The sequence below is a fragment of the Sarcophilus harrisii genome, chromosome 1, assembly GCF_902635505.1.
Source record: "Sarcophilus harrisii chromosome 1, mSarHar1.11, whole genome shotgun sequence".
Lineage (NCBI taxonomy): Eukaryota > Metazoa > Chordata > Mammalia > Dasyuromorphia > Dasyuridae > Sarcophilus > Sarcophilus harrisii.
The window spans coordinates 226,023,242-226,311,599 of NC_045426.1; the positions used below are offsets into that span (position 1 = coordinate 226,023,242).

The 288,358-nt window shown below is 34.1% G+C and overlaps 2 protein-coding genes and 1 long non-coding RNA gene across 19 annotated transcripts; 2 read left to right on the forward strand and 1 right to left on the reverse strand.

Moving 5' to 3' along the window:
- Nucleotides 1-44,098: 44,098 nt before the first annotated feature.
- On the forward strand, nucleotides 44,099-184,401 carry CDC14B (cell division cycle 14B). Of its 15 annotated transcripts, XM_023497304.2 has the most exons (19): nucleotides 44,099-44,455; nucleotides 45,169-45,237; nucleotides 51,368-51,421; nucleotides 51,800-51,905; nucleotides 58,803-58,934; nucleotides 62,271-62,372; nucleotides 113,159-113,249; nucleotides 113,920-113,995; nucleotides 120,861-120,953; nucleotides 141,652-141,728; nucleotides 147,980-148,046; nucleotides 150,290-150,352; nucleotides 156,978-157,065; nucleotides 157,624-157,854; nucleotides 161,069-161,207; nucleotides 162,021-162,180; nucleotides 163,013-163,125; nucleotides 174,467-174,583; nucleotides 181,275-184,401. In XM_023497304.2, exons 1-19 carry the CDS (start codon nucleotides 44,264-44,266, stop codon nucleotides 181,312-181,314), a joined length of 2,010 nt encoding a protein of 669 aa, XP_023353072.1. In that variant the 5' UTR covers nucleotides 44,099-44,263; the 3' UTR covers nucleotides 181,315-184,401. The 15 variants fall into 15 exon arrangements, with proteins under 15 accessions (XP_023353072.1, XP_031793547.1, XP_003761361.1 ...); XM_031937689.1 differs by lacking the exons at nucleotides 44,099-44,455; nucleotides 45,169-45,237; nucleotides 51,368-51,421; ... (3 more) ...; nucleotides 174,467-174,583; nucleotides 181,275-184,401 and adding exons at nucleotides 88,894-88,979; nucleotides 105,758-105,880; nucleotides 111,375-111,479; nucleotides 164,863-167,285; XM_031937691.1 differs by lacking the exons at nucleotides 44,099-44,455; nucleotides 45,169-45,237; nucleotides 51,368-51,421; ... (3 more) ...; nucleotides 174,467-174,583; nucleotides 181,275-184,401 and adding exons at nucleotides 96,794-97,276; nucleotides 105,758-105,880; nucleotides 111,375-111,479; nucleotides 164,863-167,285.
- Nucleotides 184,402-191,925: 7,524 nt separating this feature from the next.
- HABP4 (hyaluronan binding protein 4) lies at nucleotides 191,926-227,151 on the reverse strand. 2 transcript variants are annotated; one of them, XM_031937694.1, is made up of 7 exons: nucleotides 226,559-227,151; nucleotides 220,324-220,486; nucleotides 213,979-214,143; nucleotides 206,139-206,222; nucleotides 199,892-200,066; nucleotides 196,180-196,362; nucleotides 191,926-192,287 (listed from the first exon to the last, which is right to left on the reverse strand). In XM_031937694.1, exons 1-7 carry the CDS (start codon nucleotides 227,001-227,003, stop codon nucleotides 192,231-192,233), a joined length of 1,272 nt encoding a protein of 423 aa, XP_031793554.1. In that variant the 5' UTR covers nucleotides 227,004-227,151; the 3' UTR covers nucleotides 191,926-192,230. The 2 variants fall into 2 exon arrangements, with proteins under 2 accessions (XP_031793554.1, XP_031793553.1); XM_031937693.1 differs by having other exon boundaries at nucleotides 206,139-206,225.
- Nucleotides 226,038-254,387, forward strand: LOC116419168. Of its 2 annotated transcripts, none has more exons than XR_004229425.1 (4): nucleotides 226,038-226,332; nucleotides 252,362-252,532; nucleotides 253,944-254,012; nucleotides 254,144-254,386. It is a non-coding gene; the product is annotated as an uncharacterized LOC116419168 (long non-coding RNA). The 2 variants fall into 2 exon arrangements; XR_004229426.1 differs by lacking the exon at nucleotides 226,038-226,332 and adding an exon at nucleotides 240,500-240,630 and having other exon boundaries at nucleotides 254,144-254,387.
- Nucleotides 254,388-288,358: the final 33,971 nt, after the last annotated feature.

The following is a 288,358-nucleotide window of genomic DNA, read 5'->3' on the forward strand; positions in this document are numbered from 1 at the left end:
AAATTCAACAGGGATAAATGTAAAGTCTTACACTTGGGTACAAAAATTCGATTTCACAATTGTAAGATAGAAAAAGACATGGTTATACTATAATTTTCCTGAAAAGAGTCTGAGAGTTTTAGTGGACTGCAAGTTCAATATATGTCAATATTGTGGTGCCACAGCCTAAAAAACAAACAAACAACAACAACAAAAAAAGTGCAATCCTGGGCTACATTCAGAGAGTCATAGATTCCAGAAATAGAGAAGTTTTGAATGGAGAATACTTCTGTATTCTACCAAAACCTTGGCTGAATATTGCACTCAGTTCTGTGGGTCATTGTTTTAAAAAAGATAATGATAAGCTAAAGAGTATCCAGAAAAAAGCAATTAGGATAATGAAAGACTTTGAGTCAATATCATATAAGTATTAATTGAAAGAATTACGTACATTTAGCCTGAAAAAGAAAGGTTCAGAGAGGCTATGACTGCCATTCTCAAGTATTTGCAGGGCTGTCAAGAAGAGAATAGATTAGACTTGCTTTGTTTGGGCCCAGAGGGCAAAATCAGGTGGAATGGGTGTAATTTGAAAAGACAAATTTAGGCTTTATGACAAGAAAAACTTCCTAGCACTTAGAGCTGTCCAAAAAATATCTTGGGCTGCCTTAAGATGTCGAGTTTCCTTTTACTGGAGTTCATCAAGCAGAGGTCAGAATATCACGGCTCAGGTATGTTATAATAGGGTTCTCATTCATGTATATGTAACCTGCTCTTCTCTGAGAGTGCTCAGTTATAATATGGAGACATCCTTAAAGATCCTTTTGAGCCTCCTGGACTTGATTCCATGAAAGTGCCTCCCAACTCTCAATTTCTGTGATTCTAAATCATAGATATAGAGTTTGAAAGACCTTAAAAATCATAAAATCATAGATTTTAAATTAGAACGGGTCTTAGAGATCATCTAGTTCAATCCCCTCATTTTATATATAAGAAAATTGAGGCTTACCTCAGTTAGCTAATTTACCCAAATCAGCTATACATTTACCCAAATCCATATAGAAAGCATAATAGTACAGCAAAGATTCAAATCCAGGTCTTCTGGCTCCCAAATCTAATCCCATTTCCACCAAACTATATAGATTTAATCTTTCCCTCATCTAAGTTATTTCCATTATTGTTCTATAAGAAACAATCAGCAGGCAAGAAACTGGAAACTGAATGGATACCCATCAGTTGGAGAATGACTGAATAAGTTATGATATATGAATGTTATAGAATATTAGTGTTCTATAAGAAACAATCAGTAGAATGATTTCAGAGAGGCTTGGAGAGACTTTCATGAACTGATGCAACAGCAAGATAATACAATGATCAGTTTGGATGGACTTGGCTCTTTTCAACAATAAGATGATTCAGGACAGTTCCAATGGTCTTGTGATAAAGAAAGCCATCTGCACCCAGAGAGAAGAATATGGAAAGTGAATGTGGATCACAACATAATATTTTCACTCTTTTTGTTGTTGTTTGCTTGCATTTTGTTTTCTTTCTCATTGCCATCTAGGGAAAAGGGTGGAAGGAAGAAAGGGAGAAAAAAATGTGGGAACACAAGGTTTTATAAGAGTGAATGTTGAAAACTATCTAAGTATATGTTTTGAAAATAAAAAGCTTTAAAAAATAAAAAATAAAATAAATGATTTCCTTAAAATAACCCTAAAGTAGAAGGAAATGGAGGCTCTAAAAGCCAACAATTTCTGTGGCCAACAATAAAAATAGTAGCAAAGAAAGAGCTGAAGAATGCTCATAGCTATAGTAACCAAGGGTCATCAAGTTTTTGTAGTCTTCAATTCTGATCCTTATCATGCCTTTGGCCATAGACCCTTTTGAGAATATGGTGATGTATTATGACACCAAACACCTTATCTATTGATAACATTTCCTCAGCTCCTTTAAGTCTGTTATAGCCATTGTGCTATTCTTTCTTTGAAACAGTTCTGCTCAAAGCAGAATTAGAGTTTAGGATCATTGTAACTTCATGTAATTTCACATATCTAATTAGAACTGGCCTTTGGCAGAGTCAGAATAAAAAGAGGACTATCTGTTATAATTTCAATGGCAAGTCTTTTAAGCTAGATCTTTACCTACCCCATTTCCAGACTCCTTCCCATCCAACTGACTAAAACTTAAAATTCAGTCTAGATAATGGGTAAGCCATTACTTATTCTCTATGATTTTGTATGAATAAAAGATCCAAGAAGAAAGAAAATTTTGGCCAGGAATAGGAAGATAAAAGGAAATTATGGCTGATTAGGAGTGAGATAAAGGTTCTTAGGAGCAAAGGTCAGAGGAGAGAACCAGGCCAAAATTTACAATTTTGCCAAAAGCTGAACATATGTATTCTTCTTTTGGACTTTTCTTCTGCTTCCTCACTTATTACTATCTTTTGTGTTAATGTTTATGTCTTGCTTTCTGTTGCCTCCCTAATTTTTTTTTGTTTAACCCATTTCTTGGTAGGTTTTCCTTACTGGAGATAAACTGACTTAAACCTCATTGGGTTTAAAACACCCACAGCATGAAGCTCTTCACAAACAGACCCAGCTTGCCCCATCAACAACCACAAACCATACAGCAAATTACCTACCCAAAATGGTGAGCACATTAAATCATTTGAACTTCATCTGTATGATCATCCTGCTAAACACCCTCCCTCTGCTGCTGACTACTGAGGCTTTGAAAGCCACACTTGCAAATGCTGCTTAAGAAAACACTGGCTCACTGAGCATTTAGGAAATGAAATGTGTTAATTCAGATCCATTTCAAATTAGATCCTGGCACATAACTGTCTGAAGTGAGCACACCTAGATGTAGTTTACATTTGTCTCCCCGCTAAGCTTTTTCATCAAAAGTAATTTGGTGTTAAGCATATTGAAATGCCTTGCATTAGTAGTGGATGGGATTGATTTATTCATGTGCCTATGCAACATATGTTGCTTATACAGTGGTTTATAGCAATTCCAATTTTAAATTAGTGTTTCATTTTTGTTGTTGCTGCTGCTGCTCTGGCTGGCTGCCAATTTTCATTTTTGCCTGGTGCAAGCAGGAGAATTCACCATTTCTAGGGTTGCTGGTTTGCAGGTTATATGTTTCTTTTTAATGGTTAAGATTTCAAGCAACACCACTCCAGAATGGGCAGAAAAAACTAAAAATAAACTTTGGGTGATGCTGACCTATATCATGATCTATTAAAACTTTTTGTTGATATTATTCATGAATGCACAACCATCTTTGAAATAGAACTACAGGCTCATAGAAAAATCTAATTTAAAAATAAATTATTCCATCTGAACTGTTTAGGATTATACTGAATTGGTTTCATGTCCATTTTTCACGTAGACATGCCCCTTTGGAAGTGAGTGGAATCCACCAGACTGCCTAAAGAAAGGTGAACTGGCCTCAATCAAATCTTCAATGCTAAATAACAATGTGGCTGGCTAGTCGGTGACTACTGTATTTCCAGCCTAGATGAGATAGGGACATCCACTTTCATAAAGAGGAAAGAAAGAAGAAAGAGAGAGAAGGAAGATGAATGTGATGAAAGAGAGAATGGGAGGAGAGCAGGAGAGACAGAGCGACCCACACAAAGAGACAGGCAGAGAGACAGAAAAAGAAAGAGAGAGGAAAAGGAAGAGGAAAGGAGAGGGAGAGGGGGGAGAAAAGGAGGGAAGGAAGGAAGTAGGGAGAGAAGGAAGGAGGAAGAGCAAAAAAGAGAGAAAGAGAAGGGGAAGAAAGGAAAGGGAGAGAGAGAAGAAGGGAGGAGGAAAAGGAAGAGAAAGGGGGAAAGAGAAGAGAGAGAGGAGAGAGGAAGAAAGAAGAGAGGGAGGGAAGGGAAGGAAGGAAGGGAAAGGGAAAAAGAGCGAGGGAAGAAAAGAGAGAGGGAGAAAGAGAGAGAGGGAGGAAGAGAAAAGGGTCTTGAAGGATGTTTATATACTTGGCAGAAAGGGGAGAACACATTCTAGATAGAGGGTATAACCATCAGAAGCACAAGGATGTAGACAGGAATAAGCAAAAAATGTACAGAAGTACAGAAGAGCCTAACTTTAGTGAAGAAGCTGTACTAAAGAAGAGAAAGAAATGAATACATACCAAAGTATTGAAGAAAAGTTGAAAAGAACAAAGGAATCTGTATAAGATAAATTCATAAATATATCTGTATGATTACAGATCTTAGATTTTGCCCAGTTAAACCTCATTACAGTACAGTACAGTATCTGAACTCCCAGGTTATCTTCTCCCAGAGACTACTAACTCAGGTTCAAAGTTCTTTATCCACCTGAATCCACAGGGATGGAGAAAGAACCCTCTATCACTTCTATCACTACTCAGCTGTCACCGAGGAACAGATAAATCCAAGAGACCTAGGAGTACTCTCCAGAACATCAACTTTGTTTCCATCCTAATCCCCAAGGTCATCAATCAGAGGAGCATCCCATGTGATGATACAACCTATTAACTGCCTCTGCAGGTGCTACAGCCCCACCTTCTACTAAAGACCCAGAGAAGAAAGTTCTCACCCCCAAAATCCTTGGTCCCATAAAATGTATCAACATTAGAAAAAGATATTTTTTCAGTGAAAGTGACATTAAAGTAGATATTTCACCATCTATATTTATGCTGAATTGTAAGAAACACTGAACCCTTCTGACTTGCATCTGAAACCTCCTGCAATTTTTTTTTCCTCCTTTTAGAATATGAGGTCTGTGGAAGCAGGGACTGTCTTACTTTTCAGTTTGTATTTCCAATGCATTGTCTTGCATATAGCAAGGGTTTAATAAAAAGTCACTGAAACCATATAGCATATTTACCTTGAATAGTCAAAGGACACAATTAAAGCAAAGACTTAGAAAAAAAGTACTAAAGAAAAAATCCCCCATAAACCCTCATAAACTATCCTACACACACTATCATTTGGGAAAGTGGACACATAGGAGGAATATGTATAATCAAGGCCACTCATCTTATTTGGCAAGACACAACTCTACTAAGCTTTTAGGCATAGCTCCACTAAGCATAAGATGGGGAATTGCTCTCTATCTCCAACTTCTACATCAACTTACATCTTGGTTATCTCTTATTTGAGAAGAGTGGACTCTTCTATGTTCTTTTAGATAAAACTAGAAGCTTTTTGACAGCTCTTATAGAAAAGCATATGTCCTTTATTTAGATCAGAAAAAAACACCTTCTCTAGGAAGGATAAACAAAACACTTTAAACTGCCATCATTTCCCCCTCCCCCCTTAATGAATCTTTCAGAGTATCAGACCTAGGATTAAAGCTCTTTTGCCATTGTTATTTAGTCAATTCAGTCAAAATTAATTCTTTGTGACTCTACTTGGAGTTTTCTTAGCAAATATACTGGAGTGATTTGACATTTCCTTCTCCAGTTCATTTTACATGATGAAGATACTGATGTATACAAAGTTAAGTGACTTGCCTAGGATTACACCTCTATTAAGTGACTAAAGCCAAATTTGAACTCAGGTCTTCTTGATTCCAAGGCTGAATTTCTATTCACTCTAGCACCTTACTGTTCATGATGCTCTTTAGGACAAAGAATAGGGCCCTCCTAGTTAGATAAAGCTCTCAAAGATTTTTCTTCCTAGCAATTGGGCTCAGGATCTCCATGGGTAACATGCTCATGATTAGTTTTCCATCTTTCTCATGATTTTAATTTTCGAAGGCCAGACTATTTGAAATATAAATGATGTTTGCCCAATAACTACAAAATGGTCCAATCAGATAGTCAATATCTCTGATAGACACTGTGCTAAGTACTGAGAATAAATAGGGAGATGGGAGGATCCTAGTCTTCAGGAAGTTCACATTTTCTGGTGGAGACAACATAAGGAATCTCTAGTTTTTAAACCACGAACATTTTACATTATTCCAAGTTAGAGAATATCTAGGAAAAGGCATAGAGACATAGCTAAGTTCAGGAGAAAGATTACTCCACAGACCTAACAACATACCTGCCCTTCCATATGCAGATATAGTCAGTCAAAACTTAAAGGAAATTTGTTCTCATGACTTTGAATTCATTCATTTCACATGAAAAAACTGCAGCCCAGGGAACTGCAGCAAATGACCTTATTTTAAATAGTAGGGAAGGAATAAGGTTTGATCTGATAGAATGTAAGAATTCTAGAATTGTTCTTAAGCAGGAGAATAACCTGATAAAAACAGTGTTTGAAAATTATTAGCTTGTAACTGTGCAGAATGAACTGAAGAAAACAAGATTTAATGCAGCTACTCCTTGCTTCCCTCTGATACATACTCACATAGTATATAATGCCTCACACTTTTTACAGCTACCTTCCCAAAAAAACTTCCCCCAATCCATAAATTGTCTTCAATGCTATTATTCTCAGTGTGCATACTACATTTCTAAACATCATTCATCTTCATAGATCTCTTTACCATCCACTCCTTTTTCACTCCTCATCACCTAAAGTAAAAAACAGCTATCTTATAAACAAGATCAGAAATCCCTGGTCTTTTCTATATGCACTGAAGCATATACAGCTATATTTTCAAAAAGGAAACTATGAAAATTCATCATTGGGCAAGGCTTAATGACATGTCTCATTCCCCACTTGAAAGAGCAAAAACACAAAGAAAGAAGGCAGCTAATTGTTTGAAGCAGTAAAATGAAAAAGATTAATAAAATATGCAAATACATAAATACATGCATGTATTGAAAACATGCATTTATTATATTGTACACATGTATATAGCTATATTATAGAGATATATTTATCTCTATAAATATCTGTATGCACATGCATGTTTGCCCATATACACATCTATATATATGGGTATGCACTTTGCATATTATATATCTTCCCAGACCTTTTCATAATACAGTCTTTTTACTATGATTCAAAAAGGTCTAGTAATTAAAGCTCTAGGATTATGAAAAGATAATTTTCCTGTTAACTAAATAGAACTGTATCAAGAATGCCTCTAATCTCCATATTAAGATACTTAAACATTTTAACAGACATTGATACAGGGGGGAAAAAATCTTATTTAGGAATTTCATAGAATTTCAAAATTGGAAAGAAACTTAGAGACAATTAGAGAAGTGATAGCATGCCGTGAGTCTTAGACTTGGAGTAGGATCTGAGTTCAAATTATTCCAGATTTACTAGCTCTGTGATCCTAGACAAGCCATTTGACTTCTCTCAGCCTCAGTTTCCTCATCTCTAAAATGGTATAATAATAGAAGCTAGCTCACTTGGTTGTTGTGAAAAATCAAATGAAATCATATTTGTAACGTATATATAGAGGTTGCTAGGTAGATCAGTATATAGAGCTCTGAACTTGGAGTCAGGGAGACTGAATTCATAACTAACCTCAGACACTAGCTGTGTGATCCCGGGAAAGTCACTTAAATCTCTGTTTGCCTTAATCTACTAGAGAAAGAAATGGCAAACTACTCCAATATCTTTGCCAAGAAAATCTCATGCACCATATTGTCATGCTATGGTCCACAGGATCACAGGGTCACAGACACAACTGTACTATAAAACACAGAGTATAAAGTGCTATTAAAATGTTAATTAGTCAGTCCTATCTTCTCATTTTATAGAGAAGCAAACAGATTCAGGGAAGGTTGCGATTTTTTTCCAAGGTCATATAGATAATTAATGATAAAGCTGATACCTAAGAGACAGATTTACTGACTCAAAAAACACTGATTTGCCACTACTCTTCATATACCATACTCATCCCTAAGCTTAACTATGTCAGTCTGTGTCTTTGATAAACTAATCGAATGATAGATCATCAAGTCTGCTGCAAGGACAAACATTGATGTTAGGGCTCTAAAGACCTGGATGTAAATCTTGACTCTGCTACTTACAAGTTGTAGGGTCATGGCTCACATTACTTTCCTGGGTTTCTAAGTGCTGAGAATACAAAAAGAGGCAAAAATTAGTTCTTGCCCTTATGAAGCTCCAATATAATAGGGGAGAAAATAAACATTTTCTTCATCAGTAAAATGAGTAGGGTTAGGTTAGCCAGAGCTTCTTAAACTTTTTCCACTCATGATCCCTTTTCTCCTAAGAAATTTTTACATAACACCAGGTATATAGATATAAAAAATATGTATACAAATCAAACATTTACTGATGATAATTCATAATTTCACTATCCCCACATTCAGTTATGGGATCCCAAATTGGGTCACGAACCACAGTTTATGAAGCTGGAGGCTGGACTATCTCTAAGGATCTTTGCAAATTTTAAAATATTAATTCCTTTGACTCTTTCCATCTAGCTTCTTAAAATGAATACGCATTTTAAACATAAAAATTTTAAAGAGAATATTTATAACAACTATTTAGTAACATATTCCCTTTCCCTCATCTGTCTTGTCCTCCTCAAAAAAACTCAATAACAATGAGCAAAAGTAAAGGTGTTTTAAATTGTCAACAACAGAGTCTGGTTCTCACAGCTGTCAACATGAGTAATCTTTGAGTCTGAGACAAAGTGGAGGTGAATGAAAGAAAAAGGAAGAAAAAGAAGGAATGGAAAAAGCATTTGACTAAGAAAGTGAAATTCTAGATGGAATGAGAACAAGTTCACCTAGACTGAGTGCACCCAGATAACATAATTAGAGCGAGAAGAGATATTCCACAATCTTGTCCTCTTACCTCACCACAGAAGATCATCAAATTTTGGACATGGAAATAATCTAATCTAACCCTTTCATTCCTCAAGGAGGAACTGAAACCTAAAAGATTTATCTGAGGGCACCCAGCATGTTAATAGCCTATCTAGTTATTATTCCATCTATTGTCATCAATTTCTCAAATTGGACCAAAAAGTAAATAGGGTTTAGCCTGATGCTTAGGGCCCTGGTATCAGCTTTTTACAGAAGCCTTATTCTAATCACCAAGGTGACCAGCTGCCTTGTTCTAACTTGCTGCAGTTTCTTAGCTAGCATTATCCAAGGGTATCACTAAGTAGGCTTCATTACAGGAATGGAGCCTGAGTGTGACAAAGGCACATAGGAGAGTGGCAAAACTCATTTTAGAAAGGAATATTTGTAGTCTGTCAACCCAGTCAAGACTAGGAGAGAAAAAATGCAACTAATCATTCACTAGCTGCCACTACTGGAGATGTTTGATTAGATCATATAATTTTCCAAACTGGGAATGATTACAGAATTAAAGAAATTGTTATACTTAGGGGACCATCTCTGGATTTCATTTTACTCCAAAAAAAATTATAAATGGATTTTCAGAATGATCTAGTTTTTTAAAAGCCAGACATCTAATATAGATAAACAGCACCATCTAGTGTATTTCTTTCTCTAACTTCATGTTCAATAGACCCCAGAGATCTTGATATTCATTTACACTGCCTTGGAATTTAAATCAACTGCTGAAACTCAGGTGGTGTTTTCATTTTAAGCCTTATCTCTAATTGAGAATTAACTCAATACTGAGCAAACATTTATTAAATACCTACAGTGTACAATGTACTTTGCTATTGCAATAGAGGAAATGAATAAAAACCATTTACTAAGCCTTTTTCTAAAGTGTAAATCTGACCTTGTCACACACTCATACCCCTCACTCAATAAATTCTAGTGGCTCCCTATCCTAAACAGGATCAAATATATAATCCTCTGTTTGGTGTTCAAAGCCTTTCAAAAACTAGTCCCCTTCCTACTTTCCAATCTTCTTACATCTTTTACCCCTCTCCCCTATTGCCCTTACCCACATAGCCTTCCAATACATGTACTCTAAATCCATGAGACAGGCCTCCTTGGATAAAATACTCCATCTCTCAGCTCCAGGCATTTTCACTGCTTGTCCCCTATCTCTAGAATCTAACCTACTGATTCCACTGGCTTCCTTTAAGTCCTAGGTAAAATCCCATCTTCTTAAGAAATCTTTTTTAATCCCTCTTATAAATACCTTTCCTCTGTTGATTATTTCCAATTTATCCTGTATATGACTTGTCCATACATATTTGTTTGTTTGTTTTCTCCCCATTATATTGGATCTCCTCAAGGGCAAGAACTATCTTTGTCTCTTCTTGTACTCTCAACACTTACAGCAATACCTGTCTCCTAGGAATGATCTATATAAATGCTTATTGACTGACTTGTTGACTAACTTAATATAGGTCTTAGCAAACATTGTGTTAAGTATTGGGGATGCAAATAGTCCCTACTTTCAAGTAAATTATATTCTTTTTTTGTTTTTTTGGTTTTTTTTTAGTTTCGAAACATATGCATGGATAATCTTTCAACATTGATCCTTGCAAAATCTTGTGTTCCAAATTCTTTCTTCCTTCCCCTGTACCTTCCCCTAGATGGCAAGTAAGCCAATATATGTTAAATCCAATATATGTATGCAATTTATATGTATTTATACAATTATTATGCTGCACAAGAAAAATCAGATGAAAAAGGAAAAAATGAAAAAGAAAACAAAATGCAAGCAAACAACAACAAAAAGAGTGAAAATACTATGTTGTGATCTACACTCAATTCCCACAGTCCTTTCTCTGGGTGTAGATGGCTCTCTCCATCACAAGATCATTGGAACTGGCCTTAATCATCTCAACTGTTGAAAAGAGCCATGTCCATCAGAATTGATCTTTGTATAATGTTGTTGCTGTGTATAATGATCTCCTGGTTCTGATCATTTCACTTAGCATCAATTCGTGTAAGTCTATCCAGGCCTCTCCGTATTCCTTCGGCTAATTGTTTGTTATAGAACAATAATATTCTATAACATTCATATACCATAACTTATTCAGCCATTGTCCAACTGATGAGCATCCACTCAGTTTCCAGTTTCTTGCCAATACAATGAGGGGGGCCACAAACATTTTTGCACATGTGGGTCCCTTGTTCTCTTTTATGATCTCTTTGGGATGTAAGCCTAGAATAAATACTGCTGGATCAAAAGGTATGCACATTTTGATAGCCCTTTGGGCATAGAGGAACTTGCATTCCTCTGTGACAATACAGACAAGGGAGTAGTGACCAGGGAGAATGTTTTGCCTTGAAAAACAATCAGGTTGAGTGAAACTATATAATTAGTAAAATCCTCATAGTAGTAGTAGCTGTATCATTTAATTAATTCCCAAAGTAAGAGACAGAAAGCATTTTTCTTGGACTGGGTGGTGGAGCATGGGGAGGGTGTATGGTGGCAGAATAGTTGCTAAAAATATGGCTTCATAAAAATATAATTCATGGCAGGGGTTAGTTAGATATAGTATAGATTTAATGGGCCATTTAGCCAAATAAATCTGTGCTCATGCACCCAGTAATCAAGATAGCATGGGATCCTGTATGGGAATTCCAAAACTAATTGGGTTAAGCCCCCCAGGGAATGGCTTCAGTAAATCTAGTTGTCTATAAAATGTTACACAGAGGATGTGGCAGGACTATGATCAGGATAAAGACAGAAAACTAAATAATTCTCTATTTTAAAGGGTTTATAATTTAGTGGGGGTGGAAGTGGGGAAGGCACTGAAGTGAGATATAAATTAAAAGGGAGAGTCCCTGTCTTCAAGGAGTTTAATTTAATAAACTAATCTAATACATCTAATAAAGAAAGCAGTACACAAAAGGAAGCTGAAAGAGGAAGGGTACCATCAGAAAATATGGGATGAAGTGGGAAGGGTACCATCAGAAAATATGGGATGGAGTGGGAAGATTGGCTAAGATGACAAGAAACGATAAAGAACAATATTGGAAGGGATGTAGGATTTTGGTAGAATCATAATAAAGCAGAGCAGCTGATGGTAAATGAAGAGTTGATTCCAACTTCTGAGTCCTCTATAAAGGAAGGCTTTCAGAGGAGTTTTTTGCTCTGCTCTCCAATCAGAAGTTCAGAGCAATTGAAACTATTGACGGGGTGTGGGTACCAAAACCAAAATACTCTTCCTGTTCATAAGTTTCTTGGTGATGAGCTTCTCAGAGAAGCATTATGTCAGTGGAGTTGATTAAACTCAAGCTGAGCAGAAGATGAGAGGTGATAGTAGTGAATAAAGTGTGTATTCTGCATCCCATTGCCAATCGTCCTGATTGATGTCTTGCCATTGGACTCTGATGTCTCTGGATGACAGCGTGAAACTGATCATTTTGCATACTTCTGCTTCACTTAAATCCAATTCACTTGCAAATCCGGACTTCTTGATCAAACTTCTAATATCGTTCTTCAAGAATGAAGGATGAACAACAGCAACACAGAAAATTGCTGTGGTTCCCTAGTTCTAGCTTTTTTTTTTTCTTTCCAAAATGTTATCTCTGTTCCATATAACTATTATTTTCCTGCCTAGTACCCACTACTTTTTCTATTTCTGGAACTTCCCATACTAGAAACTTCTACTTTTTTAGCCAATTGAATGAGACTGTCCCCAATTATAAATCTCTAGCTTATTTTTGGATCCCTAAGCTTCCTTGATACGCTTGATATTTCCATTTCTGGAACACTATTCTTTCTCACCTCTTACTCTTGCATTCCCTGTCTTCATTTAAGACTCAATTCAAATCCTCCCTTCATAGTATTACCCAGTCCCCCTCCCATGGTTAATGCCTTTTCTCTGAGATTTGATTTCATTTCCACTGTATTGGTTTGAATGGACACAGTTGTTTGCACGTTGTCACCCCTACTATAAGGAAGGGACAATGTTTTTTTGTCTTTCTTTGTATTCCTGGTGCTAACATAGTGGTTTGCACATAGTAAACAACTTATTTTTGACTGACTTACTGCATAGAGTGATGATAATAAGGATTTCATCTGCTAAAACCTGGGAAGAATAGCAAGCATAGTGTAATGACACAATAAATCCAAAAAGCAGCCTCACCCAGGACATCATGCCATGGCCATGAACACAATCAGTGCTTGGTTATGTCCTTCTCTGTGCCTCCCCATCCTTCTTTGATGGTACCAACTGCTTCCTTGGTTTGAAGATAGCTGCTGCCTCCATTTTGGGGGTTATCAATTGTTGTCCTAAGTTAAGGGTTTGAGGGCAAAATTCTTGCTACTTTTTCTTTCCACTCTGTATCTCAAATTAAACTGTCTAGTCCTCCTTTGTGTGTGTGTGTGTGTGTGTGTGTGTGTGTGTGTGTGAGAGAGAGAGAGAGAGAGAGAGAGAGAGAGAGATTGAGAGAGAATGTGTGTATATATCTATGTGTGTGTGTGCCCTCCCAAAAAAACACATTGTTTTGCACTGAATGGATGGTCTTGCTAAAACATAAAGCTTGCCCTCCAGTCGCCAAAAACACTAAATCTAATTGGTTTATATGATTTGAGTTTCCTTTATCCCCTTAATTTCAAAGGCAACTTGATGGCATGAAAGACTCTAGAATCATTCACACTATTCTTGATGTTGATTTAACACAGGTATGAAACAAATGAATCTGAGAATTCTCCCATTAACAATCTCACTTCATCATTATAACCAAACAATCCAATTCACAGTCTCACTTCTCCAGAAAACCTACAAATGGCCCAACTGACTTTTTTACATCCCTTCCATATCACAGCTTCCCCCAACACAGTTTCAGTATATCACAGGCCAGCATAAGAAATTAATTGGGAATTTGGGAAGAATTTTGTGGGAGCCACAGATGAAACACAAAAGTCAATAGATGACACAGGAAAAGTTTAGAAACTCTGAAATGCATGAAATATGTGTATAGTATTGTATAATATCAACCCAAATTTTACAATGTACTATAAACACTCCATAAAAGAAAAAAATCTAACTTTTTCACTGGTTCAGAGGGAGAAGCAAAAAATTTTTCATGGATTTTCCAAATCATAAAGGGAGTATTGCACCCTTAACATCTGCAATGTGGAAGGAATAGCTATAATCATTGATTACATCCAGCCAAAAACATACTCTTAATCAGAAAACATTTTGAACTGGAAGGGGACCTTAGAGATCATTAAATCTAATCCCTCATTTTAGAAATGAAGAACATGAACCTAGAGAAGTAAAAAATAATAACAGCTAATCATTTATGTAGTGCTTTATATATATGATCACATTTGATCTTCAGAATAACCCTATGAAATAGATCATATTATTACCCCATTTTATCGATAAGGAAACAAATTGAGAAGTGATTTACCCAGGATCTCATACCTAATAGGTATTAGAATCAGTATTTGAATTCAGATCTCATATGACTGCAACTTCACTGCTCTATCCATTGTACCACCAAGTTCTAAAGGAGAAAGTTTCCCAGGTTTTTAGGTAGAGTCCAGTGCCAATAGAATGTATTGTTTGTATATGGTAATGAGACTCTGCCATGTGAAGGGACTTTTTGAGTCACACAGTTAGCTAATGAGGGAAAAATATCCACCACTACAATCTATTCTTATTAATAAGAATATGGAAAAATCAAAATGGGAAGAATCAGATTTTCTCTATGATTTTATTTCTTATTGAAACTATTTTTAGTCATATGAAAAGGTGCTCCAAATCACTATTGATCAAAGAAATGCAAACTAAGACATCTCTGACATACCACTACATACCTCTCAGAATGGCTAAGATGACAGGAAACGATAATAACCAATATTGCAGGGGATATAGGAAAACTGGGACACGGATACATTTTTGGTGGAACTGTGAACGGATCCAGCCATTATGGAGAGCAATCTGGAACTATGCTCAAAAGGTTATCAAACTTTGCATACTCTTTGACCCAGTAGTGTTACTACTGGGCTTATATCCCAAAGAGATCTTAAAGGAGGGAAAGAGACCCACATGTGCAAGAATGTTTGTGGCAGCCCTCTTTGTAATGGCAAGAAACTGGAAACTGAGTGGATGCCCATCAATTGGAGAATAGTTGAATAAATTGTGGTATATGAATATTATGGAATATTATTGTTCTGTAAGAAATGACCAACAGGATGATTTCAGAGAGCTTTGGAGAGAATTACATGAACTGATGCTAAGTGAAATGAGCAGAACCAGGAGATCATTATACATGGCAACAATAAGACTATATGACGATCAGTTCTGATCGACATAGCTTTCCTCAACAATGAGATGATTTGAACCAGTTCCACCTGTTCAGTGATGAAGAGAGCCATCTACACCCAGAGAGAAAACTGGGAACTGAGTATGGACCACAACATAATATTCTCTTCCTTCTTGATGTGATTTTTCTTGTACAGTAAGATAACTGTATAAATATATATACATATATTGGCTTTAACATATTTAACATGTATTGGACTACTTGCCATCTAGAGGAGAGAGTGGGGGCAGGGGAAGGAGCGGATAATTTGGAACAGAAGGCCTTATAAGGGTCAATGTTGAAAAATTACCCATGCATATGTTTTGTAAATAAAAAGCTTCAATAAAACAAAATAAAAAATAAATAGAATTTTATTTCTTCCAGAGAATTGTGACTTCAGGAACTCCTATACACACACCCCTCCTAGAAGCCAGCTCAGTAATTAGGCAAACATCCTTCAATCAATATATGCTTTAGCTTTCTAATTAAACATTAAGTTTCTAAAGAACAGGAGCTTTCCTTTGGGGTACACTTTACACCATGAATTTATACATCTATTGAGTAGGTCAAGTTTGTACTGTGCAAACTTATGCATAGGTACATAAATCCTGAACCAACAAACTAGGCAGAATGCTAACTGAGTCTATGTGGTATAATTTGTGGATCATAGGGAAGGTTCTTCTCTTCCCAAAATATTTCCTCTGGCTTGTCTGAAGTTCATTTTAGAACTGTATCCTCTTAGCTTAAAAATTTTTCTGCCTATTAAAATGCAGTCGTAATACCACTGGAACAGGCTATGTGTTAAAGTCTAATCTGTTTCAGTGAGTGTTTTTAGCAGATTTCTTTCTCTGAGAAAAGGTTTTAATAAGGAAAAAAATAGGCAGCCTAAGGGCACTGAGTGTCTAAGAAGAGAAGCTTGGGAGAAAGGAAGGGCACAGAAAGGGAAGTCTGGGGCAGCACAACCATGATTAACAATTTTGGCATCTGGGGCAAGCATCACAAAACTGGACCAAATAGCACAAAAAAGTTCCCTCAAATCCTATTTGGACAACTATTTCCAGATCTTGGGATCTCCATGGGGAGAAGGCAAGAGACAAGGATAAGATTTAGGATACCTGTACATACGGAAAATAAAGAACATGGAGAAGATATCTCAAAAGGGATAATAATGATGAAAAGACTGATCAGAGAGGAGCTAACTAGAAATAAGGCTCCTAGAGGGATGAAAGTTTGCATCTAACAGGTTTCTACTTAATTATTATTCTTTTAATTATTGAGCATTTATTATTTTCCTTTCTCTTATCTAGTCAGTACAGTGGATAGAGGTCTGGGTCTAGAATACAGAAGATCTAAGTTCAGATTTAACTTCAAATACATCATTATCATTATCACATCTAACATTTATTTAGCACTTACTATATATCAAGTACTGTGATAAAAGCTTTATAAATATTTCATTTGATCCTAGGAGGTGGATTCAATTATTTTTCTATTTTTATAGATGAGGAAAACTGAATTGACCAGGGTCATAAAGCTAGTAAGAGGATGAGATTGGATTGAACTTGGTTTTCTTGACTAGGTCCAGTACTCAATCCATGTTTAGGTGCTGTGGACAAGAGACTTAACCTTTTCTTCAGAGAACTGTTGTGAAGATCAAATGAGATAATATTTATAAAGTGCTTAGCTCAGTATCTAGCACATAGTAAGCACCTAATAAATGCTTCCTTTTCATACCTCCATTAAAAAATAAAAGAAGAAAATCAAGCAAGTTTCTATTTTAAATAACTAGTCTTTCTTACTGGCTGTTAAAGTCAGTTGTTTTTACTCTGCTGGAATAGTCTTAGCATTGTCTAAATTTTGGTGTCCTGAAGCAACTCACCCTCCCCTGCATATACTACCACCATCACCCCTCTCCTCCATACCCCCATTTTAGTTTGGGAACTCATAGGCAATCTTTACCTCCTTTATAATTTTATCTAAAGTTAGAGTTGAAATAATACTTCCTAATTTTACTTTTCTTTCTAATAATAGCTCACATTTCTATAGTCCTTTGAAGTTTACAAAATACTTTCTTGACAACATCCTCATGAGCTAAGTACGTATTACAATTATACTGAAGCTTGGAGAAATAAAAATAACTTATTCAAAGTCACATAGCTAGTAAACATCAAAGCTAGAATTTTGTCCTCTTGCCAAAACTCATTCCATTATACCTTGCTTACTCCCTATAGTATTACATATAGAGTAGGTTATCAATAAATTCTTATTAACTAACGTATATATCACAGCAAAAAGGGCTAGAAAATTGGCCCTATTAGAGATGAAGCAATTCATACTGGAGCAAATTCCTAGAGGAACAACTAAGTTCAGCACACTATGAAACAGATGGTTTGTGAAAAAAGGAAAGTAACATATTATATCAACAGAAGAGAGGAAGAGAGGGAAAAGGAAGGAAGGAAGGGAAGGAAGGAAGAAGGAAGTGAAGGAAGGAAGGAAGGAAGGAAGGAAGGAAGGAAGGAAGGAAGGAAGGAAGGAAGACACTGTGCCACTATTGTGGATTAATAATCTAAACCATCAGTACCAGAATTTTCAGGATGGGGACTACAGAGGGGATCCCTTTGGAAAACAAAGAAACCCCAAAACTGAAGAAGAGAAGATTAAAGACTTTTTATTTTCTTTTACTCTGTTGGAATAGTCTTAGCATGGTCTAAATTTGGATGTGCTGAAGCAACTCACCCTCCCCTGCATATACTACCACCATCACTCTCTCTCTGTCTCTCTGTCTCTCTCTTTCTCTCTCTCTCTCTCTCTCTCTCTCTTTTGATTTTGGAATCATGTCTACTTATGATCCATCTGGGAAATTTCATTTTATATATATATATATATATATATGTGTGTGTGTGTGTGTGTGTGTGTACATGTATGTATATTATATATATATGTGTGTGTATGTATATTATATATACACATATGAATATGTATGACATTGAAACACTATAATTTGGACTTTGCTCCTCTCAAACAGGTTTCCAGTTCCCCTTAAAACAATAAGTATGACAAGAGGTCTAATATAGAATAAATCATATAGTATAGTTTAAGCCCTCTGATGAAAGGAACTACTCATTTTTGTTCTTCTCTTCTCCGGTGTCTACAACATAATAGGCATTTAATTAATATTTGTTAATTGAATTGAACCTTGCCCAAAAAATATAGAGCATGATCTTACAGGAGCCAAAAAAATCCTGAAAATGGTTTTCTCTTTTTCAGAAGACATCCAGTAACCTTTCCTTTCATAGGATCTACTTTCCACTGAAAACTCTACAGTCTACATAATCCACTGTACAATAAAGGATAGATGTGGGCTGCTCACTTAGACATTTTGTTCCTTGCTGTATCTATTTTCTGCTATACTCTAATATCTGAAAGGAAGAGGGTTACAACTTTGCCTCTGCCCATTTCTGGCTGTGACCAATGGCTTCCTTTAGGAACCTTTCCTTTAGAAAAATCTTCAGGATTTCACAGGTTAAAATGATTAATTCAGACTCAGCAGGGATTGAATTGTCAAGAAAAATTATGTTACCACTAGTCAGCAATTTCAGCATTGTGCTTTTGTGTCTTTCACACTTGTAAAGGTCATACATACACTAAAATAAATCTACTGGCCTCTTGTGAAGTTAGATAATTATCACTTATTTAGCCAATGATCATGCTACAAGGAAAAATCACATGCTCTAGGATTATTTGTCATCAGTTCAGCTCCCAAGAGCTTTAGCTCAACTTCAAGTTAACCTTGAAACTCACAGAGCTAAAAGGGACAATTGTAAGGAAGCCAGCAAAAACAAAATACTTATCTTGAAACATTAAAGAAAATCAACCATGTAAGTCACTGCTTTGCTTTATAAAATAATTGCATTTTAACTTATTGTTATTATTCAGTTGTTTTTCAGTCTTGTCCAAGTCTTTTTGACCCCATTTGGGGTTTTCTTGCCAAAAAAAATTGGACTGATTGTTCATTTCCTTCTGCATTTCTTTTACAAATGGGAAAACTGAGACAAACAGGGTTAAGTGCCTTGCCCAGGATCACACAGTTAATAAACATCTGAGGCCAGATTTCAGCTCAGGTTTTTCTGACTCCAGGCCCAGCTCTCTATTCACCGTGCCATCTTGAAGTCTTTAATGCCAAACGTTAGTCAGGATGCCATCCTTTCTTAATTCTCAAATTCCAAAAAAATAAAAATTTGTGGGCATGCCTATTTGAAAGTTTTCCTTGGTCACCATTTTGATTAAAGATGGCTTAACCACAAATTCATTGTAAGATCATAATCTTTAAAAGTCAAAGAACATTAGATATTCTAAATCTGTCTTAATATATTTTAGTATTATTTCAGTAACCCTGTGGTCTATCTCATATAACTTAGCAAATGAAGGTAGTTAGATACCAAAAGTTAGGTAGATAGATAGATAGATAGATAAAGATAGATAAGATAATCATTTTCTACATACTTATTGTATACCACACACTGTATTATGAGCTAGATAACAAGTCTTGCCCTCAAGGAACTTAACATTTTATTGGGGGAATACAATACAAAAGAGAGAGCTAAAAAGTAGGATGGGAGAGGTTGAGGAGGAAGAAAAAGGTAAATATGACAATGCTAGAGTTTAGTGTTGAAGTCCATAATTTCAGAAGCACAGCTGAAACAGGAATGAAGTTTTGCTACTTGGGCCCCACTGGAGGTACTAAGAACTCACTCACGGGAGAAGGGACCTGATATGCTGGGTAAATGTTCCAAGGTAAGGAGACCCTAAACACTGAAGGAGATTCAAGAGTGAGAGGTATGGTATTGATGTCTGAGAAGTCAAAAGCACAGATGAGAGGGGATTGAGGAGAAAAAAAAAAAGGAGAGAGACAGACAGACAGAGAGAATACCAACTTTTTGTGTTCTTTGATTCCTATGTTAGTTTTGCTTCCTCAGTGAAATTATAAACTCCCCAAGGACAGAGACTAAGCAAGTCTTTTTCCTAATTCCATACAGCAACTAGTGCAATGCTAATCATACAGCAGCCTCAATTCAGACAAGTTGTTTTGGGGTTTTTTTATTTGTTTTTTTTATGGAGATTTAAATCGGTACACTATTTATTCAAAGGTGCTAACCATTGGCTTGGGACCAATGTCTTTGATTAGAACAGTGAGAGCCAAGAATGGAGAAGAAGATTCTTTCAAACCAGTTAAAATAAAGCTAGACTTGTTAATCCATTGTGTAACAGAGAGAAAGCAAATCTGTTGATCTCTTACTTGGCTTATTTTACCTGCCAAAGAAGAACGATCTTTGGAATAAAAAAGAAAGAGAAAAAAATTGATAAAGAAAAATTGAAATCCAAGATAAACAGAAAATACTAAGAAAGCACATGTTGGCAATGATAAGGTTATCTCATAGTCCAGATGAACTAAATCCTAAAGTACTGAAAGAACTGGAAACTGGAAGCCATGTATCAGTATATTCTGGTAAATGTTTATTTAACAAGCTCTGATAAGGGGGTAGGGGAATGGGAGGGGGTGGGGAGTTAAATATACTTTTATACTTAATCTGCATTGTTAACATTTTCCCCAATTCTATCTTAATAAAACAATGAATCAAACTCCAGTTTGTAACGTTTCCCAATTTCCAAATGCTCACTCTGAAAAATTAATAATCATATTGAATCAATGCAAGTTGGCTCCACACTTTGGGCTGTGTCGCTCTCAGTAATATTTTTTGAAATTGTGAAGAAGTGAAATATATCACTAGAATATGGATAGTTGGGAGTGAAGAGAAAATAGAATGGAATCAGTGTCACTGTCTTTGATTCTGAAAAATTTCTAAACTATGTTTATCAATGCTTGATTAGTGAATTTCTAGGGGAAAAAATGATAATTACAAAAAGGCAACTAGGTAGCACCCTAAATAGAGCAGTGGGCCTAGAATCAGGAAGATCTAAGTTCAAATATTACCTCAGACACTTAATAACTGTGGAAAGTCATTTAATGCTATTTGCTGTTTTCTCAATCATAACATAAGCTAAATAAGGAAATGCCAAACCAATCCTATATCTTTGCCAAGAAAACCCCAAATGGGATCATGAAGAGTCAGATATGACTGAAAACAACTTAATAAAAATCAGTCAACATGGTTTCATCAGAGACAAGTTATATCAAATAAGTTGCATTGCTCTCACTCTCGCTGTATGTTTCTCTTTGTCTCTGTCTCTGTCTCTCTTTCTCTCTCTCTTTTTCTCTGTCTCTATCTGTCTGTCTGTCTGTCTCTCCAGTCAGGGAATGTTAGTAATTGTTACTAGAGAACAAATTCCAAAATCTGAAGTTATTTTGGAAAGAATTTTTTAGGTCATTTGGAAAAAATAAAGCCAAAAACTTAAAATTTTTTCAAAAAAAGATGTGACTCCCTCTTTAAATCTGGAAAAACCAAAACACAACTTTGGGTGTTTATATAGCAAGACTTAGGAAGAATCTAAGCTTTATCCATTCCCAACCAACATCCCTGTAAATCCCTGAAATCATCCTGACCTCTATCATAAGTTTTGAATTAGACAATTTTCTAGCCACATAAAACTAGATTCAAAAATATTAACAAATAATAAAATATTTTCCCATAGTAATGTCTGAGCTAGCGGAATGATTAGACCCAAAGAGATAATGGTTCGGTACCAAATTGAAAGAAGGTATCCAGTGGACTACCTTAGGCATATATACCTTTTCATGTGCTGCATTTAACATTTTTGTCATTGACTTAGTTATAAGGACCTAGATTACAAATCTGTTCAGCATGTTAATGAATTAAAACAGACATTGTAAATCTCAACTGATTATGACATTAGACTAAATTTTAAAAACTAAAATTTATTAACAGTAAATGAAATTTTATGCTTGAGTTCTAAAAATTTGCTTTATACGAACAAAATGGAAAAGGTACAGCTTGATAATAGTTTGTCAGGGGAAAAAAACCCAGAGATTTTAGGAAACTACAATTTCAGAATGTGTCAAAAAATATAATAACACTCTTGAGAGGCATTGTGTGCCAAGAACAGGGTGACAGTTCTGCTGTACTGTGCCTTGAACAGACCAGATGTGGACTACACGATTCAGTTCTGTCACATATTCAGAAAAGGCAGTAATTCATGTGAGATTTGTCAAAGAAAGAGAAATGAGAGCAGAAAGATAGATAGAGGGGTGAGAAGGAAGGAATGGAGAAGGAGAGGGAAAAGAAGAGGAAAGAAGAGGGAAGAGAAAGAGGAGAAAAGAGAGGAGAGAAAAGAAAGAAAAGAAAGGGGGTAGAGAAAAGAGAAAAATGGAATGGAGAATCATTTTCATATACAATTCTCTTTTTAATGTAGAGAATGATCAGCATGGTGAAGGACTTGAGTTCTCAAGTGAGAACTGATCAAGAGAACTCAGAATGCTTAGCAAGAAGAACAGAATTAAGAGAGAAATGACAGCCATTTCATATATTGGAACAGTTATCATGAGGGGAAAAAAATTAAAATTGTTCTGGTTTTCCTCATAGAATAGGCCTGTAAATAATGGGTGGAAACTGCAGATTTAGGCTCCACTTAAGGAAATCTACTTAATAAGCAAACAATTCAAAAGTTTGGGAGTTAATGGGTTTCCCTCTCAATAAAGATTTTCCAGCAAAGGCTGAATGACCATTTGGTATATGTGTGGTAGAAGAAATTTTCTTTCAGTCGTAGAACAGACCAGATGGCCTCCAAGATGTTCTCCAAATCTACAAGTTTGTTCATCCTACTCATTTTTTAAATGAAGAGACTAAGGCAAATAACAGAAATGTGACATCTGTTTTCTAACTCCAACTCCAAATCTTTCAGTATACTATAGCAAGCCTTTGACAACAAAAGAACTCAACTCCAAGCCAGACCAAAATCAAGTCCATTAATAAAACAAACCAAAAAAAGTGAATATTATATTTCAAGAAACCATAGGAAAAAAAACTTCTTAGATCCATTAGAACCAGGGAGTAAAATAAAAAAATAAAATAATATAAGATAAAAAGACTAAATGGATCACTATAGATAAATATCAAGTTAGAAATACCTGTAGCCAAAATCCAAACCTTCCAGGTCACAGGAAAAAAATACTACAAATATCCATTTTTTTAAAAATGGTGTTCAAATAAAATTCATGTTTACATAAGACTTTGCAACAACTATTAAGAGAAAATCTTGGAATATACTCTCCTAAAAGAGAAATAAAGAATGCTAATGATCAAACATACCTTACCCTGAAAAACTCAGTAAAATTATAAAGCAAAATGGATGTTCAATGGAATATAGAAATTTCAAGAATTTCTGATTTTGAAAAGGCAGATCTGGCTAGAATCTTTGAAATGCAAATACAGAGACAAGAAATGTATAAAGATAAAATATATTTGAGCATTTGAAAGGGACTAAATTATGACAAAGTATTTAAATTGTAATAGGAAGAGAAGACCTGCACCCCTTCAAAATTCCACTGTCTTCAAGAGTCCCGGGGCCTGGGAGTGTTTTTATTCCATTTTGTTGACTATAAGAAAGGAAAAATAAAGGAGGGGAAAAGAAATAAATTAGGAAAGAAAGGAGGGGAGGGTTTAGTTACTAATTCTCATAACTGGAGGGCTCCAAAAATATACGCAAATATGTGGAAGGAAATGGTAGAAACAAGAATCTTAGAAACGTCATTCTTATCTGAACCAGGCAAAGGAAATTTAAAAACACAACACACATACACATCCATTCAGAGAAACAGAGAGACAGAAACAGAGAAAAAGACAGAGAGAGGAAGCGGGGAAGAGGGAGGGAGGGAGGGAAGAAGGAAGGGGGGGGGGGGACGGGGAGAGAAAAAGAGGAGGGAAGAGAGAGAGGGAGAGGGAGAAGGGGAGAGAGGGAGAAGGGGACACGGAAAGAGAGAGTAAAGGGGAAGGAGAAGAAGACAGGGAAAGAGGGAGAGATTCGAGCTGCCCCAGGAGAGTCCTATTTAAAAGGGAAAAGAGTGCAGAAAGGAAAGTCACGAATAAACTAAGCTTCAATTGGGAGGAGGATCATAAAGAGAGATTTCGGGGCAGCTAGGTAGCACAGTGGATAGAGCACCAGCCCTGAAGTCAGGAAGACCTGAGTTCAAATTTAACCTCAGACATTTCACACTTTCTAGCTGTGTGTCCCTAGAGAGAGAGAGAGAGAGAGAGAGAGAGAGAGAGAGAGAGAGTATAATCAGCATAATTTTAATAAAAAGGAAAAAGGAAGGAAATAATCCAATAATTAACTGTTTTTGAGAAACAAATACATAAATGCTTAAAGGTGCATACATAATGAGGAAATATCAGTAATACATATATATACATATATACAAAATGGAATAATTATATATTTAAAATAAAAATTAAGGAAAAGGAAAAGGAATAGCAGAACTATGAGTTGGCAAAATATCTCCTTTCTGATCTATATGAGTCTAACAAAATAAGAAATAACAAATAAATTAAAGACAAATAGACTTTTAGAGGAAAATAGATAAGATAAATCACTAGAATTATTGAATTTGAATCAAAATTTTACTTTTGTCCACCATAAATAGCATCTATACAAAAACTGACCATATACTAGAACAGTACAATTCTACAAACTAATACAGAAAAGCAAATATATATTAAACACATTCTTTACTGACTACAGATCAAGAAAAGTTTAATACCTATAATAAAATATAACAACAATAATAACATAGTTATTGTGATATTAATAATGAATATATTAATAAAATCATCAATAAATAAATTTGACCAAGGGAGTCAGCTTAAATGGAACCTAAATAATTTAATTGCAAAGAATTTGTAGGATAAAAATCAGTTCAGAGATTTCATCAAATAAAATAACAAAAGTGAGAACATATACCAAAATCTTTGGGATGAAGCCAAAGCAATCCTTAGAGGAAATTTTTTCTCCAAACATTTTTCAAAAAACAAAAAGAGAAAGGGAAAAAGAATAAAGCAATGAATTGGAAATGCAACTAAAATAAAACTAGAAAAGTAATATCAAATTCCAATTGTAATGCCGGAGAAACTGAGGCAAGATAGAGATTAGAGATTTTTTAATATTTTATTTGGGTTTCTGAAAGGGAGAGATTTTCTGGAACCAAGGGATCCATTTTGATCCCAGGGCTGATGTCTTAATGCATTCAGCATCAGCATTGAATGTGACATTCTATGATTTATATATGGGTTCAGAGATCAGGGTAGACAAAGGCAAGGAGTAGAGTATGAACACCAAAAGCAGAAATTTCCAGGGAAGGACCATCCATCCGGTTCTGACAAACTGGGGGTAGGACCATAAATTCTGATAAACTGGGAGTAAAGGGGGTAGTCAAACTAGAGAGAGAAAGTCTTGAACTTAGAGATAGAGGATGCCAATCTGAGATAGGACATCTGGAGTTTTATCTTTTGGAATGCCAGTGTGGCCAGATCTCTATAGCCCAAATTATCTCAGTCCTAATGAACAAGAAAGGGGGTTTGCAACCAGGGGATTGAGATAGAACAATTAAGGGAAATTGTGGCACAACACAACTAAACACAAAAAATGGAAAATCATGACAAATAATTGAAAATAAAAGAAGCAGCCAAATTTAAAAAGACCAAAAATCATTAGATAAATAAGTTATATAAGAAGCTGATTAACCATTAATTAACAAGCGTAAAAACAAATTGCCAAAATGAAAAAAAAAAGAATTCACAATAAATGACCATAAATAAATAAATAAATAAATTTATTAGAAATTACTTTTCCCAATCATATACCAACAAAAATAATCAAGGTATGTATATTAGTGTTTTCAAAAATATTCAAATATGTAGAACAAGATAGAAAGAATTTAAAAATCCCAATCTCAGAGAAAGATTTTAAACAAGCCATAGATAAACTCACAAAGAAAAGACACTGACCAAATGAATTATAACAAATTTGCAAATAACTAATTCCACTATCATATAAACTCTTCGCAAAAATAAGGAAAGAAGGCATTTCTTTTATGAAACAAATATGGCCCTGATATCTAAATCAGGGAGAAATAAAGCAGAAGAAAAATAAAACTATAGTTCCAATATCTATAATGATCATAGACCACAAAAATATTGTGTAAAACTTTACAAAATAGCATACAGTAATATATTTAAAAGATTGTAAAGGGGCAGCTAGATGGCACAGTAGAGCACCAACCCTAGAGTTAGGAGAACCTGAGTTCAAATCCATTCTCAAACAATTGATACTTACTAGCTGTGTGACCCTGGGCAAGTCATTTAACCCAAACTGTCTCTCACACACATAAAACTATACACTATAAAATAATACTATTTATATTAGAAATACAGAGTTGATTTAGGCAGGGAGAGAAGGGTACTTTTACTACTCCTTACAATTCTTAGAACTACTAGATAGATTCTGAATGACCTGAGGCAATGAAAAGAGGAAAAAATGTGCCCTTAGTGGTGGCAGATCTTCCCACTGGCCATCCTTATATATTTTAAATATCTAACCTTTCTCCCAAGATTTTGTTGGAGACCAGAGGCACAAGGGTGATAACAACTGAGAAAAGGGGGAAAATAGGCTTATAGAGATAATTATAAAATTATAAAACATCTTTTAGAGAAAGAAAGAATCATTAAATAATTGGAGGAATATTTATTCCTCATGATTGGATAATATCAGTAAGATAAAATTGAAACTTCTTAAAATAATATATAGCTTTGGTGCTCTAGAGAAAGCTAGATGATATAATGGATAGAGTGACAGGCCTAGAGTCAGGAAGACTCATCTTCCTGAATTCCAATCCAGTCTCAGATACTCACTAGCCGTGTGATCCTGGGAAAATTATTTAATTCTATTTCCCTCAGTTTCCTCATTTGTAAAAATGAACTGCAGAAAGAAATTGCAAACTACTCCAGTATTTTGCCAAAAATTACTCTAAATGGGGTCTCCAAAAGTCAGATACAGCTGAAAAACAACTGAACAACTTAGTGTTCTACCAATCAAATTACTAAGGGAGATTTTATAAAGCTAGATAACATAATAACAAAATTCACTGGAGACAAAAAAATTTAGAATTTTCAGAGAAATAATGGAAAAAGTAGGGACTATAGAACAACAGTGTGCACAAGATTCATACTTTAGCATGACATAAAAATCATCAAAATTATTTGATACTGGTTTAAAAATGGGGGAGTAGATCAGCAAAACAAAGGAGATAACCAAGAAACTTCTTCCCAAAAAAATGAATTAAATAGTCCAATGTTGAATAAGAATAAGAATATAAACTATTTTTTCTCATTAGAATATGAAGTCCTTAAGAAAAAAGGATTGTGCTTTTTATTTTTTCTGTATTCTTAACATTTCCAACAGTGCCTGGCACATAGTAAAAACTTAATAAATACTTTTTGAGATTGTTTGAGGAAGAATTCCTATTTGACAAGAATTGCTAGAAAAACTAGATAGTAGTTTGGCAGAAACTAAGTTTAGAGCAGGAAAACAATATGGACAATAATGACAGTAATGTGAATAAAATGAAATGAAATACTACATAATTATAATCATCAAAGTTTTTTCAAGAGAAGAATTTTTTAAAATGCACCTTTCTCCCTTCATTGCAAAGGTAGTGATCTATAGGAGTGGAATATTACATATGATATCAGAAGATTACATAAGCTATAATATTTGGGAAGGAAGAAAGAGGGGATAATAGTTAACAAGCATTTACTAAGTGCCTACTATGAGCCAGGCACTATATTAAGTGCCGAAGATACAAAAAAAGACAAACAAAAAAAGTCCTTGCTCTCAAGAATCTCATAATCTTGTAGGTTAAATGGTTGAAGTCAAGTACAGAAAAGGATCTAAGAGAATCTCCCCACAGAATCTATATATAAAACTAGTCAGTCCTCTTGGGTATTTCAGTACTAGAAAGTTTATCTTTTATATATGTATATATATATATATATAATTCTATAGATAATATATAATTCTATAGATAATATATAAATCACACATAATATGTAGAATTCTACTCTATAATTCTACTGTATTCACACTCATTCTACAATATTCTATATTTATGGAATTCTACTCTATTTTATAATATATAGAATTCTATCTAAATATTATTTATAATATATAGATGATTTATTTTTTAAAGAAATGGAAGTCTAAAAGTTCAGCATAGTGTATTAGAAAGGATTCTGAATTCAGAGTCAGAAGGCCTGGCCTTGAATCTCAGATCTATCCCTTGCTATCTACATCTTTGTGCCATTTTGAGCCTCATATTCCTTGTCTTTGGAATAATAGAGCAGGGGAAGGGGGGGAAAGGGTGTCATATTCTATAGCTTCTCAAGTTTCTCCTACCATAATATTTATGAATCCACTGTCAGAAACCAGCCTTTGATGAGGAATATTTCTTTAATGGAAATCTCCATTGCTGTGCCAATTCCCTTCTCAGTCTGAAGCCTCATGGAATCATCTCTAAACTGCAGCTTTGCAATTAAACCACTGGATGTCAGAAAAACACAGCACTTGATAACCACACTTGCATGCTAAGATTCTTCTATCCGCCTTTACTATTTATCTAGTAGAATCCAGATTTTCCTTTTAAAATTCTAAAAGCTGACTTCTCAGCTCTGATTCTTAATTATCATAATACTTTGTCTTATATACCTATTAATACTCATTTCTCTTCCTCTTTTATCTTCTCTTATCTGCATTACCCCACCCTCATCCTCATCTCCCGCCATACAAAGGAGAAAAACAACACAGCTGTCTGGATCATTTTTGACAAAGGTTGATTACAAAAGAGGTTATCTTTCCCTTAATATAGACTATCCAGGTAAAGTTAGATGGTGCAGTAGATAGAGTAGGGGCCTTGGAGTCAGTAGGACCTGAGTTTAACTCTGACACTCACTAGCTGTATGATCCTGGGCAAATCACTTAAACTCCAATTGCCTTAAAAAACAAAAAAGATAGGCTATATGATAATTATTGATGGCAAGTAGAGATGGGAGAATATATTATGAATCATATTTAAAATCATAATCTTTAAAATGAATTATGTGATTTTCAAAGAATAATTTTCATTCCACACTCCCCAAAAAAACCCATAGAGAAACATTGTCTCCAACAGCAAGTGTATTAAAGAAATCAAAATTATATTTAATTGACAGTAGATTAGAGAATAATAATTATGTTGACTTTTTTTGCATTGATAATTTCATTGGCTTTAGATTACCTCAAATGAGTAACCTTTTGTACAAGGTTGAGAAGAATGATCCTAATGTGAAATAGACCTCGTGTACAATCTTTTAATTTCTTCCAATTTCTTTGTTTTTTTTTTTATTTGGAATGGGAATGAATAGAGGAACATGTGATAGAAGTATAAATATATTAGATGTTTGGGTTTTTTTCTTGTTTATTTCTTCTTTTTCTTTTCTTTTCTTACTTTTTTCCTGATCCATCCATCTGGTCAACTTTATTTCATTTATTCATCAAGAATTTGTTATTCAGTGCTAGTTCATTTTTAAAAAACATCTAACATTCTATCTTGTTACTTAAAGCATTTTCTCTGACTTTCCTCCATGCCTAAAACTCTCTCTTTCTTCATCTCTGCCTCCTTGACTTCCCTGATTTCCTTAAAATCTCAGATAAAATCTTATCTTTTCCAAGAAGTTTTTTCTGGTCTACCTTCATCTTTCCATCTAAGGTTATCTCTAATTTATCCTGTGTATATTTTGTTAGTTCATAGTAATTTGCACATTTTCTCCCCCATTAGACTGTATTTCTTGAGTACAGGAACTGCTTTTTCAATGTTCTTTATATTCCCCATCCTTTAGCACACTGGCACATAGAAGATATTTAATAAATGTTTGTTAATTTGGCCTTCCTTTGCTGATTAAAGCTCATCAAGTTGAACTTTATTACAATCTTGATGAAAGAAACTGTCAGCAGGACAAAACTTCTGAAAAAAGGCTCATCTATATAGTTATAAGAAGCCTAATGCAATTAAAAAAAAATAAGTTGATTATTACACTTAAAATTATCCATTTTATATGACACTCTGCTCTCTATTTCTTGTTTATTCATAAATTGTTCAGCTATTCATGAATCTGATAATATGTTCAATATATTTACTCTGTTCTATTAATTTACCTTTCTATTTCTCAGCCAGTACCAGATTGTGTTGATAATTACTGCGTTATAATATAAGAAGATATGATGCTGCTAAATCTCATTCTTTTATATGTTCTTTTTTGTAAATTCCTTTTGATAATCTTGACTTTTTGTTCAGCCAAATAAATTGCTTTGTTTTTAAAAAAAAATAATAAATTGAACCAAATAATAAATAGAAAATTTGCAGGCCATTAATATTTTTAACAACAGAACAGTTACATCAAGGAAAATGGTTGAAATGCTAGCTTCTTGCAAAATCAAAAAGCAGTAGGGACATAAAGGTTCTGAGATCATCTCATTATAAGGAGTTAAACCAGTCATCTCTCCAAGTAAGGGTCAATTACTTGTTTATGTATATTACAGAAAGCATTCTTAACAAATTATGTAGTAACACACAAACACACAAATTTAAAAGCTCTTTGATTTGGCAGAATTTCTTTCTAAATATATCAAATTATAATGGGTAAAATAAGTATCAAATTTTTAACATATGCAAAGGAAAGATAGAGAACTTCTTCTACACACTGGAATTTGAAAGTCACATTGATTCAATGGATGAAAATGATAACTAAAAATACCTTGGTCTCCTCCAGGCAAGATGCATTAAGCATAAAGATTTCAAGGAGAAGTCTGCAGCTGAAAATATTAAGACTCTTGCTGGCATGCTGATAGCAAAGCTAAATGGAAAGAAGACATTTCAAGCAGTCAACACCAATCTAATACATCTAATACAATCTCGGTGTACATTTCCAGAATCATAAAATGGACCTTAACAGATCTTGAAAGTGCCCTAACAAAAACAACCCCCCCCAAAAAAAAAAAACTTGCAATATTAACAAAAATATCATCCTAAGGAGACTTTAGAAAGATTAATGGCCACTTGCCAAAATGGTGGGGAAGGAAAAAAGGGTGACAAACCTTCTCAGAGGACAATAGGTCAAAAACTACAGAAATATTTTTTCTGTACTTTCCTATGTTCTTCTACTATAAGAGGAAGTGATATAAGTGCAAAACCTGTAACCTTTCATTTTTGGATTTTAGAAGGATATAAACAAAGTCTGTGGCCTTGAAAAATTCAGACTGTGTGTGTTTATATCTTCCACAAAATACACAGACCAGTTCCCAAAATATATAACAGTATATTTTAATAACAGAATGTCAACACTGAATTTGTTGAATGTAACTGATAGTAGCTTAAAGCTGGATGAAATCTATGAAATGACTAACTAGTAGAAGGATCAAGTACTTCAAAGATGACATCTGAGTGAATTCAGCCAACAATATACCTCTCCTCCCCCCTCTCCAAAAAAGCATGAAACAAATGTCTGTCAAGCAGATTTCTCCTCAAAAAATCATACATACTACTGAAATGAATGACCAAAAAAGTGCCAATAATTTTTATAAGGTGATAGACAACCTGGAATTTCAAAATCTTCCTTTTGAATTTTATTTATTTATTTATTTATTTTTTTGCTGAGGCAATTGAGGGTAAGTGACTTGCCCAGGGTCAGACAGCTAGAAGTGTTAAGTGCCTGAGATTGGATTTGAATTCAGGTCCTCCTGACTTCAGGGCTGGTGCCCTTTTGAATTTTATTAATGAATCTAACTAGTAGATTAATTATACCAGAAGGGGATCTTCTAAAAATATTTTCTTCTATAACTATCATGAAGGAATGCAATCTTCCACAGGGACAGAAAGTATAAAATATTCCAGGCCTTATCTATAGCAACATATAGCATAACAATTGTCACTGTAAGATTCACATGAGGAAAACTGGAGCTATCAAGAAATATTTGTAAGTACAAAGGTCAAACCTCATCATGGCAGAAGCAACTTGTCAGGTGTTTTTGAGTGGCCAAGTAGTTCTGATATAGCATTTCACTTGTACATTAACTGTCAGTTAGCATTACTAATCAGTAAAGTGTAAAGCAATTATTTAATATAGATACATATAATATAAAGAGTACAGTAGCCCAAGCTCAGCAAAAGATTAGTACACAAAGCAAAGGAAATAAAATAATTCAAAATAAAGCTATCCAAAAATAAAATAGCGTTCAAAATTGTCCAACTGAAAACTTCAATGAGAAAGAAGAAAATATAACAGCATAATGGGAAAAAAATAAATTGAAAAAAATTTCAAATTTTAAATGAAAAAACAGATTCCTATGATTTTTCCTCAGAAGTATGTGTTGGGCTAAATTTAAATTTATGCTCAAAGTGTAAAAGAGAAAAACTTCAATTAATACAAAATTGAAATTTTGAGAAAACAATGTGTGTGTGTGTGTCTATGTCTGTATCTGTGTGTGTAGTGCAGGTGTATTCACTATATGCAATGATTCTGTTCTAAAAATACCAGGAAGAAAAAAAAAATTAGATTTTAAATTACTAAAGCAATGAAAAGGCAAAAACCCAAAAATATTGATGAATTTCCTACTTTCTAACCACTAGGTGGAGATGTCTAGCAATGTTTGGAATTTTAAGGGAAAAAAAAATTAAGAGGTATTTGCTTTCTCTTCATTCACTAGTTACTATCATTTCCTGGACTGCTCTTTTGGCATAGGGAAAAACAAAAATTAAGGACAAGCATCTTTACGATTTAGTCTTCTCTGTTACTGAGGAACTCATAAAAGTTAATAATAAAAACAAAACTATAAGGTTCTTTCTCAGTTTGAGGGAAAAAGAAAGAAAGGACAGGAAGCAAGAGGATGAATGAATACCTTTTCCTGCCAGCCTCTTCAGACAAAAAAAGTTCATCCTTTTTGTTCAGAGAAAACTTTCACTGGATCTTCTATCACAAATCCCTATATTTTTAATTAAGTACATGATAAATCACAAAACATTTTTGATTGGGTCTTATGTCACACATAGGATGCTTTCAAAGACATGAATTTAATTGTTTTCAAAACACTTAAAGAACAATGAAACTGGAGTAAATGCTGCCAATGACAGAAAAAGGTAGAAGTAGAGAGAGCCAGTGAATGGCAGCATATCACTGTTTTCTCAGTCTCTCAGAGAGTATCAAGCCAGACTGATATCTTAGCAAAAGGTTGGAGAGAAGCAGAAGGAGCTTGGTTCTCCAGAAGCCATGATAATATCCTTTTCTAAAAGATGCAAAGGCACAGTGGCTAAAACACCTGCCCTGGAGTCAGACTTGAATTTAAATTAAATTCTCAGATACTACCCTAGCTGTGTGACCCTGGACAAATCACTTAATTCTAACTGCTTTACACATACACACACACACACACACACACACACACAGATGAAGTTTTCACTTGCTTGTCTGACTTATTCCTTGTCCATTATAGTATTCCTCCATCTGTTTTTCTCCAAAACAAGAGCCCCAGACTTTCTACATTCATGTATCAGTTCTGCTCCCATCCTGCCTTTGCAGTCCCTTTCAGACCAACAAATCATCAATTCCTATCATACATATTTCCTTGTCTTAGAGATAACAGTCCTCTCTGGGGATGGAAATATTTTAGTCCTTTACACAATCAGTTACAGTATTATTGTGTATAATCTGAAGTTATATAACAGCATAAAGCTAACATCAATGTCTAATGAAACAAGTTTGATAAGTGTATGAAACAAGTAATTTAAGGTGCTCCTTATAAAAGATGCAACAATCTATGCTTGAGACTTTGTTATTTTTTCAATTGTGTGCATGACCTCATGGACTGTACATAGTACACCTATACTTTACATTGGGTTTTCATGGCAAAGATTCTGAAGTGGTTTTCCAATTTCTTCTTCAGTGAATTAAATCAAATAGAGTTAAGTGACTTGCCCAGGTCATACAGCAGACCAGATTTGAACTCCCCTGACTTCAGGCCCACTGATTGAGCCTTCCAGCTTCCAGTACATAAGTCAGTACCAAGAAAGCATCACTTGACAGGCTAGTTCAGTGGCTACAAGGTTAAATGACATGCAGGGAATAACACATACACACCATAGTAATGTATGTACAACCACTAATGAAAGCAAATATTCATAACTAGAAGCAAAAATAAAATAACAATAACATCTGTAGGCATACAAAATAAAGTGTGGAGAAACATTAGCACACATGTAAATAAACAAATAGTAAAATTAATGTAAATTTAAAATAGACCATAATATAGGCATGAAAGTAGCCCAGTAAACATAAACAAAAAAATAATAAAACATGTATAATATATCAATGCTCATATACAGTTACCTGCAAGACACATATTACATGAGCAAATATTAACATTTTCAGGAGCAGCTAAATGGTATAGTGGATAGAGTACCAGCTTTGAAGTCAGGAGGACCTGAGTTCAAATCTGCCCTGGATACTTAACACTTACTAGCTGTGTCACCTTAGGCAAGTTATTTAACATCAAATGCCTCACCAAAAAAAAAAAAAAAAAAAAATTACTATCTATGTCTACCTTTCTTTAGGTTCCCCTAGAACATCATAAATTAGATTGGTCAAAATTTAATAAATCTGACTCTCATGTGACCCTGCACACCTGCCTTCCACTATGCCTGAATGAATTGGTCTGATCACAATTCTCATCAGAACTACATCCTTGCATCCCCAACCTGAATTCCGAGAGTATCCAGGATAGCTGGAAATTGCATTCTGAGAGGTGTGATCATACATTAGGAGGCTCTACAGCTATTGTATCTGGTTTCATTTCTCTCCTCTTATTTTGAACTTTTATTGTAGGGCACTAATAAACTACCTTCAATTTCTCCAATTCCAAATAGTTTTCTGAGATTGTGGGGAAATTCTTGCCCTTACCCAGTAATCATAGTTCTTGATTGTCTCTCTGATATCATGTACTAATTCCTAGCAAAATACTTACCACACAGATTTTAAACATCCCTAAGACCAAGACTGGCAAGAAATGCTATTGAGTGTGGGTAATGGGGTTAATTAACAGCTATCAACACATCATGATGTTTTCCCCAGTGTGTAAGTGGTAACCTGTATTACAGAGTTTTCTCAACAGGTTATTCTATGGTGTTAAAGACAAGATTAAGAATCCAATCAACATGAAATGTTTGCTAAGAATATTCTGAATGTTTATATAATTTCCTTTTCTGTTTGAATTAAATGCTTTTATTGATTCTATCCTGTGGTTTATCTGTTTTGTTTTTTTAAGCATGGTAATAGCCATCTAGACATGATTTAATTTTATCATTTAATATTATCACACACAAAGAAGTGATTCTATGCTGTGATTTATCTAGATTTTTTTTAGAACACAGTAATGTCTATTCCTGAGTTACTAATTTTACAAGTAAATAATAAAACTGGTATTTATATATCATTTTAAAGTTTAGAAATGTTTTATAAACTCTGTCTCATCTGAGCCTCTTGACAATTCTAAAAGATAGGGATAACATGCATTTTTATTCCTATTTTCAGATAAAGAAATTTGAGGATTAAAAAAAGTTAAGTGACTTGCTCAAAGTCACCACCTCATAAGTGTAAGAAACAAGAAACAAATCCACGTTTTACTGATACCAAGTCCAAAACTCTATCCACAAAGTCACAATGGCACTTTATCTATAACTGTCTCTCAGGCTGATTTTAGAGGGTCCCCAGTTTCACAGCTTGGCTTGAAATTCAAGATTTATTTCCAGTACACATCATTTAACTCCTGTCTTACCAAAGACTTGATACATAAAAGTCCATTAGAGACAGTGAATAGCTAGTAAACTCATTTATCCAAGAAAATGGCAAACTAAAATCATTATTAGTACAGATACTATGTTGCTATTATACAGATTAGAATATATAATAAAATATGCAAGAGTGAATGAGCTCTTTAGATAGAGTAAAATGAGATCTCATTTCAACGACAAAAAAAAAAGTTCCCAATTCATTGGACACTACCCTAGTTCAGATCTTTATCACCTCTAATTTGAGTTCTTCAAATGATTTTCATAAGTTCAAATCACTCCTCAATAAACTCCTTTTGCTTTTAGGATCAAACTCCTCTTTTTGGTTTTTAAAGCCTCTCATAATATGGCCTGAGCTACTTTCCCAAAATTATTGTACATTATTCTCCTTCATACAAGTTATGATCTACCCCAACTGGGTCTTTTCCTGTTCCTCACACAATATTCCCTCTCTCATTTACAAGACTTTCCATTAACAAATAAAAATAAATAAATAAATAAAGTACTCAAAGAAAAGTGAATCCCATCAATTTGAGGAATGACGAAACAACTTTTGGTAAATGAACATAATGGAGATATACCATTAAAATGACAAATATAAAAAATTCAGAGAAACTTGGGAATACTTATAAGAATTCAGGTAAAATGAATTTAGCAGAACCTAGAAGAAAATTTACAAAATGTGAACAATGCAAAGGAAAATAACATTGATTCTGATTAATGAAGTGGCCATTTATAACATCACAGCATTTATTGGTAAATTATGCCTACCTACTTATTACTACCTAAAGAGGTAGTAGAAAATAAGTGTAGGGTGAAATAACCATCTCTAGATATGACCAATATATTGACTTGTTTGGCTTGATTGTACTTAGTTGTTACATTGGGAGGATGGAAGTGACAATGATCTTTTAAAAAGAAAATGAACATCAATAAACATTTTACAAAGTTTTGACTCCTACTCTTCTACTGTGTATTAGGATGCTTGCCTATAATAATAACAATAACTAGCATTTATATAGTGTTTTAAAGTTCTCCAAGCACTTTACGTATGCTATTTCACTTGATTCTAACCTATTTGTGACAGAGATACCATTATTTTCCTCATTTTATAAGTTGAGAGAATAAATGCTTGCTCAGTGTCACACAGCTGCTAAGTAAATGTCTGGGGCTGAATTAGAACTCGGCTTTTCCTGACTACGTGCTAGCACTCTCTACATAACATTTACATAGTAATAGCTGTCCCACTGCAGACCCAACTGGACAGTTCCAGTTGGTCAATGCTACTTATACCTTCCTTCCTTTCTTCCTTCTTCCTTCCCTCCTTTCCCTCTATCCACATAAGGAGCCATATCCTTGAGGGCATTCTGCTCAAAGTTATATAAAATAAGGGAAAAAATCCACATGGGCAAAAAATGCTTGCTAGTTCTTGTTATGGTATTAAAGAACTGGAAAATGAGTAGAGGCCCACATCAGTTTGGGAATGGTTGAATAAGCTATGATATATGAAAATAATGGAATATTACTGTTCCAAAGGAGTATAAATTTTAATTGCTGAAACCTTGCCAGAAATCTGGGAGTTTACAGATTAGATTTTTTTTTTAAAGAACCATGCCTTAGAGTCAAATCATTCTGGCTGTCACTGATGGCCAACAATAGGTCCCAGTCCAAGCTTTACTTGATCATAGTTTGGATTTTGATGGCTCAGAATGAGTGTAAATGGCAAATGTTTCTATTCTGGAAAGAAACTCTGAGGGTCTTTCCCTCCTAAATATTTTTTTTGACTAAGTAAAAGAAGTCTTCTTTTTTTTTGCCTCATCTCTTACCTAGCCTTAATAACTGAATAGGACTTGTCTCAGACAAACCTAGGAAACACCTTAGCTTGAAAAGGCCAAGGAATTCCACTGAATCATGGCCATCTCCACTCTTCCTGATCTATATCTGAAAGGAGAGTGTGAGATTGGTGACTTTACACAGTCCTGTTTCACTTATATCAAATTCACTTGCAAGTCATAGCATCACCTTCCTGTGTCACTGATTCTTTTTGATTAAGAAGGACAAACAACAACAAAAGCACATGCCAAGTATTTAATAAATTATATTAATAAATTTAAATTTAAATAAATAAAATAAAGTTAACTTACTGGCATATATCTTTTTCCCTTCAGAGATTTATCTCTTACTTAGTAGAATAAAACAAGCATTTTCATAACATTTTATAATGAGAGGTAACTGCACATGAAACTGCAAATCTGTTATGTATAATTTTGCATATATATTTACTTACTTGTGAACATGCTGTAGACCCCCTAATAGAATATATGCTCCTAGAAGGATTGTCTTACTTTGTTTTTGCTTCCTCAGAAACTTGATCAGTACTGGAGCTTAACAAAATTGATAAAATCTATGTATTTTTCCAATTGACAAATACGTATTATATATAGTCTTAACAGTACAGACCAAAAAAAAAAAAAAAAAAAAAAAAAAAAATCAAGGCAAGCTCTTCTCTCATTCTTTTCTTGCTGCTGATCCTTGTGAGGAAGATGCCAAGATTTTTGTTGCATTTTCTCTCTGCTTCTGCTTTTTGTTTTGGTAAAGTGAAACTTGAGTATTTTCCTCCCTTTTCTCTCCTTCTGGGATTTGGGAAGATTTCAGAAGAAAAATGCCTTCTCCTCTCCTTTTCCATGAAGTACTCTCTTTTTCTTTTTTTTTTTTTTTTCTTTTCTTTCTTTTTTTTGGCAAAGAAGTTAGAAAACTCTATTATCTTTTCAAATGACCAAGTTGCTCTGAAATAGCCCCAGCAAAAATTTCCCCTGAAAATCCTAGGAAAGATTTTATTCCACAGGCCTACCTTCCCATAGGTATTTTCACTGAAAATGGCAACATCAGTATTTACAATATTCTGTGAGCATATATTTTTGTCCTCTTATTTAACTCTAACCCTTATCATCTTCCTTTTGTGTATGTCTTTTCTGCCTGATTGGAGTGTCTGTGTGATGTTCCATTAGAAATTAGGAAAGCTAAGTTCCAGAGGAAAAAGGGTTATTTGATTAAATCAACGGGTTATTTGATTAAATTTTAAAGAATAATAATTTGCACATTTATCTTCGAACTAATTTTTTTTCAATATGGTCAACATATATTTTAATTCTTTATACTTAATAAATTTGCATTTTTTCCAAAGAAATTATCTGAAAATGAGTTGTCAAATGCCATTATATCACCAAAGTTAAAAGATACCAAATTCACTTTGTTTCAAGACTCAGAATATATGTAAAAGAAAATGTCTAAGACTAGTGCCTTACTTACAAAAAATACAGATTCAAAAGCCTTTTCTCCTGTCTTTTGAACTTCACATAGACACATAATTGTCCTTCGAATATTCAGTCACATATCTGCAAACATTGTATTTGTGTATTGCATCATAAGGGTGTCTAGGACATGAAAGACAGATCTCCTCAACATTTCCTATATAGTGGGAAAGTGGGATGAAGATAAAAAAAAAAAAAAAAACACCAAAATTCACCTATTAAGATGTTAATCTCATATGTTGTGAGGGCTGTCCCCTATTTGTAACATGGGATGTTATTGTGTGGCTTGAAGAAAGGCCTAAAAAATATCTCTACCCTCTTCTCCCCCAACTGTTCTTTAAGGTAGACTTTAATTTCTTTCAGAAGGGCAATTTTCCTCTACATATGACTTACTTAAAGTATATGCTTAATAAGGGCATTATTTTTTCAGAGAGTAGATATACTTTTTAATATATTCTGAAATATTTTCCAGAATAGTTGGACCAATTCATATCTCTACCAATAGTGTACCAAACTAAATATGTCCAGCATTTATCAGTATGATCCCCAGTCCCAAAGTCCATGGGTATAGGACTCTCTGTTCTTTGAGGAAGATCAATACCCCATGCTTAAATGAGGAGCAGATAGGAGTTAGTGAAACTGGCAGAGAGAAGAGCTCCTTGGTCTTTTTTTGAGTATTGGGGGGTTTTTTAATTTTCTTCAGGCTCTTCTTTTGCTTCTTGTACTTCTGGCTTCCAGCTTGAAAAGAGAAAATGAAGAATGCCAACCAACACTTTAGCTTACCGAAGGGAAAGACTCTGGGAAGAACCCAACATGAAAGGAACTGACAGACTCTATCCATCATGTCTCTATCTCCAGCTTGCTATATTAGAGACTTCAATAAGCTTTTCCTTTGCTTTCTTTGTTTACCTGAGTTAACTTGCTCCCAGTGGGAAAACCTCTTCATTCTTTACTGTTCAGTATATATTTTCGAACGTATGCTTATTTTGACTTCTGATTTTCTACTGATTTGGATAAATGTGTGTGTGTTCTTATAGTGGTGTTTGGTGGAAAAGGAGTCATCTTGGATATAGCAAAGTTAGTTTAAAACTGAAAACTACATTCCCCTGCACTAATAATATTTAAGGGAGCAGATAGATGTAATTCCAGCCTGGTACCCTAATCTCTAAAGAAAACAGAGTGGCCAAACTTCTGTGGACTCTAACATACTGCTTCCCCTCAAGCAGAAATAAGGAGAGAGAATAGGCTAGAAATATCTATTCTGACTCTCTTAAAAGTCACACAATAATAGTCCCATGCTACATGTGGGGGACAGGTCTCAAAGCATTTGTTTTGCCTTTTGTAATCTTTATCAATATGATGATAAAAGGTGAAATTTCAGTTATTTTAACATACACTTTGCTTTATTATTAATGATTTGTTTGTAACTTCTATTTCCTCTTTTGAAAGCAATCTATTCATTTCCTCTGAACACTTAAGCCTGGGATTCTTGTTCTATATTTATATAAATTCCTTACATAGTTTAGATGTCATACCTTTTCTAAAAATTTGCTGTAAAGATTTTTCCCAGTTAACTGCTTTTTTCCTTTTAATTCCTGTCAAGATCATTTTTGTTCATGCAAAATCTTTTCAACTTTATAAAATCAAAATTGCCCATTTTAGCTCTTATTATCACTTCTTTCCCTTGTTTTACTTAGGAATTCTCTACTAGCTGCAGTTGTGAAAGATATTTCCTACAATTCTCCTCTAATTGTTTAAATGATGTGATCTTTAATATTTAAGTAATAACCATATGAAATTTATTGTGCTACACAACTTAAGATATTTGTCTAAACTTGAATTCAGCTCCATTAATAAGGAAAAAGGGTTACAAATAGAAATAAAGACCTATTACATACTATTATATGCCTATTATACATAAATACAAAATATTTATTAGAGATTTTTTATGGTAGCAAAGAACTGGAATTGAAGTAACTTAGCACCAGAGGAATATAAATAATGAAATATAGTTATTTAACATGAAATATTAATAATTTGGATAAATATAGGAAGATTTGTATGAATTTATATTAAGTGATCTAAGCAGGACTAGAAAAAAATAAACTCAACCACTCATTCAAATACCCATTGTACATGACCTAATCAAGATGCATGTTTCCTCCAGCAATGCATATCCCTGTCTATCCTGACTCTTTTATGAATTCCCATAAAGTTCATCAGAGGAAAAGTATCCAAGGTGCTAGGTACTCCATCACTTTTTCTTGATTTTGGAAGAATGCTAAAATATCACATAAGCTTACTGGTTTTGATTCTCTATTCCTTTCATCAATTAGCAAGCATTTTGCTTTTTGTCATTTTTTTTTCAGATTTTTCTTTATACTTCCTTGTGTACTATGTTTCATCCTATTCATATCCATCATGATCTTCTCCTTAATTGCCTTCTGAGTAAGACACATCTTTAATTCTTCAGAGCCTATAGTGCTCTGTGACAAATGAGCTATGACTGGTCACTGCATTGAATAGAATCTGTGGTTTTCCTTTACATTATTATGAACATTGTGCAAGTTGTTATAAAATTATATTTATATATATATTTTGGTATTAAATATTTATTTAATTTTTGGTATTAAAAAAGATGGGTCTTTGTTTCAGGGAGAAGTCCATAGTTATTAAAGGACTTTTGTTATTTTCTGAAAGGCTGAGAACAAATGACTTTAATTAATAATATATATGCTTACTTATGTGTTAAATTGGGTCTCCTCCCATTGGCAGGTACCATGCATACAAGCCTATGAGCTGCTTCTCTGAACGGTGATTGGGGATTATCTACTGTTTGTGTACTAATCACGCTTGCAAAAATGTATATCACCAAGGCTGTATGGCATAATAAACAGGAGCTCCTTTCACACTATGAGTCTCCTGCCTCATTCATCTTGCCTCTGAGATCAAAGGGCTCATATGCTTTGAGCTCTTAAAGACAGCTGCAACATTTATGTAGCATTTTTATGATACTATTATATATAGGAATGGAAGGATACTTCATGAAGATAATAGTCACAATTTTCCACAATAAACTAATTCCATGATTACAATTTACTGAAGAGAGTAGGTCCTGGTATGATCTGTATTTATAGACTGTTTCTAAAAAGCTTTCAATTTAACAATTTTACCAAATTACTCAACGTTAGCCTCTTTAGATAAGGTATGTGCAAAAAAAAAAAAAAAATCAAAATTTTCAAGATTACCTGGAGGACATAATAGATAGCCTCTGGGAAAAAATTAGTATAAACTAGAACAACATAAATTAAAAGATCATCACAAGGAATCTGAACTCAGGACAACTGAAAACACAGTGACTGACCCAGATAATTTGTAATTAAACATATCCTCACCTGTTAGCAAAATGTTGTATACATCAGGTGGGATCACAGAATCCTGTGTTTTTAATATTCTTTTTTTTTATTAGAAGGGTTCATTCTGTAGGGATGAGGAAGTGTTCTTTGATATGAAAATAAAAGACATAAATGATTTTTTGAAGGAGTATCAGAAAGTGGGGGAAAGGAAGGAAATTTTTATGATAGATCTATATAAGACTTGGCTAGGCCAATTCCCACATAACAAAGAGACAAAAATATTTTGAGTGGAAGGATACCACTAACCAACCTTCACACATTTCACAAAAGTGCAGAACGTGGTTATCTCAGGAGCAAGTGCCCTAATTTGTTTTGTGTAATAGTTCCACCTTATCTTCCAAACCTGAATCACTATGAGATACAAACAAAAAGTAAGTCATCAAAATGCTTTTCCAAATCTTTCTTCTTATTTCCACTGCAAAGAAATACTAGATGGGGGTGGAGGAAGACTATTAAGATAAATCTTTTGTGCTAGAAAAGTATCTATCCAAAATGTTTACCTCTGTTCAACTTACCAAGTAATATTATTTCTTATCCTTTTGGCTTTGCTTAATTTGGTATCAGATAAAGTTTTGTTAGGGTCAGCTAGGTGGCAAAGCGGATGGAATGCCAGGCTTGAAGTCAAGAAGACTTATCTTCTAGAGTTCAAATGTGACCTGACACTAGCTGCGTAAGCCTGGCTAAATCACTTAACCCTATTTGCCTCAGTTTCATCATCTGTAAAATGAGCTGGAGAAGGAAATGGCAAACCACTCCAGCATCTTTGGCAAGTAAACCCCACACAGGTTCTTGAAGAATCTGAAACGACTGAACAACAAAGTTTTTGTGGGTCTTTTTGGGGGGAGGCCATGGGCTGGACCAATGATTAATTGGGGTGGAAAATTCCCCACAGGTGCATGCTGGCAATTGGACTACAATGTATTTAGTCTTAGAGGGCTGCGTGAGGCACTGAGAGGTTGAGATTTGTCCGCTGAACACACAGCTAATATGTTTCCAAAACAAGACTTGAACTGAAGTATTGACTCCAAGGCCAAGCTTCTACCCACACTGCTTATCATTTTGAAAGGGGAAAATATGATAACTTTTGAGTCAAAAGACATGTGCTTTAAATAGCTCTGGGTTTTGAAGAGCCAATCTTTCTTTTTCTTCTGAGGAAATTTACATCCTACTGTCTTTAGAAATTCCATCCAGCCCTGTAGAAGAGCACAGCTAAGTGTGGGCTGTGGGGTCGCGGTGTGCCAGAAGCTTATAATACCCAACGCTTTTTTTATTTATTTATTTTCCCCATTTTTGGAAGGCCAAAGGCGGGTATGTGTCTGTGTCTGGGTCTGTGTACGCCTAGACGTGAAACGCAATTCTAGCCCGTCCAGGAAAAGAGGGCAGATGTGGCCAAGGCCAGCCCACCCTTCTCAGCCCTGAGAGCTCCACCTCCACAGGCTCCGTGGGAAGGAGGCACTGAGCCACCTCCCTGATTTTCCTACGTTGTCCGCCCAAGCTACCGAGGGGGGACGTTGTCCGCCCCACCTTTCGTGTCCCTCCGCAAGCTTAGCTTCCCACGGGACGAACGAGTGGCCAGCCAGGGCTTTGAGCCAGGCGCCCCAATGGCCAGTGCTGCGCTTGGAGCGGTCACACAGCAAATTTGCAGCCTGGGCCCGCTGCAGCAGCCGGAGACGGAGCGCGGCGTGCCCTTGGCCGAGGACGTGGCCGAGCTCCCGGTGCTGGATGCCTCTGGCAAAGGGATTCTGTTCGGGGAGCTCTTCCGGGAGCGCCGGGCCATCGTAGTGTTCGTGCGGGTGAGCCCTGGCTGCAGAGTTCCTCATCGGAAGGGGGAGATTTTGTTGCCTCTTGTTCCCTCCTTGGAACAGCCGCCTTTGCCGGCCTAGTCTTAAAGTTACTTCTAACCTACTGGAAGGAGGGGTTGTAGGTTCCTGGGGATTCGGGACAGGCGGAGACTTATTGCTTTTTTTTTTTTTTCCTGAATATTAAAAGGCCTTGCCTTTGCCAAGGGGTCTTAACTTTGATTATCTTTTTTGACATTTGGTAAAGTCTACTGACTTCCTCTCAGATTGGTGTTTTTAATGTTTAAAATACATTGATTACTGAAGAAACCAAATATATTGAAATAGTCATCAAAATATTCTGGAAAACACTAAGTTCCTGGTCCCATCCAACATAGAGAGAAGCCAAAAGAAAGAATACCCAGGTCTGTGGCCCTGCTCCTCTCCACAATATGAGAGGTTTGTTTCTTTTGCTTTTTGGAAGGGGAAATGCAAAATAGCTGTCAGATTCATCAGTCCTTGGTTTGAAAAATGCATTTCTTTCCTTTTCTCCTTGTTTCCAAACAAAACAACCAAAGGAGTTGGTATATTCTTTTCAGTAATAGTATGATTGGCTCCCCCATAACACTTTTTGCTAAATGTTTGAAAAGGTGGCCTTTCTGGATGCTGGGTTACTTCACATTGGTGTGAGTTCCTAATCTGCCTACCTTATTGCATTGATGTTTCAGCATTTCTTGTGTTACACCTGCAAAGAATATGTGGAAGACTTGGCCAAAATTCCCAAGAATTTTTTACAAGTAAGTTTCCTAAATAGGATTAATCAAGTGTTAACTGTGCAATAGATTAGTCCATCAATACACATTTATTAGGGGTGCCAAGCAGCAAACTATTAGAGTTACAAATTACATCCTCTGACTTCAAATACTTTTATATTGTCAGAGAAAGTATGTTTTGTGCAGGTAAGTAAATACAAGATGTGTGTTTGTTTGAAAACAAAAAAAAATAAATGTGTCACTAACAGCAGTTTAGGAATGATAGCATGAAAGCATAGGATGTCAAAGCTGAAAGGGACTTCATAGATCATAGAGTTCATATTACACCTGAACCAAGATGCCTTCTACAACATGCCCAAAATATGGTCAGCTAGCCTTTGCTTTAGTATTAAACCCATGGTCTCAAAAGGCAATCTATTTCTTCTGATTTTTAGAAAGTTTTCCCCTACATTAAGCCTTGATCTGTCTTTCTGCAAGATCTGCCTGTGACTATTAGTTTTTGTGCTCTGGAGCCACACAAGGTTAATCTTCCATATATGAGCTTTTCAAATGATGTTTACAAATAAATACAATTTATCTCTTAAGTTTTCACCAGGGCAGATATGCACAATTTATTTCAGTATCCTGCCATATAATATTTAACTTTTATACAGTACTTAAGATTTGCAAAGCACCATGCATATATTCTTTCATTTGATCCAACAAATTCTGTGAGATAGGCATTATTCCCAATTTTACAGATGAGGAAACTGAGGCTGAGAAAAGTTAAAGAGACTCCAGTGTTCACATAGCTACTATGTGTCTGAAAGGCAAAATTCAAATTTAGTTTTTCTTGATTCCAGATCCAACATTTTATCCACTATATCACTTTGTTCTCTGAACTAACATCAGTTATCCAAGCTTCTTTTTTACCACCATCTTACTTATTTTTGTCCTATCTTTGCAGGCTAAAGATAATTTCAGAGCCCTTTTTCACAGGCTGAGAAACTTGTCCTAGATTAAAGAAGACTGGGGTCCAAGATTTCCAATATTTTCTAGTCAGGACTTGAGGTACATGGTCTCAGTATAAATGTGACACTGGGTATAGACAATATTGCAGTTTGCACCATTCAAAATCCAAGGATGGTAATAAATCACAGGCCCAGTAAGCAAACAGCAGCTGAGTAAATAAATAACATAAGATTAAACCAGATGATATCTTCACAGTCCATGCAAATAGTAAGCAGTCAAATGTAGAAAAATTGGCAAAAACACAGTAATACCTACAGAAAATAAGAATTGAGAGATACTAGGCTATAAAATCTATCATTTTTATTGCTTCATTGCAATAGAATAACAATTCTTCTCCCAGGTTACACATATGTTTATTGTCAGCTTCCCTGTGTTTCTCATCCAAAAATGGCCACTTGTGGTGCTTCAGAGATATAAGTATAATTTTAATGTAACTTTTATTTTCTGAATTTAAATCTCAGTACTTTATGTTCAGGAAAAGTATATCTGATTATTCTTCATTGATTGGGATTTGTAAAAATAAAATAGAGAGTATCTGATTAAATAACTATCAATTGCTTCTATTCTTTCCTCATATTTTTTATGTTAAGAAAGCTCATCAAATATATAATGTAGGGAAATCTTATTTATTGAAAGAGCTGTCTAACTAAAATTTCTGTCTCTAAATACTTTTAAAATTTAACTATAGTTTTCTTTTTTTTTTTTTCTTTTTTTTTTTTTTTTGCTGAGGCAGTTGGGGTTAAGTGACTTGCCCAACTGGGAAATATTAAATGTCTGAGGCCAAATTTGAACTCAGGGCCTCCTGACTTCAGGTTGTATGCTCTAGCTACCTCACCAACTAGTTGCCCAATAGGTTTCTTTTGACACAGCAGATTTTTCCCAACACCCTCCTCTCCATGTACCCACATAAGTTATATGCACTTAAATAATGAAACTTTCTAATAGTTGGGCATTTTTAAAAACAACTACTGTAACTTGACACTTTGCATTTTTCCAATTAATTGACTATTAACAGAAAGGAAGGGTGTGTGTTTAACTGTGTGAATTTGGTAATTATTTAAAATCTGAATTCTTTTGCCACTTGGTGACTATTTATTTGAATGACCTTCAGCTATGGCCCTCTGATTTCATGAAATACTAATGGCATTCTGTCCAGACCCTCTATTATCACATACAAAATCTTAGGGACTAACTATAATGCTCATTTTTTAGTCCTTCTGAGATAGCTGGTGGTATAGTGAAAAGAGTGCTGGGTCTGGAATTAAGAAGACTTGAAGTTGCTTCCCACTTCAGATACTTCCTAGCTGGGTGACCCAGAAAAAGTCACTTAACCTGCAGTTCACCCAATTTTTATAATGAGGATAATAATAATACCTGATCCACAAATTTGTTGTGAGCATCAAATGATAATATTTGTAAAGTTCTTAGCACTGTGCCTGGCACATAGTAGATACTACCTATTTATTTCCTTCCCTTCCCCCTCCTTGCATGATGTTAACAGAATAGGACTCCCACAACCTATAAGAATAGGTTTGATTCTACTTTGCAACTTGTATTTGAATCTGGGAGAACAGATCATCATTTAGTTCTAGAAGTGACCCTAGTGACCATCAAGACCAATGCATTCATTTTACAGATAAGGAACTCAGGGCATGGGCAGGTTAAGTGACTTTCCTAGTGTCACACAACTAAGTGTCCAAAGTAGGAGTCAAATCTAGGTTTTCCTGACTTAAATCCAGGATGCTATATTTTTGTTACATTTACGTTTTTAAAGTTTTGATCTTTTAAATTTAAATTTTGATCTTTAATCTTAAAATATATTTTGAAAATATCAGGTTAAAAATAATATTTTCATGTTTAGAAGAATTGCACATGTTAAACCTATATTTGATTGCTTGCTATCTTGGGGAGGAGGGAGGAGAGAAGAAATGGAGAAAAATTTGGAACACAAGGTTTTTCAATGGTGAATGTTCAAAACTATCTTTATGTATATTTTGAAAAATAAAATAGTATGAAAAAAAATAATATTTCCCCATAGAGAATTATTTTATCTTTTTTTGAAAGATAAATTATCTTTGGGTATCTTATATTATCTTATATATTATAATTATATTATATATATTATATTATTTTTGGTATCTTACATTCCAGCTAGTCTTTAATTTTTCAGTTTGTACCTAATGCAATATGATGCTGTAGAAGGAATGTTGTATTTGGAGTCAGAGATGCAGAGTTTAAGTCCTCTGAGAATTACCTATCTGTGTGACTATGCGTAAGTCACTCAACCTCTTTACTTTTCAGTTTCTTCATCTGTAAAATGAGATCCAAGTAAATGACCTTGAAGGTCTCTTACAGTTCCAAATCCATTATGTGATCTGTGTCTTTTTAGCTGCTTCTGAAATGTTTACCAAAGCTCTGAAGTTTGTCAAAATACTTTTAAGGGCAAATTAAATTTAGAGTTCCCCTCTCTTAGTAATTTGTAAACCAACACTTTGCCCTCTAGCTTCAATACCAACAGGAATTTTCTTACAAGATTTCTTACAATGACCTGGACATGCCCTCTGTTTAGTCATGAGTTTTTTCTTTTTTTGGAAGCCAGTTATTAGATTATTAAATTAGGGCCATTCACTGAAGCAATTGAAATGAAGTCTCTTTGAATTTGAGAAATTTTATAATGAGGAGACTTGATTAGTTTCTTCTGCTAATTTTGGTTCTTTTATTTGGTGACAAATACCTCTCCAAAATGGTGATTATGAAGTGGCCCAAATGTCCTAATTAAAAAGAGAAAAAAAGAAGGTCACATACCAAATTTAAATGTCAAAGCTTTATTAACATATAATATTCACAAATGACTAGATGCATTAGTAGGATACATAAGGGCCTCCACACCTTCATCTGCCTTGAGGTAATGGTATGGCTATTCAGCAAGTTGTAATGGTATGGCCTCTCAGCTTTACTTTTTTTATGTAGTAAAAGTCCCATCTCTCATAAATTTAAGAGATACTTCTTTCTTTTCTAGCATTCCAGGATAGTGATTGATGGAACAAGGTACAGAGTTTCAAAATCTAAATTTTTCTCTCTCTGAGCACAGTAATTAGTTGTAAGGGATGAGAGTGGATGTATTCAAAGTTAACCTAGAAGGAGACTCCTGGAGAGTATTTGTAATGCTTGCTGTTATAGTACCATCTGGGCCAAGATGGGCACTTAACCTGTGAAGTAATTATTCATGGATAATAAACACTCATGGAATAGATTCCAATTACCAGGCAGGTGTCAGAAAAAATGACCTTAAGTTGTTCTCTGAAGTGAGGAATCAAAAGTCTCCTGTAGTGTTTTTTTTTCCCTAGGATTCAACATGTAAAATTCTAACTCAGATTCCATAGAAGAGGATAAATAAATGTCTCTTATACAAGTATCCTAATAAGCTGTTGAAGCCCGTACATGTTAACATTGCTATTTATAAATATGTGTATGCAAGTTTATTCTACAGCAATTGGTTTCAATTCATTTTAGTCCTCCATCTGAGGAAAGATAGCATCTGGCAGTTATGAAATTCTAGAAAGCAACAGTTTATCTTCATACACATAATAAGAATGGGCTACAGAACTAGAGACCAAAAATTATGGAAAACATTACAAAACTTAAAGAGTTTCATAGGGCTTGCCACAATTGTCTTACCAATCTGTGTCCTTAGAATAACTTTAATTTGTAGGGAGTTTTACAGGTTCTTCTAACTCTGATCTTTTTGCTTTTGCTTCAGTGTTTTTAATGTTCCTTTGAATTTTGACTTTTCATCTCTTTATTCTCTTTTTAATGATGTCCACTGTTTTATTCATTTTTTAGAATCTTTACTCCTAAACCATTTCCACTCTTTGAATTTTTCTTTAAAACTCTGATTTTATGGGGCAGATAGATGGCGCAGTGGATAGAGCATCAGCTGTGAAGTCAGGAAGACCTGAGTTCAAATTTGACCTCAGACACTAGATACTTAACACTTCCTATCTGTATGACCCTGGGCAAGTCACTTAACCCCAATTGCCTCAGCAAACAAACAGAAAATTCTGATTTTATCCTTTATTGCTTCTTTTAATGCTTTTATCAAGTTAAAAAAAAAAAAAGTGAGGATTGCCCATTATGTTTTCTGGAGTTTTGTTCTACCTCAATGGGGATTTCTTCTCTTCTTTTATGTCAGAGTATTTCTTCATTCAGGAATTTTTTTTTCTGAGACAATTGGGGTCATACAGCTGGAAAGTGTTAAGTGTTAAAAGTCTTCCTGACTTCAGGACTGATGCTTTCTTATCCACTGTACCACCTAGTTGCCCCCTGGAAAAATTTTTTTTACTTGTTTGCTCATCTTTCTTCTTTAGGATTTTCCTTGTAAGGGAAATACTTCATATTCCTTCTTTTTGTTTTGTTTACACTATTTCATTTTACTAACTATTCTGAGGTAATCAGAGAGAACTGGGCTTAGTCATGACTTCACATTTAGCCATATTGTCAGAACTCACAATTTAGAATTAGCATACCTTTTTTTGTTATTGCTTATGCATTTTTAACTCTTTTATCCTGATGATGCAGGATTCTGTAAATAAAATAGAATAAAATTTGAAGAGTGAGGAGACATTAAAACAAATAGTTCTTTTTTTTTTTTTATTGTACAATTAGCTTGTGAAGGAAATCAGAAATGCAGGTGGGCATAAATATAGGGATTGGGAATTCAATGTAATGGTTTTTAGTTCTTTCTCTGGGCGTAGCTGGTTCAGTTCATTACTGCTCCATTGGAAATGATTTGGTTGATCTTGTTGCTGAGGATGGCCAGGTGCATCAGAACTGGTCATCATATAGTATTGTTGTTGAAGTATATAATGATCTCCTGGTCCTGCTCATTTCACTCAGCATCAGTTCGTGTAAGTCTCTCCAGGCCTTTCTGAAATCATCCTGTTGGTCATTTCTTACAGAACAATAATATTCCATAATATTCATATACCACAATTTATTCAGCCATTCTCCAACTGATGGGCATCCATTCAGTTTCCAGTAAAACAAATAGTTCTTAATAAATAAGATTTTTTTTTAAGTATGCAGTAAGACAGCATTAACAAGCTAAAATTTTAGTCATATCTTTTTTTTTTCTCTTTCAAAGGATGCTAATGTCACACTAATAGTTATTGGACAATCATCTTTCCAACACATTGAGGTATGTAGTCAGTAAATAAGAAAAATTTTATTTCTTGATCCAAACTTATGATTTTGTTGATGTCGGGAGCTCCCAGTTTGGAAATTTCCCCCATTGGTGCTGAACTGCAACTATGCCTTGTCATGTCTCAAATGCTCACCTAGGGAAACAAGGGTAAGGACAGAGATAGGAAATTGAATCCAGGTCTTCCTAACTGTATTCATTGTGCCATATTTCCTCTCCACTTAGAAAAAAGTGAGATTAAACCAGCATATTTCAGATGTGTGCAATATGTAAATATTTTTCTTGCAAGTTGAATTTTTACAAATAAAATTAAATCAGTGTTATGTAATTTTTTTCTTTTGGAAGACTTGATTTTTTTTCTCTTTTTTTTCCTAGCCTTTCTGCAAGCTGACAGGGTATTCTCATGAAATCTATGTTGACACTGAGAGAAAAATTTATAGAAAACTTGGAATGAAGAAAGGTGAAGGAATTACTACATCAGGTAAATATACTTCCAAGTTTTCATTTTACTAGTAAAAAAAACATAAATATTTGTTTATGGGTCTATAAAGATATATGATAGGAAAAAAAAAGAAGGGTTAACTGAGTCAAGGGTTTTAAAAAAAATTATTGATATTTTCTTTTTATATCACCTTAATTTCCAAATTTCTTCTTCCCAACTCCTCTACAAAGAGAGCCATGTTTGTAAAGAAATAGAAAAGAAAAACTGACCAATTTATCAGCTGAGCTTGAAATATGTACAGTATTACATATCCATAATCCATTACCTTTAAGAAGCAGCTAAGAATCAACTTTTTCTCACCTCTTCTCCAGGGTCAAGTTTGGTCATTATAATTACTCAGTATTCAGTTTTGTTGTTTTTTTATTTGCTTTTTTGTAGTCACTGTGCAGATTTATTTTTCTTAAGTCTCTATTTTCTATATGAGTTCATATAAATCTCTTCACACTTCTCTGTATTATATATATATATATATATATATAAACACACACACACACACAGAGTAAGGGGTGTGTGTGTGTGTGTGTGTGTGTATGTTTCTGTTTTGTTTTAGCAGAGGCAGCTGGGGTTAAGTGACTTGCCCAGGGTCATACAGCTAGGAAGTGTTAAATGTCTGAGACCAGATTTGAATTCAGGTCCTCCTGACTTCAGGGCTGGTACTCTTATCTACTGTGCTACCTAGCTGCCCTTATTCTTTATATATTCATTGTTGCTTACATTGTAATGATATTACATTATATTCATATGAGAGCATTTATTTATCTATATCCCAGTCACTGAGCATCTACTTTATTTCTACTTCTTTGCTATAATAAAAAGTTCTGCTGTTAACATTTTGGTATTCAATATGACCATATTTTGTCTCTTTGATGTCTTTGGGATAAATATTTAAAGATGGAATTTTCCTGAGTTCAGATCTAGCCTCAAACACTTTCTAGCTCTATAACCATAGGCAAGTTTATTTAATTCTGTTTGCCTTAGTTTCTCAACTGTAAAATGAACTAGAGAAGGAAATAGCAAATAATTACAATATCTTTGCCAAGAAAACCCTAAATGAAATCACAAAGAGTTGGACGTGACTCAACAACATATGAGCCAAGTACACTGTACTCTGCACTTTATTTATTATTTCATTAGAATCTAACAATCCTGAGAGTTATGTGTTATTATTATTCTCATTTTACACATGAGGAAACTGAAGTTAAATGATTTGCCTAGATCATATAGCTAAAGATTTGAATTCAGGGCTTCCTGACCTCAGGCACTACTCTAACCACTTAGCTGTCCCAAATCTTCAATATAAACTATCCGTCTTTTGCCATTGCTAATTTGCATGTGCAAAGTGAAACCTCAAAGCTGTTTTGATTTTCATTCCTCTTACTATTAGTGAATTAGAGAAATCTTTTATGTTTCTAATAGGTTGCAATTTTTTTATTCGTTCAGTTTAATTCAACTTCTTTTCAACTAACAAAAATCTATTTTTCTCTTCTTTTCACCATCTCTCCATTAAAAAAACAAAAACAAAAACAAAATCCTTGTGACAAATATACAAAGTCAAGCAAAACAATTGCCTGGATTGGTCATGCCCCCCAAAACTTTGAGAAGCGGTTTTCCATATCATTTAACCACTTTTCCATAGGAAAATGGCTCTTGGTCTTCCTTTTTTGGTTAAATTCCTTGCATGTATATTATGGATATACCAGAAGCACATTGTAGAGAAACTTTAGAATCCCGAAAGCTTGAATTAACACCCTGCTTCAGTGTCTCTATGTGATGCTGGGTAAATCATTTCATGTCCTTAAGCCTCAGTTTCCTCATTTGTAAAATGGAGGAAGGAAGAATTTGGCTTCAAAGGTCCCTTCTATCCTAAATCAAGTATCTTATAATTCATATTAGAGGTACATGATTCAAGGATTTTTCCCATTTGACTACATCCTATCTTATCCTAATTGAATTGTGTTCATTCAAAACTTTCCTGATCTAAATTACCAAATTTAGATTTTTTTCCTTTGGTCAAATTCATATTTTTGTGTGTATGATTGCCTTTATTTAAGTCAGAACCACCTATTAACTATACTTAGGGTTTTATTATCTTCTAATTTGTTTAATAGTATTATCTTTTATATTCAGGTCATATCTCTACTTTTTAACATAAACTGATATAAAGTAAAAGGGTTTTTTTAAGTCTAAAGATCATTTCTGCCAAACTTCATTTCAATTTCCCCCATCAGTTGCCAATAGAAAGTTATTACCACAGTATTTCTTGTTCTCAAAATTATTGAACACTGGCTAGTTTGGTTCACTCACTGATTTCTGGTTTTTCCTCATCTAGTCTCTTTCACTGATTTGCTTTTCTATTAACTAATAACAAACTAGTTTTAATTATTGTTTCTGTATCATATAAAATTACATTTTCTCCATTATTTGCCTAGAGGAATTAGAACTTTTGTTTATCTAGATTAAATTTGTTATCTAGCATCATAAAATATCCCCTTGTTAGTTTGATTAATCTGGCACTAAAATCAGTAAGCTAATTTATAAATAATATGGTTACTTTTATTATATTGGTGTGATCCTATCATGAGCAATTCCAAATAATTGGAAGTAATTCTTCCAATTATTTAAGTCATTTCTTAATTCTTTACAGTGTTTCATAATTGTATTTACATAAGTCTTGAGTGTGTCTTAGCACACTTTCAGATATTTTATGTATTATATATTTTGCATAAAATCAATGTGGAACTTCTCTATCATTTCCTCTATTCAAAGGCTTTTGAAATTATTATTTTATGAAGGATAATAATTTCTTATTTTAAGATAGACATTCAATCTTTATTTAGGATCTTAGAACCCTAACATAGTAGTTATCCTGTTTGGGGGGGTTGGGAGACAGAAAAGAGGCAGGTGTGAACAGAGAAGTATCATTTGAATCATGACTGTGACATTTTTAGAGCATCATTCCCGTGTTCTTTGAAAATCTTAACACTCATCTACATTCATAGAGCTCTGTGTAATTAGGATAATAGGATCATATACAGAATTGAAAGGGACCTCAAAGGCCCTCTAATCCAATTCTTTCATTTTACAGATGAATAAGGTGGGAACTGTTTAGTTTGGCTTAATTTATGCCTAAACTAAGAGTGATTCCTACAGTAAATATGTAAAGGTTAGAAAATAATGATATACTCCATGGTTCAAGATGCCCCTTTTCATAAGGAGTTCTGGGTTTTTGCTCAACACCGGCCAATTCATCTGGGAGGAGAGTCAGATTTTTCTCTATGTTTGACGAAGCCTTCATCCTAGGGTACAACTTAAAGGAAATTTCTAAGATAGTGCTTAAATTTAGCCTATTTCCAGGATCTATGCAAAATTGGGGTAATAGAGTATCTTCTAGAAAAGTCAGTTAATAATGTACAACACAGGGATGGAGTCTAAGGCAGCTGTTTATATTCTTTGTCACAGAAAATATTTAAGATACAAAGGATTCAACAACACACAAGAAGAAATACCAACAATATAACACATTTCAAATGCTGTTCATTCTATTTCCCCTTGAAAGTTAATGATAATTTTATAGTATTGCTGAAAAGACATTTCACTTTCACCCCAGATTTCACCCTTTGTAACTCACAAAGTCCAAATCTCTTGGCTGGCCAGGATATGGGTTTTTTTGTTTATTTTTTTTAACCATTTTTTTTTTTAATTTTATGAGGCAATGGGGGTTAATGACTTGCCCAGGGTCACACGGCTAGGAAGTATTTATTGTCTGAAGTCGGATTTGAACTCAGGTCTTCCTGACTCCAGGACTATCCACTATACCACATATAATGTTTTAAGCTTCCACTAATGTGCTTCACCCCCAGGTTATCAGTTGAGAATCATTTTAGATAACAAGCTTTGAGAAAGGAGTATTTCTACAGTAAAAATAATTGGTAGTTAACATCCCTACAAAGACATACTGTCATAGAAGTATGTGCAGAGTCCCTGGCAAAGTACCCAAGAGCTATCACATCTCTAAAGCAATAAAATTTATTCTAGGGTGGATGCATGGAGGTGGAGTGCATGAGAACTACATGTCAATTTTGTTCTATGAGAAAGTTTTGTCTGTGAAAAAATTATGTGAAAAAAAGTGGAGAAAATGTTATTTATTTATCATTTATTAATATTATTCAATCCAAGCTTTATATGGCTAGAAAATTGTCTAATTAAAAGATTAGTGTGTCAAGGTCAGGCTGATCCTAACATTCCAGGGAAACTGGACAGCTGTGAAGGAAAGCTTAGATCCCACCCAGTGCTTGTTCAGAGTTTATTCAGGTCTTGTTTTGAGTCCATCCAAAGCTTGTGTTTTAGACTCCCAAAATTAGGTAACCTTACCAGCTGATATATATCTCAGATTGTTCTTCTGAAGACTCCCTTCTGCCTATGTGAGATTAATAAGGCAAATGTCCTTTAATATCCTTGTGTGGAATCATTCCATAAGGTAATCTAAGATTCAAGGAAGAAGTCTCTTTCTGGCACTCTCAGAATCAAATAACTTATTGACCCCTCTTTTTAAAACAACTTCAGATTTTTTGATTCATTCACATAACTGACAAATATCAAAGTAAAATTGAGTCTTTTACATGTGATAACCTTTGCAGGACTATTTTCACAAAACCCTAGTCAGTAGATTGTGCCACAGTTCCTTTTTATTGTCCTGACTCAGTTTCCCTAAATTGTCCTGCCTTAGTTTCCCTGAATTGTTCTGTCTCAGTCCCCTTAGTTGTAAACCCCTTCTCCGGTTCATTAAAATTGATATAACTCAGGGATACTTACGCTAAGATTATAAATTGTCAATGTGTAAACTCAAAATAAGGGGGAGTTCAGACTTCCTGGCTCCTAACTCCTCCTAAGTCATCAAGAATTTATGGTCCTACCCCACCCCCATTCTGTCATTGTTCTTCTTTATCCCAAATTATCATAATGTCCAGTGCCTCCCCTCACCCTGGTAGAATTGGATTAATAATCCGTTCCCTCTCTCAGTGCTCTGACTCTGCCCCTGCCTTGGTTTACCCTTGTAGCTGAGCCACGTATATATATACACTTCATGGGAAGCACACATTAGCTGCTGGATGCCTTGCATATCAGCCCTGGGGGGCAGCATGTCCCAGCACAATCTCTCCCTTTCAAATAAATTATTAAAAACTCTCTAATCTCTATCTTGCCTCAGTTTCTCCAACATTACAAGTTAAAGACAAAAAAAGGAAAAAAGTAAGGGGGAATCAAAGGAAAGACTTGTTAGAAACAGACTTATTTCTTTAAAAAAAAAAAAAAAAGCTTAGTGATCAGATATATGGAATAATGGGATAGTAAATTTCACCTCTGCCATGGTGGTTGTATGATATTGGACAATTTACTTCACTATTGGGCCTCAATTGTCTTCATCTGCATAAAAAAAGGAGTTGAACTAAATGATTTTGAATGTCTCTTCCAGTTCTGGTATTATATGATCCCATTATGAACTTAATTAAAAGCTAATAATATACATGGAAAAGCTAAGAAAGAGAATACCAGAAGAATGGAGAGAGAAAATTTAGAAAATGAGAGTTTTATCCCATCATTCCGTTACGAAAAGTAATACTTAGGAAATATATATAGAAGGCACTTAGCGGTAGAGTGAGGTTAGAAATGGAGCAAATTAAGGAGCAGGAAAAAAAAAAAAATCATGACCATTATGGCCAACTGACAGAAGTAGGAGGAGAAAATAAATTAAATCTATAATTACCTCCTTTATAGCTAAAAATCATAAGAGGAAAATGGAATACAAGACTAATAAGGTTAAGTTAGCATATTTGTGAGGAAGATATCATAAAGGGCTAAAATTTGTTTAAAACTCTTTTTATATTTAATTTAAATTTATTTATCCTGTAATTCCAGAGAAACTGAGGTAAAATAGAGATTAAAGAATTTTTAACATTTTATTTGAAAGAGATTGTGCTGGGACCAAATGGTTCCATGATTTGGTCCCAGGACTGAATGAGACTATTGTCTCCAAAAATCCAGAGTCCAGCAGCTAATGTGTGGCTTCAAGATACCAGGGGGTCTGGCAGGGGCGGAATCAGAGCCCTGAGAGCAGGATTGGACTATCAGTCCAGTTCTGACAAGGTGGGGGAGGCACCCAATATTCTGATAAGTTGGGAAGGTCTGGGATCATGATGTCTAAGATAAAAGGTCTTTCTCCTTATCTAAATAATGATGATTAAGAGGGGGAATGTTGCAACCAGGCAGAACAATTCAGGGAAATTGAGGTAGAACAATTAGGGACACTGAGGTAGAATAATCAAAGGAAACTTTGGCACAACAATCCATTCCCCAATTGACATTATTATCTACTTTGTATTTTATTCAGATATTTGTTCAATATTAACAATGCTAGATCAAAGAATAGGAACACAGTAATTACATTTCTTTGTAGTTGTTCAGGTGTTTCAGTAATATTCGGATCTTCGTGACCCAATTTGAGATTTTCATGGTGAAGATACTAAAATAGTTTGCCATTTTCTTCTCCAGCTTATTTTTTGCAAATGGAGAAACTGAGGGCAAACAGGGTTGAGTGACCTGGCCAAGGTCAGACAACTAGTTAAGTATCTATCTGAGGTCAGGTTCTTGAACTGAGGAAGATGAATATTCCTGACTCCAGACCTATCATTCTATCCACTGCTTCACCTAACTACCCCAATTACATTTCTTGCATAATTCTAAATTAATTCCAGAATGATTAAACTAGCTCACTGTTCCAGCAGCAGTGTATTTCCCACAGAGAGACTAATAATTTTTTTGACCCTAAACCTTATAAAATATGAATTATTAATATTGAGAGATAAATGCTAAACATTTTAGTGCGGAGCCCACATGTGAAATCCAACCTACTCTCAGGAAGCATTCAAAGCCTGTGGAGAGCCGTGACTGGCCCTGTTTTTGATTTTCAAGGAGATCCAGCTCAGCAAGGTGGAACACTCATTTTAGGTCCTGGTAAGTCTCAGTCTTAAAACCAAGTAGCTTCACTAATTAGTTGCCTACTCTCTGTGAATTCTTTATCATTATTAAAATCCATAGGCATTCTCAAATTAAGCATTGTTTCTTCTCTTCAATATAGTAAATGCTTGGATATTTCTTGCTTTGCCTGATACATAATAATTGGTTGACTGGCTAATCTAGGGACTTCGATCTTTTCATCCATTATTTTACTTTTTCAAATGTGTTCATGACTTTTCTTTCGAATGCCTAATTTAATATAAAACTCTCAATATTCACAAAGCAAATAATGTCATGTCACATCACTGAGATTGAAAGTATGAGCAAAAGATATAATCTAAAGTAATTATACTTTGGTGATTTGCAGATATTTTACAAGATGTTCAGTTCCAGAGTTCATAGGATCATAATTAAATTCAATAAACATTATTCAACTACTTTGTACCAGGCATTGGAGATACAAATAAGAAAAAAGACAGTTCTTGTTATTAAATTTACAATCTAAGTGGATAAGAGGGGAAGTCAGTAAACAAAAGGAAGTTTAAAAAGGGGAGTGGGCACTAGGGAATACCTGGGTTGAGCGTATGACATTCTATGGAGTCAAAACCAAACAGAGTTGCTGACCTGGAAAGTTTTGAAATTTCTCAGCCCTATTTAAAGAAAGACTTTGGGAAGAGATTATTGCTGTACTCTTCAGTCTTTAAATCAGAAGGGAGAGGCTACCTAGAGAGTTGTGAAGGTATTGAGTAACAAAAACTGAATGAATTAGCATGGTGGTGAGATTTCAGCTTATGAGTTTATCCAGAGTGAAACATAATGTTCCATGGAGTCAAAAGCAAACAGATGGAAAATGGAGAGGTGCCATTGATTTACAGGTAGAAGTTTACAGATGTAATGCCAGAGAAACTGAGGCAGGATAGACATTAGAGAACAAATTAATATTTTATTTGAAAGGGAGTGATTTACTGGGACCAAATGGATCCATGGTTTGGTTCCAGGGCTGAATGAGACTACCATCTCCAAGAATCTAGCAGCATACAAGGATACAAGGATACAAGATACAAGATACAAGATTCTTTTATAGAGTAACAAGAATGATGACATAATGTGGGAGGTACCTGGATGGAGATGACCTAATAGGGAGAGGCACCTAGGATGACTTAATGGAGGGAGGTACAGGAGAGGCTCCTGATATTCTAAGTCTAAGATATAAGACCTTTATCCTATCAAACATTAAGAGGGAATGGTTATAACCTGAGGCTATAACTGAGTAGGACAACTAGGAAAACTGGGTCAGGACATTAAAAGGGAACTGTGGCAGAACACAGATCATCTAATTTAACCTTTTTAACAGATGTGGAAACTGAGGCTCAGAGCGGCTAGTTAAATAATTTATTCAAGTAGTATCATACAAAGCTGGAATTTGAACCCAACTCCTCTGACTTAAAATCTAGCAGTCTTCTCATTGCAGTATGAAAAGTTATTTTGTGTGTGTGAGCTCTATCCACTATGGCACCTACTTAGCTTTCATACTAATTGAGAGAAATATTAATAAATAACCTAATAGTCAACAATAGCCTTTTGGAGAGAGAGCTAACTTCATGTGATTATTCACACACTTCTACAACATTGTATGGGACAATATTGACCACAAAAAGAATCAGAGACTCTCAGAATAAGAAAAAGCAAAAAGGGGCTTATTAGGTTATAGAGAGAAAGGGCATCTCCCATCTGACTAGATGTTTGTCAGTAAAAGGAGCACAAAGCATAAACTGCAAAACACTAGATTAAATAGAACAGAACCCCCCCCCCCCCATCTTGACTTTTTCTCCCTTTGTTTGGGGTAATCCAAGATTACAATCTAATGCCAGAAATCTATCCCTAAAACAAAAGAATACAAGTCAATTAATAATAAACTCTTAATTTAAATTTCCCTTGATAACTGTTATACAAGCAGATATTCTCAGATAAGAGAATTCAAAGCAATATCACCTTTAAAAGAAATATTTAAATGCTAATTAAGAGGTGGTAGGAAACTGGAGGGGACCTACTCCTGCAATTATTTTAAGTTATAGTCTATTTGTTATTCTGAAGTCTCAAGTCACAATTAAGGTATAGTTCAAGGCTATATTCCCCTAAGAGTATCTTCACTCAGTTAATTCCATACAATATGATCAATATAGCATTTCACTTATCTTTTAAAAGTAGTTACAAGGGAGTGATTATAATAGGATAAAGTGATGTAAGACAATCTGATATAAATTCAAATTTTTCCTTTTATGATTCCTATATAATGGTGATTGCCAGTTTAGTTTAATGGGAATAGAACATAGAATATAAATTTTAATTCTGTCAGCAAGCATTTATTAAAAATCCATGAGGTACTGTGCTAGGTGCTTAGAATATAAATACCTGGGATAATACTTGCCCTTAAGGAGCTTATATTCTTCTTCACAGGTAAGTAATATTGAATGCAATGATATACAGAATAGGGGAGAAAGTTAATTGTTCCCAAAGAATCAGAAAAGGCTTCTTGAAGAAGGTAACCCTTAATGTGAACCTAAAAGAGAGCAAAGGAGTTCAGAGGAAGAGATTCTAGAGGAGAGCATTCTAAAATGGAGGATAATCCATGTAAAGCCATTGAGTTAGGAATTAATATGTAGGGGAACTATACCAAGTATCATGGTTGACTAAAGTTTAGGCTACCATGAGTGTGTCATCATCATAAAAAAGTAGGATGGAAGCTGACTATGAAGAGATTTAAAATGCTAAGTAAAAGCTGTGCATTTAGGTTTGTGCAGAACAGTTCTATGAAGACCTAGGGGTGTTTTAATCTCTTAACTTTAAAAAATCTTTGATGTTATGATTGCAATGTAAATATTCCATTAAATCAGTGTTTGGTAGTGGAATTCTAAAAATGAATTATTTAGTCAACTATTTTAGAAACAAGGATGATTTATACCCCCTCAACATTTGTATCTCATCCCTATATTCTACCATTTGATCTGACTAGGCATTTGACTTGATTTGGATAATAAAGAATAAAACCTAACAGAAGGTTATAATTCAAGAATCTTTCCTCTGGGACCTTTTAAAGGGTCATATTTCACTCTCACTTCATGATATTTCTTTGCATGCTTTGTTGCTGTAATTAAAATTTATTAGAGCAAGATATAGGGAATATTCTATAATCCAGGTGATTCATTTGTCTCTGTAGAGCAGTTAATTAAAAATTTAAAAGCTCCCTTCATTCTACTATTAATAATAAATATTAATAAGAAAAATTAGCAAATATACTCTGTTACTAAATCAGTTTTTATTCTTCTGTTCCAGGTAACAACATCCATTTTATACACCTTGATAAGAATAGACTAGATCACAAACCGATAAACTCTATTTTGCAACTTGTAGGAGTTCAAGAAGTGAATTTTACAAATAAATCTCTCATTATTGATGTATGAGTTAGAGAAACATATTTCTCTTTTCAAAACTTTATCCTGAGTGGTGGAAAGTCTTCAAAAGAAAATTATGAGATTAAGAAATGACCTATTAGTTGAATAAAACAGAAAATTTTTTTTGTTATTAATTTATTCTAAATGTCACTATGAAACATCAAAAATCTTTATAAGGCATTCTTTTTGTAGTAGCTCATTAGCTCACACACTTCTGTTCAGTTCACTTAACGCACAGAAAACTGTCCAGTGGTCACAGATGGCAGACCACCTGTTCGGTCATCTGGTGGAACCTTCTGCTTGAATGTTAGGAGGAATGGATAATAAAATGTTGATTGTTCAACTCAGCCTATTAATGTATAAATAGTCACAACAAAAACATACTCAACTGACAGTTTTGCTATGAATTATTTCATTTTATTTTCATTTTTGCACGTTTCTTATGACAATAAAAATGTAAATGTTTGAAAATTAATGTGTTTGAAATATAGGCAAGTATATATTTTTGTACTTAGTATTTTTTCTAATTACGTGTAAAGATTATTTTCAATATTCACTTTTATAAGATTTTGAGTTCCAAATTTTTTACCCCTCTTAAAACAGCAAACAAGCTGATAGAGATTTTGGATGTACAATCCTTTTAAACTTATTTCCATGATTCTGATTCTTCTTTCACAACATGATTAATGTGGACATATGATTAATATGATTGTGCAGGTGTATTTTTTAAAAGAGTAATGTTTCAAATTTTGTTGTTAATAAAAATGGAAATTTTTCTTAAAATAAATAAAATTTAATAATTACTGAAGGTGTTGTGCCAGTTTCCTTTTATTGTCCTGCCTCAGTTTCCCTAAATTGTTCTGCCTCAGTTCCTTGAATTGTTCTGCCTCAATCTTCCTGATTGCAACCCCTCTTCCTAACCATCAGGACTGAGATAATTAGGGCTGGGAGCCCTGATCTTAGCATTCCATAGGCAGATAAATTAGTTAGAGATATGCTTCATATCTCTAAGTTCCAGACTTTGTGTCTCTAGTGAATATCTACCCCTTTCACTCCCAAGTTTTCAGAATTTATGATCCTACCCCCAACCTGTCAGAGCCCAATTGATGGTTTCTGCCTGCAAATTCTTGCACTCACCAGTCACTCCACCCCTTACCTTTGTCTACCCTGATCTCTAGAGCCATATAAAAATCTTTGGAATCTCACATTTAAGGCTGATGCTGAAATGCTTTAAGACATCAGCCCTGGGACCAAAATGGAACCTTTCGTCCCAGACAATCTCTCCCTCTCAGAAATTCAAAATATTAAAAATTCTGATCTCTATCTTGCTTCAGTCTCTCCGGCATTACAAAGGTTGCAAAAATTTAGTATCTATTGGATAGAACATAAGCACTAGAATAGATATGTACCAGAAACTCAGACAATAAATCCTCAATAGATGCTGATCCCCCAAAATGTACTTGACAATTCAGTAGGCAAACTATATTGGTATTATCATTTTAGATAGAACTGTTTTCTATAAAAACCCAGATATAACATTGATCCATAAGAATTTCACAATAATTTTTTTTTAATTTAATAGCCTTTTATTTACAGGTTATATGCATGGGTAACTTTACAGCATTAACAATTGCTAAACCTCTTGTTCCAATTTTTCACCCCTTACCCCCCCCCCACCCCTTCCAGATGGCAGGATGACCAGTAGATGTTAAATATATTAAAATATAAATTAGATACACAATAAGTATATATGACCAAAACGTTATTTTGCTGTACAAAAAGAATCAGACTTTGAAATATTGTACAATTAGCTTGTGAAGGAAATAAAAAATGCAGGTGGGCATAAATATAGGGATTGGGAATTCAATGTAATGGTTTTTAGTCATCTCCCAGAGTTCTTTCTCTGGGCATAGCTGGTTCAGTTCATTACTGCTCCATTGGAAATGATTTGGTTGATCTCATTGCTGAAGATGGTCAGGTCCATCAGAACTGGTCATCATATAGTATTGTTGTTGAAGTATATAATGATCTCCTGGTCCTGCTCATTTCACTCAGCATTAGTTCATGTAAGTCTCTCCAGGCCTTTCTGAAATCATCCTGTTGGTCATTTCTTACAGAACAGTAATATTCCATAATATTCATATACCACAATTTATTCAGCCATTCTCCAACTGATGGACATCCATTTAGTTTCCAGTTTCTAGCCACTACAAAAAGGGCTGTCACAAACATTTGAAATTTCACAATAATTTAAAAAATAAGTGCCTTTATGCCAAATACTCATAGTCTCCCAATAACTTGAGATGGAAAAATTTTCAAAATATAGACATCATTAAAACCATATAAGTACAAGATAAAGTATATATCATCTCTGCCCTCCTGCCTACTCTTAGCTTTATTCCCAGGTGTTTTCAGCCAATCAACAGAATATGTACTAGATTCCAATACTCTCTTTCTGCTTTTTAAAAGCATAATTTTATTTATCTGAACAGTAGTCCACAAAATAGCAACCACTGAGGCAATGACTTCCTTTCTCCTCCTTTACCTGCCCTCATAGTTTTCGTTGAGTTCATGGCATTGCAGCTGCTTGTCTCAATAGAGGGATGAGATTTCTAGTTTTTCAATTCCATTCCCATCTTAGCTGTCCAAATAACATAAACCTGTTTGCCTCATTTTCCCCATCTATAAAATGAGCTGGAGAAGAAAATAACAAACTATTTAAATATTTTTGCCAAGAAAACCCCAAATGGAGTCACAGAGTCAGACAAGACTGAAAAATGACTAAAAAACAACAAAAATATGTTATTGTTTTATTATACACCTAATAAAAGAATATATATAATAAAAGAATCATGCATGGTATTATTTTCATTATATAATGAAATTTTTATATGTACACATGTACATAAACATATGTGTATATATGTTTCCATACATACTTATTTATGTATGTGCATTTGAAAAAATGATACTGGGTTAATAACTTATCCTCAGATCATTTCTGAACTCTTATCAAAAAAAGATGAGATCTAGGAGAGGGAGTAGGGGGAAATTTTGGAACACAAGGTCTTGCAAGCATCAGTGTTGAAAAATTATCTGTACATATGTTTTGAAAAAAAAAACCTTAAAAAAAAAAGATGAGAATGAGATAATAAAAAATAACTGCTCATACACGGTTAGATATTGTTTGTCTTCCACTTCAAAAGTGAATTCATTCATAGTTATAATTAAGGAACTTGATTCTCCAGGCAAACCCAAAAGGTGTCCTCAAAATTTAACTTTTTAAGAAAAATACTTTAGTTGAGAGAGAGGGAGAAACCTCTATAGAAGACCTCAAAAATCAAAACAGATTGCCTCATGGACACTTCCTCAGAGACAGACTGAGATCTCAGACTGCTGAGATGCAGTTTTCTCCAGTGCAAAATATCATTTTAGTAACAGCGACACATTTACTGTTATTAAAATGGGTCTTGCTGGCACCTCAACAGCAAACTAGGGATCTGAGTATGATCGATTTATTATTTTATTTAATTAAAGGTTTTTATTTTTCAAAACATGTGTGGACAATTCTTCAACATTAGCCTTTACAAAAAAAAAAAAAAAATGTCCTCCTCTTTCTCCACCCCCTCCCCTAGATGGCAAGTAATCCAATATATGTTAAACGTGATAGAAATATGTTAAATCTAATATATGCATACATATTTATACAATTAAATAATAGACATTTTAATGAGGAGGTGGGTTAAGAATTCTTGGCTCTTCCCTATTACTCTCTTGTGCTTTGGGTGGGGACCTGCACTAAATCCTGAAATGACAAGATTAGTCTGCATCTAGGGAAAGTAGGCTAGCATTCAGACTTAGTTCAGACACTGAAGGAATGCTAGTTGCTTTTTGAGACACAGTTGCTTCTAGCAATCTTGGCTAGGAAAACAAAAATAGTTTTTATCCTTTCCCCTGGTTTGATGGCCCTCTTGTAGGTCAAGTCCCCTTTAATTTTGATGAAGGAAAAGCATGAACAAGAGACTTGTCTCCTCTCAGTTTGTGGGGTAAAGAAAAGCTAAGTTTCCACTTGGGAGTGGCCCAGCCCAAGCAGATTATTTAGCAGATGCTTTGGGGGTCAGGAGTGATCACATTACTAGTTACAACCTACAAAAACTTCCTGGTGAGCTGAGACTGAAAAAAGTGGGGACTGACCAAATCAGGAAAAGAATAAATTTCAGATCAATGTGATACAGCATTATATTAATTTTCTTCAGACCCTAGGACAAAGGAAATTGCTTCTGGAGTGAAGTACATCTAAGGGAAAAGAGCTTGGTATATTCTCTCTAGAGAGTTTACTGCTGTTGTGATAAAGTCTTTGTACTCCTGACCTTCACATCCACTGTAGTTTCATGGTAGCCCTTGACTCATATGCTTAAGGCTTTTTGGCCTATGTTTCATGACAGTTTGGGTAACTTACATCACACTGATCTCACACTGGGCATGCAACAAGAATGTACTGCCCCATTTGGTTAGATATGCCAGAGAAGGTACAATCTGTCCTCTGGAGACTATTATATGCTTCAGTGCTACACAAATAACTTTTAGCTCCTCTGACTTTTATTGGGAGCAAGAGGGCCACAGTTACTATTACCTCCCTTGAGCTGGGGTATGGCTATAAGTGTCCTAGTGGCTTGTAGCAGGTAAGGGATCCCCCATGAGGGTCCTAGGAGAATAGTATAATAAAGGTGGGGACCAATTAAGGGAATAGATATATAGGGGTCAATGGCACAATAATAGCTAATAATTATATAGCAGTTTAATGTAAGCTCTTTATAATATTGAGTCCCAGCATTATCCCCATTTTTATAAATAAGGAAATAAGCACAGAGAAACTTTTTAAAAAGTTTATTTTTTTATGTTCAGAATCACATAACCAACAAATATCTGATGCAAGAGTCAAATCCTCAACTCCAAGCCCAGTCCTCTCCATTTACAGCATTTCTGATTAAAGTAGAAAGACAAAAAGGGTGATTTCTATTAGTTTTACATTTACATTTTAACCAATTTTTACTGGCTAGATGCTCTCTGGTTAATACTTGCAAAAAGAGTAAATTCTGTATCTTCTAAATTTCAATGCCTTAGGGCTAAAGCTCTAAGACTACCTTTTTTTTAAACAAACATTTTGTTGCCAAAAAAAAAAAGCTATTAATTTTTATTTACTTATTGATGACTTCTTTGCATTCAAACCTCCTTGGGATATTATAGGTTCTCTGATTCAGTCGGAGAGTATAAATAGCTTTTACTTTGCATAATTGCAAATTGTTTTTTACAATAATTGAACCAATTATGCCTTTCTTCCCTTCTTTTTACATATTCCAGGATTGTTTTAATTTGCATTTCTTTATTCATGATTTTTACATTTTTTTCAGTTAATGGTTGGATGGTTAGCATTTTTCTTTTGAAAACTTCTCTCTTAAGGATACAGATTTATGACATTTACTTCTAGATTCTGAGTATGAGATTATTCTAAGACATTTCATCCAAAGATTTTTCTCATTCTATATCTTTTTCTTTTACCATCGTTTTTAATTTGTAATAATGGTTTTTATTTGTACAAAATTGTCCATTTCGGTGTTTTTAATGTTTTGTCAAAACTTCATATGTTGTACAATGTTGTTGCTTTTTATCTTCATTCTACTATTTCTTGCTCAAGGTGTCTACTTTATGGGTAACTAGGTGGGGTTGACAAAAAAAAGCTTGAAGAACTGATAAGATTATAATACTCCTTATGGCAAGCAGGGAAGGATGCTGGTGGTTTCTGTTTAGCCTTATAGTCCCATCCCTGTGGATGGAAACCCCATCTTATTGTATCCAATTAGAAACCCAATTTATGATGTGAAATTCCTGAGGTTAAATTTCCCCTATAAATCTACCCATGGCTTCTAGCATCTTTGCTGAATCCCTTTTGGAATTAATCACCATGACCTTCTGTCTTCTGGTGTCATATGTTTTCACACTTTCTCCTCTGCTCTTCTTTACCTCCATGACCTCATATTTTCTTTCTCTCCCTTATCCCCATAGCCTCATATTTTCTTTCTCCTTGTTTGTAGCTAACTCTCATAGCGTATTAAATCCCTTCTAAAGTTAGCCAAACAATCAATGGTGTAATCTCCTTCCCTTGCAAACCCCTTTTGGTATTAGTCCACTAAACACCTCTATGAATTTAGCCTGCCAGTTAATGGCACACTTCTACTTCATGGCATATTTCCTTTCTCCTAATTAATTCTAAGTTCCACTACAGAGAAAACAAGTTCCTTTATTTTATTTTATATTTGCCACTTTTGGTTCCTATTTTACCTCTTCATTTTGTCCATAACCTCTTCATATAAATAAAAGTACCTTTTAGCAAAGAGAATGCCATAATGAATTCTACACATGTTCCTTGAGGCTTGTGCCTTATATTTTGAAATCGGAATTGCTACTCCATTTTCATCATTTGGTGTCAAACTTAATCACACTGCTTCATTAAAATAATTGCCAACTTCTACTCCCAATCATTGATTCAGTTTTCAATTTTTTTTTAAAAGGTTTTGTGTGGAGCAGTATCCTTCATAAAAACAACCAGAGATTCAGAGTAAGAAAAAGCAAAAAAGGGGGTTATTAAGATCTCTCAAGACAGGGAGAAGGTATCTTCCATCTGACAAAAGTGTTTGTCAGCAAAGAAGTGCAAAGTATAAACTGCAAAACGCCAAATTAAATAGCCTGAACTCAGAAGCCCCCAACCCCCAGACTGGCCTTTTCTCCCATTATTTGGGGGAATCCAGGTTTATATTCTAAACTGGTAAATCTAAGGAATTTACAAATAGGAATACAAGTAATAATAATAAACTCTTAATTTACATTTCCCTAGAAAACTGATATACAAGCAAATATGGAATTCAAAGCCATCCATCATCACCTTTAAAAGAAGTACTTAAATGCTAACTTAAGGTACTGGTAGTGGGAAATTGGAGGGGACAATCACCTGCAACTTTTAGCTATAGCTCTATTTGTTATTATAAAGTCCCAACTCACAATTAAAGTATAGTTTAGGTTATACTTCCAGGGAGCGCTTCACTCAGTTATTTCCTCACAGTTCCAAGTTTGCTTCATTTAATTTTCACATTAAACTTTTTAGAGAGTCTGGGGGTTCTTGTGGTTGTTTTACTCTATTTTCAGGGATTCTAGTTGTAATAATTATTGTATTCACTTCTAAAGATTTTTCCTTGTATTCTTTTACTCCATTGTAGTTATTTTTAGGTGACTTTTTTATAACTTATTAATTTCTTCAGTTGACTTTTCTATGGCGGTTTTTCTTATGAACACCTCCTTTTTCCTTTCTTTTAGTGTAATGCCTGAGAAACTTAGCAAGATAGAGATTAGAGAGTATTTAATAATTTATTAAATGGATAGAGATACTGGAATCAAATGGATGCATGGTTTGGTTCCAGGCTGAAGGAGACTATCATCTCCAAGAATCCAACAAACAATCAAAGTTCTCAATGACATAGATACACATGGCTCAGACACAGAGGATAGACTGAGGCAGGAGCGGAGTCAGGGTACAGAGATTGGGAATGGGACTCTGACAGGGTGGGGTGAGCCATGGGAGATGGGATGACATAATCAGGGGGAGACACCCCTGACATGGAGAGAGGCATCTTGATAAAACGGTATCTGGCATTCCAGTAGCTTGGGATGAGGAGAGGCATTCTGATATTCTAAAACAGTAGTTCTCAAACTTTTGTTTTCAGTATCTTTATCCTATTAAAAATTATTGAGGATCTCTCCAAAGTGGTTTTGTTTATCTGGGTTATATTTATAGACATTTACCATATTGGAAATAAAAACTATTTTTGAATTTGTAGACCCTCTAAAAGGGTTTCAGAGATCCTCAGGATTCTCTAGACCATACTTTGAGAACCACTGCTCTAAAACATAAGATCTTTTATCCTTATCAAATATTCTGATAAAGAGGGAGGGGAAGTTTTGCAGGACTGAGAAGCAGGGAAACTGAGGCAGGACTGAGTCAGGATAATTAGGGAAACTAAGTCAGGACAATAAAAAAGAACTGTGGCATAACATTAATTGTTCTTGTTCTTACTTTTATTTGTTGCATTTCTTACTGCTCTGAAGTAATGGAGAGCTGATTTTAGCCACAAGCTCTTACTCAGCCACTACTTCTGAACTTTCTCATTTAAAAGTAAGATTGCCACCATAATTGATCTACAAACAGTTTTAATCAAGGACGGCACTGTATAACTCAAAGTTTTAGGTTCATTTTATACCTAAATGCTGAGTCACATCTTGTAGATGGCTGATTTTATATATGAAGACATGTGTACAATAATCCAGTTCTCTATGTTATGCAAATAGCCCTTGCTTTGTTTTGGTAAGGTACAGTTACAATGTGCTATATCATAGAACAATTGCCTTCTTGTTGTCTAAAAACAAAAGTATTGTAAACTTTAAAGCTTATTGACTAATAATGTTTAAATTTGAAATTTAGTTCAGATCTCATTGTTTAAAGCAACTATTTTACCTACCAATTTGCAGGACAAATAATGCTAAGCTTTCTGTTCACTCCTAGGTTTTATAATGAGCTGTATTATAATTGCTTTTAGAATTTCAATGTCCTGAATAGAAAGTGGAGCATTGAAGATAGCATACTATTGATTTACATTTGCAGCAGAAATGGGGGAAAAATGTATTTACATTTTCTATCTAAAGAGACCAACTCAACCATTATAGCAGTTTAATTACATATATGCATATAAATATATATATATATATAATTATGATATATATTATAATAATAGCTATGAACTCTGTTACATACATAGCTCTTTTATAAGCCATGAGATAACAATTGATATCTTTTATCAACTTTTGTCATAACTCTTTTTAAAATGACAGCCCTCTCTTTGTGTTGGTATTATGGAACCTCCTCATAGAAGAAATGGCTTTCAGTCAATGTACATTTATTGAACACATACTAGCATACTGAATGGGATTGAATGGATGAAATATTTCTCAGGATTGAGTCACATGTTTCCAGAACTAAGATCTTGGGGAGCTCATTTACTTTATGGAGGAATGAACTTTGAACCTGAGATACAGAAAGTCGCAGGAAGCCAGCATTGGTGATTATTGGTCAAGGATGATTATGTCCTTTTAGTCTATCCAATGAGAAGGTTTGAGTCCTTTTGAAGCAAGTCAGGTTCCAGGAGTACATGGAGGGGAGCTAGGATGGCTCCCAGGTGTGTCTGGGCCTCTCCTTGCAGGGATTAAATAAATGTTTTCTCTTTGTACCTGATGATGTCTCTGATTAGTTAATTGGATTGGGAAGGGGGTCTTGCACCTGATCTGTCCGACACAATACTAAATGCAAAGTACCATGCCAGGCATTGTAAGAAAAACAAGTGTAGAATAGTCCTGCTTTTATATTACTTATTTTTTATTTCAAAGCTTCTTCAGCTTTCTTCACTTTTCACCCAATAAATTTTTATACCACTCCAGGAATACAGGTATATAAAATAATTATGCAAAATCAAACATTTACTGATAACAAATTATGCAGAATTATTGAGAGGTGAGAGATAACATAACAGCAATGGGGTTCCGGTTTTTTACCAAGAAAAAGCATTTATTACACTGAGAAGTTCCCTCAGTGGGCTCTTCCTGATTAGGAAAGTTTCACAACCTTGATTATATTTAGGTTTCTATGGCCTGGGGTTAAGGAGCATCTCCAGATGAATTTAAAAACTAATCAATAATTAATTGGTGGTAATTATGCCCTAGGCCAAGATCTCCAACTGAATTGTAGGTGGAGATTATTATGGGAGTTTCCCCTAGGAATTGGTGGGTGGGATTGCTCCCAAAGGTCAGGAGGGGTTATGGTTTTTCCAACCCATGTCTACCCCCCTCCAAAGATGAGGGGGACACAGTTCATTCTATTACATCAGAACCAGGAATACATTGTACACAACAACAATAAGAATGTGCAATGATCAACATGAAAGACTTAGTTCTTCTCATTGGTTCAGTGATCCAAAGCAATCCCAATAGACTTTGGACAGAAAATGCTAGATGCATTCAGAAAAATAACTAAGGAGACGGAATGTAAATAAATACATGTTATGTTCACTTTCTTTTTTCTTTTCTTTCTTTCTTTCTTTTTTCTGTTTTTTTTTTTTTAAATCTCTCCCATGGTTTTTCCTTTTTGCTTGATTTTTCTCTCCCAACATTTCATAAAGTAATGTGTATTAAAAATAAATGAATTTACTTAAAAAAAAAAAGATAATAAATCATTTTGTAACCCTCACATTCAGTTATGAAACCTCATATAGGATTGTAATCCACAGTTAAAGAAGTTTTGATCTAGTTGGAAAATAAAAACTCTATATAAAGATTCATAATGATGAGGTGTGTGACTTGGGAGTACCACAAACAAGACTGGCCTATCTATTGATCTGTGAGTCATAGGACTCAATAATAGGAACTACCCCACTCCTTACCGCTCCTCAATTATACCTCTAAACCATCATATTAGCATGCCAATTTAATTTTTGTTTCTCTTTCCTATAAAATTATCTTCTTGATTCTGACTCTTAGCTAAGTTTCCTTGGAAATTAACTGTCAAGGAATGATATAAATCTTTGCCCCTTAAGCTGGAGACTGAATGTGCTAATTCTTTTGCCAAATCCATGACACTGAGAAGGGGATCTCATTGGGGGGCCTTTTCCTCAACAATAAGTTGGAAAATCAAATTTAATGTATAATGGTAAAGAGGTGCATGTATGGTCTACATGTGTGGTAAAAGCAACTCACAACTCCTGGTATTACAAACCTAGAAATCACTCTTCACAGAGTTCTCATACATATTCCCTGCAGCTCTATATCTCAGCTGGGAATGTTGCTCAGACATGCTCACAGGGTCTTCTCCATAACCAGCTTTTCTCCCTCCTCTAGAGGTCCCATGCTTCAAAGCTGTTTTTCTGTCCTGGTTCTGTGCTTGGGTCTGTCTCTGGAATATCTGCTTCTATTCACTACTAAATTCAGTATCTCTATTTATTTGGTAGCTCTCCTTCACAGACGTATGGCTTATTTTCCTTTTTAAGGATTTCCTATCCTCTCCCATTCTCAAACTCAAATTGCTAGATGGCTTACTTTTGTCATATAATATGACGTATTTAGTTAATTGTTTTATTTCTTAAGTAGTGTCAATTCCCTTCATACAGTGGCTAACATCCTATATTCTTCTCAAGTTTGCAAAAGAATTTCTTTATACATTATTGTGGGTGTAGGAAAACAATGGATCTTATACTTCTTTATTCCTTGTAATTATATTCTATGTCTTCTGTGACTGATATCAGCAAAAGTAGTGGCAATGAAATGGTATATGAAATAGATTTATGAAGTAGATTTGGGAGAGCATAATGGCTCAATTAGCAACATGAAACAATCATGATAGGCATTTATCACAGGTTATAAAGATGTGCCATTTATTACATGAAATAATTCATGGGCTTAACCAAATATGACAAAGCAAGATAGAATTATAGATAATTAAGCAGCGAGCTTTTGTGGAGAATGACTTTTAATATCTCAGAGGGGCCAATAAAGGCAGAATCTAGATGTGTAATGAGACAGTTGAGATTGTCTTAAATATGCTAACAACATAGTTTGGGAAAACTAACCTTTTGTATGAGATTATGGTTGATAAGAGTTCACATCATGACTGTCTTAACAATGCTACTAAGACAGTGGGAAAGTTGATCTTTTTTGTGTGTAAGAATATGATTGATTAAAGCATTTCCTCATAAGGGAACAGAATAAGCTAGTTTAGAATTCATATCGCTAGGGGAACCATCCTTTCTTATCTAGATTAAACTAATAGCTAAATAGATCAACTCATGGTTACCCTTTTCCTTTTCTCTTACCTTTGAAGTAGGCAGAGGAAGTGAAGGCAACAAAGCATCTAAAAATTAGAGCATGGCAACAGTAGTAGAGGCCTAGAATCAGGAAGACCTGAGTTCAAATGTGACCTCAAACACTATAAGTGTGACTGGACATGTTAACTTCATTTGTAAAAGAAGGTCTCTTCTGTAAATGTAAAATGTTTAAAAAAAAAAAAAAAAGTAAAATCTGTAAATAAGAAGGAAATCTGTAAATGGAGAAGGAAATAGCAAACTACTCCAACTACTAAGAAAACTCCAAATGGGCTCAGACACTATTTAAACAAATGAACAGCAAAAATAGGAGAAGATAACATTTCCCAGAATTCTGTGGGCCAAAAGCTTATAATTGATAGAGATTAGAGAACAATTTAATAATTTATTTAATGGAGAGATTTACTGGGACTAAATGGATCCATGGTTTGGTCCCAGGACTAATCCAGCAGGGAATGTCAGATACAAGATTCTTTTATAGGGTAACAAAAACAATGACCTAATGGGGGGAGGCACCTAGGATGACATAATGGGAGGTACTGGAGAGGCTCCTAATATTCTAATAACATGTAAAATGGACAAAGACCTTTATCCTATCAAACATTAAGAGGGAATGGTTATGTTGGTGGAATTGTGAATACATCCAGCCATTCTGGGAGCAATTTGGAACTATGCTCAAAAAGTTATCAAACTGTACATACCCTTTGATCCAGCTGTTACTGCTGGGCTTTTATCCCAAAGAGATTTTTAAAAAGGGAAAGGGACCTGTATGTGCTAGAATGTTTGTGGCAGCCCTCTTTGTAGTAGCCAGAAACTGGAAACTGAGTGGACGACCATCAATTGGAGAATGGCTGAATAAATTGTGGTATATGAATATTATGGAATATTATTGTTCTGTAAAGAAATGACCAGCAGGATGATTTCAGAAAGGCCTGGAGTGACTTACATGAACTGATGAACTGATGCTGAGTGAAGTGAGCAGGACCAGGAGATCATTATATACTTCCACAACAATACTATATGATGATCAATTGTGATGGACGTGGCCCACTTCAACAATGAGATGAACCAAATCAGTTCCAATAGAGCAGTAATGAATTGAACCAGCTACACCCAGTGAAAGAACTCTGGGAGATGACTATGAACCACTACATAGAATTCCCAAACACTCTATTTTTGTCAACCTGCGCTTTTGATTTCCTTCACAGGCTAATTGTACACTATTTCAAAGTCTTGTTCTTTTTGAACAACAAAATAACTGTTTGGACACGTATACTTATATTGTATTTAATTTATACTTTAACATATTTAACATGTATTGGTCAACCTGCCATCTGGGGGAGGGGGTGGGGGATAAGGAGGGGAAAAATTGGAACAAAAGGTTTGGCAATTGTCAATGCTGAAAATTACCCATGCATATAACTTGTAAATAAAAAGCTATATTTAAAAAAAAAAAAATTGCCTAGCAGCAGTGAGAGCTCATTTGAGGTTTTGTAACAAAATTAAATAGACACAATCAAAAAAAAAAAAAAAAAAAAAAAAAGAAAAAGGGAACGATTATAACCTGAGGAAGAGTAACTGGATAGGACAATTAGGGAAACTGGATCAGGACATTAAAAGAGAACTGTGGCACAACATACTAAATATGAAGCTGCTAAAAGAGGCAGGGGAAAACTGAGAATGAAAAAAAATAACAATGTACTTAGAGGGTGGGCTAAGAGGGTTGAGATAAATTGGATTTCTGATTGGATGATCTCCACAAAAGGTGAGATCAACCACAGAGCTAATCAAAGCCTTTTTCCTGCCTGCACCAGGGATAAATTTTATCAACTCTTTAGTTTCTCTCTGCCCACCACATCCACCATTCAGGACCTCCATAGTAAAATAAGGAAGTTTTTCTATCTATAAAAGATTACTAGCTGCCTGGTGAAAGAGTCAGTGATGTGAGCATGGATACAATAATAAATACATGGAAATTTCTAGCCCCCCACCTAAGTTGATCCCATTTCTACTCCAACTACAGAGTAATTACCCAAATATCCCCTTTTTTCTTTGTATGTTTTTGAAAGGGACGGAGATCTGACTTGTTCTGGGGAATTAAAGCTGTGATTACTTTCTTTGCTTTACTTTTCAGTTCTGTTAGTAGTAAATGTTATGATTTTTCAGTGACATTGGGAGCCTAAACTTGCCAGCAGATGAGTCAACTAAATATCTTGGTAGCAAGCAAACTAAATGAGTTTCCCTGCTGCTTTTAAATCTAGGGGAACCAAACTACCATGAGAACTGCCATGATAGGCTTGGACCTGACACCCAGGTTATATTTGCTTGGCAGTTTGCAAAACCCTTTTCTCACAGTAACTTTGCAAGATAATTGCAAATTATCAATGTGCAATTGCAATTGATCAATTGAATTGAATTCAGGTAATGAGAATAGTATCTTTTCCAATTTATACTGAAGATCATAGTGTATGAGGATGAAGAAAATTTCATACCACAAGACTAGGAAGGAAGTGGTGAAATCAGGACTAGAATTTAGATTAGAATTACTGACCCAGGTCTAGTGATCCTTATTCACTTCCAATATATCCCCAAAGTCTAATGACCCATAAAAAGAAGATTATTGTAATTAGAAGATATTTGGTAACAATGGGAAAAGGAGAGTCAGATAGGGAAAAAAATATTGCAAACAGAAAATTGACAAGACTTGGTGATTAATTCAGTACAAAAGTCAAAGAGAAACATGGTTGCCTAAGAAAATAATGTGCCACCAATGAAAATGATAAAACCACAAAATCTCAGAAAGTCAGAGTTTGATGTTAATTTCAGAGACCATCTAATTTGATTTGTTCTTGAATAAAAATAAGAATCCTATCTTTACCATTCCTAATGAGTGATCATCCATTACTTGAAGAATGTATATTAAAGGAAACACATCACCTTCTGAGGCAGTACATTTACTTGTTCTACTTTAAACAATTATAAAGTTTGTTTTTACATCGAACTTAAATATACATTAGTTCTGTCCTCTGAAGTCAAGCACAAATCTAATCACTCTTTCACTTTACAAACCCTTCAAATACTCAAAGATATCTATTATGTCAAAGCTTTCTCCTTTCCAGATTAAACATTCAAATAGCTCCAAATAATTCTCATTTCCATGGCTTATATTCTTCTTGAATTCTGGACACCCTTATCTGGAATGCAGCATTTTGTCAATGTCCTTTCTAAAACATGACGCTCAAAACATCACATAATACTCCTGATAGGATCTGACAAAGACAAAATAAAAATAGATTTGTTACCCAATCTAAAGGGGTAACCAGTTTGGGGGTAAAGAAATGATGGATTTGGTTTTAGACAGATCGAATTCAAAATAATGGCAGTGTATCCAAGGGAAAATATCCATCAAGCATTGGAGATGTGGATGTATAGAGGTCAGGTTTGAAGATGGAGATTTATAAGCTACCCAGATGGAGGTAATAAATAAAATTGTGAGAGTAAATGAGCTTTCTTAGAGAGAAAAGCAGAGTGCCAAGGACCAATCTTTGGCCCATATCCACATTTAGAGGATGGGACAAGGAAGAGAACAAGCCAAAATGGCCAAAAAAAAAAAAAAAAAAAAAAAAAGGCAAGAGATGGAGGAAGTGAACCATAATGATATCTTTTAATATTCTAGTAACTTAATGATAGAACTACCTTTCTTTAACAAAATTTTTATTAAAGTGAATACATTTCACTCAAATAGGGATTTCTGATCAATTAGAACAGTTATTGCTTACCTTTCTCTACTATATTCATTTCTATGATATCTATTCTTCTACTGCAACATCCTCCAAAGTCATCCCCACTCTTTGTTTTGTTTTTTAGGCAAGACAGTTGGGATTAAGTGACTTGCCCAGAGTCACACAGCTAGTAAGTATGAAGTGTTTGAGGCCAGATTTCAATTTAGGTGCTCCTGACTCCTGGACTGGCACTCTATCCACTACACCATCTAGTTGCCCCTAAATCCTTCCAGCTTTTTCCCCTTTTCCCCCTCCCACTCCCCACATCATCTTTTCTTTCCCATCTTGCCAAAAAACATATCCTAACATTTCATACTTAATGCCAGCTGTCTAACCAGATTATAAAGGGCCTAATTTTTTTATTTTTATTTTTATTTTTTGTGGCAGTAAGAGCTAGGTGACTTGCTAGGGTCACACAGCTAGTAAGGCTGGATTTGAAGTTGTATTCTCTTGACTTCAGGGTTGGTCCTCTATCCATTGTACCACCAATCTGTCCCCATATAAAGGACTGTAAATGCCAGGTTGAATTTTTGTGAACAGTTAAGTGGCACAATACACAGAGCACTGTAACTAGAGTTAGGAAGACCTGAGTTAAAATGTGGCTTCAAATAAACACTAGCTGTATGATGTTGGAAAACTTACTTAATTTGCTTCAGTTTCCTTTTCACTAAAATGGGAATAATAATAATAGCTACTAGCCAGGGTTGTTCTAATGATCAAATGAGATAATACTTGTAAAAAACACTCTATAAAACTCCTTGCAGGTATTGAAAATGTCATGCATATAATATGGTAGAAAGAATAATAAATTTGAAGTCAGACATTCTGGATTCAAATTGCACTCAGCCACTGACTCTCTATATTACATTAAGCAAGTATTATTATTCTGAAGAACCTCTTAGAATCAAGAGATGGAATGTCTTGAGTGAGAAACTGCACTAAATCTCAGAATACCTGAGAATGAGTTAGGTGTAAAAAGACTTTAAAAGACTGCAGAGGGCAGAAAATACGAAGAGTGAATGAGTTCTCCCACTGAGAACAATGTTTTTTTGATTAAACCAAGAGACAGTCTCTGTCATCTCCCAAAGGAAAATTTTCTGAAGTGCCTAGGGAGACAAAATGGAAATCAGGCAACAGTAAGGGGCCAGTCTTTCCCTATATGCCTGCCCTCTGAAGTCTATCTCTTTCTATGGCTGGAGTCAGTACCCAAGTTTATTGGCAGCACTTTCTTAAAGAAAATAAGAAGAATGCTTCTCTTTTCCAAAGTGAGCTTCTCCAAGTCTGCCCTTTGAGGAGGCACACAGCACTGAATCATCATTCTCTACTCACTGAGGAGTCATCCTCTAAGCACTAGCTCCTAAAACACCTCCAATTTGAAACCTGAGTTATAAGTGTACAAAGCTTGAATTTGCTTTTATTCCACCTCTGCCAATTCTGCCTTCAGGGTCTTTCAAAGGAGGCATGAGAAGCAATTTTGCTTTTGATGAGGCATACAGCACAGAATAATTCTCTCCACCCCTCACTCTGAAAGTCTTTCCAGCTAATTAAATTCTTCCTAAAATGTGGCACTCTGAACTCAGTCAACAAACATTTATTAAGTACCTGCTGTGTGCCAGGCCTTGTACTAAGCCTTGGGGATATGGAGCATGCTGTCTAATAGGGAAGACAATATGCAAATATCTATAAAGAGGCTACATACAGGATAAATTGAAAATTAATAAATTAACAGAGGGAAGGCCCCAGAATTTAGGGGGAATCAGGTGGGATTTTAGTTAGGACTCACAGGAAGTCAGGAAAGCTTAGAGATAGAAATGAAGAGGGAGAACGTTCCTAGAATGGGGAACAGAATTGGGAGAGGAAGTGTTGTATTTCAGAAACAATAAAGAGGCCAATGTTTATGATCAGACAAGGACATAGTACTGAGTGAGATAGACAGATGAAGCTTTCTCAAGAAGTATATAAGACTAAGCCTATCAGGGGTCCTCAAACTTTTTAAATAGGGGGCCAGTTCACTGTCCCTCAGATTGTTGGAGGGTCAGACTATAGTAAAAACAAAAAACTTTGTTTTGTGGGCCTTTAAATAAAGAAACTTTATAGCCCTGGGTGAGGGGGATAATCGTCCTCAGCTGCCTCAGCTGCACTGCTTCCAGCTTGTCAGGTGGAGTACATGTTGGGAGCTGAGATACCTCCTGGGCCTCTCCCTGCAGGGACTAAATAAACTCTCTTTGTACCTGAAGATGTCTCTGATGAGTTAATTTGGGAAAAGGCTTCTAGCACCCATCCGACACAGTACCAAAGGCCTTTTCACCACCAAAATGTTGAACACTGTGTTTTTCTTAATGCAGTTTAAATTTACGGTAGCTTTTTTGGGCTTCTGTGGCACAGTGGATAGAGCACTGGGCCTAGAGTCAGGAAGACAAATTCAAAATTGGCTTCAGACAAGTCGCTTGATATCTCCTCAACCATAAAATGGGGTTACTAACAGCATTTACCTCCCAGAATTATTATGAGGATCAAATGAGATATTTGTGAGTGCTTAGTACATTTCTGGCACATTTTTGTTCTTGTCATTCAGTTGTTTTCATTTGTGTCTGACTCTTTGTGACTCTTATCTGGGGTTTTCCTGGCAAAGATACTAGAGTGGTTTGTAATTTCCTTTTCTAGCTTATTTCATAGATTAGGAAACAGAGTCAAAAAGAATTGTCATTTGCCCAAGGTCACACAATAAGTGTCTGAGGCTGAATTTTTTTTTTTATTTTGTTTTCTGGTTATATATGTACATTAATTTTTTAAAATACACATTTCTTTATGAATCATGTTGGGAAAGAAAAATCAGACAAAAGGGAAAAACCATGAGAACAAAACTGAAGAAAAAGGAAAAAAAAGTGAAAATACCATGTGTTGATTTACATTGATTCTCCTTAATTCTCTCTCTAGGTGCAGATGACATTTTTTCTATCCAAAGTTTATTAGAATTGCTGAGGCTGAATTTGAACTCACAAAAAGGAATCTTTCCTGATTCCATATCTGGCCTCCTATCACTGGGCCACTTTGCCAGCTTAGTATATACTGAAAGCTTAATAAATGTTAGTTCTCTTCTTCCCTATCTCATACTGTTGGTAGAAGTAGCAGTATGGCAGACTGAATAGTGTGCTGAGCTTATAACCATATGAATCTCACTAGCCACATCATTTTCTTGTTTTTCAGACTATTCCCTATGAATTATTTACTAACTTGTGACATTAAATGAGTTGTGAAAGAATTTGGTGCAAGGAGTTGCCAGTGTTGATGGAATCACAGATTGTTCAGATTTATTAATCATTGTATTAATTCATGTTAGCTTAAAGTATTCCAAGTCCATATTCACTGAGAATACTAGAAAACAAAAATCAAAATCAGGAGAGCTTTAAGTATCCTAAAAAGTGCCAGACTTCTCCCAGGAACAAGCAATAAAGTATACATAAAAATCCCAACTCCAGGAATAAATCCACCATATAAAGATGCTAAGTTAGATTTTTTTTACAAGTTTGAATTTCAAGTGCAGAGGGTTGCAGATAATGGGGGAATTCTGGGAAAGGTGTAGTTGAAGCAAGGATACTTACAGCAGGGTGTTTACTCAGTGTGATTGATGAGATAATGGTTCTCTAGTTCACATATACTTAGTATGATACAATGATATAATCATTCTAGTATGATATAATGATATCATCACTCTAGTTGGCATATACTTAGTGTGATGTAATGATATAATCAGACTGAGGTGTTTAAGGATTGAAAGGACTAGAGATTTTTTTTTATTAATTTCATTTTAGCAGCTAATTTTATATGAAAGAGAAATTTAATTACACAATATTTAAATATGTATGCCTGGTTAAGCCAGAATAACATACTTTACTATAATTCTATTTAAAAAATATTATTTCTTGGGGCGGCTAGGTGGCACAGTGGATAGAGCACCAGCTCGGAAGTCAGGAGGACCTGAGTTCAAATCTGAACTCAGACACTTAACACTTCCTAGCTGTGTGAACTTGGGCAAGTCAGTTAACACCAATTGCCTCAGCCAAAAAAAAAAAAATTATATATATATATATATATATATATATATATATATATATATATATAATTTCTCTTTCCTTCCTACACTAATCAGTAATACTGTCTTGCAGTAGAGCAATAGACATACTACTCAGCAGCTCAAGAATTTTTCAGTTCAAGAAAGTTCAAACCACAATTCAGCAAGCCAACACACTCTAGAAATACATAGAAAAAGAGTATTAGTCACTTGAAGAAAACAGCTTCAAAGAGCAGATCACTTATCAGTAAAGAAAAAAAGTGGCTTTGGTGAGGAGCTGGAAACACAATTGAGTGGAAGTGTTCTACTTAAAGTTAGCTACATCTGGAATCTAACAATGAAAGGAAGGGTTTCCAGGGACTACAGCACCAGAAATTAGGAGTCACCTTTTCTATACACAAGAATGTGTGTATATTACCATTATACTCCAAATTGGAGAGCTCTTTCTATGGATGTTATGTTCTTTTAATTATTATTCTTAATTATAGCATTTGAGAAAATACCTTTGTTAAGAGTGGATTGAGTCCATTGACCTACTGAATAGGACACTGTTGCATTGGTTGCAGACCCTTAGCCAAATAGCTCCAAGTTAATAATGCAGACTCTTTGGGCTATCCTTTACAACATAGTAGGTATTCTGGAGATCTAACCCTTATCAGGGGTCCTCAAACTATGGCCTGATGCAGCAGCGAAGGATGTTTATCCCCCTCACCCAGGACTATGAAAGGCCCACAAAACAAAGTTTTTGTTTTTATTATATTCTGGGCATCCAACAGTCTGAGGAACAGTGAACTTGCCCCTATTTTAAAAGTTTGAAGACCCCTGCATAGTATAGATTGGGAAAATATTCTAAAAAAGTAGTGTTGTATTTTAATGGACCTAGGAGGTTTCATCAATATAAATACTGTTTCCAAGAATACAGATTGCAACCTATCCATGCTTTTTCTTCCTGATTCTTAACTATGTCCTTGAAAAAGGACTTTGCATAAGATACAGCTGATATCTGGAAGCAGTCTTCTTTGGACATAAGCTCCTTGAGGATAGAAACTATCTACCCTCGGCATTAGGTGTATATCTCTTCTCATTCATTCTCACTTCATGATAGGCATATTATTTTTTGCAAATATATGATGTTTTGTTATGCCCTGAATAAAATTATTATGGCCATCCTCCTCCCCCTTCTTCCTCCTTGCCATTAGAACTGGGAGAATTGAGTCAAGAAAATTCTTGACATGTCATTGAGTCACAAAAAGGCAGGTGCATTATCTAGATCCTTGCTAGGACAATTTTCTCTCCCTTTGAGTATTGTCTCTCACCTACCTGTCTCCTGCTCTGGACCTTCTTACCTTGACCCTTATCCTGTCAGGATTAAGTTATGATCCTTTCCTGGAATTATGGCTTGTCTACCCATCCAGTATCTTAACCCCCCTTATCTGCCCTTTTCCTTCTGTAAGATTATGTACTCAGGTTATGTATTCTGTTTGCAAACCTTAGTTAGCTATAAAAGTTCCCTACCTCAGTTCCTTGGGGCAGAATGATTTTTGAACATGAGTTCCATTTGGTCAGCTAGCCTAAAACTCTCCACATTAAAAGATTAAAAACCAATCTCTGTCTTGCCTCAGTTTCTCTGGCATTACAGTTTCCTGAATGGCATTTTTTTCTACTCGATTAAGCTAGAACAATGCACAAAGTATTTAAGATACTAATAGAACTGTTCTTCCTTTTTGGAGAGTTAGAGTTAAATTGCAAACTTTTGCAAATGCATGTAGCATCCAGCAGTTGATTACCATTTTTGTGGGAAATTTGGACCCTTTATTTCTTTTCTTTCCTATGATATGACCACTGTTCATTTGAACCTGCATTAATAATGATAGCACACATTTATAAAGTCCCTTAGGATTACCCAAATGCTTTATCTTAATGGGCTTTTCTCATAATCGTCCTGTGAGGTAAGCTAGGAATATATTGTTATCCCTTATTTTTCAAGGAGAATATCAAAAATCAGAATTTAGGTGATTTATCTAAGACAAACATCTATTACATGGCAGTTGAAGCTTCATATACAAATGCTCTGACTTCAAAGTCAATATTCTTGTCATCAAAACACATAGCCTTAGAAAATGGAAAAAGAAAATATGTTTTTTGGGTACTTGACTCTAAAACCCACAGTATGGCAAGCCATGTACCATTGTTCCAGGATACAGCAATTCTCTCTTTGTTTCCCTCCCCCAAAATAAGGGAGATATATGCCATAAGATTCCAGTTTTGTTTCTGCTTCTGTTTACTGGGAATTTGCTTCTCCAAATTTCTATCTCCTTTAAAGATGTCCTGAACAAGGTCACACCCCAGAGGATTTTATTTTGAAACTGATGAAGCCCTAAGAAAAATCATAGTTTTGACTGTATTCTTCTATCATTCAGTCACAAATCTAAGAATCATTCTTGACTGCTTTATAGCCAATCAACTGCCAAGTCTTTTGTAGTCTGTATGCAGAATATCTCTCACATCCTCTCCTCTCTACAAACATGACCACATAGTTCAGGTCTTTGTTACCTCTCACCTGGTTTTGTTCTGCTTTCATCTAGATTCTCACCTCTCAAATTATCCTGCAATTATCCTATCAGGCTGCTATTCCTAAATCACAGGCATATCCTTTGTTCATATACTTTGGTAATTTCCTATTATGTTTAGGATAAAATATAAATTCTCTTTGGAACTTAAAGATCTCCAAAATGTAGCTTCTACTTATCTTTCTAGATTTTTTCTCATCATTAGTTCTTATATAATCTATATTCTGGCCAGACTGACATGCTTCCTCTTTGTTCCCTATACACAACTTCCTGCCTCCTTGACCCATTCTGTCATTGGACTGAAGAGTATATGATGGGGAAGAAAGTGTAAAACTGGAAAGGTAGGAGTCAGTTAGTTTATGAAGGGCTTTGAATGCCAAAAAGAACATTTTATATTTGATCTTGGAAGCAATAGAGAGCTACTGGAATTTAATGAGTAAAGGAGTGACATAGTGGGAACTGCGCTTTAGGAAAATAACTTTAATTAAGGAGATGCAATCTAGCATGGGAAGGGAGGAAGAAGGGAATTAGCATTTATTTAATACCTACTATGTGCTAGGCACTTAATAAATATTACTTCTTAGGATCCTTGCCTGTGAGGTAAATGCTATTATTATCCTTACACAATATTCCTCACACAATGGTGAGGAAACTGAGACAAACACAGGTAAACTTGATTTGCCTAGGGTCACACAGCTATTAATGTCTGAGGCTGAATTTTAATTCCGGTTTTCCTGACTCCAGGTCCTTTGCTATGGCTACTGTGCTACCAGCTAATGTGATGAATAAAGGACTAATCTTGTAGTCACGAAGACCTAGTTCAAGTTCTGTGGCTTACATACATTTTGTGTAAAAATGTAAAAATTTTTACACAAAATGACAGATCATTTAATCACATTGTGTCTTAAGCAACTTTCTTGGACTGTATGTTACCAGAGGAACTGGTTTTTTTCATCAGTCTAGAGATCTTCCACACTTAGAAGTCCCTATCCGGAAGAAATTACACTCCAGCATACCAGAAAAATTCTATTCAGTTCAGGATACATAAAATTACTTCTCTGGGCGGAATAATGTGTTAGGTACTGGAAGAAATAAGAAATTTAAATTAGAAAATCATCCCTACTCTTACAATGGTTACATTTTAGAAAGAAGCAATGGCCTATAAATAACTACTCTAGAATAATAGATGCTTGGTGCATAAGAGAAGTTCAAAGTGCTATTTTCAGGAAGGAAAGGGGAATCAACCATAGGGACCCAGAAAGGCTTTATGGAATGGATGGTGGGCTTCAAAAGTTAAGTAAAAATTTAACAGACCAAAAAAAGAATGAAAGAACATTCAAAGAATAAGAAGCAATATTAATAAAGTCCCCAAGGCAGGAAGGAACAAAGTAATGTAGTTTACTTAGCAATTAGAGTAAGGAAATAAGGAGAGTGGTCTGGAATAAAACTAGAAAGATAGGAGAAGGTTGTGTAAAATTTGGGAGGCTTTGAATAACCAGCTAAGAAAGGTAAATGTAAATTTTAATTGGTGGGCAAGAAGCAGACAGTGGGAGAGTCATTTCATTTTTTTTTTTTTTGGGGGGGGAGGTCAGTTTCCTTATGTATAAAATGAGGGGATTGGACGAGAACACTTCTATGGTTCCTTTCAGCTCTAACTCTATGATATCAAGGTGTTTTAAGAAAAACCATAAAATGATTAGAGCTGTGTATAAGAAAGATTAGACTGGTCAAAATGTGTAAATGTGGAAGTTGAAGCAAGGAGAGACTGAAGATAGAAAACAATATAAGGAAGTTTTTTTCAATAATCGGAGGCAGGTACATTAACTCTACCCTGTACTAAATAGAAGTGGAATATGGAGAGGATGGATGGCAGAGTGGTTCCAGGGGCAGAATCATGTTGGAGAGAGGAGGAAGAGAAAACACATTTATATAGTACTACATACTATAGCATATAGTAATAAATATATAGCATGTACCAGGTTCTGTGCTAAATGCTTTTTACAAATATGATTTCATTTAATCTTCACAACAATACCTTGAAGTAGGTGCTCTTATCATTCCCAATTTATTGTTGAAAGATAATATATTTCCAATGTGAGATTGCATGGATATTGATGTGGCTGGAAAAAAATTTAAGTCTGAAAAGGAGTAATAATTTTTTGGGGGAAAAATATGTTGTGAACATAAGCATGAGGTGTATAAAGAGTTGGAATATAAGTCTGGAACATAGAAGATAAATAAGAGATCAAGGGTGAAGTTATAATTTTGGAGCAATTTTCATGTATATGTATATATATACACACACACACATACATATATACACACACACATATATATGTATATATATATATACAACACACATACATATGTATATATATATATAAAGGCAGTGGTAATTCAATGAATTTGTTATGAGAAAAGACTTAAGAGAAATTTGTAAACTAGTGAAAGGAAGGACTTGTCTGTGTGAAGATTGAGGGAGAGAGAAGTTTCCTCCTCTGATCTAATCCTGCCTGATCTTTACACCATAGCGCCTGGCAATGATAATACAACTGATCCCAATGCTTATGCAAATCTCTTGCAGACTATCTTCCCCCAATAATAATAGAAGTAATCAAGTAAAAGTGATTCAGTGCTTCAGTTTAATTGATAAGAAAGACCTGGACGTGAAGAATGTCTTCAGTTTGATGAACTCATTAATCACATTTAGGCTTGAGGTTAGTTAGTTTAAGTTGCAGTTATCACATTGTTTTAAGATAGTTAAGGGAAAAGGGATTTCAAATCGTGCTGAGAATTAAACCGAAGAAAACAACATAGAATTTTTACTCTTTTAAAATGTTATTGCAAGATTTCCATTCAATGGATTAGAGAGGCAAAACCAAGAAAGTTTTTTGGAATAATAAACCTTTCAAGAAAGTCGAGAATGGATAATTAGACAGACATGGATATGAATGTGGATGTAAATATAGATTAAGACGTAGACATAGATATCGTTACTACCGAGGGAAGGTGTAAATCCTACAGATTTAAAAAGTATCTGTGGATGGGCGCTTCCGGAACAATAAGTTTCAGGGGACACGTGAAAATGTTAGAAACTTGGTTGGGGAATGAGGGTGGGGAATAGAGAAGAAACTTCGGGAGGCTGAGGGTGGCAGTTCACCGTACCACGGAGGACACTCTTTATCCCTGATTGGTGGGATTGCCCATACTTTTCTCTATGGCGTCATTAGCTACTTGCTGGTATAATGCCCCGTCTCCATGACGTCACATACCCCCGGCCAATGAGAAGCCTTGGTTTGCAGGTCTAGACAAGGGCTGTGGGCATTTTTTGTGAATGAAACTCCACAGAATCCCCCCCCCCCCCCAGGGGTTCCCAGGAGCTGCTGGCCCCGGTGCACTCAACCGTCTCACCCACCGGGGCTGTAGCAGCCTTAATAGCTGCTGTGTTACCATCATCAGGCAGCTTCTACCATCATCACCACCTTGAAGCTGCAGGGAACGTGGGGGCGGGTTAAAGAGAGAAGGAGGAGAAGAAGGAGGAGCTGCCGCTGTTATTGCCGCCGCCGCCGCCGCCGCCGCCGCAGCCACCGTGGGGGCTGCGGGCAAAAGGAGGCGGTGGCGAAGTAGGGGCTTCCTAGTCTGATAGCTGAGGCCGTTCGTAGTGCGGAGAAGAGCGTTAACTTGGGCTCCTCCTCTTCTTCCTCCTCCACCACTTCCTTCAGCTAGTCGCCGCTCCTCCTCCTGCTCCTCCTCCCACTTAGCTGCGGAGGCTCGGGTCCCCCGTCTCCCCCTTCACTGCCCCCCCCAGCTCCACCACCAGCACCACCGCCGCCGCTAGAACCCCCTACCATCATCGACGCCACCATCGACGCCACTACCACCAAGCACCATCGCTTCCCATTCCCCACCCCCTCGCTCCCGCCCCCTGCTTTTTCTCCTCCTCTGGAGAGCATTGGTGCGGGGCTGGCTACAGCTACGGCCTCACGGGCGGGAGCTAAGGGCAATGGTCGTGGGTCCCTGGACGCAACGCGCTCGGCTCCATGAAGCGGAAGAACGAGAGAAGATCCTCGAGCTGGCTCAAGGTCTCCACCACCAGGAGCTCGCTGGACTTATTGGGAGCCAAGAAGAGCAGAAACTCCACCTCAGAGGACCTGGTGGATCTGGAGCAGGAGGACATTTACTTGGACATCACCGGTAAGAAGCGAAGCTGCGGGGGTGACTGTGTGCCCCGTCCCGCCCTTCCTGGGTGCCACGCAGATTAAGGATGAGTGGCTTGGGGGATCCTGGTGGAGGAGATGGAGGGGCGTGGCGGATGCACCCCTTCCCTACTCCCAGTCATCTAGCTGCGGGTCGGGGAGAATCACACAGACCCCCTGGCTTGGACCCTGCTCACTGAGCCCCCTGTTGCTTTGCGGCTGGTTCAGGTGCTCTCTGGCTTTTGCGGGAGCCAGGAGGAGGCTTAGGGAATACAAACCCTTTGAATCCCCCCTCACCTGCTGACACTGCATTCCCTTGCTCTTTGGGTACCCCTGACCCCTTGACTTTTCACGGTCCTGACATACACCCCCGGGCCTCACCTTTTCCCACCACTCTTCCAGTTTCTGTTTCTTCTAGCTGCAAGCCAGAAACTATTCCATTTTGCTCTTACCCTACCCTTCTCCTCTGACCCAGTCCCTTCTTTTAGGACAATGAGAAATAAGCAACTTGGCACCTATGGTCGTGTTGGTTGAACAGAATCGAAATGGATTTCAAACTTGGAGCTTTAGTCTATGGGGGAACTTAACACTTTTTCCCATCATCTCCGGGGTTTTCGGAGTTCTTCCATGGAATCGGGCTGCCAGCCAGGGTTTGGAGAGCCTAGCGCACATGTTCGTTTCGAACATCTTAAGGAAATAAAATGTTTCTTTGAGTGGTTTTAGGAGAAAGAGGTTTTTGCATCAGGTTCAGGAAATAGCCCCTTTGCTTTCTGTAGGGCTGTCCGGTTTTTCAGTAGAAAATCAGCTAAAAGAGGTTGTGCAGTCACCAATGGTACAGCATTTCCTGAGTCATAGCACTAAGGCCCAAACACTCATTTTCTTTGGATGTTTTGGTGTCTCCTTTCCCTCTCTTGTCCCCCCCTCCAAAAAAAAAAAAAAAGTAAAAGTCATGGCAGGGCCCAAGTGCTTGAAAAGGATATCTATTATTTTGATGGCATTTGGACTGGTCAGGTTGCTCTCACTAGTTTGTCACTTCCAAAAAAAGCAGTCTCTGAATACCCATTACTGGACATTAATAAAGCTAAGATAGCAAATAGAGGTCAAAGTTCCCAGACCAACGGAAAGGTTGAATGCATTTTGTACAGCTTGTATGCCATATCTATTTTGCTTTTTAATTCCTTTTTTGGCATCCTATAAGGCCTTAACCTCAGAAAAACCAGACATATGGCAGCTTTTCCTAATACTAATATAGAAATGGAAGATTTTTAAAAATGAATTTAACAGGAAAGTAATACTATCTTAATGAGCAAATTACCTGCAAACATACTTTTAACATATCAGTGGGTAGATAGTGAGATGAAGAAAGTTCCAGGCTTTTGCTGGACACAGAGGTGTGTGACCAAAGTGTCTGAGACTAGGAGAGGCAGTGAGATTTTTCAAACTGAGGTTTCAAACATAGAGCTTTTAATCCCACTCATTGTGGGGTAGGTCCTGTGGAAGTCACTGACTAGAAGAAACTATTATTCAGAGACTGGACCACACTCCTCTTTTTTACTCTCTCCCCTACTAGGGCTAAGGAGGGAAAACCTTTTCTTGCTTGGAGTTCTATTCTTAAGCAAAACAGAGAAGCAATCCCAACCTGCCCCCACTCTCACCCAGTTTTTTTCTACCTCTAGAAGTAAAATTTCTGACCCCAACACATGTCACTGGAATGTGCCCTTTTTCTTGATAGAGATATTGCTTATATTATGGGTTTTGTTGAGGATGTGGCAGGTATGGAAAGATGGTCAGGAAATATTTTCCTTTCTGGTTGCTTAATCAAACTTTGAGGGAGAAAGGCTGTTGTCATTTGAAATCCAAATGCAGTTTTTCAGATTTAAAAAATTTGGCCTGATGAGATGGAAAAGATGAAATTAGTTTTAAGTAGAGTAAGTAGTCTCTTTAAAGAAGCTTCTCTGGTGGAAAATCATCAGATTTCTTAATTTTTTCTCTCTCCTCAATCGGATATTATATATTCATTCTGTTTTAACATAATTTAAAAATAGAAATTTTAAAGCAATTTGTTTGCAAGTTTTAACTAACTAAAGTTACCTACTAAATGCAAGACCAACTTAATGAAGACTTCTCCTAGTGCAGGTTTTACTTTGAAATGGCTTGAATTTGAACTATGTTTTCTACATTTTTGAAACTTTTAAGAAGTCTTTTCTATTCCACCTTTAGAGAAATGTGTCAAGGATACTTTTTTGTTAATTTATTCACACCTGGGGATTGTTGGCACTAGAATTTGGTTACAACTGAATATGTTGAGAAATTTGGGGGAAATGAGAGGGTTTTTTTTGTTTTTGTTTTGGTACAGAGTACAATATCTATATGAACTCTGCCTGGATTCTCTTAAATATTTAAAATATTTAAAAGTTGAATTTTTTTTGAAAAATGATTCCGATTCCCATCTATAAATTTACAGGGTCAATATAGTGTGCCCACTACACGGGCATATAGTTTTATCTTCTTTTCACTATATATATGTTTGTTTCCAAATCAACACTTCAAAGATAATTGTTCAATCATTATTGATTTTTCCAGAGTTAGAAAGAGAAGACTACAATAAATAGTAGAGAAAAGGCTTTCTTTTAGCATAGTCTCTTTATTAAATAAGCCCTCATAAAAAGAACAATAAAAAATTCTTTATCAAATTATTTTTAAAAATTACTATGGCCTGTATAACACTGATATTTGGCATGGCATTCAAAAGGGAGGACATAAAAGTTTAGAATTACCTGGAGGACCTTAAACTTGAGTGGACAGTTTATTTACATGATGAAGGAATACCTAGATTGCAACATAAAACCATGCTGCGTAACCTAGCATTGACTGTATATGCATGCAAAGTAGACATGAGTTATGTGAAATAGCAGAGAGAAGTGGTGTATTAATTAAAGGAGACTATTAAGGGAGGGGAAATGGGTGTGGGGAAGGAAAAGTGAGGTCTGTGAATCCTTTTCTCGCTATAAAATGCTGTCATTCTTCTACTGGGGTGGGGGGAGAACCCATTTCAAATAGAGAGAAAAAAAAAGAAACGTGTTAAAAATCAGGGAAACTGAAGGAGAGGAGAGGCTGTGTCAGGGAAAGTTGTTTTGTTATATTATGACAGTCTGACCCAGGTAACTTCCTATTACCTTTAAATGCCACCAGGAAATTTTTAACACATACTTTATCAAGAGTTGATAACAGTATATGCCAAGATTGTCATTCTTTTAAAGCCCTCATTACATGACTTATTCCTTATGCATGAAGTTATTGCTATATACAAGAGGAAAAGAAGTAATTGTTAAATCTCAAATTTTTATAATTTACAACCCATGACATTGATATGAACAGATGTATTAAAGATTATATATAGTCTGAGACCATTGAATATACATTAATATATATGCAATAGTTCAAGCCTTTAAAAAAAAATATATATATATATATATATAGAATGGAGAGTATAATGGGGATTGCCTTTTCAAATAAAGTAGAATCAAGGGGCAAGTATTCAGTTCTCCATTAGTCTTCAGAGATTTCATGAAGTAGATTGAATAGAATTTTAGAGTTACAAGAAACCTCAGAGATGATCTAGTCCAGTCTTTCCTTGAACAAGACTCTTATAAAAATTCATATTAAAAAAAATACATTCGTATAAAGTGATAAAAAAGATTCTTATAAAAGATATACATCCAAGTCATCATCCAGTCTTCAATTAATAGGGAATCCACTATTTCCAGAGACAGCCCATTCCAATTTTTGATAGAAAGTTTCCATAAGAAAGTTTTCCATATCAAATGCAATTCTTTTTGTATTTTTTATCTAATCTGCCTAATTTGCTCCATTCCTCTTGAGACTGAGTAGAGCAAGCCCAACACTAATCCTAGTTTATACAGGATATGCTTTGGAATCAAGGATCATATAGTCCCTAAATGTTCTTTCTTCATTGGTAAAATGTCCTAGATTCTCATATCTGATTCTAATATGATGCACTCTCCAGTTCTCTCATTATCTTTTCTGTTCTTTCTCTAGGCCAAAGCTTCTTAAATTGTTTTCCATGACCCCATCACATAAGTGAATGTGGGGATCATGAAAATGATTTGTATACCTATTTTATAAATCTATATACCCAGGATCAGGCAAAAAGGGAGTTACAATTGGAAAAAGTTTAAGGAACCCTGTTCTAGACTCATTGCAGTTTATTGATGTACTTACAAAAATGTGAACACAAAACAGGAGTAAGTAGCCCCAGTAGCCTGATAAGAGACAGTGTGTAGATGAACCATTTCCCCTTTAGGCCTGGACATAATCTTTTCTTCCTGGAACTTTAATGTTTTTAGTTTTCTTTTCTGTTTTCACCTACTGATTCATGTTGTGCCTTTCTTCCACTTTAACTTGAAAATCTTTTTCATGTGAATTAATTGTTTTCTTTTCCACTTTATATTTTTATACAGTTGATTTTTTTGGAACCCATGGATAGAATTTAAAAAGAATGCACTAGATAGTTTCTCAGATTCTAGTTCTCTCTTCTCAGTCCCATGACTACATTTATTCCTCTTAAATTTTATCTTATGAGATTTTAACTCCATTGTTCTAGCCAGGCCACCCCCCCCTTTTTTTTTTGATGTAATTTTATGTTTTATAATATCAATTTTATTTTAATTTGTCTTTAAAAATGTTTTTGCCCTTTTCTCTATCTTTTCGGTTGTTTCCACACACCTTAAAATCTGAAAAATGAAAATAAATCATTAATGATAAATCTAGAAGCATTATTTCTGGCTATAAATAATTGTAATACTTACAGTTGCCCTCTCAATATTACCTTTTTTCTTTTTTTTAATTAAAGATTTTTATTATACACACACACACACACACACACACATACATATACATACACATGTGGATAATTTTCAGCATTCATCCTTTCAAAATCTTGTGTTTTAAATTTTTTTCATCCCCTCTCCTAGACAGCAACTAATCCCTAATATATGTTAAACATGTGCTATTCTTCTATACATAGTTTCACAATTAGGCTGCACGAGAAAAATCAGATCAAAAAAGGAAAAAAAATGAGAAAAAACAAAATGCAAGCAAACAAAAAGAGTGAAAATACCACTTGTATTCTTGGTATCTTCTCTCTGGATGCAGATGTCTCTCTTCATCACAAGACCATTGGAACTTAGGCCACACTTAAAAAAAAAAATCTGGCTCATCTAAAATGTCAGGTATTACTCTCAACTTTATGCAAATTTGATAATCACCTATTATGAAATTCTTTACTGATAATTTTTTTTTCTTTTTTTGAAGCATGGATACAACACTAGAGAGCTCTTCAAAATGGAATTGACTAATCAATGACTACTCATTGGCTCTGGTCATTTTATTCTCATTTTATTTACACATTTTAAACTGAATATGTCCAAAACTGAATTTATTGTCTTACCCCACTAAAACAAACAAAATAAAAGCCCTCCTTTTTTTAAACTTTATTTTTGTTGGTACCTCCAATTCTTAATCTCTCAGATTCCTAATCTTTGCTTTATCTTGCAATCCTCACTTTCCCTCATTTCATATATCCATTTACTTGTTAAATCTTACCATTTCTACCTTCTAACTCCTTCATTCATATGGACTACTTTGGTTTAGACTCTTATCATCTCTTGCCTAGATTATTGCAATAATATCCTAATTGGTCTCTGTCCCAAATCTGTCGCCAGTGAAGTCCATCATACACAGTGTTCCCAAAGTAATTTTCCTGAAACAGATGTGAGAATGTGGCTCTCTTACTCTCAGTAATCTCCAATGGTTTCCTGTTGCCTCAAGAATCAAATAAAAATTCCTCTTTTTGACTTGTAAAGCCCTTTACAACCTAGCACCACTCTATCTTTTTAGCGTCATTGTACATTATTCTCCTTCCTGCACCTCTAATCCTGCTAAACTAGCCTTTTCTCTGTTCTTTACACGCCATACTTTACCCCCTGCTTTAATGCCATTGTGTTGGCCATCCCACATACTTGCCATGCACACCTCCTCTGCGTCGCAGAATCCATCTCTTCTGGAAGACAACAATTCAAACATTCTCTGCTTAAAAAAAACCAGTAATGTAGCTTTCTTCCCAACCAACCTATATTTACCTATTTTGTATTAATGTTTATATTTCTGCTACATTATGGTTTACTGTGTAAACTTCTCATGAGTAGGTATTATTTCATTATTTGTACTTGTATCCTCAGTAGCTAAAAGTGCCTGACATATAAAAAAGAATTTAATGAATATGTGTTGATTTATTACCCAGCTATTTTGTTGATTATTCTAGCTCCCATCCTTCCATCTTGTCCACAAGGAATAAATGAGAGACTTTGCTAAATGCTTTGTTGAAATCCAACTATATTAGGTTTATAACATTTCTCTGATTCATCAGTCACACTTCCTGTCCAAAAAAAAAAATGAGATGTCTTCACAAATTCTTTTTGAAGAAATGTCCAAAAAAAAAAAAAAAAGATAAGTCTTCACAAATTCTTCTTGAAGAAATGTGACTGTCTTAATAATCACTGTTTTTTTTTTGTTGTTTTTGTGTTTTTTGCTGAGGCAATTGGGGTTAAGTGACTTGCCCAAGGACACACAGCTAGGAAGTGTTAAGTGTCCGAGTTCAGATTTGAACTCAGGTGGTCCTGACTTCAGGGCTGATGCTCTAGCCACTGCGCCATCTAGCTGCCCCTATAATCAGTGTTAAATCAATTTAAATGATTTTAGATTTAGATTGCTAAAAGCAGAAAATATCCCTTTGCATATCTTTAGTTATCCTGCATTTTATCACCTAAGTGGCCTGAGTCACTGGGTTACTAGTCTCCTAAAGTGTTCTTCCACACTTAAAAAAAAAATTAATGTTTGATTTGTATACCTATTTTATATAGTTATAAATGTGAAGGACTTGTAAACATTTCTCAGGTGAAAAGTAGTAGTGAGTGGAAAAAATTTAAGAAGCTCTAGACTAATACATGGTTCCTTCTATATCTATCTAAATTATTCTCTTCTCATAGCTCCCTTCTTTGTCAAAATTGTTTATACTGTCTTCTTGGATGGACTTTCTCTGTAGAATTTTAGACTAAGAGGGTCCTATCTATGCTTTTGCTGAATTTTTTGAAATTTGCTCTCATCTAAAATCTAGGGATTATACAATATGCTGGGCTTGATTTTATCCTGGACTTAGCACATTCTCCTAAGATTCTCATAATTGCTACTTCAACAGCAAGCAGTTTTAATAAGTCTAGACCAGCAGTTTCCCATATTGCTTACTTTTGAAAAATAAAATAAACAGTAAAGTCAAGACTTCCTCAGCAGCCCTGCTTTTAGAGGAAAGCATGTAGCAGCTATCTAGGTAGCTGAAGATCCTATTACTACTCTCTCTTGCTTCTGAAACAGATGCATCTTCTTATTCTATCTTGTACTCGAGATTAGTTTGACAATCTATTGATAAAAACTTTATGGACTTTAAAAATGTAATATACTTTTCTTTAGTATGAGAAAAATAAAAGCTTGACAATAAAAATATTATCCCATTTTTGGTATTGTTATACTGCCTCTTTGTATAATGCTTAAAGATTGCTTTTTTAAATATCAAGTTGCTCATGTAAAATAAAATAAATGCCTCGGGGAGCAAGTCCTTAAAATAGCATATATTAATTTTTTTCCTGATATGATATTGCTTTTAAATATTGGTTTAAAATTATTACTTATTCCATGCTTTTAAAATATCCTGGATTTTAATGTTGTGCTTTAGGAATAGGAATTGGATCTATGACTTCATTGGAATAGGAAATTGCCAACCAATAAAAATCAGCTGTTCTTTAACTTACCATTTTAGATATTTGTCTAGAGCATCGAGGATAAGTGATTTGGCCACACAGGCTGTTATGTGTGTCTGAAGTAAGACTTCTTAAAGCCAGACCTTACTGGTTCCAACACTAGATCTCTAAATACCATACCGTGGTGCCTCTGGCATCAATTTTGCTAGCTAAAAATAACACAATCTTGTACATCAACAACTTATGCATTACAGTCCACTTGAAAGAAAACTGTTAATCAAAGGGCTTTTCCAAATTTAGTCATGTAACACACAGAGGTACATAATTACCTGTAGGAAAGTGGCATCAGGCCAGAAGTAATAAAGGGGATTGTACTTGTAACTAACACTGAAAAATAAGTATATATTTACTCTTACCATCTTTAAAGGTTGCCATTTCTTTCTCCTTTTAAAATCTTCATGGGGTAAGTAGAGGTAGTAGTTAATACTGACAATTTCTAGATGTATGAATCAGCAAAGGGAGGTTAATTGATATGAATCACTGAATTTTATTTTGAATTTTTCTTTATTCTGAATTACCTTTAACAGTGCTATTTCTATCCAGTATTCGTGGGTTTCTATTTGCCGTCATTTGTTCACCTTCCAAGTTTTAAAATTTGTAAGCATTACAAGCACTTGTGGTTACTCTTTTTGGAAGAGAAAAAAAATCTTTTAACATTTGATTTCATCCTTTAAATTTAAGCATATTTTAAGACTATGGCATCATCATCACTTCTAAATTCTCTAGTCTATATGAATGTCTGAAGTCCTCTTCTCTCTTTTTTTTCTATAGCTTTTCATGGATACTGCTCCAACCAGGTATTCAGACATTGACTCTCATTGTAGTTCTTGATGATTTTTAAATTGTAGAATTTAAGTTCATGATGTCAGTTGTGATTCATGGGTCTCCCCTTTCCTGTTTGTTTGTCCAAACTCGTTCTGAGTTTATTCAGTTTTATAGAAACATATTCTCTTCGTGTTTATGATTTAGTCTTGATTTTTTCTTTTGATATGAAAACTTGTCTTTTCATTAGTGCATGGATATTGATGAAGATGGTGCTATAGTATAAGCATATTGAATTAATTCTGGAAGCCAAAATTAGGGTGTAGAGGTCATATTCCTTAATGTTAAAAATTGTTTTTTGTTTTTTTTTTTTTCCAATTTGGAACTCATGTTTGAAAGGTCTTGCTGAAAGTAAAGAAAGTAGGGTATTTTCCTACACACATTTATCTGGTTACAGTAGCTGGACTTAATGGCTTTTAGGTATCTTTTAATTTTCCAAGCAGTTCTTAATTTAATGATGAGGTTTACTGTGTATCACCCAGTAGGAAAATCTATGAAATATAACAGTGCAAGCCTCAAATTAAGGGTAACAGTTTATCCACAGGTACCTTATTCCATATATAGTTTTATATCTGTATCATTGTTTGAACCTGTGATTTTGTAAGTGTTGGGGACTTCTGCTGGGAAAACCTTCTAAATCGTTAGTTGCTCTGCAATTTATCTTGAGAGTTGCCTAGGGAATTTCATGTGACTTCCCCTTGGTCACACAAAACCCATATGTGTTAGAATCTGGATTTGAATCCAAGTCATTCTGACTTAGATTAGCATCTCTACTACATGAAAAATGATATATGTGTATTTGAACATATACACATAAACATATTTAATGCACACCTATATATTTGCACAAGAGTTATAGACTATTTGTCTTGACAGATTGTGTGATATTTAGATAGAAGTTTGGAAGATCAGCGTTAAAATCCTAATTATCACAAGCTAGCTAGGTGACCAGAGGATAGATAAGTCACTTAAGTTCTCAGTACACTGATAAATACAAATTGGGAATTGTTCTGCATCAGTGGAAGAAGTTTAATACCATGAGTTCCCTACACCAAGGAAATCACAGGTTGGTCCAGACTTTATGTGTACGTCCAAATATGAGAGTATGTATTTATGTGTATGGTATATGAATATTTGTATACACATGTCCACATCTAATTATTTTGATTTCCTTTAATATTTGTTGCATTTGATTTAAGGGCAAATACCAAAAACATATCTGAATTATCAGATATGTGTTACCCCAAAGTATGCTTTATATTTCTTTTTCTGTATTTATATTTGTGCTTTATATTTATTTTATTTCTTTAATCTTTTCTATGATGCTTTAAATTCTTTGGATCACATGTCTTATTGGACCAATTTTCAGTAATTCTAGCATGCTTTGTTCCATGTCTACTTCAAAATTGTGGTTTCCCTTGTCTTTTTCTTTTTTGTAAGGCTGAGAAAAGCTAGATTATGGAAATTAATTTTGACTACATGGTATTTTACAATTTTGTAGTTAATGAATCTGTTTTGTCATTAAAACTTTGGTCTCTTAATGTTGTGCCTCTTGCATAATAGTAGTTAAAATTTGTATAACACTTTGTGCCAAGCATTATGCTAAGTACTTTGTAATTATGTTCCTCACCACAACCTTGTGAAGTAGATGTTATTACATACATCCTCATTTTTTACAGATGAAGAAATGGAGGGAAGCAGAGATTAAGTCATTTATCCAAGGTCACAGAGTTTGAGTTAATGCCTGAGGCCATATTTGAAATAAAGTCCTTCTGGCTCCAGGCCCAGAGATCTGTCTTGCACTATCTCACTACACTCCAGCAGTATGGAATTCTCTTAAGGGTTTGCAGGATATTGTAAGGTTGGATATTAGAGAATTGTAGATATTGGATATATCCAATAAATATGGATATTGTAAGGCAGGATATTGGAGGTTATGAACCCTCTAAAGCCCCTGCTTCCAGGAATTTTCACTTGCAACCTTATGTAATTTATTAACTTGAATTTATGACAATTTGAAGAGCTTATGTTTAGACCATTTAAAACATGAAGGTATTCACTCAAATATAGTGGAATAAAAATGTTTTAAGACCTGAGGAATGAGGATAGAGGATGCAAATCTTCTGTATGCTGGACCTTTTTCCTTCTCTCAGCTTGAATATGCATCCAGCTCCTACTCATCTATTAAACTAGATCATATTACTAGTAGTAATAGTTTACATTTATGTATTACTTTTGAGTTATACAGAATATTTTATTCACAACAATTTATAAGTAGCCCCGGTTTATCATCTCCCATTTTCAAATTAGAAAATTGAGGCCCAGGATTTGCCCAAAGGCACATAGGTTTTTTTTTGTTGTTGTTTTCATTCATGTCCAAATCCATGTGATACTCTTCTGGGATTTTCTTGGCTAAGATACCAAAGTGGTTTGTCATTTCCTTGTTCTGATCATTTAAAAGAAAAGGAACTGATAAGCAAACTAGATTAAGTGACTTGCTTGGGGTCACACAGCCAGTAAGTATCAGATTTCAGCTTTGAATTCAGGAAGATGTTTTCCTTACATCAGGTCCAGCATTGAACCACTTAGCTGTCCAGTCACATAACATTGCTCATTATCAAAGTGGGAAAGTAGGGAATTAAACCCCTTTTTCCATTATTTCATTCTACTTCTCTGAGGTGTGCCCTCTTTCAACAATGTAAATTTAAGAAAATTTTATGAAGAACATTGCATTCCTAATGCAAATGATAAGTGAATCAAAGTTTCTAAAACCCTTTGATAATTGTTCTACACATGCTTAAATGCTGCCTCATCTTTTCACAAAGGATTTTTTAACTTAAAAGGCCTGAAAGGAACATTTCATAGAAGTGTGTAAATAGTTCTATAGCAGAAAATGTAATGAAAGCTGTTAACAAAGGAGATTGAGTCTATAGTTTAATTAATTATATAGTCTCAGTTTGGCTCTCAAAGTATCCCAGGAGGTAAAATGTTAAAATAAGGGACCTTATTCATTTTTGTTAAAGTAATTATTGAGACACATATAAGTCTCATGAACTGAAAGTACTGGAGGACACTGAAATATTCTGTTTTGGAATCTAAATTTCCTCTGAATCAAGCTGAAAACACTTTTTTACAATTTTTACATGTATTTTTGCAGCTGTCACTAGGAGACAGCTTTGACATAATATATAGAATGAAATTCAGGTTGAGATTTTTAATTTCTTTTTATTTCTCAGCTTGTGTTAAAAATTATTAGATTGGTTCTTTGAAACTGCTAAGAGATGAAGTTGCAGATTAAAACTTAATTCCTCCCTTTTTGAAAATAAAATAGTCACTTTAATTCAAAAAAGAATTTATTAAGCTCTTTTTGTGGAGCAATCACTATGCTAGTTGAGGCATACTAAGACAAAAGTAATACAGTTCTTGTCCTCAAGGGATGTTCTGTAAAATGAGGAAGTTCAACTGGATGAGATCTAAAAATCCTTTCAAGTTCATTCTGTAATTCTGAGTCCAGACTCAGACATTACCTCTATGACCATGAAAAAGGTCTCTAAACTTTTATTTTCTTCATTTGTAATATGATGTCTAACATGTGGTTTCTGTAAAATTATATAAATTTTGTTGGTAAATACAAATGTTAGTGGATAAATGTAATCATCACTGGGGAATAACTATAGTAATAGTAATTTTTAGCCAAGATTTTATTATTTGTACTTATATTTTAAAGGTTTCAGCCAGCTAGGTAGTACAGTAGAGTGCTGAGCCTGGAGTCAGGAAGACTCATCTTCCTAAGTTCAAATGTGGCCTCAGATATCAGCTGTGTGACCCTGGACAAATTACTTAAGCTAGTTTGCTTTGGTTTCCTCATCTGTAAAATTAGCTGGAGAAGGAAATAGCAAACCACTCCTGTATCTTTGTCAAGGAAACCCCAAATGGGGTCACAAAGATTATAAAGGATAATTATTTCTTTTAAGAAAGAGCCTTTTGCCATTATGACAACTCTTAATTATAATGAAAATTACAAGGCATGGCCCACACTAATACAAAGAAGATTAGAGTGATAGAATTGAAGTAAAGAGGACTTAAATCCTAATCCTGTTTCAAATATTTATTAACTGGGTGATATAATAGTAGCACCTATAGGGTGAGGATCAAATGAGATAATATATGGAAAAAGCTTTGCAAACTTTAAAGTGCTATGTCAATATTAGCTCCTATCATGATGTAAAAATCACACTTTAGCATTTCTTAGTAAACACAATTAAATCAGGCTTTTACTTTTGTTAAAGTATTATTTATTTTAAACCATATGTGTGAAAGGCCTCAATAAACCATAAACATTTTATTTATTGAAGGCTGTCTGCCCAGCTCTGAGCTACTGAGTGTTCCTACTTAGAAATATCAAAAGATGGCCATCTGATCTCAAAGAATTTATATTCTAGTGGGGTGAAGGTGAGTCTGACACATGAAGCAATTAGCAAATAAAGGATCACTTAAGTACTAAATCATATAGAATATCTTATAAGCACTAAGGGAGAGGAGTTCAGGGAGGGAAAGATGTACTCAATTTAGGAAAGCTTCATGAAGATTTGCTTCCTGAGTTTAAGTAACATCTGGAATAATAAAAACTATGCTTCTTATTACTCGATTAATCCTTTCCCTAACCTCTTATCAGTTATGGAATCATAGCAATACTAAGATAACTTAAATGATATTTAATGTGTGTGTGGGGGGGCATATATTTGTGTACTGCAACACTCCATGACTTTATTGATATATTCAGAAACGCCACAGACAAAAATCAACATTTGTTGGCCAATAATTATGGTGACAAGCTGCTCTGAACTTGGCAAGGTTAGTGCTTGACGTCTCATGCCAGATCTATAGCTCAAACCTTTCCAACTTTGTGTAGGGCCTCCTGGCCAGAGCTAGTATTTTACTGGCCTTGAGAATCTACAGCCACTTCCACTCCTGACAGAGCTTGGAAAGAGAGGTTCAGTGGGCAAATCTAGAGTGTGCACATTTTATTCCAAAATACATTTTTCCTTCCAACTGAATACATGACTAGAAATATTAAAGGAGAGAGATACTTCAAAGAAGCATTATACTTGCTTGTTTTGTTTTCAGGCTGTTTGATTTGGGTTTTATTTTGAAAAAGGGTCAGATTCTGAGACAATACTCTAAAAACATAGCTTTCTAAAAAAGAAAACAAAAAACAACCCCCCCCCCCAAAAAAAAAAAAAACACTGTTGTGAATTTTTAGCTTTTTTGGTGTGGGTGGTTTTTTAATTTTGATTTTCACAAAATAGAATTATCAATATTAGAATAGACTTTACATTAGGTAATTTAACTCAATTCTCTCATCTCATAGATGAAAACTCAGAAGTTTATTAACTTGTCCAGGTTCAACCAAATAGTGATAAGAGCTAACCTGAAACAAAGTCTCCTGAATCCTAGGCTATTGATCTTTCCTCTATCTCATGTTCCAGACACCCTAGTCAGGAAACTTGGGAGAAGTTACTGACTTTAACTTATTTGAAACTATTGCAGTGAACAAGTGCTGTTCAGGGACTTCTAATAATGGCTTGGATCCTGGCAGGAATAGCATTAAAATGAATACATCAAACCTTTGACTTTATACTATAAAATATATTTTATTTGATGAATTCAGCATTGCAGTTTAATAAAATATTGAAGGAGTTGTGTTATATTTGTTAGGTGCTTTGGATCAGGGAAAACAAAGATTTCTTTCTGGCCTTATGGAGTTATAATCCTTTATATATAACCCATGTGTAATACACATAACTACATACACATGTATACATGAATGTATGTGAATATGTGTGTGCATAATATATACACATACATATTTGTAAAATTTTAGTTAGTACAAAGAAGTGTGATTAACTGTACCATTGAGGACAAACTTAAAAGTCCAGAGGAAGATGGCTACAAATGTGAGAATACATCCAAAAGCTCAAGTGTGGTTTTCTGTAAATACTCGGGTTTGGTTGTTCGTTTTCATTTCCAGTTATCTTCAACATAATGTTTTAATTTTCTATTCTGCATCTCCCTCTGTTTTATTCAGGGCATAAAAATATGTTTTTGTGGTTAAATGTTTACTTTCCTGGGCCCTTCAGTTCTTAGTGTCTTCCCTTCTAAGACTTCCTTTCATCTTCTTTGTATATATATCTCCTCATGTCCTGATTTATGTCCATAGCCTTCTATGCTCTATTAGAATATAAGCTTTGGCTTTTTATTTGTATCGTTAGTGCTTAGCACAGTGCCTGATACATACATATGAAGTGCTTAATAAGTGTTTATTGATTAATCACTTTCCTTCATTTTCATTGTAGGAAAGAAGTAAGAAATTAGTTAAAACCTGACAGATTTTGTGAGAGGTAGAAATGGCCAATATATTTGTGTAATCCTTTGAAGTAAGAACTGTAGATATTAGGTTTTACAGATGAGGAGACCAAGTCTCAGAGAAGTAGAATTGTCCATGTTTATCCAGCTAATAAATGCCTAAGATGGGATTTGAATCCAGGGACTTTCTAAGTCTCAAGGCCAGTCCTTTTTCTGCTATATCACACTTGCTTTCATGGATCTTGTTAAATTTTGCCTGTTTCACATGTTAACAACAACAAAAAAAATAAAGCTTGTTTTTCCCCCCTTGTATTTTTGTAGAAATATTTAAAGTAGACTTGGGGAATCTGTCTGGGGCTATTAGTGCTTAACTAAATAAATGTCTTCTAGCTAACACAGAAAGATAACTAGACAGACAAATAATTTATTAAATACCTACTATGTTTCAGGCACCATGCTAAGTGTTGGGAATATAAACCCATGCAAAGACAGTCTTTTCCTTGTCATACTCACTAAACAGGAATTGATCTTATTATTGATATCTACTTAATTTTGGCATCTGCTTAAATTAAAACAATCCCTTTAAATGCTATAAAGTATAATTATTTAGTACATTTAGTGATGGCCAGATTTCAATGTATGTTAAAGTTGAAGATTATTAAAGTGAATAAATCAGAATTTGTAAAAGGAACAAAATAATGAGAATTTTAATATACATATATATATACATACAAAATACATATGGGTGTGGATGTATATATATATATATATATATATAAAACATATGTAGCACAGTCAATAGCTAGCAATCAGGTTAACTTTTGTTCCATCCTACTGCTAATACACATTAGCTGTATGACTCTGGACTAATCTCTTCTAACTTTTCTATATCCTTAAACAACTTTCTAAGATTCTGAGTTTCTGGATTTCTACGGAAAGTTTTCTCAGGAGGAGCTCTTTATACTGATGAAATTACAGGTCTGAGTCAAGAGCAAAATTTCTTACATAGATAATCTTAAGAATTCTAGCAGATTATTTGATTTAAATTGGGCTTTAATATAATGTAAATATAATAAAACATACTTATTAGTATGTAAGAATATTTCATATTTCTGACCGTTACAAAATAAAAATTTTCTAGGTTCAAAGTAATACTTTTATAACTTAAAGTAATATAATAAATACTCACCATATAATAAAAGTCTGAAATACCTTCGAATGCCATAAAAATGATTTGGAATATAAATTAATAGGAATTATAGTTATCAAACCAATATATTTACATAAGGAAAGGTCAATGTTTTTATTTAACATTTTATAATGAATGCTTATGAAACTATGATAGAGTCTATGCTCAGCTCTTTAAGACCTATAAATACAAGAGCTCTCCCATCTTCCCAGTTTATAACATGGCTTGGATGAAAATCAATAACAAAAAACAAAGAATAAGGGTTTTTCCTTTGGAGAAAGGGAAAACATGTTTTAATCATTAGTACTGAATATTTCATGGAAGATTATTGACAGGTTGGCCGCATATACTTCAGCTCCCACAGTGAGCTAAATGACCCAAATTGAGAATCTATTCTGATAATGATGACCTGTAAATAAAATCAGTATGCTCCATTTGCTGAATAACCCCATGTAACTAGGTTAATAAAGGGTGTTCAGCAAATATCCCACTTTCTTTCTTTCTTAGGTTTCCCCAAAGTTCTGCTGGCTCCAGCTCCCTTTGTGGTGCCCAGGATGTATTCTTCCATGATGTCACAGCTACCACAAGGAAGCCCTGCTGTAAAGTGAAGTGAGCCCCAAAAAGGCTCAGGTAAAGTGTTTCTTTATATGGTGTGGGTTTCAGTTTGCTTCCTTTATCGTTCTCCTTTTTTTCCCCTTTTCCTTTTCTTTTCTTTTTCTCTTTTGGTTAAAATCTTAAGCCTTGAAAGCCATATCATATAAAATAGTATTTTTTTAAAAGTCACTCAGCTGAGCTCTTGGTTTATTTTTCCTGTGGGGCTTCCTTGACATAATTTCAGTCAGAGTAGTGAATAGGACTAGTGACTGTTGGCATCATAGAATCTTGGGGCATACTCCCAAAGGCTGAGATGCCTTGAGATATTAAGTATGCCAAAACATGGGTTGTTATAGTCACTAATACCCAGGAAAATTAATCATAAGAGTTGTTCTATGGAAATCTGAAGTTTAACATGTTGAGGAGAATTCTTATATCACTTATCTTATATCACAGGATTTTTAACTTAAACATGTATTTTCTCTGGGCCAACTGTGAATATTTGTTCTGTAAAATTAAACATTACTCTCATTCAGTATCTTTCTGATTAGGTGATGTATTAAAATAATATACACATATACATGTATACACATGTACACACAAATATATGTATACATGAATGTGTGTGAATATGTGTTATGTGCATAATATATACATAATCACGTATATAAAATCAGCTAGTACAAAGCAGTGTGATTAGCTGTACCATTGATGGCAAACTTACGAGTTCAGAGGAAGATAGCTACAAATGTGAGAATACATTCAAAAGCTCAAGTGTGGTTTTCTATAAATTGGATTTGGTTGTTGAATTACAGGTTCCTTTCAGTAACATCAAATTTGTCTATCTCATTTCATCAAAACTTTTTAATTACATTTGAAAACTTCTGTTTACTGTTTTTGGTTTTAATAAGGTACAGAGAATTAGAAAGTAATACTATGTGATAAACATACATCAATGCTTAGTATTTTCCATTGCTCAGATATTTTGGTAGGACAATATTATGTAGAGAGCTTTGCTGTTTATAACCTCTGCTAGATTCTCAATAAAGTGTAGCACCAGTAAATGAAGACAATCTTAAGGTAATTTTTAATTATATTTAGTAGTAAGTGTCTAGATAAGCATTTTACAAGCTATTTCAGCATTTTTAAAGCTTCCAATATTAAGGAAGTCCATTGATGAGTTTTTTTTCTTTTTTAGTCCACTAATATATTTGTAATTCTTCTATGCAAATGAACATTTCCAAGTCAGGCTTTGAATCTCTCCAAAAAATCTTTATAAACAGAAAAATATCTTGTTGATGAATGTTAAGAAATATTCTCATCATTTGGCAATGAGTACTGAAAGAAATTGCTCTTTAAAAGCAAAAAGGAAGGCGCAGTGCATAGAGCACCACCAGCCCTGAAGTCAGCAGGATCTGAGTTCAAATGGGATCTCAGACACTAACATTTCTTAGATCTGTGACCTTGAGCAAGTCCCTTAACCCCAATTGCCTCAGCAGGGGAGAAAAAAAGCATCAAGGAAGCAACTATACTACTAGATTTTGAAAAAATTCATCAGAACATCCTTGAAAAATAATAAAAAGCATCAAGTATTCTGTGAATTAAAAAAACTTTCTGTGGGTGGCTTATAAAACTTTTTTTTTTTAATATGTGTATTGAATTAACATTTTAAAAATTGTACTTAAATGAATCAATTAAAATTTCTTTTTTTTTTTTGCCTATTTTTTGATGTTTTCACTGAAGTAGAACTTTAAAAAGTTTTCTGTGCTATTAGTTCTAGAGAATATATCTTTTGTAGCTAAGGTTATAGGAGGGGTGATCTAAGTTTACCCATCTTTCTGAGTGATCTTAATTCCTTACTTCCTTAAATCAGAAATCACCACTGCCCTGATTCATGGTCTACCATGTTTTTTTAAGTGTTTATCTGCATTATATCATCCTGACTAACGTAATTCACTTCCATCTTACTGCATTACTTGCTTTTCTCTTTAAGCAAGGCAGTCTTTGTCTATATGCCTTATATATGTTAAAAGTAGTCTTTACATTCAGAAATTTCTTTTTGAAATTGGGATTTTTGAACAAGGATAGCTATTGAGACACAGGTTCTAACTCAGGCTAAATGGGAGGGAAGCCAAGATAAAGGAAGACTGTAGTAATTCACTATGTAGAAAGGAATGCTGGATAGTTCTTACTATCATTTTAAGTTTTCCCTTTTCTTAGCCTAGGAAGAACTAGCCCTTTTCTGACCAAGAAAGGCTGTCCTGGCTGCATAATTGTCCTTTCTCCCCCACCAAGAAAAAAAAAATTAGGGGGAAGAATTTTGTAAGGAAAATAATTTTCTTTTTAGATCATAGGATCCAGACCTGAGAGGGACTTTGGACATCTTCTAGTCCGGTGGCACTTTAGGTCCCAATCCATGAGCCAGGAACACAGTCATATTACTACAGATCTTTGAATATAGATATAAATGTGCCTTTTGGAGGTTCAATAAATGTTTTGCATACATATGTACGTATATATATATATATATATATATATACATATATTTATATTTTTTTATATATAAGAATTTTTTTTAATATATAAGAAAGGATCCCCTCATATTGCAGCAGATTCCTAGACTTAAAAAATTGATAGGGAAATTTGAATAATGGTGATCAAAGTTAGAAGTGTGTCTTTCCTGCCTACTGCCTACATTGGTTTTTTTTCTTTCTAGAGAGTCAGTTCTTTTTTTTTTTTTTTTTTTTTTGCTGGGGCAATTGGGGTCAAGTGACTTGGCCAGGGTCATATAGCTAGGAAGAGTTAAGAGTCTGAGGTCAGATTTGAACTCACATCCTCCTGACTTTAAGGCTGGTGCTCTATGCACTGCACTACCTAGCTGCCCCTAGAGGATCAGTTCTTAAACATTTATCATTTTATCTCCAACTACGTCCCCAATTTCCCAGTTCCCGAACCAGTGCTGTTTATCCATATCAGTTCTGGAGCTGGGGAAAGGGATAAGGAAAGAAAGAATTACATATGAAATAAAACTATGTAAATATGATTCTGAGCTTTTCACTCACTCTACAGAGAAGTTGAACAGCAGCTATTTTCCTTCTGTGCTTATTATTTAGGACAAGTAGCACTAACACTGACAAACATATAAAGGAACTATTAATGACTCACAAGCATCACAAACTTAAATTTTTAATCTCTATCTAAAGGAGGCTCTTTCTAGCTCAAAAAGGCTTTCTAGCCCTTTTCAAGACACTCTCCTCTCATTCTGCCATACTTAGAGGAATTCAATTTGTTTTGGCAGGTACTTGGATAGTAACCATAGCAGTGACACATAAGTAGCAGTGATGGTAATAGTAATAATAATCATAGTATTAGTTCATATATATATATTAATGTATATTAATATAATATATTATATATATATATATATATATAATTATAGTACTTTACATAGATTTTTCTGATCCTCCAAAAACAGGGAACTGAACCATAATATCCTATATTCCTGTTTTACAAATGAATAAACTGAGGTTCACATAAGACTAATTGAAGTTACAGCTGACAATTTAATCTAGTACTAACTAGTATGGTAAGAGTATTAGACTTAGAATCAGAGGACCTGAATTCATTTTTAGTCTGTTACTACTTGTATTATCTTAGGTAATCACTTTAGGCCTCCATTTCTTCAAATGTAAGATGAATGAGGTTGCCTTTAAGGTCTCTTACAATTTGAAAATAAAATTTCATGATTTTTATCCACAAAGATAAGACTATTGAGAATATAATGCAAGTGCAGTTGGAGGAAAAAATGATTTTCAGTATTGTATACTAAAAAAAAATAACACATGTCTGAATGGTTGGAGTTTATTTTTCTTTTTGTTATCTGGGAAGATTTGTTCAGGAAATGGAACTTCATTCCTTGGAAGACACTAGACCATTTTATTTTACATAGAGATTATGTACCAGGTTGTCTGATACAATCTAGCATTTGCCTGTTTTACTGAAGCAAATTTTAAGACATCTGCTTGCGTGCAGTTTTTTTTTTTTTAAGCAGTGAAGATTGTATTGTATGTATTTTGAAGAGAATTTTCTGGGAATATAAATGTTTGCTTTTGATTTCACTATCAGTTTTCATGATAGGGTCCCAGTGCTTTTAAAGGAAAGTTAGTTTTTCCTTTCTGAAAAACTTATATAATATGTATAAATACATTTATGTGTGTGGATACATAGGCGCACACACACTCGTGGATGATTTCTATTTGTTTTGGAAGGTACTTGGACAGTAGTAATCATAGCAATGACACATAAATAACCAGTCATAGTATCTATTATTGATCTATCGATCTCCCTATCAATCTATCCTACTAAGAATGAGCATTGCAATAGAAGTTCCAGATGTCAGAAGACCCTCCACATGTCTCTTCCTCTTTCCCCCCCCAAGATAAAGGAGGAAAAATATTTAGCATTTGTCTCCCTCACTCCATTTTCTAATCACCTTTTAGTAATCTTTTGTATTGGAGCGGGAAGGGTTAAGAAGTAGGACCTGGTATTTGCATATTAATGGACCCGTCCTAAGTGGGAATTTCCTCGCATCTCCAGCCACTTTGGTTCATCCACATCTACTAGGCTCTCAGGAACCTGCCTGAGGAGCTAAAGGTGAAAGAAGAAGCTAGTTGAAACAGACCCTACAGAGGGCGTGCTGTCTCCATCACAGACTCACCAAACATTTGCTGCGTTATAAGGGGAGGTGGTAGAGAGGAAAGGGGTTGGTGGGGACTACTGAAGTCAAGGGATCATTTTCCTTTTCTAAAAATAAGCATCTCCTAGTTCTGGCTGGCTCATTAAAGTGCAATCCCCGAATTGCAGTTTATTAAGGTGCATTCTCTGGATTGTAGCAATTAACTAACCTCTTGCCAGGAGCTGGCGCAGCTGGAGAGAACCAAGGAGGTGGGGCCTGGGTACCCCAGCTGCAATAAGGCTCCTGCCTGGACTGGTTCCGCATTCCAGCCTGTTGGAAAGAACAGGGGGAGGAGCCTTGAATCCGCAGGAAACTGGCCCAGATACAAACTTTCACTTAGGGAGCTAAATCTGTATTTTTGTGAATCAATATTCCAACTCGTCATCTCATCAGCTGAAATATTTTCCCATCTCTCAAAGAATTTTTAAAGATAGTTTTTTAAAAATGCTCAGGAGAATCCACTGTGCTTATTACTTTGAGCTTTTTTTTTTTTTTCTTTTACTTATTGCACAATTTTGGGGGAAAAAATTTAAGTTGTTAATTTCTCAATTTGCTAATGTGGAATCCGGAGGTTCCCTGGAAAGTTGGCAGACCCCTACGTTGGGCTTGGTATCTAGGGGAGATTATGGTTTCTCCTCTTTTGAACTCAAGATATAGCCCTTTAAACTTTTTTTTTTTTTTCCTCTTTTATTTCGGGGGTGTGGCCCCAGCTCTTCTTCCAAGTTGCTGATCTGGGAAGTTAGATCCGCCCTCCTGTCTTAACTTTCCTTCTCTATACTTTTCTTCCCTTCCTAGAGTCCTACCTCCGCCTTTGCCCCTCCATCCTCCCCTACTCGTGTTTTCTTAGATGCTTTTAAAACATGACCGGCAAGGAGAAGTTTGTAGTGGAGGTGATAAAAGGTGAGTCTTTATACAAAGGGAGAAGCAGTTCTGACCTCTACCCAGGGAGCAGCTTGGGGAGGGGGCGGAGGGAGAGAGTTGAGACCCCAGCCCCAGCTTTCACTACATTTCCTTGACATACGATCTTATCTAAGAAGAAACCCCGTTTCAGTGGAGGTCTCCCGCCCTTTGGGGGATACTACCCTAAAGAATGGGAGTAATGTCATTGAGTTGGATACTTTCCCTGGAATACAGAATGATTAGATCTAGGGAGATCTGTTCCAAACCCCTGTGAGAGGGGTGTGCATCTCCTCAGATGCACAGACTTGGGGCTGTTTCTGAGTTAATCCTAGAAAATCCACCAACTATATAGGTTCCTTGGGAGAAGCATAAAAATACTTTTTGTGGGGAATTTTATAATAGTAATTTGTTCATTAACTTATTGCATTTGGGGTTTGTAATTGTAGGTATTTAAATTTTGTGTTTTTTCAAGTAATTTGTTAAGTGTGGTTGCAAGTACTAGTGTGTAAATCAATACTTTTAAAAGTTTTGAGAGTCAATGCTGACTGGAGTCAATTGTTTACCACTAGTTATATTAAAAATAGAACTTGCAAAATGCAGACCTTTTTTTTTTTTTTTTTTTTTTTTTGTCATTTAAAGCAAAAATGAGCGTATCACATAGCTAGTGGGGTTTTCTGGGGGAGGCTTAAAGACAAAGATTTCGAAAGGGAGAGGGGTGGAGCCTAGTAACACGACTTCGGAGATTTGGTTGCTGTTTAACTATTCTAGGGAACCCTGATGAATTTACTGCACTTCCGAAGGTCTAACTCCAATATGATAGCAGAAATAGCAACTCTATGGCGGTTCTGGTTTGAATAATACTTTTAGCCTTAAAAAAAACAAACCCAAACCAACTAGTACTTGGGAATATAATCCTTTGCATTTAAAAAAAAAAGTGGCATAAAGATATAGCTTGCTTTTGGTTTGGTTCTTTTCCGAGCTTCATTTAGAAGGGGAAAAAAAAATCTTCCTTAAAAATAACCCCACAATAGCTGAAATAGTTGGTGTGTGACTTGAGGCTGCATTAGCAGATTTTTCAGGATGTTCTGAAAGTGGACAAATAGGATATAATAGAAAAAGTTTTACAATGTATGCTAGTTGTTTTACAAATGCTATAATTAGTTGAAACCTCAATAAAAAAGTGGTAGCAATTTCTTAATTCATTTAAAAATTAGGTTATGCAACTCTGTGGGAAGTCCTTATTCCTGATTAAATTTAATGGGTAGAAAAAACATAGTATCACATGCTAAGAACTGAAAGGAATCTTAAAAGGTTTAGTCCAACCCCTCCCTTCATCAGATAAGGAAACTGAGGCCCAAAGAAGTTAAATGGCTTGCCAGTATTTCATAATGGAAGAGGTGGAGTTTGAAACTAGAATTTCTAACCCTATATCATGACCTTTTCTATTACAAAGATAGCAATCCTTTTTTTTTTTTTTAAATTTAAGATTGATTGAAAGAGCTCACACTTTTTTATTCTTTACCAACTGAGTTTCCTAGTATTTGGAAACATGCATGAAAAAACAAATGTTTGTAATACATATGAGGGAATTTGGATAACTTAAAAGACTTTTTTCCTCTGACGAAAACAAGCTTGTAATTTTAAGAGTAGTATTAGTTTTGACTCTTTTTGCATTTCAGATCGCCTTTGTTTTGCCATTCTTTACCAGAAACCAAAGAGTGCTGCAAACATACACTATTTCTCCGTAGATGACGAATTTGAATATGAGAAGTAAGTATTATCTTGTGCTCTTCTAAAATTATAGGGAATCTATTCATTTTTTCACTAAGCTAGAAGAGCACCTTAGTATAGAACAGCCTTAAAGACATGTTTTTTTGGGATTATAGGACTGGATAATTGGATATAGAGATTCCATTAATCAATTTTATCCTTCCTTCATGGTAAAATAAAGCTTGAATGGGGGTAGATGGGGATGCTTTTTACACTCAGGTTTTAGAAACAATTTGTACAGAATCATAGAATGTTAAGAACTAAGGGAGCTTAGAATTCATCTGTTCTATTTCAGGCATACATATTTTGGAATTTATGCTAATTTTGCATTAAACTGAATTTGACATAATAGGATATGCTTTACATATCTTGTCAGTGGAGGAAAAAAATCTATCAGATGTAACAATTTTTTCCCAAAAGTATTTTCCAGTTATTGGTATAAGAATAGAAAATATTTATTAATTGTATTCATTGTGGTCATTTATTTTTAGAAATTTTATGTTTGCCAATATGTCTTCCCCATAAGAAGACAATATCTTTAAATTGTTTGTCCAGTAATAGTATTTGATGTTGTGTTTTTCTTGTAACTTGATCTGCACAACAAAAACAAGCATTTATTTAGAAAATCCAAGCCATACCTATACAATTTTGTTTGTTTTCACTTTTAAAGCTTCTTCGCAGATTTTGGACCACTCAATCTGGCAATGGTTTACAGATATTGTTGCAAGATAAATAAGAAATTAAAGGTAAACTAATTTTTTTTGGTAGCAGATTGGATTAAAGTGATCAGCATTGGTGTAGTCAGAAAAAGGAAACATTCCTCTTGAAAAGAGTAGTCTAGAGTATTCTGTGAAGTTTGTTTTAGAAATGGATTACACATAAGCATATACATGGTATCGTTTTGGTTGAACAGTTTATACCTCTACTGTTTTGATTTTTATTAGTTGTATTTGTGGCAATGTATTAATAGTCATACTAGCCACTGGATAATAAAAGACAACATAATAGTATCTATAACACTGGAACTGAGGCATAAGCATAAACTGATCTCATGATTTTATTAAATATTATTATTATTGTTATTATTATGCATTATCTTAGAGCTAATAGGATCCATTTTACAAGTGATGAAACTGAAGCCCAGGAGATGAAATTATCTTTGTAAAGCCACATACACATAGAGAAAGTGGAAGAATCAGGTCTTATCCCATGCCCTTTGCACTATACCTCCCACAGCTCACCTTTGATAAAGAGATGCCAGCAAACAAATGGATTCATTTTTTGTTTGTTTGGTTGGTTTTTTTTCTTTTGTTTCCTTTTAACCTTGATAATCATGTGCTAAGTCAGACTATTCTGGCCCAGGCCTAACTCAGTTGAACGATTCAGCATTGGGGAGAAGGGGGCAATAAAATACTAGTGACCAAGGATAAAAAATGGTGTAACTGCTAATTTATTGTGTTACAATATTAAATTCCCATATTCAGCCTTTTATGCCTCTGGCTGAAAGGAAGTCAAACAATCTCTCCTTCCTTAAAGGACCAAACTACATAAAATTAATGACACTTTTATCAAATAGACCTTCTTCTTCACCACCCCCTCAGTCTTTTTGTTTGCCAGTGTGGCCTAGGTTAATTGAAGTAAAAACACTTGGATAACTTGCTTCTGAAAAACAAAATGTGATAGTATATTTTGCTTGATTTAGTGGTACAAAATAAGAAAAGCAAGCAAAAAAGGGAAACTTAAAGCTTTATGTTTTTGATAGCTTAAATGTTAAAAAATTTTAATAAGAAAAGATACTATTTACCTTCATGAATAATTAACATTAGTTCATTTTCCATTATAAATCAGAGGATAGCGATGTCAGAAGGGATTTTGATGCCCATTTAGTCTAATTTGTAATTGAACAAGAATTCTCATAAGTCTTAGATAAGAGAAATGAACTGTCAGCCTCTATGACAAATTTTTTAAGACTACCATCAAGCCTAAATCCTTCTTTTATTTTTCTTTTTAAAAATAATTTATATTCATTTTTATTCTGCTTCTGGAACTAAGAAAAAACATTGAATCTTTTTTTCATATGGCAATTCTTCAAATGCTTAAAAGATGATGACCTCCTAAATCTTCTATTCAACTGAGATGTGACATTTTCTAGAGTCCCCTCATCATTCACATCATCTTTCCCTGGTCCCTGTCTAGCTTATCAATATCTGAATATAATATGCCAAAATAGATTCTGATCAGGACTTGAGGAGAAACTGTCACCTCCCTAGTTGGGATACTGTTTCTATTAATGTAACTGAAAATCCATTAGCTTTTTAAGTTTCCATATGATGCAGTTGACTCATTTAGTACATAATCGACTAAAACTTTACCTTTTTCTCAAGATACCTGCTTGGTAGTCATGCCTTTCCCATTTTATACTTCTGAAATTGATTTTTATACACCAAAATAGAAATCTTTATTGTTGTCCTCATTAAGTTCAGTCTTACTAGATTTGGTCTAACATTTTGGATTGACTGGATCTTTTGAGATCCTGATTCAATCATATAGTATGTTAATCTGTCAGTTGTAGCTTTGTGCCACTCCCAAACCATTGAATAAAAAAATTGAACAACACCTTGTCAGCTAGGATGCATCTGTGTTGGTAGATAGTATAATTGGAACTAAGCACTGGACTTGGAGTAAGGAAGACCTGAGTTCATATACAATCTCAATCTTGGGCAAGTCATTTAATTTCTCACTCCTTCAGTTTCCTCATCTGTAAAATGAGGAAAATAGTACCTACTTCACAGAATTATTGTGAAGAATCCAAGGAGATAACATAGTTATAAAAGTTAACACATCCCTGGGAAATACTGGTATTTACTTATTATATTTCTTAATGGTAAGAAACCTTTTTCAGAGGTGATATTAAACTATTAATGACTCTTTGGGTCTAGTTTAGCCAGTTCCAAATTCATTTAAGGTGCTATCACTTGGAAAATGTTTCTCCATTTAGTTCACACAAATAGTACAAGAGACTTTATTATACTCAGCTAAAGTCTTAAGTAAATAGTTACATTGTGGTCATTAATGTATGTGGTCTATAATGTATTCTTGTCAAAAAAAGAAAATGACATTAGTCCAATATGGTTTGTTAATCATTAGAAATAAACTTTAGACATAGATATGTTAGTCTAGTAAGAAAACAGTTATTATTTCCTACTAATTGTATTATACATTATTATATCCAAACAGGGACTAGCTAGTGTTCCTTAACTTTAATAAATGTTATTATATGCCTATATTTATGACTGTGTAGAAGCACTCATTTTCATTTTACAAAGTTCCCTATCTGCTTCATAATACAGTGAGGTAGTAGCACCAACTGACAATCAAACTTCAGATACTCTCCCTAACGTTTTGAGCAACAAGTTTCCATAACCATTTCTTTATACTTTTTTCTCAACAGTTTGCCAGCCATAGTCAATATAATTATAGTCAGTAATAAAGGTTTATTAAGTACCCACTATGTGCCAGGCACTATGCTAAGTGTTAGGCATATAAATTTGAAAAAAGAGTCCCTGCCCTCAAGGAGTTTTCAGTCTAATGGACAAAGACAGCTTACTAAAGGAAGCTGAAAAGCCAGGGAAAAGTGATAATATAGAAATCAGAGAAGTCCCAGAATGATTCAGTCAGGTGAGAAACAAGATGTTTTGAGCTGAGCTCCTTCCTTAAATGAGGTTTGGAAGTTTATGGCTCTATCTTATAGTCAGAGAGGCAGAAGGAAGTGATTCTACCTAAACTGATGGGATCTTGCAGGATGATGAGGTTTTACCAATAATGAGTTTCTGAGGGCATGACATAATAAAGCCATCCCTTTAATAATGTGTTCTCAAGCTCAGTGGCCCATATTTTTAGTTTTCCCTTAAAAAAAAATTATTTTTAAGCTGATTGTCCTATTTTTTGGTGCCTCCTTTCATTCTCCCAACTTCTTTTGAAGATTACTGAAAGCAATTCTATAATGTCTGCCAGTTCTTTCACAATAACATTGTGTTGTAGTTTGTCTGGATCTATGAATTGAACTCATTCAATAGAGCTAGTTGCACTCTTACTATCTCCCTGTTAATTTTAAACTATTAAATTTAACCTATTAAAATTTAAACTATTAAATTAATATTTAAGCTATTAAATATTGTTAAAAAAAAAAAAAAAACTATCAACTCTTCCACAGTGATTTCTATACTTTTCTTTCCAGTTCATATGTCTTTCCCCTTAGCACAGAAAACAAGAGCTAAAAACTGAGCAATTCTGTCTGCTCTTCATCATACGTTATCATCACATCTACTGCAAAGCAGGGTGGATATTCCTTTTTGACTTTCCTCTTCCCCAGCATAGCTTATTTTCTGAATAGCTTTTTTGTTGTCTTTATATTCCTTATATTTTTGTTTTGTTTACCAGAATCATACTTATTTTTTGTCTTTATCCTTTTACTATTACTTGTCCTTGCTTTCATTCTCTTCATTTTGTATCTACCAAATTTTATTCTTGAGTTATTGCATCTCCCTTGAAGTTATTTCTCTTATCAGTTTTCTTCCCATGGTTACCTGACACTTTTAAAATCTGCTCTTCCAATTAGGGTACATATCAGACTGTCCATATTGCTTAACCTCTATCACAAATTCTAAGATGGAGTGATAACTTTTCCTCTAAGATGACCATTATTTCCATTTTAGCAACCACCTTCTACCCGTAAATGAAAATAAGATTTAGAATAGAATTTTTGTCTACCAAAAGGCACTTATTCCAGATATATTCACTACTGAGGATATACAGAAGGCCAAACGTGGTTCCTGCTTTCAAAAACCTAATATATGCAGAACTCATCTATGAACAGGATGTCTATAGGGTAAATTGGAGATAATCTCAAGGGGATGACTTCTTGCAAAAGGTGGAATTTTAGCTGAGACTTGGAGGAAGCCAGGAGGCAGAGAAGAGGAGTAGAGAATTCAAGGCATGGAGGAGGAAGAACATCCTTGTTGTTTTCCTCTGTTGAAGAACAAAATCATCCAGTTAAGAAATTATTAGCTATTCTATTTTTGGCAGAGAAATGGCTTCAGCATATGTCTGGATTATTGACATTGCTTTCATCTTTGTTATATAATATCATTTTGCCAGACTTGAGATAATGTTTTCCAAACTTCTCTTTTGTTTCCTCTTTCTGTGCAGGTTGACTATGGTATATTCAGATAACAATGTGTTTTCTATTTCTCCTTCAGTTCCTCTTCACCATAGTTCCTCTCTTTTGCAGTCTGCATATCCTCACCCATATATCTCTATCTAACCCTCTCTCTCCTTTTATCTATTCTGTCATTTTGATTCAATCATACTCTTGTACGCTTTTAATCTGGTCTTGAGTCCTATCCCAAGTTTCCATGATAACCTATGTTAAATTTTCCTTCTTGCTTTGGGATCTCTTAGTCCAGTTTGCTTCTTAACCAAATTTAGTTAATTTCTGCGTGACATCTGAAACTGAGTTTTATTTCTTGTTTTTTTGGGGGGAGGAAGGGGATTTTTATCTTGTGAATTTTAGGTATTCTTACTTTTCTGTTAGTCTTTATGGTATCTAATTTGATGTGTGTGAGAGAGTAAATGTGTGAAAGTGTGTATGTGCAAGTGTGTAAACAAGCGAGCCTGTGTGTGAGTGAGAGAAGACAGACTGTTTTCTTCCTCCTACTTCCTTTTAAATTTAAAAATCTTTTCTTAGCTTTACAAGAACCTCCAGGCAAATACATTCTTACCAACTGTTTTTGATGGCACTTCTTTCTAAGAGTTCATTATTCTATAATTGGAGATTATTTTATAATTGGTCCAGAAATCCCAAGTCCTATTGTCATTTAGCATCTTCTGAAACAGCAATTTGTTCCCCAAATCTATTTTGAAATGCTGTTGTCAGCATTGATGAAAATACCATCTGAGGTATTACCTAATATTTCATAATGCTTTAAAAATTCTTTCTTCTGGCAGTATTATTTATGTCCATAGGAATCCTCAGGTAATAGTCATCTTTGACAAGCCTTTAGAATTAGGCTTCTTGTTATTTCCTGGATACGTTCCACAAGAAGGTAACAGATTTCTATTAGTATCAGTTATACAGAAAGCTGTTTCAGGACCCCTTGGCAGGAAATCACTAGCTACCAATGCTAAATTTCTTTTTTATCTGGCATTTACAAAATAATCTTAACAGCTAGTATCACATGTACTTTCATATCTAATTCTTCCTTAGTATCCTCAATATCTTCCAAATAGCAGATATTTAACATTATTATTATTATTATTATTATAGCTTTTTATTTTCAAAACATATGCATGGATAATTTTTCAACATTGACCCTTGCAAAACCTTGTGTTCCAAATTTCCCCTTATTTCTCCCCATCCCCTCCCCTAGATGGCAAGTAATCGAATATATGTTAAACATTAACATGCATTTCTGATTGAACTTAATTGGAAAGCAAATAGCTATTGCCTCCTTAGAATCTCTCTTTCTTTCTCAGTAAGAGCCTCATATCTGTTTGGTGGGCCCAGAAGTTGTTACCACTTTCTTCTATTCTTATCTCTTAATATGGGTATTAGGGTGTACTAGATTTGTTTTTCTTATTAAAGTAGCTCTTATTTAAGGAGCACTTGGTTTCCCCCCTTATAATATACAGTTATATATCACAGATTTACAGATTTATAGCTTTTCATTCTCGGCTTTATTTATTCTTTTTGTTCCCTTTTATTCCACTACCACTCATGAAACAGATTTGGGATGGGGGAGGGATTAACTTCAATTAACAGAGACAGGGATGATTAGCCACTAATTTCCTTTTGCTTTATTTGTCAGGGAACTATAGTGAAAATATATATTTAAAAATAAAAATTTTTCTACAATCTAATGTCTTTGATTTAATTTTTATCAGAATTCATTTGTGACTTTTGGATCTTTATCATACTTTATTAGGTTGATTATATGATTTTCTTTGTTTTGTTAAGAACATGCATTTTATTTGCTTTCAGGCCCTACTATTGTTTCATAAATTATGAATTATATAGAATGCATGGAGAATTAGTTAAAAAAAAATCTAGATACCTTAAGTCAAATATCTATTATTTAAATAGCCTAAAGGAAAGTGTACATACCTGTGTACACACACACACACACACACACACACAAAAAAAAAAAAAAAAAGATCTGGTACCTTATCCTGAATAAAATTTATTAAAATTAATTTTTGTTGGAGCATGAACATATTGGTTAAAATTAAGAATACTCAATGATATGTAGACGTGTGTGTATGTATATATATATATATATATATATATATATATATATATATATATAATTATACTTTAACAATTTAGTAATCTTGATGTTTTTAGCATTAATAATTAAGTATTGACTTCATGTTTCAGTTGTTGACAATTTTGAATTGGAATAGGTTCAGTGTCTTGTTTCTAAGGAGGGTGCTTATAGAAGAGGTTTTTTTTTTTTTTTCTGAAATAGTATCAAAGGAAATGTATCAGGCCACAAATATTTAATGAATTTTAACAATAAATGGAATACTGACAGATATTCATTTTTAATGCAGTCCCTTACAATGATAAGGAAGAAAATAATTCATTTTACGGGCCATGATCAGAGAAAACAAGCAAATGCAGCTTTCCTCATGGGGTGTTACATAGTAAGTATTTTACTAACTCACTAATTTATTAAGTGAAAATGTATTTTATGCTCTGCTAGATGTTTTGAATGTGATGCTTTCTTCTTACAAAAAATTAATCTCCTGCTTTTGCTTTATAAACAAATGAAGAAAGGGGTAGGTTGTCATTGTGGTTTTCCGTGGAGTTTTGGAATTGGTGACTTGTACAGAACTGGACAATTTTCAGGTTAAATTTTTAGCTGTTATAGAAACCTTTTTAATTGTTTCTATGGTTATTACACCTTTAGTATTTTTCAAATTTTAAAGAACATATGGCAATGCTTTAAAATGTTTAAAAAAAGGTGCTTTTTTTCCTCAAGAGGTAAAACTCAGTGCCAACTTTTTCCTTCTCAAAAACATGAATTGCATGAAGAGATTCAGAAAAGCTACACTGGAATTAGTCTTAATAACAAGATGATTAGGCAGTAGCAGATAAATATAATCATATGGTTTTCATTTATTTAGAAGGTATATTGCATCAATGGCAAGTTTCATTCACTATGAAATAACAGTTTGTTTGGTTCTTTTATTTGTGGGGAAGACTTTGTAATTTCATAAATTTTCATTATTACTTGAATGGCAGCATGGTATTTGGCAGTGGATTTGAAGACCAAGTCATAAAAAGCCTCTGCTTTATGTAGTAGCTATATCATCTTGATCATATAAACAATCATTCAGGCCTATAGATGACTCTCTAAAACTGATTAAGTTAGAGAAAAATTCTCACCTATATTGTTTGGGGGAAACTATGCTAATTTTCTATTGGATAAAATCATGTCTAGTCCTGTATTTCATTTTAAAATATTTACTTCCTATGTAGTCCTACTTTTATAGTATCTAAGCATCTCACAATTTCCCTCATACTTGACAACCAAGACCTGCAAAAGGTAGTATTAGAATGAATGAATAGAATACTAGACTTGGTCTCAGTGAGAACTTAATAGCCTATACGATCCTATACATAATCTCTCTTGTAAAATAAGGGGGTTGGATTTATTGGTCTGTATTTCTCCTTGTACCTCTGAAGCTGTGATCTAGAAAAAAATATTAGCTATAATCTAGAAGATTTCTTACTTAGGATTCATATATTAGGTTTAATAGAAGCTTCTTAATTGATTTCAGGCAGATTTCAGGTATACTTTGGAGGTATTGCAGACTTGATTTCAGAACATTGCAATAAAATGAATATTGAAATAATTGAAAAAAATTCACTTGAATATTTTGGTTTTTCAGTGCATCTAAAATTAACATATTACTGCAGTTTGAGTGCAATAGAAGCTCTTAAATAAAGTACATATTTAATTAAAAATACTTTATTCCTTTAAAAACGAGTAATCATTATTTGAGCTTTTAGGGAATTATAATCTTTTCATTGGTGGAGGATTTTGTCTTCATGCTGATGGGTGCTGATTGAGCAGAGTGGTAATTGCTGAAGATTGGGATGGCTGTGGCAATTACTTAAAATAAGAAAATTAAGTTAGGCACATCAATTGGCTCTTCCTTTCATAGAAGATTTCTCTGTAACATGTGATACTTTTTGATAGCATTTTATCCTTGATAGTATTCCAAAATTGCAAACAATCTTCTCAAACCCTAATGTTTCTTTATCAACTAAGTTTATGTAATGTTCTTCAGTGTTGTTGTATCTCAGACAATAGGCAGTTGGTAGAGGAGTCAGAACCCACACAATATTTATAGTAACCTCAAAGGTCATTGGTCACAGATTACCACTAACAGATATAATGATAATTTAAAAGTTTGAAATATTGTGAGAATTAACCAAAATGATATGAATATGTACTTTAGGGAAAATGGTGCTTATAGACTTGTTCAATACAGTGCCACCACAAAACTTCAATTTGTAAACAAAACAAAACAAAACAAAAAACCACATTATGCAGTAACGTGCAGTAAAGAAAAGTACAACAAAATGAGATATGCCTGTAATAATAATAGCAATAATTCCTATTTATATATCTACTTGTGTATACCTAAATCGTTTAGAGACAGCTAGAATGTCTTAGGAGATAAAGCTCTGGGTCAAACCTAAATGTGGGCTCAGACATATACCCACCCTGCAACCTCTTTTTGCCTTAATCTGCAGGATAAGGAAATGGCAAATTACTCCAATACCTTTGCCAAAAAAAAAAAAAACCCTCCATGGAACAGTACTGGTCTGCTATGGTACATAGGATCATGAAGAGTTGGACTTGAATGGATGACTTGAAAAACATATCTAGTCATTATGTTTTTTCCTGTATTGATGTGTGATTTTCTTGCGGGATGGGCCCACCCTGGTATGTTTTTGTTGTCTGTCTGCCTGATAATAGTTTGTGAAGTTTATCAAGAACATTCCTCATAACTAAGCTTTTAGGCAGGTAGAACAGGCTTTATCACACTTTCAAACCTCTGATTTTATCAATGTAGGGAACACTTCAAGAAGAAAATATAATTTTTTATGGAAGATATAAATAGTAAAACAAACTTAGAGACTTACCTCGAATGACTTGCCCAGATTAATTGAAAAATGATAACAATGACTGGATTCAAACTCAGATCTTTAGATTCTATGTCCATTCTACTGTACTATTTAATTAACAGTTTTTTAAAGCATTGTTTAGAGTTGCACAGTTAAATGTCTAGAATTGCAATCCCAAATGAACAGTGATAAATGATGTAATATATGGAAATGAAGATAGACATCTGAGAAAGCCTCGTTTTTCTGTTCTTGATTTTTCTATCTTGTTTCACAAGTCAAGTTACCTACCATTATGATTCTTTTCTGGGTTGGGCCTGCTGACAAAGAGGAAAATCTAATAGGTACTTGCATTTCCTTACAGATTTTTTTTTTTTAAACACCCATAGGATGTCATGAAAATGACTTTTTGCAATAAATATTAGCCTATATATAAAAGGGAAGAAATGTTTAAATAATTTGAGACAAATACTTTTCTTTTCTTTGGGAAAACAGCATTCCTTTTGCCTTTTGGGGGTATCTGGAAATTTAGAATTTATCAAAGATTTAGAAAAGATTATTTCCTAATAATTATTTATATATTGATATCCAAGAGCTTTGCCATTTATTGATGTAATTTTCTCTTTTGAGAGATGAAAAGTTCTAAGAGGCTTAAAAATGTATGCCCCTATAAAATATTTTGTTCTCTCATTTCCATTGCTTTTTAACAGAAAATCATTATTACTGTTGCATGAAAATATTCAGCTTAGGCCCTCCCAAGTTAGATATCTGATTTCTCAACATTTTTTAAACATGTATTACCATGTTGCATTAGTAAACATCCTTCTCACTACATGTATGTAAAGATAGTTTTTTTTAATTGGAAGTTTTTTTATTTTCAAAATATATGCAAACATAATTTTTTCAATATTAACCTTTAAAAAATCTTGTGTTCCAATTTTCCCCCTTCTTTTTCCCTACCCCTCCCCTGGATGGCATGCAATCCAGTATATGTTAAATGTGGTAAAAATATGTTAAATCCAATATAAGCATGCAAAGTTATATAGTTATCTTGCTGGACAAGAAAAATCTGATCAAAAGGTTAAAAAAAATGAAAAAGAAAATAAAATTTAAGCAAACCACAACAAAAAGAGTGAAAGTTCTATGTTGTAATCCACACTCAGTTCCCACAGTCCTCTCTGGGTGTAGACGGCTCTCATCATCACAAGATCATTGGAATAGACCTGAATCAAAAGAGAGTTTTCATCATTCACTTTTGTAAGACTTTGTGTTGCAATTCTTTCTTTCCCTTACCTCTCCCCTCTGCAAGACAGCAAGCAATCTGATCTAAGTTAAATATGTGCAATCCTTTAAAACATATTTCCAAATGTTATATTGTGTAAGAAAAATGAGTTGCTGCTTTATTCTGATAAACATTTATGTAATTTTTTAATGGATTGTTGTATTAATTTATTGGTTAGAAATTGTTAATTCAGCCATATGCAGTAGACGTAAGAGTTTGTAATAAGAATATGTAATTTGCCATGCAATTGATTGATCAACAGAATAACATTTCCACATTACCCACATTAGCAGATAGTGGGACAAAACAGATCATTCACAATCTCATGGTTTTACTTGTGGCTAGCAATAACATAAAAAAGATAAAAAGGAAAATGAAGTCGAAGGAAATGAAGCCCACACAAAAGATAGTAGGTCAGTGGTCAGGTAGACAAACAGATCCATAAAATTAAGGGCCAAAGTTAGAGGTCTGAAGCCTTTGTATATAGATGGCATGTGACAGTATAAAGTAGTGAGTTAAACAGCCAGGCAAAGAACAACTGGGAGAACCCTGTTACTAATGCAATATCATATCCTATTTTAACTGTGATGCTTTTAATTCCTGTTTTACCGTAGTGAAAACTAGTTCTAAATGTGTATGGCCTAGAGATATGAAGGTGATGATAACAGGACATTAACCCACTTAAATGAAGTGAGCTTGAAAACAAGGTCCAGAAGGCAATTACCTGGTCGAGACATTTCCGAGATAGTTTAGAATTGAGTGCTGTTCTGTTTGTTCTGAGTTTATATTCCATTCTTTTCTGGTACTGTCATGGCTTGTCTCCAGGTTCAGGTCTTTGTTGTTTTGATGAGCAGTGTAACCTTAGATAAGGGATTTGTCCTCTTTGTATCACAATTTCTGCTTCTGTAAATTGGAAAAATTCCACTAAATCCATGGTTTTAGTTACAAAATAACATAAGGAATAATGCTTTGAAAAAGGCAAAGACTGAATTCAAATGTAATTTCTTCTTATGGTTAAAAATCTGATTTGGGTCTTACCATTTTGAAAGAATTCATTCTCTGCAAATTTAGCAATATTTGCATTAGGACTTTACAGAATAAATCTGTAGTCTGCGGCTTATCTTTAATATAGCTAAAATGGATGGACTTCCTTCTATAAAATGTGTTGTACTAAATCTTTCCATTAGTCATCTTTGCTCCTGCAGGGTGTGTAAAACATATGCCTGTTTTTTTCCATTTTTACACGTCTTCAAGTACTTTATATGTTAAATCTCAGAGTGTTTAAAATAAAATCTAAATTTAAATAAAATTCTTGACTTGAAAAGAACATTTCCTGACTAGTTACATGTATTGTGAATATGTATGTATATACGTTATGATTCTTCTTTTGGAAGACAAATTAGGTTAGGTAGTCTAAGTGCTATATCATGTTGCTAGATGTTTGGGAATTAAATATCATTTGTGATTCTCATGTGTTAGCTAAAATATTATTTTATTCTTTTAAAGTATACAGTAAAAGTCCTCTTACACACACACACACACACACACACACAATTTTGAAAATTTGTATATAAACCAGGAAATGAGCAGATAAATGTCTAAAGCAATGTGGTTCTTTTACCTCTTGCTTTTCAGAATTTTAAACTATAAAATATATTCAAGTGATTTCTTTGAATAAGTAACTGTTAACTTGAATTTTGAATGTATCCTTAGTTCTGTCTTAAGATAATTAAGAAGGTCTGTGTGAGAGGTTGAGGTTTTCTCTGGAAAAAAAAAAGTTAATCTTATTGGATAAAAGACAAGTCTGTTGTAAAAACACCATAGGAATAAAATTGAGTATAGTAATAGTAATTAACCATAATGTTACATTTAATTTTCCTTAGCAAATCTTAGACCACTTTCTGTGCAACCTCCTCCTAAAGTAAGCTTCAGGATTCATTATCATTTTAGTGTTTTTAGTAATATCCTGTATTGTTAGATATTACAAGACACGATTCCAAGATCTCTTCTTAGTATTTCAGTTGCCACTTTTGGTTCCTAAAGTCATTTACTATTCTTTGATTTTTTAACAATATTATTTGACAAGGATGCAGTATTGCATGAAGTGAATTTCCTGTTTGTATGGATTATCAATCGAATATTTTAAAAATTCTTTTCTAAAATTTTTCAGTTTTTTTATATGCATTTCTATATATGCAAAGATATAGATTGTAACCTTTTCATCTTTGTAAAACTTTCAAATTTTTCTCCCTCCTTACCTTCCATTTCCTCCCATAAACAGTAAGCAATAGAATATAGGTTAAACATGTACACTTCTTCTACACATATTTCTATATTTATTGTTGATGAGAAAAATCAGATCAAAAATTGAAAGGGAAAAAAAAAGAGGGAAAAAAAAAGCAAACAACAGTTTAAAAAAGTGAAAATACTATGCCTTGATCCACATTCAGTCTCCTAGTTCTCTCTCTGGATGTGGATGGCTCTTCCCATTACAAGTCTATTGGAATGGGACAGTTAGATGCTGCAATACATAGAATACCAACCCTGAAGTCAGGAAGACTCAAGTTCAAGTTTGACCTTTAGTCAAGTTCAAGTTTGACAATTAACACTTCTTAGCTGGTGACTTGGATAAGTCATTTAACCCCAATTTCATCAAAGAAAAAAAAAATAAACTGAAAGCTGCGTTCATCAGAATTGATCATCACATAATTTTGTTGCTATATCCAGTGTTCTCTTGGTTCTACTCACTTCACTCACATCAGATTATGTAAGTCTTTCCAGACTTTATTTTCAGTTTTTCTGAAATCAGCCTGCTTATCATTTCTTATAGAACAATAATATTCTAATACGTTCGTATGCTGTTTCCCAACTGATAGGCATCCATTCAATTTTTAATTCTTGATACTACAAAAAAGACTGCTGCAAACATTTTTGCACATGTGAGTCCCTTTTCCTTAAAAAAAAATTTCTGGAAAAAAACTTTTAGCTAAAAGCTTATTGATAGGAAAGAAGCATCCAGGATTAAGGAAGATATATTTTGTATTTGTCAGAAGAATTTTAAGATAGAGATAAAAAAAAACCCTTTTATTTTTCAATTTACTAATGTAATCCAATTTAAGAAAAGCATTCATAAGAATTTTATAGGGGAAAGGAATCCTAATTTTTATTTAACAATACACTTTTATTTTATTGATAAAGAGCCTAAAAGGGACAAGTGGTTTCCTTGTGGCCATGTAATTAATTAAAATGGTGGAAACAATTAAAATGGAGGTCTTCTGATTCCTAACCTATTGCTTTTCCCCAGTATATAGAGTTTAGTTGGGCTGGCATTCTGTCCCTTCTCTGATATAGTTATTTGAATAATTCTGGGTAAATTGTTTAACATCTTTCTGCTTAAGTTTCCTTATACATAAAAATAGGCCAATAGTAGCACTTATATTGCTTTATATATATATATATATATTTTTTTTTTTTCCCCTACAAATATACTAGAAATTGCTGTTACGTTGTACTTTGTCTTTATTCTTTATGAGGTTTCTGTTTGTCTTATAAAGCTGTTTATAAAGCTTTTGCTTTTTTCCCTCCTCCCACACAATTCATGTAAAGTTCCCAGTGCATGGAATTGGCTTTATGTATTCTCTAAAACAAGTTTATAAGTCTGGCTTGTAAAGTTTAATTAAATTATTCTTTGAATATAGTGAATGTGGGAAAGTTTTCTGGTGGATTATAAATCTTAAAGCATATAAGGTAAATATTAGAAGAGACTCTTTCAATATAAAGAGTGTTGCAAAGTTTTCAGGAAGAAGCGACAATTTATTGCTCATCAGAGCTTTCATTCTGAAATGTGTTTAGTGTAATGAATGTGGGAAAACCTTCTAAGCTTAAGAACTATAATAGATCAAAGCATAGAATTTTCACCTTTTTTTTTGTTTGTTTTTTCTTTTCCTTTTTTCCCCTTTTGATCTGATTTTTCTTGTGCAGTGGGATGAATATAGAAATAGTTTTAAAGAATTGCACATGTATAATTTATGTAAGATTTGAAACACAGGGCTTTCAAAGGTGAATGGAGACTTTTTTGCATATATTTGTAAAAATAAAATAGTACTAATTTTTAAAAATTTTTTAAATTTTAAATTTAAATTTAAAAAAATTTTAAGAATTAAAAAAAAAGAAGAGAATGCATCCTGAAAAATTGTAATGTAATATGTGGGAATACTTTTGTGGGAATAACTTTTGTTGCAAATAAGTAATTTTGTCTTTTTGGAGAAACCCTTTGAATACATTTTATTTGGAAAATCCATAAGCTAGAGTCCACACTTTATAGGAAATTGAATAATTCTTACTAAGCAAAATTGCTGCAATATAATTCATAAATTTAATAAATATGGTTTGCCCCTCAAAAATTTATTAAATTTCCTCCAAATTGGCATGTACTTCTATCCATTGAAATATTGAAATGAATTTTAAGGTCTGATTTTTATTAACAAACGCCATTTTCTCTGTCTCTCTCGTGTGTGTTTTTATGTCTCTCATTAGACTTGTTATGTTTCCAATCAAAAACAATGGCTATAAGTCAGGGAATAAGCCAAACTAATCAGTGTCTTGATCTAACCTTTTGTGAATGAAGTTTAATATGTGGTTTAATTGTATTCTTGCTGCTGATCCCAGCTGGTATAGGTGGCAAGAAGCAGGCATTTCAAGTCTGGAGATACATTTTCTTCATTTCTGTTCTATAGCAATAGACTTAAGAAAGCTGTAGCTATATAGAAAGCAGGAATGGTTTACCTGTAAGCATAATTGACATTCAATTTAAGAAATATTTGTTAACTTGTTATGTGATATTATTGTCTGTTAAATGCTGGGATATCAAGGAGAAAACATTTAAATAGTCTCTGCACCTCATGAAATTTACTGTAAAGTGGAGAATAGAATTTGGAGAAGCAAAATAATTTCTAGATCTGATAGCTTTTCCTCTGTCCCTCATCCTTCTTAAACTCTGTAGCATTTAACTCTGCTGACCACACCTTCTTCCTGGAAACTCCTTTCTCTGGGTTTTCAAGATACTGCTATTTTGGTTTCCTCCTACATGTCTAAAATATCTAAAATATGAATGTCTTTATTTCTTGTAAATGTAAGCCTTTGTGTCTTAGTTTTTTCAGCTGACATCTCATGTTTAAGCTTTTCTTTGACAATATCAAGAATCTCTAGTATTCTGAACACCCAGGTTTTATAGGAAAACTTATCTTATAATCCGATCTTGTGAACAGACTCTTGTACTACTATGAATATTTGAATGTATATACAGACTATCTTTTGTTATTTATTTCCATAGGTTTTAAGATTAATTGTGGAATTTCTGGGTGTAAAGGGTAGGGTTGACATTTTAATCATTTTCTCATCTAATAATAAATAAATGATTTTCACAATGGTTGGATCAGTTCACAGTTACACTTGATGCATTAGTGTGCTCATGTTGCCACAATACCTTCAACATTAACTGTACCTGATTTTTGTCACCTTTACCTATTTATGGTGTGGGATATAAGACCTCAAAGTTGTTTTGATTTGCATTTTTGTTAATGATTTGGGACAATATTTCATTTTTTAAATATTTTTTTGCAAATTGATGATGTTTTTTAACTATTTTTCATTTAATAAATAGTTCTTAATCATATTTGGGACATTTGTAGATATTATCTACAAATACTCATTATCCATATTATTCGAAGTAACTTAGTTTGTTGCTTTTTTTAATAAACTGGTTCCTTTTTACTAGTTGTAATGATTTTTCTAATGCAAAAGCCTATTAATGTCATTTAATCTTTTTTTTTTAATCTTTTGCACTTGCATGCATCTTCATGTTTAAGAATACTCAATTCAATTCAATAATTCAACAAAGCTGTGAAAGTTATGGGGAAAAGGAAAAAGACTGGCTGTGGGAAAGCTAATTGCAATTCACTTCAATAATTCAACAAAGATTTATTATGTGCCTACTTTGTACCAAGGACTGTGCCCAACACTGGGTATACAAATAAAAAGGAAGATAGTCCCTGCTCTTAAGCAGTTTACAATCTAATAGGGAAGAAAGCAAACCAAAGAAGACACAAACGTAGTGGTGGACACCAGATATGTAGTACTTGGCAAGGAGACTGTTATTCTGTAGAGTGAAAACAAAGGAGAATTGCAGTAGAAAATGCAGAAATAATCTGGAATACTCTCAAATTTCTAAACCTTCATTAAAAGAATGCTGTGGGAGGAGTTTAATGTTCTTTGCAGTCCTCCTATTAAAGAGGAGAGGAAGCTGAGGGAGAGGATTCAAGTTTGAGTTAGCAACATGGTGATGAGATATTAGAATGGTAATGAGATATTAGATGTGATGAGCTTCTATTGCAAGGATGTTTTGTTCTTGAATTTGAAACTGGGAAGAGCAGCAAGCAGATGCAGAGTAGATGAGCTGAAATTCAAATTTCTGCCCCCCTATAAAGATATTAGTAGGATATTGAAACATTCTAGGAAAGATAATGAAGGCATGAATTAGGTTGATAACTTTGAATGGAAAGAAATGGAAACAAGTGAGATGTTTCATGAAAGTAAAATTTTTATTAAATATTTGGACAGAATGTGGAGGATAAGAATGAAGCCATATATGGAGTAATTAAAATAATGTCATTGTCCAAAACAAAAAGTGGCAAAGTTGGGAAGTGTTTTGAAGGAAAAGGTAAAGAATTAAATGTTTGGGACATAATGAGTGAAATACCCATAAAACATCTAGTTCAAGATTATTGGTGATGGGAGATAAGTTTAAAGGAGAAACTGAGGCTGAATATAATTCCTTTTTTTTCGGGGGGAGAGAAGGGGAAGGGAGGGGCTGAGGCAATTGGGGTTAAGTGACTTGTCCAGGGCCACACAGCTAGGAAGTGTTAAGTTCTGAGGCCATATTTGAAGTTGAGTCCTTCTGACTTCAAGACTGGTGCTTATCTACTGCACCAACTAGCTGCCCCCTAAATATAATTCTGAGATCATTTGCATAGAGGTAAACTCACTATAGAAATAGAAGAGAATGGACTCCTAGCTCTTAGGTATACACAAAAAGTGAAAGTGGGATTTTCTATGATATATCCAGCAAAGGAAATTGAGAGAGTGGTCAGATAGGTAGGGAAAGCTTTGAAAGAGCAATGTTATGAAAGCCTAGGAAGAAGAGAATGTAAGAGGGAAGAGTGCTAACGATGACAAATGTACAGGGAGATCAAGAATGAAAACGGAAAAGGCCAATTGAATTTGGCAATTGAAATGATTCAGAACTTTGGAGAGAGCTGTTTCATCAGAATATGTGGACCAAAGCCAAATTGCCTTATAATTCAAATACAAATTCAAGCTCAAATAAAATTGAAAAGAAACCAGAAGACAAAAAGCATAGTATGGAGTGTTGGAATGATGATACATCACTCAAAGAACAAGAACTGCAAGAGAGATGAAGGCAGAATTTTTGACTACCCCTCCCCCCCCCCGAAAGGTAGAGTTAGATGATGAGGTTTTATAAGCAGAATCCCAGAGAGGGTGCAAAGGACATTGCTTTCATCCTTTGTTTTGTGTACTTAAATATCTTTTTAAAAATTTTTTTTGATTTAATTAAAAGTTTTATTGATCTTTAAAAATCATATAAATACTTCAAGAGCTCCACTCCACTCCTAAAAAATGAAAAACCCCAGAATTTTCCGTTATTTACCGTTCTTCCTGGATCATCATCTTCCAGGATGGTCAGAACACATGGAAACAAAGGCAGAGGAGACTTCTGTGGGGTCAGGTGTAAGTCAAGCCAAAGACCCGAAATGTCCATACATTAATGATGCTGTTTTTAACTCAGAGAAGGAAAGGGAGAAGGGGGAGAGAAGAGATAGGAAAGAGAAAAAAGAGAGACAGAGAAAGAAGGGGAGAGAAGAGAAGAGTTGTTTTTTAATAAAACCAACCAACTTGTATATACCAGTCTCTTGCCACTTATCATCCAACCTCTTCATTTTGCCCACTGCGCCACCCTAGCTGTTTATTTTTCAAAATACATCTGAAGATGGTTTTCAAAACCTTGTGTTCCAAATTTTTTCCCCCTGCTTCTCCAACTCCCCTTTCCCTGAGACAGGAAATAATCCAATATAGGTTAAACGTTATTTACAAGATATATGCATGGGTAATTTTTCAGCATTGATAATTGCAAAATCTTTTGTTCTAATTTTTCCCCTCTGTCCCCACACTCCCTCCCCCAGATGGCAGGTTGACCAATATATGTTAAATATGTTAAAATATAAGTTAAATAACAATATATTTACATACAATAAATACATGTCCAAACAGTTATTTTGCTGTACAAAAAGAATCGGACTTTGAAATAGTGTACAATTAGCCTTGAAGGAAATAAAAAATGCAGGCAGACAAAAATAGAGGGATTAGGAATTCTATGTAGTGGTTCATAGTCATCTCCCAGACTTCTTTCATTAGGTGTAGCTGGTTCAATTCATTACTGCTCTTTTGGAATTGTTCATCTTATTGTTGAAGAGGGCCACGTCCATCAAAATTGATCATCATATAGTATTGTTGTTGAAGTATATAATCTCCTGGTCCTGCTCATTTCATCATTTCACTCAGCATCAGTTCATAAGTTCATATAAGTCACTCCAGGCCTTTCTGAAATCATCCTGCTGGTCATTTCTTACAGAACAATAATATTCCATAATATTCATATACCACAATTTATTCAGCCATTCTCCATTTGATGGGCATCCACTCAGTTTCCAGTTTCTAGCCACTACAAAGAGGGCCCCCACAAACATACTTGTACATACAGGTCCCTTTCCCTTCTTTAAGATCTCTTTGGGATATAAGCCCAGTAGTAATGTGTAATTCTAATAAACACATGTTCACATTTATCATGTAGCACAAGAAAAATCAGGTCAAAAGTGGGAATAAGTGAAAAGGAAAAAAAAAACACCAAGCAAGTCAACAGTAATAACAAAAAGGTGAAAATAACTATGTTGTGATCCACATTCAGTCTCTATAGTTCTCTCTGTGGATGCAGGTGGCTCTCCCCATGTACATAATTGTTTGCATTTTGTCTCCCCATATGAATGTCATCTCCTGGAGACAAGGGGTTGTGTTTTTGGCTTTCTTTGTATCTCAGCTCTTAGCACAGTGCCTGGTATATAAGTGGTTAATAAATATTTATTGACTGGCTAATATGTGTAAGAATATTTTTGCAATCAATTTTTGTAAACATTTTTGTGTTCCTTATTTATCCTCATATCCCTAATCTCTATGAACACAATACCTTATATTTACTTCAAAAGATTTATGTTTTCATAGATGTCTCTCTTCACTATTACAAATTACCATTCCTCAGTGCCTCATGAGATAGGCTCTCTTCATGTGTTGCTGAGGCACCTATTCTATTGATGAGTTTCCTTGAAGTTAACTTAGCTACTTATCTAATGATTAATGTGTACATTTATCCCTAGGCCTCTATTTGAAACCTTTCCAGAATGGTGGAACTTGATCACCCTGGCCTTTGACAGATTAGGGTCACTTCCATAGCACAAGGAAACATTGAGAAATGGCCAAAACAAATAGAACTGAAAAGGAAGGATGTTGGCCTGCTTCCTGCTCTTTTGTGACAATTCAGCCCAAGACACTTACTTCTCTCTACCTCTTTCCTGCTGTGAAATTTCCATCCCTTTCTCCCATCCATTTCTATTCTATTATTGACTTTAATGTGGTTCGTTTTCCTGCAGTCATCATTAGTGATTTACTACCCATATAAAACATTAGTTTCATAATTATTCTCTTCCTGGTCTTGGATTCTCCCTCATAGCCACACCCTGCCCTTGGTCATCACAAAGACAGTTATTTCTGTTTCCTAAATCTCAAATTTAGTCTCACCTCCTTGACCATTACCATTATCCTCCTTATTTCTTCTCCTTTCTAAACTAGTTAGACTCCTCTCTCTTCACCCAGTCTTCATTATTTCCCTTTTGACTCATGTTACCATTTCAGTACTGCTGTCAGTGACATTCTAGATTGAATGCCAGTTTTCAAGCCTGAGTCATCTACCAGTTTCTGTGTTTTTGCTCCCAGCTAAACAACTGAAATAACTTTACAGCAAAACAAAGTATTGCACAAAATTACCCAAGCAGACCAAAGTCCTATTAACTTCAATTAAACATCCCCGTGTAGCCGTGCAGTTTTCTTTTTCACTTTCTCTCTACAGTTTAGTATATTGCCCACAAAAAATGTGTTCCAAATCTTCTTTTCTAGTCCCCCCTAATTATACTCTCCCAAGTGACTTCACCCTCCTACTTTATTGAGAAAGAGAAAATAAGTGCTTGTCCCTCCTCCCCATGTTTAATGAATGGTGGTTAGGTTTTTGCCTATTGCATCTGGGTGTGGTTCATCTTCTATCAAGTTTGAATTTGACAACATCCTCTGGGACAATTTACATTTTAATTTTTAAAATTCTTTTCCTATTCACTTTGCTTTTTAAAATAAAAATTTTATCAATAGGTTTTGCTAGGGTGAATGTTGAAAACTTTTTGCATATATATTGAAAATTAAAAACTATTAAAATAATAAAGTGTGAAAAAACAAATCTATAAATAATATTTTTTAAAAAGTATATGTAAAGATAGTTTTCTACATTTACTTTTGTAAATCTTTTGTATTCCAAAATTTTCTCCTTTCCCTTACTCCCTAAGGCAGCATTGCTTAAAAGCTCTCTTATCTAAGATGTTTTCTCAGTGATTCTCTCCTTGTTGCCCTCAGTTTCACAGAATTTTCTTAATTCCTTTAAACTTCTAAAATAAGTGGCCTTTCTATTTCTGTACTAGATCTCCCTTTATACTTCTGGAATGTTTTGTCACTCTTACAATAACTATAATGTTGAATCTCAGTGATAAAAGTCCTCACTGTGTAAAGCTCACGATCTTCAGTTTATATTCACCTTCATGGTTTTTATAGCTTATTATCCTAACACTTCTTTTAAAGTTCTTCTCTCTTAGTCTCTGTGATGAGAAACGTTTGTTCTCTTCTCTCTGTGACTATTCTCACTATTATTTTCTCTTTCCATTCTTTATAATAACTAATAATAGCATTTATATTACCTTTTAAGGTTTGTAAGGAGCTTTACACACATTATTTCATTTTTGTCATCATACCAACTTAAGAATGAAGTACTATTACTGTCCTCTTATTATAAATGAGGTAACCGAGGCAAAGAGAGGTTTAAAAAAAAGGGGGTCACAGCTAGTACCTGCCGCAGTTTCAACTCTTGTCTTCCAGACACCCAGTCCAACATTAGCAACTGTGCCATCTAGCTGTGATTCTTTGATAATATGTTCTTCAGAATTTGTCTTTTTTTCTTTTTATAATCCATTCTTACTTGTCCAATCTTCTATTTCCACTGGCACCTTTTATTAGGAGACTGTCAGTTCTAAACCTTAGTTGATATTTATTTATTACACCCAGTCTTATATTTCTTATGAAATTTTCATCTGAGATGGTTTTCTACAACCTCAAACTCATGCTGCCATGTTTCAAGGTTCCAAGATTTTATTAATGTGGATACCCTCTGCATTGACACAAAATATATGCTCATTCAACTTCAAACTCAATATGTGTTTCTATGGTTTTTTAAAAAATATTTGTTGAACAGATGATTATACAAATATACCTAGTTGAAATTTTAAGTAGAGGGGTTTCTCTGGTAACAAATAAAGACCGCCACTGGGTCACCCTTACTCATCTGAAATCTTTTAGAGTAATTTCTACAGATACTTGACATACTGCTGAAGCTTATAGACCCCTCTTTAGAACAAAATAATATAATAGGGTTACAAAGGAAAGGTATTGTATTGAAATATAATTATCAAATATACTTATGTGCATTTATGTATGCATACATACATTTTATATGTGAGTGCATGTATATTCATATACATATCCATAATACATTCCAGTACACATATATGTATATATGAAACTTGTATTATTTATTAGGGTTTTTAAAGTGTAGTCAATGCCTATAATAAAAGCTTTTTAGCCTTTAAGAGCCCAAGTTCATACTAAAAACTAAGTGGTATAGTGGAAAGAGTGGATTCATATTCATACTTTGATTCATAATCTCTCTAAGCCTGGAAATTGAAGTCCTTATCTTAAAAATGATTGGATTGGAGTAAATGACCATATCACCCTACTTTCTACCCCCTTTTCCCTTCCCCATGCCACAGTATGAATTTTGACTCTTCCAATTATGAACCATTTAGATAGCTGCCTCTCAGTTTTAATTTTAGCATAGTCTTGCTGTCAGGGATTGAGATGAAATCATCTCAAAAGTCCCTTCTATCCATTTTGGGTTTTTGTGCTGTCCTAAATGAAATGATATGTTCAGATTTCTACAAACTATAAGTGTAAGTAAGATTTTTGCAGTTATTCTCAATAAACACTATTGAGCACCCATGATGTGCAAAGCACTATGATAACCTCTATACCTTGAAGGGTCCATTTGTGTAAGAGTGGATATTACTTTAAATGACTGGATGTAGTCTTCTCCTGCACTATTAGCTCTACTGGAAAACATTATGGCTGATAATAGTAGGGAGGAAGGAGAAATCAACTTTTCTTCTTGGAGTGAAGTCATTTCCCCTCAAAGGCTGGGTTTTTCCCTGACTGCTGGCTCTTCCTTGGACTATAGAATTAACCAGGTTGGTTTTTTTTTTTAAAAAGGCCACTGAATTTCTTTGACAAAGAGAAGATCTAACTCAGTTTCAATTGATCAACGATGGACAGAAGCAGCTACACCCAAAGAAAGAACACTGGGAAATGAATGTAAACTGTTTGCATTTTTGTTTCTCTTCCTGGATTATTTTTACCTTCTGAATCTAATTCTTGCTGTGCAACAAGAGAACTGTTCTATTCTGTACACATATATTGTATCTAGGATATACTGTGGCATATTTAACATGTATAGGACTACTTGCCATCTGGGGGAGGGGGTGGAGGGAGGGAAGGGAGGGGAAAAATCGGAACAGAAGTGAGTGCAAGGGATAATGTTGTAAAAAATTACCCTGTGTTACTGACATAAGGTATAGGGCTGATGGTAATACTAATCTACTTTGTTTCTGTGATTTTTGGTTATGTGAAAATGTGATTGAAATGTATTTGGAAATTTTAATGTGAACTCTTTTAATTGTTTTATTAAATACTTTAAAATGTGAAAAAAAAATTACCCTGGCATGGGTTCTGTCAATAAAAAGCTATAATTATTTAAAATAAATAAATAAAATTTAAAAAGAAAAAAAAAAAGGCCACTGATCAGTGGCAGTTGTTCCTTCTAGTTTAATCAAGACACATTTTCCCAATTAGGTATCCTGAGGGGATACAGGAAACTGGCAAGTTTTTATACTTGATAGCTCCATATCTGCAATTTGCTTTCTCTTACTCCTGAGCTGTGATTTTAGGAGGTATAAATGACCAACTTGCTATTACTTCTATCAAGTACTATGTATTTGAGAGGGTAAATGTATATCCATGCATTCTGCTTGCTGAGAACATATTTTATTCTAAAGCTACACCTTGTACATTCTTATCACCTTGATCTGTTGGAGCTGAACCTTTATCTTCTAGTCTTCATGCTCGAGTAGAAAGGCTGCTATAAAATGAATAACATTCTCAGCATTTAACATTTGATCCCATTCCTCAGGCAACTTTACCCCACTCATTCTCTTTATTTCTGAAACTCCTCCTTAAAGAGAAATCTAGCAAGGGGACCAAAGTATTTTATGGTAAAAAGCAGTTTTACCAATATGTCTGAGAAATTTAGTTAGAAGAATCATCTTAAGTAGAATATTTTTATATTTACAAACCATTGTGACATTCCCCCTGTTAAAATCATATAGAACTAGCTTAATTTTTTGCTCCCTCTTTGTCTTGGAGGGGAAACTTAAGCTTTTTGAGTACATTATAATTACTCTTGAGAAAATAGTGTATACTTTGATTTATAATTGGCTAATCCTATTTTCATAATATATATCTTGCCTTTGCCTTTTGCCTACTGTCAGAAGACAAAGATAAGGATGATGTGTCACCACTTTATTTAGAAGTAGATGTAGAGCTCAGGCCAGATATTATTAAATGCTAGTTCCTGGATATGTGTGTGTGTGTGTGTGTGTGTGTGTGTATTTTTTTTTTAATGGACTAAAATATATTCTGGAAATTGAGATCTTTATCTCTAAAATGTGTGGGCTAGAGTAGTTGTCCATGTGATTTCCCCTCCTCCCCCTCCTCAAACTCCTTTTTAGCTTTCAAGTAAGGAAGAAGGCATGGACATAAATGACATATGATATATGTAGAGGAAATGTCTAAAAGAGTGACTCCTATTTTCAAAATATGATTTGTCTTTGCCTACTGTTGTCAGGAGACAAAAGATAATCCTATGAAGGATGGTATATTGATTTAGAAGTAGATATAGAATTCAGTCCAGATATTATTAAATGCTAGTTGCTGTTTTTTTTTTTTTTTTGTTTTGTTTTGTTTTTTTTTATGGACTAAGATATATTCTAGAAATTTTAAGGTCTTTATCTGTAAAATAAGTGGGTTGGAGTAGATGCCCATGTCATCTCCCTGTTCCAAAACCTGTTCACCAAGAGAAGACATGTACATAAATGACTGTAATTTACCTTAGAATATCTTATGTATGGGAGAGATCCAAAAGAGTGATATGAAAGGTACAGACCAAGGAGATGCTTTGCGAAGGTGACATGTGAGCTGGATTTTAAAGATTGCAACAAAAGATTTCAGTGAAAGGTCAGAACCTCTCCAAGACATCAGAGACTAGACTGTATGAGCATGACAAAGATAAAGAATGCTAGCAAATATTAACTGGAGTAATATCAGGTTAGCTTAGAAATGCTGATTGAAATTCTATTTGTGTAAAGCCAATAGGTAAAAGATCTTGAAACCTGAGGTAACAAATTTCCCACATCTGTTTATTTTGAACCTCGCAATTATATACAGTGTATGCTTTTAAATTATCATTGACTAATTTTAAAAAAAAATCTCTGTAATATTTTGAAAAAAAGACAGCTGTTTATAATATTTTTGCCAGTATGGCAAAACTTTTTTTATTACTACACTGAATTTACAATTTATGATCATTTGGGGCTTGATAAACAATTTATCAATGTAGAGAAGATTCCAGAGAGCATTTGAAAATATTCGAAAGTAAATTTGTTCTCTTGACTGTGTATTTGAATTTTTGATAGTATTCAGTGTCATTTCACAAGAAACGAGAGGCCACCACAATTTAGTCTGGTCTTTCTGATCAACTACAACTCATAGATCAAATCGGGACATCTCTCAGACCAGGCTTTTGTTAATCTACTTCATGTTTCTGTATATATAGGTAAGCCTTCTGTAATAATGGGCAATAATAAAAGGGAATTATTTCCTTTTTTTGAGGGGGGAATTACTTCTAAGGGAACAAGTGCCCAATGATACAGTAGGAAGATTCTAGGAGAGATTGGGTGAAATTTGATCCTATATGATTTTTAAAATAACATCATTAAGACAAAGTTATATGAATGAATAATATAAAAGTATACATTATATTTGCTTCTTGCAAAGCTTAGATTTAAGCACTGGAAATAGTATAGAAAAGAAGGTCCCTGTTTTCAAAGAGCTGACCTTCTAATGGGTAGGCAAGATTGTTCCATGGTCCTTGTTGCAAAGGAGGTAGGAATGCCTCTTTAATGTTATCTGCCTTTATAAAATTATATCCTTTCTCAATGTTGAAGCATTTGGCAGTGCCAAGGACTTTCATTGCAAGAAATTTTTTTGTTTTTCTTGTAATGTTCATATGCTTAAAAGTAATAAAAGTGTCTTTTAAAATGTTTTACTATTCTTCCTTTTTGCTAACCTAAAATTGCCTTTTTAAAAAAAATTTATATGATTAGTTTGTGAAATAGGGATGATTTTATTGGGATTACATGGTTTTTCTGCAAACACTATTTATGTCAATAGTGACAAATGTGTATTTTCCTGTTTTTGTTAACAAATTGCAAATATTTTCACTCTTAATTCACAACCCAGGAATTTGGCAGTTTTGGTTTTAGGTTTAGTGCACTGGCATCTGTTTTATAGTTCTTCCTTTTTTTTTTCTACTGGAATAATTAATTAAAACATTTTTCTTAATTATGGACAATTGTCAGGACTGGAATAATCTTATGGTGAAAGGTTTTGTAATTTTGACAATGCTTTCTCTGTGTGTGTTTAATGTGGATTTCCATGTCTGATAATCAAATTTTTAGATTTAAATTGAAGAAGTTTTGCCCTGAGGTTATTGTGCTTTTTCTTCTTTCTTTGGTCAAATGTGTACTTTTAAATTTTGTTTCCATCTAAATTGCTTTGTCTTTTAAAACTTATTAATACAGATGATTCTTAGCTCATCACATCTAAATTGGAGCTGAAGCATTTATAAAAGTATAATGAATAAAATCTATTTAGGCAATGTTAATGAGGTTTGTTATTTATATTTACATCACAATATTCTTAGTTCTATCACCGTGTTTAGATGGGGAAATAGCTCTGTTTTATTGACTATTTTGCTAATCAAAACTTTGGCAGTTACCTCTTCTTAAAATCTACTAGAAAATCTTCATAAATACAGGTGTAATGTGTGTATTTCATGGGAAAATAAACATTGTTAACTGCTAACAGTTCAAAGGATTTGTATTTCTACTTCATACTTAAGCAGCCATTTGTAGAAAATAGAACAATAATTTTAGCCAGTTCTTATCAGAAATATCGATTATAAATAGCTAACTAGTTTTTCTTAGTCATATAATTTATGAGTAAATTGCATTGTTTCTCACTCTTTTTAAACCTAGATAATATATTTGGAGAAATCTCCAGAAGATACCTACAGGATGCTGTTGGTTGGAAATATATCCTATATTCCTTTCAGGTGAATATCAGAATTTTTGTAATCTTTAATCACTTTCATTTTTAAATAATGCTCATTTCTACACATATACTTTCTTTTCCATCTTTCTCTTGCATACGCTTTTCATTGTAACAAATTTAATAATGTAAATGAAATCAGCCATCCATCCAAAAGTATTAACAGTATTTCACATCCATTTCCACCACTTTTCCAAGAAGAAAGATATTTTACTTCATCTCTGCTACAGAGCTAACATTAATCACAAAAGTGAAAACTTGAACATTGAATCAGGCCCTTTCATAGATCTTGTTTTTGTCCTTAGCACGTTGAAAACACGTGATATTTGTTTTTAAGGGAAGAGTTGGTAAATATGCACAGAGGTATGTTGTTTGATGAAAATGTGCAAAAGCAACCAGTAACTGGAAAGAAGGCTTGTTGAAGCAGCTGAACTATTGTGTATATGGTACTGTTTGAAGACAAGATAGAGATTTAATTCTTGTGTTAATGTTTTAGTTTTTCCATATATAGTGACCTTTGCTGACAAAAACTGCTCTCTCAACATAGACAGGTGGTTTCCAATTTATGTGTACAATATTAAGAAGCAGGGAAAGGAATTGGGTAGTTTATAATGCTGACTTATTGATTACTGCTGGAAAAACTATTAAAAGCATGTTTTCTATCCATGGTATATGAATAATATCTTTCTTAGATAGAAATAACATTAGTTTCAAGTTCAAAAAAGTCGTTATAAAATTAAGCAGAAATATTTAATAGTGTGCCGTATGTTACTATGGTTAACAACTTGTGCAGCTTTTATAGAAAGTTAATTAACCTCTCCCCCCCCCCATCTTTTTAATGTGTTTATTGGCATACTCTAGCATGTTATTTTGAAAAAAATGCCTGATTAATATCTTAGCTATTTGGTAAAATACTTGTACAAAACAATCATTTCATGTAGATAAAAGTGCTGAAAGATTCAAAATTAGGCATTTGCTTCTGAAAACATCATGTATATATTGATATTCTCATAGTTGTCATTCTTCTCTCCCTATTTGAAGCATCAAGATGATGGATTCTTAAAGGGGATACCTATAAAGTATCACCTCTAGAACAGAAAGGGTTTTAAAAAAATTTTCATTAATAATTTTCTAATTCTTTTTTTTTGGAGGGTGTGGGGGGCTAATAAGGTTAAGTGACTTTCCCGAAGTCACACACAGCTACTAAGTGTCTGAGGCTGGATTTGAATTCATGTCCTCATGACTTCAGGTCTAATGTTCTATCTACTGAACCATCTCGCTGCCCCTAAAATAGAAGTTCTTAAACTGAAATTTAAAGAGAGATGACCAAGGAGTCCATGTATAGATTTCAGAGTTTCCAGAATTTCACTAACTTCTAATTGAAATTTAGCATAGACTTCAATTATGAATGTAGGCAAGCAACATTTTCTACCTTTTTGGAAACTTTTTGAATAGTGACCCTGAAACAGTGTATCTGCCCCCCAAGAAACCTTAGAAAGACTTAGAACTATCCTGACCATAATTTAGTGAATTTGGGGCCATTATAAGGAAATGTTTTTTGGGGTGGACCTTTATAACATTTATAGACATGAACTTCCAAATCTGTGGAATACCTTGCTGGCCAGTATTAAATTATCAAGTCATCAGAAATGATTTAAACTTGGAATAAAAAAGGGAAAATATCATGGATTATAAAGTCAGAGTTGGAAGAGATGATAGGGAGGTTCAGACTTCAGTGATGAATTATTTGTACAAAGATTAACTCTCTTCCTCTTTCTTCCTATATTGCAAAAAATATACAGGCTGTTGGATAATGTCATTTAGGAGGGAGGCTGTTGCCCAAACAAGAACCAGAAAAGTGTTATATTCATCAGCAAGAATTTGCAATCCAATAAACGAGTACCTGTGCTGCTGTTGTACTTTTTTCTCTTCTTTGCAATGTTATTTATAGTGATAGGTTTCATGAGGAATATCTATGGATTCTGGAAAATGAACAAATTTATGATTTGCTTAAGGTCTATGAAACACAATTGAAAATAGGAAAAAAATTTGGGGATTGACAGAATAACTAATGAAAACCAAGTAAATAAAAGAGGAATTAATTTGGCACAGAGTAAGAAAGTCATGTGTTGCCCCTAAGAATGTCCCAGCAGAACTGCCTGTTCAGGCATTTTACTCAAGAAAAGAATTATTAAATTTATTTTTAAAAAAACCCAACAACTCAATTTTGCCAGATAATTTGCATCTTTTGTCACAGTCACCAAGAAAATAGTTTCTCTAAAGTACAATATAATAAAAGTTTCATTAGTTTGAATTAATTGGAAGGAGGGTCAGTCTGATTGAATGAAAAATCTAAATGGAAAACTATTATAAAAGAAATTATGTTATTTCTTTTAAGTACTTGTCCTAAATCTAGCAAACTTTTCAAAATTAGAGATTCTGATAGGTCTTTGAAGAATGGACTTGTTATTTGCAGAGAAGAGCTTCCATTTACATATTCTTTTATATTACTGTTCCTACCTCTATTGCTATTAGAGAATGGAACTTTCCATTTAACTTAATTTGGCCCATATATAAAGAATCAATTTAAAAAGATCAATGTTGGTAGATTGAAAATATTTTCCTGTATTGATAAATAGCAAAGCATACAGAATATAATTTAACCTTTTTCTTAATATTTAACAGTGACCCTGAGATGAATTAGATGATCTTTAAACTCCTTTCCAGTTCTAATATTATATAAATTTTTAAAAACTGAACTTATGATTTCATTGTTATAGATAGTTCCCATTGAGGAAATTCCCCCCTACCAGGGCACATTTACAATGATTTTTTTTTTAATATTGTGCTATAATATAATACAGGGCAATTAATGTGTTGTAGTAGATAGAGTGTAAAGCCTGGAAGACTGCTTTTCCTGAGGTCTGATCTTGTCTTAGACACTGTGTAACCATGGGCAACTCACTTAATCCTGTTTGCCTCAGTTTCCTCATATGTAAAATGATCTAGAGAAGGAAGGGGATCACAACTCAGAATTGAGTGAAAAACAACTGTACAAACACATACCACGATAATCTCAAGAGACCTATTATGGTTATGTGCTTTAGGGTGGATAGTCCCTGCTATAATTTGGTATTTCTAAACTTTTAATGATACCCCATCTTCCAATCATTTCTTCCCAGTTTATTAAATGTATAAGATTAGAAGGGGATTTAGATTATACTATAAAATTAATCTTATAGAATATATAGAACTGAGTAGTAAAGTACATGGACCCTGTGGTTCTATTTTTCCCTCATGAGATTCCTTCCAGAATGCATTCCAGATGGTTGTGAAAGTATGAAACACATAAACTGGTTTGAGTCTCATAACAGCTGTCAAGCTAGGAACTACAGATTTTATTAATTCCATTTTATAGATAAGAAAATGCAGACTCAGAAGGCTTAAACAAATGACTTATCCAGGATCACACAAATAAAATATCTCAGAGGTGGAATTTGACTTTCCACTGTATTAATGTTATACTCTATACAGCAATACTGCTTCAGATAAAATGGGGATTATTACAAATATAGATTGAAATTCTTCCTAAGTTAGGTGGTATCTTAAAAATAATTTGCTTTCTGAGTCTTTTTTAAAAAAAAATCTTTTTTTTTACCCTATTAAAATTAATAGGCCTAAATTAAATTAGCTGTGATTATATTTAAAGATTTAGTAATCCTTATTCATAGAGAATATGAAGATAAAATTTGGTCCAATGCAAGCCAAATTATCACAAATTCTAAATTAGAAGTCAGCTAGGTGATGCAATTGATAGAGCACCAGCCCTAAAGTCAGAAGGACCTGAGTTCAAATCTGGCCTCAGACACTACACTTTCTAGCTATGTGGCTCTGGGTAAGTCACTTAATTCCAGTTGCCTCAGTGAAAAAAAAAAATTCTAAATTAGTCAAATTCAACTGAAGGAGGTTTTATTGTATTTTCACTTAAGAATATCTTTGTGGAGGTTATTATGATATTGTAGTTTAGGGTTACATTATGATTTGAAAAATAATCACTTTTGTGCTTAGTCTACATTTAAAAACTATTAATAATCTTCATTTACATGGACAGTTCAGAAAGATAATATCAATATACCTTATATTTGACCTTTGGGAATTCTTGAATATAGACTTAAGAAGGATGTTAATTAAGAGAAGAGAGATAAAAGTTACAATGATAATATTAAGATCAAGGGCTCTGAACACTACATGTAACAGAATTACATTGGTTAACCATTTTCACCAGTAGAATACTTTTTGGTCTAATCCTTGACTGATTTCCATGATTACTCCTGTCATCCCAAAATCCACTACAGATGCTGCTAAAACTGGGGTCCATAGATTTCTTTATTTTTCCAAAATATTTTGTAAATTTTTTCAGTTCTCTCATGATTTCATTTTATACATTTTAAAACATTTTGATAAGGGATTCAAAATGTTTAGTGAACACCTATAATTAAACGTTAAAAAATAAAGAACCACGGATTTAGGGAAATCTAGAATTCTCTATTTTCTCCATCAAATTTCAATACATTTATCAATAAATTAGGATCATATCCTCCATCAATTAATTAACATCCTTTCTTAATAGTACTTAGTTATATATAACTTTCTGTATTAAAACTTTTCATTTTCTGTTATAAAATATATTAAAATCATAAAATGTACCATTTATTGACAAGGGTTATCAATAGTAAAACAAAGGCATAGATAATTTGAAGTATTTTTAAAGCTCTGAAAAAACTCACAGCCAGTGTCATTTCATACCCTCTATTTCATATTAGCCAACTTCCCTTCTCAGCACAGTCTTACACCATTTGTTTTATCTTCAAATTCACTTATAAATTAAAATTCTCTTTTTAATGTTTCATCTTTACCTGAATATGGAGAAGTACTTCATAGAATGGCAGTTGTAATTGTAGGTCCTGACTTCTGTACTATTAGACATGAGTTTCTATAGCTTTTATAGAAAAGACTTTGAAGCACTCTACTTCAAATTTAATCTGCAAGCCTGAATTTTAAAGAAAAAAAAAATTGTATTCTTTTTGTGGGGAAGAGAAGGGAATTATTTTTAAATAATTATGAGTAGCATCCTCATAATTCCTAAAGGAGTATCCTCAAACTTAGAAAAGCCAATATTCAAAACCATCTGGTGAGTTGGGATGATGACTAATAACTGTATCTAATCTCCTTTATTCTTATACTTCATAATTCCTAGCCTTTGCTATACATTCCCTTTTAAAGGAGAAGCACATAAATGGAAGTCAGTCTAGTTAAATAGCAATAACTAAAACAACTTAACTAATATCCTTTTTATTGTTGGTTTTAACAATATTATATAAAATAGTATCCAAACACCCTAAGACTTAGTACAAAAATAAATGTTTGATACAATGTTTAGTTTTCCCAAATAAGGAATACAATTTGAATCCAGTGCAAATTTGTGTCTTTTTTGTCTGCAAGATTGATAACACTATGAAAAATCCTATTTTGGGCATGAAAAATGATTTAAATTAGTTAAAAAGCATAATTTTAAGCAAATTAGAATTTTTCATAATTTAGTTCCCTTAAGCTGAATTTAAAATAATTTGTAAGCACATTACATACCCAACAAAACATTAACTTTGTTTTCTTGAACAAAGATATGTTATAATTTATATTTGGTTTTAAAGTATCATTCTCTTAAATTATAGTATTTTGGCATATATAAAGAAAAACACATTTATCTGTAGTACAAGTCATGTGCCCTATACTAATTGTCATTTTTTCATTGAACAAAAGGAAATGAAGTTTTTCTTTCTTGAAACAAGTTTTAGGATTTAAACACATGGAGTTGAAGATTATCCCACAGTAACATAAATTACTTGTATTATCCATTAATGTTAAAAAAAAAAATCCTCTTTTCCTCTCATCATCACATCATAGTTTGCTGCCAACATTTTCATAGACACACATCCTAATAGGTAATGATTTCTTTTGAGATAAGATGTAGTTGATAGAAAAATTAAAAGAGAATTCATTTTTAGAAATCATGTAGTTGTAATGATTAATGTAGTTGTAATGATTCCATTCAGGAATTTTTCTTTTTGGGGGATGGTAAAATCTTTTTGTTAGCTCTTTGCCAGCCATTTCCAGATGGAATTATAAACAAGTAGGTTTGTGGGGGTTTTTTGAATTAAAAGTAAGATACTGATTCAAATATTTGTGGAATTTCAGGGATGCTTCCTATGGTAATTGCACTTTCTACATAACACTGCTCGACTGTTTTCAGGCAGTACATAAGGTAAGTGAATCAAATAATGCTACTTTGAAGGGCTGTATTGAAATAGTAAAGACAATATAGGAAATATCTAATCCATCATTTTCAGGCTCGTCAATTGGTGTATTTTTTTTTTTTTTAAGAGATTGCTCTGTCTGATTTCACATGTGTTCAAAGTATATTCTTTTAAAATACTATTTTATATCATTCTGGTATAACAGAAGACTTTGGATAATCAATTGAGTTTTTTTTTTTTTACATAACTCTGGTTCTTTTAAAATTGCTACTGATTTTTTTGGCATATATGTTATCAACCTGTGGAACTTGTAATTAAAGGTCCATCAGAAGTATAAGAAATCCTTATTAAATTATCTTTGTACTATACAACATCTTAATAATTGAAATGATATTTATATTTTCATAGTTAATAGCCTGTGATGTTTGTCCCTGTAGCAAAAAACTGCAACTTTATAAGAATCTTAATGTGGATTTCTCAGTATTCAGACAGAAGAATAATTAGTGGGATTTTTTCATTATGAGAAGATCATCCTCATAAAGAGATTTTTTTTTTTTTTAAGTTAAACAATTGTCAGATCTAGAAACTGGTTACTTCCAAACTACCTGAAGATCCAGATGGATGCATCATGCCAGCAGTCATGCTGTATGCACTTAGGGAATATCTTGATCTTGTCTCAATTTGAAGGAAAAGACTGGGTTTAAAATAGCACTGGATGAAAGCCAGAGAATGTATCTCCTCCTAATTGCAGCTGCAGACAGCAAAAAGGATTTACAATTCTTGGCACACCCTGACACACCAGAGGGTTGGGCTGCTTCTGTTGGAAACAGCCAAGATAGCATATGTTCCAGGCTTACCTATCTAAAGCAAATTTTGGTCAATTTTTCAGGGACACATCAATTCTAATACTCATATTTAGTAAATTAATAAGTAGGAATTTGACAAGGATTTGGTCTAAGTATAGGAGTTTAGAAATATTTTTGCAGAATAGTAGAATTTGGATGGGGTTAAGAATGCTTACTTTTTAAAATCCTTATTAAGAAATATCTTATTTGAATATTTTGATTTCAAAATTGACTCATATTCACCGATCTTTACCTGGGGTCTGCAAACTTTGATTTGTAAAATATTTTCCTAACTGAATTTTTAAAAAATTAGTTTCTTTCTTATATATAAAAAAACACTTAGGTTTTTTTTATTTTGTGCATTTAGAAATCTTAATCTTGAGAAGGGCTTTACAGATTTAACTAAAGGAGTCATGACAAAAAAAAAAAAGATTAATAACCCCTGCGCTTATAAGTTTTGCCTTTATAAAGTCTATGTATAATGATTAAAAATGCTTGTGTGGGTACTGGTCTGTTAATTAGTTCAGCCAGCCTGAAAAGAAATATTCAGTGCTGGTGATCTTTAATTCATCTTTTTAGGAAAATACTAGGTTTCTTATTTCATTATCACAATATGTCTTGCTGGGTTTCAAATAGAGGTTAGAGGGTAGAATATTTACCTACATGAAGAATGGCATCTTTTTTTATTTTTAATATTGATGTTGATTTGTGGGATTTCTTTTCAGTGCACAGAACATTTGGTTTCATAATTTAGGAATTTAAAAAAATGAAGGTGTATATAAAATATGTAGAATTGCTTTCAATGTTATTTCTTCCACAGTTCATAAATTTCATTCAAAAGAGTATTAAAGAATGTTATACAAGGGTAAACTTCCCAGTCATTTTTTAAGACACATGTTAACCCACACGCTCTTGGTAGATTACTTGGTATAATTATTCTGAAATGATAGCTAACTAGATTTACATGAATGGCATAAAATTTTAAAATGAACATACAGAGCAAATAAAGTTTAAAAAACTGAGGCAGTTAGATATATTGTCATATAATAAATTCTGAGGAAGTTTGAAAGGCAGTTAGTGTAGTAGATAAAGATTTTGCCTTGAAGCCAGAAATAACTGAGGTCAACTCATGGCTCTGTCATATCAGCTGTGTGGCCCTGATTTGATCTTTCAGTTCTCTAGGCAACTCTAAAAGCCTATATAGTTGCTGAGATTTGTCTTGGTAAAGATAGTTTTCTCATCTGGGAAATTTCTAAGACCACTAAATCACAGGTTCACTTTCCATTCCCTTATAAATGTACACTGTTATAACAGACTTTTTATATTGAAGACATTTCAAGAAGCTACAGCTCACATTTGTCTGTAATTATCTGCCTTTTTGAAAGTTCTTTTTCTTTAAATTTTAGGCAATGCAGTATGGTTTCCTTAATTTTGAAAAGTTTGACCTTGATGATTATGAACATTATGAAGTAAGTCTATAGAGTTTTTCCAATATATTTCATATTTATATGAGTGCTATAATCATACTGACTTAAAGGTTATTTGGTTCCATTTATACACACACAGTTCATATACAAGTATACTTCACATTCATATATACACATGGACCTATACATATATATACACATATGAGTATATACTTACACACATATATACAATCCTACACATACATATCTATATATTGATATAGAGAGATGTAGAAATAACATCTTGTTTCTACATAACAATTATAAATGTCAATATCCATGATCTCAGGGGCATTTTTTAAAAAATGAATTCAATATATAGAAATCTAATTATGTTAATTGAAATTTCATTTTCTTTCTGTCGCAAAAAATGATTTTTTTAAATAAGAATATGAGTTTGAAACTCATTTTTGATGATGTACTGAAATGTTTATTCACATATTCAAAATTAAAGAGAGTCTAACAAAAGTCAAAGTAAAACAAGCCTTAAGGGTTACCAGTGGGGTACTGGAACCAACCAGAAATTGAGATAAAGTATATTTAAGATATTTTAGGATTCTTGTATTGCCACTTGAGGTTTTTAACTGTAAAAGTCAAAACAACTAATGCAGTTATTATGATAGTGTGCAATTAAGTATTATTGTTAATCTTGTGTTTTTATCTTATCCCCTTTCTAAACTGAGTCTCATTAGTTCAAGAATGTTTTATCTAGATATTCTTCCTATTTCCTCCAAGTAGTATTCTGCACATACTAGACATTTAGTAGAATTGAATTTCACTGGACAGATAATGTGGAGATTCTTTATACTCAAGAATAACTATGAATGATGGAATCAATCAATAAGCATTTGTTAAGTATTTACTATGTGCCAGGCACTGTGCTAAGAATGTGGAGTGAAATACATTTAGCATATTTCAGAACCAAGTCTTGAGTGGAGTGAGTTATTGATTATTGAAATTTGACAGGCATGATGACGTAAAGATGACTTAGAGTCCCCAGAGCCAAATTAGAGCTAAGCTTCTGAAGTTCCTTAACCCAGTATCTTAAATCATAGCTCTCAACTTTGTTACAAAACTAGTAAATTTAATATATCAGTAATTATTGCAGCACTTAAAAGATGAGAAACATGTCAATATGAGCTTTGCTTATCTTTTTTCTTTCTTTCTTCCCCATACTCTGTTCCACTTTTTTTCCAGTCACTAACCATTCTTCCAGACACCCAGGTTTATAGTTTTAAAATCTTTAATTTTTGTTAGCTTACCATATAGTTTTTTAAAAATCCAGTTGATTCTCTTTTCCAAATCTCCTTAGCATCTTCCTCGTGCCCTCTTGCTAATGTTGCTGATACTACTCCTAGGATTCAGGATCACTGATTCCTTCCTGATTACTTCCTCCTTTCAACCAGTCTACTTCTTTCTCTGAGATAATTTTCCCAAAAAACAGTTCTGACCATTCCATTGTTATAGCAGTAACTTTGAAATTTATTTGATGTGTTGATGGTGTTTCCTTGATTGATTATTTGCCTCTTATTCAGTATGGCAGAAAAGATTATGCATTCACTTATTGTATATGCATACCTCTGCAAGAATGTAGCTTGGCTAACTTTCTGGAAAATAATTGCAGAATCAAAAGTTTTAAGTGACTATTTTCCATGTGGTTTTGTCAGTCTTCAAAAAATAATGATGATCTTTCACTACTAATATCAGTGTCTTTAAATTCATTGGATCTATCAAAGTTTGATCACTAATACAATATAGACCACCCACAGGTACCTTACTGGCAGCTTATATCTACTTACTTATATTAAATTTATTCATGAAGAATATTCTTCATTATTTAGTGAATTTGTACTAAGCTATTAGAACAAAACTGATAGCAGACAAGAAAGTGTTTCTTGTTATGGTAAGAAAGTGACACTTTGGCAGTCTCTATACCCAAATCACAATTTTCTTTCATTTCTGTCTTGTGTGGTGCAAACACACTGAATTTGGAATATAAGGACTTCTGTTCAAATCCATTTCTGCCATCTGTTTAGCCTTGCATAAATCATGTAGCCAAAGTTTTCTCATCTCTAAAATAAGGAACTTGAATTAAATGATCTGTTAAGATGCCCTTCCAGTTCTAAACCCTGTGATCTTAATGATTAACATGAAGATGACTTCCAAACCAAGCAAACTTTGAAAATTCTATTTAGCGTTATAGCAAAATTGAAGATTGTGTATTTATACACAATTGAACAACCTTATGAAATTCCTTATTGTATTAAAGTACATTACTTTGAGTCACACCCTTATTAGTAGACTGAATCAGCAAATTATTGTTATGAAGGTGTAGAAATACTAAATTTAACATTTATTGAGAATTAAAATGAAAATTCCTCACTGTGTCAAATGCTATGAAGAATTCAAAGGTAGAAATCCAATTCTTCCTCTTAAAGAGCTTATATTCTGGTTTGAAAAATAACTACCTTACTGTTATTCTATATAAACATTTCATCTCCAGCTTTCATGGCTTTGCAAAGGCTATCCTTTATACTAATTCATTTTCCTTATTGCCATCTCTAGCAATTACTACTTGTATTTAAATGCTACCTCCTACAAACAACTTTTCTAATCCTGTGAATTGTTAGCATCCTTCTCTCCTCCCTCAAATTATATTATATTTACTTAACTGCTAAGATATTATTTTCCCCTTTTCTTCTAGTAGAATGTTAGCTTTTTGAGGACAGCTATTCTTGAATGTTGCCCCATTGCTTAGCAAAGTGCTTAGAACACAATAGTTCCTTCAACTACTCTACTTATTCTACTGAATAAGAGGCAAATAATCAATCAAGGAAACACCATCAACACATCAAATAAATTTGAAAGTTACTGCTATAACAGTGGAGTGGAGTAAATGTTTTTGAATTGAATTAAAATCATTTACTATAATTGAGTAATATTAGAGAATTTTTAGAGAAATTTCACATAAAACAGAGGAATAAATGAGTTACTTCTTGATTTTTTTTTTTTTTTTTGAAGGGAGAGTGACTGATATCAAGGAAGACTTCCTATAAGAGATAGCATTTGAACTAATGACAGTTCTGTTGATCATAATGTTGATTTGTAAGCTGGAGAAACTAGGGATCTGAATAACTGAGATGACACTGTTAGAGATAAGTGAATAGAGATAGCCTTGGAGACAGGAAGATTTGAGTTCAGATGTTATCTCTGACACATAACTGGCTGAGAAAATGACAGCCAGTATTAATAGAAAGAATTTCTCATTTGTTAGATCTCTTTACTAGTTAAACCACAGGTCCAATCACTATCCCTACATACAGTTCCTTTTTAAGTCTTTAAAAGATATTCAAACTACTCAAGTTAGTCATTAATTATCTTTGTTCTTAGGACAGTTCTTTTGAGTCAGTGGAATTTAAGGAAAGAATAACAAACCCCTTTAGTAGTAATAGCTAGGATTTAGTAATAGCTAGGATTTACATAGCATAGTTTGCAGAAGTGCTTTATAAATAATAACTCATTTTATCCTCACTGTGCAACCCTGGCACAGGTAGGTATTATTTATCTTGTCCATTTTACAGATGAAGAAATTGAGACTGAGAAAAGGTAAAGTGATTAATTTATTTAGGGTCACAAAGCTCATTGAGACTAAGGTTGGATTTGAATTTATATCTTCCGTTTCATTGTGCAATAAAGTAAGTTTCTAAATGATTCATTTTAGGAAATGTGATTTCCATTTTCATTGGCATCAATTTAGTTAGTATTCCAAAGATATTTGAGCTGAAGCAGAGTAGTGAATAAAGGGCCTACACTGACAGACAGAATAAATGTGAAATTATGTCCCATTTCTGAGACAAATAAGATTCTGGGCAAATCACTGAACATCTCTTCCTCCCCCCCCCCCCTCTTCTTTCCCCCTTAGTCTTATCTCCTATAAGTCAGATTATAAGTAGTAGAGGAGAAATGAATCTGTTTTGATAGAAAATGAATTTTCTCACCAATAAACTCAATAGTATTTATCAATGAACATCAAAAACCACTAAAGTGTTCTAAAAACAGAATTTTCTTTGATTTAAAAATGTTTCAAATAGATATACTTTGTGAGATGCTGGACAAATGACTTCAGTTTCCTCAACTGTAAAATTGAGAGTTGCATTGACTAAATTCAAGGGGCTAGTTCTCATATCCTATTAACTTCAGAAATTGATGCTTTCTCATGCATGAATGAAATCTATTGGTGAATTGGAAATAAATTTGTTAGGCAGAATTTTAGGTTGAAGTTTTGTGATAATCAACTAAACAAAGTCATCTCAAGGACATTTAAGGATGAACAAAAGTGGACAAATAGAAAAAAATGTGAAATATTCGCAGATTTTTTAAAATAAATATTTTCTCTTTAAAAAACAGCAGGCCCTCCTTCATATTGAATCAGCACCACATTCCTAGATTTGCTTTTAGAAGAGGTGAAAATGACTCAAAAAGTGATCAAAGTCAGGGAGATCATTTGGATTTGATCATAGAAGATATCTGTGCTTAAGAAACACAATTGTGGAGTATTGATGTATTCATTCACATGGTAATGTGAATTCCCTTTCTAAAAAGGAAAGTTTTCAATGGCATGAAAAATAATGTATACCTAATAAATATTTTAAAAGACCAATGAAAAGAATGTCACCAACAGCCTATGTGTGTACGTATATCTATATATTTGTGTATATATAAACATACACATAAACATTTGTATGAAAAATTGTACATCCTTTAAAGGAATTTTAAATAAGAGCATGTAGGCTTTTTAAAGGCCTGTTAAATAGTTGATCTACATGGATACAATTACACACCAAACAGAGAATATAAATGAATTATTATATAAGATCTTTTGCAGAACAAAACATTACTCTGGAGGGTATTTTCCAAGAATCATCCCTATATCAGTGGGGATATAAACGATATATATTTTTTTATATATTTAAACAATAATTCTTTAAACAACCTTGTTCAATCCTCTGATCATAAAAAGGCTAAGAGATTTTGGTTGGCAAAATAAATAGAGCCTGAGCCTAGTGTCAGCAAGTCCTGAATTCAAATCCAGCCTCAGACACTTTCTTGCTATCATATTTTGGACAAATCACTTATCTGCCTCAGTTTCCTTGACTGGACAGTGTAGATAATAGTAACTACTATTATGGGATCAAATGAGTTAATATTTGTTGAGTGCTTAATACAATGTCTTGCACATAGTAGGCATTTAATAAATCCTTGTTTCCTTCCTTTTTTCCTACTCACCTAAAGTGCTTTCCACTCTCATGGAGGAAGCCCAGGTTAGTGTCCAAGTTGAAACATGATTCCTATAGAGCAGGGGTTCTTAACCTGGGTTCTGTTAACTTGGATTATTAATATTTTGATAATCTTAGTTCAATATAATTGATTTCCTTTGTCATCCTTTGTCATTTTATTTTATGCATTTAAAAACAATGTTTTGAAAAGGAGTCAATAAGCTTTACCAGATAGCCAAGAGGAGTCTATGGCATGCAAAAAAAAAAAAAAGCGTAAAGAACTGGAGATGGTGAAGTCTTCCAGATTCTCCTCTTTGCAGATGGCTTCATGCCATTTATATCAAACTGCATCCTCTATACAGCATTGGACTTGGAATCAACAAAATCCGAGTTTAAATCCTACCTCAGACATTGAATAACTATACTACTAAGCAAATCATATAACTTCTCTGGGTCTTAGTTTTCTCGTATATAAAAATAGAGATAGCAATAGCACCAACCCCACAATTGTCATGAGAATCAAATGAGAAAATGTGTAAAGCATCTACAATTCTAAAAGTGCTATATAAATTGTATTATTGTTATCACCATTATTATTTTTAAACATTGATAAAGTTTATGTAAAAGTTTTATGATCATTAAGAAAACCATTCATGGAAGAAAAACCAAATGAATTAAGCATGCTTAAGAGTTTTTCCATTTGTATGTGTATATGCATGATACATCATACATGTGTGTATATATGTGAACATTAAATGTGTGTGTATATCAACAGACAGGTTAAATGGACAAATAATTGAATCATTTAAGAAGGAAATTGACTTGATTTTCTTTAGGAAGCTATTTAAACAACCAAAAATGCTACTTGAATACAATACTAAAATTCTACTGACAGTATTATATGATTTAATTAATGGGACATATTTCAGTCTGGAAAAATAAATATGAATATCTCAGTATCATGAAGAGAGATACATAATGTGAGCAGGGTGCATTACATCCCAAACAATATAATAAGGATGTAATCTGGGAAATATATGATGAAAAAAAGAAGCTTGTGGGAAAATCCAGTAGTAAGTAGCAATCAGCTCATTGATATTCTTCCAGTATCAGTAGGAAGTGAACCCCGTTTGATAAACTTATGGTAGAATCTAGGCAAGAATCCCATGGTGTAGATGAATTGCTATCCAGCTGGAGAGAACATCTATGTTGATGAAATAACAGATTCATTTTTATATTAAAGTTATTTCACAATCACTTAATGGCTCTTATAATTGTTACAATTAGGTTTATAAAAATGTGGAGAGAAGGAAAAGTGTGGCAAATAAAAGTGTATATTTTTCTTTTCACAGAAAGCAGAAAATGGAGATTTAAACTGGATAATACCAGGGCGATTTATTGCCTTCTGTGGCCCTCACCCAAGAAGCCGACTTGAAAGTGGTATGCCAAAAAAATGGAAATAATTCTTCCTAACTGAGATGTTGAATGAGCACATTGTGCTTTTTTGAATGCCAATCCGGATGGGTGGTGTTCATGGGAATCAAAAGCTTGAGCTAAACTCCAAGTTTAGTTACATAAGCTGTGCTTTTGAAAATCAATCATTTAAGTGTGACTTTCTTGTTTTATTATGTAATTTTTGTTTTTTTATTCACTTATCCAAAAAATAGTTTTAAATCTGGTGTAGTGAATGAACTGTTGGGAAGATCTGACATTAGATTCCACCTCAAAAGATTTATTAGTTGAATGATCCTGGGCCAATCATCTGTAAAACTGAAAAAGTTAGACTTGATGATCCATGAGATCCCTTCCAGCTCTAGATTTACAGGCACTATAGAGTGAGGGGGAAGGGCATGAGAAGAAGTGAGAGATCTTTTGATAATCATTACTTGTTTCTACTATTAAAAAAGCATTCGAGGACAATCACTACTCATAGAGAACTAAAATAACATTTATTCTTTATATTGCTCAAAGAAAAATGATTTCTTTTTTTTATCACAGGTTACCACTATCATACACCTGAAGCCTATATTCCGTATTTTAAAAGGCACAATGTTACCACCATTGTCAGACTCAACAAAAAAGCATATGATGCCAGGAGATTTACAGAGGCTGGTTTTGACCATCATGAGCTTTTTTTCGCTGATGGTAGTATACCCAGTGATGCCATAGTAAAAGAATTTCTGAACATCTGCGAAAATGCCGATGGTGTTATTGCAGTTCATTGCAAAGGTATGTTTCTTTTGTTGATAAATAGTGCATGTCAGTGCTCAATTCTTTCTGTACTTGTATAAATGTAGTAAGTAGTACACTGAAACTTCCTTCAGCATTTGGACTGCTTTCTCCCCCACACTTGTTGGCAAAGAGTTGATGAATACTTTGTATTTTTGGGACAAGTATGAGACCTGTGATTTCATTGGCATAAGGAAACTCACTCTGCCAGTACAAATTGGATCTCTTTGAAAATTTCAAGCCATCTCACCCTGAAAAGAAAAAGCCAAACCTATCACTACTATTTTTGATCTCATTCCTTTCTGTTTTTTTCTCTCCACTGTCCCAGCTATCATCCTCCCTCTCTTCCTCCTTCCTTTCCTCTTCCTCTCTCCTGCCAATCTGTCTGTACCTGTCTTTTCCTCCTTGCCTTCCTCCATTTCTGTATCTTTACCTCTCCTTACCTTTTGATCTTCTGTCCAGTGACTCATTCTCTGTTGCCTACAAATTTTAATTTTAATTTTTTCATATTCTCTGACTTTGATAAGTATCAACAAGCATATTTCCTTACACAAAAGAAGAGAACTGTAGATAATATTTGGAAAATGTTTTGCAAACCTTAAAGCACTGAGTAAATGTTATTTTACATATATCCATTAAGTACAACATGAGATTTTTAAAAACATAATAAATTTAGTACATTACATCTAGGACTTGTACATTAGTCCTAGAGCTTCTTGCTTTTCCACATGTTTTTTTCCACTTGGTTTTTCTTTCCTATGTTTAAAAAATTTGTCACCAATTTTTTTTGTTGTTTTTTGACATCACTAGTGGTAGGCCCCAGTTCTTCTTCACCACCTCTTCAAATGAGTTAAGCTTATAATAAATAAGCAGTCCTTCAGAACAGGTCTATACACTGGGACATATGGGTATGATTTCTGCATTCTCTCATCTCTGTTAGGGTGTGAGAAGCATCACACTTCATCATTTTTTCCTACTGCATGTGAGGTTCTAGAAAAGTGACTGGGAGTAGTCATTGTCCCTGGGGAAGGGGACAAGGAGGTATGCTGGCTTATATGTTGGGAATGAGTGGAACTCAGGCACAAAACTGTGATTCACTTTGGATCTTTCCACTAGGAAAATGGAAGCCATTACAATGTGAGTGCTTTGGAGAGTAATATTTTCTGGTGTTAATTATTTTATTTATTTATTTATATTATTATAGCTTTTTATTTACAAGATATATGCATGGGTAATTTTTCAGCATTGACAGTTGCAAAACCTTTTGTTCCAGTTTTTCCCCTCCTTCCCCCAACCTCCTCCCCCAAATGGCAATACATGTTAAATATGTTAAAGTATAAGTTAAATATAGTGTGTATATATATATATATATATATATATATATATGTCCATACAGTTATTTTGCTGTACAAAAGAATCGGACTTTGAAATAGTGTACTATTTGCCTGTGAAGGAAATCAAAAATGCAGGTGGACAAAAATAGAGGGATTGGGAATTCTATATAGTGGTTTGTAGTCATCTCCCAGAGTGCTTTCGCTGGGTGTAGCTGGTTCAATTCATTACTTCTGGTGTTAATTCTTAATCATTTATTCAGTTTTATAGTTATATCTGGTATCTAGATTTCCTTAAGGTTTGGAGAGTTGAAGGAATCTAAAGCAAGTATAATCTTGCTGTTCACTTGACTAGGAAGTTTTTAGTTATTGTTTATAGATATCAAAGAATATTTCACATGAAAAATGTCAGTGTTTTATGTCAATAACAATAGTTATTTGAATAAGGAAAGGAGTAAGTACAAGGGAAAGGGAGAGCGCTAAATAGTTATTTGGCCTTTCCACTCTAGCCAGATATACTATTATTTCTGTAAGACTTTCCAGACAGTGAATACTAGACCCTCTAATAGATCATCAATATATTTAATTTGGATTTTTAACTGAGGATATAAACGTTAGACTTTTCTCCTTGACAGTTAGGGGAAAAAATCATTAGGCACTTGATCCTAGATTGAGACAGATCACTAAGCCATTTCACAAGACCCTCCCACATACAACAAATTTGTGTTGTGTTTGACCACTCTTAATTACCATTAGACTAAACATAGTTTGCCATTGGATTCATTGTTGTGTAATGCTTTATCTTTCTGAATGCGATGCTAATCTAAGAGTATGTTGTAATAACCCATTTGTTATTTTCAAATGTCTTCTTTTTTAGTTAATTGACATAAGTAAAATTGATTAATGAGGCAGATGAGTGACATGAGATAAAATACAGGCTTTGGAATTTGGAAGGCTTGATTTCAAATCCTGCCTTAGACATTTCATTAGTTGTGATCTTGAGCAAGTCACAAATCTGTTACTGCCACAGTTTTTTCTCCACTGTAAAATGAGAATAGTAATAGCACCCACCTTACAGAATTGTTTTCAGGACAAGACAATAATTTTAGATACTTTTTGCAAAGTGCAAATATGTAGAGTCTATCTATTAATTACTTAATGAAACGGAGAAACCTCTTTTCCCAAAACTAATTACTCTTAATAATACTACTAAATATGACAAATTATCATATCTATATGACATATCCAGTGTCATAATTTGATTTAAGTAAGCCATCAATATGACAAACAAATAGTTGATTTCTCTTCATTATCTCAAATGATGGGGTTTTTTTTTTTAGTTATACCACAGTTCAGTGTAGTTGCATCAAAGAAAGTTTCTCCTTTGTCTGTTTTTTCTTCCTGAATGACAGTAAAAAAAAAAAAAAAAAAAAAAAAAAAAAAAAAAAGTGTTAACTTTTCTTTGTATAATTCCACTTAGAAATTTTTCTTTAACATTCATTCTCACGTTCTTTCTATTTCATAGTTTTCAAAGATCGGGTATCACAAGTAAAACAGTATTTTCGTTCTGACTCCATAGGAAATGCACTTTACATAGAGCTGTTTTGTCAACTGACTTTATAATAAGATATTTTTCAATTTGTCAGTTTCTAAAGTATTTGGACAAAACTGCTTTCCTCCCATTATTCTTTTTGAGCAGTTAAAGCTACAACATTGTTTTTTGTAGCTTCTGTAGGAAATTTGATTGAAACAAGGATTATTAAAACAAATCTGTATAATCTTTCTTGGAAAACTCAACTTGAATTAAAAAGCTCACAACTGGATACTTGCTTTTAAAAATTGCACGAAGTTCACAAAACCATGTGATATGTTTCTTTTCTTAGCTGGCCTTGGAAGGACAGGCACCCTGATAGCCTGCTATATCATAAAGCATTATAGGATGACAGTTCCTGAAACCATTGCTTGGATCAGAATTTGTAGACCTGGCTCTGTGATTGGACCTCAGCAACATTTTTTGGTGTCGTAAGTAAAGTCCACTAGTTTCTCTGTGTGACAAGAAGTTGACCCTTGCTTCTCAAACATTCAGATAGTAAAGTTTAAGTTGTTACAAGTAGAATTTTCTACCGATTTTTCTAGTGATGAATTGTAGGTCTGAGCTTTAGGGACCAGCCTTGTTATATTCATGAGACTCTCATTGCCATAAATGCCATCATGAATGTTTTTGTTATAGCAGTGATCAGTGACCATATTGGAAGAGTTGCCCTCAATGTCCAAAAAGGGTGGGAGTACTCCTATTTGTGTCATAACAGAATCTTGAAGAATTAGAGGATAGTGACTTAAGATTTATATAGTGCTTACTGTGATCCAGGTGCTATGCTAAGTTCTTTACAGTTATTTCATTTGATCCTCATAACAACTCTTAGAGGTAGGAGTTATTAGTATTTCCATATTTACAGATGGGAAATCTGTGACTTGAACAGTAAGTTACTTGTTTAGTAAGTAGCTGAGGTTAGATTTGAATCAGTCCTTCCTTTCTCTAGGCCCAGTGATCTATTCGCTGTTCTTCTTAACCTGACCCAGACTCAATTCCCTCAAAACCTTTATTAATTTCTTCTATATTCCTGGCTATAATTATGTAATAGAAATATAAAATAAAAAGATAGATCAGGAACTATTGCCAAATAATCTTCCTCTCCAAAAATTGGTGATAGATATAATATTAGTTTATTAAAGGGGGAAAAAGAAAGTAGGATTTCAAAGAATTTTCAGAGAGGAATCCTTTGTGTATATGTTGTTCATTTCTAGAAAAAGTCATGACATATTTCACTTATCTAGGAAGCAGGCAAGCCTTTGGACAGAAGGAGACTATTACCGTAAGAAGTTAAGGGACCAGGAAAATGGAAAACATGCAGCTGCAGTCACAAAAATCCTAACAGGGGTCGATGACATTTCAATAAGTGAAACCCAATCCGAAGAAACTAAAGATTCTGAATCGGTAATCGCCGCGAAATCCTGCTGTTGTCTTTTGGCTAGATGTTTTTCTCATTTCTTTTCCCACAAATCTTTTAGAGTGTGGAGAGTTTGCAGGTGAAAATAAAGCCAAGTTGTGAGGGATTATTGTCCACATATTTTTTCATTTTTTTTATATCCCTCTTCAGATGATTTCTCCCTTCCCCCCCCAAAGCCTTGAGAGTTAGTCACAAAAAAGATTGGATGACTGTTTTGTTAAAGTTCTTTTCACACCTAGGCAGAGATTGAAGCAGCAATGAGGTATGTGAAATGGCTTTTCAGGTGGTCCTAATTTTTTTTTCCAGTATTTTTTTAACCTCTGTATCTATTAATAAGCAGCTGGTTTATTTCAAAATGAGAACTTGATTGAGGTACAAGAGCTTTTGTTTTCTTTATTTTGCTTGGTGGGATTATCTTTACACATAGTGATAAGATGCTTGGGGAACAAAAATATTTTTTCTTATTCTCTTCATTCATATATATGTGTACATATACACATACACATGTACAGCAAAACATACAATACATACATGTATGTGTGTGTATTCATATATTTAATCTGGTCTCTTTAGTGTTTGCCATGTATTTTAATAGCATTATTGGGCTTACAACAATCACAAGTTGTATGTTATTGTAAATAATCTAACAGATTTCTTGAAATTCTACCTGTAGCTTTATTCTGATGTGAGAAGATATTTTAAAAGTTAAATAAAGATACAGAATAGGCATTCATTTAATGCAGAAAGTAACTATTGATCTTTGCTGCAGTTAAAGATGGAACTTCAAATCATTAGCTCAGTGTTTTTTTACTTATACAGTACAGTGATGATGATGATGATGATGATGAAATAAATGGAATGACACAAGGTGATAAGCTACTTGCCCTGAAAAGTAGAAGACGGGCAAAATCAGCTACTTCAATTCCTCTCACGTAAGTCATTTTTTACACCATGCAAATTTTACACATGTCTTTCTTTTCAGGATTTCCCCTCAATCCCATTTTAGAGTTTCAGGCAAATCAGTGTTTTTCAAAATGGTTCATAATTTTTTTAAGTGGTAGTAGACATTGCCAACAACTGACTATACAATGTTATACCTCATTTGTTTTTCTATTTCCAGGGTTTTTGTTTTTATGCCATGGAGCTCCACTTACTCTCCATTTGTGAAATTAGATAATTGGTCAATCTGTATGCACCTTTCCTTTTAACTTTGTACAAATTGGGTTTGATGTGGGGGTATGGGTCTGTGTGAGTGGGAGTGATTTTGTGTTTGTGTATGAGTGGGTAAGAAAATAGTGGCAGTTATACTTTCTCAAAGACATAAGAACAAAGTACCAAATATTGTGCTTGCCTGGAAAGTAAAAGATAATGTGCTTACTTAGAAAGGAAAACATGAAAGTAATTGAGATTGAAATCTGGACATCTTAAATCCTGTAGCTCACTTCTGATCTAAGATTGGGATTCTACTTTTTCTTGGGTTATGATCTCCAAGCTAACTCATTATTGTTGTAGTAAGCAGAGTGTGCAGAATTGAGAATGCTCAAAAAAAAAAAAATACAAACTGTACATTACATAAACATTTTCCCATGTTTAAGATCTCTATCATAGTCTCTAAAAAAATAACAAAATCAAAATTCACATCAACTAGATATAGATACAGATAATCAAATTTTTCTGAATCTTGATTACATCTTCGTGTTCACTCTAAATTTCTCATGACATCTCTGCTTTTGCTACTATCCAAGAAATTATCAAAAAAATTTCAGAGTAACCTTATAGTGAGGCTTTTGAGCAGCCATTGATACTTATCAAGCAGTCAGTTGGTCTAGTAAGACCCTAATTAACTAAAACACTAGTGGAGTCATGTATTTGGGTAAATTAAAATTTCTGATTAAATCCTTGTTAGCTCTAAATTTACCTTTCTTCTTTCAACTCTTATTGAAAATATTTTGAAATATAAACATTTATTTATGGCCTTATTAAATACTATTTAATACTCCAAGGATTAATATTTCATTGGTGTGAGTTATTTGTCCATGATATTGATTGCAGTTTCTTCCTAATGGTAGACAGTTCTTGAAAGTTGATGTGGCCCAAAATACTATCATCTTACAATCCAACCTGATGATTTTCCAAACATAGCTAGTCTGGTCCTTAGGTAATAAACATCTAGTTTCTCACTAGATGTGTGCTGAAATCCTTTAGAGCATAATAGGCCCCTTCTTGTGATTGGCTAGCATAGGCTTTGAGAAACCAAAATCACCTCTCCACTACAATGAGTCATCTAAGGAGGATTTCAGTAAAGTATGAAATATTGTATTTGAAAGCTAATTGAATCCTGGATAGTTTCATAGTCCCTCAAGTAGAGCATTTTTGGCCTCAGTTTTGATGTAGAGTTGTGAGAAGAATATGAAACTAAACAGAACTTGTACTTATTCAAGACATACTTATTTTGTTTGAGAATTTGTTTTTTTAAAATTATTTTTAAAGTGAAATTTTAGCAAGAGCGATAAGATCTGCTTAATAGAGGGTTCCAGTTAGATTCCTGATTAACGGCATCTAATCCTGACTGAGACCCTGCATTCAATTGTATACATGTTTCCCTACAAGGGTTCAAGCAATCAAAAAATACATAAGATTTGAAATATTTACTTCCTTTTATATCAAAGGCTTCAGGTGGAAACAGAAGACAGTCTTGTGATGGCAGAATTGTGTGATGAAGTAAAAGAGGAGTCACTGAATGAAAATAAAAACAAACTATCTGAACATTATCAAAATCTTTTATTCCTAATAGTCTTCTGGGAGGATTATGTACGGTCTACAGTGGCCACATTCTTTTCAGCTGAATGTGTGTATAGTCCCTGGACTCAATGGAGTGGAATATATAATAAATAGATAGTAGGTACCAAACAAAAGCAAATGAAAAATATTGAATAAAACTAATAACCTGTTTTCCCTTTGCCAGACTAAGCAGCTACTATCATCTGAACACAACCACTCCCCTCCTCCAACTTTACCTAGGTGCCTTTGGGCTTCAGAGACATGACAGATTCTCTTTTATTCATTCCCTAGTTATATTTGCAAAGACCCAGTTTTATCAAGGGATTCTTAATTTAATTATACATACTATGTTAAGTTATTTCTTTTTGTTGAGAGAAGCTGAATCCAAATAGAAGTATACAGATTAGATTGTAAATTCCTGGAAATTAAGAACTATGGCACTGTTTTTTGCTTTGTTGTGGGTTTTTTTTTTGTTTGTTTTGTTTTGTTTTTTGATTTTTTTTTCAACTGTTACAATAGTTAGTGCACTATTCTATGTGCAATAAAGATTCTACAGATTTGTTGAATGATTGAAATTTTAGACCTGGTTTTCAGAGGGAAATTTAAAAGAATTATAAAATTCTCTTCGCTATAGTTCTTGGGTTATTCTTTGTGGGTGTTCCACATATAACTCAGAAGAGATTTTGCTTTCTATCTTCTTGCAACATTATAACCATTGTTTAACTCCTTTATTTCTGTTATGACTATCTCTGTTTTCTTATTCTGAGGGCAGCCCCATTGGAATCAAGAAGAGAAAGGTTTGAGATATCCTTTTTACAATAAGTTTTATTTAGAAGAAAAGTCCTTTTCAGACAAATAAAATGAGCATCATTTTTAGGCCTTAGCCTTGAGTTGAGAAAAGGATTCTTTATCTCTGCTACAATTAGATGTGTCACTATGGGCAGGTCTCTGTTAATTTTATTTAGCCTATGCTATTTTTTATTAGAGCAACTTAAGTTAACTGGATTACTGGTCCAGACTAATAGGATGCGTGGCAACACACCCCAAAAGTACATAAAGATTCTCTGATTTGATCGGTTACTCAGGGCTTCAGTAACTTTTTCTTGAAAATGGGGATTTTATTTCTAGAGTTCGTCTATGTTGATCCTGTGTGGAAAGTGCCTCTGGTAGGACAAATTGCAAACTTTCTCAACAATCAGTCAAGCAACAGAAATTTATTAAGTAACTACTTTGTGTCAGATACTGTGCTAAATGCTGAGGATACAGAGGAAAAACAATATTTTCTCTCCTCAAAGAACTTCTACTGGCAAAGATAAATATAAGAAAAATAGAACATAATTTGGGGAAAAGGCACTAGCAACTGGGGGGATCAGAAAAGCCAGCAGGTAGCGTGTGAACTGAGCCTTGAAGCGAACTGGAGTATATGAAGAGGATTAGTGTATATATTAAGTACAGCAATGTAGGTAGAAGTATTCTAAAGAGGTTAAGCTTAGGATCACAATAACACAACTAGTAAATTTGAACTCCGACAGGATTTGAGTCCAGCTCTTCCTTAAAACAGGTTTAGCCTTCTGGCTATTATACCATGCTTCTTCTAGGTTAAACATGTTCCGACTGAAAAGAAGTTGTGTTAGAAACTATTCAGTAGAGGAAAAAAATATATTAAAGAACAATTATATTAGGTGGTTATAAGGAATCATAAGCTAAGGAAAAAAGGAAAATGTTTCCTTCATGATGACTAAAATGTGTATGTAATATTCCATGTTACTTAATACATGGTAGGTGCTGCTCCTATTATACACTCACAAAATATATAAATTAAAAGCAAATGAGCAGTATTGTGTGTTGTTTATGAAGTCAGTCTCAATAACAATTCATATCACCTGATAGTAATGTAGCACAATAATCACAATTTAAGTGATCATCCTTTAAACATCAACAAATGACTGTTTTGTGATGTTCTATAGTTAAGGTATTTTTTTGTTTTGTTTTTTGATGTTGGTGGAGGATGATGAGGAAAGGACTTAGATCCTGGAATTTCAGGTTATAACTGTTTCAAAACTAAGATCAAAATTATTACAAAATTGAATTAGTTAATACAATTAATTTTTCCCCATTGGAGATTAGTTTTCAATGTCTAAAAAACAAAATAAAAACATGACATAGCTAAAAAGAAGGTAGTATTGAGTAATATTATTATGGAATTTATATCTCATTTCTCTACCATTCATCTCTCTCTCACATTAAGTGTTCTTCCTCTGAGTTTTTCTTTTTCCTCTTCTCCATCTTACACTCCTTTTTCCTTTCTACCCCCAACCTCTGGGAATTAGTCTTCTTTTTTTTTTTTTTTATTGGATCCAAATAAAATGATAAAATTACTTTTTCATAAAAAATGTCAATGCATTCAACTTCTTTTATTCTTGGCAGTATTCCCCTTCTCTCTCCCCTTCTCCCCCCAAACTTCTATGGGGTAAAACTCATATTTAGCTTACTTTTTTTTAATTTTTGGTTTTGCTTTCCAATTTGAACGTTTGTTCTTTTCCTCCCCCGCCCCTTTCTAGATGTATCCTAGCTGTGCTGACCTCTGCACTATGTAGTATTGTCATCTGGTGGATTGTTTGTGACTGCATTCTTCCCATCCTGCTATTCTGTCTAGATGGTTTAAGAACCTAGTAACCATCAGGACCTTTTGACAGATAGCCACTGTGTAAGTGTCCCATTCCATTTCTCTACTATTAATCACTTTTGGTGTCCAGTATGTTTTTCATGATGCATGTATTTATCCATATTCTCCCCTCTCCTAGCTTTATTGTAAAAGATTATTTGCTTTTTTTTAAAAAGCTGCTTTTGAGTGTGGGTTTGTTTATGAAAACTGTTTGAAGGGATTAATAACATAGGACATTTAAAAGGTCTTTCGATTTTTATCTTAGAAATGGATTAAATGAAAAATAAGGACATATCTCATACAATATTCATCAGATGAAATTAATTTTGATTTTGTATTTTCTACTGAATTTGTGTATGTAGTTTCTCTTAGAGAATTTATGTACCTTTCTGGATCAATGAAAAAGAATTCTCCTGTTGCTGTTTTATCAGGTGGTGATTGGCACCCTTCATCTTGCTTTTTAAAAATCTGTTATCTAATTATATGACAATTTTGTCTTTTGGTGCTTTCCCTCTATTAAGTTTTAATTGTTTTCCTTCCCCAGTTTAAATGTTTTGTTTCTCTCACTTTGTGAAATTGCAATAGGTATAGCTTCTCAAGACTTTATGTAAAATTCAAATAAGAAGGGAAGAGAATAGATAAGGTTATGTATGAATAAAGGTGATTGCTGGTTTCCTATCACTACCATCACTATCTTTCTCTCATACTTCTCCTAAAAGATTGTTTTTATAAAAATGTTCTGAAACATTATTGGTGTAAATATTCACTTGGCAAAATCAACATCAAAAGGAAAGTCATGGAAATGAAGAGGCAAGACTTCTTTGTTACAGAAGAATAATTTGGAAAGAAGATCTTTCTTAAGAACTTATACTAGAGTCCTCAGGATAACAATAAAGAGAAGTTCGTTCTTATTTTTTCTGATATTCCTTCTAGAATTTCTGACTTGTCTTAACTTTGGGTCTTTTGATCCAAAGATGAAGTAGAAATCTACTTCAGTGAAGAGGAAAATCTGGAACTCGATGGGCTTCTTAGTATGGCTTTAAAGGACTGGAAATTCACTTGTAATTCCAAGTTTGAGAATTTGAGATCTTGAAAATTCCACTTCTGCCCACTGATTCTTAAGGGGGAAAAACCCTCCCTTATTCTTGTTTGATATTCTGCTGGGCAAGATATTATTTTATCTTAATTAATAGACGGTTATAAGGTTATAAACTTGTTACATTTTCCCTTTAAAGTACTTTTTTTTCTTTTGTGCTTAGCAGATTCCAAGGATTCAGAATACTTACTAACTCATCAAGGGTTGGCTTGTTAGAAAGAATTGAAAAATAAGATTTTAACATTAATCTCCATAAAGGAAGATGAACAATTTATGGACACTTTATATTAGCCTTTCTCGGCCTTTTCCAATAAAATAGATAGGGAATAAGCTAAATTTTTAAATTAATACTATGGAGACTTGATGAAATATATTGATATATTTTCTTTCATATTGAAAGATCTTTCTGTAGGTATCTTCTTTCTCTTCATTAACCATTTCTGGCTTTTGTTATTTCTTATTTCTGGAGCAATTTCAAACTTGATATTTTTATATTCTAATACATATTAATTTTACAGACAGCTTCAATCTTTATTTACTTTTGCAAATGGATGGGAAATAAGCAGTACTTTTCATACACAGATAGTAAAAGAAAGTCTTGTCATTGTTGTTTGTTCATGCCGTCATTGGGCTTAATCTTCCTTTCAGTAGTTACTTATTTGTGAGGCAAGAGTGGAAATAGTAATAGGGTCAGAGTCTAAGTTGAGAGGCCAGAATCCAGATACTAGCTCGACATGTTTCTCTGACTTGACCAGAGTTCCATATCAGAGAAACATCTTGGGGACCAAGACTGTTTCCTCATCTTTAAAATTAAGAGAATAACTGAAATGTGTATAAAAAGGTTTGTAAAGTCCTTTCCTTACATTTGAACTTTGCAAAAACCTGCAAGGAGGCACGTTGAGTATATTAAATTTTATTCATTATTCTAAATGCTAAATCTAAATTTTACAGAGGAGGAAAATGTGGATCTGAATAATCAGAAAGAAATGGGAAGTGTCAGAGAAAGGTTTGAATGAGGTCATCTTATTCTAAATCCAACACTTTGTTTCTTTCATGGTTGTCTTGAAAACCTAAAAGTTTTCAAAAGAGTTACTAATTTTAAGACTAGTACTTATTATATCTCTTACTAAATGCAAAATTACAAACCCTAAAATTCTATAGGCTGTCTTTCTTTCTTAATGAGATATCTCCTTTCACATTTGTCTCCAACAGTTGCTTGCTTTGAGGATCATAATAACAGGATGAGGGATCAAATGCTTATATCATTCTATTATCTCTTGGCTCTATAGCTCTGAAATAAACAGTGTTGAATACCACAGCTGTCTTCTCACTATTTTCATGTCAGATGAGGTTATTTGACTCCATCAGTAATATAGTTATTCTTTTCTGATAGGTAATTTTTTTATTTTAAAAAGGCAGCAAGATGTGATCTGACATGGTTAAAAATTAGAATGGAGGACTGGTGCTTTTATTTATAGATGGAACTCTCATTTATAATGCAGACTAGAACATCCTCATGCAATCAGGGTTATAAAGCCATTACTATATGTCTCAGAGTTGAGAATTGAACCCCAGACCATAGCAGAATTAAGATAGAGAATTAAAATTACAGTTTCTGTCCGCTATACCACAATATAGAGATTGAGATGTCCTAGATAGGAACATTATATGGCAAGCATGGATTTCCAGTTTTCAAAGATTGGAATAAAATGTCACAAATTATACTGACAATAACTTAATATTTCTTTGCTATAAAAGACAGGTACTTGGGTTGCATCAATGTCTTCCTGAACATCATTTTTGGTTGTTCAAAAAATTTCTGTTAATTCACTTTGGTTCAATAGAATGGCAGAAACACCAGCTTTTTTTCATCCTGTTATTCATAGGTAGATTAAACAATAGAAAGAATAACCAGGTGGATGAGGCCTTTGATTTCTCTTACAAAAGGAGTGCTTTCACATTAAATATTCAGTTTTGTGGCTTGAAAGGCACTGAGAACTTTGCCATTTGTAGTGGTAAATTCTTTAAAGTTTCAGAGCTGACAGAGGCTCAGAAGACATGAGAATCCAGTGGGGAGGGAGAGGGGGGCGGAAGGGAATACATGTAAAACAGAACTTTAATGAAGGATTTAACAGTAGTAGAGGGGGAAGTATACCAGAAAGGCACTATATTTAATGAAGTGTTAGCTGCTTGATTTGAGGGATGGAAATGAGCAAGATGAAAACACTGTAGTTACACTGACCCATGATAGATGCTAAAAGGAAATTGAATCATGTGATAAGACAAGACATTATCCCCCATGGATCATAATATACTCTAGTAAGGGAATATTAACATATACACAAATGTAGCTCAAACTGAAGCATAAGTGTATCAGGATATACATAATATTATGAAAAAATAAGATATAACCAGTGAAGAAGATGAGTTGAGAGCAGATTTCTTGGAAGTATCATTTGACTTTGGCTATAAAAGAGGAGTAGGCTTCCAATAAACCAGGGTAGATGGCAGTTAGAAATGGTTTCTTTTCCAGGCATAGGGAACAGCATGAGCAAAAGTTTGAAAGAAAAAAAAAATGCAGGCGGTATGCAGGGACCGCTAAGCTGGAGTAGATCACATGAGAGAAATAGTATGAAGCTGGACAAGCAAAATGCTATCAGATTATGAAGGACACTGAAAGGGAGATTTGCAAAATCATTTGGGTTTTGTTGGAATTGCAATAAAGGAGTCATATGAGATGTGTTCAGTAGAGCTGTGATATAATAAGATCTGTGCAATAAGGAAGATTAGTCTGGCCATCATGGAAATTGATCAAAAAGAAAAGAAAATGGGATCAGAAAGATGAATTAAGCGGTTTATATAGGAGAGGAATTAGTATGCATAAAGTTATAGAGATACAATCAAATTCAAAATTTAAGGAAAAAAGATGAGTAACACATGACCCTAAGGAGACCTAAGTTTACCGTATCCCACTCTCTCACTTTGTTAATTCACAATAAATTCTAAAGACTGTGGCATAAACTAGGATTTAATAAATGGTTTTTGATGACAAATTCTGAGGATGAAAACTCATAATGTGGTAAATTGCCCATTATTAGCACAGTGCTTGGCACATACTATGTGCTTAATAAATATTTTGTAGCTTGATTGATTGGTTGAATTCACAAAATGAATTCCTTTGTGGTAGAAATTTTTAACTTTATAAAGACTCAATTTTTTTTCTAGAAAAGGCAACATACTTTAAAACTATTGTTTATATATTTTCTACTTGTATTACTAACACTTTTTTACTTTACATAGGCTGGTGAATAAATGAACATGTAATCTTTCTCAGCTAAGCCCAGTGATGCCTTGTTTAATTTTCTTATTAAGGTTATGTATCCTAGGATTTATCCCCCTGGAACATTCAGCGTAGGTGACTTAACTTTGACTAATTCCAAATCAATTGAAGGGCAGTTATTGGCTAATTAGTTCACAATTCATCTCCCTCAGGACCGAGAGACATATATTTTAACAAGTCTTTGATTATTTGAAGGATTATTTAATGCTCTGCTTTCTCCATTGAAAACAAAACTTTTTTCCACCATCAAATGTCAGTTCTGGCCTGGAAAGCTGTCAAGAAAAAGGCATGATTTTTCTGTTACAGGTTTGGCACAGTCATGGAATGGATTAGATAATTAATCCCTGAGAAGCTCTTCCAGATTTGTAATGATTCTGTGATAAGCAAAGCACACATTGCTGGCAGCAGTAGCAGTGGGAGTTTAAGAAATGCTAACATTGTTGTAGGAAATCTTCATCTTTACTGGCTGATAAAAGGACCTTTGGTTCAAAGTATTAACCACAATCACTAAAAAAAGTGGGGGGGAGGGAAGGAGAAATACACAGCAAAAACCAATAGATGCAGGAGCTATTTTAAAATTGGAACTGGGTTCCATTTTACCTTAAGAGCATTAAATTGTAAGAAATTTTTTTTTCAAACTTAATTGCTGGAGGAAATGGTAGCATACAAGAATGTGTTCTGACCAATAATCATTGCTAATAAATAAATAAAATAATTTTTTAAAAGTATCATAATCTTAGAGGTGCAACTTGGTATACTCCACAGAGAACTGGCTCTAAATTCAACTCCTATCTTTGATCTCGGGCAAGTCACTGAAATTCCAAGTATCCTAGGCAATTTCCCTAGGACTATAGATTGCAGAGAAGATGAAATTATTCTCAAGATACAGTATCATAAGAATGTACAAGTAAAAAAGGGGAAAAAAGAAATCTTTTTTTCCCTTTAGTTAATCCAAGTTTTGTTTTTGTTAAAACATCAATATTTGATCTGAGCAGCTGATGGACTTGGAGGTTTAGGTTTGTTTTTTTTTTTCCCCCTGTCCTAAAACCCATTTAGATGGGTCTCTCAGCTTATTGGTGGAGATATCAGTATCATGACAATACAAAGGAGAAGAGGTCCAAAATCATTTTGCATTCTTCTCTTAGCCATTGTTTACTTTGCCAACAATATTGTGAAACATTGAGTTGATTCCTGTTACTAAATGAGAAATTCATTTGAGGTTCTTATTTTCTAATTTGTGAGCATAACTTTGTGAGTATAAGACATGTTTGCTTTTTGTTTTTAAAATGTATTTTTTGAGAAGCTATGCTTTTTAAGGTCACCCAAAATATATAACTCTGGTTTTGCTCCCTTAATACAGTATCTTAATAGAGACAGAGTGACTTAGAAACAGAATGAATAGAAAGATGATCTCAGAGCCTGCAAGATCTGGATTCAAGTTCTGTTTCTGGCATATTGGTTGTATACTTAGGCAAGTCACTTAAACCTGTCAATGATCTAGGCCAGGGGTCCTCAAACTACGGCCGTGGGCCAGATTTGGCAGCTGAGGACGTTTATCCCCCTTAGCCAGGGCTATGAAGTTTCTTTATTTAAAGGCCTACAAAACAAAGTTTTTATTTTTACTACAGTCTGGCCCTCCAACAGTCTGAGGGACAGTGAACTGGCCCCCTATTTAAAAAGTTTGAGGACCCCTGATCTAGGAAATCCTCTAAGACTATTAAATTGCAGATAAGGTGCCATCTGTTTTGGAAAAAGAATTTTCTTGACCTGGAAATTCTGCATACATCTGACATAAGAGATCCAGCCAGTCTCTGTACCTATCCTAATTTTCCTATACTTTGGAATAACCTAAGGATTAAACTTTTATTCCACCAGGAACTTGGAGGCTTAACAATTGACATTAATTCAGACTAAGTTATATTTACTGAATGGATGTTAAAATCATGAAAGTGCATCTTATTAAGGTTCATCGCCAGAGAAAAGTTGAACTATTTTGTGTTGTTTCCTTCTGTTTGCAATTGTATTGGTTATGGACTTCTTGGCCTTGAGGAATTGATTTTTTTATGTTTCATAGTTGAAAACCCTTAAGTATGGTTTTCTTGGCTCATCTAGATTCCCCAAAACACACTACATAAGTGGGGAAAAGAGGTCCAATAATCCTGATATTTCTCCTGAGAAGGGGGGATTAATAGACAACACTTGAGACATTAAGAATGGCTTTGATTACAGATCACATATGCTACAAAACATGGTTCAGCATCTGTGAACAAATTTGTTCCTGGAAACATGTCAATCCATAATGAAAATGTTTTACGCTAAAACAAAAATGGTCTGTCAACAATATGAAAACAGATAACAGTTCATATGATTTTATTTTTTCTAACTTTTCAGAGTAATTCTTCAGTCCAGTGTTCAGAGCAGTAAAACATCTGAACCTAACATTTCTGACAGTTCAGGCATTTTTCAAAGAACTACCAGATCTGCTGCAAGAAAAAGCAGTTTTAAAAGGTGAGCAAAGAGTCTTACCTTTTTAAAAAGATGCATCCTTTGCTTTTTTAGCACAGCTTTTTGGACCATACCTTGTCCACTACTGGAATTGGAATTAACCTGGGAGGAAGTAGATTTACAGGGACCAAAAAATACTCAAAAGCTGCCTTTCTTTTTTAATGTACTATTAACTTCTCAAACTTTTAATGTTCTGTCATGCTTTTGTTTAGCTGTAGATGGGTTGTGGACAGTAGGAACTTTGAGCTCCCATTTTTGACATGTTTTTAAGTAGGAATTGGCTGTGCTCTCACGGATTCTTACTAAATGATCTCAGAGCTGTTTGTTAAGGTTTGAAAGAACTCTTTCCTATGACTGTGAGATTGTCCAAATCATTGAGATAGCTAATGTGGACAATTATGATGAAATATGCTTCCCACTGCATTTTCCTTTGTGACTATTCTCTTTTTCTCACTCAGAAGCTCTGCCAGTTTGAATTTAGCAATTTTTATTAGCCTCCCATGATTAAAAAATAACTATATAACAAAATTAATGTAACATCCATATCATTTATCCCATGTAGGCTTTATTCTTAACATAGAAGAGTTATTATTGAAGAGGGAATAGAGTGGAAATGGAATTCATTCTGAAGAAAATAATATAACTTCAAATCTTGGTTGTGCTACTTAATAATGTCACCTTGAGTCAGTCACTCTGTCTGCAATTCAGTTTTCTTATTTGTAAAATAATGTGCAATATTTCTTTATTATAGGGTGATTATAAAGCTCAGATGAGATATATGTTCTATGCAAAGTACAAAGTTCTATATAGTAACCCTCTTAGGTTTTTTTTTTTTAATTGCTCATTATTATTGAGCTTGCTTTTTTTTTTTTAAAGGCATATAAAGTAGAACTGGGAGGGTTCCCACTTTTCATATTTCAAGAATGAAAATAATGCCTATGGAGCTTAAATGATTTTGTCTAGAATCTGCCCAATGGCAGAGTGGATTCGAACTAAGATCCACTTTCTCCAAGGCTAATTCTCTACCTACCTGTTCTTTTATTATGTCCCAACTAATTCATACTGTACAGCATTCTCTTTCTCAGACTTGAATATGCACTAACATCAGGAGGAGATCAAATATGTCACATACTAAAAAGAACTTTGCTTTAGGCAAGATCTAAATTCTAATTCCTGTTGTTTACCAAATCATGGAGGGAACTCAATTTAGACCCACACCTAACAGACACATTTATGAAAAGGCAAACATGTATTACAGGCTTTACGAAGGTGCAATATTGTTTTTAAAAAATTTTAATGGTGTTATATGTTTTCCAAATATGTGCACAGATTGTTTTCCACATTCACCTTTGAAAAACTTTGTTTTCTAATTCTGTTTCAAATTTTTCTCCCTCCCTTCCCCCTCCTCAAAACAACAAGCAATCAGATATATATTTATTTGTCATGCTGAGCAAAAAAAAAAAATCAAAGAGAAAAAACTCAAGGGGGAAAAATGTTAGCAGCTAACATCACAAGAAAAGATAAAAATACTGTGCTTTGATCTTTAATTCTCTCTTTGAATGTGGATAGCACTTGGCCTTCAGGATTAAGATAATCTGGCTTCAACTACTACCTTTAAAATCTACTAGCCATGCTTCATTGGGTGGTGAGCCTTGCTGTACTTTCAGGCCGTTCTGCAAGGTCATAATTTATAAGGGATTTGGTGATAATCTTTAATGAAGAGAGTTTCCTGTCCCAAAGCCCTCATTCAGAGATGAATTCACATGTTAGAACAAGCCCAGTAGCTGTTCTCCTGTTTCAGTTGTATCCTATTCTTCTTGACCCTTTTGGGGCTGTCTTGTCAAAGATTCTGGAATGATTTATCATTTCCTTCTGGTAAACAGAGTTAAATTAAGATTTGTCCAGGATCACACTTAGTAAGCGTCTGAGATGAGATTTTAACTCAAGAAAAGGAATTTTCCTGACTCCCAAGTCTGGCTCTCTATTCATTGTACCACCCAGGACAAAGAGTATAAGTGGAAATTCATGTTTCATCAAATGTATTGAAACAAGTGGTATGTTGTAAAGGATGCAGAAGGTACAGGGGGAAAGAATTGAATAATGTTTTTTGATGTTGGATTGTTTGATTGGGCATTTGCAATGCTAGCATCCCCCTAAAAGTTCCCATGTAGACTCTAATTGAAAAGAAAAACAGCAAAACATGATTGCTTTGTTTGCATGCTTTTTGTTGAATTGAAGAGCTTATTTTTTCCTTGTTAATTTATATTCTCAAAAGACATAGAAATTAGGTGGGGTTTTTTGATTTGTTTTTTAAAAGGCCTTATTTCTCAGTGCAGTATTTTTAGTCTAAGAAACTGTAAATCATTTCATGATACTTTAAAGACTCATTTCTTATTCCTACTCTATGCTTTTATCCAATAATACTTTTCTTCCAGAGATATGTTAGAAATAAACTACTTAAATGAGCACATAGAACACAGGAGAAGGAATTTTATGAACATCACCCTATATCTATTTGAGTGAGAGTAAAAGGAAGAAAAGATCTGCATGGATAGATAAAATTCAGCAATTTTAAAGGTGGCATACAGAATTGGCTTAGCCATTTCATTAACATTAAATGCATTTTTTCCATCATAATAAATGTAGGGAGGAGTTTTGTTCTTCTCCACTCTATTGATCTAAACAATAGAAAGTAAAAAACCAGATTAACAATCTTTGTCTGAGGGGTATAGTGGATAGAGAGCTGTATATAATTATTATTAATATAACAGATAGCAAAGTACATATTAAAGTACAATCAAATATTAATACATTTAATATATTAAAGTACAAAAACATGTTTATATTCTGTTATCCATTTGCAAAATCTGAAGAAACTTCTCTACAGGAATGGAAAGGTGCGTTAGTCATCAGTGAGCTGAATTTTGGTCATGTTTCTGAAATAGTATCAAAAAGAATTCGATGTAAGAGCAGCTAGGTTGCATGGATCAAATACTGGCCCTGGAGTCAGGAGGACTGAGTTAAAAATCCTACCTCCCATATTTGGCAATTACTTGCTGTATGAACTGGAAAAGTAACTTAACCTTGCAGCCCCTTTCCCCGCAAATAAAAAAGGTACAGACAGAGAATATTAGTTCAGTTTGCCTGCCCTGGAAGTAGGGAAACCAGGAGCAGTTTTTTTATGATCCTTGTGCTTCAAACAGAGGACACTTACTTAGCTGTATGACACAGGGCAAGTCACTTAACCCTGTCTGCCTTAGTTTTCTCTTCTGTAAAATAAGCTGGAGAAAGAAATTACAAACCAAACCATATCTTTGCCAGGATCTCAAATGAGGTCACAAAGAATCAGGTATAGGATTTCTTTCTCCAGTGGCCATTTTGCAGCAGAGCTACGCACTCAGTAGGAAACAACACATCCAGCAGAGAGAGCATCAAGAGCAGAACTCAAATTAATAATTGCAACTTCTGACATCTGAGAAAAGAGATGGTTGCCTTTAAGGAGGTTCAGAGTTGAGTTCCTGAAAAGATTCAGACACATTTGTTTGCATAGCTGTGAGAAAGACTTGCTAGTTACTCAAATCTTCATTTGAAAGGAGGAGATTTGGGGCAGTGGAGAAATAGATTACAAAGCAGAAGTTATGAAAAATTACTTATTCACATAATTAACAAATTCTTTGCTTCTTATTTGCTTGTATTTGTACAGGCAAATTGTTTTGTTTTTACCCAAAGGATTAATTTCTTCAAAATTAACACAACCATACAGGCATTCTGAATAAATAATTTATGTGAAGTATAGTTACTATCTTTTGTTGAAAGGAAAAAACCTGTGACCTAGTTTTTGGTAAATTTTGGAGGAGGAAAATGTGTGTATAATCATTTTAGTCATCAGCTAAGGTAAGGACTTTTAAATGTTGGCATCTGTTTTAAAGATTTATAACAAAAATCACACCCTGTTCTCCTGGGATTTTAGGTAGCTTCCTCAGGGCCTGAAGTTTATACTAATAGTTTCTGTCTCTGAGGCTTTCTCTTGATATGCAATTCATGTGTTTGTGCTCTACTTACATGGTAATTCTGTCACTTATTTGCTTCTATTTATGAAGTGGTTTTCCTGCTCAGATGTTCCATAAATGCTCTTATTGAAATTCATAAAATGACTTCCCATTGGTTTTGTTCAGGTTGCAGAATTTTACAACTTTGGAGAGCTTCTTTGCCAAATTGATAAAGAATTATCCACTATGTCTGAGAGAAGAAATAAAGCATATGTGTTAGCCAAGCCCCCTCTCATTCTAGAGGAAATCCCACTATGTTTAACATTTCAAGCATGAACAATAGAAAGACGTATATACACACCCATATATCTACAGCTATGTAAATCTTTTGCCACAAGCTTCTGATAAACTGCAGAAATTTAAATGGAAGGAAATGACACTTAAATCCTGCTTTGATAAGTGGCAAGTCAGCAGATTGACCAACAGTCAATTAACTTTGAAGTGTTAGGTTGGACATGAGTTACATGCTTTTCTATTCACTACATCTTCAGAATGAAAGTGATAAAATATTGATCCCTTGATATGCAAGAATGTTTAAACATTTCTTGTTGTGACTAAATCCATTTATTAGCTAGTTCATAAGATTTATCTATATTCAGTTTTCATTAGGAAATGAATAGAATTTTCACACTGATTTTTAGTGCAGATCACCTCTTGTAGGGCTGGCTGGTAAGTTTTCAGGAATCTTATTTCATTATCTTGTTTTCATTTTGATTCTCAAGTAGATCTTATGTTTAAATAATCTTTTTCTTTACAAGGTCTTCATAGTCAGGCATCACTGATTTTCCTGGGAAGCCATTCTATGTACAAATTCATTCAGTTCTACTATAAGACTATTTTTGTTATTTCTTTTAACACCTGCCTTTTCAGGTCATCCATCTGGTTTTTGCTTCCTAGCTTATTAAATTATTGAGAAAGAGCTATCAATCTGTCAATCCTTTCCGTGTCCAGGCCTGGTGAGGTTTCCCGTAGGGAGCTCTTAGTGAGAAAACTTTCTACCATATACCTTGTCTTCAATTTCTTATCTTAGAGAGTGCCTAGAATGTTGAGAAGTTAATTGATTTTCATAGTCAGACTCAACCAAGATGTGTCAAAGACAAAATAAAAACCCAGGTTATCCTGATTAATCAGTGTTGCCACTGAATGAATATAATTTTACATGTTTGCTATAATAAAGAAAATGCCTAAGTCCTGTTGGTTATAAAATTTAAATAGTTGTTACTCTTTTGGAAATGTTTCCATTTTTAGATTTCTTTACCAAAAAACTTCCTATTTGTGACATTTCCTTCATTGTCACTACCTTGGTTCTTTGTTTTGTTTTTTTGTGGTTTTTTTTGCCTTGTGGTGGTAGGAACTTAGATATAAATCTTGAGTACAATGGCTTCTGAAACTTTAGAATTTCTGGCTATTCTGATTAGATGTCAAAGTGCATCTGGTTGTAACAATGCCAGTATCATTAGCTTGTTGACTATTGTTTTTTTCCAATGGCAGGAGGTAATGAATATTGGATCTGGTTGCTTGGCAAAGTCAGTAAATCACCTTCTTAAAGTTGAAGGTTAACTCCACTAATAAATCTGACAATTTAGACCCAACATGAGACTGTGAAATTTAAGCAAGTTAAATAAAAACTATTCTAGTGGAAATTAGAATGTTAATCAGTGATGGCAGTCATCCCGAATCTGTTTTTTCCATGACAGGATTTGAACTTTAAATTGATCCAGTTAAAGCATTTGCTTTTTATAACCTTTCTTTCTCTCCTCCTTCTCCCCCCCCCACCACTCCCTCACACACATGCGCCTTTTAACTCTTTTATTATTTTGCACTTAAGTGATATGAGAGGAATTAGAACAATCTACAACATTTTGAGATGCAGTTTTTCTTTATTGAGTGTCCAGTCTCTGCCTTTCCATAATGAGAGTGGATTTCATTAAGGATGGTAATGTATCCAAATACTACTTCATAAGAAAGAGAGATGTGTTCTTTGATTTGCTATCAGCCTTTTTCCATTTCCTAATTCTGTCTTTTAAATAGTTAATATCTTTTTACTTAGCCTTACTGGAGTAGTTAAGGTGGCTCAATGGATATAGAGTGCTGGACATGAAGTCAAGAAGACCTAAATTCAAATCTTGGACACTTACTTAGCTGTATGATACAGGGCAAGTCACTTAACCCTGTCTGCCTTAGTTTTCTCTTCTGTAAAATAAACTGGAGAAAGAAATTACAAACCAAACCATATCTTTGCCAGGATCTCAAATGAGGTCACAAAGAATCAGGTATAACAAAAATATCAGTTTCTCTTTTCTTATAGTTTAGCTCCTAAGAGGGAAGTAAACAAAAGAAATGCTTTGTATCAAATGTGTTTATTATATAAATTATGGCATTTTGATTATTTTAATGCTTTTTTCTTCCAGAATTGAATCACTTGTCTGTTCTTTTATGTTTAATAATTGTACCACACTAAAAAACATTAGTTATAACATTTAACATTGTAAAATTTAAGATTATGTTGATATTTTTAGCATGTATTGGCAAAAATGTTTTTATTAGAATGTTGTGTATCATTTTTGTGTTTGGACCAATAATATGAATACAGGACATTTTTACACATTTTAAATAGCCTGTTTTGTTTTGTTTTGTTTCCCCAGTAGCCACTCCATTCCAAGGACTAGAGCAGTCTTGCGTTAAGTTTATAAAATAAAAAATGTGGCCGGAACTGAAGGAATCTTCTAGAAAAAGGAAAACTATAGGACCCAGCACAATTTGTTTGAAAACCAAACAAAAAGCAAAAAAAAAAAAAAAATCTTAGTTGCTTCCAGCTAAGAGACTTGGTCAATGAAGAAAATGTACACAAGAGTTCAATTCGTTGAATTTATTCATATTATGAGTTTTGAAGCCAGTGATTTGATGGAGAACTCAAATCTCTGTGTGAAGAAATATTTGAAGTGGCAAACAAAAGTCATGTATTGTAAATTTAGTCTCAGGTGTAAATATGAAGCCCTCTGTTGTCAAGAGGGTCCAAGAGTCTGTTGGTGCATGTGTATAAATTGTGATGGCAATCATTTTTAGCTCTTGGCCTCCAAAGAAAAGGAGAATCCAAGGCAAGCTTCTGTATATTTTTCTGTTTGTCTTTGCTATCTTCTATTAAGATGTAAAAGGAGAAACTGCTTTATTGAAAGTGTATTTTTTCTTGATTTGCTATAATTTGATTTATTTCATGGTAATTAACCAAATACCACCAAACTGCTTGGTTTCCACCAAAAAGTGTTTTACTAGTTAACTGTATATAAACACTGTTATGTGTTTTGGTACAAAGTGATTGTTTCAGAGAATATTTGAAAACTAGAGAAAGAATATGATCATTGTTTTAGAAGGTCAAGAAGGAAAACTGGTTTCAAATAGTTCAAATGCTGCATAACTTCATTTCTCATTTTTAAGACCATTTCGTAAGTACATAAGTGCTCTGTGACTGGTCACTGTTTTGTTGCCCAGTAATATAGAAAACTTTTCTTAAAAAAAAAAATACTGTGGCTTCTTTCCCTTTACAAAACAAAAATTACCAAGTGATTTAAATTTTTCTTAAGGTACTGCTTTAATTGAATTCTGCTTTTCCTTTTTTTCCTTATCTGATCTCCTTAATTTCAAACTATGTATTACTTGCATCTATGGATTTCAGTTATTAGTAAATATGGAGACTTCACTTATTGCCTTTATTTAGGGTATACAAAAATGTAACTCTTTGTATAGTGCCTTCAAACTAACGAAGCAGAGTACATTCTGTGAATATTAAATGACAAAAATTTACAAAAATTTAATTTAAAACTTGATGTATCTTATAGCTGTGGGGGCCCAATGGCAAAGAATATTTGAGTATCCTGAATTCACATATATTTCTTTTCTACATGCACATGAAATGAAGTGTACAATTGTTACTTCACTAGACCAGTTTCAGGCAATCTAGTTTGAGAAGTTGGACCATTGAAATCTTGTAGAGAATGGATACTTTTATAATATAATACAAATGCATAGAATAAATGTTAGCCATGTTTATTTTTATATCTAATTTATTTTTAAGAGCTGTTGTTAAAAGAAAAAAAAAAGGCCCTATTAGGCCTGAAGGATGATTGTAATTATAGCCTGTAAATGCAAAAAACGAACAACAACAACAACAACAAAAAAAAAAAACTTTAGAGCAGTGGTTTCATTTGGGGGGCAAGAGGTTAATTCTCTCATATAATTCTCATATAACACTGATAATGTTGATAGCTGACATAGGTTCTTGCAGTTTAGCACAAAATAATCCTAAAGATTTGAGGGTAGTACTAGAAACTGTGGCTGCTAGGACTTTGGCTATTAGAATCATTTCCCCTTGTGCCTTTAGAGGCTCCTCCTCTGTAGGCCACATAGGGGGAAAAACTTTTCTGCTGTATTATGGTGGGGGGAGAGGAGGGGAAAGGGGAGAAGCACACAATTATAAAAAACAAATATAAAACTAAGCCTCCAATTCTCAGGCCTGTTTTTTTTATTCTTTCATTTCTTTAAAGACTTTCCTCTATTAATAATCATATATATATAATCAAACTAAAATCTAAAACATAGTTTCCATATTCAGCTTATTGGCCTTTTAAAACAAAATGGGAAAATCTCTTACTCTCCATCATTCCAAAATGAGCAACTTGTTTCCAAGACTAGTTAAGACAATTCTTTTTTCCTTTTTTGGCAAATCTTGGCTAAAATGTTTGTTTCTACCATAAATTTCAGCCTCCAAATTGCCATCACATGATGAGTCCCTCAACTCAGCCTTTCTTGAAATTCTAACCATTTTAAATGTCAGGAAGGATTTTTCTCCCTCATATTTTAGGTTCATCTGCTTTGTTCATACCAGAATTAGTCATAGGAAGTCTGAGTTTGGTTAAAAAGAATTTCTTTGTTGGCCCGCCCTCAGTGACTTGAGCTGGTATGTGCCAAACAAAACAGCCGACAGAGCGTGTGGGTGGGAGTGGAGGGAGGACGACATATTTTGGGATTAAGAAGCATCTGGGTATGGCTGCTGGAAAGATTCCTGTTGTTAGAAGTCAGTTTGTTCTTGTTTTTTTGCTTTTTGATCTCCAAAAATATAACCAAATTGTTCTTCTAAGGTTTCTTACTCTTAAGCCCATTTTGTAGCAGCATTACTTAAACTCTTTGTCAGATAAAATTTCCTAATCAAAGGATACCCAGTGCCATAAAAAAGTGGATAGAAAACTAGCCACAGAAATAGGATCTGGATTCAAGTCCAATTTTTATTATGTACTTATTCTGAGTAAATTTATTAACTTATTGATGTTTTAATATTGGCTTTTCAAAAAGAACCTAAATTGAAGTGAATGTGCTACTTTGTATTGGTTAAGGAAATTCCCCATGTGTTGCTCTTGTAACCATGATGAAATTCAGTAACATCTCTCCTACCTCCACCCTCCCCAAAAAAAACAAACCAAAAAGTACATTCAACATTACTAGATTTGTCTTGGCCACTCTGTATTATTTCATGATTAAACAAGTTAAAATATTTTTAGTACATCTTTAATCTCTTTGGGACTGAGATAGTGAAATTTAAAAGAAATTTTCAAAAATAGAAATGTATATCTGATTTATTTTGACTATGAAAGTAACTTTCATTATCTCTTCCTTTTCTCAAAAAAACAAAACAAACAAAAAAAAAAAAAAAACCCACCAAATCAATGAAGTGTTAAAAATCTGCCTATAGGAAAGTGAAGAAAAGTTTAAAAAACAAACCTATAAAAACCCTTAGCTGAAAAGGAAGATTATAGATAGATTCGTCTTATCTGCCAGGTTTAAAATTTTAGAAAGTATTTTTTTAACCTACCTGTGAATAATGGTTTCACCAAGCATTGCCTCAGTACAACAAGTAGCCTTTCTTGTTCACCAGTGTGGTTGCTCTCCTAAACTTCACAATCCTAAAACTTAACACTAACCCTCACTCCCTTCCTATGGGGAATTTCCTGGGAAACTTTTTCCAAAATTTCTACCTCGATTCTTTCCTCCATGTTTTTAGTTAGGAATCAATTTCCCCATCAGAATGATTGGGGCTAATGTTTGAGACTGAAGTACAATCCACTGTGATGCTCACTGTGGAGCTGTTGCTTTCTTGGGAGACATTCTCCTATAAGGAAGGCCCAAAGGATAATAATGCCTTTCGTTTGATTTATATTTTCTCTATGGGCAACAAGCTATTTCCTCAAAAGAAGTTTGTGAAAAATAGTTTCAATTTCTATTTTCATATACCCTTTCTCATACCATATCTCCCTTCCCTTCCTCAACCCCATTAAATTTTATCAAAAAATTTTTTTAAATAGTTGTTGCTTAGCACGACCTTGATGAGTGTTTTATTTCTTTACTCTTTCATAATGAAAATTATTTCTCACCAAATAATGAGTGGGGTTAGTTCTCCCACCCCTTCTCTCCAGATATTTGTATTCTCCATATTGCTAAATGGAAATGCTGCAGATGTGTTTTTAAAGACTGGACACAATAGTTTATTGAAAATTATTTCCAGTTCATAGAGGGGAAAAATATTGACAGCAGCTCAGTTCATCTGATTTGAGTACTGCAATTTTATATTAATAATTTGCAAACTTTTATCTAAATGTGCACTCATGTATAGGTTATAAAGTTTTCAAGTGTAACTGATTAATCAGTATTTATTTAACCATTGTCTTGATTTTTTTTTTAAATTGAAATGTACATTTCTATTCATTTTTTTAAATCAGAGGGAACTTGTAGAGCGAATGTTTATTTTACTTAAGGTATTTTTCAGGTAAAGCTTCATAATGTCTTGTAAACTAGCTAGTTTAATAAGTATTGTCTCATTTGAAAATCTTGTATTGTAATTTTTATATAAAATGTTCAATAGTGAAAATTGTATGCCCAAGATCATGTACAATTAAAACTATTAACCAGAAACTACTGCGTTATTTTCTTAATTTAAAATTGCGTTACCGATTATCAAAAACTGTAGAAAAAATTCATCATTTGTAGCCTTGGTCACAAATCATTTTCCTGAGGTAAGAACAGGAAGCATCTTACACTGAGGAAGTTATTTTAAGTAAAATCCTGTAGTGAACACTTGCCATTCTGGCATCAAGTAATATGTGATTCTTTTCCTTTTAGGAAATAATTCAGATTAATAGAAATATTTAAGGTCAAGTCAAATGATCATAAAATCACAAACTGAGTAGAAAGTGTTTTACATATCATTTACGCTAACTTAGAAATCATTTAGGCTTACTCTCATTGTACAAAGGAAAAAGTAAATATTAAATGACTTGACCAACACCGCTGAGTGTTAATAGTATTAATGTCCCCTGACTCTTTCCACGTGACATTATGCTTTGTCTCCCTTGCCCAAATATAGCATACTCTTGATATGTGTAGTATAAAGAGACACAGCTAGAATCTGAAATCAGCAATCAAATACACTTTTGGCCCACTTCTGAGTGCACTCTGGATGCACAAGCAACCTCTGGAGTCATCCAGATGGTCTGGCTTGATTATGGGAAGATGAAATGTTTAGTACACTGACATTCTAATAGAAGAAACATATTTGGCTCATGGCCATCAGGAAACGATGGTGATTCAATGAGAAAATATCTGCAATGCAACACCAATATTTGATCAATGTGCTTTCAAATGTGAGAAAGGATAGTGTTTCCAAAGACTCTCTAAACTCAGGCACTTCTTGAGTAATCAGAAAATTTGGGCTTGAATATCAGCTTTGCCAACATAATTTCTGTGTGACCTTGGGCAAACTATGTAACCTATTTAGGGGGTTAGATTACCTCCAAGATGACTGCTCAAAATTGATGTACTTTGTTAATTGGACTGAATAAAAGTTGAAGAAAAAGTCCTTCCCATTTGTAACTGAAGATGTTTTTATTTTTAAATATTTTATTAAATACATTAAGGGGGAAATGAAATACATGAAACCAGAAGTTCTTGAGGGAATATTAGGAATTTATTTTTAACATTTTTTATAGCTATTTTTACATTTATATTTCTCACTATATCAATGACAAAGTTTCAAACACTTAAGATTGATCACCAATCACCCCACTTATTTAGGAATGAAAAAAAATTGGTTTGAATGTCAGGTTAATGGAACACTTTTTGGCTGTTTTTCAGATGAAATAAATGACCAGGTCATTTAAGTTTTGCCAATTCATCATTTGAATACTCGTAGCCAGAAATTTAGGCACTGAAGGTGCAAATCCTAAAGCTAAATTAAGTTTTCTCTTGTGTGTGGATTCAGAACTTGACAGCTATTTAATATTGGCGGAAGGACAGATGAAAAGCGGGCGACACAAAGATGGTTTACTGTTGGTGCATGTAGCTTAAATTCATACTCAAATGCTCTTGGTTTGAGCAGAATTAAAAAGGAGTTTCTCCTAATCAGCTGATAGAATGCCGTTTTCCAGACATTTATGCAACATTTTAAAGTTTAAATAAAAGATGTTTAAATCAGTGGCCACCTCAGGTATCCTTGACTCTAGTTAAGCCCTTCAGCAATATATTTTCCTGTTAATAACAAACAAATCTGTTTTGATGTCATTCAGGGTCTAGTTGAAATTACTCCCCCCACTCCCCAGGTTATGTGTAGTATCAATACCTACAATTTTGTGTGTGTGTGTATAGAGATAGAACTATATAGCTACTTTACAATGTTGTAACATTTGTAAACTTAAGCTCTGATGAAAAATAATTTATCACTTTTTTTTATTAAAGTGATTATCAGAGATGTTCTATCCAGAGTTTTTTGATAACATAACATTTATGCAAAAGGTATTTCAGGATATTTTGGTAATAAAATTACATGCTATTGTGATAGTGTAAGATATTTAAAATGATCAAATGCACCATTTGTTGGGGAAGTCAAAATGGAATCAAGCGATTAAGCATGTTTTTGAGAGTTCAAGGGCCCTTTATACGGAACTGTTTCTACTGAAAGAAGTTACTGCCTAGTACTTGGGTAGTATTTCCTTGGTCATAAATTTTTATACGTATTTCTGACAAAATGATTTTATTATTTTGGTTAAGGACAATAAAGACAAAACAATTTGGCCAAGTATCATGAGTTTTTCAAGTGAGTCCTCCTTTCTCTCCCCCCCTTCCCGTGCATTTAATCTGAGGTGAGGTGTTGAGACTGGATGAAATAACTAGGAAAGTCAAGTTCAGACTGCCTTTGAAAGATGTGATGGGAATTTAAACAATTTTGTTGGTAGCTATCACGTCAAGTTCTCACCTACTAAGTGAAAATGTATGAATGATCAAAAATAGCACTGAAATCTGTGACCAAATAATATCTTGAAGACTATTTCTACTGCCCCTTCTAAGTAGATGAAACAAAAATTCCCTAGACTAACCCTTGGAGACAAGCTTGAAACCATACTGTGAAAAGGAAAGTTGAATAGCAGCTCATTTTTAGTAGTGAGAATATCAGTAACTACTACTGTTAACCATTTCTGAATAGGTCCACTGCTATTTATATAAATGTCATGCTTTTGTACTTGGCATCTTTTTAGGATCATAGATCCCTGAGCTGGAATTTCAGTGACCATCTTATCCAACTCCCTGATTTTAACAAAAAATTGTCCTGGGAATAAAGAGACCACCAAAAACTGGCCATAATATAAAATCATGAAGACGGCAAGGTTTGAAATCAGGGGTATTGTTTAGGGAATTAGTTACAAGAAACTAAAGTCTCGAGATGACCTACACATCTTGATCATTTGTTTCAACTGGAAAAAAAAAATTGTCATTTTGGAAAAGCTTCTTTCCACAAGAAAGTGTTCTGCAGAGTGGTTGGAGATTGCAGAGTGGTTGGAGATTGTTGAAGCATTAGTAAGAAAATTAAGCAGCTTCATGAAATTTTCTTACTAAGAATGACCACATTATAGGCCACACTAAACACATTTTTGTACTGTGTAAAAATACATCAGTCACCCCCAGTTGGTTAGATCCTAATTTTGTGTCCCTACTCCCACAATGCCCAAATCTAACTTATGAGTAACAAAGTGAAACAATATATGGCAAAGTTTGCAAGAGTGTTTTAAAGGCCTGGAACCTTCCTAAACATGGTATCTTGTTTTTTCCTCTCTTAAAAGTACCCTGGCCAACTTTTTGAATAAGTTTTGTTTTTTTTTTTTTTTTTTTTTTTAAGCATTTCAGCAGCTTCTGGATTATGATACAAACATGAGCAGAAATGGGACTAAAAACATTTGGAAGTGGAATTGTAGCATGAAAATGCTCTTGAGAAAGTAGTTGATCTACAATTCACGAAACATCTGAACTTAAGATCCACCATGTGGTTCTTCAGATGTTCCCAGTTCCATAAAATGTAGGCTGCTTATGGCACATTCTTAGTAGTACACAAACAACTCTCATCAGTAAGATTCAACCACTTGCTGCCTATTACCACTGTTGAAATCAAGTGGCAATTGTAGTTAAGGAAAAAAAAAATCCCACATACAACCAGTTGGATTTAGGGAGGAGAAATTGGAGGAAATCAAGATATTCAACTGTTCTCATTATTAATATCAGGTTTCTAGTTCATAAGGTGCTGATCATCAACATGACTTGTATTAAAAGGGGGAAAATTACGTGATATAGTAACAAATACAGGAAACACTGAGGTCAAAACTCGGCAGAGAAATAAAAATGGTGTTTATGTAGCACTATATGGGATCATAAGTAATTTGTTATCAAATAAAATCATTGTTTTAACATTAGGCAATGTCAGTTCAGATGGCATACCTGAACAAAATACAATGATCTTTGAACAAAAATTGTGACCTATTACAGGTCACTGCTTTTTTACTGAATCAAATCATACCATCAGTTTTCGAAAAGACAAGACATATCTAACCCAATTACTAGTTATTTCTTAGAAATTAACTTGTGAACCGTTTTCATATAGGAAAAAGAATTGGCCCACCCTTAGTGACCAGAAGTTATATAAATCTCAAATATTCAGTACTCTTAAAGAAAACTAGATTGTGGTCAGTCAACAAGCAATTATTAAGCTATGATTTATTTATATAAATATATATACCAGAAATCATCAAGATCTGGGGTTTTTAAATTTAGTGTGATGGACTTCTTAGAATATCTATAAATACATGAAATAAAATACATGTGATGACAAAGGAAACTAATCACATTGAAAAGTTGATAAGAAAAAAAATTTTCGGGTCCCTATGTAAAGCACCCTTGATGTAGATTGCAGTTTTTGCATTGTTATTTTAATCCAAACCATTTCCCTTTTAGTGTACTTTTGAATTCTACTGCTACAACTTTTAAAAGCCTGAAGGGTTTCTAGATCACTTTGATAAAAACTATTTTAGGAAATAGACATGACAGTATCCAATGATATGCCCTCCTGGGAAACTTTGCCTTTTTCTTGTGTTGTAAAAAGAAAAACATTACCAGCTGACCTAGAAATAGGTTGGCAAGTGACAGATCTGTTTTCAAACCCACGTAGAGGCTAAAAAAAAAAATATGACAAATATATACAGCTAAATTCTTATTCCTCCTCATAGACCATCCTCTACTGCTACAAATAAAGTAATGAATAAAAATTTCCCTGCTTTCGGATTTTCCCTGGGAACCAGACAGTTCATCATAGTAGACTAGAAAATTAAAACAAAACCATTGTATACATATAATTCTTGTTTACATACCCAGCTGGCTAGCCCTAGTTTAACAGAATACATGAAAAAACTCAAATGAGACAACAGGCATTTTTGAAAAGCATGATTCCCCCAAATTACATTTGTTCCAAGGCTATGGGCAAAGTCTGCCATCTGAGAAAAAACTGCATGGCACAACATTTTAAGGTTTGAAAAGCATATAGCATTTTGGCTAAATGGAGGTCAAGTAGATGAGCACATATAACCTACATCCACAGGGCTTTTATCAGTCAATTCTGAGACAAGGCAAGGAGAGCCTTGACAACTTTATGAATTGGAATAGTACTGTTCCTACAAGATGATTATGGGTAATCCAGAATGGGACATTCATCCTTCTAGATTTTTTTATTTCATCTTAGCAGTCATTTTGTTGTGGGTTTACCAAATGCAGGAAATAATACAAAATCTGTTAACATATCCTAGAGTACCCAAATATGAATTTAATATCTAGGGACTAAAAATAGGTAAGCTAGGTTTTAGAGTACCCAAATATGAATTTAATATCTAGGGACTAAAAATAGGTAAGCTAGATTATCATTTTAAAACATTCTGAATAACTGAATTTTAATATAGCTCCATACACGTTTTTGTTTACTGAATAGAAATTTGACATCCTCTTCTTTTTACCTATATAATGCTGAAGAATAAAGGAGGAATATTAAGTAGTTTCATTCACATTCTTCCCTGTTATGGCAAAAACATCAATGAATCTTGCTGAATTTTATGAAAGGGATCAGAATAAAGGAGGCTGGGAGACAGTAGCAGGTAATGATTTTCCCATCTTCTGTAGCATCAACTTGGGGTAGCATGGACTCCAGGAGGCAGCAATAAAACTATAGGGAGCAAAAACTATCACAAATATGATAAATTTTGTCATTGCTACCAACCAACCTATTTTCTCCTTTATCATCTTTTCCTTTCCCCTATTTTTTGCAGGCTCAATAGGTAACATTAGATGTGTGTGTGTGTGTGTGTGTGTACATACACACACATCAAACTTAATTTACTCTTCCCCAGGCTAGAGACCATGCAAACATTTTCATACGTGCATTAAGTAAATTTTCTTGGCTTTCAAGACATAACATTATTGAAAATACCACGTGAATCAAGGCACTGTTAAAAGCTACAGCCTACCTGGGTTTGGTCTTTTTCCTCCCTTCTGAAGCCCAATCATCTCTGACCTCTTTGAAAAATTTGGCATGTCATGAGGTAGTGACCAATATTTGCATAATAGAAAATTTAAAGTGTCTTTTAGGATAGAGTTGAAAGTTAACTTGGCAAATGAAAAAAAAAAATCTAAAACTAAAAACATTTAGGAGATATAACATTTACAAATACATAAGAAAAACCATTAATTTAATTGTATTTTATTATTTTTTTTGGTCTCTATTTTTAAGTTTGTCCAAGTTATATATAATTTAATATTGAAGGGAAATAAACCTTCAAGTATCTACAGGGCTTTATGTAGCCTGAACAATGGACTATTATAATTTATAGCTGATATTACTCTTAGTTTGGTGAAAATTTTTCAATATATTCTCTATATACACATCTTAAACATCATTCTTGAACTTTATTTGAAATCCCTTGAGTATAACAATGATCATCATCCCTTCACCTTCTTGCAGAAGGTTCTTAATGACCCCAGAACCTCATGCTCTAGGAATCTCTGGATTGCACCTACCTCAAACTCCCAAATCAAAAAGTGCAACAAGTTCACACTACAAGGGGAAAAAAGCAACTTCTATTGTTTTCATAGATTCAGACTATCCCTCTTCCCCATAGCAAGGAAAGTCTTTTTTTTTTTTTTCCCATAGCTGTGCCAAAGCTACTTTATGATGCTGTTAAACGAGGGCTCTTTCAAGCTAAAGCAGGAAAGTCTTCAGGGTCATCTGGGTTTGGAGCAATGATTTGTGTCTATAAAAGAAAAAGAAATTTTCTCAAAATTAGCATGTTGTCCATCTAATTAAGAGGAACACATTACAAGTCATTGGAATGGGAATTCTAAAATAAGTGAAGTCCCGGTCTCAGCCACCTGGGAACGTGTTCATAATGGACTAAGAAATAAGATGTACAAAGTAGAAAGGATCTAGAGTATATGCACACAACATGAAAACTTTTATAAAAGTAGCTCTAGGTATGAAGAAAGAAAGAATAGAGAAACTTTTCCATAAACATGACTTCAGTTTTTTCCAATAGCTGAATGGAAAAGGGTAGGGGAATGAGAAGTTAAGAATTCCTGATTCCAGTGATGATTGCCTCCAGGCATGTGTATGTATCTGAACATAAAAAAGTCATAGATAAAAGAAATCCATAGCAATGAAAGAAATCAAATCCAGTGATTATTTTTAACTTTGAATACTCAAAACCCAGAAGCATTTTGTGTGTGCTGCTTAAGTGAGACTTTCCTCCCTGGAAGAGTGAGTGGTTCTTCCCCAATGCAAGCCTCTACAAGAGAGGCAGAGTTGGTACAAAAGCTTGGGAGAGCAGAGGCCTTTTTCCTTCCTGATTTGAGAGGACATCTAAGTAACAGATCCTCCAGACTCTTTGGGAAAAAAGGCAGAGAGAAAAAGTAAATACCAACTCCTTTACATATGACTGCAACTTTCCAAAATCTTTTGTGTGCTTGTTTCACACTAAAGAAGGCCTAAAATCACATGGATCATCTCTATAGATCCTTCAAGAAAAATCCTTCAAGAAAAAAATCTCTTCTCCCAACCTTTTCCATCAACTCTGTCCTTCCTCCCATTCAAACAATTATTCCTTCCACCAAAAAGAGTGTCTCATACTTTTTGCTTTTTAAGTAACTTAAAACACCCTGATGATAGATAAAAAGTTATGGAATGTGGCATACATTTTGGATGTGATCCCTATTTTAATTCATTTGTATACTTCTGTGTTCTAAGAGTATTCTATAGAGTCATTGGAAGTGACAGCAATATTTTTTAAAAGCATCAATAAAACATTTATTTTTAAAAGAAAGAATTCCAAGGCTATAGCAGAGAAGTTAATTCAAGAAAAATAAGCAACCCTCCAAAAAAAAAAAAAAAAAAAAAAAAAAAAAAAAAACAAAAACATTCTGGTAATGTAAAATGATTCTGATAAGAAAGAAAGTGAGATGGAAAAAAGTACTTAATTGACTCAGTTTTAAAAGACCTATAAAAGAAAAGGCAATTGAGGCTCGGCAAAAAAAAAAAAAAAAAAAAGTCAGGGACAGAGACCTAATTCAGTTTCAATTCATCAATGATGGACAGAAGCAGCTACACCCAAAGAAAGAACACTGGGAAATGAATGTAAACATTTTTGTTTTTCTTGCCGGGTTATTTTTGCCTTCTGATCCAATTCTCCCTGTGCAACAAGAGAACTGTTTGGTTCTGCACACATACATTGTATCTAGGATATATTGTGACATATTTAACATATATAGGACTGCTTGCCATCTAGGGGAGAGGATGGAGGGAGAGAGGGGAAAAATTGGAACAGAAGTGAGTGCAAGGGATAATGTTGTAAAAAATTACCCTGGCATGGGTTCTATCAATAAAAAGTTATTATAATAAATAAGAAAAAAAAAAAAAGTCAGGGGAAAAAAGATCAGAATAAACCTTGGGATTGCTACAAATACTACAAAAGCTAGTAAAGATAAATTATATTGGGATCAAGAAAAGGCCTAAACTACAAAATACTTGAGCTATAAGAGATCTAAAAGATAATTCAAAAAATGAAGCCCAGTGAGGTAAAGCTCAGTAACACATTGATATCCTTTTGAATTTGAATCCTAATTAGCATGGACAATACTGAGGGGTTATTTTTATTTTGAGAGTCCGGGCTTTTTTTTTTTTTTCTTCCTTTGAATTCCCAGCTTATTTAATACAGTACTTGATGCAAAGAAAGTGCTTAATGTTTACTGACAGATATGACTTTGTAAGTCTTAATTTTATTTTTGTTTCAAGGAGAAAGAACACTAAAATTATCACCATATAATAGGATTCCAAAGTAAGATAAAATAATCTCACTTAAAACCTGAATAAATAAACTTTAGGGAGAACACTTTGGTGGGTATGCGCAATAAGTTCAATTCATCTGACTCCAAACTAAAAGTTTTAATTGCTAAACTATGGCAAACTAAAGAGGTGCCACAGTACTTGGTAAATGGAAAACATTTAAATTTCAGAAGAGGAATATTTTAAATGATAAGAGAACTTGACAATGAAATTTTATCAAATTCTAGGATGTGCTCAAAAGCGAAAAAGACTAAAAAGATTTTTTTTTTTTAGTACATTCTAAGAATTAAGACAGCACATCGAAGACCATTCAGTACCAATTATAACTAACCCAGAAACTTTTCTACAACATTGCCTACAAGTAATCATCAATATAGTATACTTATCTAAATCACAATCACAGGTACTACAAAACGAAGATAATAACATAAACGATAGATGGAAGAGTATTGGGCAAAAAATAAAGGTCTTGAAGCTACTACTTTATGTTTTTAATCACTGCTGCTGAAGACGAGTCTAGAAGTCTACACAAAAAAACAAAATAAATTCAAGTCATTATTTGTAGTATTTGGGTATTTCCAAAGTATAAATGTCCATACTATAAATTTAACAGTCCTCTCATGAGCCCAATTCAGGCTGGCACTTGTGTACAAGTCAATATGTCAAAGGAAAACAGAATGATGAGAAGACTTGTAATTATGTCATCACAAGAAAAACTCAAGGAATTGGGGATGGGTGGATGAAGTATTTGGAAAGGAGAACTACTGGGCAAAGACTGAGGAAGAAAGCATGATAGCTCTCTTTAAATGCCTAAAGGGCTACCTCAAGGACCAGAGATAAAACTTATTTTGTAGCTACAGAAGACAAAAAATGAGGCCTACAGGTAAATCAAACTGAATAAAAATCATACATTTTTATCTAAGGTCATTTGTCCATTTATTCTCAGTGCAATTAAAAATGCTTAACAACAATTACTGCTTTGCTCCAAGATAAAATTTAAGATACTTGGGGATGTAATTACCTAACCAGTAAAATTAACCAGTATTATATTCAAGCAAATGCTAAATAATTCAGTTATGCACTATTCTGGGACTAGGTGGGAAGTCAGGCTTGCTGATAGTTTTTCTAATTCTAAGATTCAAAATTATTTAGTACTGAAATAGTATTACAAAGGAAGCATTTTTCATTTCGATACTATATTTCTAATTGGGATCTTATGATTACCTTTAATACCTCTCTTCTTTTACTCAAACGTTGTCAAAAAAAAGTGTTAATATGTTTTATAGTCTATAGCTAACATATCAATTAGCATGGTGAAAGTTCATAAATTGTATTGCAAGATACCCACCACAAGGTGGCAGTATAACATAATAGAAGCTATTAATTATAGTAACCATTAACCTATTTTATATATCAGTAAGGATACCCTAGCTAACATGATTTGCTATCAAGCTTGAAGTTTTCATTTAATTTGAGAAAGGAATGAGTTTTGCTTATTCTTCAAGAATTCTTGGACTCCTTATAACTAGGGCTGAAATTATTATCAGGCACATAAAAATACAGTTTGAATCATATCTGGTGCCTTCTTTTGAAACGTCAGACAATTAGGAAAGAAAGAAAAGGTATAAAATGTAAAGATAACTTGGAGATTAATATTAAAGGATTCGTCACTATTTTAATTAAGGAGTTGAGCTACACACACACACACACACACACACACACACACACACACACACACAGAAATGTTGATCAATGTTCTCAAGCTTTACAAAATAATTCAGTACTCATTAAATTAACACAACACCTACCACAACTTCTGGTCTTGATCCAGATTCTTCCACCCTCCTGATTCTTCCTCGACCTCGTGTACCACCTCTGCTTCCACGTCCAGGACGAGGCAGATTACCAAAATTAATCTCCAACTGGGATGTGATGTCATTGGCTGCTTTTCTGAAAACATGGGTGTCATCCTCATAGTCATCCTTTATCATCTAAAAGGTATCAAAGGGTTAAAAAATTTATACCTTCAAATCCATCTAATTCTATCACACTAAGCAAAACACATTATGCATGAGATTTTTTTTCTTTATTGAAGTTTTTTATTTTTCAAAACATATACATGGACAGAATCTTCAACATTAGCCCTTGCAAAACTTTTGTGTTTCAATTCCCCCTGCCCCTTCTCCCATATGCCTTCCCCTCGATGGCAAGTAGTTCAATATATGTTTAAGAGGGTAGAAATATGTTAAATCCAATATATACATACATATTTATACAATTATCATGCCACACAAGAAAATCAAAATTGAACCAGTAAAAAGAGAAGCAAAATAAATTGCAAGCAAACTACAACAAAAACAGTGAAAATTGCATAAATTTTCAAAAAATGTATCTGTACAGTTTGTACAATTATATCTTCAATCTTTTCTGTTGCTATTTTAATTAAGGAATAAATTGTAATACAATTTATTTGTATTACTAATACAAATAATACAATACTACAATTTCCCTTTGTTTCCCCCTAACCTGTCATTCTAAAATCAGACAGCGTCAGCATCAAATGTTTAAATATCCATGTATATTTATATCATTCTAAATATTTCAATTCCTATCTTAAAAGAAAAATTTTAAATTTATTTCCTATTTATAAATATTGTTTTAAGTGTATCCTATAAATCTAATATATATTATGCTAGAAGTATACTTTATTCAAGAACAGTTATTTAATAAATACTTAATACTGAGGGCAGGTAGGTGGTACAGTAGATACAGCATCAACCCTAAAGTCAGGAGCACGAGTTCAAATCTAGCCTCAGACACTTAACATGTCCTAGCTGTGTGACCCTGGACAAAAGTCACTTAATCCCAATTGCTTCAGCAAAAAAAAAAAAAAAAAAAGTAATTGGGGCAGGTAGGTGGCACGTGGATAGAGCCCCATCCCTGAAGTCAGGAGAATGAGTTCAAATTTGGCCTCAGACACAACACCGCCTAGCTATATGACACTAAGAAAGTCACTTAACCCCAATTGCCTCAGCAAAAAAATAAAAAATACTGAATAACATGTGATCTACTATTACATCACTCCAGAATTGCAGTCAATAGAAACTAGAACTAGAGATTTTTTAATATTACCAGTTTATTTCCCAGTTATATTTGTTCTATCCTTTTCATTTCCCAGGGATCCTTCTCCTGCATATGCACATATGTTCACATGCATATATACAGGACAGGTCAGTTCCATCTTTTCTGTTGTTCACTACTACTATCCCATCCATTCCTTTCTATTTGACTCTTTTCCCCATAATATGGCTTATAAGGAAAGATCTTTTTGTTGTACTTAACTTTCCTCATAAACTTCTATTCATTTCAAATTCCTTTAATTTCCTCATTTGAGCTTTAACATACCTCACTTTTCTTATACAACTGGATCTTTCTTTGTATTTATCATCTTCAGTTGCATATTATTTTTCTGCTTGTTTTTTGAAAAATTTTTAAAAAGAGTTCCCTCTATCCTTACATTCATTTCTTTTGTCAAGTTCTCTATTCAACAGAACTTTTCCCCCGCTGAAGTTTTAGACCACAAGAGCAGGCCTTCTTTTCTCTAAACCCTCTAATACATGATCTCACCTAATCTAAGACCCTGCCTGACAGCACCTGGCTTTCTTCTCTTTCATAAATGCTAAGACACCCTCCCTCTCTCTCCTCTCCATCCCAGCAGGCTTCATCTCTACCCCAGAAATCAAGCTTTTTTTCATTAGTTCCTCTATCTTTTGAAAGATCAAATGATCATTAAGTTTAAATTTCAGCTGCAACAAGCACCTAGAATACCTGAAAGTTTCCTATGATTTAATTCTAACATAAACTTTCTGTCCAAGGGATCTGTAATTTATATCCAGATGACAGTTATCAATCCTGTTTGCCACTGCTGACACTGTTCATCCTCAGGCTAATGCATTTCACCATGCTTCCAACTATTTCCTGAACTTACTGTATGAGTTTATCTTCTTAATATGTAATGCTATTCCATTCCATGTCACACACCCACATCCCTTACCTATCCTGTTTCTTTTGGGTAAGATTTAAGGATTCGAGTTCATATTCCAGACACATCTTGAATGATAAAACATTGGTTCATATTAAGGAGCAGGAATTTCTGAAGTAGTATTTTTCCAAATATCACCTGCTACATATTATATTCTAAACACATTTTTTACCCTGGAAGAAATTTTAATTCCTCATATCCCCAAACAAAAAGGATTTATAAAACTGAACATCAAGACAACCGTCTAACTATAAAACCATTGGCCTTTAAAAAAAAAAAAAACCACCTAAAGTTTTTCTATCTTCAAAATTAGTACACAAATTTACTTTACAGGGAAATATAGTATTCTGTAGCCTCTACAAAATGAGTACACAGCTGGAAAGAAAAAAAAGAGAGTTCTAGTAGCAGCAGTAATAGTAGTAACAATTATTGTTGTTTAGTCATTTCAGTCACCTCTGGCACTTCCATGACCTCATTTGGGGTTTTCTGGTCACAGATAATGGAGTGGTTTGTCATTTCCTTCTCCAGCTCATTTTACAGATAAGGAAACTGAGGTAAACGGAGTAAGTGACTTGTCCAAGGATCACAAAGCCAGTAAGTATCTGAGACAAGATCTTAAACTTGTCTTCCTGACTCTAGAACTGGTGGTGCTCTTAGCCATCTAGTTGCCCTAGTAAAAAAGTAATTTTCCTAAAGTACAGATCTGACCATTGTCATTTCTTCACTCAGTAAACTCCAATAACTCTCTATTAGATTTATGATCAAATATTATGCCTTTTTGGCATTTGGAGTCTCCCCATAATCTGGTTCCAATCTGTCTTTCCAATGTCACTCACTTCCTTCCACAGACACTACGGCAAGGCTATTCTGATTGTACCTCATACCCTTCTCTGTGCCCCTAGATATAGAAAGTTTCACATCCACGTGTGTTAAATCTCATAAGAGCCATATGACTCAAGATTTCAGTAAGAAAAACTACTTATAAGGAATAATGAAAATATGAGTCACTATGTCCATTTGATGATTTGTCTTTTTAAATATATACTGTATGGATAATAGGCAATACATATTTGTCAAGCTTGGTTGCTTGATTTTGATGAATTGTTTTTTTCCCTCTCTTTTATGCTTTTTTATACAAGGGAGAGCGCGTTTGTGTAAAGGAAGCAGGGACGAAACCCGAGTGTGATGAATTTCAAGCAGAAGGAATCTTGGCAATCATCTAGTCTAGCCCTCTTATTTTAGAGTTCAAAAAAGTAAGTGATTTGCCTAATGTCACATAGATGATAAATACTGAAGGTAGAATTTGAACCTAAGCTCTCTGACTCCAACAGATATCATAAATTTTTTTTAAAGAATTTATAAGTGATTTTTAAAAAAGAATGAAATGCTATTAATGCTAACTTGTCAGAAAAAAAGAAGCACGTTTCCCAACATGAAAAAAATTAGAATTGTCTCTACAGTTAAAAGGCAATACTTACATCATCTCTATATTTTGACTTGTGAATCACCACTGCTTTGGAAGGAACAGTGGATTCAGGCTTCCGGATGTTGAATTCAGGCTTTGGTCGATTTTGCTCTTGGAGGTTTTTCCATTCATCTAAGGTCATTTCTTGAACTTGAGATTCTTCTACTAGTTCCCCAACTTCAGCAACTCTAAAAATTTATAGTTGCAAAGATGAAATTAATTAGTGATATATCAAAAAAGAAAGGAAAAGTGATATTTTATTTGGCCAACTATTCACATATTAATCATCACAAACATTATGCATAAGCTAATATGGGGGGGAATGTTTAATTATAATTTCCCATTGAATTTTTGTTTTTCATGCTTTCTTATCATAGTTACTATTTTGTCTTCAGGTGATATAATGAATATAGAAATAATATGAACTCCATGACAATGTCACAAATACCCATTCTCAAGATAGACTGCATAAAATGCCCCCCCCCATAAAATTAATAAAAATTAACCACACATGTGAAATAAAAACTGAACTTAAAATGTATGCTTTTTTCAAGATTCTCTTGAGAATAATGTATGTTTTAAAAAGAATGTACTAAATGGACAAAATAGACTAGAGTCTGCAAAAATGAGAAATTACTGGGATACTTCATAGGCTATTATTAAAAAACATCAAACTAAAAGCACCTCTGTCTCTAAAATTTTATGATTCTGTGTTATTAGGTCTAGAGATTAGGGATAATATATCAGGAAATACAACAAAGCTGGAAGGGTAAATAATTTGCAGATTTTATAAACCCAGCAATTAGAACTCAGTGCAGACTGAATCATACTTTTTTCCCCCCACTTTATTTTTCTTCCTTTTTTTTTTTTTGGCTCCCGATTTCTCATGTATAATTGATATCATGTTGCTTGCCCTATCAATGGGTGGGGGGTAGGCAGAAGAGAGAATATGGAATTCAAAATTTTTTAAAATGAATGTTAAAAATAAAAAATGAAAATTCAAAAAAAGAATGAAAAGAAAAATAAAAGCTACCATAAAGGAAGAAAACTATTAAACACAAAATAAATGTGAGAGGTCCCATTATGAAGAATGTTAACACAGCATACATTCTAAATGATTTCACAATAGAAGGCTGGGAAGAAGAAAAATAAAATATTAAAAGTTATTTACAATGTCAAAGAACAATAATGTTAATTTCACAAAACATGTTCAAAGATTTCTATGCATCCAAGAATCTTTTAAACAGACAATAAAACACCAGTTGAGAAAAATCACTGATTTCAACTAGACATATTAAACCAAAAAAGAAAAAAATACTAAAGTGTTTAAAAATCATAATACTATCTACACATTATTTGGGTACAACAAATGATCCTGAATTGAAAGTACCAACTAGGTAGAAAAGCAATAAGACAAAAAATGTATTTTTGAACATGAATTTTAGAACAAATAATAGTCTTTTCCCTAGGGTTTACCAACCTAACACAGAAACTCCTCTACTCTTTTTCGCTGAGAAATACATGTTACAAAAGATTTCTCGGTTTTTTCTTGCTTGTTTTTAAGAGATAAATAATAAAGTATAATATTGTCAGAGATGATTGGATAAAGATTATATATTTAGAATGCTTTGAAAGTAGATCATGATTTCAAAAGCAACTTAGTAAGACCAAAAACTGCCAAAATGATAGTTCCTCCATAATAGTTTTAAGAATTATTCAGTTGATATGACACTAAAGAGAATCCTTATTAGATGTTTTGGCAGTGGCCTAATGTTCAGTAGGAGTGAATACATAATTAGCAACTACAAGTCAAAAAATATGTCATAGTATATTATTGTCAATAGTATCACAATTATGCCATTTTAAATTTATGGAAGAATGAGCAAAAGTTTCTATTTTGAAATGATAATTTCATCAACAAGGATTAAATGTTTGCTACAAAAAGAATAACAGAAATTCTTAGGTAAATGACCATCTCATCTTGGAATTCAGAGACAGACACACTCGAGAGGGAGAAGGAGAAGAGGGAGAAGAGAAAGCAAAGCAAGCACAAACACACATTTGATAGTCTTGGAGATGTATTCTAGATTTGGAAACAGCAGATTTCAAAGTATGCCTAAAAATGATATGCCAAAATTCCAAATTTAAGAATTTAAAAAGAAAAATTGGCAGACAAGAATTTTTAATACTAAGAATTCTTTGGAAGTTTTTCTTAAGTAAAATGAACCTGGTTTTTCAGGTGCATTTTCTTTCTTTCTTTCTTTTTTTGCTGAGGCACAGTTGGGATTAAGTGACTTGCCCAGGATCATACAGCTAGGACGTATTAAGTGTCTGAGACCAAATTTGAACTCAGGTCCTCCTGACTTCAGGGCTGGTGCTCTATCCACTGCGCCACCTAGCTGCCCCTCAGGTGCATTTTCATTGATCAAATGTACACCTCTAACCTTTTAAGAACATGTATGCTGCATAAAATGAAGTATAAACTATTACACTGGATATTTTGAGGTTTCTACTTAATTAAATATTAATTGTGGATTTGTGAATTGGCTCATCTACTATTAAAAGGAATTTGAAATTATACTAAGAAAATGACTAAAATGGTAAGGATGCTTTATGTAACTGGGCTGCCTTTTTTTTTTTCCCCTAATGTAATTTGGGTTAAGCAACTTGCCCAGGATCACACAGCCAGAAAGTGTTAAGTGTCTGAGGTCACATTTGAACTCAGGGGCTCTTGACTTTAGGGCTAGTGCTCTATCCACTACACCAATTGGCTGCCCCTAGGTTGTTTCTTTGCTGGGAGGAGATGGGGAGGGAAAATATTAAGTCAATATTTATTAAGCATCTATTATGTGCCAAGCACAGTGTTAGAAATAAAAATACAATTAAAACTTTTGCCTCTTGAAAATTCCTACTCTTAAGAATCTTATAACGATATTCTTGTTAGACTTGACTGATAGGTTTACAAAGCTTTCTTATTGTTCTGTTTTAATTTTTGAAAGGGATTGATATATTTAAGGGAGGAAAGAGACATATTGAGAAGTGAAGATCACATATAAACAAAAGATAAAAACTTCTTAACAGAAGTTAAGAGCATCAAACAAGTGATCAGAAGGAGATTACAGCGGTCTTTTTGCTCTCACTGGGAGGGGGGTGGGGTGTAGGCAAGACAATAAATAAAAGTCAAAATTCCTGAATCCAAAGCATAACCCCACATAGGGCTGGACATGGTGGCAAATGCTTGTAATCTGTGCTACTGAAAAGACAGGCTGGTGAATATAACTAATTTCTCAAGTTCTGAGCTATAGGTTGCTAAGCCAATTAGATATCTGTACTAACTGCAGCTCCAATGTGTTGTGTGCCCCTGGAGAACATATATATAGTCTTGGTCAGAAACAGAGTGAGTCAAATCCCCTGTGAGAACAGAAGTGGGATCAGCCATATGAGGGGCTATATAACAGTTCCACCATTTTTTTTTTTTTTTTTTTTTTTTTTGCGGGGGGAGAACTGAAAGAAGAGAGACAGACAGACAGCAATAGAGGCAAAAACTGAGAAGAGACAGCTAAGAGTTCTTGCATTTTTAAAAAAGAGTGGGGGTGAGGAGTCATAACCAAAACTTATTATTATAGCTTTTTATTTGCAAGATATATGCATGGGTAATTTTTCAGCATTGACCCTTGTAAAACCTTCTGTTTCAACTTTTCCCCTCCTTCCTCCCAGCCCCCTCCCCTAGATGGCAGGTAAACCAATACATGTTAAAGTAAATGTAACCAAGTTTCAAAGTATAAATATGTTGAGAGAAAATAGACATGACTAGAAAAGAAAAAAAGACAACAGAGTTGACAACATGATTCTCCTCAACATATCTGACAAAAGCATGTCTCCTATGAAAGAAGTCAATATATTCAAGTTGGCAGCAAAATTCACTATAATACAAGACCAAATACATTAAAGAAGGGGATATTCTACTCTGGATAAAACAAAAGTACATACATACATGCATACATAGTTAAGGAAAAAAGAAAAGGGAAAAAAAAAGAAAAAACCTTGAAGCAAAAATAATGAATTATTTCTCATAGTAGAAAATTAAAACAAATGTTCCATTAAAAAGATTTTTTTTCTCTTTATGAGTTAATTCCTTTCAAAAGTAGGTAATTCTAATGAAAATTGTGACATCAAGGGCTATTCCTTCTAATTTATAAACAAATATATCTCCAAAATCCTGACCCCAATTTTTTAAAACTACAGTTCATATGAAATATATAATAACAGATGGTATTTAATTTATTTAGTGCAACTGTGACTATATCAAATGTTACCAGAAAGATTTCAGGCTGCATTTAAGTGAGAAGTAAACAGAGAATTGTGAAGTGCCAAATATTTCAGGCCCTTCTTTAATAGTATTTATGGAAAAATGCCAAAATACAAACTTACTATGCAATATTGTTAAATATTTGCTTAGTTCTATAATGTTGAAAAACAGGTCTGCTTTCAGGAAACATGGATATATGGTGAGATTGGGGGGAGGAGGGGAGGAATCTTATGCATAAGATAAACTTTTGCGCAAATGCTGTTTCTATTTTCTCCCCACTACCTTTCCTTTGAGTGGGAAATTTAGACATCAAACAACTAGCTTCACTGAACTTTCAAGAAGAAAGAACTCTCTGTACAGAGACATTGTTTATTCTATTAACTTTGGGTTTATGCTCAATTAAACATGTAATTAATGGGTCATTTGTAAAGAACTAAAACATGAAAAACTAAGTTTTATTCAAAAGGAGAACTTCCCAGAAAAGTCACAGAAAATACAAGATATAAGGTTACTAAAGATTAGAAAAGATGTAGGAGACAGAGCCAAGATGATGGAGAAGAAAGGAACTTCTAAGCTCTTTCAAATTTCTTTTCAAACAATTTAAAATAATATCTCAAAACAAAAAAGATGAGGTAAAACAATTTTCCAGCTGAAGACAACTTAGAAGCTGGAAAAATCTGTCTTAGAAGCAGAAAAGGTGTATCACACAAGAAGTAAGAGTTGAGCATAGACCAATGCCCAGCAAACTGGCAGTAGGCATTGGGCATGACTCAAATCAGTCAAGGTAGGTTCTGAAGCTCTCAATCCACAGAAGTTAAGAGCATCAAACAAGTGATCAGAAAGAAATTACAGGGGTCCTTTGGCTGTCACTGGAGGAAGGGGGTAGGCAAGACAATAAAAGTCAAAATTCCTGAATCCAAAGCATGACTGCACATGTATAATCTATATCAAATTGCTTGCCTTCCCAATGAGGGGAAGGGAAGAAGGGAGAGAATTTGGAATTTAAGTTTTAAAAAATATATATATTAAAATTTGTTTTTACATGTGACTGGGGGAAAATAATTTTTTTAAAAAAAGGAAAGTAGCACATAAAATCAAGTCAATAAGGATTTCTATCAAGTGCCTACTATGTGCCAATCATTGTATTTATTTAAAAGGCATATGGAAAAGGAAGAGGGGAGACTTGTAGAAAGTTTTCAATAAACTCACAAGTAATGTTAAAAAAAAAAAAAAAAAAAAAAAAAGAAAAAGGTTTTAAGATGATGATCATTAGTTCCAGGGGACATCATTAAACATATGATCTGCCTCAGTAGAAAGGAAAAGGATATAGAAGCTGAATGTTGCATATGCCACAAGACAAAGCTGCTGTGATGGTTTTGCTTAACTAATTTTCTTTAGGATATGGAGAGTTTCTATGGGAGTAGGAGGAGATAGAGGGAAATTGTATATATATAATATATAATTGTATATATTAGAAAATATTTGTGGAATAAAGAATATATATATGTATATTTTGTTGATGATGTTGATGATGTTGATATTAACAATACTAAATGTTATGATCTCAGTAGGTTTCTGAAAAACATGACTACAAAATTTTGAATTAGAGAAAAATCAAAATACACATCTGCTGCCACCTCCCTAAAAAATGAGCAATAAAAGGAATATAAACATGACCACAAAATTTTGAATTACAGAAAATCAAAATATAAATCTGCTATCCCCCCCCTAAAAAGGAAATGATACAAGGAATAAATGAATAAATGGGAAAAAAAAAAAGATTTCAGTTAATCCAAGGCTGGTTCACTGGTCCTTGAAACATACATATTGCTAATAATTAAATAAGTATAAAGACTATCTTTTATCTCTTTTAGCAGTTTCTTCTATTGTATCAATTAACCAATAATGTTGAGAGTGTACTCAAATTAAGAATACTTAAATGAAACAATACTTAGTCAAAGATTCTCCTTCAGGTACTCCTTGGTGCTCTTCTATTTCTGCAGTCTCTTCCATAGGAGCAGTTTGTTCCAACTCACTGCTGGACAAAAAGATGGCCATAATTTAAAATTATTATTGTTATCCACAAAATAATATACACATGAATAATGTACATATATGTATGTATAAAGGTGATGAATCAGAAATACAAGTTATATTTTTTCAAATTTATTTTTACTTGATTTCTTAAGAAGCAATTTAAAATTTTCCCATATTATATCACTGGATATTTATAGATCACTTTAGCAAGTACCATTGCAAATCAAAAGGATCATTGTATTTCTTTGAAATCAAACATAAAGAATAAATTATTCTAAGAAAACAAGTTGTAATCTAATATTCTCTTCTGTACAAAAATTAGATTATATAGCTATGTAAAATAAATACTAAGCTCTCTGAATAAAGATGTTCATATACACTTTCTAAAGTGGAAAAAATTAATAAAAATTATATTCCACTCTACAACTGAATTTTAAAATGATTTAAACTAAAACACTCTTAAGAAAAATCCACAGGAGAGAATAAAAAGAGGTAATATTGCAACAAACAAATATTTTTAAGTGTGTCTGTCAACTTCAAACAACTTGAGAATCACTGGTCAACAAAGAGCACCTCTGAAATGTTATTTTTGCTCATACAGACTAATAAATATACATTTCTATTTAAAATTCAAACAACTCATGTGCTGTGGAACAGAGATGGTGAAAATGATGGAATTATGTTGACTGAATTAATCTACTTCAAATTTCTATTAAATTATTTCAATTGGGCCCTCAATGCAGGAAGAAAGTCTTTTTTTATACTTCCCTAATCTTAGTTGTCCAATCACTCACCACAGTGCTTCTTCCAAACCTTTCCATTCTTCCTGAAACCTTGGCTACTCTACCCTTTCCCCCCATCATCTCATTGGAAAAAAAATATCCCATCTGTCATAAAAAGGCCTTTCAGATCAAGAGAAACCCCTTTCTGTGCTCAAGTGATTACATTTCATGTCACCTCCTCTAAGAGATTACTCCTCTATCATTACCAATTCACTTATCTTCCCTAAGTCTTCCAGCTCTATGGCTACTTCTCTACTTTCTACAAATATACATACTCCCATTCCTCCCCTCCCCATTATCAAAAACATTTCACTCTGATCTCTCCTTATCTGCTACCTTTCATTCCTTTTGTGATAAACTCCTTGAAATGGCCCTCCATGAGCACCTCCACTTACTTTCTCTCTCTTCTTAATTCTACAATCTAGCTGCCAATCTCATCATTCAATTGAAACCACCCGAAAGTTACCAGTGATCTCTTTTGTCAAATCTAAAGGCCCTTTCTCAATCCTAATCCTTCTTAACCTTTCAACAATTTTTGACACCATCAATTACCCTATTTTCTTAATACTCTCCCCTCTAGATTCTTGTGACAATTTCTTTGGATTCTCACTTGTCTGATCATTCTCTTAAGTAAAGGAGAGAATATTCATCCAGATCATTCCTGCTGATAGTATGTGTCCACCCTCTATTATTGGGCTCAATTATCTTCTCTTTATAAGATTTCACTTAGTGATCTCATCAGTTCAAGGATTCACATGCCCAAATGTCTTTTAGACATCTGGAAGCAGATATTTTACAGACATCTTCAAGACATTATGTCTTACTCAAATTCATTATCTTTCCCTTAAAACGTTTTTCTTTCTTTCCTTTTACTGTAGAGAACACTATCATTCCCAGCTTCACAAGCTCACAACTTAAGTGTCTGTTGTCTGTCATCATCCACTTCTCATTCTTTCTCATGCTAGCCCATCCCCATTATCCAATCTGTTTAAAAGTCCTATCAATTTTGTTTTCATTATCTTCATGGCAGGAAGGTCAAACAATAGATAGAGTGCCGAATCTAGAATCAGAAAAACCTGATTCAAATCCAATCTCAGAAACTAGCTGTGTGACCCTGGGCAGATCTTTTAATATCTCTGTGCTTGTTTTCCCATCTATAAAATGGGGATATACCTATTCTCCCAGGGTTGTTTTGATGATAAAGTGAGATATTTGTAAAGCACTCTGTAAATCTTAATGCTATATAAATGTTGGATATTATTATCATCTCTCTAGTATAATCCTCCACTCCTTTGACACTGCTAAAACCCTAGTGTGCAGATTCTCATTATATCCCATTACATACATTTTGGCTACTGCAAAAGATTTCTGGTTGGTCTACCTACCTCAAGTTTCTCCCCAACCCATCATCCACTCAACTGCCAAAATAACCTTCCTAAAACACATATCTGATTTCCCCCTACCATTCAGTTAATTCCAATGACTCCCTATCCTCCCCCCCAAGATTAAATATAAAATCTCCTGTTAGAATTTAAAGCCCCTCATAATCTGGGCCTTCTTACTTTTTCAGTTTTGTTACATCTTACTCCCTTTCTCTTCCATGATTTGGTAACACTTGTCTCCTTGCTATCTCCCAACTCCTTTCCTCTCTGTCTCTCATGTCTGGAATTCTCTCCTTCATAGTCTGGTTTTTCTAGCTTTCTTTAATCTCAAATAAAATCCTACCTTCTGCAAAACAAATAGCACCTATCCTGATCTCCCCCTAAGGCCAGTGCCTCCTTCCTGAAATTATTTCCAATCATATACATATACATGTATATGTATATACATATATGTATATACATATACATGTATATGATTACATATAATGACATTATTAATCAATAAAACATTTCATGGGAAGAATAACATTGTTGAGAAAGAGAAAAGACATAGTTGTTTAAAAGTTATTTTCTATTTTTTTTTTCATAATTTGACTTTTATGGAAATGTTTTGTATAATTTCATATGTGGTTTCTTAATTGTGGGTAAGAATAAGGGAGAAAATCTAGAACTCAAAAAATTTTAAAAACAAATGCACAATATTTCTTTTGTTTTCAATTTAACTGGGGAAAATATTACAAAAAATGAACAAAATTACTTTCTCCATTAAACTATGACTTCCTTGAAAGCAGGTGCCTTTCACCTTTCTTTGATTCCCAGAATTTAACACATATTATGCTTGGCATATAGCAGACACTTAGTAAAAATGCTTGTCGACTTGAGTTAAAACAGTATTTGGTTCTTCACAGCACTAATTAAAACTGACTTCAATAAAATTTTTACAGTTGGGAACATTGTGCACTTTAGTAAATGATGTTCCTCCTCCTCCCTTTGAAATGTTTTGATGTTCACCAATAACAGCATGACTATCAGTCACTTCCCAAAGACACAAGTGATCCCCACTAAAACACTCTGTTAATCAAAAGAAATTAGAAAAAAGAAGAAATTAGAATATCAATTGATCACATCTGAAAATCTGTGCTTCATTCCACCCTTAAAGAAATCTGTGCATCATTCCACCCTTAAAAGAGTTAACTACCTATTTCCAAGAAACATGAGGCAAATTTTAGTATCACTACTCTAAAGTCATGATTGGTCACTATACTGATATCAATTCTGAAGACTTTTAATGCTGTTTTCCTCCTAGTATTGTGGTTACTTTATAAATTATTCTCCTACTCACTTCAGTATGCATCAGTTCATTTAAGTCTGCCTAAATTTCTCTGAATTCTTCATATTTCTGGGTTGTTACAGCTCAGTACTATTAGATTATACACTTATGTCATGATTTCTTCAGCCATTTTCAAATTGATGGAAAATGTCCTTTTGGATCAAGGCTTCTAAAATCATGCCTCTATACTTCCAGATGAGAGGTTTTCCCTCTGTTTTTGATCTCTATGGAATCATTGCTGGATTAAAGGCTACGTAATTTAGTGATTTTTCAAATGTATAATTCCAAATTGTTTTTCCTCAATAGACCAGTTTAAGTTCTACCAACAATGTGTTACTATGCTTATCTTTCTACAACTCCTTCATCAACATTTGCAATGTTTGTCTTGTCAGCATCCTTGCCAATACGATGGGTAGAAGTGAAACTTCAGAAAAAAAATTGTGTTTCTATTTTAATGATTTAGAGCATTTTTTCATATGATTGTGAACAGCCTACATGTCTTCTTTTGAAGATTATCATTTCCCATCATTTGTCTGACAGAGTAGTGTTCAAATAAATGTTTTCCTATTTATTCTAATACTAATCTCAAAAACATTGTGTTTCAAATGAAACCTGAACAAAATAATACTTATCTTTTTTTGAACACTTCAGTAAGGTGCAGAATTATATAAAGGATTGAGTAGTACCCAAGCTTTTCTTGTTACTGCTTCCACATATGCCTAAAATGAAGAAGCCATAACCCAACCTTCTCCACTGTGGAAAGATTATATCTCTAGGAAGTTCCCTATGCTTACTACAGAAGTGAGATAGCTGTCCAAGAGTGAATAGGGGTTATCACTTATCTATTTCACAATGTTAGCTAAAATTGTACTTTGTTTTATATATATTACATATAAGCATTAAAAAATTATTGTGGAACCAGAGAGAATCGTATTGGAGAGTACAGGGGATTGAACTATGCCAATTTAAACATTTATATCTCTAAGCTATAAATGTTTGTCTATTAAGTCAATGTTAAATTCAATAAAATTGTTTCTGATAGAGGAACATAAAAATGCAAAGTACAATATTGATATTTTTGAGAGTGGGTTATAAATTAATTATCCTATGCTCTCAATACATGGGTATGTCTATCTTTTTTTCCGATTTCTCTGATGACATTTTAATGTCATTTATACTATACAAATCCTAATCTTTAACATTGATGGACTTACCCAGGGTCACAGATTTAAGGTCTGGGGCAGGATTCAAACAAGTTCTTCCTAAGTCCAACAGTATTGCCTCACAGTTCAAGATCAAAACATTGACCAAGAAGTCCAATGATGAAATACCTTTATTTCCACTCACCAGAAAAGTGGTGGATTGCATAGGCTGTCAAGACATTGGTAACTGGTTGATCTATATCGTTTAACTATTTCTTTGTAACAAGAGGCAATTCTAGAAGAATGGTTCAATTAGGAAATGACAAAATTAAAAAGCCAACTTTTTTTTAAAAATTAGAAATATGAATCTTTTGTTTCACAGAGATGATTAGAGTTCATTAAACTATTCAATTTTTCAAAGACAATTATTATTATCTCTACTTGTTCACAGTTCAGACTCTGGCTCATTGTCCATATACAGCATGGTCTTATTGGAGAGTTAGCTAGGTGGTACAGTGGATGGAGTGCCAGACCTGCAATCAGGAAGACCTGAATTCAAATCTGGCTTCAGATATTTGCTAGCTGTTATAACCCTTGGGCAAGTCACTTCACCTTGTTTGCCTCAGTTTCCTCATCTGTAAAATGCGCTAGAGAAGGAAATGGCAAACTATTCCAGTATCTTTGTCAAGAAAACCTTAAATGGGGTCAGGAATGTGACTCAGACAACTGAATGACAATAATCTATTATATAAAAATCTGTGAATTATCTGCAGAGAGATGATAAATAAGACATATGGCTTATTCGTTTAACTATATATCTTATGGATAATAAGCATTCTTCATCTAATCAGTTTTCTGTGTAGACAGAGAAGGCAAATTCTTTTGCATAATTATGAACTTCATTTAGGAATTTTTAATTATGTTTCAGGATTTGATATATAAAGTCAATGCTAAGTGTAAATGAGCATCCAGAAGACTTCACTGTCCAGAGAGATCATGTAATCATATGGATCTAGAGTTAGAAGGGATCTCTGGGGACACCTACTACTCCAATCTTCTCATTTTATAGATTAGAAAATGGAGGCCTAGGGAATTATTAAGGTAGCACAAGTTTATTACATAAGAGGGGTGGCACTGGAGTTGAGATCCTCTGATCTTAATATACCTGCCTTTTCTATTGTAGTATGGGAATCCTTCCCTGATTTGGATTCTCCATTGGATATGACAGCAAATATCAATTCTTTTTTTTTTTTTTTTTGGCAAGCACAGAATTTACATTTATGCAATGTTTTTTTGTTTTTTAAACTCATGGTCTATTAACTAAATGATTTTTCTCTGTTTTGCAACTTGAGAAAATTGGAAAATTATCTTTTTATTTAAGTCCCAATTAAACTTGTTTAGATCATACCTTCTAACCTACAAATAGACAAGTCAAATTTTAATTTAAAAATAGTCAGGTCTATTTATTAAGATGAAATCACAGATCCAGACTCCCTAAGCAACCACAAAAAAAAAGCAACCATTTTAGGAAATCTAATTCCAGATGTCCATAGACATGCAACATCCACATTTTTTTTTTTCATCTATAGACATACTTTCTAGCTTATAGAAGCAATTTATCCTTTCCTAAAGTAGTTAACATACCTGGTTCTACTCTTTCCAATAAGCAGAAATATCACAAGACATAATGGATCTTAGGATATTAAGATACCCATTTTTACAAGAAGTCATTTGAGGAGTATCTCAATATTGTTACAGTTGTTATGAAAGACAGAAAGACAGAAAAAGCAGAAGGAGAGGCATGAAAAGTATTAAAATTCTGGTGAAATAAAAGCACCAACATCATTAAAGACTTTTCTTTCAGTTTTCTGCCCCTGATTTAAAAAATGTATCTGAACTCTGGAAATAATTTTAAGGAAACAAAGCAAAATATCATGGACTTACAAAAATATTGAGAAAATTTAATTATGTTTTCTTAATTGTTTCTATGAAGCACTATGATATAGTGGAAATCTACTGGATTCAGAGTCAGGCAAGCTATGTTCAAATCATAACATAAAATAGTTGTATGACTAGGGACATTATCCTTTTACCTCACAAAACCTGTGTTTTTTCATGTATCATGGCATAATTATATTTGTATTATTAAACTCCACTACGATGTGATAAGAAAGGATTTTGAAAATCTTAAAGCCCTAGATAATTTGTTATTAAAAAAAAAAATTCTGAGGAATCTGAGGAATATAGAAACATAATAGATGCTCAAAAGCACTTGGTTGACAGATTATAATAAACTATTGATTTAAAATAATGAAACTGTATAGTATTTGGTGAAATTTTTAAAAAAGAACTTAAAATGTCACTGCACAAGAGCCAGGCACCCAAATGTTAGTTGAAAGAAATTTCATTTCAAACAGATACCTTAAAAGTACTTATCTGTCTTCAAACTAGAACCTCCTTAATGACACGCAAATAGCAGACCACTAGGAAAACTATTTTTAGGAAAAGAAAACACTTCCAGACAGTAAGAATAGTTCACATTTATATACAGCTTTTCAAAGACTTAAAAAGTATTTCACATGCATCATTTTCTTTGCTTCTTATACAACCTTAAAGTAGGTGATGCTATTTGTCTTTTGTTGACAAACTAAGGCTCTCTTAAGAGGAGAAGTGAGTTAATTAGGGTCTCACAGCTAAGACATGTCTAAAGGAAGCAACTCTTCCTTTAAGGTTCAACTAACCTTCTTCCTGATTCTGAAGTCAGCATTCAGTACTCTTATTATCCCACTTTGCTTTCCCAAAAGATGGCTAGAAAATAAACTGTTTGCTTTCAGAGTATATAGGGGGCACAAATATGAACTGTACCTTGTATCATCATTAACTCATCCCTATTTATGAACTCCACTTTCCACCTTTTCCGAATCTGATTTTCCCAGAGGCAGAAACAATATTCTTTTAAATTGAAGACCTATTTCCCTTACTCCTCCAACTCAGAAAGTCTAAATAAAAAGGTGAGGTTACACAAAAGACTTATTAATTCAAAACTAATTTAAACCCTAAGAGCATTTCATATTATCTAATGATACACAACAAAAACAGCATATCCCAAAGAACTTACGTTTTATCATTTCCACCACTGTATTTTTCAAATTCTCTCTTCCCCCTTTGGTCAAAACCATCAAAAGTTCTGTTTATTCCACCACTTCTTCCTCTGCTTCGCATTCCACCTCTTATGCCTCCACGGCCTCTAATTGGTCTTTCCCGTTCAAATCTTTCAACTGGCCTAAAAGGAAATAAAGAATATGGAAATAATTAACTAGTCAGTTAAATGTCATTTAAAAAAATTTGATAAGATTGTAAAAATTCTTATTAGCATGTTAGAAATCATAGCTAACAGGCATTAAAACAACTTCTAATTTAATAGTAAATAACAATTTATTTATATATTATACTTATGTATATAATTATAAAATATTATAATAAAAGCAACTTCTAAATTTAATAGGAATCATTAGAGCAAGGATTCATAATCTAAAGTCTGGGAGGGTCTTTGTAGAGATTTTAGAGAATTTTTGAATTTAGATCACAATTTTTAAAATTTTCACTAATCTTTGGTTTCTTTTTAAAATTTTATATACTTACACATTTAAAAACATCATTATTCTGAGAAGAGGGTCCATAGCCTTCAATAGAATGTGCTTTGGACTCAAGACACAAAAGAGTTAAGAATCCCTGTACGAGAGAGTACCTTTAAAATAGTGCTATTTTAAGTAAAAAGTTAAAATAAGATTAAAAAAATTACTGATAGATTAAAAAAATTACTGATTGGACCTTTTCATAAGTGACCAATAGTCAAAAGGACAAAAGGTAGTTTTAAAAAGTATAAGCTATCCATGGCCATATTAAAAAAAAAGATCAAATCACTAAGCATTTAAGAAAAGCAAATTAAAGCAACTCAGGTTCCATGTCACATCCTTCTGATTGGCAGAGATGACAAAAAAGGAAAATGACACATTTTGAAGAGGTTACCAAAAAAAAGGGTACATTTATACAATCTTGGCGAAATAGTGAATTGGTAAAATAAATTGTTATAACCCCATCTAGAAGCAATTTAAAAATTCCCAATGCTACCTTAGCTTACCATCACTACTTTGTATCTGTAAAATCAATGTGAACTGCAAAAATTTGGCATTGTTATCTACCACACAGGCAACATTTGGGCTTTCTGAAAGAGGAGAAAATTATTTTTGGTTTTTATTCTCCATATTCAATCCCTCCTTTACAGGACCCATTTTTATTACAAATTGAGTATAAGTAAGAAGGGGGGGGGAGGAGAGAGAGAAATTGCAGAGTTGTGTTTTTTATTATTTTTATCTTTTTTTAGAACTCTACATTCAATATATCTTCCAGTGCTAAGCTTCTCCATGACAAAGCCATTATTTTCCAGGAATGGGCCTGGTCATTTAAGTGATAAAAGATCTTCTAGAAGCCTTTTTTAGTATCTTATCATTAAGAAGTAGTATGATGTAGGAGCAAAACAACATATCACCACCTAGTTTTTCCTTAAAAAATAATGAAGCCAAAAAAGGGAAAAGCTCCTACACGTACATTAAAAATATTTGCAGCAGCTTTTTTTTTTTTTTTTAATAGTGGCAAGGAAGTGCAAACTGAATGGATGCCCATCAATTGGGGAAAGGATGAATAAGTTATGGTATATGAATCTAATGAAATATTATTGTTTTATAAGAAATGATAAGCAGTGGGTAGAACACCAATCCTGAAGTCAGGAGGACCTGAGTTCAAATCTGATCTCAGATACTTAACACTTCCTAGCTGTGTGACCCAGGCAAGTCATTTAATCCCAATTGCCTCAGCAAAAAATAAATAAATAAAATCAGCAGACTGATTTCAGAAAGACCTAGAAAAACTCATATGAAGTGATGCTAACAGAAGTGAATAGAACCAAGAGAACACAACCACAAGTTTATGTCATGATCAACAGTGATGGACATGGCTCTTTTCAATAATGAGATGATTCAAGTCAATTCTAATAGACTTGTGATGAAAAGAGCCATTTGCATCCAGAGCGGGGACTATGGGGACTTAATGTGGCTCACAATATAGTATTTTCATATTTTTTTGTTGTTTGCTTATTTTTTCCTTTGATTTTTTCCCCCTTTTTGATCTGATTTTTCTTGTGCAGAATGATAAATGTGGAAATATGTTTAGAAGATTTGCACATGTTTAAACTATACTGGATTACTTGTTACCTTGGGGGGGAAGGAGGGAGAAAAATCTGGAACACAGGGTTTTGCAAAGGTGAATGTTGAAAAACTATCTTTGCATGTATTTTGAAAAATAATTTGAAAAATAAAAAGCTATCATTATAAAAAAGTAATGAAACCATCCACAAAACATAATTGGTCCAAGAAGATAATAATAATAAAAAAAAAATCAGATGGACACTAAATACAAAACCAGAAGTTGTGGGGATGAGTGACATGAGCAGTTAAAGGTTCCTCAAGTTTAAATTTAAATTTATTCTAGCCAGCGTGGCACCACGGCCAATTTAGAGGCACAGAAAGAAGGTGCCAAATGAATACTGTATTTCTTCTGAACATATCCTTTCAAAACTACAATTAAGTAAATTTCATTCAGTTAACTATCATTTTGTTCTAATCCCAAGCCCGAACCCCATCCTGATAGCAAAACTGGTACACAACACTCTCTTCTTTGCACTATGTTCCAAATTATATATCCAAACTAGCTGTCTTACTGTCCCTGTCCGTCCCCCTATATGATACATTTCCTGCTTTCACAATTTTGTTATGTCAAATACACTTCTTCCTCACCTCCGTTTCTTAAAATCCCTAGTTTTTGTCAAAATCTGGTACAGTGGGAAGGGGTGGGGAGGAAGTACATGGAGAGAGGAAAGCAAACATAGTTCTGCAGTCAGAGAACCTGCATTTCATATCACTCTGAACATTTACTATATGTGACTATGATCTTGGGCAAATCATAATCCTTCTGGACCTCAGTTTCCTCATTTGTAAAATGGGGGAGTTGGACAAGATAGTTGCCGGGGCCTGTTCCAAGCTTTCCGCCTAGGATCCTATGACTCAACACAAGAGACAATATATCTCTCATTCACGTTGGGTGTTATGGTCTTCTTCAAATTATTTTGTATCATAGGACTAAAATGGAAATAGGTTTTGTATCAAATTATTTGTCATCCGAGGGAAGGGAGGGAAGAAGAGAATTTGAGTCTCAAAATTTAAAAAATTGTTTTTACGTGTAATTGAAAAATATAAAAATTACATTGTATTTATCTTTCTTGTACATAACCATATTACATTGTTGCTTCTTCAATGGAATTTAATCTCTAAGAGAAGGGAATTGTTTCACTTTTTCTGTGTTTTGCTGCTGTTCAGCTGTTTTATTCCTATCAGACTCTTCATGATCTTATTTGGGTTTTTCTTGGCAAACTTGGCAAAGATACTGAAATCGTTTGCCATTTCCTTCTCTAGATAATTTTGCAGATGTGGAACTGAGGCAAATTAAGTGATTTGTCCAGGATCATGCCAATAAATGTTTGAATTTGAATTCAGAAGGATGAGTCTTTCTGATTCCAGGTCTAGCACTCTATCTACCACTCTACCTAGATGCCTTATCTCTTTATCCAGATATAAATGTCAGGCACATATAACAGGCATTTGATAAATGCTTAGTGAATTGATTGCTATATCATAGCTATTATCATCACCTTCATCATGATCTATTGGAATAAAGAGAGGCTATTTTATCATATTAGAAGTTTCTGAACTCAAGTTATCCTAAGTTCATGGAGGGTAGTGGGGGTTTTTCCTCATAATTTTTTAATGTATTTTTACACTCGAATACATAGTTGGAAAAGAAAAAAAAAAAAAAACATTTCCAAGTACACAGCAGAACATAAAGAGAGGATTCAATATAAAAACTACAAAATACTACAAATTATTTTCAAAGATACCCAGCTTTTCTTTTCTTCCATCTAGGTTTTCTTTTATTTTCTGCTGTATACTTTTTAATTTTTCCCCCTTCCCCTCCTCCCATTCCTTTCATAAAGAAAACTACATTAAAACTTGGGGAGATATATACATATACAAACATGTACACAGATATCTACGAACATACACATATGTTGTAAGACCATACTATGCATATTTTCACTTGTCATCTTTTTCTCTTGAGGTAGATAGCATCTTCCTTCATATGTCCAAGTCTTTTCATGTTTTTTTTTTCTTTAATCAACCAGCTCATTGTTTCCTACACAATAGCAGTATTCCAACATAATCACATCCTGAGAGATTTTCTATGAAAATATTTCCCCAATTTTCTGTAATCCTTCTATTTGTGGCTATGCTGGTTTTGTTTACATAAGAAATTTTTTTTTATTAAAATACTTTCCCCCCAGTTTCTTTGAAATTCTTGACAAGGTATTTAATAATCCCTCTTCAAGCTTTTCTCAATATATTGGTAGATCATCTTTGACAATCTGCAAATGAAAGAGTTTCTACATAGGAACCAAAGAAAATTCATACAGCACATACTAAAGGTCTCTCACCTTAGGTTTACTCTGTGATAGACTAACCAAATGATAGGGACAAAAATAGCATGTGAGGACTAGGCACCAGTGCTTTCCAAAGTAGTATTCACATCAATGAGATCACAAAACCAAAACATAATAAATGCTTATTTAATTGAACTGAGCGATGCAAACGACAGTGAAAGAAAAAAAAAAAGATGACAGAGTCTAATGAATTTTTCACAATTGGACAGATTTAAACAGGTTTATAAGCAGGTATGGAAAGGAAGCTAGATGAATAGGTGGAAAGAAAATGGAAGGAAACAAAAATGTAAAAGATCAAGGGTACTGGTAGAAAGACTGTATCTGCAATGAGAAAGTTCACTTCTTTCCAAAGAGACATAAGTTAGGAAGTTATGTATGAGTGAAGATGTAAAAGGATCTGATGTATTGAATAGGAAAGACAAAGGAACTGACAGCAGATAGCCTCTTTTTTCCCCCCAGTAAAGTAAAAGGCAAAGTTATTTTGATATTGATTAGGATTAAAGTAGGCATTAATTAAAGAGAGCATGATAAACTCTATATTCATTTACTATGTGTGATTTGGACAAATCATTTAGTCTCTCTAAACCTCAACTCTCATACTTTAGCTATAAGAAAATAATACCTTCCTCACAGTTTGTAGGGGGAAGTGTTTTATATATTTGTAAAGAGCATATGTCTATGTTTTCTCTCATATACACACACATACACAGTCACTACACACACTCACAGAAACACATATGTACACAAATAGTATTATTTAGCAATGTACTTGGAGAGTCAGGAGGACTGTAAATTTCAAATCTCACATCAGAAACTTAGCTCTTTGACCTTAGGCAAATCATTTAGCTTTTCTGTACCTTAGTTTCTTCATCTATAAATTAGGAGAGTAGACTTGATGATTTGCAAGTCGCTTATCCAATTCTTAACCTATGATTCTAATTCTATAAAATTAGAGGTATTCAAAGCTCCAGTTAGACAAATGAAGGAGAGCTAAATGTATGGACAAACAAAATTTTTCTAAGTGAAATAGAATTGTGACTTATGTAAGTCACATAATAAAATATTTCCAATAGTCTACTATTGATCTCTAATCTCACATTTTCAAATGCTTACTAGATATGTCAAATTGGATATCTTTTAATATGTCAAAAATTTTAAAATTTAAAACTGAACTGATTATCTTTCTCAATAATCTCTTTCCCCTTCTAAACTTCCCCATTACTACTGAAAACATCACTATCTTCTCAATCATGTTCACAATATAGGTGTGTGTAATCCCCAATTCCTCATTCACCTTCACCACTATCACCCCCCCCAACCAATTAGTGATTAAGTCTTCTCAATTCTATCTTCATAATGTCTTTTATATATGCTCCCTTGTCTCCCTAACTCTGGCACTACAGGTATCCAGATCACCTCTCCCTGATCTCTCTGCATTCTGAATTCCTTGGCTTTCTTCAAGTCTTAGGTAAAATGCCATCTCATGGAAAAAAAAAAAACAAAAAACCACACCTTTCTTGTCCCCCCCCCCCCCCCCCCCCCCCCCCCCCAATGCTAGTGCCTTTCTGTTGGGATTATCTCCAATTTATCCTATGTATGTTTATACATAGTTATTTATCTGTCAGGCTGTGATGTTTTTAATAGTAAGCACTATTTTTTGCCTTTCTGTAGTCCCAGAATTTAGCATAGTCCCGGTATATAAAAGGTACATAATGCCTACTGGCTGGACAGTTAAGCAGTAAGAAATGATGCTGAATACCAGTGTAATTTAGATAATACTGAACTACTACGTGTATTAAGTGCCTTTTCCAAATTCCTACTCCCAATGGAGTCACCTTAAAGTATAGTACATACTTTCCAATTGTAAACTTTTCCACTGTAAACTCCACTTGTCTCTCCATTTCATAGGGTCGATATTCCCTATAAGTTCTTCGTTCTGTCTTGTCCAGTTTTACATCTGTTCCCCGGTTATCATTCCATGCCTGCTGCTCCCCTCTTTTAGCAGCTCGCTTTTGACCTGAAATTTGAAAAAGATGTCAAGAAAACAATAATCACATCAAAGTAGTGTTCAATGTAACTTTGAGAACTAATATTAAGTTACATCTTTTCCCATGACAGGCAACAAAGTATAATAAATAACATCCTAGAAAACTTGCAGTCAGGAAGAATGGGTTCAAGTTCTGCCACTGATATTCAGTATCTATGTGACCACAAGTGAGTCACCTAATCACTTAGTGCCCCCATAAACTTCTAAAATGGAGGCTACACATGGGTTTCAGATTCGTATCCATAGAAAGTTTCCACCAAAAAAATTCCCCAAATAAATGCAACCACAAATTCAACTAAACCCCCTAAAATTTTTTTTAGTTATGTTCTAGAATTTGCCACAAAATAAACACTTTTGTATAAAGTTCTTTAACCAACTATAAAAATGCCTTGGTTCAAAAATGCTATTAACAGGTATGGTTCATGCAATAATAAATAAGCTGCTATGTTTCATTAATGTAAACTATGAAAACATGAGTATTAATTTAGAGCAAGCAAATCAAATATTGGTACAAATATGGCTGATTTCCTATAGAATCTAACTACATGTTAATTACAACTATCAATTAACAATTAAAATCATTAGTTAAACCACTACTTTTATTCTATTTGAAATTAATATATTTATTTTTAAAGTTTTTTTGTCTTCAATGGCATTTATACATGAATTCTGTTTCTCAATATGAAATTGGGTTTGCCACTTTACTCATTCAAAAGACTATGAGAAGTAATATTATTCCACTCCTTTATTCAAAGATGGCTTTCAACTGAAAGTTAAGAACAGAAAAATGGGCAAAAACACATCTACTTTTAAAAGGTCAAAAAGCCTTATTTTACATGTTAAGTTTATGGAATTTCCATTGATTAATAATAGGTATCCTCTATTTATATCTTTTAACTCAGCTCTAATTACATATAATTTTTTCTTAGGATTTGTGGGTATAAAAATTTAATGCTATAGTTAACTATTTTGAACTATTGGAATGTCTTCATATTAATATTACACACCATAGGAAGCACTTCAATGAAAGTCTGATTACAAATTAACTTCACTCTGAGTCACACATCAATACCTACAGCAAATTGGCTAAGATGACATGAAAAAAATAATAAATGTTGAAAGGGATGTGGGAAAACTGAGATCTTTCTAAAACATTGTTGATGGAGTTGTAAACTAATGAAGCCATTTTGGAGCAATTTGGAACTATACCCAAAGGACTTATAAAACAGATCCAGTATCACTACTGGGTGTGTATTCCAAAGAAATCATAAAAAAGAGAAAAGGACACACATGTGCAAAAATATTTGTACCAGTTCTTTTTTGGGAGTGGCAAGGAAGGAAATTGAATGGATGTCCATCAATTGGGGAATGGCTGAACAAGTTATGTTATATAATGTATGGAACTGTAATGGAATATTACTGTTCTATTAAGAAATGATGAGCAGGCTGATTTCAGAAAAAACTGGAAAGACTTGCATGAATTGATGCCGAGTGAAGAGAGCAAAACCAGAGGATTGTATACAATAACAAGACTGTGTAGCGATCAACTATGATGGACTTAGCTCTTCTAAGAATACAGTGATCCAAAACAATTCCAAAAGAAAATACCATCTGCATCCAGAGAGAGAACTATGGAGACTGAATGTGGATAGAAGCTTACTATTTTCATCATTTTTGTTTATTTGCTTTCTTTCTCTTTTTGTGGTTTTCTCCCTTTGTTCTGACTTTTCTTTTACAAAATGACTAATATGGAGCTAATATATGACCTATATCAGATTGTTTACTGTCTTAGGGAGGGAGGTGAGATGAGGTAGAAAAATTTGGAACTCAAAATACAAAATGAATACTGAAAACTATTTTTAATTAGAAAAAACAAAATACTATCGGGAAAATTAACTTGTTCCAAATACAACTCTAAAGACCAGATGAAAAATAATGATTCTAATAAATTATAAAATTCAACTTTCAGTGAAAACAACTTCCCCCCCCCCAAAAAAAAACCCCATATACTTAGTACCACTGAAAATGGAGGTAGGTTAAGCCCCTATGCAAAAAAATCAACATTTCCTGATATTAAAATATGGAATGTCACTATTATATTAATTAGTATATTGAAATTAAATATATTATAGATCTAAATTCAATTTACAATAGTAGTTATATTTTATTCCTGAAAATGTTTTAAACAGATTTCTATCTTGCAAAAAAGTTATAATTTGAAGCTCATGACTAATTTGGTACCATAGGTAATATTGCTATTATAAATACAATATTTACAGTTCTGTTGGGAGAGTCAGAACAACAACAGTTAGAATATAGATATGGATATAGATAAAATATATATAGAAGCTAAAGAAAGAAAGGGATACCATGTAACCTGATATGTATGCTTATCAAAATGAATTAAACAAGTAGGAAAATGAAAGACTGTTCTAAGATGTGTTTTAAATTGAGGATTAATTTTGAATATAAATAGTCATCAGCACATGCATTAAAAACATGTAAATATATTTTATATTTAAATCATATGAATTTTTCTCAACATGAACTCAAAGTCATTTTATCACATTTTAAAAATTAAAAATAGGTAGGGAGTCAACTATGATTTTAAAAAATCCCTCACAAGAATTTAGACAATACTTTTCCTTCCCCTTCAATGCATATACAAGTGTATGCATATGTGTATATGCACACATGTGTATGTATATATTATTTAAATTTATATTTGAAGACAGTCATTGTGAGGGTCACATAGCTAGTAAGTATCCCACTCCAATATATTAAAAAAAAAACATCAAGATAGAATTTAGATTTTAAAAATCACGTAGTTTTATGTATCCTTACTAAGGCCTCATTGCCAAAATCTCGTCTATTCCTTAATAAGCCTTTTATGAACTGGATAAAGTACTATATGTTGTAAGGGTTACTTCATGCCTGCAAAATTCTAAAAGATGTATATTATCAGTGATTCCCATTTTGGAAAAACAGTGTTAAGAGATGACTAGGGTGGAACTCAGCTTCTCCTTTCTGCTGGATCAGCATTGTAAATGCATAATGCAAACTTTGCATTTCACAGTCCTTTTCAATAGAGGGCTGGCACATGCAAAGAATAAGACAAGCAAATTCATATAAAAGGGTATAAATAAATAGCATATATAACAATTATCTGACAAAAATCAAGTTTTTAGTTTAAGGACCACATCAGGGAATTTCCTACAGTTATGGTGACTAAGGTTAGTTAGGATTGAGGTAAGAACTTTGATAACCTGAAGAAATGTTACACTTACATGGGTCTACATTTACCAAGTCAATACATGATCAACTATTTAAACAAGAAATATTAGGCATTTTCAATGAAGAAATCCGATTAGAATTTGTATGACGTTATCTGACTAATAAATGATCTATCAAATCATATTCTTTGAACCTTGATTTCTTATCCATTTTAAATTTTCACATGTAAATAATGTTCTACTTGAGTAAAAATTCAGAGATAACAAAGTCCAACACACCTAATACTTTAATAACAACTTGGGACTTGCATTTTTCATACCTATTAAACAAAAGCTCAGCACAATAATTTCACAAAGATAAGCAAATGATTTGTTCCTGGAATTCAAGTCTTGAGACTATCAAAGCCACCCAAAACTGTTTAAAAAATTGATCTCATAAAAATTTTAAAATAGTAGAGTAGCAAAAATTTCCTAGGCAGAGGAAAAGAGACTACCAAATCTGTTGAAGTGCTTTTTAAAAGTTGATTAAAAGTCAAAAAGTTGACTTAATAATTTTTATCATATTGGTTAGATACCACTAACTAATAAAGTTTCTTACTAACCCCAGGGGGGTAAAGAACAGAAATCTTCATTTGTTGGAATAACATATAAGACACTGAAGAAAAAGATTAACCTAAAGTTAAACAAAATAGTTTTAATCAAGAGGAAAAAAACTACATCAGCAAAATTTTTACTTTGATAATGACCTCAAAGGAACCATGTGCAAAATAGCATGGTAAATATAGCTTTCAAATACCATTCCTAATTGGCAAGCTAAACATACTTAGTGACACATTTAGACAGTTTTGTAAAGTACAGTTACTAAAAGTAAAATAACTTGATTAAATTTCAACAGGTAAAAGTACTTCATTATTATCTAGTGCCTTCAGACAAATTCTTGAAGCTTAAATTAGACCAAATGATTCAGTGCTTTGGTTGTTTGATTCCTTACCCAAACTGACCTAGGGTCAGCAAAGTAGACAGCATGCCTGCAAATGGACAAATTGAAAAATCTACTCTACTTCATCATTTTCATATTAATCCTGTGGAAACTGCCATCTTAAATCCTCTAATTTTAAGCAGAAAGCAAATATAGCAGTTTTATGCAAAAATCAGACATTGACTAAATTGGATTGTGTAGAAGCAAAAGGGATTGCGCTTGTCTTGTAGAACTAAAAATCATCTATCAATACAAATTATCAGTTGGAATTTAGAAATAATGAAATACACTTACTTTGTAGAGATATTGGAACACCAACCTGGAGACCGGATTTTCTACTTGCTACAAAGAAATGTGACATCTCTACCAACAACACTGGAATTATTTTGTTGAGTATCAACTCTATGATGATATATCATTATGCCAGTAACAGACTGGCATAATCCCAAATTCAAAACCCAAAAGAAAAATGCTATCAGTTTACTTTTAAGTGTATTCAGTAGCAGATAATAATTAAAAAAAAAAAAAACTTGATTAAGATTATTTAAAATACCGAATCCCCCCCTCAGTGGCCACTTAGTACTCTAGTAAACTCCAGGCTCTGCCTCAACTTCCATGCACAGCCCTAACAAATCAGTTAAGCACTGGTTCTCAATTTTGGGTAGCAAATTAGGCATTGGTTCTCAATCTCAGGCAGTTCGTTACGTAAAAATCGACCTGAGATATTTCCTACTCCTAGTTTTTTTTTTTTTTTTTAATTTAAACACCTTAGTTGTTTTACACCATTCCGTTACTTCATTCTTAACAAGTATTAACATTACCAGGTTGTTCCAGATTATCCAGTCTCTTACTTCTGCCCACAGTCAAAAACGTCGTCTTCCTTCCTTTCCCCTCCCAGCATCCTCGATTGTACTTTTCTCTCTGCCTCTCAAGGATGAGATTATCTAACTTCCTCCCCCGCATTTAAACCAAAAACATAGTATAATTTCCCCCCTTCAAATTGTCCTTGGTAGAAAAGGGATGGGAGGATTTCTTTGGGATCTTCCAAGCACATCCTGTGTCTCTTATTCTCCACACTTCACCATATCCTTCAACCTTTGACTTTTCCCCAGCTTTTCAGAGGGATGACAGGCAGAACAGAAGGGGGGTGGAGGGTGGGGGCTGGGGAAGGACCGAGATTTGAGTTTCCTCTCATCATCATCATCATCTTTCTGTAGCGTTCCCACCACAGCCACATTACTTCCCTACTACTGTAGTTGGGGGGGAGTGGGGACATATGAGAAAGAATAGGAAACTAAAGGATGTGACCAGCCAAAGGGGGGGATAGCAGCATAAATTACGGTATATAGATGTAATGGAATACCATTGTGCCGTAAGAAACGATAAAGGGGACGGGGGTGGGGAGGCGAGTTTCAGAGAAATCTTGGGAAGATTTGTTTGAACTGATGCACAGCTAGGGGAGCAGAACCAAAAGTATGTCTAAAATAACCTCGACAATGTAAAGACAAACAACTATGAAAGAGTTAAAAACTCTGCTCACCGCAGGGACCAACCACGATTCCCAAGGGCCGGGAAGGAGACGGGCTCTGGGTGCAGAACGAGACGTACGTTTTTGGACATGGCCAATGCGGGAGGTTTTGCCAGGCTATGCATATGTTTACAAGGGCTTTTTTTTTTTTTTTTTTTTGGCTTTGTTTTTCTCTTTCCACCAGGGAGGGGAGAGAACAGGGAAGAGAGTGGGCAGATTTTTGTGAACTAAAAAAAGAGAAAAATGAATAAATTGTAAAAAGCTCCCTCAGCTAGCGCGAGAGGGAGGGGGTGTGGACGTACCGGGCGGCTGCGGGCCTCCCCCAAAGCTGTCTGGCTGTGAGAAGGGGGAGGAGAAGATCTTGCGGTCTTTCTGGGACTCCCTTCGGCCGCCGCCGCCGCCGCCGCCGCCGCCGCCGCCGATGCCGCCGCCGATGCCGCCGCTGCTGCCACTCAGTCTAAGGCCCGCAGCTCCGGCCGAGGCGGGTCTCCGGCCCCCGCCCCCGCCGCCGCCGCCCCCGCCGCCGCCGCCTCCTCCCGCAGCCCCCGCCGCCTCGTCGCGCTTCTTGCGCTGCTGCTGCTGCTGCCGCTGCCGCTGCCGCTCGGCCTCGCGCAGGATGTCGAACGGGTCCGACTCGTCGTCCAGCAGCTGGTGGAAGCGGTTGGCAACCGCGCAGCCGAAACTCTCCTGCATCACGGAGGTGGCGGCTGCGGCGGCGGCCACCGGACTGCCCAGAGCCCCCTTCATGGTCCGCTCCCTCCTTCCCTCGACTGCCGCCGCAGCCGATGCCAATCTTTAACGGAGCCGGGAGCTCAACTCCATCCCGCAGCCGCCACCGCCGCCGCGATAGCCCTCAGCCCTCCGCGGTCCCCAGCCCCACAGCCCACACCCCCCCCACAGCCAGCCGTCCCCGGATCCCCCACCAGCCGCCGTAGATGTCCCCGGCTCGTGAGGCCCCGCCCATCAACCAATCAATGGGGTTTGGTTACGCCCAGACCCTTCGTCACGGCCAATTGCAGGCCTTCTCCTGTCTCGTCACGCGAACTTTCTGCCCCGCCTCAGCCCATCCAACCCAGTCGACCGAGAGGAGGTACTGACTAGGGGGGCGGGGCTTGTAGGCAGTAAAATTGGAGAAGCGTGGGCTTAGGTGGGTCAGACCAGCTCCTCCCACAAATAGTCCAGTGTCTTTGGCAATGGGTGGGCTCTTGGAACTGCGGACTTCCATAACAGCTCCATGGCTTTAATGAGTGTTTTGGTTTTTTAATGCTTATAAAAGTTAAGCTCTACCAGAGGGGAAAGTACCGCACTGAGATCTGAGTTACACTGTTGCAAAGACATATATATATAGCACTTTGTAGTAACTGTCAGGTCTAATGGATGGTAGAGATCAGGGTCTTTCCAGAAAATCAATTTCTTCGGTGCTGGCCAATCGCCCTGTTTATCCTTCCAAGGTAACAATTCAGTCAATCTGACAATTTTCTGTAGAAATTTATGTAGAAAAATCATAATCTCAATTTCTCCACAACAGCAAATGCATATAATCTGTGTGCATTCACAGCTGAATCCTGTGGGAAATGTCCCCTCAATTGTTTTCTTTCTCTTTTACCCTAGGTTACACAGTCTGACATCTGTATGATCCTATTTCTAAATAGCGAAAATTAGTTCTGGAAGAAATCACAAAACCGAGCCTGACTAGAATCATTACAAATTTATACCTATCTCATCACAGCTGAACCTAGTACCACTACATAGCAAACTTTTTTTTTTAATCTCTTATTGAATTGAATTCATCACAGTGGCTATTCCAAATCTCTTTAAATTCCCAGCTTTACCAATACTACTCCAAGGAAAAGACCCTGTTTCTTTTACTAAGACTTTGGGAGCCATCTATTCATTCAACAAGCATTTATTACATACCAACTATGTGCCAAAAAGGAAGCCAAGTGCTTTCAATAATTACTCCCTTTAATTCCTCCCTAAAGCTTTCAATTTTTTCATTTGTCATTCAGTACCAGGGGTTGAAGTGCTCCTCCTATTTGTCAAATCTCATCATTTTAACTACTCCCTCTTTATTAGTCACAACCACTCCCAGATCCAGTTTGACCTTTACTTCATCTATCAATCCTAATTTCCCTCATGTATTTTCAATCTCTCCCTCTCTACTGCCTCCTTTTTCCTGGTTCCTTTCTTATAAGCACGGATGAAAGGAAGGAAAGAACAAAGGAAGCAAAGAAGGAATTTCCCTGCTATCTTTGAAATTGTCATCATACTTCTTTAGCCTTCACTGACAATAGAAAAAAAAAAAAAAAAACTACAGCTGTTGCCTCTACCTCCTACACAATCATTTTTAAACCCTTTAAATTTAAAATTGCTTTTTTCAAGATCATCAATGACTTCCTTATTGTACTTTCAGAACTTAGTTTATTTTAATGTCTTTGCAGCATTTGAATTTTTATGAATTTTCTTCTCAATTACACTGGTATCATCAGTATGCCAGGGAAAAAAAATCAGAAGACAGGCTTAAGTACAATGTGAAGCCTACCTTCTGAGCAACTAATAGGGAATGGCTTCATTCACAACTCATCAAGCAATTTTATTTTATTTTTAGTGAACATATTATTTAATTCAAACATAAAATTTAGAAAGACCAGAAGTCTAATTTTTTTATATGTTTGAACAAGAGACAAACTTTTTGGGAGGTTGATTTTTTTGGTCCTTATTACTGTTATTGTGTGTTTTTTTTAAATAAAGCTTTTTATTTTTAAAGCATAATGCATAGACAATTTTTCAACATTGACCTGTGCAAAACCTTAAGTTCCAATTTTCCCTCCCTTCTCCCCACTCCCTTCCCTAGATGGCAAGCAATCCATTATATGTTAAATATGGTAAAAAAAAAAATATGTTAAACCCAATATATGCATGCATAGCTATACACTTATCTTGATGCCAAGAAAAATCAGATCAAAATAGGAAAAAATTGAGAAAGAAAATAAAATGCAAGCAAACAACAAAAAGAGGGAGAATGTTATGTTGTGATCTACACTGTTTCCACAGTCCTCTTCTGGGTGTAGATGGTTCTCTTCATCATAAGATCATTGAAACTTGTAATGTCCAGGGTAGATCTCTGGAGGGTCTCAGAACTGGTCTTGGTCTTTAGGTAGAGAAATGATGAAGGCAGGAGAGCCACCATGAGGCTGGTCAAAGATGGAATTCCGAATCTTCTCTGTGTCTGTGTCTGAGATTGCCAGTTCTCTCAGCCCTTAAATACCTCAGTAAGATTACATCACTACAGCACTGAGAATGCACCAACAGTTAGGAGAGTTAAGTACATATTTAGTGTGATATGGTGATAAAAAGGAGCCTTTTTATCACCATATCACACTAAATATGTACTTAACTAGAATGATTGCATCATTATATCACACTAAGTATGTGTTTAACTAGAGAATCATTATCTCATCAATCACACCCGGTAGGTGCTTAACTTATAAGCATCCTGCTGCCAGTATCTTAAGTATAACTTTTCAGAGTTCAAGCCCTCTACTGGAACTGGTCTAAATCATCTCATTGTTGGGAAGAGCCACATCCATCAGAATTGATCATCATATAATCTTGTTGCCGTATACAATGATTTCTTGGTTTTGCTCATTTCATTTAGCATCAGTTCATGTAAGTAAGTCTCTCCAGGCCTTTCTGAAATCATCCTGCTGGTCATTTCTTATAGAACAATAATATTCCATAACATTCATATGCCATAACTTATTTAGCCATTCTCCAACTGATGGGTATCCACTCACTTTCCATTTTCTTGCCACTATAAAAAGGGCTGCCACAAACATTTTTGCACATGTGGGTCCCTTTCCCTCCTTTAAGATCTCTTTGGGATATAGGCTGGATCAAAGGGTATGCACATTTTGATTGCTCTTTGGGTATAGTTCCAAATTGCTCTCCAAAATAGTTGGATCAGTTCACAACTCCACCAACAATGTCCAACAGTCGTCATTATTTTTTCCTATCATCATAGCCAATCTGAGAACTGTGTAGCAGTACATCAGAGTTGTCTTAATTTACGTTACTGATCAATAGTGATTTAGAGTACCTTTCCATATGACTAGAAATGGTTTCAATTTCTTCATCTGAAAATTGTCTGTTTATATCCTTTGACCATTTAGTAATTGGAGAATGGCTTGATTTCTTATAAATTAGAGTCAATTCTCTATATATTTTGGAAATGAGGCCTTTATCAGAACCTTTGACTGTAAAAAAATTTTTCCCAGTTTATTGCCTCCCTTCTAATCTTGTCTGCATTACTTTTGTTGTACAAAAACTTTTAACTTAATATAATCAAAATTATCTATTTTGTGTTCAAGAACTCCAGTTCTTCTTTGGCCATAAATTCCTTCCTTCTCCAAAGATCTGAGAAGTAAAATATCCTTTGTTCTTCTAATTTGTTTATAACATCACTATTTCTAAATCACGAACCCATTTCAACCTTATCTTGATATGTGGGTCAATGCCTAGTTTCTTCTATACTAGTTTCCAATTTTCCCAGAAGTTTTTCTCAAATAGTTTTTAATCCCAAAAGCTGAGGTCTTTGGGTTTGTCAACACTTGATTGCTATAGTTACTATTTTGTCCTGTGAACCTAATCTATTACATTGATTGACTACTCTATTTCTTAGTACCAAATGGTTTTGATGACCACTGTTTTATAATATTGTTTTAGGTCTGGCATAGGTAGGCCACCTTCGTTTGCATGTTTGTTTGTTTTTTTTTTTCATTAATTCCCTCAGCAGGCAATTTTATACATTATATTATACAAGGAAAACATGTGGCTGCTCATTACAATGCAGCTGGCTATACCCAATGAATAAAAGTAGTATATATAAGGAAAATATATCAATAGCTTCAGGAGATAGATATGTGTCATTGAAAGCATAGTCAATTCTACTAAATGAAAGGGGAACTACTTGTCAAGTTAGATAAAAGAGGAGGATAATTCAAAGACTCTGAAAATCTTTCTATACCAATTTGAAAAGACTAATGAAAAGTGAATGAATTTGCCTCAGCCCGCAAGGCAGAGTGTGTGGACCCTGGAAGAAAAGAGATAAGGGCAAGAGAGAGGGGACACGCAAAATGGAGGCAAGGCAAATCCATCTGATCAAGCCTCATTTTAATGGGTGCAATAGTACAGATATATATAGCAGTAGAAAAGAAGGCAGGGTTTGTTCAAACACAGTACAGGGTGGGGGTCCTAGACAAAGGGTTGGTATCCTGCCCAAGCATGAGCTGCTCAGATGTTTCTGGTGGCAGGAAACTCTATGATGTGATTAGGGGATGCCTAGATATCTGCCTATTCAAAGTTAGGATGTGATTAGGAGATTCCTATTCAGGAAGTCTTTGGTATAATGTGATTAGGAGATTCCAACCTATTCAAGGTTGGCCTTATGTGGCTGTAGATTAGTGCCGGCTCCCCACAGGTCCCCCTTTTTTCATTTATATTAAAAAAATCAAATGTAGAATTTTTCATTTCTCGACCTGTGCCTGGCTTAGGTTGTTCCTATGGGGAAAAGCCTTACCCGTCATAGGAAGGATGTACAGAAACGTCTCTTCCTGGCTTAGGTCGGCTAGTCCTTGAGGAATCTTACCTGTCATTGACTAACCAGGTCTCGATGTTTGTTTCTATTTCTCATATTTTGTTTCTATTGCTCATATAAACATCAAGGGGGTCATCACCAGTCTCAAGGCGGTGAGAGTGTACATGAATGGGTTTGGCCAGCGCACTATCTACTTGGGACAAAAGCAAAAGAAGGCCAATTAAAGGCCCTTTGAACTTCTGAAGTACTAATTAATGAATTCTAAAGCTTAAAAAATAATCCCCAAAATTGAGTCTGTCAGGGCAATTTTAACAAAATAAGGAATTCTAAAGCTAAAGCATCCAAATTCAATCTAAACTAGTGAGATCTACCAGTTTCCAAACGTTCTATGTTTTCCTCCCTTTTTTTTTTTTTCACAGAAAGGAATTATCAAATGACTATTCCCTATATAAATCCCAAGAGTGAATCAAAATCCCTATACATAACATACTAGTAGAGTAGCATTTCCTAAAAAGCCCTCAAATATAATAGCAATAATTACAATTTTAACAAATCCCATCCCAAATCTTAACACACAATGATAGATGATCCAGGCAAGGTTCAACAGTCAGTCAAACATTCCCAAAGTCCCTCATATCAGTCCAAAGTACAGTAGATGCAGGGTCCAGTCCATGGTCTCATTTTAAAAACTACTGCTTCAGGCTGTGAAGTGATAGGAGGCTCTCATTCCATGCAGACTGGGTGTGCCATGCTGACAATCAAAGCTGATCAAGGTTCCAAAAGCAAGCCAATATCTGTAATTTGACCAATTTAGATCAGTCTCAGATGGAAAGACTCAGTTCACCAGACTGCTGCAAAATATGAGGAGGCCAAAATAAATTGTTTCCTATGTGAAGAGATGAGTTTGCCAGGCAAACGGCTGCTGTCTTATAGACCCCTGTTAATTGTCCTCTTATCATGTAGAAATCTTAAAGAAACACAAATATCCAGTAACAGAGATGACCAGGCAAAACACTTAGTTGCCCAAGCATTTACTTATACAATGATTAATATAACCAGACTGAAAATAGCAAAAGTATGACATAAGTGAATTAACAGTTTCTATTGATCATTGCTCTGATCATAGAGATCACTTACAGGAGGAAAAAGTATAACATAACATAAGCAGTTAAAACTCAACCTTTAGCACATACAGGATAAAATAGCCTTAATCCAGTTTTATTCCAATCAATTGTCCCAGTAACTGTCAGAGGGTGGAGCTTTAAAACTCCCAAATAGCATTAACTAATTATAATTCCAAGAAATTTTACCTGCAATAACAAATTCCATTAATCAAATTTCTGATAAATCTTAAAAGACTTATCATAACCTTATAGTAATAACAGGAAGAAATTTTGTCTAAGTTCACAACTTAAAAACAATTATAATATCTAGGTAGATGTTACATAAGTGAACATTATATATACAAATCATTTTGCTTTTAAAATGCCCAATACATAGAAAAATATCCCAAATTGTATATTTCCGTGAAAATTTCCCAAAGGACAAAGAAAAATTATTTTTCAGAGGCCCTTTAAAAACCTCAGGATAAAACAATCAATTTAAACATACAGAATACCCAATTCCATTATAAGAATTCAAAGAAGTTTCTTAAAATAGTAATTAACTTTCAGAAATATTTCCAAAGAATGGATCACATTTTGACCATATTCCTCAACCAAGAAAACTTATGTATCGAAACAAATATTCAATCAAGTAACCTAAAAGTAAGCATTTCCTTTAAATCACAGTTTGCTGCACTGTGGGGGAGGAAGGGACTCCCTTCCTCCTCCTTCCCCCTAGGAAAAAAAACTTCTCGGTTCTCCGCTCAGTGTCCACATAGGATCCTTTTCAAGACCCATCAGTTTTTTACTTTCTTCCCAAATTACCCATTTTCTAGTTTTTCTCTTTCTCCCTATATATACCTGAACACTCAATTTCCTTTTTGGGGCTCTGTTTCAAGGAAAAAACTTTCCTGTCTTTTTAAAACATCTAAATTCCATTTACTTACAAAATTAGTACATCGGTTAAAAAGTTTTAAAATCACAACAGATTTTAAAATAACCAATTCCCAAATTCCTTTATCATTGTTCTTAAAACATAACAAATCTTTTACATCAGCAAACAGACTTTTGTGCTTTTCTCTGCCTTCACAGAGAAGGCCTAGATATTCCATTTAAACTTCTTTTCTTTAAATGTTAGCACACTAAAAAAAATAAAAAAATAAAATAAAAAATAAAAAAAAATAAATAAATGTTAGCACACTGCTCTTCTAGATTTTTTTTTAACTTTCCAAACTTTCAAATCCCCCTTTATTTTATTTTATTTATTTTAATTTTATTTATCTATTATTTATTTATTTTTTAATTTCTTCCCTTCTCCCTTTTCCAGGCTCTACATCAGCCAGAAAACACACACCACCACACACACACACACAAAAAAGAAAGTTTTCAAACTTCTTGTTTTTCTAAGCCCAACCAAGAGTGAATTCTTATCTTTTACAAACTTGCTAACTTTTAACACAGACACACACAGACACAATCTTTTATAAATGGCCTTCCATTGGAAGGATTGGTAGACACTGTGCAATCCGACCCAGTCATTAAGGTGCCATGGCCCAGTCACTAAAAAAATTAAAGCAGACACCTACATGTCTGGTGTGGAGGATCAAAACAACGAAGTTATCTGCCCTTATGAGATGGACTTTTTGAAGGCAAAACAGGGTTTTTCGCCTTTTATATTGAAAAAATCCCCATCAATCGGGGGAAGAGGCGTTTTACAAATTTTAAAAAATAGTACTTGGTTTTAACAGGGCTGCTGTTGAAAGGCCTAACACTTTCACCTTTCCTATCCAATGGAAAACATCACCATTGGATAGAGCAGTGGCCCTTAAGTAAAAGATAAAATTCAGGCCTTATTAATATGTAAGGAACGCTTGACCAAGGACATTAAAACCTTCTCTAAGTCCTTAATTCCCCATGTTTGTTTGAAAAAAAATCTGGAAAATGGGGGATTTAGGTTTAAGAAAATGAATGAACAGATGGAAACTATGGCAAGTCTTAGCCGGCTTTCCCTACTCAGTTGCCTAGAAATGGCCTCTTTGGGTCATAGATATTAAGGATTGTTTCTATTCTATCCCTCTGGATAAGGAGGATTTGAAAAGATTTGCCTTTTCATCCCAGCGTTAACAGCCCTTATAAAAGTATGAATGGACAGTTTTGCCACAGGGGTAAAAACAGCTACTATGTTCAAATGTATGTTGCTGCTGCTCGTAAGAAAAGAAAACATTCCCAAAAGTTATGCTATTACATTACATGGATGACATTTTGGGATGTACCTGAAAACAAATGTTAGAGGCATGTCTACAAAGACCATAAAACACTAAGGGTTACAAATTATACATAGCACCAGAAAAAATTCAAAGATATGCTCCTTTTCAATTTTGGGGATAAAGACCCTGAAACTTACAGTTCAAAAACTCTCCTTAAGAACAGAAAAATAAACACATTGAATGATTTTCAGAAATTGATGGGAGATATCAATGGATCCGACCAGTGTTGGTTTTGACTACCTATCAGTTAAACCGTTATATGACATTTTAAGGGGAGACAGTGCTTTAAATTCCCTTAAACTTAAAAAAAGCTCAAAGAGGCTTTGAGGAAATTGAACTGGCATCAATTGGTTGAAAAAAGTCTCAAAAACCCTTGGAGATATCAGTTTTTACAAAGGCACCCACACAGTCCTTTGGACACATGTGATAGAGTGGGTGAACCTCTGCACAACCAGATCAAACCCACCCTACCCAGTGCTTGGGCTGGGAATTTTATTAAAAGGCCACTAAGCAAAGCAATACAATTATCTGGGAAAGACCTGATAAGATATACACCATACCAATACACAAATTTGTTGTTGTGAGACCATCCCAAAGGTAAATTTTTATTAATGGCTCCAAATTTTTTACAGGGTCTCCATTAAAGATAACTAGACTATTACATAATTGGCGATGGACTCTTGAAGAAAAAAGTTTCTAAAGTTTCTTCAAGGACCAACAATCTTCCGGATGCATCAAACATAATTTTTGCTGTGTACTCTCGATCTCTTGAGGTAGTCAGAACTCCTTTTCGTCCCTCAGAAGAATGAATTTCTGGATATTCTAGCTCTTTTATTATCCAGGAACATAAATATAATATCTGATTGCCTATTGTAGGTTGGTCAAAAAAGCCCAGCCCAAAAAAATTCACCTTAAATATATCAGCTCTTTAAAAACTTAAGAGCAAGTGAAAGAAAACATCCAGGTAAAGAATCTTATATATTACATGTCCATTCTATATGGACTTCGGTCCCCTTTTGGCAATTCAAAACGATGCCTTCTCATTTGGTCAAACCCTTTGTTCCAAGCTCCATCTCATTCTAAATATCATCACTCCAGGCTTTGTTTACAATTTGGAATAACAAAAGAGGAAGCTAGGAGCATAGTAAAAGCCTGTGGGGCTTGCCTTTTTCCACCCTCCTACACCTCAGGAAGAACCCTCGTGGTTTGAGACCCAATGAAATCTGCAAGTGATTGGACCCATTTAAATCTTTTGGTCTCGCCATACTTGGTGAACCTTTTCAATTTTTGCAATCCACACAAAGAGACAGCCCATGGTAAATTCCTCTAAACATTTGCCTTTGGGTGTCCACAAAATAAAAACAGACAATGGTCCTCTTATCCAAAACTTTTTCACACTTTTGTGCACAGTTAAATTTTACCCAGGGCAATTTTAATCCTCAAGGACAGGCAATAGTGGAAGGGGAAAAAGATATTAGACACTACTCAAAACAAAAAGAAAGGGACCAGGTAACCCCTAAGAACCTAAATCTAGCTCTTTATACTATCTTGATTTTGACAAAGATCATAAAACCCTGGGTTTTATAACCCATGGAATATGTCCAGTCTGACAACTCCACTATCTTTAGATTCAGGTGATGGGGCCAGAAAGTGGTGAATGGAAAGGACCAGATAGCTAACTGCTTTGGGGAGGGTTTGCTTTTCTCTGGTGGAGAAAGAATCAATGGGTCCAAACCATATTGCCTTGTCCATAGAAGGCCAGCGAAACCTTCAAAGGGAAGACAAGAAATATCAGATTGCTTTGCTGATTGTGCTCACCATTGAAAAGAGCGTGGCAGTTAGGCGTTTGACTCGGACTAAAGATTGTTGGACTTAAAACCCTCAGGAATCATTGGTTCTCTGAGCCATGGACGAAAACCCTCAGGAATCATTGGATTCTTTGAGACATAGGACTTGAAAACTCTCGGAATCATTGGTTTTCGGAAATGATAAACTTTTCAACACTTCAAAATCTGCTGGAATCCAGGATTCCCTAACACATAAAAAGACTTTTTTGGACTTCAAAAACCAGGATCATTGGATTCCTGACATTGAAACAATGGACAATAGATTGGTTTTGGACTATCTCTTGGCTGCTGAAGAAGGTGTATGTGTGACTGTTGTTTTACATACCCACCTTTGGACTTCTGGTGATCTTTTTCCAACACCATGTTGATTTATATTGTTTGCTATTCGCTACTTGGTGTAATTCATGTTTTTACCACATCAGCCTGTGACTGGGGGAGGGTCATCCCTAATAACCTCTGGTTTTGCTATGTACTTGTGTAATCCTCCCATGCTGTGGGTTTGTGCAAATTAAGCCCTTCAGCCCCAGCCCGTCCCCCCATTTCCCTTTGGTGCTTTTCATCTCCTTTCCTGGAGATGTCAGGTGGCTGATTCCCCTTTTTATGCTTTCACCGCCTTTTCAGAAGTCAGGGAGGCTGTGATCACCTCCTTTTCGGTTTTCCTCCTTCCCTGGTTAGGGAGGCTGTGTCCCTCCCTTGGGGTCTTTCCCTGAGGGAGTCAGGGATGGCATGAACCCCGGTGTTCTAAAATAAAGGGGGAAATGTAATGGGCGGGTTTGAGCTGATATGAGGTCCCAAGTACATGAGGCTAAAGTAATTGGGCTTACTCTATTAATAATGATTGGATAAAGAATTCCCTGCCCCTCCATCAAGTCCTGATGTGTTGTTAGGAAATGACGATTTTGGTGGGTGGGGGGAGAGAGAGAGACGGAAGGAAAGCTGGGGAGATTGGGGGGTTGGTCCGAGGCTGCTGGTTGTGTGGCTGCTGGTAAACGCCTCTTGACCAGCTCACACTTTATTTGTTCTCTTCCCCTCCGATCCTTCTTCCTGAGAATAAAGCGTGATTTTCCCCTAACCAAATTCCTGTTCTCTGATCTTAAAATACACGATCTTCACACTAAAGGTTTTTTCTTTCCTTTTCAAATTGGTATAGAAAGATTGGTATAGAAAGGAAACCAGCTGCTGGTGATGGTCTTATGGTCTGTGAAGGAGTCACATACAGAAAGATGGATAATAAAGAACAAAATGTAATTAGTTATATTTTCCCAGAAATTCACTGTCAACACTTCTGACTATTGGTCCTTGGTAATTATTTTCTTCCTGCTTATCAATTAAGCTACACAGTTTCCTGTTATGTATCTGATTTTTCTTCTTCAGTCTTGTTCTTTGGTTTCTATGAGAACATACATGTACTCACATTCATATACTTATTTTATGAAAACATACCCTATACATACTTCAAAAGTCCAGCTATATCCTGAATATGGCAGAATGTTATTACAATATTTATAGTTTACTTTTTTCTCCCCTGAGGCAATTGGGGTTAAGTGACTTGTCCAGGGTCACACAACTAGGACGGGTTAAGTGTCTGAGGCCAAATTTGAACTCAGATCCTCCTGACTTCAGGGCAGGTGCACTATCCACTGTTCTACCTAGCTGCCCCTCCAACCCACTTCTTTATGCTGCCTCAAATTTTATTATACTTTTTACCTACTATATCACACTATTGTATCATTTAGACTTTGCATTTCACTAAAATATGCTGATTTTTTCAGACAATATAGTTGTGAAGGAAGACTTGCACTATATTATACTAATGAAGAAGGATTTTTTAAAAATATAAGTATGACAATTTACATATAACTTCATAAAACTGAATCTCATAACTTTTATCCTCATGTTAAAAATCTTTGTGATGCTTAATTCATTCAAAATGTTAATTATTCTTCCTAGGTTTGTGTCATTTACATTTTTCATAAACATGCGATATATCTCCTTACCCAAGTCAATGATAAAAATACTAAGCACACAGAGCTGATCCTTGAGGTACTGCACTAGGTATCTTCTAAACTTACATAAGAATATTAATATTTATTCTTTGAGTAGGGGCATTCAATTGATTTTATTTTATTTTATTTTTTATTATAGCTTTTTTATTGACAAAACATATGCATGGGTAATTTTTCAACATTGACCCTTGCAAAAACTTCTGTTCCAACTTTTCCCCTTGTGAGGGATGTAGAAGACCCTTATCCAAAATGACTACTCAGAGATCATTCAGTAAAAAGCAGAAAAATTGTTTATTGAAAACCTCCAGAGGATGAGCTGTCCCATCACGAGATAAGAAAGAGAAAGCTTATGGTAGGAGGACTAAAGAAGTAGTAAAGATACATAGCTTTTATACAAGGGATTACATCACAACTAAGAGAGCATTGAGAAGGGGAGGGGGAGGCATCTAATTGGTTGTTGCTATTCAGAGAGTTTGGAATGGAAGGTTTCTGTTTCCCAGAAATCTTCTGATTTCTGGGAAACAGAAAATCAGGCCTTCAGGCTTAATCAAGCAGATAGTGGTCAAGCTAATAGACTAAATATTGATAAATGACAAATACTGATAAATGTCATCAGCTCAGGTTACGTAAATGTGTAGCTGGCCAAGGCTCAAGTAAATATGAACCTGCACATATTATACAGGTCATAGAGGAAACACAGAAATAATGAAAATAAAATACAGAAAAAGAATTCATACATTCCTGTAACTTCTTCATTTTATCTCTCTCTATTCCATACACCCTCCTTCCCTTCACCCCCTCCCCTAGATGGCATGTAGTCCTATACATGTTAAATATGTTAAAGTATATGTTAAATACAATATATGTATACTTATTTATACAGTTATCTTGTTGTACAAGAAAAATCGAATTTAGAAAGAAGATAAAAATAACCTGGGAAGAAAAACAAAAAGCAAGCAAACAGTAACAGAAAAAGTGTAAGTGCTATGTTGTGCTCCACACTCATTTCCCAGTGTTCTTTCTCTGAGTATAGCTGGTTCTGTTCATTACTGATCACATTCAATGGATTTTAAATCCACCTGACTGTATGCTCATCTAGCTGATAGCTATTTTGTCTTCAAGGATAATATGAGAAAATTTGATCTGTTTTTCTGAAACTCTATAGCATCCTTCCAATATAAAAACCTAATAATGCTGACAAAAATGGATGACCTGTTCTTGATTAAAACATATTGATTGTGCATAATTGCTGTTTTCTTTTCTATATATTCATTAACTTTAATAATAGCATCTAGAATTTCACCAGGAATCAAAGTCAAACTCACTTGCCTATAGTTTATAGACTTCATTTTCTTCCATTTTTTATAAATCATATGGTATTTGACCTTAGATAATGCAAGATTTCTTTTAATTTCCCAGATCTTTCAGATATCATTGACTCATGTAGCAGTTATGTCTACTTATTCTCTTTGATTCTAAAATGGGATATAAATCATCTACATGGTAACATGGAAATGGGATCTATTTCATCCTGAAGTGCAATTCATTTGAGCTGGTGAGCTGACTTCTTCAAAAGCAATTGTATGTACTTTAACAATCTCCTTGCATATGTCAGTTATCAACTTTGTCAATTGTGGTTCCCCCCCCCCGATCCAAAGATTATTCTCCTTGATAAAGAAAATAGAAAGAAAAAAAAAAAACTGAGTAGTTTTTCCTTCTCTCCCATTGTTGCATTTTCTGTCACATTTTGATTAGCAGTTCTGTAATAATTTTCTTTTTTCTCCAGCATAGTAGCAAAACAAAATAAAAGGAATCTCTTTTTCTTCTCACTTTCCTCACCAAACTAATTCATTGAGTACATCTTACACTATTATTATAGGGGTATAGGAAGCAACTAGGGAGTAAAATGGAAAGTAGGAGGATCAGAATTCAAAACCAGGCTCAGATATTTACAAGTTGTATGATCATAGGCAAGCATCTCTCACCTTTGAATTGCTTCTCTTTGCGTTTGACCATTTAATTCTTTTTTTTTTTTTTTTTTTTTTTGCTGTTTCCTTCTTTATTTCATTTTACAGATGAGGAAACTGAGGCAAACAGAATTAGCTGATTTGCCTAGGGTTACACAGCTAGTAGGTGTCTGAGGCTAGATTTGAATTCATGAAGATAATTATTCTTTTTCTTTTTTTTTAATTATAGTAACTTTTTATTGACAGAATCCATGCCATAGAAATTTTTTTTTACACCATTATTCCTTGCACTCACTTCTGTTCCGATTTTTCCCTCCCACACTCCACGCCCTCCCCTAGATGGCAATCAGTCCTGTATATGTTGAATGTGTAGTAGTATATCCTAGATACAATGTATGTGTGCAGATCCAAACAGTTTTCTTTTTGCCCAGGGAGAATTGGATTCAGAAGGTAAAAATAACCCGGGAGGAAAAAGAAAAATGCAAACAGTTTACATTCATTTCCCAGTGTTTTTTCTTTGGGTGTAGCTGCTTCTGTCCATCATTGATCAATTGAAACTGAATTAGGTCTCTTTGTCAAAGAAATCCACTTCCATCAGATTACATCTTCATACAGTATCGTTGTTGACGTATATAATGATCTCTTGGTTCTGCTCATTTCACTTAGCATCAGTTCATGTAATTCTCTCCAAGCCTCTCTGTATTCATCCTGCTGGTCATTTCTTACAGAACAATAATATTCCATAACATTCATATAACACAATTTACCCAACCATTCTCCAATTGATGGGTATCCACTCAGTTTCCAGCTTCTAGCCACTACAAACAGGGCTGCCACAAACATTTTGGCACATACTGGTCCCTTTCCCTTCTTTAGTATCTCCTTGGGGTATAAGCTCAGTAGAAACACTGAGCATTTCATTCTTGAGTATTCACTAGCCCTATAGAATTTTAACATAAGGGATCACATTCTACTCTTTTTCAGCAGATTGATACCCTCTCTATCAGACCCACTTTCTCACTGATCTCCTTCCCTACTGCCTATGAATATGCCCAATGTATTCCCCTCTTGCTGGAAAAACCTTCATTTGCTCCATCCAGTTATCATACCATATTTCACCTTCCTTTTGTAGCTAAATTTCTCGAGAACAGTATCTACAATTAATGACTCTACTTCCTTTTATTTCATTCTTTTTGTAACTTTCTACAATCTGGCTTGAATCAAAATGGTTCGTTCCAAAATTATGAATAATTTTTTAATTGCTAAATCTTATGGTCTTTTTATTTCTTGGACTATGAGCAATTTTTGATACTATCAATCATTCCCTTCTTGATATTCTTCTCACTAGTTTTTATGACATTACTGTTTTCTGGTTCTCTTTCCACCTATCTTGCCATTCCTCAGTATCTTTTGAAAGTTATTTGTCTAGGTCACACCTCCTAGTTAAATAGATATCTTTGGAGTATCCCACAGGGTTCTGTCCAGTGTCCTTTTCTCTTCTACCTTTGTAATATTTCACTTAGTGACCTAATGATCTTTCATGAATTCAATTAGCATGCCTATGCTGATGATTTAAAATTTTAAAAGATATTTTATTACATGTTAAAAACAATTTAAATTTTTTTTTTTAAATTTTGAGGTCTAAATTCTGTCCCTCTGTCCTTTCCTCTGTCTCCTATCCCTGAGATAGTAACTAATCTGATATAGGTTATACATTCAGGTAAAACTTTTCTATATTAGTTATTTTGTACAAGAAGACTTGAATAAAAGAGAAAGTGAAAAATAGCATGCTTTAGTCTATATTCAGACAGTATCAGTTTTTTCTCTGGAGGCAGTATATTTCATCATTAATCCTTTGGAATTGTCTTAAATCACTGTATTGCTGAGAATAACCAAGTCATTCACAATTCTTCATCATACAGTATTGCTGTTCCTAGGTACAATGTTTTCCTAGTTCTGCTCACTTCTCTTTGCATTAGTTCATGTAAATCTTTACAGGTTTTTTCTGAAATCATTCTGCTGGCCATTTCTCATAACACAATAATATTCCATCTCAATCATATACCTTAGCTTGTTTAGTTATTCGCCAATTTCCAATTCTTAGTCACCACAAAAAAGAGCTATTATATATATTTTTTACAAATAGATTCTTTCCCCTTTCTTTTTTTGATGTCTTTGGGATATAGATATAGTGGTAATAATACTAACTCAAAGAGTATGCACAGTTTTGTAGTCCTTTGGTCATAGTTCCAAATTGCTCTCAAGAAAGATTGATTTAGTTCACAAACCCAACAACAGTGCATCAGTGTCCCAGTTTTCCTACATCCCCTTTATTTTCCTTTTTTGTCATATTAACCAGTTGGGTAGGTGTTAAATACCTCAGAATTGTTTTAATTTTCATTTCTCTAATCATTAGTGATTTAGAGCATTTTTTCTTATGACTACAGATAACTTTGATTCTTTTGTTCTTTAACCATTTATCAACTGGTAAGTGACTCATATTTCTATTATTTTGATTAAATTCTACATATATTTGAAAATTGAGGACTTTATCAGACATAGTTTTTGAAAAAAATTCCTCCAATTTTCTGCTTTCCTTTTAATTTCGGTTGCATTGGTTTTAAGATTTTATATAATCAAAATGATCTATTTTATATTCGGTGATGCTCTCTATATTTTCTTTGGTTCTAAATTCTTCCCTTATCCACTGATCTGACAAATTAATTTTTGCTCTCCTAACTTGCTTATGGTATCACTCTTTACATGTAAATCATGTACCCATTTGGACCTTATCTTGATATATATAGTGTTGCTATATAGATGTTGGTCTATACTTAGTATCTGCTATAGTGATTTCCAGTTTTCTTAAAAGTTTTTGTCAAAGGGTGAGTTTTTGTTCCAAAAGCTTGGATTTTTTGATTTGTCATGTGCTAAATTAATATGGTCATTTACTACTGTCTCCTGTATGCCTATTCCACTGATTCACTACTCTATTTCTTAGCCAGTAGCAGATTGTTTTGAGGATTGCTATTTGCTATTTGGTTCAACTTCCAATCAGCTGCCAAAGTGAACCTCTGTCAGAAGTCTAACCAAGTGATCCTACTACTCCATAAATTCCAATGGCAGCCAATTTCTTCTAGGATTAAATATAAAATATTTTACAATTAAATTCCTTTATAACTTGTCTCCCTCGTCTTTCCAGTTTTCTGTTATCTTACCACTCATCTACTCTGTGGATTCAGTAACACTATCCTTTTAACATCACTAACAAAATATTCCATCTTTTATTCTGTACATTTAACTGGCTCTCCCTCAGGCAGACAATGCTTTCCCTTTCCATCTCTGCCTTTGGATTCTATGGTTTCTTTAAGTACCAACTAAATTCTCACCTGCTACAGGAATCTTTTCCTGATCTCCCTTAATTGTACTACCTTTCTGAAACTGCTTTTTTCAATTTATCCTGCATGTATCTTGTTTGTTCAGAGTAGTTTTCACATTATTTCTCCCATTATACTATAAGATCTGGGAGAACAGAGACTAATTTTTTCCTGGCCTTTCTTTGTCTCTCCAGTAGTATGGTGCCTGGTACATAATAGACACTTTTTTTTTTTTTAATTTTTATTTAATAGCCTTTTATTTACAGGATATATACATGGGTAACTTTACAGCATTAACAATTGCCAAACCTCTTGTTCCAATTTTTCACCTCTTACCCGCCCCCACCCCCTCCCCTAGATGGCAGGATGACCAGTAGATGTTAAATATATTAAAATATAACCTAGATACACAATAAGTATACATGACCAAAACATTATTTTGCTGTACAAAAAGAATCAGACTCTGAATTATTGTACAATTAGCTTGTGAAGAAATCAAAATGCATGTGTGCATAAATATAGGGATTGGGAATTTAATGTAATGGTTTTTAGTCATCTCCCAGAGTTATTTTTCTGGGCATAGCTAGTTCAGTTCATTACTGCTCCATTAGAAATGATTTGGTTGATCTCGTTGCTGAGGATGGCCTGATCCATCAGAACTGGTCATCATCTAGTATTGTTGTTGAAGTATATAATGATCTCCTGGTCCTGCTCATTTCACTCAGCATCAGTTAGTGTAAGTCTCTCCAGGCCTTTCTGAAATCATCCTGTTGGTCATTTCTTACAGAACAGTAATATTCCATAATTTTCATATACCACAGTTTATTCAGCCATTCTCCAACTGATGGACATCCATTCAGTTTCCAGTTTCTAGCCACTACAAAAAGGGCTGCCACAAACATTCGTGCACATACAGGTCCCTTTCCCTTCTTTATAATCTCTTTGGGATATAATCCCAGTAGTAACACTGCTGGATCAAAGGGTATGCACAGTTTGATAACTTTTTGAGCATAGTTCCAAACTACTCTCCAAAATGGTTGGATTCGTTCACAACTCCACCAACAATGCATCAATGTCCCAGTTTTCCCGCATCCCCTCCAACAATCATCATTATTTTTTCCTGTCATCTTAGCCAATCTGACAGGTGTGTAGTGGTATCTTAGAGTTGTCTTAATTTGCACATAATAGACACTTAATAAATGTTTATTGGCTTATTGATTGAACTAAGAAAGCATCAAAGGAACCTGATGTAATGTGTCAGGATATATTATTTTTTATGATTGAGCTGTGCCAGAACAAGTTGTAGTAGCACATGTATTAGTCTTCCAGAGCAATGACGAGCAACATCATTCAAGCTTTTTAGAACTAAGAAACTCGAAGTCACTACCTCTGAACCCTTTGGAATTTGCTGTCCCCAAAATCTATGATGGATGTCAGAGTAAATTCTGATTTCCTCTCCTTCACTGGATGACTTTTTCCCCAAGGTTCCCACCATTTCTATCTCAGGAACCAGTTATTTCTTGTTAGTGATAACAAAATTTTTATTCATTTTTTCTTCTACAGTAATGTTCAGGCTAGCTTTCTTGGAGGTCTTTTGGAAGGCCTCAGTCTCAGGAGGATAATCAGGGATAGAGTCTAAAGTTTTTATTCTTGAGTCTCGAGTCAAGCTAGAGCACACTTACTCTCACAGTCTCCTTCACTCAGTCTCTCCTGCACGGTTGTCTGACTGCTCACTAACTCTTGATCTTAGTGGAGGAGTGCCGGAGGCAGGAGAGCCACCAGTAGAATGGTCAAAGATAGAATGTCTCATTTCCAGTCCTTCTCAACCCTTAAATACCTTGGTATAATTACATCATTACAGTACATTACGTATGTATGAACTAGAAAACCATTACATCATCATGCTAAGTACTAAGTATATATACTAAAGATCCATATCTCATCAATTCCACTGAGTTAACACCTTGTTGTAAGTAAACTTGTTTCAAGTATACTTCTCCAAAGTTCCCCAATATCTGTTGTCCTCTATATTCTACTTTTAGAAGAATGAAATTACACAAAATCCAGAATTCATTATATATCAGTGACTTAGAAAATGCTCTGCTTTCCTAGTAATCAAAGAGAAAAAATTAAAACAACTTTGAGGCACTACTTCATATCTATTAAACGTGAAAAAATATTGAAAAGCAATGAAATAATATAAGTGAGAATTAAAACAACTTTGAGGCACTACTTCATATCTATTAAACGTGAAAAAATATTGAAAAGCAATGAAATAATATAAGTGAGGTTGTGGAGAAACTGATAGATTCATTCATTGCCAAAGAAAAATGATGTCCAAAAAATTTCCATAAATTTGCAGGCGAGCAGCATACAATAAATTACAAAAAAGTAATTATACCTTTTCAACCCACAAGTCCCATTATTGGGAATTTATCTTTTATAATGCCAACTGTTGCCAGTAGCTCATAGTCTAGCCCTTTTAAGAATTAACCTTTTTTCTTTCTTAAAATGCCTTATTTATAAAATCCTATTCAGCAAAAAGGATTAGACTTTTGGAACCCTAAACTCATTTTAGTTATCATTGTACTCTGCTCCATTTAGTAAAAGTGCTAGGGATGTGCCAAGCCCTGTGTGGTTCTTAAAGTCCTTCTTCACCTCTGGATGGCCTAACAATTTCTTCTGTCTGGGAAATGTGGTTAATATGAATTTACCCAGTCAAAACCATCTCTGAGCAGTCATCCTATCAGAAATCTTGCCTTTTTCCTGAATCACTGATATTTGAGTGACACCTAGTCATGTGACTTTGGCATAATGGGGTTGATCCCCACAGGAACAAACAGAATGTGCTAAAATGTATTCAGTATTTTAGTCTTTAAATAGGAATAATAAAAACAATAATCAGCACATAGTAAAGTATCAACAACATTAGTTTTGATCCACAGCTTCCTCTAGATCTAGGCAAATCTTCCCCTCCCTTGACAGTACATAGGTTGCTGCATCCTCCAAGGAATTCTAGGAAAGCTATTGGTTCATTAATTTAGTTCACTAGAGCCACTGTATCTAAAAATGAATTAAAGAATATAGACAATATAACATGGTTTCCAGCTAATGTTTGATTCATTCTACATAGTAAGGTCATCCATTAGCTGAAGACTCAGGAATTCTTATATCCTGTCCTTAAATCACAGGACTTGGGAGCTGGGATAAATGGGAAATGTTAACACTCAGTGTTTTTCTGTCGGATATACTGTTGCTGGCAAAGAATTCTGCTTTTCACTATAGCTAGATCATCATTTGTAAAATAAGAATGTAAGCAAAGGAAGCACAAGTATGAAGCAAATATTTCTGCCCCATTTCTTATCTTTCTTTCTCTCTTTTGTTCTCTTTAGCACAAATTTCTTTCTTTTTTTTTCCAAAGTCAAATAAAAGAATATTTAGTGAGATTACAAAATTCAGTTATTCCACTATCAAAATTATACCAAATTTCATTCTAACTTTAATTTAACTATATTATCTGGTTGAGTAAATATAGCATTTAAAATATACTCAAACTCACAACTAAATTTATGGGTTTTTTTTTTGTTGTTGTTGTTTGTTTTGCTGAGGCAATGGGGATTAAGTGATTTGCCCAGGGTTACACAGCTAGGGAAGTATTAAGTGTCTGAGACCAGATTTGAATTCAGGTCCTCCTGACTTCAGGACTGGTACTCTATCCACTGTGCCTCCTAGCTGCTCCCTTTATTTATGTTTTAAATAAGTCTTAGAAAGCTAAATGAAATAAAAAAATATATTTTTATTATGACTACATTAAAAAAACCATTTTGGTAATAATCAAATTTCCTTACATATAACTGATTCTTAATAACAAAGCACTTCTACAAAATAGAATACAAATACAATTTTCAGAAGAAATCTCTCTCCATTCCCAAAAAGATGCATATAAATTAAACTTAAAACATGTTTTAAATTAGGATTCACAATTTAAAATAATCCTGTGATAAACTCTTTCATAATGTGAAAAATCCTTAATGAAATACAGTTTTACTTTATTTGCTCTGCCTAACAATTTTCTTTAAGAAGCACATGATTTATTTCTTAAATGAGGATAACAAAGGGAGCAGTAGTTAAATTCACTGAAGACTCAAAAGAAGTGGTGTGTGTGTGTGTATGTGTGTGTGTGTGTGTGTGTGTTTGTGTATTCTATTGGTTTACCATTTTAATGTTCCAAATTGTTGCTAAATTTGAGAAATAATCAAAATGCAAATGATATGAAAATAATTGCAATCTAAATTTAACTTAGAATACAAATTAAAAAAGTAAATTATAAATAAACTGGTCTGTGTCTTCTTTATTACCTGCCATGCTTACAATTGAGATATAGAGATAGGAAAAGATAATGATAAATGTTGGAGAGGATGTGAGAAAACTGGGACACTATTACATTGTTAGTGGAATTGTAAACTTACCCAATCAGCAATTTGGAACTATACTCAAAGGACTTATTAAACTGTTCATATTCTTTGATCCAGCAATGTCTCTATTAGACCTGTATCCCAAAGAGATCTTAAAAAAGGAAAAGGACCCACATGTGTAAAAATGTTTGTAGCAAGCCCTTTTTATAGTGGCAAGGAACTGGAAACTGAGTGGATGCCCATCATTTGTAATGAGTGAATAAATTATGGTATATGAATGTTATAAAATATTGTTCTTTAAGAAATGAGCAGCAGGATGATTTCAGAAAGGGGAGAGACTTATATGAACTGATACTAAGATATTGCAGCTGTCTTGATTGAGACCTCAAAGTATATGAGCCCTTTTATCTGACAGGCAAGATGAATGAAGCAGGAGACTCATAGAGTATGAAAAGAGCTCCAGTTTATTATGCTGTACAGCCTTGTTGATATACATTTTTGCAAGTGTGATCAGCACATGAACAGTAGACAATCCCCAATCACCATTCAGAGAAACAGCTCATGGCTTTGCCTATGCATGGTATCTGCCAATGGGAGGAGAGCCAATCTAGCCATTCTAGCAACCCACTCACAAGTGAGAGGCCCTGTCAAGGCATCCCTGCTTATGAGCAACTTTACTGTGACTCTCAAGCTGATCCCTTCCCCATGTTATGCATCACTGCTCCTTGTTCAACAAGGGTGTTTCAGTAATGTGGCAGAAAACTTATTGTGCACCAAAGGTTGAGGTGGCCTCTGTACCTCCTCTTGGCAGGGTCCCATACCCTAGTGCTAAATGAAGAGAGTATAACCAAAAGAACATTGAACACAGCATCAATAAGATTATGTGATGATCAATTCTGAAGAACTTGGCTCTTTTCAACAATGAGATGATTCAGGCCAATTGCAATAGATGTATAGTGGAAAGCATTATCTGCATCCAGAAAGAGGAGGGACTGAATATGGATCACAACATAGTATATTCACCTTTTTTGTTGTTGAATTTGTTTGTTTGCTTTTTGTTTTTTCTCATTCTTTTCCTTTTTGATCTTATTTTTCTTGTGCAGCATGATAATTGTGGAAATATGTATAGAAGAATTGCACAAGTTTAATATATTGGATTACTTGCTCTCTAGGGGAGAGGTTGGGGGAAGAGAGGGAGAAAAAAATTGGAACACAAGGTTTTGCAAGGGTGAATGTTGAAAACTATCTTTGCATATGTTTTGAAAACAAAAAGCTATTTTTTTAATTGAGATTTAGAAAATCAGTCACTTGGTAACTCTGCAATTTCCTTTGAATTCTGTAGTCACTGATACAATTAAAAAAAGACTTTTAATGATATTCTGTAAAGAATACAAAAGCATTGTTTTTCATAGGCTCATGGAACAACTATGGGCATGTTGATCACATACTTTTATGGAAAATAAACTTAAATACATTAATTCAAGGAGCCACATTTTATTTTCTGGGACATTAAAATGTTTATATGTAAAATATTTCTTCCTTCACAAGACAAATGATTTTGAGTTTCTAATCAGATACTTCAGAAAATTAGAAATTTGAAAAATAAAAACAAACTTTATAGCCATAGCAAGCTTTAACTTCACAGGTTTGTTTTTTAAAAGTTTTTTACTTTCAAAACATGTGCAGATAATTTTTCAAGATTAACCCTTGCATAGCCTTGTGTTTCAGATTTTCCCTTCCTTCCCTCCACACCCTAGATGGCAAGTGATCTACTATATTTTATACATGTTAAAATATATGTTAAATCTAATATGTGTAAACATATTTATACATTTTTCTTGTTGGACAAGAAAAATCATTATCAAAAAGGAAAGAAAATAAGAAAACAAAATGCAAGTGAACATCAAAAAGAGTGAAAATACTATGTTGTGATTCATATTCAGTTCCCACAGTGGGAACTCTCTCTGGGTATAGATGGCTCTCTTCATCACAAGATCATTGGAATTGGCATCAATCATCTCTTTTTTGGAAAGAGTCACATTCATCAGAATTGATCATCGTATAATATTGATGTTGTCATGTATAATGATCTCCTGATTCTGCTCTTTTCACTTAGCATCAGTTCATGTAAGTCTCTTCAGGCATCTCTAAAATCATTCTCCTAATTGTTTCTTATAGAACAATAATATTCCATAATGTTCATATACCATAACTTATTCAGCTATTGTCCAATTGATGGGCATCTACTCAGTTTCCAGTTTCTTGCCACTACAAAAAGGGCTGCCACAAACATTTTTGTACATGTGGGTCCCTTTCCCTCCTTTAATATATCTTTGGATCTAGCCCAGTAGAAACATTGCTGGATCAAAGGGTATGCACAGTTTGATAACTTTTTGAGCATAGTTCCAAATTGCTCTCCAGAATGGCTGGATCCATTCACAGTTCTACCAACAATGTATTAGAGTCCCACTTTTCCCACATCCCCTTCAACATTCATCCTTATTTTTTACTGTCAACTTAGCCAGTCTCAGAGGTGTGTAGTGGCGTCTCAGAGTTGTTTTAATTTGTATTTCTCTGATCAATAGTGATTTAGATTATTTTTTCATATGATTAGAAATAGCTTTAATTTCTTCATCTGAAAATTGTCTGTTCACATCCTTTGACCATTTATCAGTTGGTGAATGGCTTGAATTCTTATAAAATTAAGTCAATCTTCTATATATTTTAGAAATGAAGCCTTTATCAGAACTCTTAAATGTAAAAATGTTTTTCTAATTCATTGCTTCCCTTCTAATCTCATCTGCATTTGTTTTGTTTGTACAAAACCTTTTTAACTTAATATAATCAAAATTATCTATTTGGTGTTCAGTTAAGAGTTCTAGTTCTTTTTTGGACACACATTTCTTCCTTCTCCACAGATCTATCCTATGTTCTTCTAATTTGCTTATAATATCACTCTATGTCTAAATCATGAACCCATTTCAACTTTATCTTGCTATGTGGTATTAGGTTTGGGTCAATGCCTACTTTCTTCCATACTAGTTTCCAATTTTCCCAGAAGTTTTTATCAAATAGTGAGTTTTTTTATCTCAAAAGCTGAAGTCTTTGGGTTTGACAAACACTCATTTGCTATAGTGCCTGTGATTTTGGTCTGTGATCCTAGTGTATTCCACTAATTGACTATTCTATTTCTTAGCCAGTACCAAATAGTTTTGATGACCACTGCTTTATAATATAATTTTAGGTTTGGCACAGCTAGGCCACCTTCATTGGCATTTTTTCCCATTAATTCTCTTTAAATTCTTGACCTGTTATTTTGTTATTATTTTTTCTAGGTCTGTAAAATAATTTTGGGGGAGTTTGATTGGTATGGCATTAAATAAGTAGATTAATTTAGGTGGTATTGTCATTTTTATTATATTTGCTTAGCCTATCCATGAGCACCTGATATTTTCCCAACTGATTGCACCTTCACAGTTTTGCAAAGTCTGAGAAATAATTTTCCCCTTTTTTCCTTTTCCTTTTAGATTTTGCTTCTTTTGGAGTTTGAAAGCATTCAGATTCAGCTCAAGTACTTTCTTTTCTTTTTTGTCTATGGTTACAATTGTAAGTGCAGGTACACTTGTTAAACTATGAACTCATAAAAGAAGATAACACTAAAAGAAGATAACACATGTCATTAACCTCTTGATAGAAAGGTGATGAATTTAAAATATAGAAAAATACATACATCTTCAGATATGTTTAATATGGTGATTTATTTTGCTGAACTATATTGTTGTGTACCGATGGATAAACTTTTCAAATTTCTTATTGTTGTTCAGTTGTGATACGGGGCAGTGGTAAGGACACATTAATTTAAATGTATATTAATTGGAAAATAAAAATAAACTACTTTAAAAAGAAATAATATGAAAAATTCAGAGAAGAATGGGAAAATTTATAAGAAATAAAGAAAATAATCAGAACTAGGAAGACAATATACAAAATGGCAATAATGATGTAAACAGAAAGAAAAAAGAGTATCACTGAATTCTCTATAATTATAATCAACCTTGGCCCTGGAAAAGGTTGAGAAAATATATCTCCTCTTCTTTGTACAAATCGGGAAATATGGATATGGAAAATTATACATACTGTCAGACAAGTTTGATATATGTCTCATTTTGTGAGTTTCATCCCCCTTTTTAAAAATCTTTGCTATCAGAGATGACTCATTGGGTAGGACAAGGGAGAAGACTATACTTGATAGTGAAAGAGATATGAAAACAAAAGGTATCAGTGAAATTAAAGCAAAAATGATTAAAAACAGAAAATAATAAGTCATGACCAAAACTTGCCCATGTACAGTGGGAAAAACTAAACCAATAGAAAATAGGTATGGAGAAAGGAATGGAGAAAAGACTCCAGATTAAAATTGAGAGCAAATGAAAAGTTATTACATATTCCTCATGATAATTAATTTAAATACAAATATCTACTAAGGTTTATTACTTGTGCAACAATTGTTTCAAAAACCTCTCATATACCAGCTATAAAAAATGTTTTGGTCTCTTTAAGAGTTGAGACATTACAGTTGAAATTGTAATTACCATTCCTTGAAGTGATTGTAATTAAAGAATCAGGGAGATAGTCTGAGTGAGGAAGGTAATTTTGATATATAAGCATCTATAAGGAATTTGTGAAGGAATGAGAAAGAAAGAAGGCAAGGAGAAGCTTTACTTTTTAGAACTGTTTAAATTGTTTTATGAAAAAATGTTATAAGGAAAACTTTTTGAAGATTGAATCTAAAAGAAAAAATCTTAAGGGATGAGATTCTATCATATTTGGAGAGAGGCAGAATTCAGAGAAAAAAAGGAGATATTTGCTTTATTATTTATTTTATCACTACTACAAATTCTTAATATTTATTTACTCTTATGAGGTAAATGGATTTAAGATATAGTGTTATAAGTAACAGCTACTGGGAAAGGGAATTTTTCCAATTAGTTAAAAAAAGTTTTTTTTTAATGAACCATGGTGGATATTGAGTTAAATGAGTAATGGGATAGAAGCTGCAATTCTATTGATTGCTAAGAAAATATCCAACATACTTCTGTATTACCCTAGATTTCAGTGAAATAAGATTAAATATGAAAATGAGTCAAGTAGCTGATTGAAGGATGACTTACAAGTGAAGTGAGTGATTTTATGTATTTTGTTACATATGATGAATAATTATCTAAACTTTCATACATTTGTTTTGATGTTCAATATTAATTTAGGATAAATCACTGAAAAAATAATTATTAGACGCTTTGTTTTTCCAGACGGAGAGAGGGAAGAAGAGAGAGAGCTCCAGAAAATATGTGAATGGAATTTTTAGAATGCCCCAGTTGGGACTATGGGGCCTGTATGGTGAATAAACTTTTCATATTGGTAAAGATTCTAATTATATTCAGATCCCTGTAAATTCTATTTTTAGAGAGTATTGAGACCCTATAAGTGACTACATGAGAAAAAAATGAATGAATGTATATGTTACCCATTGTAAATAAGTTGGATTTATAAAATCACATGACTTATCAAGAGATAGATTTTTTAAAAAATTTATTTTTTAATAAAGTTTTTTATTTTTAAAAATCTGCATCAGATAATATGACATTGACTCTTGCATAGCCTTGTGTTTCAGATTTTCTCCTCCTTCCCCCCATCCCCTCCCCTAGATGGCAAGCAATTCAATATATGTTAAACATGTTAAAACGTATGTTAAATCCAATAAGTATAAACACATTTATACAATTTTCTTGCTGCACAAGAGAAATCAGATAAAAAAAAGTAAACGAGTAAGCAAATAAAATGCAAGTGAACAACAACAAAAAGAGTGAGAATGTTATGTTGTGATCTACATTCAGTTCCCACAATTCTCTGGGTGTAGATGACTCTCTTCATCACAAGATCATAGGAACTGGCATCGATCATCTCATTGTTGGAAAGAGTCACATTTATCAGAATTGATCATCGTATAATATTGATGTTGTCGTGTACAATGATCTCTTGGTTCTGCTCATTTCACTTAGCCTCAGTTCATTTAAGTCTCTCCAAACTCTCTAAAAACATCCTCCTGATCATTCCTTATAGAACAATAATATTTCATAACATTCATATACCATAACTTAAGTCAGTCATTTTCCAATTGATGGGCATCCACTCAGTTTTCAGTTTCTTGCCACTATGAAAAGGGCTGCCACAAACATTTCTGCATGTGTGGGTCCCTTTCCTTCCTTTAATATCTCTTTGGAATATAAGCCCAGTAGAAATACTGCTGAATCAAAGGGTATGCACAGTTTGATAACTTTTTGAACATAGTTCCAAATTGCTCTCCAGAATGGCTAGATAAGTTCACAACTCCATCAACAATGTATTAATTTTCCTACATCCCCTCCAACATTCATCCTTATCTTTTCCCGTCATCTTAGCCAATCTGAGAGGTATGTAGTGGTATCTCAGAGTTGTCTTAATTTGCATTTCTCTGATTAATGGTGATTTAGAGCACCTTAAAAGATAGATTTGAAAATTATAGAGCTTATCTGTGTTTTTTAAGCATTAAGAAGAGTAAGAATAAAAGGATTTTTCATAAATGTGATCAATCATATTTGTCTAAAACCAAGAGCTAATATTGTGATATTAGAAAAACTCTGGAAACTTTTCCAATAAGATCAAGCAGATATCAAGAAAACCCATGATCAGCATTATTATTTGACATAGTACATAAGATGCTAGGTATAAGATTAAAATAAATAAATAAATAAACAAAAAAATGAATAAATGAAGGATCAAATGTTGATTAGGAAGAAGCACTATCACTATTTTCAAATTATGTGGTTATCTTAAAAAATCAATTAAGATTGATTGAGACAATCTTATTAAAAAATCCATAAAATCACCACTTCTCTATAATGCTCATGGGAACAAAACACAAAAAGAAAAGTATCATTTAACATAATAACTAGGTAGTATCAAGATAGGGAAATAAAATGTAAACCAATATTCCTAGTGAATATTGATACAAAAAATTTGAACAAAATGTTAGAGGAAAGGGACTATAGCAACACATCAGAAAATCACAGTGACATTCTCTCCCAGCCTCACTTTCTTTGAACTCAGACTAACAGAGAAAAAGACTATAAGAACTAAGGATATTAGCAATAGTGGAGCATTCTAACAGAGGACGAGACTGTGCATCAAGATTAGAAAAGGTTATAGATTCTGTATAGAGTGGTCCTAAACTTGTGCAATATTCAGCAATAGATGCCAATTGGAGATTCTTTTATTTGCTAGTCCGGGGCTAGATGAAAGAAGAGATTCTTTTTCTCAATTGCTATCTAGCCAAGATCTCCCATTTCATCCAGGACCATCTTCAGTTATCTTGAACAACATCTTACCCCTGGACCCAGATGTCTCTGGAGGGAAATTGAGGCAGGTGACCTTGCAAAATTCTCCCTCACTTGAATCCAATTCACTTGCATGTCATGGCATCACCTCCCTGATGTCATGATCCTTTTCAAGAATGAGGACAAACAACAACCTATTTACTATCCAATTCCAAGGAACAGATGCAGAGTGAACTAAGAGAGGGACTTGCATCTAAGAGAGGCATTCTTGAATGAACTCTAAGTTGTGTACTGAGCAAGGAACAAGTTCAGAAGCAAACACTGATTCAGAAGCAAGGAGTGGAGGAACCTCAACTCCAGCCTCTAGCTCAGTTTGAGGCTATAATAGAGTAAGTAGGGGAGAAGTCTCAAGCAGAAGGGTGGTTCTGTCACTCCAAACTAGCAGAGCTTTCCAGTTGATTAATAGTCATAGAGTCCAGCAACAGTTGCTAGAACTCAAAACAGGGCAAGCCATAGCAATAATATATCGCTCAGACCCAAACCCAGGTCATGAACTTGCAGATCTCAGGCTACTTTAAGAGCTTTAAAAATCTGTATATTTGCAATCTAATGATTCTTATTGTCTCTTCTCAATCTTCCTTCTAGTTCAATTGTTTCTGAGAGTAGATATCTTCTACTTTCTCCTATTAAAAAAAGAAACAGAAAAACCTTTTGACTTCTTTTATTCCATGGAATCATTGAGTTTTGTTTACTTCATCTTATTTTTTCAGAAGTATGTAACTTACTTTTTCTATTTTCTATTCTTTTTTAATATAATATTTTATTCCCTCAAATTACATGTCAAAACAATTAACATTTTTACAAAGTTTTGAATTCTAAATTATATCCTTTCCCCTTTCCCCTATTCCCTCCCCAAGACAGCAAACAATCCAGTATCAGTTATACATGTGCATTCATGCAAAACATTTCCATGTTAATAATTTTGTACAAGAAGGCTCTGTTGCCCCATCCCCCCCAAAAAATAAAAGTGGAAAATAGTAGGTTGCAATCTATATTCAGACAATGTCACTTCTTTCTCTGGAAGTAGGTAGCATACTTCATCATGAGTGCTTTGGGATGGTCCTGAATCACTGTATTGCTAAGAATATAGTTCTTCATTGTACAATAATAGTGTTATTACTATGCCCATTGTTCTTCTGGTTCTGTTGACTGTTCTTTGCATCCGTTCTTATAAGTCTTTCTACGTTTTTCTGAAATCATCCTCCTTGTCATTTCTTACAGCACAATATTCCACCATAATTATATTCTACACCTTGTTTAGCCATTCCTCAATTGATGGGCATGCCATTCTTTGATTACCAATTCTTAGCCACCACAAAAAAAGCTGCTATAAATATTTTTTGTACAAATAGATCAAAGGGTCTGCACAGTTTTATAGCTCTTTGAACATACTTCCAAATTTCTCTCTAGAATGGTTGGATCAATTCACAACTCCACCAATAGTGTTTTATTATATCAGTTTTCCCACCCCTCCTAACATTTGTCATTTTCCTTTGTCATATTAGCCAATCTGACAGAAGTGAGATGATACCTCAAAGTTGTTTTAATATGCATTTCTTTATTCCGTAGTGATTTAGAGCATTTTTTCTACTTTCTGTTCTAAGCCAATTATTTATTCTTATTTTTTTCTCATAAGCTCATTTTACTACTTAATTTCTTGCTATACTTATTCATTTCACTCTTGGTATTCTTTTGGCCAATCCACTTTTTTCTTCTCTGAGATTCTGCTTATAACTGTTCTAGGCTTATTCTAGTTTTTTGAGTTAACTTTCTTGGTTTCTCTTAAGCCATAGTATTTCTTCATTGTGTTCACTGTTTCCTTCTCTTTTCTCATAATAAATGTTTGTTAATTGATTCACTAAACTCTTATGTTTAGCCCAGAAATGTTTCAAAACAGAACCAGAAGCCAATAGATTCTTTATAAAGCTTTTTATTTTCAAAATGCATGCATAGATAGTTTTCAACATTCATCCTTGCAAAACCTTATGTTCCAATTTTTTTTCTCCTTCCCTTCTCCCTACTCTCTCCCTTAGATGGCAAATAATCTAATATATATTAACATGTGCAATCCTACTATACATATTTCCACAATTATCATGCTGCACAAGAAAAATCAGATCAAAAAGGGAAAAATAAGAAAACAAAATACAAGATAACAAAAAATATGAAAATGCTATGTTGTAATCCATACTCAGTTGCCACAGTCCTCTCTCTGGATGCAGGTGGCTTTCTTTCTTACAAGACCATCAGAACTGGCCTGAGTCACCTCGCTATTGAAAAGAGCCATGTCCATCAGAATTGATCATCATATAATCCTGTTGTTGCTGTGTGCAATGTTCTCTTGGTTCTACTTACTTCATTTAGCATCAGTTCATTTAAGTCTCTCCAGACCTTTCTGAATTGATCCTGCTGGTCATTTCTTATAGAACAATAATATTCCATAACATTAACATACCATAACTTATTCAGCCATTCTCCAACTGATGGGCATCCACTCAATTTCCAATTCCTTACCACTACAAAAAGCACTGCTACACACACATTTGCATATGTGGGTTCTTTTCCCTTTTTTGTGATCTCTTTGGGATACAGGCTCAATAGACACATTGCTGGATCAAAAGGTATGCATAGTTTAATTGTCCTTTTGGCATAGTTCCATATTGTGCTCTAGAATGGTTGGATAAGTTCATAACTCTATCAACAATGTATTAATGCCCCAGTTTTCCCACATCCCCTTCAACATTTATCATTATCTTTTCCTATCATCTTGGCTAATCTGAGAGGTGTGTAAGTGGTACCTAAGAGTTGTTTTAATTTGCATTTCTCTGATCAATAGTGATTTAGAGCATTTTTATATAACAAGAATTGGTTTTAATTTATCTGAAAATTGTCTGTTCATATTACTTCGTCATTTGTCATTTGGAGAATAAATCTGTAGATTCTTGAGAATGGATTCTTCAAGGAAAGCCACCATATACTTTTATAAATAAGTATTATATTTATCAGTATTCTGGCCATGGACACTTTCAGGGACCTAAAGCCTGTAGCACTCCACTAAGGTGGGAAGCACCAACCAGAGCTCTGATTAGGTTTACTCTGAATAATAACACTCTAAAGGAGCCTAAAGGTCATAGTGTTGAGATTAAAGATGATCTAGTGGAGCCTGGAGCCTGGAGCTTTGAAGGGAAAATGCTATATAAAGGCTTGAAACATGATTTCTCCACAGAAATTACAAGGAGAGTTCCAGAATTCTACTCAAGGCAATGACCAGCCAAGATTTCAGAAATTTGATGTTTAGTCATGCTTCACCTTTCTTAACAAAGAAGGGATGGATAAGAGCTACATTAATGTGTGAATTTAATTTGTTTTACTTGGATATGTGTGTTACAAGGAAGTGTATTTATTTTTATTTGGGGACATTAGAAGGACATGAGAGCAGAGATATTTATTCCAAAATAAAAGAAGGAAAAGGATGAAACATTTTTAAATGCATAGAGAAGTGCATAAGGAAACTGAGAAAGATACAAATAGGACAATTGTGGAATATATTGTTAGTGTTATTATATACTTTAAAATTTATATAGATTTATTTTATATACACATATGAATTAGAGCTTCATAGGCTTATACACAATTCTCTTTTTCTCTTTGTTTTATATAGAAATGATAATGTTTACTGATATTAGTCAATCAAGTTCATAAGAATAAAAAAGATTTTTTTAAAATGAAGTAGGTAGAACTAGGGACACAAGAAAAAAATGACTACAACAAACTAAATGGAAGAACAATAACAACAACAAAAGAAGGATGATCTATAATTATGATGATGAAAATTGACCTTTAAGAAGAAATACATAGCTGTGGGAATATGGAACACTACATATATTGTCAAATTTGGATATTATGTTGGTTGATTTAGAGTTGCTTAGAATAGAGGCAACTGGTGGCAGAATATATAGAGTGCTAGGTCTGGCACCAGGAAGACCTGAGTTCAAATTAGGTCTCAGATGCTTGTTAGCTGCGTGATCCTGAAGAAGTCATGTAACTTTAATTTTGCTTCAATTTCTTCAACAGTAAAATGTGGGTAATATTAACACTTACTTCCCAGAGTTGTTGTAAGAATCAGATTTTTTTAAAAATGCTTAGCATAACATCTGACAGATAATAGGTGTAATAAAATGCTTATTCCCTTCCCCCCCTTAATTTTGCTGAATTTTTTCCTCTTTTTTTTAATTCCTCATAATAGGGAATACATCTGTGGAAAGGGATATATGGAGAAGTAAAAATGATACAAAATCAAAAATTAACAAAAATTTTTAAAAATATACTTTGATGGGGAGGTTAGGAATATGATTTTAAGAGGTAGGTGTCTATATTTACTGAGATTGCTTACAAGTTGAGGAGAGAGAGCTTAGACCTGTAGAACTAAGTTTTCAAAAAAAAAATCATATTGTGATTGCATTAAATCATCATCCATCTTAAGAGGGAAAAAGGAGAATCTATATACAAAATGTACTTATTACTAATGAAAAATTTTTTGGAAGAAAGCTTTGATATGCTAGAGTTAGGGGGTGCTGTAAATATCCAAGTTTATATGCAATGCAATTGCTATTGGAGAAATTAGCAGCTCACCAAGAAAGTTTCTCAGCTTTCTTCTTTAGTTTATCAAGTGCCCTGCCTTTGATGGTTGTTGGTAAGTTTTCTTTGTTTCCCTAGAGTTTCTAGGATGGTAACTTACGGGGAATTCAAGTGTTAAATGTTACTTCTACTTCCAGATCTGTGCTTTGAAAATGTAAATGCTACATTGTTTGAGAGGACCAAAAAGTGAGAATTTAGAGAGGAATCCAGCTCATACTTGGTCTCTTCTCACAATTATGGCCCTTGACTTTCAGAACCTTGTCTTGATTCTAAAAAATTTTCCCCCTTCATGGGTTCATCTATGATATTCTGGAGTTATTCTCTCAACCAGCATGCACACTAACATGTTGGCTTCTCAGAACACAGGTAGTTATTTCTTCTCCTTAGGGAGATCCTAGGGGTAACCTTGAGGGACTATGGGGTTCTTTCAATGCTATTGTTTCAATCCCTCTTTCTAATATGTTCTCTTGCAATATCATTGCCAGTGATTGGTCTCTCAATATTAGTTAAGTGATTACTATTTCCTAGATATCACCAATTAGTAATTAACTTAAGAGATGTATAACATCTCCATGAACCAGAATACATATCTCTTCTCTGTCTTCTTAGTACCTGAGGATAATGGATTTAAATTTAAGTGGTTTCTACTAACAATTCATCCTCACCTTCCAGGTGAAGCATAGCTGATGATGAGTTATTCATTTGCTACAGAACACAGACTCTCAGCTACTAATTCTGTCCAAAGCTCCTGGACTAGGTCTCTGAGTTTACTCCTTAGGATGTACTCATTGAGTACATCTCTGGTGGCTCTTGTAATCTGCTGAAGCATACGGGGTTCTAGCCTTGTCCATCCTCTATATTTAATCACCTAAAAACCAGAAAGAGTATTTAACATGAGAGAGACAAAAAACCTGTGTTCAAGGCCACACAGCAAATCTCAGTAAAGGAATAAACATATGATATGCCATTTGCAGGCATTTTTCTCTTATAGGCACAGGAGGGAAAGGGTACAATTCAATTAATTAATACCTTTCACAAGCACACTCAGTTATGTCTCCACAGCCAATTAAAGGCATTTCTTGCACCTTTTTTTACACATATAAAAACAAAGGCATCAATTTTTTTCAATGACCTAAATTTCTGATTAAAGTCTTAATTCTCCTGGGAAAAGAGTCTTGGTAATCTAAAAAGCATACTATATATTCAGTAAACAGTTTAGCATTCTCTCAGGATTAACATTTGTAGTGTCTTGTATCAATTGCTGGGACTAGGACAAGTCTTAAAATACCCACCCAGTATCATGAATCTACGATTCAATATTCATTCTAAACAGAATAAAAGGACCCCATTTAAAGTCTAAAATGCACCTTTAGATTTCTCTGGGAACCACCCTGTGTAAAGTATAGAGCAGCTGAACTTCAGTATGCATATATTAGTAGAATATAGGAAGTAAACCGCTGAGCACAATCTAAAATTGTTTGCTCTAAAAATTGTTAACAATATGCCTCTTTGGAAGCTGCAATATCTTCAATCAGAATCTCTTAGAGAATATGTACTATACTCTGTTTTGTTAATAAAACAAAAGGATCTTTGAGCTTACTTTTTAAAGCTGACAGTTCTAGGCTGGTTTGCAACATTTTGCATTTAAATGTTAAAACCAGAAATAACTCTAGATTATCTTCAGAATGCATAAAAGCTACTTGATTGTTTCTCAGAGTTCCTGTAAAAATCTTGAGGTTGCAAGAAGTATCAAAATGTGATTCTAATCTGATTCCAAACACTAACTCAAGGCTTGTTTCCTTAACAGTTCCAAAAAATAGGCCAGATGACTAACTCCTTTTCCTTCTGACTCATTTCCCTGATCCCAAATGTTTACAGGGTACAGGATGGTGCCACTCTCTGTCAATATGGGACCTGGAAGCTGAGTGCTCTATGTCTAGAAAAATGTCTCTTTTAATGCCTATCACTTAAAATTACTGTTAGTCAACAAGTATTTATCAAGTTCCAAAAAAGGCAAAAAACCAAAACCAAAAACAAACCCCATCCTCCTGTCCTTAGGAATTCACCTTTATTTGTGGGAGACAACATACAAACAAAATAGACATATACAAAATACATACAGAGTTTAGGGAAAGTAATCACAGGTGGAAGGCATAACAGTGTGGGAAGGAGGTTAGGAAAAGACCCAAAAAGGCGAAAGAAGGATTCTAGTTGACTTTTAAAAAAACCAAAGAAGCGTAGAGGAGGATGTAAGGAGGGAGAGTATTACAGTGTTGAAATGAAAAAAATCCTTCCCTTTCTATTATTCTTACTCTTTAATTCCTATCTAGTTCAGTTTTACTCTTCTCCAATCCCTTTCTATCTCTTTTCCATTATGCCATCTAGAAATACTTGACTTACACTTTTTCTGTCCTTATTCTTGCCCTCATGTTTGAGGACTATGATGTACATATTTGTTTCCCTTTTAAAAAAATTGCTTTCTAGATCATCAACCTCCTGAATTCCCATGATTTTTTTCTTTGATCAACCTCAGTAAAGAGCAGGAATGTTTTCATAGTCCAAATACTTGCCTTCTTCTCATGTACATTGGAAAAAATGATTAGAATTCCCAATATCTGGTTTTTTTGACGGGCTACTCTGCTTAATAGAGTATCAAATTTCTTAGGGGAAATATTTCTCCTTTTGTTTTTGCTATACTTTCTCAGTAACATTTCTTTGTAAAAGTAAATTAATGTAATTGGCTAAATAATAATGGGACATTTTGGGAAGTCAATGTTATGAATTCTATGTGAAATCATTTGCTTTTTAAAAAAAAACAAATGTAATAAATTCTACACATTGCTTTCAACTGTCTTGCTTCCTTCTACATGTCTTTCAGTTCTTACCCGTGCATTTAAAAATGTTCCAGTAGTACTCTTTTTTTAGAGCAGTACTGATAATCCTCTGAATACCCAACAATCCCCAAATTAAAAAGACAGATGGCAGAAATAAAACAAATAAACATAGTCAAGCAATCAAATCATATAATGGGCTAAATGGGTCCAAATCATATAAATGGGTCTAAAAATGTATGTCTTTGAACCCTATGCTTTGCAAGCATTACAAAATACTAGGGAGCCTATCTGCCAAGATAAACCAAGGGACTATATGAACACAATTACACAAAAACACTTTTTTTTTTTTGCATAAATACAGATATGGATAATTGGAGAAATACTATTGCTCATAGGTAGGCTGAACCAATATCATAAAAATGATAGTTCTACCAAGATGAATTTATTTATTCAGTGCCATACCAATCAAACTACTAAAGATTTTTTTTCATTTTTTCTTATTTTTTTTACTCCTCCTGTGCCATCCTCTCTCACCCCCAACATAGCTAGTATAGAAATATGTTTTTAATGACGTCATATATATAGTTGATATCATCTTGTTTGCCTTCTTACTAGACAGGGAATTTAGAACTCAAAATTTTAAAAAATGAATGTTAAAAATTATTTTAAAAAGACCATAATGAAGCAATTCATTCTTTTCTTAGCTTATAACTTCTTCAAATTTTTGTCTCCTCAAATCAGTCAGGCTCTGTTGATGTTGCAAATTTGCTATAATTTATTTTGTAGCTCATCTTAGTGTTACTAAGTGCCTCTGAGTAATCTTAAAGCATTGTAAACCACTATGTGGTTCTAAAGTCTGAAAGTTAAATGGCATACTTTAATTGTGAATAGAATTACTGATATAATTTGCCTTATTTTTGGTAGTTTTTATTTTGAATTAATAAGAAAGCTACTCCTCTGACACCTGAATATGAACAATTAAAGCTGCACAGGAGATTAGTAACATAAGTAGATAGTTTAGGAGATATGTCCATTATTCATTGGATCTAGTTTGTTTCTTAGCTGTGCTCTAACAGTGAACTAAGATCCAATATTACAGTATCACAAAATTTAGAGACAAAAAGGACCTCAGCAGCCAAACAACAAAGGAATTTGCACTCTAGCTTACTTAATTTGTTCATCTATCCTATGCTTGAAAATCTTCAAGGTTTTCAGTACTCTAAAGACAGCCTGTTTTACTTTCTGACAGTTTTAATTAGAAAATATTTTTCTGATATCAAGGTCATATTTTTTCTATCTGTAACTTCTATCAATTCCTCTAGATTTTGCTTTTTTGGGGGAAAGGGAATGAATCTAAACCATCTTTCACTGTTGTCTTGTGCTCTTCTCATCTTCAAATGAAAATCCTCTTTTTTAAACATGAAACAATGCCTTTCTATCCAGTCTTATTGAGTCTGGTTTTATGAAAATGAAAGATTTTATACTTATTCCTTTCATTTTTTTCTTTTTAGGTACAGTTATCTTATCAAGATCTTTTTGGATCCTGACTCTAATCCAGTTTGTTAAATTACCCTTCCATCTTTGTGTCATCTACAATGAATATGCCATCTATGCCTTTATCAAAATCTTTGATGCTGTTGTCAAGCAGCATGGAGCCAAACACAAATTTTTGAAACATTCTATTGGAGACCTCCTGCTCAGTTAACATTGACCCATTAATGACTGTTTGAGTATGGCTATTCCAGTAATGCAATACTATGGCTATTATCTCTAATGGTATTAGCCAGATTGATCTTTTAAAAATGATTTTGAAGAGAGGTCCAGTAGGCAAACAGATCTGAACCAGGAATAACCCAATCTGAAAGGAAATATTTGCTAGAAAGCACTATTGGATCTCAGGGAAATTAACCAACAGTCTGTTCTGTGATCTCAGGATTGTAAGAAAAGAAGTAGCCCAGATGGCTATCTGTGGTTAAGTATTTTTTTAAAAAGTTGTTTTGTGATTTTTTGTGGATTTTTTTTTTTACCATAAAAGGCAGTACAGTTAATATATCTAATTAGTGGATTTATTTCACAAATCCATCAGGAGTACATGAACTAAGAGAAAGATATGTTAGGATCATTATCCTCTTCAGCAGAGTATACATAATTGTCAAAGTTGGTGAAAGACAACTAAAGTACTTAGGAAAGAAAAAATGGATTCCAGATAATGAGTAAATTAATACAAGAATGGAAAAAAGCATTTATTAAACTCTTACTATTTGCAAAGCTATATGCTAATCCTTGAGACTAAATCACAATTTATCACAATCAGTAAAAAATTTGAATCTGATAGGAGGAAACAATACATAATATGTTATCTCCAAAAGAAATGTTCCCCATGCCCAATATGCCAAAGACACTCAACCAAATCTCTTTATGTCTTTAATTATTAATGGGAAAACCATCAATTCAAAAATTGGACTCCCTTAATTAAAGACTATAATTGTCCCATCATATATGGCTGTTTGCCTTCCACAGGCTAATTAGGTGTTGTTCTAGACTAGGAGTCAGGAATGTCTAAATTCAAATCCAGCTTCAGATACTTATTCTTGATGTCTTATAGTCATTAGCTTCCATTTGCCCTATTCTAGTTTTTAATGTATGCTTTTCTTCAGTTAGCTTTTGCATCTCTTTATCCATTTGAAAAGGTGTTTTTTCCTCTGGATTTATTTTGTATTTGGCTTATTGTATGCTTAAGGAATTGTTTTCAATTTTTTCCTTTCTTTTCCAAGCTGCTGACTCTCTTCCATACCTCTCATTTATTTTCCTAATTTTTCTTCTACCTCTCTTATTTGCCTTTAAAGTCTTTTATGAGCTTTTCCAAGAAGCATTTTTGGGCTTGAGACCAATTCATATCATCCTCTGAAACTTCCAATGTGGACATTTTGTCCTTGTCTGAATTGGTGTTTTTATCTTCCCTATGACCATATGGTTCGATGGTTAAGGTTTTTGCATTTCTTGCTCATTTTATTTTTTATTTCCTGTTTTGTGCCTCTTGTGGTTGAGCTTTGCTCTTGGGGCAAAGGGGGGCACTGTCCCAAACTTCCTGTGTAGTTTTGAGTCTTGACTTTGAGCACAAGGGCCCCTTGATTTGGTGATTTGCTTGTAATAGAGGGTACCTGCCCTCTCCAGAAAACAGCCTGATTTCTCTAAGTGGAAATTTGCCTTTTGTGCTGAGACTGGAAGCTGCTCCACTGGTCAGCTAGTTACTGAGCCAGGACCAAGGGTCTCAGTTGCTGATCTGCTGTGATTAAGACCCTCTCACTGGCTTTTCCAGTCTTGAAGTCCACATAGCTAGTAAGTGTTAAGTGTCTGAGGCTGGATTTGAACTTCAGTCCTCCTGACTTTAAGGTTGGTGCTCCATCCACTGCACCATCTAGCTTCCTAGATGTTTTCTAATCTTTTTAAATAGAGCCCCCATTGAAGCAATAAACTGGGAAAACATTTTACAGTTAAAGGTTCTGATAAAGGCCTCATTTCCAAAATATATAGAGAATTGACTCTAATTTATAAGAAATCAAGCCATTCTCCAATTAATAAATGGTCAAAGGATATGAACAATTTTCAGATGATGAAATTGAAACTATTTCTACTCATATGAAAGGATGTTCCAAATCACTATTGATCAGAGAAATGCAAATTAAGACAACTCTGAGATACCATTACACACCTATCAGATTGGCTAAGATGACAAGAAAAGATAATGATGAATGTTGGAGAGGATGTGGGAAAACTGGGACACTGCATTGTTGGTGGAGTTGTGAATGAATCCAACCATTCTGGAGAGTAATTTGGAATTATGCTCCAAAAGTTATCAAACTGTCATACCTTTTGATCCAGCAGTGTTACTATTGGGCTTATATCCCAAAGAGATATTAAAGAAGGGAAAGGGACCTATATGTGCCAAAATGTTTGTGGCAGCCTTTTTTGTAGTGGCTAGGAACTGGAAAATGAATGGATGTCCATCAATTGGAGAATGGCTGAATAAGTTATAGTATATGAATATTATGGAATATTATTGTTCTGTAAGAAATGACCAGCAGGATGAATACAGAGAAGCTTGGAGAGACTTATGTGAACTGATGTTAAATGAAATGAGCAGAACCAGGAGATCATTTTACGGTTCAACAACAATACTGTATGAGGATGTATTCTGATGGAAGTGGACATCTTCGACAAAGAAAAGATCTAATTTAGTTCCAATCGATCAATGATGGACAGAATCAGCTACATCCAGAGAAGGAACACTGGGAAATGAATGTGGACTACTTGCATTTTTGTTTTTCTTCCCAGGTTATTTTTACCTTCTGAATCCAATTCTTCTTGAGCAACAGGAAAATGTACAGATCTGCACAAATATATTGTATCTAGGATATACTTTAACATGTTTAACATATATAAGACTGCCTGCCATCTAGGGGAGGGGCTGGAGAGAGGGAAGGGAAAAGTTGGAACAGAAGTGAGTGCAAAGGGCAATGTAAAAAAAAATTATCCATGCATATATTATGTCAATAAAAAGCTATAATTAAAAAAAAAATAACATCCCCATTGTTTTGTACTACAGTGATGGATATCACTTCTAAACTCACTGCCAAACTAACTTAAGCCTTCATTTGATACCACCTCCCTCAGTTTCCTCTCCCTCTGATTGGAGGTCTGGAGGGCAGAATACAAAGTCTTCTATTAGTGCTTTCCTTTATGGAGAAGAGAAACTGTTGTTTGCTCACTTCATTTGGCATCTGCTGCCTCTTTTAGTTTCAACTTTATGGGGAACTATATACTTCCACACTGGGCACTCTCTGGTGTCCTCTCCCATTATCCCCCACCAAGTTCCACCCTTTTCTTCTTCTATTTATATGTTGTCTCTCCCTTTAGATTGGAAGCTTATTGAGAGCAGGTACTGTTATTCTTTTAAATAATTTTATGTTGGGGTTATTTAGCACAGTGCCCAGAATAGAGTAAGTATTAATGTATTGGAGTGGGTTGTTTTCTCCCTTTCCTGAATATTATATCTTGACTACAACTGGAAAAGCTGGTATGGTGAGTGATATAGAAAATCAGTTAGGAAGGAATAAATTAGAAAGGAACATCTTCTTGCAGTGAGGACTCATTTGAAATTGGGATAGCACTTGTAGTTTCAGAATACAATAAATTATCCAGTTCCATTCAAGAGCATGGCACATCACTTAGCTTCAGATCTACATGTAGAAATTCTTACATCAATAATATTTTAGACTATGATGTAGATGTAAGTAATCTCATAGGCCATTAGATACCCAGAATAGGAAATATAGTTGAAAAGAGTGAACATCAGCCACAGTGGGGAGAAGAATGGGTGCCAGAGTCTAAAAGCTGGGCCATGAGAAGACTTAACCAGAATCTGTCTAATCTAAACTAGTTTTGTATATAGTTAACACCTTTCCTTCTTCAAGGTCAAATTGGTGTTCTTTTTGTTGTTGTTGTTAGTTTTTGTTTTATATCATTAAGGTCTGGTTAGTTTATAGACAAAGAGTATTTGGTTTAATTTGGGAAAAATTTGTGGGTTACCAATTAAAATTGGTTGTTTTAATGAATTTGTTTTATTTCTTTTAAATAGTAAGATTAAAGAATTGTCTGTAACTATATGTTTTTGTGAATTCATTTGAAATTGCAGCAAGGTAGAAGACTTTTTTTCCTATTGGGTCAAGGACACTATAAGTCTAATGTCTATTTCAATAAATATACAATAAATTTTTTTTCTGGTGATTATTACTATCTGCAAAAGGATATATGAAGGGGAGAGAGAAAACAAATTCTCTGGCATTACCCTAGAGCATCCTCTGGTGTTGGGTGGCATGTATAACTGCTGGGAATTAGTATCAGATTGACAGGATTTGCTTCTCATTATTTTTGTGGTTATAAATGATTTAATAACAGTATTTATTGAGAAGCAACCTTGATGTAGTACAATATCAACAAAATTGTTTTGATCATGTACACCTACTGGTAAAAAATTTTTGAGGCACAAAATCTTAATCCTCAATCTTATTTCCTTCCTTCTGAGACTATCCTAAGTTTATTCTATATTCTCTACCTTGTTTGTATAAAATTGTTTGCATGTTGTCTCCATTAGACTTGAGAGAAAAGATTGTCATTTTCCTGTCTTTGTATCACCAGCACATTATCTGGCATATAGAAGAAATTGCTTATGAAATGCTTGGTGAGTAGCACAATCCCAATATTTGTGTAATTATTCTTTTATTCATATAACTATATGAATTGTAACAGACATTATGAAATTACATAAACATAATTTGAATTGTAGATGAAAAACTATTTACAGTTAACAGACATCTATTAGAACTTAAGTAGAACAGTGACAAGTTTAGAGCTGTGGAACAGACTTGAAGCAGGGAGACCAATTGAGAGGCTATTTTAATAGTCCAGATGAGAAAGGACTAGGAACTGAACTTTTGAATGTTAGGTCTACAATTGAAGGTTAAGGGATGGATGTGAAAGATGTTGTGGAAGACAAAATTTGGTAATTGAGTTTGTGGAGTGAGGGATAAGGAGTTAAGGATAAAGATAGTTTTCAACATTAGCCCTTGCAAAATCTTGTGTTCCAAATTTTTGTCCTTCCTTTTTACTTACCTGGACAGCAAGTAATCTAGGACAGGTTAAATATGTACAGTTTTTCTTTCCATATTTATCCTGTTGCACCAGAAAAAAATTAGGAAAAAAGGGGAAAAATGAGAAAGGAAAAAATGCAAGCAAACAATAATGGGAAAAAAAATGTGTTGTGATCCACATTTAGTCCCTATACCCTCTTTACGGATACAGATGGTTCTCTTTAACACAAGTCTATTGGAATTAGCTTGAATCACCTCATTGTTGAAAAGAGCCAAGTCCATCACAGTTGATCATCACATAATCTTGTTGCTGTGTATAATGTTCTCTTGGTTCTACTCAATTTACTTAACATCGGTTCATGCAAGTCTCTCCTGGTCTTTCTGAAATCAGCCTGTTAATCATTTCTTGTAGAACAATAATATTGCATTACATTCATACACCATAACTTATTCAACCATTCCCCAACTGATGGGCATCCACTCAGTTTCCAGTTCTTTGCCACTACAAAAAGGGTTACTACAAATATTTTTGCAAATGTGGGTCCTTTTCACTTTTTTTTTATGATCTCTGGGATATAGATCCAATAGAGACATTGCTGGATCAAAGGGTATGCACAATTTGATAGACCTTTGGGCATAGTTCCAAATTGCTTTCCAAAATGGTTGGATCAGTTCACAATTTCACCAACAATGTATTGTATCTCAGGTTTCTTACATCCCCTCCAACATTTATCATTATCTTTTCCTGTCATCTTAGCCAATTTGAGAGGTATGTAGTGGTAACTCAGCATTTGTTCAGTATTTTGAGTGTGTTAAATATGAAAATGAAATCAAATCAAAACTTATTTTCTTATCAGGGAAGGCAAACACTAGTCATCACCTTACTATAGTATTTTTAATCCTAAGTGTTCTAAATAAAAATCACTTATAATCATTTTCCAATAAAAGATCAAAATTTTTAAGAAATGCTGTTAATTTTTAATGATGTCATTGGAAGAAAATATTCCTCTGAACTTTCATAAGGGTTTTTATTTTGTCATTTTATTCCCAAAGTGTCTCACTTTGTCATTAAAATCACAATTGTCATTAAAAATATGGAAACTATCTACTCCAAATGTATATGACTTCTCTAAATATATTTACTTTCTGCTCCCTGCTCCACTTGCACAAATCCTCTCAGTCCCTTTAGTATAAGAGCAATTCCAAGAAGGATATTATTAATTTATTTAGAATAAATTGAAAAGGACAGCAGTTAGGTTGTATAATTCCAACCCTAGCAATTATAAAGCACTTCCTACAGTCACACAACTAATAAGTATTTTAGGTCAGATTTGAATTCTATCCTTCCTGATTCTATAATCAGCACTATTCACTGTGCCATCTAGCAGCCTCAAATGGAAGATCAGTATTTTTCCCCATATTTTTCAAATGCCACTGTGTTCCTTCATCATGCCCCAAGGTAATATGAATAATGGTTATTATATATACTATATGATGTTCAGTTAACTGGACAGCCAAAAGAGTTCATAGTTCATCTTAGTTTTATGTACACCCACACCCACACCCACCCACATCCACACCTATACACACCTCAGAAACTATAGGCTTCTCAATTGAACTAGAAAAATCATATATTAACATTGATGTTTTATTGTATTTTTGTTTTGTTAATTTCCCAGTTATATGTTAATCTAGTTTGAGTAGATTAATACTCAAGTTGAGTTGAGTAAAATAAGTTGAGTAGAGTAATAGGTCCTGTATGTTTACTCATACTTGTAGAGAAAAATTTTAAGTGAAGAAATTGTTCTATCAATGCAGATTAGCAACTCTTCTGCAACCTGTTGTCTTAGAAAATTAGTTGAGACACTAAGAAATTAAGGATCTGTTCAAGACCACACAGCTAGCACACAGCAGAACTGAGACTAGAAACTAAATCTAATTGTATTCATCATTTCACTAAATCAAATGACTTGATAACAGAGATTAAAACTGTCAGAGTGATGTTATAAAAGATCGAAGATTTAGAATCAAAAGATCTGGTTGCAGAGATCTGTTCTGACACTAGCTTCTGTGACTTTAGGCAATTCAATGTTGACCTCTTATCCTGAGTCTTCTAAGGATAACCAAACATCTTCATAAATTCTACATTCAAATGCCTATAATTCTTCTCAATAACTACTCTTCATTAAGGATCCATTCAATACAAGATAGCTCTGCCTAATTTTCAAATGATGTTAGCTACCTAGGTTTTATTGTAATCTCGTTCAAGTATTTCAAGGGACTTTGAAAAAGCATCACATTAAGTTGATTGAATTACGGGGTTTATTGAGCCTAAATTGATTGAATTACAGGATTTATTTGCAATATATAAAATGATTCTATTAAAAAAAATGTTTAAGATGTGTATACCAGGTATTTGATTTGGTCTGATGCAAGGAAATAAAGCCATACACACAGGTAACAATAGCAGAAAACCTACTTGATCCAGGAAATTAAGGGATTTTTATCCCAAAGGCTTTTAGCTTCACCTGACTATAAATGGTAGTTGTGGGATAGTTTTTGTTGGTAGTGATGAGGAATGCAACCTTTTTTTCAAAAGGGTTGGATACGGGAGCTGGGCTAGAAGCCAGGCAAGTACTCTGAGGGCCACTGGTTTTCCAAAAATTTTTCAATTCAAGTATCTTGGACTATCTTCATAAAAGTCTCAGATGAGGTGGTGCTTAAAGTTGTGACAGTAGTTTCAGTTTAAGGTTCAGCTCACTTGCTAGTACTCCCTTCCTCCTCATCTCTATATTTTAGACTAAAGCTTCTTAAACTGTGGATTGAGATCTGATATGAGGTGTGCAATTGAATGTGGGGGTCACAAAAATTTTGTTTCAGAACCCAATGATCAAAAATTAATTCAAAACCAAACAATGAATTGAGGTGTTTCTGGAAGCACTTGCCCATGTTGCATTGCATGGTTTCATAGTCATAGCCTTGGTTCTGAACACACAACATGTATATTTTCCTGTGTGTGCAGAAATATTGCCAGGAACACCTCAGATCGGATTCTAGATGGGATAGCGTAAAAACGTCTCAGGTGAAAAGGGGTCATGAATGGAAAAAATTTAAGAAGCCTGGTGTTAAACAATCTATCAAACAGCTCTGGAATTTAAGGTTCACCAGTTTTCAAATTCCAAGTCTCATCTGTTCTCTTATGTAAATGAGTGGATGGGGAGATGACACAAAGACAATGCTAAGCTTCCAGGACAAGGATACTGTGTTCTCCATTTCTTTGCTCTTTCAATAAAAATACCTTAAAAGGGTTTTGTGGTCCATAGTGATGCAAGAGCTGAGATAGTATCCATGTAATGTTAAAAAGACAGAAAGCATCTTTGGATAGATCCTCTATGGGGAAATTGTGGAAATATTTAGTCAAAAACTTCACAAGATTAGAAAGTGCTCATGAGCTTCCATCTCTAACACTGAAAGAAGTACTTACATCCATGAGAACACAGTGCATCAGAGTAACAAATAAATTCTACAATTCTTCCAAGCTCGACTCAAAATGTTATTTTCTCATGAATCTTTCCCTGATGGCACTGAAACTAGAAAGGATTTTTTTCTGAAATTTTATTATTACTGTTTACATCTTTCTTATCTACTTATAACACTTTCCTTTCTCTTCCCTTAATATCAACAAATGACTTCTGTTCTTATCTACTTATAACATTTTCCTTTCTCTTCCCTTAATATCAACAAATGACTTCTGTTCCTACCTTAAGGGAGAAGATATGAGGCCATCTAAGAAAAAATCCATCAACTACATTATCTTCCTTTTCCCTTTCATCTCAAAGAAAGAAGTGTCTTTAATTCTTGTCAAAGCAGGAGGACTCCAAACAAAAGCCTTCCCTTGATTTCAATACTAACACAAACTATTGCCCTATCTCTTATTTTTCACAATTGGACTACAAAGTCTTCATTTCCTGATCATTCATTACTAAAAATTGTACAAATTAGCTCTCCTTTATACCTAAAAATGATCTAAGGAGCTCCTAGATATAGTCTCCTCTACTGAATTCCATGACACTACACATCTTTGGCTCTCCTCCCATTTCTCCTATTCTTCCTCTATCTTCTTTGCTGTCTTATCCTCAAATATTAGTGCTCCTCAAGGTTATTTCCATGATCATATTTCTTCATCCTCTTTATAAATTTCATCTAATTTTACCAGTTTAATCATTGTCTCTCCTCAGAGCTCCAACTCTATTTCCAATTTCTTGGTGGATATCCTTTTAACCCATTCAAAACTCAGTATGTTCAAATTTGAATTAACTAATAACTTTATCAAATATCCCCTCCTTTCCCCTCCCTTTTCCATTCTGATGATAGTATTATCTTATCCTTTGATTCTTGAAGACATAACATCTTTTGATTCTTGTCCTCTCACTTCACATTAAATATTTCTACTTCCTCAAAAACATTTCTCTCATCATTTTGCTCTTTTCTACATTTATTGAAACCGTTCTAGGTTAGATCTCCATTTCTTTTCATTTAGGTGACTATAAGAGTTTCCTACGTGATCTGTTTCTAGCTTATTAGTTTCCTGGTAGCATGAGTACAGAAGACTCAAGGAATCAAGGCTACTTCCTCAGGCTTTGTACAAGGTTCTGAACTGGTACCATGGCATATGTGGAGATAGGGAAGCTGAGAAGTGAACCAATGCTATTTTTTGAGTTTTTTTTCCCTTTAGTGTTAACTAAAAGTTAACTAAAAGTTAAAAGTGGCTCATTTCAAATCTCAAACCTAAACCAAATAACCTGAATCAGGCTAGAATTAAAACACTTGTTATTTTTCTACTCTTTCACATTTTCTTGCTTTTGCTTACACAAAAATAAAATCACATGTAATACTCCTCTAATATATCCTCTACACACTTAATAACCAAGCCCAGTCCCCATAAAATGAACTCACTCCTTCCTTTAACATACAATTTAGTAGCTACTTCTAGGAAACTTTCTATGCCATACAGCTCCACTCCAATGAAAAATATTCTCTGTTATCTTTCATTTCTCTTTATGCACTGCTGGAAACTCTGCAAACATCCTGCTTTCTCTTTAATATAGTGTTTTAGTATTTTTCTCTTCTCCAGTTACATGTAAACCATTTTAAAAATATTTGTTTTTAAAATTTTGAGTTCCAAATTATTCCCTTTCCTCCCCACACCTTGCATTGAGAAGACCCATGTGAAGTTGTGCAAAACATTTCCATAAAAGTCATGTTGCAAAAGAAAACCTAGTTCTCTCCTGCTCCAGAAAAAAAAAAAAACCCTCGAGAAAAAAAATAAAAAAAAGTATGCTTCAGTCTGTATTCATATATAATCAGTTCTTTCTCTGAATATGGATAGCTTTTTCATCATAAATAGTCTTGGAACATTGACTGCTGAGAATAGCAAAGTTATTCACAGTTGATCATTCCATAACTTTTGCTACAATATATTTCACGGCTTGATTTCATGGAGGCTTTTTCAGATTTTCCTGACAGCATTCTGCTCATCTTTCTTATAGAATAATATTCCTTGATAATCACATAACACAGTTTATTCATCCATTCCCCAATTGATAGGCATCCCCTCAATGTTCAATTCTTTGCCCTAAGAGCTGCTACTTATATATACATTTTTTCCTTTTTTTAAAAAAAAATCTATTTTGTGATTCATGCTTAGTAGTGGTACTGTTAAGTCAAAGGATATGCATGATTTGTAAGTCTTTGGGCATAAATCATATCTTTTGATCATTTATCAATTGGCAATGGCTATTTTTAAAATTAACTTGACTAAGTTCCCTATACATTTGAGAAATGAGGCCTTCATCAGAGAAACTTGCTTCAAAATTCTTTTCATAATTAACTATTGCTAACTGTATATCCCCCTTTGTTCTATTTTCTCTTTCTTTTTGCCCTGTCCCTCTTCAGAGGGGTGTGCTTGACCAGTCCCTCTCTCAACTTATCCTCTCTTTCTCATTTCTCCCCACCCCCCACCCCCCCTTCTCATAGACCCTTTTCCTCCTATTTTCCTGCAGGGTAATGATGTGGTTAGTAACAATGCTACTAACTAAGTTGAGGAGTGAGAATCCCCTTCTGGTCAGCACAGGTTCAACATGAAAGAATTCATGAATCCTAAATATTAGTGGCAAAAAAAAGGACTTTAATTGTTGGCACTGCCGAAGTCAGCTTTTGCTAGGAAAACTGACTTCTGAGTGACAAGGTTCTGGCAGAGAAATAACAAAAGGTTTATTACTGAGAAGAGAATGTCTCTTCACACTAGGCAGGGATCCTGGCAGGTAGCTATGCCAAGGAGAGAAGTCTTTGACAAGGCATAGTCCTGCTTCAGGCCTCTGTAACGAAATGAGTTTAAAATTGCCCTTTAATAGAAAATCTTATACTGAAGTTTCAATTGAATGAAATTCCTTTAATGTTGTCACTGTCCCTGGACCTACATACTTGGGAGTTTCAAGCCATTCAATATCAGATCCAGATCTTCCAATTAATTGAATGAAAATCACCTTGAAGGTTTTAGAGTTTCCTGAATGAGGATGCCCCAAAAGATCAATGGGGGGGGGTGATTAGCCCTTGAATGATACTGCTTATCTCTATCTGGAGAATGTGCCTTCTTTCCAGACTCTCTGGAGCCTGGAAGACCCCAATCTCTCTTTCTTTGCAGATCAAAGGGGACACAGTTTCAGTGTTTATTTTACAGATTAAAAGGGACACGATTTTTTTTTTTACAGAGATCATCCATTTCAGTAAGATAGATTTCTATACCCATATTGAGTGTGTATGTTATTTCCTTGATATTTCCTTTCTCTTCTATCACTTTCCTCCTTTCTCATATCTCCTTTCCTTCCTAATTTCCTGTAGGGTAAGATAGATTTCTTTATCTATATTGAATGCATATAGTATTTTCTCATTGAACCAATTCAGATAAGAGTATGTTTAACTAACTCCCTTTCCATTCTCCTTCAGCCCTCCCCCTTTTCCCCTTCTCTGTAAGATTTTTTTTTTTTTTTTTTTTTTTGCCTCTTTTATAGCAGATAATTTATACCATTCCACCTCTCCCTTTCCATTTCTCCCCATACATTCCTCTCTCGCCTCTTGATTTTTAGATATTATACCTTCATATTCAACTCACACCTGTGTCCTCTGTCTACATATACTTCTGCTATAACAATGAGAAATTTCTTATGAATGGATTACCACTGATTCACCTTTCTCCAGATAGCAAGTAAAACCTCTTCAGAATTCTCTTCAAGTTTCTTTACAAGATGAATTAAAAACAGTTTTCTTTCTTTCTTTGTTGGTATTTTAATATTTCTATTTTCCCCAGTTACATGTAAAACATTTTATACTTATTTTTAAAAACTTGAGTTCTAGATTCTCTCCTTTCCTTCCCACCCCACCCCCCTTGAGAAGGTCCATGTGAAGCTGTGCAAAACATTTCCATACAAGTCGTATTGCAAAAGAAGACATAGCTCTTTCCCTCCCCTAAAAACACTCAAGGAAAAAGAAGTTAAAAAAAAAAAAGAGCATCATCTTCTCATGTCGTAATGTAAACAGATAAGCCTTGTTTATCCTTTTTCTTGATTACTTCCTTATACTTCTCCTGAGTTCTGTACTTGAAAAGTCAGATTTTCTATTCTGTTTTCTTTTTATTATAAATGACTGAAAGTTTCTGTTTCATTAAATATTCACCTTTTCCCCTGAAATATTACCCTCATTTTTGCTTAGATAGATGATTCTCAGTTGCATTCCTAGCTCTATTGCTCTCCAGAATATCACATCCCAAACCCTCTGATCCTTTAATGTAGAAGCTGTTAAATCTTGTGTTATCTGGAATGTGGCTCCTCTATACTTGAATTGTTTCTTTCTGGATGCTTGTGCTATTTTCCCCTTGATCTGGGAGTTCTGAAATTTGACTATAATATTCCTGGGAATTTTCATCTTGGAATCTCTTCCAGGAGGTAATTGGTGGATTCTTTCAATTTCTATTTTACCCTCTGGTTTTAAAATATCATGACAGTGTTCCTTGATAATTTTTTGAAAGATGATATTTAGGGTATTTTTTTTTATCATACCTTTCAGGTAGACCAATTATTATTAAATTATCTCTCCTAGATCTATTTTCCAAATCAGGTTTCCAATAAGATATTTCATATTGTTTTCTATTTTTCCATTTTTTTTTGGTTTTGCCTTATTGTTTCTCGATTTCTCTTAACATCATTAGTTTCCATTTACTCAGTTCTAATTTTTAAGGAATTATTTTCCATATGAATGACTGAGCTTTTGTACCTCTTTTCCCATTTGGCCAATTTTTGCTTTTTAAAGCAGTCTCCTCATTATTTCTTTGGATTTTCTTTTGCACAACTCATTTCTCTTCCCAGTTTTTTCTGTATCTCTCTTACTTGATTTTTCAAAATTTCTTTTGAGCTCTTCCATGGCCTGGGACTAATTCTTATTATTCTTGGAGGCTTTGGAAGTAGGAGTTTTGACTCTGAAGGTATATTTTGATCTTCTTTGTTACCATAGTAACTTTCTATGATCAGAACATTTTTCTGTTGTTTGCTCATTTCCATAGCCTATTAGTCAGTTTAACTTTTTCTTAAAATAGGGCTCTGTTTCTAGGATGGAGGGTATAATGCCCCAAACATCAGGGGTTTTGTGCAGCTGTTTTCAGAGATCCTTTTAGGAACCTGTACTGTGAGCCACCATCCAGATCTGAGTATGGGCAAAACAACAGAGTCCAGCCTCAGTGCCAGAAAAGAGACCCTCTCCAATCTCTTTCTCACCAGCTGTTGCAGTCCTCCTACCTGTATGCTGAGATTTCCAGAAGTCGCTGAAGTTACATTGCTGTCGCTGCCAGTCTTTTTTTTTTTTTTTTTTTTTTTGTCACTGCTGTTGATTCAGTGGCTCTCAAAGCCTGATTCCTGGGCTGGGGTTTTCCTAACACCCTAATAAGACAAATCTTTCCTGCTGAGTTGTCCTTGGCCTCTGTGGTCTGAGAGGCTTTGAGTTGCTGCCATTGATGTCAATTTAAAGGTTTCAAAGCTTGTTCCCAGGAAATCTGGGTTTCAAGTCAACTACAATTGTGCTTTAGACCCATCCTAATACAATAGACCTCTCCTGCTGACTTTCCAAGTTTTCTGTCTGGAAATTGTTCTACTCCATTTTTTGGTGGGTTCTGACACTCTAAAATTTGTTTTGAGTCATTATTTAAAGGTTTTTGGAGAGGTTTGGGGGAGAAGTCAAGCAAGTCCCTAATTTTATGGCACCATCTTGGCTCTGCCTCCTCAAAAACAGTATTCTCTTGACAACAAAGTTAGTCACTTTCCCTCTGTTCTCTGTTTCTTTCGATGTATCACTATTAATATTCTCCCCAGAATCATAGTTAAACTGTTGGTCTCCTAACAGACTACTCAAATATTGACAGTTAAACTGTAATTCTCTTAAGATTCCATTGACTCATATATGTATAATAACTATCTATTCTAACTTTGGGAGAAGCTGTAGATTTGGTGTTTCAGTTACATTAGAAAGTAAAAAATTGGCAAGACCTACTGGTTGTCCTCCCAGACATTAATTGATCAGAAGATACTTCTCTCAAGAAATAATCTCAATTTGCAAGGATTTTGTGAGGTTTTCATTTATGCTAGTTTAGGTTTTTAATCAAAGACAAGGTTATATACTGGATGAGTCATTATTGAAATTTCCTGTATCCTGTAAGACCAGTTCCTACAATTGAAAAGCATAAGTTACTCAGGTCATTGAAATATTGTCAGTAATTGCTTACTATAGTTTTATTTATATTCAAATTAAAATTAGATTTAAAATATTTATATTAAAAATAGGGTGGCATTAAAACCACCCTATTCTGAGTTAATAAAACTGTTATAATGTCTTCTCAGATACATGAATTTGTCTTACAATATATCTGTGATTAAATAATAGATGATTTAGTTTCATATAGTGATAGTTTTTATTGTTGCTATTTCCCTTGGAAATTCTTTGGAGTAATTTTCATTGTAAAGTTCTCATTAAGGGTGCATATTTTTTGATAATGGCTTATGTGTTGCCCATTTTAATTTAAAATGTTAGAGACATTTAGGCAAAATTCTATTGGGAGGCTCTTTAGTTTATGTTGCTAAACTTTTGTAGTTGCTGTAGGAGTTTATTCTGCTTCTCATCCAATCTCTCAACCCTGGAGGAAAACACACATTAGATATTTTTTTGAACACTAGTCAAAAACAAAAACAAAACCAAAACCCCCAAACAAAACCAAAACCAAAACCAAAAATCTAAAGTAAAAAGCAAAGAGAAATGCCAGAAGACTTGAAAGTTAGGTTCAAGCATACTGGAGAATATATCCACAGTATCCATTAAACAAAAAGCTTAAAAGGGGAGTTGGGGAATATGTGTATGAAAATTCTTCATTACTTACCTTTTTCTTCCCTGATCTCTAGTTTGTAATATCTGGCCCAACTTAGCTTAACTAGACTCTTTAATATAGAAACAAGGCTTGTAATGTAGTACAGTAGAAGAGTGCTGGCTTAGAGTCAGGAAGATCTGAATTCAAATTTAGCCTCAGACATTCACTGGCTGTGTGACCTTGGACAAGAGAGGAGGCATGGTATATAAAAGGGAGGTAATAACAGCATCTGCCCCTTAGAGTGGTTGTGAACATCAAATGAACTAATATTTGTAAAACAATTACCACAGTGGCATATAGTAGGTGTGACGATGATGATGATGTTTCTATCAGGGCCAATGCAATGATAATGATTTTAAAATCTATTCAGGCAATAAGGGGATTGCTGAAAAGTTTTAGATTTCTCAATTCTGTAAGGTCTTTACTTGCCAGAGGAGTACAAAATCTAGCTAACAGAAAGCCAACCCAGAGATGAGAGGGACTTCTGTGAAAATTAGCTAAGAGAATCAAGCCTCTTCAGGGAAAGATTAATCCAAGGGAGGCAGCTATTTGCAAGTTATAAATTTTAGCAGGAAAGAGAGGCCCACTGAGATACATATGAAGAAAGCAGTAGTGTCTGAATGGGCATGTTCAAAGATTGATACATTGTTTCCTCTTCCCTTTTCCTCCCAATAGCAAAGTATTTGTTTTCTTAATTATCACATTTGATGTATCAAAGATTTTAATTAACTGATCATGCTCTAAACATCAAAATACTGAACTGAAAGGGAAAGGGAAGGAATCCTCCACTCTCAACCCCAAAGAATAAGATAATGTTTTACTATTTAGATGGTAAGAATTGTACTTTATAAATCTGACTGAACTTAATAATTTGTTAGCTCCCTTTAAAATTATTCATGTCACTATACCAAGATAAAATTGAAATGGGTTCATGATTTAGACATAAAGGATGATACTAATAAGCAAAGTAGGAAAACAAGGATAGTCAACCTCTCACATCTATGGAGAAGGGATGAATTTATCATCAAAGAAGAATTAGAAAATATTATGAAATGAAAAATGGACAATCTTGTTTAGATTAAATTAAAAAGTTTTAGCACAAACAAAACCAGTTTAGCCAAGATTAGAAGGGAAGCTGGGGAAAAATTTTTATACAGCCAGTTTCTTTTAAAGGTTTCATTTCTAAAATATATAAAGAATTGACTCAAATTTAAAAGAATACAAGCCATTCCCCAGTTGACAAATTTTTAATGACAAAAATAATTAAAAGGATATGAACAGGGGCAGCTAGGTGATGCAGTGGATAGAAGACCAGTCCTGAAGTCAGGAGGACCTGAATTCAGATCTGACCTCAGATATTTAACACTTCCTAGCTGTGTGACCCTGGGCAAGTCACTTAACCCCAATTGCCTCAGCAAAAAAAAAAAAAAAAAAAAAGGAACAGACAATTTTGGGACAAAGAAATTAAAGCCATCTTTGGTTGTATGAAAAATGCTCTAAATCACTTGATTAAAGAAATGCAAATTAAAACAACTCCAAGATACCACTTTATACCTCTCTGATTGACTAAGATGACAAGAAAAGATAATGATAAATATTGGAAATGTGGGAAAACTTAGGTGAACTGATGCTAAGTGAAGTGAGCAGAACCAAGAAAAAATTGTACACAGTAACAACAAGGTTATATGATGATCAACTGTGATGGACTTGGCTTTTTTCAACGATGAGATGATTCAAGGCAATTTCAATAGACTTGTGATGGAAAGTGCCATTAGCATCCAGAGAGAGAACTATGGAGACTGAATGTGGAGCAAAACATAGTACTTTCACCTTTGTTGTTTGTTTGTTTTTTATGTTTTTTCCCTTTTTGATCAGGTTTTTCTTGTGCAGCATGATGAATATGAAAATATATTTAGAAAAATTGCACATATTTAAGTTAGAGTGGATTGCTTGATGTCTTTGAGAAGGGAGAGAGAAAAAATTGGAACACAAGATTTCATAAAGGTGAATATTAAGAACTAATTTTTCATGTATTTGGAAAAATAAAATATTATTAAAAATAAATTTGTCTTAAAACAGTGTCATTTCCCTGTAATTCAAATTTCTATTAACTATCAACTTTAAACTAGAAGTTAATAGAGATGCTACTCACTTTTCAAGTATATGAGCATTATTATGCCATACTCTCCTACCACAAATACCCTTTTCCCATTTTCTTTACCTATAAAACTCGAACTCATTCTTCAAGAGCCATGTCCAGTTTTGTAGTCAGTAAATATTAAGTGCCTGCTATGTAGCAGGAACTGTACTAAGTACTGGATATACAAAAGGTTTAAAAGATAGTCATGGCCCTTAAGGGGCTCACAATCTAATGGAAGAGACAAGAAGAAAACAAATTTCTACAAGCAAGCTACATAGAGGATAAATAGGAAATAAAAGAGGGAAGGCATTAGAATTAAAATGGATTGGTAAAGGCTTCATTTAAAAGATGAGCTTCCAGGTGGAACACGAAGCCAGGGAAGCCAGTAGGCAGGAATGAGAAGGAAAGGCATTTTGGGCATCGGAGCAAGCCAGAAAAAATATCCAGAGCTGAGAGCTAGAGTGTCATGTTCATGAAACAGAAAGATGTCACTGGATCATAGAGTATGGGGTAAGAAGACTGCAAAGGTTGGAGAGAGCTAGATTATAAAGGCCTCTGAATGAATGTCAAAAAGAGGATTTTATATTTGATCCTGGAGGTGATTGGGAGCCACTGGAGTTTACTGAGTAGTAGGGGAGGGAGGAAGATTTCACTAGATATGTACTTTAAGAAAATCACTTTTGTGGCAGAATGGAAAATGGACTAGACTAGGAAAAATGTTTAGGAAGGCAGATCCATCAGAAAGCTAAAAGTAATAAGGGGATGAGGGCCTACACCAGAATGTAATATCAGAGAGGAAAAAGAGGCATATTTGAAAGATGTCAGGATGAAATCAACAGACCCTGGCAATAGACTGATTGTGGCATGTGAGAGATAGTAAAGAATACAGAATTATTCCCAAGTTATAAATCCAAGGAACTGGGAAAATTCTGGTACTTGCTCTTTAGAGTAAGAAGGAAGATAGGAGGAACAGTCTAGAGGAAAAGATGAGTTCATTTTTGGAAATGTTGAGTTTAAGATGTCTGCTGGGCCTCTGGTCTGAGATGACTGAAAGGGAGCTGGAAATGTGAGATTGGAGGTCAGATTATATCAAGATAGATTTGAGATTCATCAGCATAGGAATGGCAATTAAATATGTTAAAGTTTATGAGCTATCAAGTGTAGTAGTATAGAAGAGAAGAAAAGGGTAAAGGATAGAACCCTGGGGGCTATTTTCTAGATGAAGATCCAGCAAAGGAGACTGAAAAGCAGTCTGATAGGTAAGAGGAGAACCAGGAGAAAGTGATATCTGCCCCGCCCCCCAACAAACAAACAAATAGGAAAGTATCAAGGAGAAGAGAGTGATTAATAGTGTAAAAGACTACAGAGATGGAGAGAAGAATGAAGATTGAAAAAAAGCCATTGAATTTGGCAAAGAGATCATTGGTAACTTTGGAGAAAATAATTTTGGTAGAATGATGAAGTCAAAAGCTGAATTTTATGGGGTTAAGAAGACAGTGAGGAGAGAAAGTGGAGGCCCCTTTAGTAGAAAGTGAATGCATCTATTATGGATGACCCTCCCAAGAAGTTTATCCACAAAGGGCAGAAAAAATATAGGATAAGAGTTAGAGAGAATGAAAGGACTAAATGAGAGTATTTTTTCAGGATAGAAGAGATATGGGCATAGTGTATTCTCCATAAAGCCTTTCTAGATTCCTCCAGTAATCACAGATATATCTCTTTTTTTTTTTTTTTGAACTCTTATCAGTTGAGCAATTATCTACACAGGTGACTTGGAGTCACTTTTTTTTTCATTAATCAGTGCCTTATTTTGACTGCTAAGCTCTACCTCAGTGCTCAAGGTGCTAGTGAGTTTTGAATTTTGACTTGGAAAAAGTGAGGTAAAGTGATGGTTTAAGCCAGCAATATTGCTATTATTATTAATATTATTTCTACTTATATATTGAAACTGCAAGTTACTTCCTATATTTTAAGGAGCTTTCTTTCCTAAGATGAAGAAATTTTTTTTGTATTAAGGTTTACTTATATACATGAAACCAAAGAATTTTAAAATATTGAATAATAGTAATAAAAGCTAACATTTGTGCTTGTAAACTTTAGTTTATAGTACATGGAAATGTTCCAGTATACAGTACATAGAGATGATTACAATTCTTACGCCCATTTTACATGATTGCAAGAAAACATTTGATGTGAAGTTACATGGCCAAGGTCACAAAGTCAGAAGTTGAACCCAGGTTTTCTGACTTGAGCTCAGTGTACATCTCCAAGGGAAGAAGAACAACAGGAAAGCACAAAACATATATGAAGCATGGTTCAGAATATCATATGAGACTAGAAGTATATTTATTTTTAAGTACTTATACTTGATATATAAAGTATAACAAATAAATAGATTATATCAGAGAGGACATTTAGGTGTTCTGCCTGGTCCTGGAGCCAGAAAACCTGAGTTTAAATTTGGCCTGAGACACTTACTAGCTGTATGACCTTAGACAAGAAATTTAACCCTGAAGAAATTTTAGTTTCTTCATATGGAAAATAAACTGGAAAAGGAAATGACATATCATTCCAGAATTTGCTGGGAAAAAAAAAGGGGGTCATGAAGAGTTGAATATGGTTGAAAGAACCAAACAACAATTATATTGTAGATTACAGAATATTTTGAATTCTACCTAAGTACATCCATCAACTAACTCAGTGATGGGCTCTTTCAAATTTAGCTAGGGATTTTTTAGAAAATAAACATATGCCTCTTCACTGAGACCATACTTCAAGCACCTCCAGCTTATTAAGAGCTACTAGAACCTGAAATGATGGTAGTCTTCTGAAACCAAAGGTTACCTCCACAATAGTATCAGATATTGATATAGGACTTTAGTACAGAATTAACAAAAACATACTTGAAAAGGCAAGCAGAGAACAAGTCTACATTTTTAGTAATTATCCATATTTTCTTTTTAAAAAATTTTTCCATCTCTTATTTAATAACCTCATCAGCTTTCATGATTGTGACTATTTTCTCTATGCAGGCAACTCCCAGGGTACTATATTTAGTTCTATTTTCTTTGTTCCATAGGTGTCTTAAGTTCAACATGTTTAAAATAGAACTGATTATTTTTTTGTGGGTTTCACATAAACCCTCTTCCAGCTTCCCCATTATGGTTGAAGGTATCACCATCTTTGGCAGTTAGATGGCACAGTGGATAGAGTATTTGACTTGGAATCAGGAAGACATTTTTTGCATTTAAATCTGGCCTCAGATTTAAATCTGAGCAAATCATTTAACCTTATTGCCACTTAACCTTGTTTGCCTCAGTTTCTCATCTATAAAATGAGTTGGAGAAATAAATGGCAGTGTATATTTGCCTAGAAAACCCCAAAATGAGTCATGGAGAGTCAGACATGACTGAACAATATCTCCATCCTTCCAATTATCAGGTTTGAGATCTTTGTGTCATCTTTAATTCATCAGCTCTCTCATCCTATGTATCTTAATCAGTTGCCAAAAGTTGTTACATAACATTGCTTTCACATCTCTCTTTTTCTCATATAGCTACTATCACAATTTGGTCTCTTGTCACCTTTCATCTAGACAATTGCATTAGCTTCCTAATTGGTCTCTCCTTTCTCCAATCCATCCTCTAAATTTCCCCAAGTGCATTTCTATGTCAAACCCCAATTATAATCTGTTGCCTTTAAATATCAGATATAAACTCTATTTAATATTTAAAACTCTTCACGAGTTGGCTACATCTTACCTTTTTAGATTTTTTTTCTAATACATTACTCCTCTTCAAACCATTCATAGTCCAGCCATACTGGTATTCTTCATTACAACTCTATGCTTTTGTATCAGTGGTCCCTTGTTCCTAGAATATGATTATTTCTGCCTCTATAAAACCCTTGTTTCTTTCAGATAAAGCACTATTTTCTGCAAAAGGTCTTTCTTGGTTCCCTTGTTACTATTGCCTTCCCCTCCAAGATTACCTTGTATCTGCTCTGTATATATTATGTATATGCGTTTCTATGAACATATTGTTTCCTTAGTTAGAATGTAAACCCTTTTGAGTATAAGAACTGTTGCACTTTCATCTTTGTATCTAATCACAAACACACTGCTTAGTATCAGGGCTTCTTAAACTTTTAGCATTTCCAACCTCTTTTTGCCTGAGAAATTGTTATGTGACCCTGGATATACAGTTCTATAAAATAGGATAATAAATGAAAATTTCATGACCCTCATATTTAATTATGACACCCCAGATGGGATGTTTAAGAAGCTTAGTAAATAATAACAAATGATTGTTGATTAATTGGTCACAAGGGAGGGGGAGAGTTGCCTCTTAAACTTTGGCTGAATCACTCTTTTTAAAAAATAATAGCTTTTTATTTTCAAAATATATACAAAATTAGTTTTTAACATTCACCCTTGCAAAACATTGTTTCAAATTTTTCTCCCTTCTTTTTCCTACCCTCTTCCTTAGACAACAAGTAATCTATCATATGTTAAACATGTGCAATTATTCTGTACATATTTTCACATTTATCATGCTGTACAAAAAATAATGAGACCAAAAAGAAAACAAGCAAACAGCAAAAAAATACTATGTTGTGATCCACATCCCCACCATTTCATTTCTGGCTCCAATGGCTCTCCATTGGAACAGGCCTGAATCACCTCATTGTTAAAAAGAACCACATTCATCAGAATTGATCATCACACAATCTTGTTGCTGTGTACAATGTTCTCTTCTTTCTACTCGCTTGATTTAGCATCAGTTCATGCAAGGCTCTCCAGGCCTTTTTGAAATCAGCTTGCTCATCATTTCTTATGGAACAATAATATTCCATTACATTCATATATGATAACTTATTCAGCTATTCTCCAACTGATGGGCATCCACTCACTTTCTAGTTCCTTGCCACTACCAAAAGGGCTGCTCAAACATTTTTGCACATAAGGGTCTTTTTCCCTTTTTTTACCATCTCTTTGGAATACAGACCAAATAGAAACACTGCTGGATCAAAGGGTATACACATTTTGAAACCTTTTCGGTGTATTTCCAAATTGCTTTCCAAAATGGTTGAATCAGTTCACAACTCCACCAACAATGTATTAGTGTCCCAGTTTTCCCATATCCCTTCCAACATCATTATCTTTTTTCAGTCATCTTAGTCGATCTGAGAAGAGTGTTGTGGTATCTCAGAGTTGTCTTAATTTGCATTTCTCTGATCAATAATGATTTAGAGCACCTTCTCCTATGATTAGAAATGACTTTAATTTCTTCAACTGAAAATTGTCTGTTCATATCCTTTGACCATTTTATCAGTTGGAGAATGGCTTGTATTCACATAAATTTGAGT

Excerpts from the sequence above, each read along its gene's own strand:
- HABP4 (XM_031937693.1), bottom strand. The coding sequence starts at position 227,003 with ATGAAGGGGGCTCTGGGCAGTCCGGTGGCCGCCGCCGCAGCCGCCACC. Across the intron at positions 200,067-206,138 it reads GAAGGAGAATCTTTGACTAA|AGTTGCTGAAGTTGGGGAAC; the intron begins GTATTGTTTCAT and ends ATAAATTTTTAG. Across the intron at positions 196,363-199,891 it reads AGTCAAAATATAGAGATGAT|ATGATAAAGGATGACTATGA; the intron begins GTAAGTATTGCC and ends GATACCTTTTAG.
- CDC14B (XM_023497304.2), top strand. The coding sequence starts at position 44,264 with ATGGCCAGTGCTGCGCTTGGAGCGGTCACACAGCAAATTTGCAGCCTG. Across the intron at positions 51,906-58,802 it reads TGAAGGAATTACTACATCAG|TGCGGAGCCCACATGTGAAA; the intron begins GTAAATATACTT and ends TAAACATTTTAG. Across the intron at positions 163,126-174,466 it reads GCTACTTCAATTCCTCTCAC|AGTAATTCTTCAGTCCAGTG; the intron begins GTAAGTCATTTT and ends CTAACTTTTCAG.